The sequence below is a fragment of the Chanodichthys erythropterus genome, chromosome 13, assembly GCF_024489055.1.
Source record: "Chanodichthys erythropterus isolate Z2021 chromosome 13, ASM2448905v1, whole genome shotgun sequence".
Lineage (NCBI taxonomy): Eukaryota > Metazoa > Chordata > Actinopteri > Cypriniformes > Xenocyprididae > Chanodichthys > Chanodichthys erythropterus.
The window spans coordinates 31,887,842-32,117,697 of NC_090233.1; the positions used below are offsets into that span (position 1 = coordinate 31,887,842).

Consider the following 229,856-nt stretch of genomic DNA (forward strand, 5'->3'; position numbering starts at 1 on the left):
CTCATTATACATTGAAATACCTGTTGTTTTACAGATATTTGGTGTAATTGAATTTTCAGCTATTAAATTTACAGGGAATTGCATGTATTTTAGCATTACATTAAATTTCTGTTTTTTAAAAGAAATGTTCTGTATTTTTTACAGAAATTTGTAATTTTACATAAAATGTTGATTAATATTTTACAGATTTTTTCTGTAAAAATAGAAAAAAAGTACGTACATTTTATGTTTTTCCAAATCGAGTTGCAAATGCGCAGCTTTGTGTGTGTGTGTGTGTGTGTATGTGTGTGTGTGTGTGTGTGTGTGTGTGTGTGTGTGTGTGTACGTGCGTGCGTGCGCGCGCGCGCGCGGGGGGGGGGTGTTGTCTGCGAGCACGCGCGACGCAGATTCAAATTTGCCGCCGATAACTTTTCCGTTAGTCCCGCCTACAACAGTTCCTGGAGTAGTGCAGTGATGCTGTGATGGAAGGGCGAGCGCGTTATTTGAATTTATTTCAGGCTACGCTTGTGTGTCGTGAGATTAAACAGTAGTGTAAAGCAATCGTAAAGAGCAGTCGTGAGCAGGAGTATTTATTTGAACTCATCCGTCAATACATTCTTCGGGAACAGTGTGAGGAAAAACTATCACGTCCTTTCAGCGAGAAGACCACAGCGAACATCATACCAACCGATCACTGGCTGAGGTAAGTTAAGAGTTTCATTCTAACGTTACATGTGTGTGATATTTTATGTAGTGTGGCTACACATTTGTATTGTTTATAGTTTTGAAGCTAATATAAGTATTTCTAAACGGTGTTCACACAAATGACGTAAGGTAACTGCCGTTGAAAGCAAAACAACTGCAGCAGGCATCTGTCAATTTTTCCATCTGTTTTAAACCAAGAAAGATTAACGTTAGTTATTAATAAAGTCCATTCAGATGTGGTAGTACCGCCATTATTTAAATCTCTTTTTATAAACTCTGCAGCCTGTATAACTTTACTCATACTATAACGTTAGGCCTATACAGGAAAGCAGATAAGAGTACAATATGAACAACATAATAAATATTATGAGTGCATCTGCTTGCAAACGCGAATAGTATGCATATATTAGTGTAATAATAAAGTATAATAATAAAAAAATCTTACATGACCTGAGTAAATTGTCATTACTGAATCATAAGATACATTGGATAGTTGGATATAAAAATTTCAGATCAAAGAAGGTTGAGGTTTTGCATTGTCTCAGTAAAACATATGCTGGCATGTTTGAATTTAATGTAATAGCCAACTAATTTTTATTTCTTTATGATTTCAGGTAATGTGGAAAGACTGGAGATCTACAGCAGCATTACAGTACAGGTGTGGAAAGATTACTATTCTTATACAACAAATTCTTTGTTTACATCTTTTTATGCTGCTATTCTGAACAGTATTTTTTGTTGTAATTGTAACTAGAATCATTCAGAAACATGGCTTTTCCTATCACTGCTATCCTCACACACATCTCTACTTTTCATTCCAGCCAGATGATCAACCAGTAGCTGCTCGCATCTCAGCCTGCTTGATGGAAATGTCCGACTTTCACCTGGATGACCTTTACCTTCAACTCCACCTTGCCAAGACAGAAGTGCTTGTGGTTTCAGCCACCCATCCTTTGTGTTATAATTGATCAGTTAAACTTCACAGACTACAGTGCTGGAACTGCCCGATCTTGCATATTTGCCCAGTACAACATTGGGAAGATCAAGCCTTCTGTATGCTACACAACAGAACAACAACTGGCTCTCCAAGCCTGTACATAAACTCTCTGCTTCAGACTTATTATACGCCCTCCAGAAGCTTGCTTTCTGGAAGTGAACAGCATCTTGTGGTGCCATCCCAAAGGGGCACAAACTCACTTTAACTGACCTTTACCTGGACTGTTCCATGCTGGTGGAATAACCTGACTAACTCAAACCATTTTCAAGAGACTGATAAGAGAGAATGCATCTTTCTTGTGAACAATTGACTGATCTTTCTGTTTAACTGAAAAAAAAAAAAGAATAATAATAATTTCTATGCATACTGTGCTAGACTAACTGGAAATTGTCATTGTACTTATTGTTGCTTCCATTGTACTCCTTGTAGTCACATATATGTAAAAGTCATCATATATGCATAAAATAACAGCAATATTACAGTACAGAAGTATACAGTAATTGTCTTTTAATGTAGATGTTCTATATACTATGCTTGTATTTCCTATAATTTAAGTAAGTTGACATACAATGTCTTATATACAATGACTAATACTGTATGTGCATGCTTTGATTAAATGTATTCTGTACTATATTTTGTTAATTTAACAGATTGGTTGTAAAGGTTGCTATTATGCATTTCTAAGTAATTAATTCATAGATTGAAGTTGTGAGTGGTTCTGTAAAAATAAAGATTAATACTGTAAATTGCAAACATTTGTTTTGAATTTATGTGCTAATTACATTTTTATAAATAATTTCTTAGTTATTTTACATGGAAAATTATATTTTAAAAGTAAATAACTGTAGATGGACAGAGCAGCTTGATAAAATAACCCATAAAAACCTTCAATTTGCAGAGATTAACCTGAAAATTAGTTGTTTTCTTTGTAATCTGACATAATTTATCAGTTTTTTCATGGTTTAATAAACAATTATCAACAGTAAAATACTGTAATTTTATGAATTTTGACTGTAAAGTCTGTTCTGTATTTTTACAGTTTTTGCATGTAATTTTGTGAAATGGTTATTTGCTGTAATTTTATGGGATTTCTCTGGAAACTCTGCTGCCAGACTTTTTACCGTTTTTTTTTACAGGATTTTTTTTTACAGTGTTGTTTATTTCAGAGTAATATTACCTTCAGTGGCTTTTCTCTCTTAATATGGTCAGGATTCTTCCGGTTCCAAAGTCGTTTTGGCCAGGCAAAGATAACAGTGGAATGTGAATGGTATTTGGGCCAAGATTTAGCAGTACTGGCAGACTACCAACCATAGTTCCTTTGGAGTTAGATGCCTGTTTTTCTTAAGAAGTTGCCTTTCCGTGCTGATAGTGGTTTTGCTATTAATGATGGTTCATGTGAAGACATGACTGGTTGTTTAAAAAAAAAAAAAAAACTCTTAGAAGCCAGCTATTTGTCTTTTTTTGTGGCTTCATGTAGCACAATGCCAAAACTGATTTCAAAACACAGCACTTGAGTCCCGGAATCGGGCTGTCATAAAAGATGAATACCGTTAACTTCACATCTTCCTGTAAACGGCCTCCAGAAGGCATGATTAAAAGGTGCAATTTGTGAGTTTGTGAGCTATAACAAATGCTGAGTTATTAGATTAAGCTGCATAGTTGTCGGCTTGGAATGACTGAGGCCTGTGGTTTGAGTAGTTGCAAAATTCAGTTCCAGTTTCCATAATAGTATGACCTGAAATCTGACCTTTAAAAAACACTTAAGATTTTTAATTTTTTGCTAATCTAATAAGTTTAGAATTGTTTCACTGTCATTGTTGTTGAAAGTTGTTGTGGAAAAAAACTGACTTGAACATGGACAGTATGTTCAAATACTGAAGCTCTACATGTGGATGCAATTGATACTATTAAAAACAAGTCCTTTAATTAAACTGGGATCTCCTGCCACAGACATTCCTTAGTGTGCAGATTTGACTGCAGTGCCCTGATGCTATTACACAACCACTATTATAGCAACGGTGCTAATGTTTCTGAGAATTGTTTCAAAGGTTTATTCACAATGTGTGTTGCTGAGTATGCATGTTTACATTTTAAATATTAGAGTTTATTACAGTTCACAAAATATGACAGCCCAGTTTTGCAAATAAACAATGAAGCATGCATTTTAAACAGACTTATCAAAACTGTTAAAATGCTATCATTGTTCTTTTTTTCCTCTCTAAGACAAACAAGGTAATGCATCAGGCTAAACTTCCAATCTGCATAGAATGGCTGACATTTCATGTCTGAGTTATTGTAGTGAATTGGTTCATATTTATTGTGCACTATAAAATAAGAAGACTAGGTCTTTTTGTTTCTAAGAAGTGTCTCAATGTGTTTTCTTGTTTCAGACTTTTCTCATAGGCAAAACTAAAATGGTGATGACTGCATTACAACACTTGATCAATAATTCATAGTCAGAGTTTAAAAGTTAGATGAAGTTTGGTAATGTGCTATGTAGGTCTACTGCAGCTCATCAAGTCATCTGCTCCCAGGACAAATGTTGTCATATCCGACAAGATGAAGACTCTGGCCCCACGGTGCTGAGTTAAGCAAAGCATGCAGGAAGGGACGAAAACAAAGCACATTCTTTACTTCATGCAACACACTGAGGTAAATGTTATTTAAAAAAAAAACATCTTCACAGCTGCTTCCTTTGGTTTTTGCTATTCAGTAATCTATACATACAGTGATCATTGTGTCACTGTTTTTTTTTTTTTTTTTTTTTTGCATGACATCATTCTCTACAGAAATGAAAGCTGAAAGCTACATTTAAAAAATAGTAAATAATTAAATAATGAAGTGATGATTCCAGACACACAATAAATCTGTGCAGTTTAGCCACAATTCTGTTAACATGGCAATTCTGATCTCCATTTTGAACATTTATTGTGTTTGACTGCAAATCGCATAACGTCAGTGCAAACAGCAAAGTAAATTAAATGTCTTCATGTGTAAAACTACTTCATTTTCATCTACTTTATTGCTTTCAGTGCTTCTCTGCTTTGAAGTTTTATGGGCTTGAAAATGGATAGCAAATAATAAACTGGCAGTGTCGTCAGAAAGTCTATGAAGAAGATTTTAGGAGTTTATTTATTGTTTATTTATTCATTTACATTTTATTTCATATTTTAATTTGTTACAGATTAATAGTTCACTTTGAAATGAAAATTACCCCAAGCTTTACTCGCCCTCAAGCCATCCTAGGTGTATATGAATTTCTTCTTTCTGATGAACACAGAGTTATATTAATAAATATCCTGATGCATCCAAGATTTATAATCGCAGTGAACCGGACCAATGAGTATGAAGTTTAAGAAATCCATCCATCCATCCATCCATCCATCCATCCATCCATCCATCCATCCATCCATCCATCCATCCATCAATCATAAATGTACTCCAGGGGGTTAATAAAGGCATTCTGAAGTGAAGCGATGCATTTGTGTAAGAAAAATAATCATATTTAACAAGTTATAAAGTAAAATAGCCAGACTTCTGCCAGACTGCCTTCCATATTCAACTTTCAAAAAAGCATAACTGACGTTGCGTTTTGTAAGTTGAAAATAGAAGGTGTTAGACGTAGCATAAGCGTTTTGAACTGTGAGAGGCGTTACACTTTCTTTGTAAGTTGAATATGGAAGGCGGTCTGGTTAAATTTGTTAAACCTATTAAATATGGATATTTTTCTTGCACAAACGCATCGCTTTGCTTCAGAAGGTCTTTATTATTCCCCCGGAGACATGTGGAGTGCGTTTATAATGGATGGATGCACTTTATTGAGCTTCCTACTCGTTGGTCCCGTTCACTGCCATTATAAAGCTTGGATGCATCAGGATATTTATTAATATACCTCAGATTGTGTTCATCAGAAAGAAGAAAGACGTATACAACTGGGATGGCTTGAGGGTGATTAAAGCTTGGGCTAATTTTCATTTTAAAGTGAACTAATAATACTGATTTAAAACTTAATTTCTTATGTACATTTTTATAATTTTTTTAATGCAAAAACCACACTTACTCCATGTATGTGCACAATTTTTTCTCTAATTCAAATGACTACAGTAATGTCTGTGTCAGTATGGGTTCTCACTCGGTGTTAAGTGGGTTTACTCTTTTAAATCAGTTACTGGCTCCAGGCGTGTGCAGGGGAGGGAACTCTTTATCCTTCAGACAGACCAGCTGATGCGACCTTTGACCTGAGGTAAATTTACTTTTCCCATTGTTAGGATTGATAAAGTACACTCAGCTTGTGTTTGAGAGGGCAGGACCTGGCTCTCAATCCAATGCTTCCTTTTTTCCTGTCAAAAGGTCATATTGTGTTCTGTGTGCAAGACTCCGGAGAACTCTCTGCTTATATTTATGACATGTTCCTGGCGTCTCTTTCTGCACATTTCCCATCCTCCTTGACTCCAGTCATAACTGTGCCAGCCTGAGAAAGACAGGTATCCTGTTTCGCGCCAGACTCACAATGGATGCCAAGTAACAGGCATTCCACAAGATTATTGCAACAAAGGCACATTTTTGAAGGGGTCTCTGGGGGCCAAATAATATGTCACTACGGAACTTGGTATTTTGGAGATTCCTTTGTCTGACTTGCTTGTTTTCCACCATGACTTCAATGAAGGTTCAAAGGGAATTTCTCAACAGCAAACCAGAAAGAGAGTAAACAGAAAGCATGAGAATGTGTTTGGCGAGTCTTGTTTATATGGAGTTAATCACAGAATGCTAAAATTAGCTCCTAGCTGTGTTATTTGAAAAAGTCCTCAATGATTTAGCAATTATCATTCTATTCCAGCTAAGAAAAATAGAAAATGTTGAAAACAGATGTTTATAGTTAGTTAGAGTTTTTACTGGAAAGCCTTTCTATTTTTAAAAGTTCCCAACCATATCTTAGTTTTACATAGTAAAAAAGAAGACACAAAGATGAATTCTACTGTCTGTTTACAGGTTAGGCTGTACAACTACACTATGTACAATGTAATAATATAATAAATGATACTTGCATCAGTCTTTTAAACAATCATATGAATATTACATAATCCGTGGCATAGTTATAATAGAATTGGTTATACAGGTCAATACAGTTAATTACACCTAATTAGAACACCATTGTGATGACCGATGACACCATAATTATTCAGAATTCTGACAAGAGTCAAGTGACTTTTTGTCACGACACTACAGTACAGTAATTTAAAGTGTTCGCAACAAGAACACTATGTATCAAATGACCATTTAACAATACAATGTATTTTAAAATGGAGAATATTATTTATGTATTCTCCATCTCCATTTAACAAGTGCACTCATGTTAACACAAAATAAATGTGAACCCCCATTTTGTTCTCTAGTAAGTATATTTATATTTATATATGTTTAGTGCTATGACTAAAGGATAAATACACTACCTTTGGGTAATTGCAGTATAGGTCAAAAGTTTCGGGTCTGATGTTTTTTTCTTCATTCTTTCATTCCTTGATGCATAGGAAGTTAAAAAACAACATTTATTTGAAATAGAATTTTTGGAACAATGTAGAATTCTTCTGTCATTTTAATTCCGTCAATTTAATGTGTCCATGCTGAATAAATTAATTTCTTTACCAACAATCTCAGTGACACCAAACATTTGAATGGTAGTTTTATATATAGCCTATATATATATATATATATATATATATATATATATATATATATATATATATATATATATATACATCTACACCAGATTTTAGGTATTCCAAAATCCTACAAAATGTGCTTCACGTTGAAAAAATGTAAATCAACTGATTGAATATTCAAGAATCATTCGAAAACTGAAGTCAAAACTATTATCTAATATGTCTTTAAGGGGTCAGGTCAGGTTGAAAAAAACTCTATAGGCTGCAACTGCACAGATCTATGAGATAATAACCCTTGCGCATGTATGCCGTCAGCGGTCGGTCTCATCCATAATTACTGGCATTTCCAAAGCTAGTGGCATGTTGGCGAAATAGCAGCTGAAGGCGTTTCTCCAGGGAGGCAGCGCGGGTGATGTCATCTCCGTAAGCAGGATCTGAGCGGTCGCTCTATAAAGAGCTAACCGTCACTGTAAACTCCTCACTCTTTTCACAGCCATCAAAGCGGCTCAGCCCTGGTCAAGTTGGAGTCTCCGGCGCAGCTGAACAACACAAAAGCCGCAAAATGTCGACCGACATGTACTCAGAATCTCGCCGGGTCTGCCCTTCGATCCACGGCAACAAGTTTGACACAGCGCACCGCAAGCGAGCGGTGGCGAACATCTTCGAGAACGTCAACCAGGACGCGCTCATGAGACTCTTCCAGAAAACGGGAGACATGAAAGCCGAGGAGAGAGTGAGAAGCATCTTCTCCTTCGCGCAAGACCCCGAAGAGACGGCCAAAGCTCTGATGGCTCTCAAGCAGAGGAAGAAGGACAAGTTCCTGCGGATCGCAGGGATTGTCCGACACTTTCTGAAGCTGCGTTGAGCGTCTTCACGCTATGACCCGCGGCTGCAGGGTCGTTCATTTCAGACTGCCGGTGTCATTTACAACCTGGCGATGACGGACACGTCTAGAGTGGACGAGAAGGGACCACACGGACATGAAGGAAAGCCTCGTCAATGACACGAGCCCATTGACACAAGACATGAAGGACGGGACGCACAGTTTCTGAAGCTGTAGAGGAGCTCAGGGTGAAGGAATCATCTCGTGCATCATAACATGAAGACACGCGACATTGTTCCTCGTTAACTATGCATTTTAAAAATGGACTTTATCACGGACTACTGCACCTTATAGGTGCATTTGTTGGTGCACAAAAACTGTGATTGGAGACAGAAGTTATTGCCTGAAAACTGCCTATAAACATTATGCCTTGTCTCTATGCCACTTTGATATTGTGATACGTGTTTTAACACTCAATGACCACTTATTTATTTGTCACAATATTATAATAACACCAGTTAATGCATTTTTCCACAATATTATTTTTCATTATTTGTATAATAAATTATTAACTAAACATTTTGACTCTTCTCTTTCTTGACTTCACTCTATGGTTTTAAAATGACTGACATGGTCATCTTATTATAAAATGCCCTGGATGGAGTTGGATGATTTACAGTCAGGACTCTGGGTTGCTTAATTACATTGTTTTATGCACTTATATTTAAAAAAAAAAAAATCAAATTAAGAAATCATGGATCTTCCTGGACCTGATGGCCCTTTGAATTGTTCCCAGCTTTAACCTGCTAGTGTTACATACTACCCGCAGTACAAAAGAGACCAAAACCATGCACATAGTCCAAATGGTTCAAGAACAGCATTCAGTGTATGCCTTTTTAGGTGTTTTAGGCAAATTTTACAGGAATGCTAAAGGGTTAACTCTAATAGATTTGGCCTTGTTTGCAGTTAAGGTCCTAGTATCTCTACAAAATCAAATTTGACACATTAATGTGTCAACTGATGTGTAAAATCTGGAAACTATACAGCTGTTACTGCAAAGTGTACCCTAAAAACCCACCATTTCAGTTGTATGGTACAAAAGATAATATCATCAACAGTAAAACTTTTGTGAAATAAGGCTGTTTGCAGGACACTTGGTCTGGTTCATTTTCATTCAGGCTCATCTCTTTGCTTTGCAGCTTACCAGACCAGCGTGAACCAGTTTCTGGTTGATTCAGCTGTGTTTGTTAAAGGTGTATTACATTACTGTGGTGTGTAGATAAGAGGCTTTAACAGGGGCTCGTCTCTTTAGATCTTCCTCTGTGTCAATTTTTTGATCATTTGATATACAGAGATAAGTAGTTTAGTACATAGGTGTTTTGTCAGACTTTTGGCATGGTTTAGGATTAGGGCTGGAAGAGGGGAAGATCAGTGGATGCCTGTTAATCTTAATGCTCTGATCAGTCGCTGTATACTGGCTCAAACCAGTTCTGATGGGCTGGGAATGCGTCATCTGACATCTGACTACCTGCCGGTCGTGTAAGGTCTAGACGACAGAGAGCTCAACCCCCTACCTCTGCTTCATCGCTGCCAAGAGGGAATTTCCTATGTAAAACATTCACCTGTCGAAGGTGAATACGGTACAGAGATAGACACACACACTTAAACATGGTTGTTACAGGCCGTGTGAAGTGGGAGCTATTATTAAAACCCTTTGAACTAGAGCAGCTGTGGAAGTTTAATAACAAAATGACATGCAACATGATATTGTTAGAAGACAGATGCTTCAGTGTGCTTAATGTTAGAGTTTTTTGCTGTCAGCTTGCAGCATCCAACTTTCCATTTAAGCAAACCACTATTTATTTATTTTATTTTTTTGTCTGTCTGTCAGCATTAATTTCCATGTTTTTTCCTTTTATGGTAACATGCTTGTTTAGGTTTACTATGGCTAAATATTTAATCCAATTGTCCTGTCTGTCTTGTGTGCTGTATGATATGCTTGAGTCAAGATTGTCCTCTCTCTCCCACCCATTTCCTGTCTTTCACTGTGTTCAGAACAGGGAACTTTGAAGTGAATAGACTGTGTGGAAGCAATATGTGTATGTGTGTGTGTGTGAGTTTCTATAGTGACAGAGGGTGCAAAGTAGAACTGACAGCAAAGCTCCTTTTATCAGTTTACACAGGACTCCTAACCCTCTCCGGTACAAACTGGTTCAAAGACTGACATGTGTTAAAGGAACCAAAACTGCTTGTGGTGTTGCATCAGATAAAATAAAAAGGAAAAAGTTAATTAAAGTGGTGTTTTGTGGACTTCAAGTAAAGTCATGTTCTCAGTCTTTCTCTCTCTCTTTTTTTTTTTTGTCCAGTATAAATGAATGTCCCAGGTCAATTTTGTGTTGACGTGGTTTCCAGATGACATGTGGAACAATCTTATGTTTGCATGAACATTACTTTTTACTGTTGCCCCACTTTTTGAGCAGAGATCTGAACTTAAGGGTTTAGTTCACTTCAGAATTCAAATTTGCTGATAATTTACTTACCCACTTGTCATCCAAGGTGTTTATGTCTTTCTTCAGTTGAAATGAAATTAAGGTTTTTGAGGAGGAAAACATTCAAGAATTTTATATAGTGTACTTCACATAGGTACAACTGGTTGAAGATACAAATTGCAGTTTCAATGCAGCTTCAAAGGCCCCTGCTTGATGCCAGCCGAGGAATAAGGGTCTTGTCTAGTGAAATGATTGGTTATTTTCTTAAAAATAAATAAATAAACACAAATACTCCTCTTGCACTGCTCACATTATGTCAGTAATCACATTGGAAAGGTCATGTGTGACGTAAGCGGAAGACAAGTAGTGTCTACATAGCGAACGTGCAAAGACTAAGTCCTCTACAAAAAAAGTTTTTGGACGATTTTGAAGTTGGAGAAAATGAGATGGAGTTTGTTGTCCTACTGCAGTACTTCTGCTTACATCACGCGGAATGACCTTTCCAACGTTATTACGTAACGCATGGCGCATCACAGAGCTAGTGCAAGATGAACATGGTTAAAAAGTATCTACATTTTTGTTTATTTATTAGAAAATTTCCAATCGTTTCACTAGACAATACCCTTATTCCTCAGCTGGGAACATGTAGAGCCCTTTGAAGCTGCATTGAAACTGTAATTTGGACCTTCAACCCGTTGTACCCTGTTGAGAAAAATCCTGGAATAATTTCCTCAAAAACCTTAATTTCTTTTCGACTGAAGAAAGAATCTTGGATGACGTGCATGTATCAGGAAATTTGAATTCTGAAGTGAACTAATCCTTTAAAAGTTTGTAATTCAAGAATGCTTTGGAATACAGACATTAGGTTGGTTTTATGTCTGATGCAGATGCAGAAGTTAAAGAAGCTTCAAAAAATGAAGGTGTGGAAAAGTTAAAAAAAAAATGTTTATTAAAAGTAAACTTCTATAAGTTATTTTAAACAAGATATATACACTCTAAAAATGCTGGGTTGTTTCAACCCAAGTTTGGGTCAAAAATGGACAAACCCAACCATTGGGTTACATTTTTAAATGCATTTTTTAACCCAACGGTTGGGTTTGTCCATATTTGACCCAAATTTGGGTTGAAACAACCCAGCATTTTTTAGAGTGTATTTTACAAAATAATTTCAACTCTAAAATTGCTAGAATACCAAATATGGAAGTAAAGCCATATATCTAACAAAGTCTAACCAGAACACTGACACAGGCTATACCAAGTCACACCAAATTCTTAAGTTTGTATGTGTATCATTTCCCCCCCCCCCCATTTAAAAATAACTAATATCAATAACATTTTCTGTATCTTTAATTATTAACCGCAGCTGTTGTTTGGCTGTTTTTTATAATTATTATTTTTTTATTAATAGTCACCTATTTTTTTAAATATTAGTCAGAAATCCTAAGTAAGCCCAAGTGTAGTAAAGGTTCACCTTTTTTTTTTTTCTTTTTTTTTTTTTTACCAAGGTGACTGTTCACTTAAAATGCATCTAATAATCAGTTCAATTACCTAAAATAGTGATGAGTCAGTGTGTTTGAGATTGTAAATAGGCTGTCCATTTCCACCATTTTAACACATTCAGGGCATTTTGTTTACTGCGCAGACATGATTACACCTCATGAATATTCATCTGTATGTGTGGTTATCTTTTTATATACTTCTGGTTTAATTTCTGTACTTTTGATTATTAGATCTGAGAGTGTATTGCAGACACATATTGGCCTCCAGGGTTGAATGAATTTCTGCACACATAATTTCTGTGCAGGTGTTTTTCCATTTATACTGTATTAAGGCTGAGAACTGAATATCTGGGTGTAGCATTCAAAGTCATCGGTGGTTGCCAGAAAAGCAGAACCAGACGGCTTTACAGCGTCATCACTCAGACACTTCCTGAAAGATTTTTCCCCAGCTGTAGTTGGAAATCTAGCTTCTGTCATGTCACCAGCCCAGCTCAGCTGATGACAGAGCTTCTCTACACACGAATGCTCATTTAATGCTCATTGTGACCAGGTTCCTCTATTGGCATCAAAGAACCTATAATGAAAGTAGTGATAGGGAAATGGTTGCTTTACAGGAAACAAGGGATTACAGCTGGGGCAGGCATTAAGTGGTGGTTTAGACTGCTTTCCACTACGCAGACATGAATTTCTGTTTCCTTTAAACACATGCTTTATTTGTAAGTCACTTCAAACCTAGATGGCGCTGAGTAAGAGATGGTTCACAATGGTGATGAAAAGCCCATTGTTACCAATGGATGAATCAATTCTTTGTGCTTGTTTCTAGTATGTGTATGTCTAGATTTGTGCGTATATGTGGTACGTCAGTACAGTACATTGCATCTGACCCCTACAGCCCCAATGTCACTTGAGACCAGCTCTGCTGACTCGTGTTGACGCAAAGGCTACATCCCAAGCAAAATATTTGGGACATTTCTGCAATTTCCTGACCGCACACATATCCATCAAAAGTGATGATTTGATGATTTTTACTGTCGATAAATAAAAATGAAACATTGAAAATAAAAAAACAAGTGTACAAGACCATGTTTTTGAGAACAAAGGACACAGTTTAAGCAAATTTAAATGACTAAGTGACACACATAATTACATAATTACAGTTCATTACAATCTGAAGTCCCATGCATACACTGTTTAAAAGTTTGGGGTCAGTAAGATGTAATTATTATTATTATTACATTTTTTTTTTTTTTTTTTAACGGAAGACTAGTAATGGCTGTTGGAAATTCTGTTTTGCCATCAAAGAAATAAATTACACTTTAAAATATGGAAAAATACAAAATAGTTATTATAAATTCTATAATAGTTCCTTTTAAAATATCTTACCCTCCTCAAACTTTTGAACAATGTGTACATAAATGAAAATACTGTGTATCTGCTAGTGTTGCCATTGGAAAGTGTTATTTTATAAAATGTATGCTTTAAACACTATTTGGACCTCACATTTTATTATTATTTTTATACTGTATTTTCTTTTCACTGAATTGTTTTTGAGGAGACAATGTAAAAAAAAAAAAAAACTGGAGAACAATGTTTCTTTAATAAAATGTTCTTTTATTAAAGAAACATTGTTCTCCAGTCCTCTGTTATGCTCCTATAGTTTCACTACAAGTTTTTGTGTTATATTTTCAGGCTGAGCCATCATTTGCAGCATGCAATAATTTACATTCATTGTCCCATATTGCACTTTAACCTTGTGTTTCTCTATAGACCTCGGATAGACTGTCATCAAATGCGTTCTCTCTGGAGGGGATCTCCTCTCTATTGTTCTTTCCCTGTCGTGTGTGTTCTGGACAGAGGAGTGAAGCCTCTTCCTGTGTGGCTCTTTTGGCTGCCCCCGGGGCAGGGCGGCTGTCGTGGCCAGCAGACTCTCTGTCTCGTTGCAGTTCCAGTGGCCGGCCTTGCCATTGTTTTATCCCTCCTCTCCTTTGTCCTGCTCCCCTCTCCACCTCTTTCCCCACTCCCTATGTCCTCCTTTTTCTCTGCAGGTGTTGAGAAGGAAGCACTCTCGATAGCACACAATGGCAGAACAGCCCGCCTATTTATATATCTATTTCTCTGCTTATTTATTTGTTCTCCTGAGTATTTTCGGAGTGCTGTTAATTGTGCTCAGGAGAAGTTATTTGATAATAATGGGCTAATATTTACTTAATACAGAGAGACAAACAACTTTTATATACGATTGGTTATATATTGCAACCATTTGGAGCCCTTTTCTTAGAAATGCACAACATTTTGGTGGTCATATTGATAAAAGTCATACAGTATGTATGATTTTTAATGTCATCGGTATTGGTCCACTAAATAAAATACGCTGATGTATTTAAACAAATGTAGTTAGCACACATATATAAACACAACAGTTAATTTGTTAAATAGATATACTTGTTAATTGCTTGTGAGCAAGAAAGGTTTCTGCAAATGTATTCGACTACATACTGTGTGATATTTGTTGTTATTTGAAGCATGTAGGGATCTAGACTCTTAGGGAAAAAAAGTTCAGTTGGATTCTATATAGAACTCTAAGGTTCTTGACTCAGTTTTAAAGAACATTTATTCCAAAATGGTTCTATATCAGAATAAATCACCTATGATGTAAGAGTTCTTAATCATATTATCCATATATAGGCTTTACCTCTTTTACACAGAATGAAGGAGTGTAGAGTTAGACACGTCACAAAGTGTTTCAGTGTTTCTTCAGGGCGAATGAGGTAACAGTCTGTTTCAAAACTGATGACAGGATAAACATCGTCAGACTGCTGTTGTGTTAAATCTCAAGATTTTTTAAGCTTTAATCTTGTGGTTGGCAAAATAAACTGTGTCAATGATGTGCGTGTCAGGTATGAAGATGTGTGACGTCTTGGAGTCTTCACTAAACCTGTATTCCGTTGACAGACGACTAGTGTCTAGTGACGTAGTTAAACTTGGAATAAGAATACTAGAATCCTGGTAAACTCACAGATGTCATCACTTTCAAATTACATAAGGGTTATACAAATCAGAGAGGCTGTCCTTTGGTCCTTGTTGCGTAGCTGTGTTTAATGACTCATCGAGTGTTGTCTGGGAACATGGTAAATGCTCTGCTTTATCTACAGTAAATTATTTCATAGTACATGTAGTCATCTAAAAGACGGAGGACGCTGCTTCAGAAATGGCTCTTATTCAGGTGACTTCTCTCGACCATCACTGGCCAAAGCCAACCAGCTTCGACATCATAATGAGGAGGTTTGTCCTCACTATCTGGGTTTGCCAAGGTGTCAACATTGTTTAAACATCTCATGCAAGCATTTGGCAGTAACCAAGACAAATTTACCTGCGATTACCTGACTGAGTCATTTTCCATGAGATGTTTTCTCTTAAAAAAAAAAATAATAAAACAAGAAATATTACAAAATTAGATTCTTGTAAAATTGTTTATTTTTATTTTATTTACGTACTCAGGGAAAACACCTTATTCTCATACAAAAATACTCAGATAATTAGAGAGAGAAATATCACAAAAACATATTGCACACATAATTTCAATATGGGTGTGTTTCCATGTTATTCTTTCAGGAATATCAGCATGTAATCCTGACATTTGCGTATTTCGTAATTGAGATCCTGGCTAATATAAAGCGCTCTCATCGATTAAGGTGGGACTTCTGTAGAACTACACAGCTGCGCTCTGTTTAATGTGGGAGGTTGATAAAAGAAGTGCATGCTGATAAGATCCTAATGTAGGTTTGAACCAATGACTGGGCAGGAAGTGAAAGGAGCTTGGCGTTGTCACCTTATTCCAGTTCAGTCTTGCGCCACACTGAGGCCCTGCAAATGCTCTTAACTTCCTTTAAATGATGTTATCGCAGCAAGTCATGGGAAGGACTCATTGTTGTAGATTCAGGTGAAGTAATTATGATAAAATCACAAAGAAAAGCTTTTATATGTCCGCCTTTGTGAAGTGCTCAGACGTTTCCTTAGTATGTCCTCGGAAAGAGGTAATCAGTGTTATACTGAATTCTGAGATACTCTTCTCTATAGACTCTCACTCCCCTCAAGCACTTTCCAGAATCCTTCTTGCATGTTGTTTTTGTCTTGAATGGTATGGGGGGCTTTATTTTGCTCGTTCCATCCATCTGGGCTTTTTATCAGTGCTTCTGCATTTATTCTCACATTGAAAAATCGGTCCAAATAAAGAGTGAGGAGAAAATAGAAAAAGCAGTAAGAGAAGGAAAGAGAATGAAAAATATGAGATGGATGTAGTAGTATGTTGGGTGATGATGGTGAGGTATATCTGGCTGGACAAGGAGGCCACATGATGGGAGTATGACCACTGTAGTGGGGAGGATTAGACTGGGTAACCAATGGGAAATTAGCCAGGTCACATCAGGGGCACAGATAAAACAATGTGACCTAAATAGACACCAGCTGACTAACTCCTCATATTTGTTACTACAATAGAACATCTTGAAGCCATCTCAGGCAGGTCAAGTTAGATCACAGTTTCAAACCAAACAAACCCATTGTTTAACATTACTGTGATGGTTAACTTCTGGAAAAAAGAAAGGACAGATTAAAAAGCCATTTCTAATTTCTTTATTTTATGTTTCTGTAGCTCAAACAGAAAAGCATGGTGCTGGCAACGGCAAGGTCATGGGTTCAATATCAGGGGAATGAATGAATTTAAAATGCAATGTTTGTCACCTTGGATAAAAGCTTTTGCAAAGAAAAGTCAGTAAAAATGGGGCCCAATGTTTGGTGTTAATATGAAGGAATTTTCTGTATTGAATGTTTGCATGTTTTCCTTGTCTTTTGAATTTAATGTTGCAATGTATGTTGCTAGGGTTAAAGGAAACATCTGTAAACTTAAAAACTGTAAAAAATAAATAAAAAAAAAGTCTGTAAAAAATGCTGTATTTTTCATATATTTTACCTTTATTTTACACCACTGTTTGCATTGTCATTTGAACCAAAGCCACTGGAAGGCAAGCCTGCAACCTTTAGCCAAAAAATCATAATGGCTAATGCTAACGCTCCAGCTCCAACGGTACACAGGGAAGGAGAACAGAGGCCGTTTTTTCAATGGATGTCAATGGATAAGATGCTACACTATGCAGATTAAACAGCTTTTGTGAGGAAATAGCTAATTATTTAATTAATCGACAACCTGTTTGCTAATATTCAGCATGTTTTACACTAAGCAATACTTTCATTGGGAACTATATGTAGATTTTAGCTTGATAAAAATGTATATTTTTTAAGAGAAGGCAGACTTATGTTGTGACTGATTTCACTGCCATTACACGATAGGCTGAGTGTGCCGCACGTAATTAAATTAGCCGTCACGCTTCCTCCAATGGTAAGAGATACAGACCCTCTCGTCTCCCTATAATATACAATATCTGGGTTTGACTTCCTGATTCTGTGATACCACTCCTTCCGTAATATGAAATGTGCAAAGATTGGTTAGCTGGCCCAGTGTATTGTGATTTGCTGAAGCGTCTGGAAATGCCACACCCCTTACCATTAGTTATATGTGGTTTGGTGGAAATATAAATAATAGAGTACCTCAGAGATGACGTGTTTTTGTAGGCAAAACCCGGAAGCGAGTTAGCATTTTAGGACTTCTGGTTACATCGTGCTAAAGTCAATGGGTTTTTTAAATGGGTTTTTGCTAAATCGCCTGAAATAAGGTCTGTGGTTAACAAAGCCTCTAAATATTTTCACGTTTTGATCTATGACATAAAAAACACTAGTTATAACCCGCATGTGATTTTTTTTTTTTTCAAACCTTTATTGTGTCTTAAAAACAGCAGTTGCTAACAAGTTGCTAAAAGGGACTACTTCCTTTGGCGGGGACTTTAGACGTCATCATGACAAACAAAACATTTGGACAGGATTTCTTATAAAAAAGCGGATAAGTATTCATACACAGAGCAGATCATAATCAGCGAGCATGTTTTTAAATAAAGTTGTTAGAAGTTTGAGGAAGCTTGATGGTGGTGCAATGATCCGCCACCATGGTGTGCTGTAGTCCGTTTATAGCCTACTGTTAGCTTTTTATATCTGACGACTTTATTTAGTATTCAAAATGTATAAATGTTGTGTTTTCTTTGTGTAAGATTATCTTGATATACAAAATGTGTGTCATAACCCTTTGTTAAACACGGAGCTTATTTTTTACGATTTTCAAAAAGTCTATGGGAAAAATGCACAGGCTTTCAAATGAGGGAACCCGTGCACCGCTAACTTCTGGGTTGGCCTAAAAAAATATCATCCCTGAGATACTCTATGGCGTCAATATTGCCATATCAAATTGAACCCGAATCAGACCCAGATAGCAGTAATGATGAAGAGGGTCAAGCAGAACCTCTGCAAGCACGGTTTTTAAAGGACATTTCTGAATGGTAAGTGTTTCCTTTTGTACTTGTGTCAGTTTAGACCCCGCTAGAAATTTTACATTCCCAGAACATTCTCAGAATGTCCCCACTGGTGTTAAGGACGTTGTCTAGTAACGTTCCCATAACATTCACAGACGGTTCTTTTAAGGTTTGGGGGACGTTATTTGGCGGACCTTCAGAGAACATTCAAGACATTCTCTGAATGTTTAGGGAACCATATTTTATTTGGAAATGTTCTCAGAATATCCCTGCTGCCCTTGTCAACAAATTTTAATTGAAAATTAGAGCTAAATTGACTAACAAATGTGGCTGTACAAACAAACTAATTTTTCTTAAATGTCTTACAAAAAAAACAAAAACACTATTTACAGGTATTTCATAGATTATTATTATAAAACCTTTTCTTTTTGCAGTAAGTCATTAGCTGACGATGGCATACGCGTTAACTAACATCACAACTGTTTCACTGCATCAGCAACTACACAGTTACTGCTTTAAATAAAACAACATGCAGCAAGACATCAATGTTTCTGGATCATTGACTGAAGCACAGGTGCTACTCTCCAGCACAATGGTAACCTCACAAAACTCAGATAACAGAAACAGAACATTAATCACTAACAGATCTCTCTAGATCTCAGCATCTTCACTACAAACCACTCTGACTTTATTTCTTTCATACAAAACATCTTAATGAGGTGTTGTTTTATCAAAATGTATAAATGACACCATTACGGAGGTAAGCACTTGCTTTAGTTGGGCTCCTGACCCTTGTAGTTTAAATTTTAATTGCGTGTATCTAAAGCACGTTTGTTTAAAAAAAATAAAAAAAATAATGATTAATTGGATGTAGCTGATCATTGTTGATGATTTCATCATCATGTGGCTTTATTCCGTTTCTTTCATGTTGTTGTAATACTGTAATGCATAAAACTCTGTCCTGCTTTAATATTTTGAAAATTTTTATCGTTGCGCAGAAATTATTCGGAGAGCATCACGTAGACTCACACAGACATCAAGATTCTGCGTATGAACCACAACAATGGTGATTTTCAGATTTTTGTTTGTTGTCACCGTTGTTGAGGTTCATACACTGATTCATGATGTCTGTTTGAGTCTAAACGACAACTCGAAAGTCTGTCTGTATGATGAATTTATATATATATATATATATATATATATATATATATATATATATATATAAAAAAAAAAAAACTACCCATTAATTAATCCCTTAACTATCACGGTCCTGCTGGCCACCCAACGCCTCCCAACCAGCACACCTGTGTTTAGCACATGGTTTATCCCAGATGAAATGAACACTACAGGTTATTAAATGTAACACTGAATTGAATTGGTGTTGGAGTTAATGAAATAATTAGATGATAACGAGCAGAATCACATTAAATCTCTCAAGATCTGATCAAACAACTCCACAAACAGCATTACCAGCTTATTTATTACTAACCAGACTCACTTTATTTCTGACACACATCTGCAAAAGTTCTTATTGAGAATTACCAGAGGTTTAGATGTTGATGATTTGTTGAAAATAATAGTTTTGTTTGATGTCACCATTATCGAGGTCAGTCTTTGCTTTAGTTAGGCAGTTTTACTCTTGGCTTTTTTAGTGTTGGTTTTTCTCTGGCTGATGTAGCTGTTTGTTATGGCAATAATGACAAGAGAAAATGTGATCAGCTACTGTCAGCTGTTTTATGATAAGAATATAATTGTCGTAGTGGCTTAACTGCAGATCAACATGACTTCACTGATCAAATGACTGAGCTTCACATGAATAAAATATTACGTTTGTGTTTGATGACTTCTTGATGTATGTTTGTGAGTAAAGTTTAGTTTAAAGTGCTTATTTTACAATCTGTTTTAAAACTCATTCAGATTTTCCGATTAAAACTGTGTTGGATCTTAATGTGAATCACAATAAAACAAAAATTGTAAGATATTGCTCATATTAAACTCAGTCATAAGATCAGTGAATTAAGCCACTATACAATGGTTGTATTCTTATCATGAAACAACTACTGCATCAGATTGTGTTTTTTCTTGCTTTTCTTGCTATAAACTCATTTACAGCAGCCAGAGAAACTCTATCATTACAAAATAGTGATGGCCGATTTCAAAACACTGCTTCTTTTGTTTCGAATTAGTGATTTGGAGCGTGTATCAAACTGCTAAAGTCACGTGATTTTAGTAAACGAGGCTTCGTTACGTCATCACTGTTTCGAAACAGTTCGAAATTTCAGTGGTTCACCGATAGAGGGCGATGATAAAGTGAGCCCATGAATCATGCAGATTCACTGAGAACTATTGAATAAGTGTCTTTACCCTATGGTTTTACCTGATCTCTGATCAGTTTTATACATTTGTAGATGTTTTAATTATACATTAGAATAATTGAAATGAATAATGGTAGTTATTAATCTCTTATTGGCCTGTTTAGCTTGAGCCATGGAACAGAGAAACAAGCCTTTAAAATTGATAAAAGAACACATATTATACAGACACTATATTTAATCTTATTAGATGATTAGTTAATTCCATTTGATTGATTTTACTTTCAATAAAACTTTTGCAATACATTTGTTAAAGGGTATTTTTAATGCATGTTTGGCCTGAGTTTTGTTGCATTTCCACTGTTCTGACCACTAGGAGTCACCGTGGAGACGGGTGTCAGATTGTTTCGCGTCTGTATATGGAGTTGTTTAATCCTCCTCTGCTGAGATCTTGAGAGATTTAATGTCTTCTTTTATCTAAAGCTGATTTCATCTAAGGCTGCAGCTGAACTCAGTTTTAGTGTTTCAATTTTTTCTGTTCTTGTTGTTTCTCTTTCCTTCGTTGATTCTGCTTGTTAACAGCAGCTATCTTCAATAATTCTCAATAATCACTTAATTATCTCATTAAATCCAACACTGATTCAGTGTTACATTTAACAGCCTGTAGTGTGCACTCTGAACAATGTTCATTTCATCTGGGCTAAACCATGTGGGCCCTACATGGGTGTGCTGGCTGGGTGGCGTCCCACCAACGGGATCGTGACAAAACTAACAGTTAACATTATGAGTTTAGTCTCTGGAGAGAATCAGGATCACTAATCAATCATATTCATCTGATCAGACTTTGTCTTACCACGTAGAATGTTGCCTTCTACGTGGGGATATGCTGTCACTTGTAAATGTTACTGCTGTTTGTTAGCTTTCAATATACAGTTTTATCCTGATTAAAGCTTTACTGTAGCTGAATACATCACTGAGTAGTAGCATTTTTGTAAAGGTATCGTTTAATTTATAGCATGAACATAGAATTTTTTTGTTGTTCATTGGATAAGTATGCAATAGAATTTAGTTAACTGGCTAGCGAAGCAAAAACGCGTTGGTCTTTGTTTACGTCCTTGATGCAACCAAAAAATTGCAACATAATACATTTAAAAGACATGTACAAACAATAAAACATATGTACATTTTGGGGCCCATAACCAGCAGCTTTTACTTTTAAAGTGGGAACTGCTTCATCTTTCAGTAATAGACTTTGTGCAAATCCAACTATTCTATTCTATACTTTTTTTAGTCTATGGTCTATCTATTATGGTCTATTAGTCTATTATCTTTTGACGCGTTGCATCGCGCGTGTCCAGTGTAGACAACTCGCGCGACATGGCCTCGCCCACTTTATTGCGTGTTCCCGTGGGCAGGGTTTATGTTAATTGCACGGTTTGTGATTTCACCAACCCGGGAAGAAGCTTGTTGTAGTCCCAACCGGTGGTTTTTGTAGGCATTAAACTGCCATAACTTTAAAAGACAACATCTCTGTTTGCATTGACCTTTCAGTGCTGTAACTTTGCAGATACTGTTTATGCTCAAGCAGCAACATTACACCTAAAGTTAAAAAAGTGAAATCGCAATGAACCACCCTTTAAACTAAAATTAAAAGTATAAATTTAGTCAAGTTAGTGTTTTTACGCATTTTTTAAATTTTATTTGTGAACTAATGTTCAGCTTTTCTTTTTAATAGTCAATTTATTTATATCAAGCTTGTACACACTGGTCAGTGGTCACAGACACAAAGATGTACCTTTAATTTCACCACGCTGATTGCTCACTTAAAAAACACCCGAGTCGTCATGTTTTCAGGCCATTTTAAGTTTGATTTTGACATGACATAAAGTGGTGATATCTAAGTGACAGTTGTTTACTTACATTTTAATTAGTCTTCCCATTACCGCCATCACTGTCTTCATTCAGGTTGATTCAACTAGAACGTGTCAACGTGAACGAAAAAGAGAGGCCAGATTTATCACACAAACCAATCATGTCCAACCATAACCGATAATGTCCAATCATAGCGTGATGGAGGCACTGCCTCCTCTCACGTGACTTTCCCCCATTCATTCTCAATTACCCCCCACTAAACACACTGCACGCTTTAAGCCGCGGTCACACTAGACTTTGAAAGTGCGAAATTTTTTTCGGATGCTGTAACGGTCGTGATATGACGTCACGGTTTACAGCGTCTTTTTTATAAACATGAATTAAACACATAACTGAAAGTAATACATTTAAAATGTAAAAATATAGAACCTACTCGACTTTACTGCAAAAATATAATTCTTTTAATTCAGCCAATGCCGTGATGAATCCATCTTCTACTGGTCGCATTCGAATTCCCCGCTGTAACTTCACCTGCGGGTGTCACTGTTGGACAGTGTTTCCTTAGAAAAACGAGTGACTTTTATACTTTTTAATAGCATTTTTTTAAAATATATATTTACATTGTTTTATTTTTGTATTATTGATTATTTTTTCATCCAGTTTTTTTGTTTGTTTGTTTTGAGAAAGCACACGCCCCTGAAATATATATACACACACAACATAACTCTCCTGTTATTCACAATAACATTACTGATTGCATAAGTCTACAGCGCCTTGTTTTAGTTTACTTTTTGTTCAGTAATCGGGAAGGGTTCCAGCATAACAAAACCCTGAACTGACTCCTATTATAATACATAACATTAACAGAAAAGACCACACTGAAATGATCGAGTGTCAAAACAACAAACGCAGCCCCACTCCATGACACTGTTGGAGCCATCCGAGATCCAAGACATCTGCCAGTGTTTTTCTAGTGGCAGCAGCAGTAGTAGAAGTGAATGCAGGTGCTCTGGGCCTGTGAAAGAACCGGTCTCAAACCAGCTCAGCTTAACCATAGCCAGGTCAGTCCAGCAAGAGAAGAAGAGAGAGCACATGGGCTTAATGTTGCCGCCTGGTATCTAAAGCCATTAAGCAGCTCAGCTCTCAGAGCCGTGCACTGTCAACTTCACTTCACACCCAACCTGCGCTGCACTGTGCAGGTTAAATACAGAAGCATGCAAACCAGTTGCTTTTAGATGGGTTCTGTTTGGTGTAACTCACCTGAGTAAGAAACATTTTGGAATCTGTTTTATAGTAAATGTAGTTTGTGAGACAGCTTTTAAGTTTCTTCCAATGCCCTCAAGGCTAGTGAAATCTGCTCGTGACTGAAGCTTTAGGTCACTTGACCTCTCAACCTTACCTCAGGTTCTCTCGACATTCCTGCTGGAACCTGATTAGTTGGTTTTGAAAAACCTCTCTGACGTTATGCTGAGATTATTTGAGGTATTAATTTCATTATGGTTCAGGCAGAATTGTGTTAGTTAGGGAAGCAAGCAAATTTGGAAGGTGTGTCGCACATGAAATAATACATCAGACAGGTTATAGTCGTGTAAAGATGCAATTATGTAATTAACATCTCAGCATAAGTTGGTCCACAGAACTTTAAATCCTTTCTGTCCCGTAGAAAAACAACAAAAAAACGCTAAATTGGACGCAAGTTAAGTGTACTAAATCACTCCAAACCCCTCAGAGAGAGTGTAAGGAGAGTTTGTTTAACAAAAGTGTGTGGCTCTGATCCAGTAGAGGCCAAAAATAGTGTCTTAAGATTATTTATCGACTATTCAGCTGTTTTGTATAGCCAGCTCTAGAGAATGTGCCAAAAAGACAAGAGCTATTTGTTTTTGTAGACTGCCTCTCCTTCAGCTAAGGTCTGCCAGGCACGTGGCGTCTGATAAGAGCATCCCGTATGTTTGAATACATGTCTGTGCGTATGTGAAGAGGAGAAAGAAAGAATAAGCATGCTTAGCTCAGGTCAGGCATGTGCTTTCTAAATGTGTTTTTGTGGACCTGTGAGGAATGTGGCTTTTCTGAGTGTACACAAACAGAAGAGAAAGGAGGGAAGTAATTAATTTTGTAGGCCATCCAAAATAAGACTGCTCTTTCATCTAACTGGCATGAATTCTTGGAATTTTTGTATCATTGATAGTCAGTGATGATCATAATAGCATTCTTTTGTTCTATTCTGCTCAAACTTATTCTTTCTTTGCAAATATATGAAAGCGCACTTGTTGCTTTTTTTTGGAAATGGTCAGGGGAGCCATCTAGTGGATAATCAGCGAAACACACGCACAATATGTATTTTGCATCAATATGTGAATGAAAATAGGTTACCCATTTTGCATTTGTGTACACTTTCAAATTTTGAAAGAAATAAGACTCCAGTATTGTAGCAGTAATCTCCTTCCTCACCTTGTTTGAAGCTCTCTTATTATATAGAGTAGAAGAACTCCAAGGCCTGGTTTTCACAGACAGGGGCTTAGCCTAAGCCAGGATTTAGGCCTTACTGGTGTGCATCTCGAGATAAAATGGCTCTGACGTATTTTAAGACATTTAGTTTCAGTTGAAACAGCTCAAACATGCATTTTAGTCTAGGACTAGCTTAAGCTTTGTCTGTGAAACTGGGGGCAAATGTTTTTATAAACATAAAAACATAATTTTCAGAAATTAAATTCAGAGTAAGGAATGTTCTATTTCACAAGATCATTTCAGACTAGAATCGATATGAAAGCACTTTTGATATACATTCGTTGATTATGTTGTGATACTACCATCTTGTGGTGAAGTGCTGCACACACAATAGTGTCAGGTCAAGGGGTCAAGGTTTGGTAGACTTGGTCCAGTTAGATGAAGTTTCTATTTTGTCAGAATACACTGATATTTGTAAATGGCAGTCATGCGCTTTGTATTTGTCCACAGAGAAGTTCTAATAATAAAGGCTGGATGAAAATCATTTTTATTAAACTTAAAACGGACAAGAAAAAAAATGGAAAACCACATGGCCTGTAGATTTGAGTGCACTTAAATAATGGAAAAAAGAAAAGCTTATTCTAACACATACTGTATATTTCCTCAGCAATTTTAAATTGCCATTTGAAGGCATCTTGCACATATCCTATCCCAAATTTCATGATGATCCCTTATTTATTACAGTTGAAATAAACCAGCTACTAAGATAAAAATGAAGGCAGACAGAGTTACAGGGATGTTTTCAAGGGATCAGGGTTTGGTCCTTGTTCTGACTAAATGAGATTTGCAAGCAACATTTAAAAACTATTTAAAAACTTAAAACCATTTAATTGTTTACAAAGGATTCTTATACTGTTTTTTTTTTCCCCAGTTGGCAGAAAACCTAGGACTACATAGATTTTTCATAAATGGCAAAACCTTTTTATGAAGAAGAAGAAGAAAAGTAGTTCAAGTTATGAGTAAAAATCAAATTGTGGTTATTATAGCGGCACCTAGTGTCTTAAGAATGTCTGTGCATCCACCCACTCATCAATGTTTGAGTAGTGCTTGGAATTTGGGACCATCCTACCCAGTTTGCATCTCTGTGTTTCACATGCTGTTATGCCACGAGACATTTTTAGGGCAGAAAAACAAGATGAAGGAGATGAAGAAGGTCAGTGGTTACTGAACATTTAATGTCAAAAATCCAGTCCACGCATTCCCAGTAACATAAACAGAAGTTTTATCCATCTTTCAGTTTGACCTTAACTCACTTCCAGTACTGTAGTAATGCAGCTCTTCAACCCCCAGTCCATCTGTCTCCTACCATTAACCTCAGCTTCATTTTGCCCTCAGCAACGAGACATAATTGTACATCCTCCCCCTGGTTCGGGTCACCTAATCAGGGCAGCACTCTAAAACCTCCTACATCTTCACATCTCACTTCCACTTACATTCTCTCTCTGCACAAAACCAGTGAGATGACATGACTGCGTAAGTGGCCTCATGACAACAATCAACGACTTGACCGCATAAGAATTATGCTGGGACTTTTAAGGGTCCGTTTTTGTAAAAGAATTTGTATAGGCAAATTGTCTTTTTGGCTCAGTTAGACAATTAAAACCACGTTTTCAACTGTTTTGCTTCAGGACCCAGCAATCCTTGACAAACCATGTTTATCCTTGTGCAGGTGAACCAAGTCTGGGACTATGTTTTCTTTGATCTTGCATCATTTTAAAGGGTTAATTCACCCAAAAATGACAATAATGTCATTAATTACTCACCTTCATGTCGTTCCACATCCGTAAGACCTTCGTTCATCTTCGGAACACAAATTAAGATATTTTTGATGAAATCTGACGGCTCAGTAAGGCCTCCATTGCCACCAATGTCACTGAACCTCTCAAGATACAGAAAGATACTAAAACATGTTTAGAACAGTTCATGTGAGTTCAGTGGTACTACCTTAATATTATAAAGCAACGAGAATACTTTTTGTGCGCTAAAAAAACAAAATAACAACTTTTCAACAATATAGTGACGACCGATTTCAAAACACTGCTTTGAAGCTTTCTTTTGTTTTGAATCAAATAACAAAAAAACATTAACACTTTTATTTAGCAAGGATGGATTAAATTGATCAAAAATAAAGAAAATGTTCAACATTGATAATAAGAAGAAATATTTCCTGAGCAGCAAATCAACATATTAGAATGATTTCTGAAGGATCATGTGACACTGAATTCTGAAGTAATGGCTGCTGAAAATTCCGATTTGCCTACACAAAAATAAATTACTTTTTATTTATTTATTTATTTTTTTAATAATAATATTTGAGAATTTTACTGTTTTTTTCTTGGTAAGCATAAATCAATAAAAAGAATCCCAAACTTTTGAACTGTAGTGTATTTAAATATAAATTCACTTATGTCAAGTAGTAAGTCACTTTTGCATTTATTTGCTTAAAAATAAAGTAAAAATAGTCAAATTTATGATTTTTGAGTTTCAACTCACAAGTGAAGAACCACTGATCTAAAAGATTTAAACTAATGCAAACTAAAGACTTCCAATATGCTGGCCATTTTGCACCATGGTAGACAGTCTTTCTGCATGACAGCAAGTGCAACAAGGCCAACAGACTTGATGTATTCCCCAGAGCCCGATAACTATCGGTGACCATTAGCTTTTAACCATCAGCTTCAGATAAAAGTGTCTGATAAATGCATAAATTTAAACCAGCTGGTATGTTGAGAGTGGCATGGCAGTAAATGGCATGCATATACTGTAATTGCAGTTTTCTGTAATTTTTTTTTTTTTTTTTTGTGGAGAGAGCTTGTATGAAAACATGAAACTCAATTAAACCCCACACAAGGACATGGGGAGGATGTAAAAACATCTGTTTAATTATCCATTCACCTGTCCATTAGCATAACTTACTGATTTTCCTTTTTAATCCTAGCTTCTGCTGGTAAAAAGTGGCTAGTAGGCAGCAAGAAGAACATATTTGCATGTAGTGTTGGGGGATAATGTTTCAGATAATAATCTATTCTCCAGCTGATTAATTATAACAGTAATTTATCCATTCACTCATCTGTCCATTAGCTTAACTTTCTGATTTTCCTTCTTGATCTTCAATTCTGCTTAAAATACCATTGCATAGGCAGGCAGATGAACTCTTTCTTCAGTTTGCACATAGTGCTGGGGGATAATGTTTCAGATAATAATCTAGTCTCCTGTTGATTAATTATAAAAATAAGAGGATTTTGTTTCAGAAGCAGAATACCGGGATAAGATCGAAAGGAAGTCTCAAGTTCTTTCTCTGCACTGTTAATGCTGGCAATAGCCTATTTTTACTGAGAACAAGATTGCCTCAGGTTAGACTTATAAGCTTGTGGTAATCATGCCTCCAACTTCTGTTTATCCGTAATAACTGAACCTGCTCCCAAACTCTGAGAATGTGTTGATTTGTATTTTTGCCCAAAACAAGCCCAAATTCTGATAGTATCTACTTGTAACCTCAGAAACAGGTCAGCAACTGGATATTGGATTTTTGAGAGCTGGAGAAATGTCAGGTCAGTGCAAAGTTTCTATAGCAGTGTGTAACACTGTAGCTGTGTCTTCTCATTCTCTTCGTCTTGTCAGTTTCACACTGTCTCACAATGTATTTCCAAAATCCCTGTGACAGCAGCTGCATTACCTCTAAATCATCTTCCCATGAATAGCAAACAAAGAGTTGACATAAAATCATTACGGAAACACTATTTGCTTCTCCCGGGTATTTGTTCGTAGTAAAATTCCAGGCAGCCCTGAGGCAACAAAACAAACAAACTGTCAAGACAGCAAATCTCAGTGGAAAAGAAAGGAGTTGACTCTAAATGTCTAAAATCATCACCTTTTGCTTGTACACTACTTTCACTAACTGTGTGACATGTTGTTGAATTGCACCCGCGAGCCCTGCGCAATCTATTTTCTGTGATCTGTCTGCTTGAGAGATGCCTTGTTTTTATGCGGTATTATAGTTGTAGCGGAACAAAATGGATCGGTACCTCAGCATGATATCATTAGTCTCTTATTCAGTTTGTGACAATAAGGCACTGTTTATAGAGCAAATAATCATAGCAACTTAAACTGATTTGATTTTCTGAAACAATACTGGTGCTGAGTTAATAATTCACCACAAATGTCTCACTTTATTAAAGATGACCTTTGTTGGTAATATTAAACATAATGGCTTTCTGTCATACATTATCACATTGCACAGTCTAGACTTCCTTTAATAGCATATTAATAAGCATACCTACTCCTCTTTAGGGCCAGAATGGAAGTTAATCTTAGTATAGCATTCTCTGAAGATCCTGTGGCACATTTTGTGTTAAAACTACTCAGTGCCTTGTATTTGATTTTCTGTGGTAAAAATCAGGTCACATTGATAAATAGCCTTAGCGTGCTAGTATGGCAGTGTCAAAGTGCTTCATTTTAGTTTTTTTGGCCTTTTGACTGACAGCTGACCTTTTTGAAGAGTGTTCACAGCAGATCAATACTTTGTCATTGTTTTTATCCTTGTCACTACATTTTTTTTTCACTGTGGCTGTGAGTCTGTGAGCCACATCTGTAGGATGAAGGTCAATTCAGAACGTTGTTAGAAATAAACGTGAACATCCCAAGTAAAATTAAATAGTATTTTATGTAGTAATTTATGCGTATTTGGCTTGCTGTCCAGGAGAGGGCCCCGAGCTCGGAATTTGGTCCAAACCCAGAGTACTCCCCCTCCTTGACTGGGATAGAAACCAGCCAAGAGTGTGGTGATGGGGTGGTGGAGGGATGCTGTGAAACTTGTCGCAGGATAGAGATGAGAGACGGCTTTATATACCCTTCCCCTTGCACTGATTGGTCAATTACCTGAACGAGCTCCTCCCGAATTTTGTTAAATAAAACTTCATATAGGCCTAAGGGTCATAAACTGTGCCACAGAGTAGATCGTGATTCAAACAGATTTGAAATGCATTTGAATAAATTAGTTTACTAAAGATGCACTTTATTAAATATTGTCTATAAAATGGTTAGTTCATGTCCTTGATTCTGATCGGTCAATAGCTGTGTTTTATTCACGATAAAACACAGCTATGACCGCTTCACCCAACGTTTCTGTGTATGACTACACAACACACTTAGCGACCACTCTTAGCAACGTAAATTTTGTTCATTGAAGCTTACTGTATTATCTAGAAGAGTATTGTGAGAAAAAGTTAGAGTGAGCGAGTCAGATATTTTTCTATATTTATAATAAATCTGTTTAATAAATCTGTTTTAGATAATCTGTTTTAAAAATCATAATAAATCTGTTTAAATGTCCAATGTATTATCTTGTCCTTTTAACGGTTAAAGGGTTTTCCTGTGACTGACAGCGCTAGTCAAAGCATTTGTAAGTTGTGTCTTGTTACGTGTTCACTACAATTCAGTCTTTTCAATGTAAAAGTCTTTGTTACTGACTGACACACTCATAAAGACAGTCTTTGCTGCCATAATGGCATAATAATGTAACTTCTGTTGCTGTTCACGGTCAGTGACTATTTTTTCCGGCAGAAGGAAGGCTTTTATTGAACGTTTACTTAATGAAAGTTGCATTGATACATATTTTTGGCTTTAATATTTGTATTGTGTGGTAACCGGTTCGCGTCGTGCCTAACAACGCCCTTCAGCCGTGACTTATTCCTGATACAGCATAGCCTCTTATACTTTATTGCTTCTTCTTCCCTTTATTTATTATTTATTTACTGAGGATTCACCTGTGACATGACAGAAAAAAAATAGTTCTGTCAGGATAAAAGCAGATAATCTAGTGTATGGTATAGTTTCTGTGTGTAAAAGGAGCCCTGGTTCAAATCCAGGCCTAGAATTTAATTGAATGCATTATTTTATTTTATTTTATTTTATTTTATTTTATTTTATTTTATTTTATTTTATTTTATTTTATTTTATTTTATTTTATTTTATTTTATTTTATTTTATTTTATTTTATTTTATTTTATTTTATTTTTTTTCAATATTCCAAGCAAAACTGCAACTAAACCTTACAGCTATGCAGTGATCATAATGCATTCTTGTTGCATGGAAAGAGCAGCTTTGACATTTTGTTTCATGGATAAAAAGTCATACGTAATGAGGCTGACATGAGGGTGGGAAGATGACAGAATATTTAGTGTAAAACGACTGACCAAACATACTTTTTTTCTTTAATTTTTTAATAATAATAATAATAATAATAATAATATATTTTAGAATAATAATTCTACAATAATTATGCAACATAACTTTCAAAGATACTAATTTGTTTTGGAAGTTAAAATTTAAAAAATCCACTTGGCTCTAAATTCAGTTTGAATGGGCGTGATGCTTCTGGCCCTGTTGGCACTTTTGGAGTTAGTGTAAAATACTCTTTTCAATGGGTTCCACTGAGAATAATGTGCCGAGCAGCCAGATGGGCCCCTACAGCACATAAATCAAGATTAATGGCCATGCACTATTGACTGCCAGATCCATCCATTATTTAAATTTTGAAAAGCCACAAATCAATTGTCTCTATGTAGGGGGAGGGAAAAGGCTATAACACACCACACATACTTTTCAGTCCTTTTGGATTTCTAATGTTTCAAAAAGATTTATTTGCAGGATGTATAACATGACAGGAGATTTTACTACTTTGCAGCAGAAAAATAGATAAGAAACATTGTGCAATTGTGAACTCTTTCTACCCAATCTGACCATTACAAATCACTTTCATGAGTTAGTGTAATTAGGCTGTTTTGGTCATATAAAATAATTTTGACTTGATATGACAAAATATATATTTTTTTTTTTTACAAAGATATAGATATTTTGATTAGCTTCAAAGCTTCCCATCATAAATCTCACCTTAGGTAAATGGATTCAAGTATGTTATTGTGTTTAGGTGTATCCCTGATGCTGTACACGGACCATTGTTAATGAATGATTTCAAAATCAATGATCCTGCATCATAAGTTTTATAGCCCGGCAAACTGCACTTAATCCCTCTCACGACCATTTAAATCACTGTGGTGTGTTTTGTAAAACAAAACCATCTGAAAAGTTAATGTGTTTACCATGCGATCAAAGGCAGATATCACTGTTCCCAGAACTATGAGTCAAGCAAAGGAGAAAAAAATAAATAAAAAAAAAGAAAACAACCAACGCTTGTGTTTTTGCTCCACCATCTCATTTTGCACGCATTTCCTCTTCGCTACTAGATTATGCTGAATCTTCAAAACTTGATTAGGATGCATGTGACACAACATTCCTCATCTTGATCTGCAGTGCAGTTGCTCTGCCTTTCTTCTTCTCTCTCGCTGCAGCTATTAATTTCACAGTCAGAATAGATAAAGAACCCCAGTATCATTGTGCTTGTAAAGTACTATTTTGGGGACACTAGAATAAAATGAAATGCTCAAACAAACAAAATGGTGTCTCTCTCCTCTACTCAGTAATGCATTTGACCAGTTAGTGATCAAACACATAGGCTAGAGACTGTTTCTCATTAAATATGTCCTCATTAAATATGTTCCTCATTATATATGTCCTCAGGAATATATAATTAGGGGGCTATTGGCATCAAAGGGGAGTCCAGCTGAACATTCTCTTTAATGTCTGTTTGTAATTCACTTGCAAGGATATTGAAGATTGGCTTAATGTCATTCGTTGATGTATATTTCCCTTTTTTCTACTGATGCATGTGGTTTCATCAAACATTAAGAATCGCACTCTCTTCAACTTCCTGTTCAAACTGCAGAAAATGTTTAATATTTAAACAGCATTTTATAAATCTGAGAAACTACTTCTGACTATCTTGTTGAAAAGACTAGCTTAGACCAGTGTAAGCAGGCTGGTGTGAGCTAGTTAATGTTGTACTGGTCAGTGCAGGTCATCCCAGTATGGTCTTTCCAGTGAGGTGGGTTGACCAAGGAAGTCTGGTTGCTGGTTAAGCTGATTAAGCAGCCTTGTGGAGACATCAGGACACAAGAGCATCCAAAACTGGTCTTGTTTCATCAGGGTCATGGTCCCTTTTCCCTTCATGTTCTTAGAGAGTGAATTTAAATGGTTTCCTTTATTAATTTCCCCTTCAGCATGTACAATTGTATTGCAATTACTCAGGCCTTGAGATCAATGGAAAGGTGTTTTAAGTTGCAGCCTTTGAAGTGAGGGCTCAGATATGTGGGTATCAGCGCAGTCCCGTTAGAATTTAATAACCCCACCCCATCCTCCCACACTGGAAGAGAGAAATGAGAGAAACATCAGCCTAGAATAATGGAGCACCACTGCAGGGTTCGTTGAGATGCAATGTCACCCATGACTAACTGTAGCACAGTAGAATATGTCTTTACATTCAATTTCTCAAAGAAAAGCTGATTGTTTCTGCTTTGCTTTACTGGGAATATTGTTTGCTTGCATTTCAGTTTTGACTTTCTATTTAATGCACTTAATTTAAATTAAAATTAAATGAAGGTTGGACACACTTATTGTTTATGTGTCTCTTGCATTTCACATTTAAAGGTGCCCTAGAATCAAAAATTGAATTTACCTTGGCATAGCTGAATAACAAGAGTTCAGTACATGGAAAAGACATACGTTGAGTTTAAAACTCCATTGCTTCCTCCTTCTTATGTAAATCTCATTTGTTTAAAAGACCTCCGGAAAACAGGCAAATCTCAACAAAACACAGACTGTTACGTAACAGTCCGGATCATTAATATGTATGACCCCAATATTTGCATATGCCAGCCCATGTTCAAGGCATTACACAAGGGCAAAACGTCTGGATGTGTACAGCTAAATCATCAGACTATGTAAGCAAGCAAGAACAATAGCGAAAAATGGCAGATGGAGCAATAATAACTTAACATAATCTTTCTAAATGTTTCGTTAGCATGGTGCTAATGTACTGTTAAATGTGGTTAAAGTTAAATAAAGTTTTAGCTTATTACTGTATTCACGGAGACAAGAGCCGTCGCTATTTTCATTTTTAAACACTTGCAGTCTGTATAATTCATAAACAACTTAATTTTTTATAAATCTCTCCAACAGTGTGTAATGTTAGCTTTAGCCACGGAGCACTATCATACTCATTCAGAATCAAATGTAAACATCCAAATAAATACTATACTCACTTGATCCGAAGCAGCAGCCTGAATCGGTGCATAGTTAATGATGCCCCAAAATAGGCAGTTAAAGAAATTTATTTAAAAAAATCTATGGGGTATTTTGAGCTGAAACTTCATAGACACATTCAGGGGACTGTATATATATATATATATATATATATATATATATATATATATATATATAGTATACATAAAACCTAGGTAACCTCACTGTAAAATGTGACCTTTTTATTTATTTCAAAATAACTGTCTTCTTTAAAATCTGATAGTGCCTCCTTTGTCACCTTCCTGGTCCTTGGAAGCACTGTTATAAAACATAAACATGGTATAAAATAAAACTTTTAAGGGTTAAGACTGAAACTGGCTGAGGAAGTTGAGGGGTTTTAGGTAATGGAACTTTAACTGGACTTCTTCAGCCGTGACTTTTTAAAGGTCAGCGCAAGCGTGTTAAAAAGTCCCTGAGGATTTTCAGTACTCTGAGACATCTTTGTTCTTGCCTTCTCTAAGAGGACATGCATTTATATTTCTATTAAGTCCAATTCTGAGAGCACGAAAGCTTATCTGTAAAAGATGTATTAGCTGATCCTGCTGCATGTATGGACTATTGTAATATCAACAGTCTTTCAAAACTTTTTCTAAATCAATCTCACTGTGTTGATCGTTGTGATTCCTGCAGCAAACAAATAAGAAAATAACCAAAACTTTAAAGTCCTATGACCTTTTTCTCCCACCAAAATGCCCCCAATTTACAGAGAAAAACTTGCTCTTGATCAGATCACAATAACCAAAACCCTGTTCCACATCACTTGTTCATGTTATTCAAGATAACATTGGCCACAGTTCTCAGACAAAATTACATTCACACCAGCAGGGGGATATTCTTTGTCACAGCCAAGAAACAGTTATGTGACTCAATTTCATTCCTGCACATTAATTTAGGAGTTGTAATTACTGCTTTTCTCTGCGGTGTCCACTTAACCGTATGCCTCCCTTTGCACTGGTTTATTAGCACAACATTTGCCATTTGGCATTGAGGGCACATCTATGGGGTCAGATTCCCGCCAATTGTATTGCAGTCACGGATCAAAAAATAATAAACGTGAATCACAAAATTAAAAACACATGTAAAAATATATAGCACAAACTTAAAAAAAATAATGCAAAATGATCGGAATGGCAAAGAACATGGTCACGGATCAAAATATAATAATCGTAAATCGAAAAATCAAAAGCACATTTAAAAAAATAACAAGCATGAATCAAAACTTTAAACACATTAAAAATGATATTGCACAAATCTTAAACTTGTGTTTATGCGTTCTTAAAAGTTGTTTTCCTTGCTTTTATTACTCTTTTCTTTCTGCTCTCTTTACATTTTCTGCTTATATTTTGCTCTTTTGTGCGCTTGTGCAGTTTTTCTCTTTGCTCTTCTTTCTACGTTCTGCTCTTGCTTTTCCAAATGTTGCAGTTCGAGTTTCATGTAAATTAGGCTGGGCTTAAGCGCCACCATTGGTCCACTAGTTCTAGATTGACAGCTCCTCCTCTAGCCAATCAAACGAAGGAGGGAGATGACATCACTTCAATGCGACTCATGGCTACTGATGCTCACACTCATACAGGAGAAGATAACCATCACAGCTGGCAATTTCCGAGCTGTGGTAAACTGTTTCTGTTGCAGGACACTGTTATAATGCATATATATACATTATAACATATGTACATATGTACCTTCATACATATGTACCTGCAACTCGACCTGTCACCGGTATATAGGCTACTTCTACCTGGACAATCTTTTATTGTTAAATTTACCATCCTAACGACAACCTGTCACAGTTGTGCCTGTCTGACGATCTATCATTGTTATATTAATCTTTAATGCACCTACAACTGGACTTGGCACCGTGAAACGCAGCGTCCACCATGCAGCAGCCTCACAACATCACTCTTATGTGTGCCTGGCTCGTCTATAACTGTTATGTTACTGTTAGATATTTTTAGTATTCATACAATAATATTAATAATAATATGCTTGCTTGTTGTCTCTTGGGCTTAAATATCAATTTAAGATTCAAACTCTTGATACAAAACATAGCCTACCTTTTGTGAGTTCTTGTTTTTAATGTTGATAATATTATATGAGCAAGAATGCAAATCCAAATATCCACACAACAGTTCAACAAACAAAGGGGTAATATTAAGTGTTATTCTTCACAGTATTGTCAGTATTTGCTCTATTTTGCAACGAAAACAACAGCAGGATTACAACACAGCAGTGCTTCGAGAACGAATCTGCAACTTTGAATGAATTGTTCGTGAAAGTCATGATTCATTCATAAATACAGCCACTTGCTTCTTTGAATGAATGACTCAATGACTCAGGCATTAAGACAGTGACTTACCGCCATCTACTGGCGGTTTTAGTATTTAAAATAATCACTTTTCACGTTTTTAGCATTGCATATTTCTCTATTGAACATTTTTTTAATTTAAAACATTATTATTGTTGTAAAGGTATTCATAAAGATCAAAAACTGCACTAGAAAGTCAATTTAGGGGGCAAATATTGTCCCTTAATGGAAAATTTACAATCTAAGTGGAAGAGAGGGGGTACGCAGAAGGATGGTAAGTGTCTCAGGGGGTACTCCACTCTTGAAAAGTTTGGGAACCACTGGTTTAGATCATTGTATGTTGCTCGTAATAGTAAACTGTGCATATTTTGTCATGTATTGTTTTCCTGTAAACAGATTTATAGATTTTGTCTTCCATGTACAGTATGTCATTGACACGGGTGTTGGTTTATGAATTTGATCACATTTTAACACTGAGATTATAAAATTATAAAGTTAAGCAATAGCCTTCACATCAGTGTTTTCCCCAATATTAGAGCAATTGCAAATGTTTATTGAGCTGTTGTATAAATCAATATAGCTATTATATAAGTTAATTTTGAATGTGTTTTTGCACTATTTTAATGAAAGGAGTATCAAACAAAGTCACAGCAGAACAGCTTTGCTCGTCTCTGAGCAACACAGCAGTGTTTCATTAATGAATTCCTGATTTGAACGAGAAGTTTGAATGAACTCTCCGCCACCTACATATCTGTATCTGTAATTTTGTTTTTATTTAAAACATTAATCTTATAGTATTGTGCAATTATGTAGTTATGTAATTAAACACAATAAATGTGTGAATAAATCACTGCATATCAAATCCACCTGGTTTCTGTAACTATCTTCTCTGTAACACTATCGTAGTCAATGCAGAGATGATACATTCAGTCTTAGAATTAATTTACCTATGATCGTTTAACAACAATTAAGAAATATATTAGCTACAGTAGCCTTAGCATATTAGCACCATGAGTCAAGTAATATTTTAACACCAAATACCATATATTATGAACATAAAGATTAACAATCATAAGTAGACTGCACAATAAAAAGAGTATCTCAAAAGAGGAATTATTTGTCCATAGTTCAGATAACTTTACAGATTGAAAGTCCGTGTAAAGTTTCAGATTAAACTGTTATCTTCTCCTGTATGAGTGTGAGCATCAGTAGCCATGAGTCGCATTGAAGTGATGTCATCTCCCTCCCTTCGATTGATTGGCTAGAGGAGGAGCTGTCAATCTAGAACTAGTGGACCAATGGTGGCGCTTAAGCCCAGCCTAATTTACATGAAACTCGAACTGCAACATTTGGAAAAGCAAGAGCAGAACGTAGAAAGAAGAGCAAAGAGAAAAACTGCACAAGCGCACAAAAGAGTAAAATATAAGCAGAAAATGTAAAGAGAGCAGAAAGAAAAGAGTAATAAAAGCAAGGAAAACAACTTTTAAGAACGCATAAACACAAGTTTAAGATTTGTGCAATATCATTTTTAATGTGTTTAAAGTTTTGATTCATGCTTGTTATTTTTTTAAATGTGCTTTTGATTTTTCGATTTACGCTTATTATATTTTGATCCGTGACCATGTTCTTTGCCATTCCGATCATTTTGCATTATTTTTTTTAAGTTTGTGCTATATATTTTTACATGTGTTATACATGTGGTATTATTTTTTGATCCGTGACCGCAATACTATTGGCGGGAATCTGATCCCATACACATCAAGAGAATAAATACAGATGTGCTTTTGTTGCCTGGCGACGGACATAATGTCACTATAACCTGACAATTCTGACAGCGAGCCACTTTTTCCTTTACAGTTTGCTGATTAAAGGGTTAGTTCACTCAAAAATTAAATTTCTATCATTTATTACTCACCATCATGTCGTTCCACACCTGTAAGACCTTTGTTCAACTTCGGAACACAAATTAAGATATTTTGATGAATTGTTAGAGTTTTTTTATCCTTCATGGAAAGCAACGAAATTGCCACATTCAAGTTCCAGAAAAGTAGTAAAAATAATGTTATGAAGCGATGAGCATTCTTTTTGTGTGCAAAAACAAAAATAACAACTTTATTCAACAAATTTGTCTGTCCCATCATACTGCTACGCTATTTTCGTTGCAGAGCTTCCGTGTTTATGTCTGAATGCCGGCTCAGTATTGAAGTGGTAATTATAGTGGTAATTTCGTTGCTTTCAATGGAGGACAAAAAAACCCTCTCAGATTTCATCAAAATATCTTAATTTGTCTTTCGAAGAAGAACGAAGGTCTTACAGGTGTGGAACGACATGAGGGTGAGTAATTGATGGCAGAAATTTAATTTTTGCCTGAACTAACCCTTTAAATGTGTCAAAAAGATACTAGTTTTTTGTTGTGGAAGGAAAAAAGCTTATAAATAATTCATTAATTATTCCTAATTTCATGGTGCATAATTTAACAGCACATATTCATAATTGCTACATGTAGAGGATCAAATTAATACTGTATATTAAATCATTTTTATTGTAAAGCTTCTATTTCAGAGATGTGTCTTGCTGGCTATTTTGGCATACTTGAGGAATATTGATAAAATAACAGCAACAACAACAACAAAAAAATGTTTATTTATTAAGATATAACATCAAACGGGTTGTTTCTGAGGTTATCCATTGTGGCTCAGGCTCCTAGTGTGATATCAATAACAAAAGCATCAGTGGGCCGATCTCTCCCTAGAGGCTTGCTGGTTCCAGCATGAGCGATCTGCATGCTCCATATTAATCCACCCCAGTTACCGCTCGATCAGGGTGGAGTTGAAGTGTGTGGATCAGCTGAGCTATGCCCTCCATGCAGCCTGCTTGTATAGGTCATCATGAATGTTTGATGCAATTATCTGCCAGTAGGAAGGAATTGGGGTGCAGCAGGGAATGGTCAAATCCCAAATGTCAAGTGATTCCACGGCGAGATGATGACTATGAACCTTGGACAGAGAAGCAAAGCCCTCCTGTGAGAACTTGTCACCTTTCTAACGAGTTTTAATTCACACCAGAAATACACTGTTACTGACACTTTGAAAAGCAAAGCTAAGAAAGAAAAAAAAAGAAAGAGGTCTGATTATTTGCAACAACATATTTGCTTTTTGTGGTACAGTATACTGTGCCACATGATACCAATCAGTGAAATCTAGTAAAAGAAGCATCCAATTTGTTTCATAATGTGTGTAAAGGGTAATTTATACTGTAGTAATTGCTGAATCATTCAACTGATGGCTTTGTGTTCAGCATTGTGATTGATCTCAGATATGATTAATGGAATAGTCTGCTTCCAAATAAAGTGTCTCCCTAGGTTCTGTCTCATTTATTATCACTCTGCATTGCTTATTCTAAGCTGCCAGAAGTAGAGAACAGTGCCTGTGAACTCTCAGTAATAAATCAGCTTGTGTTTACTTTGGCCAGATGAGTCATTTTAAATAAATTGACATTTACTGGAAAATTAATTGGTTTCAATTATACATTCACTAAGTAAAATATGGTAAAATCATCACAGTGGCATCCATAAAAACAACATTATCTTAATCACTGACAAGAAAGTTTAGTGCATGGGTACACTCTGATGGAGTAGGTTTTAGCCCTTACTGTTTAACATGACACAACCCTGAAGGAATGTTTGCCACACTTTGGCCTGGTTTTAGACAGAGCTTAGATTAAGTTAGGTTTAGGCCTTAGTTTAATTAGGACATTTAAGTAGCTTTCATAAATGTGCCTTAGAACATTACTGGTGCATCTTGAGATAAAGAAATGGCACTGACATGTTTTAAGATGTGATAAGTTATTTTCAGTTAAAACAGCTCAAACACTAGTCTAGGACTAGGCTCAAAGGGATAGTTCACCCCCAAAAATAAAAATTATCCCATGATTTACTCACCCTCAAACCATCCTAGGTGTATATGGCTTCTTCTTTCAGATGAACACAATCGGAGATATATTCAAACATATCCAAGGTTTATAATGGTTGTGAATGGCTGCCCAAATTTTGAAGACAAAAAAAAAAATGCACCCATCCATAAAAAAAAAGGAATGAATCCTTATGACTGCAGGAGGTTAATAAAGACCTTCTGAAGCTAAATGATGTGTCTGTGTAAGACAAATACCCTTATTTAAAACTTTATAAAGTTAAATAATGAGCTTCCAGCGTGACAGCCTTACGCATTCAACATTTACTTCCGCAATGTACACAATGACATGACGTACTACATTGTGGAAGTTAACGCTTTTTGGACGTACGTCGAATGCGTATGGCTCCAAGGTTCATCGAATGGCTGTCGTTCATCGAATGGCTGTTGCGGCAGAAGCTCGTTATTAGAATTTATAAAGTTTTTTCGATTCGCTTCAGAACGCCTTTATTAACCCCTGGAGTTGTGTGGATTATTTTTTTTTTTTTTTTTTTTTTAATGGTTGGGTGTATTTTTACTTATTTATTTATTTTTTTTAGCCATTGACAACATATAAACCTGGGAAGACTAAGGATATTTTTAAATATATCTCCAATTGTGCTCATCTGAAAGATTCACCTAGGATGGCTTGAGGGTGAGTAAATCATGGAATAATTATAATTTTCGGGTGAACTATCCCTTTAAGCCTTGTCTGTGAAACTGGGTGTATATTTTGTCAATTTGTATGTATTTCCTTGTATGTGTGTGTGTGTGCACTGTAAAACTGAACAGTGAAATTCATTAAATTAAATAAATTTGTTTCATTCAAATAATAATGAAAGTTCATTGTACTTAATAGGAAAAAGTTGCATGAACTCAAAATTTCATTGTATTAAGCTGAACTTAATATGATTGAATTGAGCTGCAGCAGATTTCTAATTCAAAGCATGCTTTGCGTCAGACCATATACTGTTTAAATTAAGTGTTATTTTGTGTGTTTTTGCACAAGATTAACATATAGAGATATAAGTTAATGTTTAATGTTGTGTTATGTTGGGATTCAGGGGGGTTCTGTTATGTTAGTTTTGTAGGGTTACCACTGTGGTGAAGAGTAGAGCCTGTGGTTATGGTTGAGGATGAGCTGCAAAACATTTAAGACCACATATGTTGTTTGACTACATATATGCAAGTATATGTAATGACTGATGTCTCCCTGATAGTTATAATAGCATGTGTTATTTGCTATGTAACATTTAACCAAGATCTGAATGTGATGTTTATGTAAATTAACTGTATGTAATTAACATTATGATGAGTTGGGAAAGGGATGCTGGTGACGGGATTGTTAGTGAGCTGTGGACCTGTGCACCACACTGGCCTTGATCCGCTTCCATGGCTCTCAGCCCCGCCCCACTTGTCACAAAAATTTTAAGTTCTACCAACTTTAAAAAAATGAGTTAGTTTACTTAAATGTTTTGAGGTAATACGTTTCCTCAAATGTTTTGAGTATGAACTTATTGGGTTTTACAGTGTGTGAGTAATATCTGTGCCTAAGATGCTAATGGCAGAAACAGTGCCAAGTTTTGAAAATGTTCAGTGCTACATAATTTCTGCCTGCTAAAGTCCACAGAGATCAGTAACGATTCTTTGCATGCGAGTGGATTCAAAACTCAGATGCAGATGCTCTCTATCTCTCTCTCACACACACACACACACACACACACACTGCATGTCAAGCTGACATTTCGTTGGTGATGTGCAGGAGGAACATTATAAGTGTGTGAAAATCCATCTTTGACTCTCTCCCTCTGTCTCATCACACATAGAAATGCTTCATTTCCCAAGCCCCTCTACGAGCATGTTTTTTTAAAAGGGGTGGGGGGGGACCCACCAATGTCAAATCACCACAACAATGGCACATGCTAGCTTCCCGACATTATTACTCATTATAAGTCTTTTTCTGGCACAAAGCTGCTGCCTGAATAGCTGTGTAAAGGAAAGGCTGACATAAATATCATTAAAAACGATTACTGAAACAACATTCATGTCAAATAGAGCTAGGAGTGAGTGGCCCTGACCAGCTATAACCTATTGCATAAAGACATCCTAGGGCCAAATTTAACGGCACTTTTATTGTTAGGAAAAGAGAGAGGATATGGGAAAAGAGAGCAGCAAAGATAAGGAACTGAGAAATCTTCCAGATTATTTATTGTTTGGAATCAAAATACACAAACCACAGCTAGAGAAAGCAAGCATTTGTGCTGTTGTATTCTTGGCTCAAACCCATATAGTAACTCTGATTTAGCCCTTGTGACAGCTTCTCTGTGTGACTTCCCCGTCTCATCTACAACCGAATATACACTGAATACCACAGAAAACAGTTCTACTTTATAGTGAACATTTGGGGCTTTCAGAAATTGTTTTGTCTTGGAAAAAAATTCTGCCAACACAAATATCTGAATTATAGCTTTAGCACTGCTGTGTAAGTTATCTTAAACCAGTCTTTCTTTTGCTTTGGTTGTCAGTGGCATTTTTTTAAAATCCAACAATACATTTATGGTAATTAATACCACTCACATAAGCCAAATTACATCCAGTGAGATATTTTTAGATATTTTTACTTTGATAGTTCAGAATCATTATTCATAGTTTTCCCAGCAGAAGAATCCTCTCCTTTAGAAAAAGTTACTCATGTTCTCGTGGCTCTATACTGTTGAAATCAGTCAGCAGTATTTGGCTCTCTGCAGATACAGCATTATTGTGTGCAACCTTCTATTATCAACTATGGATACAATGTTTAAACATTAAAAAATATATCTTTATATTATCACACTCAATTTTTCTCACATTACTGCCTTACGGTCATGCTTCCTTATTTAAGGATCCTTGGCATCAAAAAGTTTGAAAACAATGAGGTTGTTTCTGCAGGCATAATTGCACATTAGCAATACATTGTAACTTGACACTGCCTGACCACTGAGCTGAATCTGATATTTTGTTTCAGCTGCAACTAGATCCAGCAACAGGTTCTGAAGCTGGTCTCAGTCATGTATCATAGCGAGGTTAATAGGGGTCAGTGCTTGTCTTGTCTCTTCTCACATATGAAGACCACCTGATACTTGACGTATTCTGTTTAAAAGGTCGGATAGCTCATATCAGCTATCCAGTGTGAGAGCAACGCCAGCCGGTCAGCAAGAAGCATGTAGACATGTTCCCTCCACATCACTGCTGGGGACAGTAACGTGGCACTGGTGGTGAGAGGAACTGGGCTCTGAGGCCTTTGTCCTATTATACAGAGGTTATCTCTATTTGAAAACACAAGCTGTAACTTCAGAGATTCAGAGATTGTCTTGTTCATCTACGCCTCTAAAAAGAGAAAATAAGTAACAGTTGTAAATGATACAAGATTGCATTAGAAAACTTAAGATGCTAGAGACAAACTTCTGATACTTTTTAGTATCATTTAGATATATTAGTTTTGTTAAAAATATTATTATAGAATTTTTAATATTTTTTTCAGTTTTTTTTGGTCATTTTTAAATGTAGTCATTGTACATACATATATACGTGTATCTATATATACATATATATATATACAGGTGCATCTCAATAAATTAGAATGTTGTGAAAGTTTTTTTCTGTAATTTAATTCAAAAAGTAAAACTTAAATATATTCTAGATTTATTAGACATGAAGTAAAATATTTCCAGACTTTTTTGTTTTCATTTTGATGATTACAGCTTGCTGCTCATCAAAATAAAAATAAAAAAACAGTATCTCAAATTATTAGAATATTTAATTTCAAGTTCTATTAAATTATCATTCTCAGGGTATAAATAGGTCAGTAATCCCAACAGCAGTCATGGGGAAGTCTGCTGACTTGACAGTTGTCCAGAAGATGATCATCAAGACCCTCTACAATGAGGGTAAGCCACAGAGGGTCATTGCTGAAAGAGAGTGCTGTGCCAAAGCATATTCTTGTAAAGTTGACTGGAAGGAAAAAGTGTGGTAGGAAAAGGTGTACAAGTGAAAGGAATGACCGCAGGCTTGAGAAGATTGCCAGGTGAAGCCGATTTAAGAACTTAGGAGAGCTTCAAAAGGAGTGGACTGAAGCTGGAGTCAGTGCATCAAGAGCCACCACACACAGACGTCTTCAGAAAATGGGCTACAACTGTCACATTCCACATACCAAGCCACTTCTGAACCAAAGACAACATCAGAAGCATCTTACCTGGGCTAAGGAGAAAAAGAACTGGACTGTTGCTCAGTGGTCCAAAGTCCTCTTTTCAGATAAAAGTAAATTTTGCATTTCATTTGGAAATCAAGGTCCCAGAGTCTGGAGGAAGAGTGGAGAGGACCATGTTGCTTGAAGTTCAGTGCGAAGTTTTCACAGTCAGTGATGATTTGGGCTGCCATGTCATCTGCTGGTGTTGGTCCACTGTGTTTTCTGAAGTCCACAGTCAACGCAGCCATCTACCAGGAAATTTTAGAGCACTTCATGCTTGCTTCTGCTGACAAGCTTTATGGAGATGCTGATTTCACATTGTCATCCAGGAATATGTCCATGTTGCATCTTAATATATGGTTATTTGAAAAAACGACACACTCCATCTTTTAGGGTTAAAAGAACTCTTGCCAAACATATAACATGCTAGAAAAATAATAATCACTGTAATAATGATCCATCCATAGACTCTTAAGTATTTGCCTGTTAAAATCCAAACAGCAACTTTTTTTTGGCCGAGCAGTGTGTGTGTGTATATATATATAAATAGCCAGCGCTCCAGCCGCCGCCGAGCCAACCGCTCCAACATATCACAAGACCGCTTCTATTATGAACTTTGTTATAGAAGTCTCCAGCCCAGGGACTGTTTTCCCTCCCTGCCTCCCTCTCCCGCCTCCTCCCATTTGTGTCCTCACTGAACCTCCACCTCAAGCCCCCTCGCCCAGATCTCCACCTCAGACCTCTGGTTGTTTACCGTCACCCTGGCTCCAACCTCCCTCTGCTCCACCGTTGCCCATCAGTCCTCCAGCCTCACAAGTCTCCATCCTGCCCCCGTTCATACCTTGTTCCCTCGTCAGCCTGCCATCACCTCTGGACTGCACTCCTCCATCTACGCTCTGTCACTCCGTCCCTCGGTTTCTTTTGGCCTCCTCACTCCCTCCGGTACTCACTTTGTTGTCTGTCGTCCTTGTTCAACTGCGGCCTTCTGGAGCCCCGGCTGCGCTTTGGTCGGCGGAGCCGCTGGTTCCGCCATCTCCCGCCGGTCCTTCAGCACCGCCTGGGCTCAACGGCATGAAGCCTTCGGTCTCTAACCCGCCATGGCTGCCCGCTGCACCCGACCCACCATGGCTGCCTTCGGCTCCTGACCCGCCATGGCTGCCTTCGGCTCCTGACCCGCCATGGTTCTTGGACCTGCCCTGGAGACTTCCACTCCAGTCTACTCCTCCCCCTGCTCCGGCTTGAGGTCTCCAGGGAGCCCACCCCCCTCCCGGTTGTTCCATCTACTGCGCGAGGACGCGCCTACCAGGAGGGGGGGGGGGGGGGGGGGTTTAATGTCACAGATCCCTTGTTCCCCGGACTCCAATTCCCATGATCCTCCTGTTATCCACACCTGCACTCACTTCCCTCGTCTTCTCCTCCTCATCACGGATCATCTTCACCTGGACCTCCTCGTCAGCACTCCCCATATAATGGACTCACTCCCTTCACTCCCTGTCCGTTCTCTGTTGTGTTAAATGTATGTTTTGGTGTTCCTTTCCTGAGTTTATTAAAGTACTACTATTGTATGTGGAAATCCGTATATGCCTCATCTCTGCACCAGCATACCTGTAACAGTATTGATGTTAAGACAGTTATTGTTTCGATTGAATGTCTTTATCTTTATTGTAACTATAAATAGTTGTTGTGATAAATTGTGATAAATGGTTTAAAGTTGTATTTGTTGTTTTTGTTGCCTGTCAGAATCAAACAAAGTTAATGTTTAAAAGTGCTCTGTTAAGCTAAGGGCAGAAAACTCACTACATTGATAAGCAGCCTGCTTACATTTGGCAATTCTGTCTAGAACTGCGATAGATTTATTTTAATGTTTACTAAGCAGAAACAGAATTATAAAATCTTCTAGCAGCAGATTGAATCAATCACCACTCTAAGTGAAACAAGCTATTATAATAGCCTCTGTTATTTGAACAGATATAATCTTCTTTCCCATAATGGTTCAATATTGTGGCGAGGGAAAAAAGACGGCTGATGTAAAGCTGTAGTCGGGAAAAGAAAGTTGCAGGGAGGACTAAATGTGAATGTGAATGGATGTGACCTAAATCCATTACAACAACACACTACATATATATATATCTGTGTCTCATAACTGTATTTCATGTCATCTCATAATGTGGCTCCTTAATGGCCCATGTCCTCCCCCTTATTGCTGATGCTGAATCCACTGAAAAAAAAAAACATTTAGTTCACATTGAACACTATCTCACTGTTGAGTGGAAAAGAAACAACCATTCAAGAGTAATCCGAGCCAAATGCTATGGTCCTCTCTTATGCATCATAAGAGATATTGCAATTAGAGGAGATTTATTTATGTTTGAACTAAGTAAGGAATAATTGACGACAGACAGTTGAATTATTAGAAAACTAATGCACACCTGATCAATGTCTTTCTGTGTTTTGGTTCTTTTCCTGTAAGGACCTTTGAAAGAACTGAAATCATTTGGGAAAGTGATATGAAACTTTAATGCGGCCAAGTCCTGCCTGGAACCAATAAAGCTGTGCATTTATTGAAAAAGTAATTGCACACCTTAGAACCTTTGTCAGCTAATCAGTATCAAACATTCCACAGTCCTGCATTATAACATTGTAAATGGAGCCATTATTTGTTATGCATCAGTTAAATTGATTTTAATAACTGAAGTGTGAGCATATGGCATCTACACACTGTGCACTAATGATGAAATCTCTCTCAATTTCTTTCAAATGGCGTGAAATTCATAATCATCCTACCATCTTGACAGACTGATAACTTATTTTTTTGTCACTAAATTTACAGTATCTGCAGAGTGTTGAATGTATAAATGAAAGATTGCCACAGAAAAACCATGGTACAGTCTTGGAGAAATGGAGCATCTGTCACTGCAAGGTTATAAATTAAAGGCAGATTTTTATATTAATGGAGATAATTTCCTCTTTCACATGGAGATGTATGTAAAGCTTGCCCAGATATGATGTGGCACAGGTTTATTCATAGAATATTATAACCTAGGAGTGATATTACAGCAGGTCAGGTGCATCTGATGTTGAAACTATAAATAAGATTGATTTTAAAGGTTAACCACTGTGAGTGTCCAGCAGGACTCATTTACAACAAACTGCAAATGTCTTTCACCTGTGATTGAGGGTCAGTGACCCACTAGAGAGCACTAAGCCATAGATCATTTTACATTATACATTTATATATGTGTGTGTAATATGTGTGTAACATCCTATGTCTATGCATTTATGTATATATAAAATTAGACCCCACACAAGTGGTATGTAGCTCTGCCAACCAACCTTTTCAAATGACTATCCATCCATCCATCTAGGATGAATAATAGTATACTAGATGTAAGTGCGATTGATAGATGTGCTAGACACATGATGTGCATGACATATTCATGATAGATGTCCATTAGAGATTACATTTTTTGCAACTTACAATATATTACATACAAAATTCATACTAAACCCTCATTTTTCTTCTGAAAGAATGACTGATTTATTGTGTTTCAAAGATGCACGACTCAATAAGTCATATGAGCGAATCATTATAGTATAGAGAACATAAAACCTTTTTTCTGTTGCCCTATGCTCAATGTTCATCTAAACACATGGATTGATGTATTGAAGAAAATACAGTTAAAGTGAAGGGGAATGAAAGCAGCTCAACTTGCTGAAACTTGCACAAATAATGCAGTGCAGAATTACGGTCTTCATAAATTGAAAAAAAATATTAAATGATGTGATACTATTTACCTTTAGGTGAATCTGTTCTTGAATGCTGTAAATGGAATACTTAACTAGACAGATAGTTTGACCTTGATTTGAAGGCCTTTGGCCCTCTCGTCATTATGCTGTTGCAATAGCAGTTTGTAAAGATGTATAGTGCTCTTCTTCAATTAGACCTGAAATGAACTGGGATATATTATACAGAAGACCCAGTGCAGCTTGAGTTTGTGTAAGACTGATCCCACAGAGATGAAGGAAAGGAGAATGTGGAGAAGGAAGAGCGGCTGCACTCTGGAGTAGCTGCTGGCCTTTGAACTAATGAATAATGGATGAGTGGATGAATTTATTCTCTGAAGCTTGAAGAAAAGTTTCATAGTACAAGCTGAATGTTTTTTCCTCAGTGATTAAGAGTGAGTAATGGACAGCTTATGAAATCAGTAAGTATAATGGAAAATTTTGGAAGTTTTAAATGGTAGTGTTGAACTTTTGGGAACTGCCAATTTAGTTGGGTTTGCACAGCGATTATAAACATTTCTGAACCAGTGTTATTACTACCATATGCTAAAGTTCTAATGATGTTTAATTGATTTAAAAACATGTTCATAAACTGCAATACTATAATTAATTCAATGTAAGAAGAACTGAAATATATAATAATCAACTATATAAACACCATTTTGTTAACAATACACAGTGGTGTTTTGTTCCAGAAATACTCAAGTGTTTAGCACAAATCTGTTGAGTAAATGATTCAATGACTTATTCATAATGACTGGCTGTATTCGAATATGCATACTTCCCTAATATATTCTTATTTAAAAGATGTACCTACTCAGTATGCAATTTGGGAAGTAGCCACAGTCCTGTTTAATTCCTGAATCAGTTAATTTGAACAAATCAGTTGAATGACGGACTCACAGTCAACTGTGCAGAAATAGTTAGGGGGTTCCAGGGACCAAAACTAATTTATGTATGCTGTGTAAAGTAATTTTAAATATGTACATGTTTTAAACATGTATTAAAACAAAAACTAATTTGAAATGCAAACCTTGTTCTATACAGTTACATCTTGTTTATGTATGCACATTATTCAGACATGCTTCCATGTTCTTCATCACAATCAGCTACCAAGTGAACACATGATCAGTTCTTCAATTACACAATTTAATAATTACATTTAAATCAGCTTCATAATATTGTCATGCAGAGCATTTCATCCTGAATAAATTGTGGACTGGTAGACCATTAAGAAGATTATTAATGCATGTCAGAAAGCCACAGCACGTACATATTATCTATACTACGCAGGACGATTTAGGTCCCTGTGCTTCCTCACACTGGGAAATTACAGTGCCGCATTGATGGGGTCAGGAGTCATGGACAGCCACAAAAAAACCTTCGGGGAACAGGGGTTAAATTAATTCGCCTTTCCAGGAAGGCCGCCCCTAGCTGAGTATATGGGTGCCAGGGTGTACGGCTTTGGCTCTCTGGAGCTGCGTGATGCTGACTGGCACAACAGCAGCAGAAACATTGCTCCGGTTTAGCCTCTGACTGCAGGCCTTGACTGGTGGTGAACTAACATGCACTGACAGACATTCCACCCCCTCTGCCCACAGCATAGTAATGTCAGAGCAAGCAAGAGTGAGACTGAGCTGTTTACAAACACGAAATCTAAAAGCAAATAACCACTATAGTGCCACAATGGATAGACACACAGGGGCAGTGCGGGGGACAGGCCCAGGGCCTGATTTACCTCATATTGTGACATAGGCAAAATATGCGAAATATGGAGATATGAGTTTTACGATATTTAAAATGTTATTAATTTATATAGTAAATGTCTCAAAGTGTTTTACCATTACATTGAAATAATAATTATAATTGTAATTGGGCCCCCCCTGGAGGAGCATAGACACGTGACTAGAATGCCTATGCCAGGCTGGATGGATGTACCTTGACAACCTGGATGCCTCCCACTGGCTAAAGCCTGAGCTTCAGCCATGCTGGTGCTAACTGGAACAGACAGCAGCTAATCTATTCCGCTCTCTCCTCATTCATAAACCTACTCTATATGACTCATTCTATTTATGTTCCGTGACTGTGTATGAGCAATAGGGCTATTTGTTAGCAGTGCTTGCTGTGGTTTAAAAAAAAAAAGCACCGGGGGTCTCCTCTCAGTTGAAATTGTGCTGTGGGGAGTGGGGGTGGGTGTGTTGGGCCTTCATCATGTGAGAAGTGCTGGTATGCATAGGATAGGAAGGTGGGTGTGGAAAGGTTTCAGGTGTCTTGAGGCAGTTTATCTGATTGGACCAAACACATTTCTTATCATATATGGAGATTATATATATATGCGCCTGTTTATGTTGTGCTGTGAAATGCCCTAGACCAGAGATTCTCAAACTTTTTTCTCAGCTGATCCCCTTTGACCTAAAAGAGATTTTAAATTAATAATTCAGTAATTTAACAAGATATTCGCATGTTCCATTTCTCTGATGTTGGTTAATGGTGAAATGACATGCAGGTAAACAAAATATTAAATCTTTTAAATATATTTAAAGGTGCCCTAGATTCAAAAATTGAATTTACCTCGGCATAGTTGAATAATAAGAGTTCAGTACATGGAAATGACATACAGTGAGTCTCAAACTCCATTGTTTCCTCCTTCTTATATAAATCTCATTTGTTTAAAAGACCTCCGAAGAAGGATCTGCACAGGTAAATCAACAGACTAGGTAAGCAAGCAAGAACAATAGCAAAAAATGGCAGATGGAGCAATAATAACTGACATGATTCATGATAACATGATATTTTTAGTGATATTTGTAAATTGTCTTTCTAAATGTTTTGTTAGCATGTTGCTAATGTACTGTTAAATGTTGTTAAAGTTACCATCGTTTCTTACTGTATTCACGGAGACAAGAGAGCCGTCGCTATTTTCATTTTTAAACACTTGCAGTCTGTATAATTCATAAACACAACTTCATTCTTTATAAATCTCTCCAACAGTGTAGCATTAGCCGTTAGCCACAGAGCACCATCAAACTCATTGCAGAATCAATGTAAACATCAAAATAAACACTGTACTTACGCGATTAGACATGCTGCATGATGAACACTTTGTAAAGATCCATTTTAAGAGTTATATTAGCTGTTTGAACTTTTTTTATGTTGTTTAAGGCAAGCGCGAGCTCTTGGGGCATGGAGCACCAGATTTAAAGGGCCACACACCCTGAATCGGCTCATTTATAATAATTCCCCAAAATAGGCAGTTAAAAAAATGAATTAAAAAAACATCTATGGGGTATTTTGAGCTGAAACTTCACAGACACATTCAGGGGACACCTTAGACTTTTATTACATCTTTTAAAAAAAAGTTCTAGGGCACCTTTAATAATATTTTAATCATTGTGTTTTTATTTTGTTTTCATTTTAAAATGATTTATTTTAAGATTTCATTAAGTATATCTTAATGAAATAATTAGCTTTTTGTCAACATGTGAACCCCCTGCAGTATGTGTTATTTATTTATATATTTCAGAAATTATGCGTAAAGGAAAAAAAAAATTATTAATGCATAATTAATCAGGATTAATTTTTCTTCTGATGCCTTTTACTGAGTTTGCATTAATGCCCAAAATCTATTTGCAAAAAGAGGGAATTATAATAGCATTAAAATTAAATTAAATTAAATTAAGAGTTTCATTTACAGTGGTTCAACAATGGTTTCTTTTGCCTGCTAGCCAGTCGGGCCAGTATTCCTAATTTTTACCTGTCCTGCATAACAAAAGAATGATCTATATTTATTTTTGCCGATTAATTTTTATATTTGCGATAAATATTTATAATTTCCATTACACATATTCTTTTTTTTCTTTACAAACTTGGAAAGTATTTAAAGCTATAAATCAGCTCCATAAATTCATAAACAAACTTGAATGTTCCATCAACCTGGCCCAGGCCAGCAGGCCATCCTTATTAATGAGCCGTGCACTAGCATTTCTATCATGTTTTCATACATCCTCACATGGTCATTTTATAGTGAAAACAATGTTTTTGGAAGATTGTCAATATCTTAGCTTTTGTATCCACAAAATGTATGTTCTTAGAAAACACAAATAAAAATAGATACCCCTGATCGTTTCAGTGGATCTGCTTTTCCAGTGCAAGGACACAGAACAGGGGCTTGGATGACTAGATTATTTATGGCTTTGGTGAGCTGCGGTCTGTGGGGCCTAAAAGGCACTTACCTGTATACCAGAAATAACAATCAAGAGGACGTAGATAGCTCTGCCATTCTGTAAGCAAACCTGAGTGAAACTGCACATCAAAGCTTTCACAATGAACTCAGGGATGAGTTATATCTGTTTTTTTTTCTTCTCTCTTTTCTTTCCAGGTCAGCCACTGGACTCTGTTGGGATGGACAGAGCTGCTTTATTACACACTGTCATTTGCTCACATTAACATCTCTACACAGTCAGATCCCTTTTGGGAGCATTCCCCATTTACATTCCATTATTTAAATTTCCTCATGAGCAGAATTAATGACTCAGGCCTTCTGATGAGGTGCCGCCATTGCCGGCATCACTTAATTAGAATAATCTATCTCTACGGGTCAGGATGCATGAAAGGGGGGCACAGCAATGGAACGTTTCATTAGAAAAGTTCATTATCAAATAAATGGCTTTGACTCGCAGAGAGACTGAAGGTGGAGAGGTGCTTGGAATGAACATGGTTGTCTGAATATCGGTCCTTTGAGAGGGAAAGGAGGATCAAAAGCGCAACAGCTGATTTTTCGGTATCTAAGGTAAAGTATCGGAAGCATAGTGGGATTCTGGCAGGCAATTTCATGTCATGCTGCAGTTTAATTAGTGTCGGAAATGGGACGTCTGAATGTTAATTACATTTGATGAAGGCCTGTGCTCAGAGTGAATTATGAACCTGTGACGCTCATTGCAGCTCAAATTGGGAAATAATAATGTCCCACAGAGAAATGACCCACTGAGCATTATAAAAAAGCATATCTACTGTAAATGTCTTAATAATGAAGGTAAAAATCAAAACACTGTATCAGAAGTGATTTTAAGTGCCTTTTATTTCTTTTTTTAGACACAGTAGATCACATGACCCAGAGCACAAAGAGGGAGAGAACAGGAAGTTGCTCTCTTTAAAGGGAACACACACTAGTTCCAATGAAACAATGCATAAATGGATTTTTCCATCTTTGTGACAGAGCAGTGATTATTTGTGCACTGAATTGTTCTTTGTTAATAATAAAATCTTTATATACATTATGACCGATTACATCCCACTACACTTGGCTAAATAATACGTTATGTTGATCTGGCTTTGATAAAGTGTTTATTAATGTCATGTGTCAATAAAGATTTTTTGCTTTTTCTTGACTGTATGAAGGGATAGACATCTTTCTATAAATAGTAAAATAAGAAAGGAATAATGTACAGACAGCCAACCATTATCAAAAAAATGCATCAGGTGTCCTTTATCACCCTACAGTTTATTTTGAGGATAATGACCATGTAATTGTACATTAACATACAATTTTAACATAATTTATAAACAAATATTTTTTTGAGTTGATCTGGGTTGAAATGATTCTATTAGCTCAGCTGCAGAGACAACAGAGAAACAGACCATGAGCACAGAGCAAAGGATTCCTGGATTTCACAACTGCCGTTATGGAGAAATATTTGACAGTTGAAAGCAACAATTCACTAATCAGAATCAAGTATTCCAGAGAGTCGTGCAAAAAAAGTCATAAATTAATCTTTTTTTTTTTTAAGTAAACTGCGTTTTTATATATATATATATATCATATATTTTAAAATACTTTTTAATTATAATAACAATAATTCTGAAGTATTAGAATATTATCAAAAACCAATTATTACAGTAAATTCGTACACATATTCTAACCTGTTTTCACAGTGGCATGTAAAATAAGTGACGGATAATGAAGGATTAGCTGCTTGATCTTTGTTTTCTGAAGACTTATAATTTCATTCTGTCCAAAACTTCAAAAATGTATTAAAAACCAGACCAGAAATCTGAATAGGCTCACATTAGCTTACAAATATTCTCAAATGCCCATTCATCAAACAGCTATCTACAGATCACACATACACATACAACAAACACGTCTAGTAAATTTTGTTTCTGTAGAACCCTGCCCCAAATGCCCATATTTTTAGGCCAAAACCACATAGATATTTGTATAACATGTATTGTTTGCACATAACAACAAATAGTGCATAAAAATGAGAGACATAAAAGTAAAATGTGGACAACAGTTTCTATAGAGTGCATTCTCTTTTTATGTTAACTTTTGTTATGGTTTTAACAATTAATTTGGCAGATTTTTGGACAGATATTGCTTAGCTGAGAAAGTGACCACAAGTACGGTATTCAGTCATGCACACAACAACTGACTGAGTTTAGCTATATAAACTTCCGGCGCAATAACAGAATAAGTACCAGATGGGTGTCACTGGATGAAGTCACACATCTCCTCCAGAGATTCAGAGCCTGATGTCTGTGTTTGAGTCATGAGGAGGAGAGCTGCTGTAGAGGAGGCTGGGAGGTAGAGAAAGGGTTCGGGATGACTAAAGGCTGACTTTAAGAGGATCTTCAATCTTCTTTTGCAGTCAAATTGAGAGTAAGACAACAGAGTAAAAGAAGGAGATAGAGAGAGAGAACAGAATAGAGGCAGAAAATCCTGGGCAAGCTGATCACAGCTTGTCTGACATCAATCCAATCATCTAGTTTTTCCCCACTGGCTCACTGGACACACAGCTGATTTTTTAGGCTAGAAAGAGAAAAACAAAGTTCAGAAGGTCAGATGATACAGTATAATGCTCATTGCAGTTGAGAACCACTGTATTGTAGAAACCTTTGAATTTTTCATCTATCCAGCCCTAGAGGAAAACCTTTCAGAGCTCAGCTTTAGGGCTTGGAGTGGTTGGTGTTCAATCCTATGTCTCTATCAGACAAGTTTAAAAGCTAAAGTCTAAAGTCAAAATACAGTAAATGTACTTCAAACTCAACACAGAAGTACCCTTCCATTTCTCGCTGTAATGACAAGGCTGGAAAAAACTGTGAAAAATTTCACTGGAACAAAAGATAATAATGTGCTGTGTAAGAACATAAAAGTGTTATGTCATTACACATTACCATAACCCAGACTCTAATGATTTACACCGATGCAGCTATTAAAAAAAAAAAAAAAAAAAAAAAATTGCAGTAAAACATAAGGGAGAAATTACACCTGAGGCCTGTAATTTGCCTGCAGAATCATTTCTATATCCTGTAAACCATGTTCACTTCTCGTTAAATATTTACATTGAAATATTGATAAGTGGCTTTTAACCTTGAAAAACAAAAATCTTCAAAAGGAACAGTGAAACTGTTGTTGTTGTTGTTGTTGTTGTCAAGAAATATTCTATGGCTCTGAACTGGTTTTAAACTTGGGTAAAACTTAAATCAGGTGAGCAACTCAAGGATGAAGCCATTAAATGTTGTCATCATAAGCCGAGTAGAATTTGTACAAATCTTGCAAGATTCAGGTGACTTGTGCCAATAAAATGTCCTGTATATTTTCTGGATGTCTCCAAAGTTACAAGGGATCATTATTCAAGAGTTACGCTATCTCAAGGAAAGCTGAAGGCTCAAGTACATTCCTTAAAGTTAGAGATTTGAGGGGCACTGTTGATTCAGTTATCAAGAAGAGAGGCTGTATACACCCAGATGTTGCTTAGAACAGGATGTCATTGAAAACCATCCACACAGCAAGATAAAGTCTTGGTAGGGAAGCCATGGAAAAGCCAGTAATGAGTTGTAAGGGATATTATTGAAGTCAATGTGCACCAGTAAACTCAAGAGCTCTGCAGAACATTTGTCTGTATGGAGGTGATGATGCCACAAAAGAAGATATTACTCAGAAAGAATCATAATGATTGTGACTGAGCTGCAATGTGAGGGATAAAACTGTGATTAAATGATCAACAGCCCTTTTAACCTTACTTAAAGAGGAATGGATTGTGAAAAAGGCAAGATAACAAATGCTACAATAGTCTGTACTAAGGTTGTAAATCTGTATTTGGAAACACAATAAACTGTTCTTGATTTAGACAAAAGCATCTGCTAAATGACTGAATGAAAGTAACTACTTTAAAACATCCCTAATAGTGTGCTATTTTTTTTTTTATGTGAAATTAAAACAATTTATATTTTTGCAGTTCTTTGACATGAAAGTATCAAGGACGAGAAATGAGAGACTTGATAAAGGTTCTGATTTATAGTGCACCGTATGTGATATGTAACCATAAACCAACGCAGGAATGACAGGTAGATGGCTCATTATGTTGAACTAAGCACACAATTAGAGTAATGCTAACTGACTGCATGGAGCAACAACAGCACCAGTGAGAGCACTTCAGACTTTTAAATACAGCCCTAATCTTTGACACGCTCCAGTATTGTTATTACCGACATGAGCCAAAGAATGGACACAAAACCCTGCGAAAACACCACTTCATGTGACATTTCGAAGGACTCTGCTAAGGTTCAGGTCACTTGATACAGTGAGAGGGAGAGGACTGTTTATCTTTGCCATAGTAATGAAATACCCCAGATGCCTCTTCAAAGGGCAATTTGCATTCCAGGCCTCAGCACTAAAACCATCCTTCATTTCCAAATGCCAGGTCTCAGAGGATTATACACATAAATTCTGTAGCACACAATCTCTTTAAAACAGCCCAGTAAAATCTAGGAAGACCCCCACCCCCAATTGTCTCCAATTCAAGTCTAAATGAAATCTTTTTGACCATAACTTCAGTGGCTAATAGTTCCATAGTTGATTGAATGCAGTAAAACTGTTGTTTTGCACACTGTACATGTGATGACATTCAATAATAATTTTATTTCTTCATAAACCTTTTTTTTCTAAATAAAATGTATTAAGTATTACAGCATATCTATATATTTTTACTATTTTTTTATTTTATTCTAAGTATTTAAAGTGAACAATACACTACACGAGCATTAGTATATGTATCACATGCATCATTTTTAAAGGTGCACAACAGAACCTTGGCCTTTCTATCTGCATGTCTCTCATGTGGTTAAAATATATATTTTTTTCTTCTGCACGAATGAATCTGATAGTTTGAGGTATACGCATGGTTGCCTGTGATCACCATATAAGAGCTGGTCTGTCATTCTACACCAAGACCCGTTGACATTAAGAAGAAAGTCCTAAAGTCATATATGAATGCAAAAAAAGAAAAAGAAAAAAGATGCCTGAGCAAGTAACAAAAGCTGCCAGTAGTAAATTTCACCTCAAAACACAATGCACAACACATTTTCCATCTTCGTAACATTGTCATAAGACCTTCACTAAACCTCAAAGATGCCAAAACGGTTGTCCATGCTTTTATAACCTCACGCATGGACTATTGTAACTCTCGGTTTTGTAGCCAAACAACTAAAGCCTTACTCGCTTTAAAAAATATTCAAACCTCAGCTGCTCGCGTCCTTACATTTAACAAAAAATCAGTTTACATCACGCCCATCCTTCAGCAACTGCACTGGCTCCCTGTTGTCATTCAGTTGCATTCAGTTTAAAATACTTGTCCTAGTTTTTAAGGCTTATGGCATAGCACCTTCATATCTTTCAGAATGTTCCTGTTCATATTAGATCGAATTTGCTTGTAGTACCTAAACTCAAACTATCTACTGTTGGTGGTAGGGCGTTCAGCTTCTCAGATCCTAAGCTTTGGAACAAATACTCCAGACCTTTAAAATTGAACTCATTTATTTACAATATGTTTAGTTAACTGATGGTACTTTCATTTTAAGATCCATACTTATTTCGACTATTGTCTTGTATGTTATATGATCACCATCTAACTGCCTGTTCATGTTGTTGTACACTGATTATATATCTGTAGTATTTGTGGTATTTGTCAATATTATGTAAAGTGTCCTTGAAAGGCGCTATAAATAAAACATTATTATTATTTTTATTATTATTAAAAGTAAGCTTTATCCTACTTTCAAGATGTTTCTGATTACTTAACAGGTCAAGCTCACAAACTGAATTTTGTGCTGCAGAGAACATACTACCTTCCTAATGAGTTTTTCATACAGCGTTTGAACTTGTTGGCTTTCCACTCAAAATAGCTGTACAAAACACGCCATCTGTAGTTAATAATTTACAGTTCTCACATCCCAAATTAAGCAAAACGAAGTAGCCTGGAGCAAAATTTTACATAAGAATCTGCACAGCTTTAGGTCCCACAATGAAATTAAATTGCTGTTGCCAAACCAACGCTGACCTCCATCCACCTTCTCCCTCCTACCTTCCCTTCTTTCCTCCCTCCAGGGTTATTTTCAAGTGCTGAGCTTAAGTACAATGGAATGGTCCAATTTACACCCATGCAGTTTTGTGGTTTTACCTTGTAGAGTAATTGAGATTCTGAACAAATACTTTTAACAATGTTCTTTTCTTTTCAGTGTTATTAAGAAAATAAAGTGTTAAATGGAACAAATATTTCATAAAAATTCCACAGTGACATTGTACTTTTGATTCTGAGACCCTTTCAATTCCAAGGACTGACACAGGGTAATTCATGTGTGATTTCAATTACACAGACCTCGGTATGAGCAGGTCTCAAGCAGCAGGACCCTGAAAGTAAATGAGTTGCAGTAGTGGTGATACATTCTTCTCCTAAGGCAATGCTCAAGCAGCTTCCCTATTATGCTTCTGAGTGGAGGGTGGGTGTCTCAGGATAGAGACATCAAAGAGTCATGGTCTGATCTTCTGCAATCGCAGCTGTGATGTAAAATGGAGGAAGCACTTGGGGCATACAATTTGCATTGAAGTTGTGGGATTGTGTATGCTAAATGCTGTTCTTCATGTGTAGGGTCCTCAGAATGGATCTGCCCACTATAGTGATACTGTAGAATTTTACAGTCATTTACTGTACGTTTCAGTGGTTACCAGGACAAAATCAGAAATGCTATCGAAAAAAAAAAAAAAAAATTGTTCCCCAAAAGAATCGTTCAGTGAAAAAAGCATGAAAAAAAACATTTGAAAATACCTTTTTGAAAACTTTTGTGCAATCCTTCCATTGGCGTTATGTTCCCATTCAGTCAGTCACGTTCGACGTTACGTCGATACTGACGTAATCCGGTCAGCTCTGTGCTTTCCTTCCTTCAAGATGGCTTGGAGTGGAGGCTGTCCCCCTCCACCTTAAAGGTCTATGTGGCCACCATCGCAGCACATCATGATGTGGTCGGTGGCAGGTCACTAGGAAAGAACGACCTGATCATCAGGTTCCTCAGAGGTGCCAGGAGGTTAACCCTTCTATGACTCGCCTCTTTCCTTCTCGGGACCTCTCTGTCGCTCTGGCGGGTCAACAGAGAGCTCCCTTCGAGCCCCTTGAGTCAGTCGAGCTGAAACACCTGTTGTTAAGACAGTGCTCCTGACTGTGCTCGCTCCCTTAAGAGGGTTGGGGACCTGCAATCATTTTCGGTCAGCGAATCGTGCCTAGAATTTGGGCCGGCTTCCTCTCACGTTATCTTGAGACCCCGGTTTGGATATGTGCCCAAAGTTCCCACCACTCCCTTCCGGGACCAGGTGGTGAACTTGCAAGCGCTGCCCCTGGAGGAGGAAGACCCAGCCCTAGCGTTGCTGTGTCATATTTGCGCCGGTGAGTTTATGTGGACTGCATGCAGAGCTTCAGAAGCTCTGAGCAGCTTTGGAGGTCAGCGGAAGGGAAAGGCTGTCTCCAAACAGGAGGTTGGCCCACTGGATAGTGGATGTCATCATCTTGGCGTACCAGTCTCAAGGCGAGCCATGCCCCCTCGGGTCCCTGGGCGGCTCTGCTCTTTCCTGTCTCTGAGTGCTAGAGTTCCTAGAGGATTTACTTGAAAAAAGTTTGGAAACAATTTTCACTCAGAAAAGGCTAGTAAATTTACAAAAAATTGTCAAGTAAAAGCCTAAACATAATTATAAGTAGCTTTAATTAGTAATGTTTACGTTTGTATTAGTTACGTTTACTTGGGAATTCCCAGTAAATTTTATTGACTCTTTGGCCCTATCTTGCACCCAGCGCAATTGACTTTGTACACCGACGCATGTGTCATTCCTATTTTGCACCCGTGCAAAGCGCGCTTTTCCCTCCACAGAAGCACGTCGCTAAACTAGTGAATGAACTTGCGCTCCCTGGGCGGTTCAGCGCAAAAAAGGAGGCGTGTTCCGGCGCAAACAATCCCTGGTGCTATTTTACTGTTCCATTAAACAATTGCGCCACTGACCAGAAAAAACCTAGTCTAAAGTCAGTGGCGTGTTGCGCGTTGCTCATTATGCTATTTTAAGGGCGCATGCTTGACCATAATGTATAGCGTGCACAACGCGCATACACTTTGCTCATGTAATCTACACAGATGCAACAGTTATTTTTGCAAATCATAAATTGTTACACTAAAAAAATATTAACACATGAGATGACGGAAATCATTGTGGTGTGCCACGAAGATGTGAAAAAACCTGTTTAACCAACGCTATTTTGGGTGGGTTTCTCCCATCCCCATACAACACAACTTCTCTGTCTTTCACTGCTCTTACAAGAACATCAGTCTCCTCGGCTGTGAACCGCTCCTGGCGTGCGCCTGGTAAATACTCCATAATAATAGCAATCCATAATGGAACTTGCGCACCTGCTTTTAAAGGGAATGTTGGATGACGCTCTGATTGGTTTATTTCACGTTACGCCCAAACCACACCTATGAATAATGAAGCTACTTCAGACCAACCCATTTTAGATTTGCGCCGGGCGCAAGAGCCATTTATCCCGCCGGGAAAAGAGCAACAGCGCCGAGACCCGCCCACAATTTATTGCATTTTTTTACATAAGAGTCCATCACTGAAAAAAAAAATATGTAAAATTTACTTTTGCAAGTTTTTGCACACATATTTAAGTCAATTTACATATGGAAGTAAACTCTACTTAACTAAGTTAAGTAAAATTATTAAAGAAAGTAAGTAATTTTAACATGGCCAATAGGCTAAAAGGTTGAGCAATTTCTACTTAGTTGAAGATTCTTTTGCAATACATTTTACTCAAACAATACACTTTTAAAGATTATGCTTCATTTAGAAACATCTAAGTAAATAATACAATAGATATTGTGTAGACACCATATCTTCATATTAGAAGTTACACAGCACCTGAACACAGAGACCTACTTGGTACACAATACACAATGATGGTAGCATTCGATGGATTGTTTTTTTTAGTGTGAATGTGCCATTTTGAGTAAAAAATTAACTCCAAATATCACAAATTGGCAAGTTACTAAACATAACCACAAAAGCAATGATAAAACAGTTTAAATACAGCTGGAAAACAGCGGAAATTGAATTAATTAATTATTCAAGGCCCAGTGCATGATGGGAACACCAGTATCAGAAAAGTTGAGTAGTTTTACTTAATTTTATAATGTTGATATTTACGCTTTAATTTCTACAAGCTTAAATTGAGCACTAATATAGAATCAACTTAGTTTTTTAAATTCTTGCCTGAACTAACTTTTTCATGTAAAAATTACATTTGTTTTTTCTGTAATATTTACTTCACCATAAAATCTTTTTTTTACAGTGAACCCCATAAAAAAGAAGCCAAGTTATTCTGGTCAAGGTCAAGTTTTCATCTGACATTCCTCAAGACAACTAACTGTATAGAAAAGGAAAGAAAATGAAAAGCAACAAGATAATTAAAAAAAGGAGAGCAAACCCACAGATCAATAACATGATAATGGAAAACACTTTCACTCTTCAAAGTAATAATGGAATGGATGAGTCAGATGTGTCTGTATAAAACGAATAAGTCTTTACAAATAAAATGCAATTAATGCCCAAGTCATCCAGCAGTTCTTTCAATCTAAAGTCATGTTCCTGTAGATCAACCGGTAGATAATGACATGATCAACACAAAGGTCATGGACTTGATTCCCATGTAACAGATAAACTGTATACCTATAGATACTGTGAGTTGCTATGAATAACAGTTCTGTTAAATCAATACATTTTAAAGGGGGTGAGTTCAATAGGCTCCAGTATCCTCATGATCTTACATAGGACAAGCGGTTTGGATAATGAATGTATGGGATGAGAACACAAATGGAAATTCTGTAATTATTTACTCACTGTCATGTTGTTCTAACCTGTATAAATTGCTTACTTAAAGACATTGTTTTGATTTTGATTATTATTATTTTTGTTGCTCCACACAATGAAAGTCAATGAGGTCTAAAGATGTTTTGGACTCCGCTGACTTTCCTTTTATTTCTTCAAAATACCATCTTTTGTGTTCCACATAAGTTATAAATAACATGAGGGTGATTATCCCAGGAGCACTGAACATAGTCACGATTAAACATTTGTCTTCTCCACATTGTAATTTGTCAAGACGAGAAGCGTATCCTAGTTACGTGGAGAAGAGTATTATTTTCAAATGTATCAAATTAATCTCAATCTCTCAAAAGACGATACTCATTTGACATGATATAAGTCGTGTCAGTGCAACTGGGATACAAACTTACGTTAATTTAAGCACAAATCACTTTACTGTGAGATGATATTGGGATTAATGGGACCTAAGCACTGTGTGGAACTGAAACAAAAAACAAAAACACACTGCTGTCTGTCTGTTTTTATTCTCTGTCACACATAATAAGTCCTCATCTCGTCTCATCACAATATGAAGCCAAAAGCAAACAATTTTGTTTGAAGACTGTCTTAGGCTATTTGTTCAGACTGTAACAAAATCAATACTTCATGTTTTATCGCTGCTTGGAGTGTAGACATGTTTATTTTACACGAAAAAAAATCAAGATTACCCTAGGGAGCTTACTTCTTGTGTGAGACAAACAAATCAGCCGAGATGGTGTTTGGAAAATGGGGCAAGCAAGATTGAAGGCAAATAGCTTGTTGCAGACAGGATGGGACTGGAATCAAAGAGCTGTCAGGTGGCTGAGCGGAGACATATCTTCCTGGCTGTAAGGTTGCTGAGCAGGAGAATTGTAAGGGGAATGAGATGACGGACAGAAGAGGGACCAGGATGAAAGGATTTCATTAACCAGCAGGGTTAAAAGCAATGGTTGGGGTAGAGGAGGGAAGGGGACCTTGATGAGTTCATAAGGAAGGCATTTTATTGTGTGCTGTTAAGTTTAATGTACTGAACATCATCTTTTATCACTTCAGCTGAAAAACAATGGGGAGACAGACGAGATTCCGAATGCATTTTATGGGTCCTTTCCTAACCTTTAAGTTGTCGTTGGCGACAGCTAGTAAATTGAGATTTGTAGTCACCATGTATGGGTCTTTTTATTTAAAGGCAGGGTAGGCAAGTTTGGAGAGGCTAGCAAAAGCAAGCTAGCTTTGGCCCTTTAGAGCGCTCTCCAAAGCCACACCTCCTTCAAAACACATAAACATGCAATTACACATTTTTTGCTCACATCTGACACAGATTGGAATTAGTTGCACACGTGTAAACACAAAAATCAGATTTTTTCGCATCCCATCTGAGCCACTTCCAAATGTGGTTTTAAATCAGATACACATCCGATCTCTGGACATGTGACCTACGTCTAAACACGCATATGCGATTCCCATTGGAATTCCAAGCCACCACAAGGCGAGGGCGACACGTTTGCTTAATAAAAAGGTAGCTTTAATGTTGTATTATGAAGCAGACGTTTCTGTATGCACACACACTAAAAATTTGCAGCTTTATTATTGAGGTAGAAACTTTATATGTCTATTTTTTCCTTGAAAGAAATTGCGCGTACACACACACATTCAGCAGCTGAATTTCAACCTCTGCCCGGTTAATTTAAAAGAGACCACTGTGTGTTTTTATTTTTTATTTTTATTTTAATAAACCAAAAGCTTCACTGGGTAGGCTACTCTCTCGTGTGCGCCCTCCTCTTTCACTCATCATCATTCATTCAAATAAATGTAATCTTACCTGCTACTTTATTTCCCTTCAGAATTCTAGATTTAATGACTGTAGATAAAATAACAAATGCAAATTACCTTTATTTTCCAGTCTATATTCGTTCAGTCAGAATTCATGCTGCAAAACATCCATGACACTGACAGCTGTTAACTTATCCATTCTAACAGGTAATCGTGACCAATGTTCCCTCTAATTTTTTTTCTCACTGAGCAAAACTTTTCTCTGTTGAGCGCACATTTTGGCCACCTGAGCAAAAACATTTACTTTATATCAGACCTGTACAATGAACGTAAACACACACACACAAAAAAATGGTTTTATCATGCAACTAACATTTAACTTCAATGTACCGTTTCTATTTTATTTGACCCTTGATGTAACTTAGTGATTTATTAAATAATATGTTTGAAAACAAGCAGTTCAGTCACTAAATTAAGTAAATTTTAGGTTACTTGAGATGTTTTCACATTGCTGTATTAACTGTACCAGTCTTTACCAAGAAATTCTATTAAAAAAATATTTCTGTCCTGCAGGACAGTTCAATTCTTTATAATAATATAATATAAGCAGTTACAGTGATGGTTTGGAACAACCATAATGTGTTTTGTACAGTCAATTATTAACAACAAACAGTATTAAACCATCAAAATTACATGTTTACTGCTTAAGAATTTCCCAGATTTTATATACCAGGAGGTTTCAAGATTTTTTGTGGCAAGGAGCCGTAAACAATCCCCTTGTGAGATCAATTTTTTATTAGGCTTACATTATAATATAATATAATATTTAAGTATTTAAACTGATATACAGTATTATATCAGTTTAAATGCTTCCATTTGTTTTAATATTTTATAAAGTGAAAACAAACTGAAGCATTTAAACTGATAGCTAAATATTTTTATGAAAAGTGAACGTTAACTTGTTTATAGTTATCTAAACATCCCTGAAACCCACACCCACACCACCACTACCACACACAAACATCTATTTAAACTGAGGTATATCACTGATGAGTTTTTAAGCTACACCTGTGGTGGGTGTGTAATTGTAAATGTCTCAGAGTTTTGATAGCATTCTGTGCCATTTCTTTTCGTTTCGCGTTGCCTCTCGTATGGAGGTATTTAGTCCACAGACCACAAACATTACAGTATTCTTCTTACCGCAACTGATTTGGCTCAGGACCAACCAGCTCACACGCGTTCAATCAATCGTTCTCTTTCTATCAAACCTGTAAACCGCATTCATGTTTCGCGTGTAAAAAAAAACACAGTATTTTTCACATAATTTACTTATCTGTATACCGCTGTTTCCACTGTCATAAAAACGGGCTGATGACTTCCTTGTTCTATGAAGTCCCTCCTTCAGAAACACGTAACGAGTCCAGCGGTTCCTGTGTTGTGATTCGACAGCAGCTTAGCGCTCCTTGCCCGGAAAGGTCACGCCTCTTACCATAACGTGTGCTGCACATAGTTTTACATGTAGATTATTGTGGTGTTGTGCCGAATGAATACAAAAGACAATAATTTCGAGAGACTGAACTCTTTAATCTCCACAAGCAGCGACAGAAAATGTACAACGTTAGCACTCAATCAGAAGAGTACCTCATACGGAAAACAGCCATATACATAAACATAGTCCCCTCTTGTGGCCATTATGTGCACTGCAGTCCAACATTAACTATTGCAGTAAGGATACCACAATTATAATTTTCGGGAACCGAGTTAAACATAAATTGTAACCATTGATCTCTACGTACAGCGTCCCTGGGAAGGCCAAACAAAGGTGATTGGACTGCAGGATGAAAATAACACCGTTTCGACGACATGGCGACAAACACACTCTACAAACGCAACTCTTACTCTTCTCCGTGGGAGCGCAACAAGACCACACCCCTTTTTTGTGTATTCCTGTGGGTGGAGGTTAGTCAAAAAACTGTTTTAGTGACATCATTAAAGAAGGAAGTAGAGGGATGTAGTCCAAACTGGCCGTTCGATGTAGGCAACTTCTGTTAAATAAAATATCTCACTTGGCATTGAACTTTGAGCTTTAAAATTTACAGATTTTATTTATACTCTAACAACAACATTACACACTAATTAAAGTTTGAAACATGGGATCACGAAGAATGGGACCTTTAAACTACTACAATCAAATGGATTTCCCCACACATGATCTTCAGGTCTGTTCTCTGCGCGGCAATTATTTTTTCTGCGCGGCCGCGGCTTCAGAAGTCACGCGCGCGCAGCTTAGAAGGAACACTGATCGTGACCACCCGACGTGAAATATATAAATAATTTTAATAGCACGGCCATTCAAAACCTGAGGGTCTATCATGTGCATGCAGAACTATCAATGACAATCATTTTGGGTGGGAATTAATGTAAAAATAGATATTGGATACTAGTCGTGTCTAAAGTGAATGTAAACAGACTGGCCAAAAAAAACTGATATGGTCAAAAGATGGGACATGAGCATTAAGAGTTGTGTAAATGCAGCCAAAGTGTCACCGGAGATATAAGTTGATTATATGTGCTTTGAGACATGAGGTAATGAAAGTAAACCACTTACATAGCTCTGACTTGTAACACCTGACTGCTGCAGAATCATTTTGCAATTGATAGCAATGCCACAGAAATGCATAATTCTGAGTCTGATAACAGCTCCGAGTAGAGTGTCACAGGTTGTCATCTCTTAATTATGGTAATTACAACATGGCATGAAAGCAGCATAAGCTCGTTGTTTTGGTTCAGGAGGAACTGTAAAATGGGGCTGCTGTTTGTGTGTCCACAACTCTGCACAGCCTCATGGAGTGCGCTGATGATGTGTGATGTCTGTGCGAGCAGGTGCATAGAGGTATGCAAATACATATGTTGACAGGTTGGACATCCTATCATTGCATTCGGACCAAGTACTTCCACAAAAGATATACTGTATGTAATTTTTTTTTAATATTAAGACCAATTCTATTGATTGCTATCAGGATGTGAAGAGAGTTTCAACCATTTTAACAAGAAGGGTTTATGAAAAACATTGCATATACCATACCTTTAACCTAGATTATGTATTGAGGAAAACATTTACAATTAAAAAAAAAATAAAAAATGACAGAGTTTGAATAAAAGAGTCGCTGTGTTTATTTTAAGGAGGTATGGTATAGCTGTGGTATAGAATCGATAATTTTGAACAAGTGAAGTTCTGGTGTGTCCCATTGGGTAATCAAAAGTTCTACACACACCTAGGCTGCGTTCCAGTTTGGTTTTAGACACACACTCGCAAACTTCCCTAAACACTTCCCCTCGGGGGAATCCCTGCCGCCATTTTGAAGTGCGTTCCACTTCGTGAAGTGGACGAGGGAAGTTTATATGGACAGACTCTCGCTCCCTCGATTTTGACAGAGGGAGCGAGTCTACTTCATATGTACACTTCAGGCAGCTCCATAAACCACAATGCAACACGATTGTGACGTCACCGCATATCGCGTTTAATTTACCCCACCACACACAACTCTATGATATATTAATTATTTTTTAAACATTTAAAACACAAATATATACATATAGAATGCTGTATTAAACAATTTTGTAAGGGGAAAAAATAAATAATAAATCAGCTCCATTGCGGATTCCAAGTGATCAAGGGCTTCCAGTTCAGCCCATACAAAAGGTTCCACCAGAAGTGGGCACTCGTGCAACGTAGGCAATGACGTACATCCGAGTCAAGGAGACCGAGTGAAGTTAGCGAGGGAAGGGCATTTAAAAACCGAACTGGAACGCAGCCCTGCAGTCTTCACGCCCACTTGAACACTTGAGCCAAATACAGGAAATACATCATATAAGTAGATCTTGTAAGTGGTCAAATGCAAATACTGCAAAAGTTTAAACACCAATCAGAAAGGCTGCACACTACATACGAGAGTGTTTGTTGATGAGGGGAATGGAGGAAGCAAGGTGTGATTTTGTATGTAGGAAGCATGCTGTTCCTGTGTGCATGCTTTGATGGTGGGACACTGATGGATGGTGCACCAGGAGTGTAGTGATGTCATGGTAATGAGCCTGTCGGCCGGGCTTGACCTATTGATACTGGAGTAGAGGAGGAATGAGTCTTTTTCCTCTTACTTATTCTGTCTATATCCTACAGTCTCTATGTCCTTTCTTTATCATCTGTCGTCTGTGTTAATCAGAAAATCACATAGAACCCTGTTGTCATTGGCCACTTGCTTATGTGTGTGTAACCAGCACTAAAATGTTTGTATCTTACAGAAACTCATGAGAATGGAGGAGACCTGTATCTGAAACAATAATTAGTGTACTCTGAACCTTTTGTGGAGTTCATTAGCCTTTAGATCAAATGCTATGAAAAATCCATTTTTATGGGGATGCCCTGCTGAATAAAGCCGTTTTAAACCAACTCATGCTTTATATTTGCTTTAATGAGACTATAATATGCTTCAAAATTACCTTTTAATCAGTTTCTTAATTCTGGATTTATCCTTTTAGATGAATGTCAGTTGTGACAAAAAAAAAAAAACAAGTACACAATCACCGGCAACTTCATTAGGTACACCTGTTCAACTGCTTGGTAACGCAGATATCTAATCAGCCAATCACATGGCAGCAACTCAATGCATTTAGGCATGTAGACATGGTCAAGATGATCTGCTGAAGTTCAAACTGAGCATCAGAATGGGGAATAAAGTTAATTTAAGTGACTTTGAATGTGGCATGGTTGTTGGTGCCAGATGGGCTTGTCTGAGTATTTCAGAAAGCGCTGATCTACTGGGATTTTCACTAGGGATGCACCGATACCACTTTTTGCAGAACTAGTGCTCAATCCACTTTGCGTTTCGCTTATTAGCTTGCACATAGCAGCTTTATAGGCGTAAATATTTAATCGTTTTTTGCTGCAACATTCAGATGTTAGGGTCAGAATTTGGTGTAAACAACATGAAAGCATGAGTTCACCCTGCTTTGTATCAACAGTTCAGGCTGCTACTGGTGATGTAATGGTGTAATAGGTATTTTCTTGGTAATCTGTGGACCCCTTAGTACCAATTGAGCATTTTTTTTAAACACCACCAGCTATCTTGTTGCTGACCATGTCCATCCCTTTATGACCACAGTGCACCCATCTTCTGATGGCAATGTCACTGTAGTGAAGCGAGCGCCACTTCTCGCTTTGGGGAGGGAAAAAGTAAGGGGAGAAAAGGAAAAAAAAACAAAAAACGATGGCTTACTCACACAGCACTTCCATGCAGGGTGTACTTTATTTACAGTGCCAGTAAACAAGGCAGTCCACAGTGAAGTATATATACAGGTGCATACAAAACCCCAAAAGTATCAAAACAATAAAACAAGAAAATAAAGACAAAAAAAAAAAAAAATACTGTATCCACAAAATACACCGGTTTTGTGGTTTTGCTCGAGGTTCCACAATAACACTCTTGCCGACTTGGTTAAAAAGCAATGAATGTGAGTCTAGCCTCTCTTTTTATATGCCAGACTCCACCCGTTTTGGCATAATTCATTAAGAGGTAAGTATTATACATTGGACATTTTAAATCCTTCACAACACTCATTAAATCAACCTTAAACAATAATTCTCACAGGTAATTCAAATAAATATATTAATCATCCTCAATAACACAGAAACACGTAAACTTTCAACACATATTTTACACATAATCTCCCCCCACCACACACAAGACAATGGTTTAGCCGGCTTCCAGTTAAGAAAAAAAATCATCTTAAACTGGATTCTTGAACATGGCAATGGGTGCTTCTCAATATCCTTCCTTGTTTCCTAGCTCCTCCTCCTCCATCCTATAACCCGGAAACCGATCGAGCTCAGCCATCTTTAAGGACATGTCAGTTCTCTAACTGTGTGTGTGTGTGTGAGTGTGTGTGTGCGTGTGTGTGTGTTCATATATCACACACTGCTAGACGGAGATATTACATTCTTCAGCAATGCCATGCCCTCGAATAAACCTGAGAAATGTGTTCCTCTAAATTAAAATACTCTAATGGAAAGTGGATAATACACAGCTGAACTGAATTACTCAAAAACATATTTGTTGGCTAGGAGTGTATTTGATTCATTTAGTCTGCTGGAGGACATGAGGAGTGTGTTACAAAGTACAGTATCATTTGGAATTATTTATTTTCCTTAGGAAGAAAAATGTACTACTTTCAATATACTACTCATATATTCTACAAATTTTTGATTCAGAGTTAAAATTCTACAAGCAAATAAATTGTTAGAGCCCCCTTTTTTCAGCTTAGAGGCTTATGGTTTATGTTTTGATGACCTAGAGGCAGTCATTCATGCATTCATTTCAACGAAGTTTGATTAATGCCTGTCAACCAGTTTTTTCCTTTACTGTTCAACTAGTACAAAACGCTGCAGCTTGTTTCTTGATGGGGAAAAAAAGAGGGAGCATATCACTCCTATCTTAGCACATTTACACTGCTACCGGTAAAAATCAGAATTGATTAAAGGTTTTGCCAAGCCTTGCATGACCTGGTTCCAGCTTGCATTACAAATCTTATTTGTCCCTACTCACCCGAGAGCTCTTAGATCTTCTTCTGTTAAGTTATTAACTTTTCAGTTGTCTCGCTTAAAATCCAAAGGTGACAGAGCCTTTTCTGTATTACCCCAAAGCTGTGGAACTCAATACCTCAGTCTGTTAGATTGTCTGTTTCACTACCTGCATTCAAATCGTCCTTGAAAACATATCTCTTTTCTCAGGACTATTCATAACTCAGCTATGTCAGCTTTTTTCTGGTCTTGTTTTGTTCATCTGTTTTATGGATTAAGATGTTTAATCTATTTCTTTTTAACTATTGTCGTTATGATTATTTGTTATCTCTTTATTGTGAAGCACCTTGTTCAGCTTTCATGTTATTTTAAGGTGCTAAAAAACAGAGTGCTTGGTATTATGTCATAATCCTTGAAAATAATCTTTTAATTAACTGTATTAAAATTATTGTTATTAGGTTGAGTACATTCTGCACAATATATTTCTGTCATAATTCTTCAAGTTAAACCAAACATTTATTTTGGTGGGTTGTAGTGAAGACCTTTGAGTTTTTGTGTGTATCTGACAATAGTTTTATCAAATGACATGGTGAAATGCTAGAGAAGTGACTCTCAAAGCAGCTCAGGAGATGAAGTTCTTATGGAGTGTCCTCATATAGTGAGATGGCAGATGCTAAAAACACTATAAACGTCACAAGCTTTAATATGTTGTAGATGAAACTGTCGCTCCTTCCCACAGAGACAATCATATTGTGGTTTAATATTCACAGACACTAGTCCATATTGTTTTTAGATTGTGTTATTCATCCAACTTTTGTCAAATGTAACATTCTGTGTTATATAGAGAAATATAATTTTTAGGGCCAGAGCACCAATGGTGTGAGGACCCTATTGTAATTGCTCTGTCAATTCTTCTTCTTCTCCTAAATGAATTGCTTTTTTTAAGGGCCTAAACATGCTCGAAAATTCATGAAACTTTGCACACGCGTCAGAAGTGGTGAACATTTACGTCTGATATGGGTTTTAGAATTAGGTGTGGCAAAATGGCTCAATAGTGCCACCTACAACATTTCAATTAAGCGCCCTTCGTGCTACGTTTCACGTACAGGTTTGAAATTCGGCAGACACATGTAACAGCCCAATACCTACAAAAAAATCTGTGGGAGCAAAAGCTGAAAAACCAACAGGAAGTGATATATTTTGATTTTTTTTCTGCCATTTCCAGACATTGCACTTTAACAAACTCCTCCTAGAGCTTTTATCAGATAAACATCATAATTGGTCAATCTAATCTAAAGGCCTTTTCGACGTTAAATTGCAAAGATCTAGAGTTTTCGCAGAAGGGCGTGTCCGTGGCGGCCTGACAAAGTTCGATGTTTCACCATGAAACAGAAAGTTGTTGTAATTCGGGCATACAATGTCCGATCTGCCCCAAACTTCACATGTTTTATTAGAATCCTTGCCTGAAGACATCTGCATGCAAATATTCAGTTACAGTCATAGTGCCATCTGTGGGCAAGAGGAAATGTCATGATTAACTCCTCATTGAGATTTAACCAGTACAACATCATATTTGGTCAGTCTAATCTTAAGGCCTTAGCAATGATAAATTGCCAAGATCTTGAGTTTTCGTTGAAGGGCGTGTCTGTGGCGATCTGACAAAATCTCATGTTTTGCCATGAATGGGGAAGCTGTTTTAACTCAGGCATACAGTGTCCGATCTACCCCAAACTTCACATGTTTGATAAGAGTCCTGGCCTGGCCTTATAACTGGATTCCGAGATTCCTGCCTCGTTTTCTGCATCACAGGGCTCTATATATGTGCAACATGCCAATGTCCAGCTCTGTGTGTTTGGTTATATATTTTTGTGTGTCAATATGTATTTGTGTGTCAATCCATCAACTCATTGAGGTGGTCCACTTAAAACAAACCACCTGAATAAGGAACAGCAGGCAGAGCACAGAACACCCCCAAAACATATGCTACTGGACCACAGGACAGAGAAGACGTCCAATATGATGGCAGCAGATGATTAAAGGGCTGGACATCTGACAGCTATGTAGATGGAGTCAAACTGCACTTTTTTAAAGGACTCAGAGTTATAAAATAGCTGATTTTGTATACTAAGGAGAAAGGCTGAAAGTCTTTTTTATTTTTTTTATTAGTGATGTGCTGTAGAGCTGACTGATAGTCTTAATGCTCACAAAAATCTAAATTTTGAATGTGCTTTAGTGTTTGCACACCCACATGTGTGTAAACAGAGGAACTGGGGTCAGTAGCAAAATTATGGAGTAATTCATTCAAATATGCTTGGAGCAGTGTGTTGAAAGAAGAGGGAAGCTCCAAACATACAGACTGACTGCCAATTCAGAGGACTGAAAGCACAAGACTCGTTAAAACAAGACTACAGTAGATTTAAAAATAGACCTCATTCACAATGGGAACAAAAACTCCACTTTAGGGATCAATTAAAGAAACCTATTATGCAAAATTCACTTTTACATGGTGTCGGCAGTGTGTGTACACAACCACCCTATAATGGAAATCCACCCACTGCTTTTTTTTTATGTACGGTTTTTACCATGGTTTTAGGGACACAGTTTCGGTATGTGCTATATGTTCAGGGAAAAAAGGACTACTGTCAAATGAAAATAACGAAAATAAGAACAAATAATCAAACTACAAGCAACAGCACAAATAAATACAGTAGAGCAAGGAAGAGCTGTAAAGGTTCCGCCCTCTTCTGGAAAGTGGGGTGGGGAGCAGCAGCTCATTTGCATTTAAAGCCCTGGAACCTATCACCACTTCCAGGAAATCTAGTAAACTATTGAGTTTAGTTGGTAACACTTTATTTCGATAGTCCACCATAGACATTACTCTACTAACTATAAGTAACTTTGAAACTACATGCCAACTACCATTCATTAGAGTATTAGTAGACTGTTTGCTTAATATCTGCAAACACTTTATTTTGATGGTCCCACAATCTACTGACTATAAGTAACATTTCAAGTCAACTTATTCTATCTTAACCCAAACCTAACAATCTACTAATACTCTAAGAGTTATGATCAGTGGCAATGAGACTAACTGTGGAAGCAACTGAGTCTATTACTTTGACAAATTGATGTTTCCTCACTCCTCAGTCCTCCAGCCTGTGACCCAGAAACCGATCAAACATCTTGAAGGACATCTCAATTCTCTAATTGCACCGCAAGGAGGCGAAGAAAGAGGAGTGAGGAAGCTTCCTGGGGAGTCATGAGCGAGGGAACACAGGTGTAACCTTTGCGGATTACTTAACTTTTACAATTTTACACAATTATTTACAATTTGCAATATGCTGAATTTAATAAAACAAATACAAAGAGTACACATATCACATTGGCCCTTACTTGTTTTGGTGCTTGGAGCCCTGCAGGTGTGCATGATACTGTGCCACTGAATTCAGTGTGACACTGCAGACATCACATGTGTAGCAGCGTTTTAGACCTACAGAGAAAAGACACAAACAAGATTGTGTTTTTAGCAAGTACAAGAATTCAAATGCACATAACCTAACATGGCAACCAAGAAGCTGTGAAATCTCATCACGTATGTCTTTCAATGTCATTATCTTTATAACATTTAGAGGACAAAATATACTATATATCATTTTATTATATTTTGTTATATTTGGGTTGTGCCATAAAAAAAAAAAAAAAAAAAAAAAAAAAACATTACAAGCACTCTCCACCATGCTAAGCTGAACGCAGAGCGGTCTATAAACCCTTATCATGCCATTCCCGAGAACAGAAGGACTAACTGGGGAAATGAGATAACGCTGGTCTCTATCTCTCTCAGTCAGCCGAGGCCCACACGGGTCACTGCTCGGCTGTGTTTCACAGTTCTGCCTGATCAACTCTCCTGATTACCGTACCCTGAGGGAATGTGTGTGGAGAGAATCAATTAAAGAGACATAAATATAGAAATGCCAAGCCTTTTTATTTATTTATTTGTGTTTAAGAACATTTATGAAATTACAATGGAAGGTCTCTCCATGAAATGAGATCCATGTCTAGGGAGGGGGGACCTTTGAGGAGAGAGACTCCTGTGTTCTCTTGTGTGTGTGTGTGTGTGTGTGTGTGTCTGTCTGTGTCAAGTGACATTATAAATATTTCAGAATGCCATGTGGCTTGTAATGCAGTTTGGGATACTGATGTTGTCGCACATGTAGGATGAGATAGGGGAAGCCAGGAACCAAGATGCTCTTATGCAGCTATGAAGGAATGTGAGAAGAATGAAACTTAGATTAAATGAAACAACACTTCATATTATTATTCATTGTTGGGGAAGCCACTTTAAAACTTTGAAGCTGCTCATAATTTTATGTAGTTCATAAACTGTCAGATGGCACAATTAGAGCACTTATTGGGTTAAAAACCATCTAAATTAGAATGACAGCATTAAATTGAACTTAACTTTAAGAAACTAATTTTAACAAAAAAAGGTAGTTTAGTAATTCATAAATACTGTATAGTGTCAAATACTCTAACAGCATTACTAAATATTTTGCTTCCAAAAACAAGCCTGAATGTGTGGATGGAAAAATATGTAGATGATAAAATTAATCAGTGATTTTTTTTTTTTTTTTTTTTTTGATTGTGAATCATTTATTCGAAAAAAAAAAAAAATTGTGAAAAGTTATCCACTATATATGACAGAGAACACAGAGCAAGTTTGATTATAGCCTCAGCTCGCTCTGCTATACAATAAAATATGAGAAAAAATTAATTATTATAGATTAATATAGTGTTCAGTCATATCACAGTTCTACTTGTTGGACAAAGTAGTCACACTACTAATAATGTAGTTAAGTTACTAGTTACTCCCCTGCAATCTACCTGTTTTTGTGTTGACTTTGGACAGCAAAAAGCTTGTGACTAATATGAAACAGAAGCACTTTGACTCTCTATCGGTGCTGCTTCCTGCCTGCGCCCCATCCCCCCCCCCCCCCCGTTATGGATTAAGCATCCTGTGTAATTGCTGTCATGTTGCACTAATGATATTGCAGCTGAAAAATGGCCTTTGCAATCTTCTCCACCAAATTGAGTTAAACCCATAAACAACGTGTGGAGGAGAAGGGCATGCGGAAATTAATATCTTACTGTTGATTCATCATCATGCTTAATTTTACCCATTCTCATACATCTAGAGTGTGCTGCCTCTGTTGATATGCACTTGTGCATTACAGCAGGTTGGCCAAAAAACCTGACACTGACAGACCAGGAACAAAGCCTTACTTGTGCCTGTCTCTGTTATACCCAAGAGTCTGATTATTTCTGCCACTGGGCAGCCAGCAGGAGTTTTTAAAAGTTGCTAATCATATCAGCAACAGTGAAACTGAAAAGCACAGCAAAAAAATGTCCTTTCCCTCCACAACTTTTTAATGCACCTAGATACATGGTCATAAACAAAATATTTTTTGACTTCAGCAGTTTAACATTTGTACAATGTGCCTACAGTTGGATGGGCCTCTCAGTCGGATGGCCCATAAAGAATCTGCAGATTTTTTATTGCATTTTCTTAACTTTTTTTCTTTTTTTGGGGGGGTGGGGTTCTGCAGAATTCTGTTTGTAATTCTGATGGCCATATTCACAACTATGTTTACAGTCTGTGTGTATTTTATCCTTATTCTCCACACACACACACACACACACACACACACACACACACACACACACACACACACACACACACACACACACACACACACACACACACACACACACACACACACACACACACACACACACACACACACACACACACACACACACACACACACAGACTCTTGGATACTGACATTGAGAGGATGTGGTGGAACCGTGTAGCTTGTGGTGACTCCCAGCTGGCCTTTTGACAAGCCGCCTCTCAAACGCTTTTTGAAAAGGTGAAATAATGGAGCACCGCTCAGGCATCCATCAATGTTAGCCATCCGTTCCGCAAGTCGCACTGCTCACAGAACATGAGCAATGAAGAGTCAACCAGCACGTAACTCCTATGAAGTCTCTCTCATCTTTGTCGCCCTTGTCTCAGATTTATTACTGTTAGCACAGAACATCTTCTGAATGGGAATAGAAGAACCACAAGTGGAAAAAATTACCTGAGTTTAAATGTTGCTTCTTTGCTTTTCTTGTTTCACAGCTTGTTATATAGACACAATACACCAACTCACTTAAATAGAAATGTAGAAAGAAAAGCATTTTTCTATACATTACATTTTGACCATTTGGCTGATAATATTATTCAGAATAAAAATGTGAAGTAGATCGAATAGAACCAACAGCTTGCAGAATTCCTTGGGCACAATAAAGTTTAATGATGCCTTCAGGGATATTATCACCTCAGGCTTTTCGTCTTGTCAGGGATCATAACACCACTGAATTGAGACATGCCCTGGGACATGCTTACTAAGATCCCCATCTGTCGATCCTATAGTTTATCAAACTTAAACTAGTTGGAATAATAGTTAGACTATTAGTCACTAACCATTACACTCTAAGAGTGTAGCTATACATACATACACACGCACACACACACACACAGGCCCTGTTTCCACCTGGTATTAAGATGCGTTTTGACTAATCGGATCACAAGTAGACAAGGGAGACATTCTGTCCTCATTTCTTCGAGAGGAGGGTCTATGGGTGTGTAAATATATGGGGGTTTTTTTCCAGATATTTTGATCTAATGGACAAAATAAGCTTGCAAAATTACATTTGAAAGCTCCCAGAGATGATGTAATAACATACGGCTTTCGTTTATGCTCTGAAAGCTGCAATACCATGGCGAATGTGGTGAGTGCATGTTAGAAATCAGGAATGGTGAGAGAACATTGGGCTTAGTATGTTTTTTGTCTTCAAACCAAACTTGGGTCTGCAGCCGACAAAATTGAATGGGGACCTATTATGCAAAATTCACTTTTGCATGATGTTTGGACATAAATGTGTGTTGGCAGTGTGTGTACACAGCCACCCAATAATGATAAAAATCCACCCACTCCTTTTTTTAATCCCCATAAATCATAAGCAGTGTCTCAAAACAAGCCGTTTCTAGATCCCTGGCAGTGTGGCATCACATTAGCCACAGGCCCCGCCCACAAATGTTGACAGGCACTGCCGTTTTAACATAAAACTGCCCTGAGCGCGTTCACAGCCACTTGCACAGTCTGACATTGCTGCACTGACGAGAACGTTTCCTGAGTTTTTAGGTGTTCTAAAGCTGGATGGAGTAATCCACATAGCTCTCCAAATCTGAGCAACTGAAGACGAGGTGGATTCATTTAGTTTTTTTAAGGAAAATGCTCCCTCAACTCAAATTTCAATACAAAGGGACAATACAAAACAGAGCTTGTGCTAAAAATTTGTTACTCAAGGATATATGAGTACAAACTGTTCTGATCCAGCTTACAGTCTCCAGAGTGATACTGGATATGGCAGTAATGAAGGAGAGAGCACTTTATTACAGTTCATCAGAGTTGATTTACAAAGTTTACCAACAAAGTTTACGTGTTTATTAAGCACCACCTGAAAAGGCATAAGGTCTTTATATATTTGTTTACTGTTAGTTGTAACGAGTGTTTCTGTGTACTTCACTATGTATGTTAATGATAATGCAAAGGAGAGAGAGAGAGAGATTATGGATAATATTTTAATGCACACCCGCTCTTTCAGTGATTTCCGCTTCATATTTTGTGTTAAGTACAATAAACTTTATAAAACTCATTGGTAAACAGGCTTGTACTAATATAGTGGATAAAAGCAAGAAGACAATAAAAGTTATAACTGTAATTAAACTAAACTATACCTGTTCTATCTCCATGCAGCATATATTCGCAGTTTCTGCGTCCTGACTGACTCCTGACACTGGAGAATCAGCTTGTGAAGCTCCGCCCTCTTAGCCAGAGTGCAGCAGCTCATATTATATATATTATATATATATATATACATATATATATATATATAACACATACACACACACACACACACACACACACACACACACACACACACACACACACACACACACACACACACACACACACACACACACACACACACACAAGCTCTCTGGCAAGTTGATCATTTATGAACTTGGTTCAACACTGGTTCATCTATTTTTACCTTCAGGCATCTGCCTGCCTGATGGTACAGTACAGACCTCACTTTGACTCTCTCACTGAGCCAGGAAACCCAAGCATATGATTATAGGGAGAAATAAGAACAGATTCTGAAGATTCTAATTACATCATTGTACATGGGCAATGATTCATGCATGAGCATAAGGGCAGAGGTCAAATTCAAAACATCCTGTCATGATCAGCACATTATCAAGCTGTAACCTGTCCGACAGGCTTGAATCAGCATGTTTTTATTGTGAATGAACAATGTTTTTGCCTCAATCAATTTGTCATTAGCTCTGCTGTGTGGATTTAAATATAGACAAAAATATGCTAAACAACAATGAATGAGAAAAATATGCCCATATTTGTACAGCGACAGGCAGATGGCATCTAAGTGGTGGGTAATTCAGCAAATGTTGATTCACTTCTGCTGCAGAAAAAAACATCAACCATATCAAATTGAAAAAGCCCACGGCTAGTGCCCATATTTAGCAGTGCAAATATAACACAACATAATTCAATTAGTGTCTTACCTGATTATATTCAAATACTAATAATTACAGTACCTCAATTATGTGGTAAAAGCACCTTATTCTGTATAGTTTACTCAAAATATAAAATTCAGTCATCATTTACCTGTATGGCTTTCTTTTTTATATTTTGAAAGTGTAAAAAATGTAAAATGTTTTTAAAAATATTTTCTTTTTTGTTCCACAGAAGAAAGTGTGACACGAGGGTGAGTAACCAACTATTAACTAATGACTTTTGCCACAAACTCCTAATTACTGCTTATTAATACTTTAGGTATTAATACATTTAGGTATTGGGTAGGATTAAGGGATGTAGAATATGGTCAAGCAGAATGAAGCATTAATATGTGCTTTACAAGTACTAAAAAACAGCCAATATCCTAGTAATATGCATGCTACAGTCTATTTACCAATTTTATTTTTGGATGAATTATTTAAATTAAAACAATAATAATAATTAAAAAAAAAACTTTGTGCATGCTGGTATGTCTTTAATTAGATATCTTTCCAAGACAGCTACAAAAATAATGTACTGCAAAAATAATGTAAAGACTTGACAAAATCATTTTAGAAAAAGCAGCTAACGTCTTACCGATAGCGAAAGTATAATTTCAACAAAGACTAAGAGAATACAGCTAACAGTGAACTTAGCATGAAAATGCAAAATCCACCAATGCTCCTCGATCTGTTTCAGAGTGGCACGTGAGACCAATCATAGACAGAAGCAAGAAAAACGTAATTGCGCAGTCCTTCGGAGTGAAGATGCTGATTACCAGACGAGCCAAATTATATCCAATCTTGTCTTTCCAATTAACCAGCAGGACAGTGTTTGGGTATATGGAACTTGTCAAAGGCACTGCCTGATTGGCTTGGTGATGACACTAAAAGAAACTTGAGAAAAGAGCTATAATCACTTCTGAAATCATTTCAGTTTGCATTATATCAGCATTCTTCGTTGTAATGAGGACAGCTAAGCAGACTTGATTGATAAAGTGGGTTTTTGGGTGAAATAACCCTTTAACTAGAGTCCAGTTTTCAGCATTCATTCCAGTCATTGCATTGCTAAATATATAGCAATAACAAAAGAACTGCCTAAAACATGATGAAAAGCAAGTTACCATGCTGTTTTGTTGAAAATATTGCTCAGTTTGATGTTTCACATTGTAAGGTTTTGTGGAATGTTGCTGCTTTGCAGTGTTGAATAAATACAGCAATATAGAATAAATACTGTAAATATTTTTTTGCAGTAACTTATATTTTGAAAACATCAAATGTTTTCAGCATGAAAACTGCAACATGATAGCTGTGTGAGACAGATTGCTTTGGGGAAAAAAAAGAAAAAGGCCACTATGCATAATTCCAACACATTGCAATGATGGCTCAAACCACAAGGGCTTCCTCCACTGTCTATCAGAGTGTTGTGAAAGAGGAAAATAATCCCCATTTGCTGCCTCTCCTTCAAAATGACTATGGATTGGCCCTCTAATGAGCTGGGGTTTTGTTCAGTGTTAAGTGTTAAAAGGATGGGCTGGATGAATGTGAGGGTGAAAATAGCAACTACACACGCGTACATGAGGAAAATGACTCAGAGTGAAAAGCAAAAGAAGAGACAGAAAATGAGGTCTGCTCTTCAGTTCACTGCAGAAAAACTAAAATTTGACAGGCTTTAGACACCTATTACCGCAAACCACAAATACCTCAGTGTACTGATGTAGTTTAGTCCCAGAGCAGGGAACATTTCTGTGCGCTGAATATATCTGTACAAACAAAATTGGGTCCTAAAAAGCCACCAAGGATGAAATGAAAATAAAACTTGAAAGGAGGAGATAGATAGATAGATAGATAGATAGATAGATAGATAGATAGATAGATAGATAGATAGATAGATAGATAGATAGATAGATAGATAGATAGATAGATAGATAGATAGATAGATAGATAGATAGATAGATAGATAGATATTTCATAGATCATGTATTAACTGATTGCAATGGATTTTTGGTGAATGCGTACATATTATATTTATTTATCTATACTCGAGTCAACTTATTTTACCCATCTGACTGAAATAAATTTATTTCAATCAGTGATTGAATATCACATGTATTAAATGACTTCTATGTATTTATTGCCATTATTTTTAAATATCTTTTAATCATTACACCATGCTTGCTAGTTACGAAGAAGCCAGGACTCCAAAATTCTATGCATTATCAACTTATTATATTATCAACTTACTTTAATCTGCATGCAGTTAAAGTTCATAGTTGTAAAATACTTTATTTGTCATAATGTTCAACTTGCACCCTGATGGAGTACACCATCTGGATAGTGGCCCCTTTTCTACAATGCAGGAGAACACCTTGATGTTTACCCTTCTTAAAACCTGCAGAACACAGAAGTAACGGGTAGCCCTCCCTTTGTGTACTTTAAATAGAGAGGTGCTGCAATTCAAAGCCGCAGGAAGAGAAAACGTGCCATGCACTCACAGACACACACACACACATTCATGAGAAACCACACAGACATAGTGCTCAACAGAAAATCTATGAATATTTCATGATGTTGCAGTCTTCAAAGTGTGACTGCTGCCTCCCTCTCTGATGCTCTGAACATCAGACAACACTCAAAGGATGCCCGGGACAGATATATGCAAAGAGAGAAAAGGCAGAAAAGTCTAAGGCAAGCAGACAGGAGGAGAAAAAAAAAACATGGGATGGATACTGAAAGAGAGACAGAGGCAAGTGTTGTAGGTGTTAACACTTTATGTGAAAGATGAGCCTGCCACCAGCAGCTCCCAGCCCGATGAATTAGGCAGCAAGTTCTCCTGAAACATTTCCCTCTCTGCCAAATAACACTCTCTCTTACTCTCTCCCTCGCTCTCTCTCTGGCCGTTAGGGTGATTTGCCACATCATTACTAATTGATAATCACGTTGGAGAGAAGCCATCAGAGGCGTACTACCGAACGCTACGGTGTCGGTGCTGACATTTCCTGGCTGGAGTAATGACTAGGTGACATTAGTGGGAGACCTTGCAGAGCAGACAGTGAGAACGGGCAGCCGAGGGGAAAATTGCAGAGATGGTTTGGCCTATCCATTTTTCCCTCCTTAATCCAGTGAAGAGGAAATGTATATGAACGATCAGTTGTGGTGCAGAATACTGACTGGCTATTCCTACAGGTCCACTTTGGTCCAGGCCTGCCTGATGCACAAACGACCGTTTGTGATAATGAACGCAAACCGAAAGAATCAGAAATAACTAAGACAAATAGATGAATAGAGGAGGCTGCGGATGGCTGTAACACCATCACCAATTTCAACTGAAAGAAGTTGCAAGTCACCAAATACAAATGTAAAGGATTTTCCGGGACAAAAAAAAAGGTAGAAGGAAAAACTATTCTGGGTGAAATTCTGACAATCTGAATCAGCAGATTGTCTTGGTCACTTGACATTTTAACATTTACTCAAAACTTTCACCTACTGTTCAAACTTTTGGGGCCAGTAAGATTTTAATGTTTTTGCAAGAAGTCTCATGCTTACAAAGGCTGCATTGATTTTATCAATATTACTGTTTTTACTGTATTTTTGTTACATATTATTGCAGAAGTTTTCTCTATTGATTAATCTGTGATGGCAAAGCTGAATGTTCAGGAGTCATTACTTCACTCTTTAGTGTCACATGATCATTTGATGAATAGAAAGTTCTGAAGAACAGTATTATTTGAAATGCGTTTGAAACAATATAAATGTCTTTACTGTAACTTTTGATCAATTTAATGTATCCCTGCTGAATAAAAGTATTATTGAAAAAAAAACCTAACTGAACTCAAATTTACTGTAGTCTAAATAATAATAATAAGAATGATAATAATCGGTCTGAGCAGAAAGGATTGTATGTAATACTACTTTCCCCATTTACTTCTACTGGACCCACAAAGACTAAAGAAAATGGGACAGTGTATAAGCCGACATTTGATACAACTGTGAAAGTGCCTCACATGCACAAACACTATCTGTTATGATTTTCTTTTTAGTCCATGTTTTAAGAGTTTGATCAATTTTCCCAACCTCTTTGCTGTTTTAGAATAAATGTGCTCTAAATATTTCTTTAATATTTTAAAAATGAAATTGGCTGGATAAATGTGGGAAAATTAAATTAAAGTTTTGAGATAAATAGAGCAACAATTACTTACAGTTAAAGGGTTAGTTCATGCAAACAAGAAAATTCTGTCATTTATTACTCACCATCATGTCGTTTTCACACCCATAAGACCTTCGTTCATCTTCGGAACACAAATCAAGATATTTTTGATGAAATCTGATGGCCATTGAGGCCTGCATCACGTAACTTTGGTAGTTTGATACGTGCTCCGAACCACTGATTGGAAACAAAAGATTCGTAAAGCGTCGAAGCTTCATGAAGCAGTGTTTTGAAATCGGCCATCACTAAATAAAGTCTTTATTTTGTTTTTTTTTGGCGCACAAAAAGTATTCTCATTGCTTCATAACATTACGGTTGAACCACTGTAGTCACATGAACTGTTTTAAATATGTAGCTTTCTGGGCGATTGAAAGTGTAAATGAACTTGCCGTCAATGCAGGCCTCACTGAGCCATCGGATTTGATCAAACATATTTTAATTTGTGATCCGAAGATGTACGAAGGTCTTATGGGTGTGAAACGGCATGAGGGTGAGTAATTAATGACAAAATTTTCATTTTTGGGTGAACTAACCCTTTAAAGCTCCCCCACTGTAAAGTATTGCCTATTGTACATATAACAATGTACAGGTATAAATTAAATCTGTTCACTATGTGATATTGGGAAGTGGGAATATCTTCTTTTCCTAAAAGGGACCTATTATGCAAATTTCACTTTTATAAGGTGTTTGAAGACCGATGTTTGTCTGCATTGTGTGAGAACAACCAGCTTCTAGTGGTAAAAAAACACTCACTCATGTTTTTATAATTCCCATAAATCAAAAGCAGTCTATTCAAATGAGCTGATTCAGATTCCCCCCTATGATGATGTCATCGTATGTACAAGCCCCACCCACAGCCGGCGACGATCTGCCCTAATAGCGTAGACCCAGGTTGATTCTGAAAGATGGGTCAATACCAACACTTCAAAATAAAGATCCAGACAAAGTATCACACGTCATATATCATGAGTCCTTCCAAACTGCCTTTCTGAAAGAGCTTGTTGGCACTCTGTACAGCAAATGTTGCTAAAGCTACCACTGTCTCTGCCTGTTTTCACTGATGCTGCCCTCATGTGCTATCAGAATTATCGCAAATACAAGTTTCCTAGTTAAAAATTGCATGAACGCCCTTTGAAGTCTGACATTTTTTAGTGCGTGAGATTGTCCTATTTTGTTGTTGTTGAGCTCTTGAAGCTCTCCCCTCTTCTTGAAAGGGGGCCGGGAGCACCAGCTCATTTGCATTTAAAGGGATACCCCCAAAAAGGCAAATGGCAATTTTGAGCTAAAACTTCACATACACACTCTGAGGACATCAGAGACATATTTTACATCCTGTTAAAAGGGGCATAATAGGTCTCTTTTAAAGATGTAAAATGTCTTGTTTATTTTCTCATTCAGCACTCAACCTAATTGTTTTCTATTTTAATCTTGTGCTGACAGAGTCAAAGTAATAGTCACTATGAGCCTGGCCAAGCCTCCAGTGTGTCTTCCATTAACAAGGATGCTCTGAATCCACAATCCATCACTCTAAGCTGGGGATAACGTTCAGTCCAAGCAAACTAAACCCAACATCAGCTCAGTCTCACAGCGGCAGTCTCTCAAAAGCTTTGATCTGTACCGAAGTGAGTCCTTTAGCTCTAATGAGTGGAAACATCCCATGTTACTTAATAGTTCTGCTAGGCGGTGGAAGCCCTTGCAGCAGTGACCGCTGGCCTGGACTCTCTCGCTCAGCTGAGAGAAAATTTATTTGTAATTGTTATTGACATAATGTGAGCCATGAGACAATGGGAGATCACACTCTTCATCTTTCCGAAATTAATAGCCTGTATCGGAGTCTCTGGATGCACAAACCTATTGCTTTTATTCTCTTGGAGCCTAGGCTGGAGATGAGGCAAGGGAAGTAAAAGACACACTGAGAGGAAGTTTTATTGTATTATGTGAGCGGTTTCATTAATCTATCAAGAAAGTAAGCCCCATGGCACCAACTATTGCTCTGAGCTGGGAATAGCCTTCAATAATGAAAAAGAAAAAAAAAAAACAGTGAAATATAACATGAGCAACAGAGGTTTGTGACCTCACAGTTTGACATTGAGCTCTCATTCTATGAGTAACAAAGAGGTCATATAAAAAGTCACACAACTCCTGAATTCCTTCAAGAGAAATGCAGTTACTTTTGAAGACATCACAGCATCATAGGAAAATAAGCTGACATTTGTGAAATTTCTGTGCTGCATGACATGTCTTAAAAAAAAAAGAGAAAAAAAAATCCATAATACTGAAACTTAATACAAAAAAACCTAAACAACAAAAAATAACATAATGTAAAAATGATTACAAAATACTTCAGCTTCTGCACTACTTCTAGGTCAAAATAAATTTGTGACATTGATCAGGTGACACTGTACAGATGGTCAGATGTTCTTGCTTCTAATAAAGATGCTCTTTGGATCATTTTCAAATCATGCTGGAGAACATGGAGTGTTTTAACCGTGGAAAGACGTTAATAAAACAGCTTGTAAACAATGTCATGTAACGTCACATTTAGCCTACCTCAGAACAAACATATTCAGTGACCATAAACTCGTTAGTCAGCTAGAAAAATTTACTTTAGAGAGGAGCATTTAGCTAAATATATGCACCATATTAAATATGAATTATATATAATGCATGTTTGAATAAATCCATCAAGTTGACAGCCACCATTTAAATGTTTATATTTAAAAAAAATGAATTAGAATAGAAATAATTTTAAATTTAGTTATTAGTTATTAATAAATAACTTTATTATTATAAAATTTTCTTTAAGTGTAATTTCAGTTTTAAATCAGTTCATTTTAACCTTCAATATTAAGCCGATTCCCAAGTATATTTTACAGCATTAGTCTGCCAAAATTTGCCATGTAACGTTACTCTACCTGATATACAATATATCCAAAATAACTGATATCGAATTGAATTGCAAGCTTGTGAATCGAAATGCATAACTATGATGACAGACTGGCAGGAAATGGTGCAAAACAGAAAACAAAAGTCCAAACATGGTGATATTGTGACATACTGATAAGCTTCATCTTTTCATTATTGTTAATAATAGTTTCAACTTGCCCTCTTAAATGTGCATTGAAAATTTGGTTCATATTCATATAACATCTAAGGCTAAATGTAGATCTTAACTGGCTGAGTTAGATGGTGATTGACAATAAACAATAGAAAATCAGTCCAGTCTCTCCAGCTGTAAATGTCATTGGCCATAAAGTCTTGTGTTGCTTATAATACATTGACGTTGTTAAGACACACATAAGAAGTCTTTCAGAATGCTCTCAATTACATGTAGCTTAGATCATTTGCATACTATATGCATTAGTGAGTGTGGTGGTGCTTATGGGGTGTCACTCTGGGACGGTTATGAGGCTGGGGGGGGGGGGGGGGGGGGGATGGGGGCGGTAATCACAGTATATACTCACTACAAAAAAACTACACCACTAGTCTCAGACTTTTGGACCTCACTGGGTATATTTATGGGGTGGACCATTTCAATGAAATATATAACAATTCAGCAAAGTCAAACAAACTAAGAATGAGTTTACAAAAACCACATGGAAAATATTTGCATTCAACCCATTTCTCCATGAACTTCAATTACCATAACGGCAACATACCTAGTCATTTCAAACCTAATTATATGACACAGTGGGCCCTATAATACACCCGGCGCAATGCGACGCAAGGCGCAGCACAAGTGTGTTTGCTAGTTTGCGTCCGGCGCCGTTCGCGTTTTCCCGTTCCACGTCCTTAAATTAGTAAATGCATTTGCGCCAGTTAGTGCGCCCATGGGCGTGCTGGTCTAAAAAAGAGGTGTGTTCAGGCGCATTGCCGGCGCATTGCTATTTTAAGGAGCTGAAAATAGACTGCGCCATAGACCAACTCAAACCTGGTCTAAAGTCAGTGGCGCAATATTTTTTTGTTAGAGCGCGTTGGTAGAAACTGCACCTCTGGGCGCGTCCACAGTGCGCGTTGACTTTGCTTATAACACAGAGGGATGCACATCACACAAACATGCCAAATATTAAAAACAAAAGGATTACAGTGTAAACGAATATTATTGTGTAGGCTACATAAATATAAAAATGTAATGATGAATAGTCATTGTGTGTATTAGAATTAGGATACCTATTTTCAATTCAGCCTATTACTAGGGGAGACCGGGTATGGTTGTAACACTTTTTTCTTCAGCACCTAAAACTACCTTTTTTTTTAGGCTATACACGTCTGAAACTTTTAGGCAAAGTACCCACATTTGTCTACTACAAATGGCAACAATTTAAATTTATTCAACTATGTCACAGACTTTGTGAGATGATGACAAATACAAGGTGGTCCTTTGTTACAACATACCCCACTACTGGGGTAGGTTGTAACACATACTGGGGTAAGTTGTAACAGCTAGACAAAATGCACAAAAACTAAGGGTACTCCAAGTGATATGCCACAACAACCGTTTTATTTTAAATGAATGGCTGCAACAATAAAATATGTGTGAATATGGGGAGTGTATGAGTAGTATTCACTAAGTTACAGTTCATTTTCTGAGAACTATCAGATTGGACTTCGTTCAGAGGGAGACGAGAGATCACGCATCATGTTAGTTTTCTTTATTTTACAAAAAGCACAACATTTTGTTTTTACTCTGAGTGTATACAAATAAAAGGAGATATTCTATAGTTTCAATTGATGTATTACTTATGTCTCTATGACAAAAAATGACAGAGTCTGTTTTGCTGCAATGTGAAAAAAACCTGCAAAACGCGGCAGCGCGTTTTCAGACCTCAGGGAGTTAAAACACGTGTTACAACCTACCCCGCCACTGTCACCCATTGTTTAGCTAGCTGTATTAGCATGGTGCTTTGAAATTGGCAGGAGGTTGATACACGATTCTTTACAAGATAAACTACAGTTTGACCTGATATAACTCATACAACATTATCTACAATGGTAGAAGTACTAAACAAAATATTATCTTGTTTTTTTTTTTTTTTACTTTCTAACCTCAGAATTAGATTTTCTGCTGTAGCTTCAGGAGAGATAGCAACACAGACTGGAAAACCTCCGTGTGGGATCGTAAAGGAAGCCTGATGAGACTGAAACTGTCACATGACTCCTATCTTATCCCTGATTCGTGGAATTGGTAGTGTTACAACTCTCCCCGTGTTACAACTATACCCGGTCTCCCTTACTTATAATGATGAACGAAACTGGCTAATTAATTGAACAATCGTGCCAATACACACACATATTAACTGACTGATCGCGCGGAGCTATTTGAAAGCCTGCATCCAACGCAGACGACTGAAAGATTGACTCGCCACTTAACAGGTAATTTCAGCAAAACATCACTCGTTGAACTCCTCAGTTGAATCGGTGTGTTTAATGAGTCAGTGTATTTTATAATGTTATATGTTATATAATATATAATTATATAATATATATAATGTTATATCCTGCTTGTCCCGTAGATGATCTGCTCGCGCGCTTTAACTTCGCGCACGAGCAGATCAGTTTCTTCGCTTGAAAAGCGTTCAGCTTTTCCGCCAACAAATTCCGGCATGTAAATAGCAATCCGCCATGGCGCGAGCGCATCTCGCTCTTAAAGGGAAGGGGAGATGACACTCTGATTGGTTTATTGAACGTTACGCCCATTACTCATTAAGAGAATAGGGACAACCCATTTCAAAAATGCGCTTCGGCGCACGGACCGTTTTTCCGTCGTTAAAATAGCAAAAGTGGATTTGGACACGCCCTGAGTGCACCTGCGCTTCACACTTTGCGTTTAGATCGTTAAAATAGGGCCCAGTATGTAATTTCACATAACCAATACATTTCTAGTCGGCTGCACTGGCCATTATCATCAACATTCTCATATCCACCAAAGATCTACACGGTAGACCAATACAAATCTTCTATCATTCAGTTCAGTGCCTCAGCATGTAATGAACTTACAGCAAAAGTAATCATGCAGCCATAAACCGCAATTAAGACAGGGTTTAAAAGTCTGTACCTTTCATCTCTCCCATGTCTAAAGTCTTCCCTAGTTGTTCCAGCAGGTCTGCACGTGCTGCGTTCTTCTTGTGCTTTTTGCCATCGTAGTGTTGTTGTGCCATTCCGGGGTTGTTGAACCAAGCATTACACAGCTGACAGTAGCGATCAGAATCCCGGTGTTGACGGGTCGAGCTCACAGGTGAAGTTTCTGAGGAGGGTGTTTTCACTGGACTAGGTGGCACCTCTGAAGAAACAAAACAGAACAGGAAATGGAATAGTAATTTAAAGGGTTAGTTCACCCCAAAAATTACATTTGTCATTAATTTGCTGTAAAAACAGCGCAGCACTTCCAGGTTCTACATCAGAACGCAGGATCGGTATTGGTTGACGCTGTACATGTGAGCACCACGATGCATGCGTGTGATGCTGACGCAGGAGCTGGCCAATAATGAGCCAGCGTTCTGACGTAGAACCCGGAATCACTGCACTGTGTTTACAACGTGAACAGCATAGGAGACTGACAGGGAAGAGAAGAAATTGTTGAATAAAGTTGTTATTTTTGTTTTGTATTTTCATATTCTCGCCGTAGAACCACTGTAGTCACATGGACTATTTTAATGATGTCTGTGATTTACTATGTTTCTGGGCCTTGAAATTGGTTATTACGTTGCTGTCTATAGGGAGGTCAGAAAGCTCTTGGATTTCATCTAAAATATCTTAATTTTTGTTCCAAAGATGAAAAAAGTCCTACAGGTTTGGAACGACATGAGGGTAAGTAATTAATGACTGAAAATTTACTTTTTTGGTGAACTAACCCTTATTGTTACGTGCTGGTGTGGTAGAGATGAGTCGGTAACAGATATCCACAAAGTAGAGCGTTTATTCACAATAGTAGCGAGGATACACACATCAACACATCAAACTAACATTCAGGACAGACAAGGAGTGCAGGGGGTGAGTGCATTATAAAGGGTGTGCTAATGAGAGAGTCCAGGTGCAAGTGATCCGTGAAGATGGGGAGATGACGAGGAAGTGGGTGCAGGTGTGGAGAACAGGAGGATCTTGGGAAATGGAGTCCAGGGGAACAAGGGATCTGTGACAGTACCTCCCCCTCCCGGTAGGCGCGTCCTCGCGCCGTAAATAGAATAACCGGGAGGGGGGGGCGGGCGCCCTGGAGACCTCATGCAGGTGCCGGGGGATGAGTGGACTGGAGTGGAGGTCTCCAGGGCGGATCCATGAGCCATGGCGGGTCAGGAGCCTTGGCAGGCCACGGCGGGTCAGGAGCCTTGGCAGGCCACGGCGGGTCAGGAGCCTTGGCAGGCCACGGCGGGTCAGGAGCCTTGGCAGGCCACGGCGGGTCAGGAGCCTTGGCAGGCCACGGCGGGTCAGGAGCCTTGGCAGGCCACGGCGGGTCAGGGAGCCTTGGCAGGCCACGGCGGGTCAGGGAGCCTTGGCAGGCCACGGCGGGTCAGGAGCCTTGGCAGGCCACGGCGGGTCAGGAGCCTTGGCAGGCCACGGCGGGTCAGGAGCCTTGGCAGGCCACGGCGGGTCAGGAGCCTTGGCAGGCCACGGCGGGTCAGGAGCCTTGGCAGGCCACGGCGGGTCAGGAGCCTTGGCAGGCCACGGCGGGTCAGGAGCCTTGGCAGGCCACTTCAGAGGCCCACCCACATGTGTGGCGCCCACATGTCCCCCAACCCCCGGGACATGGCCCCCCCCCCAAAAATACTTGGAGAGGTTAAGGATCGTATAGAGGAGTCCAAGGAATAAAGTCAATGTGTGGGTGGAGGAGCATGGAGCTGGTTTGGCGGCGGAGACTGGAGAACTTGGCTCGGCGGCGGAGACTGGAGAACTTGGCTCGGCGGCGGAGACTGGAGAACTTGGCTCGGCGGCGGAGACTGGAGAACTTGGCTCGGCGGCGGAGACGGGAGAACTTGGCTCGGCGGCGGAGACGGGAGAACTTGGCTCGGCGGCGGAGCCGGGAGAACTTGGCTCGGCGGCGGAGACGGGAGAACTTGGCTCGGCGGCGGAGACTGGAGAACTTGGCTCGGCGGCGGAGACTGGAGAACTTGGCTCGGCGGCGGAGACTGGAGAACTTGGCTCGGCGGCGGAGACTGGAGAACTGGGCTCGGCGGCGGAGACTGGAGAACTGGGCTCGGCGGCGGAGACTGGAGAACTTGGCTCGGCGGCGGAGACTGGAGAACTTGGCTCGGCGGCGGAGACTGGAGAACTTGGCTCGGCGGCGGAGACTGGAGAACTTGGCTCGGCGGCGGAGACTGGAGAACTTGGCTCGGGGGCGGAGACCGGGAGAACTTGGCTCGGGGGGGGAGACAGCAGTACTTGGCTCGGCGGCGGAGACTGGAGAACTTGGCTCGGCGGCGGAGACTGGAGAACTTGGCTCGGCGGCGGAGACTGGAGAACTTGGCTCGGCGGCGGAGGCTGGAGCGACAGGCTCGGCGGCGGCGGCTGGAGCGGCAGGCTCGTAGGCGGCGGCTGGAGCTGAGGGCTCGTAGGCGGCGGCTGGAGCTGAGGGCTCGTAGGCGGCGGCTGGAGCTGAGGGCTCGTAGGCGGCGGCTGGAGCTGAGGGCTCGTAGGCGGCGGCTGGAGCTGAGGGCTCGTAGGCGGCGGCTGGAGCTGAGGGCTCGTAGGCGGCGGCTGGAGCTGAGGGCTCGTAGGCGGCGGCTGGAGCTGAGGGCTCGTAGGCGGCGGCTGGAGCTGAGGGCTCGTAGGCGGCGGCTGGAGCTGAGGGCTCGTAGGCGGCGGCTGGAGCTGAGGGCTCGTAGGCGGCGGCTGGAGCTGAGGGCTCGTTAAAAAAGTCAATAAGCCAGTCCAGATCTGGCGGCTCGCACAGGGTTGGAGCGGGCTCTGGAGATACAGGAGCGGGCTCTGGAGATACAGGAGCGGGCTCTGGAGATACAGGAGCGGGCTCTGGAGATACAGGAGCGGGCTCTGGAGAGACTGGAGCGGGCTCTGGAGAGACTGGAGCGGGCTCTGGAGAGACTGGAGCGGGCTCTGGAGAGACTGGAGCGGGCTCTGGAGAGACTGGAGAGACTGGCTCGCAGGAGACTGGAGAGCGCTCGCCCTTCTTCCTCTTCCTCCTTTTGGATGTACCGGGCCCAGAGGAGATTTGTGGGCCCGGCAGGACACAGGGGGAAACATTCCCTGGAGGGGTATGTGGAGGAAGATGGAGCTTGACAAACTGGCCTGGCCACCTCTGTTTCGGGGGAACTGGACGAGATGGACACATATCCTGAACCTCTTGGACCAAGAAATTGGAGCAATTTAAATACAAAACTAAATTTATAGCATCAGTTAAGGAAACATAATCGACAGGTTCTTCAAAACGGATAGTGTCCTCGTCCAGTCCATCCAAAAACAGGGCGATCAACCGAGCATCCGACCAGTTTGTCAAATAAGCCAACTCAACAAACTCCTCCACATACCTCTCCAGCGAACGTCCCACCTGGAAGATGCTGATGAGCTGGTCAGCCGCTGATGTCGGCGTGAGAGGCTGTGGGGGAGCTGGAGCCACAGGAATCAGAAATAACCCCATCTGTTGGCTTGTGGATATCCAGCGGTTTGGGTCTGTCCTTCTGTTACGTGCTGGTGTGGTAGAGATGAGTCGGTAACAGATATCCACAAAGTAGAGCGTTTATTCACAATAGTAGCGAGGATACACACATCAACACATCAAACTAACATTCAGGACAGACAAGGAGTGCAGGGGGTGAGTGCATTATAAAGGGTGTGCTAATGAGAGAGTCCAGGTGCAAGTGATCCGTGAAGATGGGGAGATGACGAGGAAGTGGGTGCAGGTGTGGAGAACAGGAGGATCTTGGGAAATGGAGTCCAGGGGAACAAGGGATCTGTGACACTTATATTATTGAAGACTTTGTATTTGAGTGCAATAACAAAATATGCTGGCGTGGTGTGTTTAGTAAGTCTGCAGAGATCTGGAAACCAAGAACAAGATAGTAAATTCTGTATATTGCTATATAAAGCTTTAGTCAGTGGGCGAAATTCTGTGCTCTGTTTGAAACACCCTTAAATCTTGGGGGAGAGAATCACTGCAGGTTGCAGGAGACAACTTTTTTTTTAATCCACATTTTCATCACACTCTCTATGTGGCCCTGAAACTCTATTTTGTTTTATTTTTATTTTTAAGATATATACACCACCATTCCAAAGTTTGGGGTCATTAAGATTTTTTTTTTTTAATTAATCATTTTATTCAGCAAAATTATCAAAAGTGTCAGTAAATGCTTTTCATTGTTACAAAAGATTTCTATTTCAAATAAATGCTGTTGTTTTGAACTTTCTATTTTTCAAAGAATCCTGAAAAATGTATTGTGGTTTCCACAAAAATATTAAGCAGAAACTTAAATATTAAGTTTTTAACAATTATAATAAGAAGAAATGTTTCTTGAGCAGCAAATCAGCATATTAGCACTCTATGGGACTAATTATGAAATCACAGTTAGAAAAAAAAAAAAAAAGATGTTATATTTTACTTATATTTAAGGTTAAAATCATTTTCCAAAATTAGTTTTCTACATCTGACCTTTGACCTTTTTTAGGGTGCTGTCATTTATAACTATTAGGGTAAATTATTTTTGGCAAATTGTGTGAAACTTCATTCAAATGCATTTAGTGAAAAGGTCTTAGTGTTTCAAAAAACATTAAAAAGCTTTATTAACATTCATTTTCATCTTGTGCTACTATATTACATTTGGAACTCACATGTGAAAGTATACAAAACTTGACACAAATTCAGATGCTACTGTACTTCGTTGCCTGGAAAGTATGGAAACCATGTCTTAAGGCCCCGATATACAGAGAAGTTCTTTTTCGTTCTTCGTTTAGGGCTAAAACGAAGTTAAAATACATGAGCAGCGATATAGGCTACTGTTATCAAACATCTGACGCCGCCCATACTGCTGAAAGCAACGTTTTGATGAATATGTACTGTAAATATGTGCTGTGCGCTTTCCTCTCAGTAACAAAATAAACAACAAAAATGAGAAAACAGCATTTTTTTATAGAAAGCATAAGAAAAGCATCAGATTATAAAAACATGGGTATATTAGCATGAGCTCTGCAAATTAGCACTCCAGTAAAGTCACATCATGTTTATTTATATGACATTTTCAATAGAATGATTTTAAGCAAGCAGCTTTACAGTATCAAACATTAAAACAATGTCAGTGCCTCATTTCATCAGAAGCACTACTTTGTACTATAAAGTAGATATTCACCCGCGGAGATCTTACCTCAACGGACTCAACAGACGAAATGAGTCAGAAGAGTTCAGCACACACCTCCAATTACGTTATCGTCACAGACCAATGGTAGTACGTTGCAGCTGGAGCAAACTTTTCCTGAGAGTTCGCTTTGGCAAGCCATTTCGAACACACCAAAAAACTTTTTTTTGGCCAAATTTTGTTTTTTCAGTTAATTCTTCTGATTTTTTTAAAAAGTATATTAGGGCCTTATTTTCTGATGCACTGCTGTCACTATCATAAATACTTTCTGGAAAAGGTACAGCTCTTCTATAAACTTACTAACATCAATGTAAAACACAGGCAAAAAGGCTATTATACTGCCTGCCAGTGCTGAACAATAGTGTAAGCTACACAGAACATATTTATTTAAAAAAAAAATTTTTTTTTGGTCTTTGAGTTATTGATTTTACAAAATGAGCATTAAAAATGACTTCAGAAAACACATTTGGATGTACATGTTATTATTATTATTTTTTTTTAAATTGAATTAATATGCATTTCCTAAAATGAACTCACAATTGAGCCTTGACATCATGTGACTTAACGTGCTAATGTCTCCTTCACTTGTTTGTTGCCAAAAATGTCAATCACATGGCACATTTTATTTGCTGAAGTGGATGTTATATGATAATACTAAAATGTAATTTTTTGTTGAATATTATTATTGTATTTTAAATGCAATTTCTCTGCATCATTTATAAATGATGATACAGAATGATTTCTGAAGGATAATGGTTGCTGAAAATTCAGCTTTGTCATCCCAGGAATAAATTACATTTTATAACATTTATAAATAGAAAACATCGCAATTTATAGTTTTAAATTGCAATAATATTTTACAATATTACTGATTTTACTGTACTTTTGAACAAATAACCGCAGTCTTGGTGAGCATAAGAGACTTCTTTCAAAATCATTTAAAAAAATCTTACCAACCCCAAACTTTTGAACAGCAGTGTAAATGTTATTTTATTTTACTAGCCATTTTTCCATTCACGTTCTTGGACAAACCTCACAGGATGTCACTTGCAACATCTCTATTGCTCAATGAACTGCACATGCCAGAAAAAAATGATTTTGTCTGCTTTTTTTTTAAAGGCTTAATGTGAAGAATATTCTACACATTTGTTGCAACAGACTTCTGGAGAAAAATGCCTTTAAGCATCCTAGATAAAAGTTGCTAGAATAAGTGAGGATCTGAGTATGTGTTTCTGTTTGTACTGCTTTGTTTTGAATAGCTCTCATCACTTACATCACGGGGGCAGACTATCAATCTTAAAGCATGTAATGTTGCCATTTCTTATAAAATCACATCAACTGGCACTGAACTTTGTTTTATTTACTTGCCAAAGCAAAGTATTACACTCTCTTGGCACTTGAAGAATGTGATTTTAGACCCTGGTTGCAATCCAGATAGCTTGAGGATTTTTGGACCTCTGTCTCCGTATGTACGTGTTCAGAAAGCAAAAAAGAAACTCGCATAAATTATTCCCAGCTATGCAAGTACATTCTACTACTTGGATAACCCAATGAAACAAACAAAAGTGCGTGTTTTATTTTTGTTCAGCACTTACTAGTTGAAACTACTAGAATCAAAAGATATTTCTGATCTTGACAGCAACAACACAATTAGTGAGATTTTATCTGCCCTTCTGTTTTGATGTATACACTGCTACACAACAAACTGTTGTCACTGACTTTAACAGGAAGGTGAAGCTTTGCATTGTTTGACAGTCCTGAGTCTTACCCCCCACCCCCACCACATAAACACAAAACAATCAGTTTTAACACCTCAGTGGCTGTCCAATCTGCCAAAGACAATGTTTTCAAAATCTCTGCTCAGCATCGACATCACATCCTATTATTTGGCAGAGGAGACAATTGTAGAAAATAGGCCATTTGTGTCTGAATTTGTCAGTGTTCATAGGTGTCATTGAGGGGTGACAGTGAACTGACCCAGTATCTTTGACAGAGTTTAAAACAATTCAATGACTTACACAGAACATAAAGGGTATAAAGTAAGTCATTTACTAGTTAAGTTACTAATTATGGTGGAGGGACTCAAATTTTGCTCTTCAGCCCTATTTGCAACTCTATATATGATTTGACATATAAACTACTGTACATTAGTGGTCACTACAAAAGCCAACATGACCACATGAAAATGCGTATAAATAGTACGAGTGTGTAATCTCGTAGAATATATACGCCAGTTTTGGCGTGCTTATGGTACGCAGTTTTTCGCGTGCATATGATTCGCACTTTATGGCGTGTATATGATACGCTCTTGGGTAGGATGGGGGGGGGGGGGTTCGTACATATAATACGAAACATAATACAAAACTCATTTTGCCGTATATATTCTAGGAGATTACACACTTGTACTATTGATACGCATTTTCGTGTGATCGGGCTCGCAAAAGCTGTAGCAGAGGCTAAAGAGACTCTACATGAGCTTCCTACAAAGCTTTGATATATTAGTATATTTGTAGAAACTGACACAACCACAAGAGACATGTTGAACAGTACCTTTGTTGTGCCAGGAAATTTATACCCTGCCAAAACGTCTGCATTACTCCTTCAATCTGTTTTTCACTCTTCTTTTACTTTCTTTCGAGCTGGGTTGATAAAAATATAATGCACACTTTAGTTGGGTCACAAAATTTAATTTAGGCAATTAACAACCACTGCTGCAAAAATGAAATTTGATACTGTAAATTAAAATGATATATTAGATGAAAATTTAACGAAGATAAATGAGCTGCCACCAGACAGGGCGACAGTACATGAGCAAGCAACTTCATTTCAATAAAGCTTTAATCTAGTTTAATCTAGTTTATTTTTAACTGACTGCCAAGATTTTGTTGTTTCTATCAGTTTGTGGCACTATAAAAAGACAATGCATTTGTGTTAAAGCAATTCAATTAATTAGTCCTGTCTGAAGAGTGGTCACACCTCTTCCTATAGGATATTTAGATAAACAAGCATTTTTGTGTGTTATGCTGTTTATGAGGCTAAGCTGTTTATGAAGAACAATGGTTGTCTTGACAAACACAACATTGAAAGTGCAATAGGCAAATACAAATTTAATAAAAGTGACAGAAAAATAATGCACATAATGTGTAATTCATAAAACTCCATTAAGCCCTGGCTGCAGTTATTGGAGTATCTGACAGACTCTTGCAGTATAACACTATGGATATTAGCAAAATCCAGCACTGAAACATTGCAGTATTGATTTACAAGCTCAGGGCTTTACAGAATGACATCCATCAAAAGGAAAAACAGGAAAGTTTCTAGTTTCCAGGAAACAAACACAAGACCATCCCTGTACAAGATAATCCTGCTTTATTTTACCATGTTTTCCATGGTTTTTTTGTTTTGTTGTTGTTGTTGTTTTTATACAGTCAGCAAGCTTTTTGACATTATTTACTGAATTACTTGCACTTGTATTGTTGTGTTCATTGTTCCCTTTGCGTCACGTGGTGACAACTTATGAGTATTTTCTTCCATTGATAGTGTGTTTTAAGTGTCACTGTCACTGTGTTTTGTGTATGGAATGGAATATGTGGAGCTGAATGTCTTAATTCATTGTTATATGCATGTAAAATGCCATATTCTGAACAGATCCTCATTATGCAACATTACTTGCATGTCATTCAAGCATTGGATAGCCATTATTCGTGTGGGACAGTTTACTTGTTTGAAGAAATATTGTGAAATATTACAATTTAAAATTTTAAAATATATTTTATTCATGTGAAGGCAAATCTGAATTTTCAGCAGGATCGAGCACTTCTCTGCTTTGAGGAATAGGTGGAACTCTCTCAGGCGTTGCAGGACCTCTGCAATGTGGTGGCAATGTTCGGCCATGCTCCGGGAGTCAGTGATGCGCGGGTCAATGTATAAACAACCCGCACCCGACCGACGTTTTCAACTAACCCGCCCGCAACTCGGACCGCAAAAAAAAAGAAGAAAATATTGTACCCGACCCGCTTCCTGACCCGCATTTTTTTTAAAGCAGTAAATGCTCATTGTAGCGTCATTGGGCCATAGACGTAAGAACCCCCCATCAGCCTCACTGGCCAATAATATCCGGCCTGTGGAGGAGAGAAATATTTCAGGACCTGACGTGGTGCCCTCAGAGGTGCAGCGGCGAGAGCAGGCAGTTCTTGAGGCGGCCCATCATTTTCCATTTCAGCTGTCAGATGCATATTATTGATGAATGCGATGTTTATGTTTCGACCCTGCTTAAAGAATTAGCCTAATCAGCAGGTCAACTGAGAGAAGGCCCACTTTTGGAAAAGTGTGAAAGCCCTTAGGAGCGCAAACTGTTCTTTTTCTGAATGTTGTAGTGTTATGTAATAAAGGCTTGATTTATTCATTTATTTCGTTTCATTTTCTTATTAAGATGCTGCATGTGTTTATCCAGTCTAATTGAAGTGCGCGTCTCCCCCGACTTTCCCAACAAAAATCCCGCCCCCTCTTAGAAAATACATAAAACTGACATTACTGAGCTATATGCGTTTAAAAGTAACGTAGCCTATTAAAATTGTACAATTTCATTGCTCAGTTCAACGTGTTGGGAAATCGGGCATTTTGTCCCGCGTCAGCATTTATTCAAAAGTTAATAACGCTCAACATTCAAAAGGTAAATAAGGATTTCTCACTTGTATTAGTAGGCTTGGCTATTTCGCCACGTGAATGCCCAATTGAAGCTCTCACAAGCACAAAATGCAGGGATAGAATATGTTAAAAAAGTATTTATTAACGCATTTTAGACGAACAAAAACAGGTAGGCTAAGCCAAAGACTGAGGCTACAATAACCATAAATAAATGTTCACAAATACCCATGAAAGTAAAACTGAAACCTTTATTAAGTAAAACTGAAAATTACAAAGGTTTAATTGGCATATTTATTTCAAACGACCCGACCGACCGCGACCCGAATATCATGAAAAATATTTTTGGATGACTCGTAACCGCGGGTGACCGCGGATGACCGCAGGCACCCGCTCATTTTGGATCATCCCGCGCATCACTGCCGGGAGTATCAGGATGTCGTCGATATATACCTTCACGAACATGTGGAGAAACTCCCGGAGCATCTCATGGATGAAATCCTGGAATACGGAGGGGGCGATGACAAGTCCATACGGCATGACAAGGTACTCGTAGTGTCCAGTTGGGGCCACGAAGGCTGTCTTCCACTCGTCCCCCTCACGTATCCGGATGAGGTTATATGCGCTGCGGAGGTCCAACTTGGTGAAGACAGTGGCACCATGGAGATGTTCTAGCGCTGCTGGGACGAGAGGAAGTGGATAGTGGAATTTCACGGTGATCTTGTTGAGTGCTCTGTAGTCTATGCAAGGCTGTAAGCCTTCGTCCTTTTTTGCCACGAACAAGCTGGAAGCAGCAGGGTCAGTAGATGGGTGGATGTAACTTTGCGCTAGAGCCTCCTTGATGTAATCCTTCATGGCCTTCTCCTCCGGTAGGGACAGGGGATAAATCCTCCCATGGGGCACTGACTCACCCGGAAGCAGATCGATGGCACAGTCCCATGGCTGGTGTGGAGGCACCTTGGAGGCTCATTTGGGGCAGAAAACGTCAGTGAAGGGGGCGTAACATGGAGGGATGTCCACCGAACGTTTCTCTACTGGGTTTTCAATGGATGTGGCACAGACTGACAGATCTTCGGAACGTGGGGAGGATGGAACAGGGAAAGCAGAGAAACAGTTCGGAAAAGCAGCTGTCGCCCCACTTCAGGATCTCGCCGGTTCTCCAGATGACAACAGGGTTATGCTGCTCCAACCATGGGCATCCTAGGACGTCAGCGGTGGATTCCTCCAGAAACAGCAGATGTTGTTGTTCAACGTGAAGGATGCCCACTTGAAGATGTACTGGACCGGCACTGAAACGCACTCGTCTTCGGCTGAGGGGTCTTCCAGTTACTGAGTGGATCTGGTAGATGGATGGCGTAGCTGTCGTCTTGAGCTTGAACTGACGGCAGAGGGCGCCAGAGATGAAAATGCCGCCTGACACAGAGTCGAGGACAACACTAACTAGAATGGAAATACCGGCAGCAGTAAGGTTTACAATAGTGGTGAGTGGTTTCAACGTATTTATAGAAGGAAGGATGGCACTCACCATGGGACGAGGAGGACGAACAGGACATTCAGAGATGAAATGCCCAGGTAAACCACAATATAAACACAGATTCTGGGTCAGCCACCTCTGCCGTTCAGTAAGTGTCAGATGCGGGTTTTCCAGTTGCATAGGCTCGTTGGCTGGTTCTTGGGGGCTGACGGATTCTTGTCGGCGGAGAGATGGTGTAAATAGTGGCTGGCCCTGGTGCTCTTTGAGACACGACTGCATACAAGTGGTGAAGCGAATGGAGAGTTGTATGAAGCGTTCGAGCCCGATGGATGCAGCGAGATGCAACCGCACTCGTGGATCCAATCCCTGTTGATAAGTGGTTAGCAGGGACCGCTCGTTCAATCCACTGGCGGCAGCGAGTGTTCTGAACTGAAGAGCATATTCATTCACAGTCATAGAGCCTTATTTTAAACGGTATAATTGCTCACCAATCGATGAATCCCAGGCAGGTTTCCCAAAAACCTCTTTGAAGTGGGAGACGAAACTGGTGACTGTGTAATCGGATTATTCTGGGACCAAAGAGTTTCAGCCCAGCGAAGCGCCTTGCCATTTAACTGAGAAATAATAAATGCTACCTTAGCGTGGTCATCAGGGTACAGGTGCGGTTGCATCTCCAGGATCACTGAACATTGCAGAATGAATCCGTTGCAATCCTCCGCTGCACCAGAGAAGGGTGCCGGTTTAGCCATGGGACTGGCGTACACGGGTGGTGAAAGAAACGGGTGGGGTTGACGGAGGTGATCGCTGGTGGAGGTGCAGGTGGATTCGTGGTGAGTGCTCAGCGTAAAGCATCCACGAGCTCTTGAAATGGATCCGGGGTGCTCATTCTGGTGTTCAGCGGTTACAGTCCGGTCTTCTGTTACAATACAGAAGGGACACAGACACAGGAATGCAGGTAACAGATGTTTATTGAACAACCAGAAGAGTGAACAGCAGTGCAGGTGAGTGAACGTGGAATTTGCAGGTAACTGAGTGATACTGTCCATTTCCTTTGCAGATGTAGCGGGCTGGAGACTGACTGGAGCAGAAAAAACAGGAGAACTCACACGAGGAACAACGAAGGAGACTTGGGAACATGCTGGAGACAGGTAAGTAGCTTGAAGGAGTCCTTGAGGTGAGCATGAAGGTAAGTCTAGATGCTAACGAGACCGGACGATGACTGTGTGAGTGAGTGTGTCTTTTATGCTGCTGGTGATTGCTGTGCTGATGGGTTGCAGGTGTGCGTGAACAGTATTCGGGTGAAAGAATGCGCTGTCATTGGGTGATGGTGGAGCCTGGTGTGTCTGTGACAGATACTTTTTTTTTTTTTTTCCAGGATTCTCTGATTAATAGAACGTTCAGAGGAACAGCATTTATTGGAAGTCTTTACTGTCACTTTCGATCAATTTAATGCATCCTTGCTGAATAGAAGTATTAATTTCTAAACAACAACAACAACAACAAAAAAACTTACTGACCCCAGACTTTTGAACAGCATATATGCCTAGTTCTGTCATGAAACTTTAGATGGCACAGGCTGAGGGGTCCTTAACACAAGCTGATGATACTTACAGCGTTAAAAACTTCAGAGTATTATATTATATTATATTATATTATATTATATTATATTATATTATATTATATTATATTATATTATATTATATTATATTATATTATATTATATTATATTATATTATATTATATTATATTATATTTTAGGGATGTAACGATGTATCCAGAACTGGTTGAAAATCACTTAAAATGTAACGATTCAAGTCGGTTGAGATGATAAATAAATTTTCGATACATTTGGGGGCGGGGGTTTATATAATGTATAGCTGAGGGGAACTGACTGTGTTCAGAAAAGTTTAGATGGCATTTTCTTTTCATCTTACTTCCGTATAATGCATTTTAAAGTAGTTTTAGCGCTCAGTGCTGCTTTGTTTATAGCGGTAACCATGGAAGCACTGTATTGCCGCTGCTCCATGAGCGCCACCTGCTGTCTGCTCTCATGCAGCCCGTCTGCTGTTATGAAGTTTTACGTATAGCATAATTTCACAAAGATAAAGTCTGAACATTGTGTTTTTGCTTCAATGTTAACAATTATACAATCTGACTTAAATTAAAATCAGCTCATGCTGCACGTATGCAGCATCTTTATTTGGATTGTGATTAAAATGCAGAGGTAGCCTCTAATTTTAAATGGCTACAGATAGTTCAGCATATAACAGAGCAAATAAACATTTTGTTCATGTACTCATATGAAGAGATTTCTTTTAATAGTATTATTTATTTATTTAGGATTTGTTTTAAAATTTCAATTTGTTATAAAGTTTGTTATAACAATTTCACAAAGAAATATGCAGCATTACGTCTGAGAAACAATAAAAAGCACTTTCTCATTTAAATCTCATTTTGTTAAAAAAACCGTGAGATAATCAAATCGTGAAACCAGTATCGTGAATCATTACATCCCATATTATATATATATTATATACACACAAACACACACACACACATACATATTATATATGTATATGTACGTAATAGAGCAAATAAACATTTTGTTCAACCAGTATAGTGAATCGTATCGAATCGTGAGTTGAGTGAATCATTACATCACTAATATTATTATATATATATATATATATATATATATATATATATATATATATATATATATATATATATATATATATATGTATGTATGAAGAGTTTCGTTGCAAAACGAGATAACTCTGTTTTTAACATTTGTCCAAACATGTTTATTATTATGTTATCATGTTATTATTTTGTTTTATACAACAGTTCTGTCTGGTTCTCGAATCTGATTGGCTGATAGCCATGTTCATAACCTTCCTCTCATAAGATTGCGTTATGTTGAATTTTCATGAACTACAATATTTTTGGTTTTATGTCAATGTTTTATGATACATGATGAACAGTATTAGATTTGTTTTTAACTGTCTACATTTGCAATTTAAATAATGTTCACGAAAAACTTAATGAAATTCAAAGAATATAAAGCATTATTCAGCAAAAGAATAAATTCCATAAATAAAAGCACAAGATGTTGGAAAATAAGTATAAGGTATTGTTTATATTTACTGCTAAAGCTTATAATAGCACCAATTTATTCAATACAAACAACATTTCTGAGGAAAAATATCATAATGTGTGCGGTAGAGGGTTACATATGCCCAGTGAATCGCTGTGTGATATTTCCACAGACCTTTATTTCCCAGACTTCACACTATCAACTTCATCCTTATGAAAAGTAGTATACAGTGTTATATATATATATATATATATATCTCACACACTTACATACATATATACATATATACATAGATACATACATACATACATATACACACACACACACACACACACTGTATATACTTTTCATAAGCATGAAGTTGATGGTGTGAAGTCTGGGAAATAAAGGTCTGTGGAAATATCACACAGCGATTCACTGGGCATATTTAAGCATATTAGATGAAACACTGAGCCCCTACAAAAGTGATAAAGGATAAATTAATATATTTCCAGGGAATGTCCCCAATAACACCATCACTCACCATCACTAGTCTCCGAATGCAGACGGCATTGTCTCACCCAATGTAATTACTGCAACCAGACATCCTTCTGTATTGCCTAAATTAATTTTTGTGCCACAGGCCTGTGACACTAAAGTCATTCATTATTGCTATCTCACTTTCACTTAATGTTCTCTTGGTCACTATGGGTGGCCTTAACCTTGTTCATAACTATTACTCCTCTCTCTCTTTTGGCATAAAAACCAGCTTTTTTACATTATTTTAGTGTATCATTAGCATCTTACTGTTCACTCCCCCACTGTGCCTCTTATTCCCAAGCTCAGGGAGGAGCGATGAGCATGTCTGATCCCCAAAAGGTAGATACATCTCCATCCTTCCATTTATTTGCTGCCCTTTGCCTGCTGCAGCATAGAAGCACTTTAAAATCACTTAGAAAGCTCCTGAGTATCCCTGGCTAAGGATAGGCTATATATAACAGAAATGTAATTAGGGACAGAGGAGGGGATAGTGGGTCGAGAACAGTGAAAACCTTTGTGCTAAAGAAAAACGTTCATAATGCAGTGATTGAAATCATTTCAAGTTTCTTACACTCCAAAAAAATTCATTTCATGACCACTGCAGCAGCAAAAAGATTCACCGGCAATGCGTTTTCTGTCTTCTTTATAACAAACAATACTCTGACACCAGCAGGCAGGAGATTTGAAACATTAATGAGATTCTGTGGGAGGAAATAACAGAGAAACTTCAGGTAATTCCAGGTGACAGTTTAGGCAATAAGGGAAGAGTCATCTATCAGGAGATTTACTGCAGGCACAAAGACAGCTGCAGGATTTGGGTGACATAAAGATGGAGAGGAACTTTCTAAGAGATCATTCATCCAAGCATAAGACCTGCACAAGTCATATGCACAAAACTTTGTTCTGTTGATTTCTTGGCTACAATTGTTGCATGTCCTTACGTCTGAGTACACCCACACATCTGCCACTTTTATCACATTCAGTTGTGGGGGGAAAACATACAAAATATCTGATCTATTTAATAAACGAACATGCAACGAGCAGGGGATGTGTGTACAACTATGTGAATGATGCTTTGTCAAACTTTAAATATGTAGATTCCTAGATATTTAGGTTTATTCCTAGATAGGTTTACGCTGCCTTTCACATGTAAATTCGAAAGTTATATAGTAAGTTTCTGACTCGGAAGTTGCACGTGAACAAGTCGTAATTTCTAAATACAAATATGCATATAAGAAACAATTTGATGTATATTGTATATTTTTAACACAGACAAAACGTCATGAAACCACCAACATTCCATTGTATGTACAATATATCTACATTTTCATAAATTTAGATTTAGATGATTCTTTAGAGTCTTATTTACATTCTAACTAAATTCATATTATATTTCACCCAAATACAAAACACGTGCAGCAACCTTGTAAACAGCTTTAGCATGCAGAAAATGGCACAAACCACCGGATGTGCATTTCATACACAATCTTTCCCTAATGCAATGAAGATATACAGCTTGAGAGATTCCATTTCTGGATCAACCAGAACAGGATCAAAGGCTTCTTTTCTTTTTTCTTTTTTTAAATCCTTGCAGTTATCCACTTTCCTCTCAGAAAAAGTCCTTACTGGGGTTTCTGTGCAATTTTCTCGCTGCAGAATCTTGTCCTGTTCCCAGCATTATATAAGCAGGGAATTTTGGACCACATATTTGGAATATTTTTCACATGAAAAATAAAAAATAAATGTAATAAAAAATTGAAAACTTCTTGGAGACACTGGAAGTCTTAACAAAAGGAAATTGTAAATAATATTATATATTATAATTAGGAAGCTTGCGCTGTTCCCACAGTAAACTGTGCTTATGTATATATAGATATATATGTAGATATACAACAAACAAAATAGAATTTTCCCATATTTGCAAGTGGCAAAAACATTCAATAACAGGAAGCAGAGACAAATAAACCAGACTGCACACCACCCTGCTGAGTAACTTGATAAGATGGATGTAATAGCCTCAAATGTCATGTATAAAAACAAATGTACATGTAGGTCAATAGTACATGTGGCCTTCTAGTGGTTTCTCATTTGTCTTAATGAATACAGTAGAGGAGGGGGAGAAAGAGACAGAATGTTTTGTGTTATTGGCTGATACCCGGCTGAAACAACAGTGTTTCCCAGGAGATGAGCTTGGCTCAGGTCAGTGGCTTCACTCAGCTATGTCACATTCTGTTATGCAGAAATCAATAAGGGTTGCCTGTTAACGGCCTGGTTTTATTTCACTCAGAGCCACACAAGATCCAAACCCATCACACAACACATGTTCAGTACTTCCTAAAAGTAGTGTCGTCACTATACCAAAAATATGACTTTGATACAACACCTGACTAAAATACCTTAATACCGATACTGAATCAATACTATGGCAACAATAAAAAAAAATAAAAAAAAACACAATGGCTCCAAATGCTAATCCATCTGAAAGCACTGCGAGTTTGAGTCGCTTATAATGTACATTTGAAAAGGCAACACGAGTCAGACATCTTTCCAGACATGAGAAGCATTTATTAACATCTTGTCCAACAAAAGACAACATTCAATAACATGTTTTTACTCCAAACTCACTTCATAACGACAGTTGAGCATCCTTCAGTGAGACGATATGGCTTCTTATACAGAATAAGGCAGTCGTATGTTTATTAGTATTTATATGTCTATTAGTATTTATTCAGATACAGTAGCTGTGTCTGAAACCGCTCCCTATCCACTATATAGTCCACTATATCGGGTGTCGGCCATTTTGTAGTGGTGTCCGAATTCTGAGTGAACGACTTCATTCCCTACATTCGTTCACTACTTTATACCCACAATTCTCTCTGATTTCGAGTGTACATTCGATGTACACTTGCTGAAGCACTATTTCCCAAAATCCAAATTTTTTTAACCTTTTTATTTTATTTTTTATGAATCAATACTTGAATAAAACCTACTAAAATGTAGGGGGACATTATTATATAGATGAATAAAAAAAAATGAAATTATATTAATAAAAATATTATTTTTATTATTAAAATATTATGTAGGCATTAAATCAATTTAATGTGTTTTTACTAACAGCAGTGTTTTAATAATTTGTGGCACTGTTAACTCATTAAACTTTAAAAGATGATAATTTAGTGGATGATTTAAAAAAAATCGTTAATCATAGGTAGCGTATTCAAATCATAACGGTCGCCTGAGGGCGCTCAAAGACCACGTCATCTGTGAGCGTGAGCGTTTCTAACAACTTTATTAAAAAGGATAAATACATGAAATTATATACACTTGTTAATGTGTTTATTTTTGTTTGCAGTATTTTATAGTATTAAATGATTATGAACACATTATGACAAAAAATATACATCGATTAAACTACAAAGCTGGCACAGAGGCATGTATGATTACAAAATAAAGTCATTATGATTGTTATTGTTATTAACATTGTTTTATAATGTAAATAACATGTAGGATAAAATAGTTTTATCGTGTGTCGAGCCGTTTCTGAGACAGATATCTCTCACAGTGTATACGTCAGCGTCCGAATTCACTCACTTCATTTCGTTCACTCCATACAGATATAGTGCACTCAAATGCCATACACTATATAGGGATTAGTGAATGAGTGAACGAGTGAGTGGTTTCGGACACAGCTAGTGATATGACGCATGTTTTTTTCTTCTGCGGCAGGGTATATTTGCAGTTTCTACGCAAGAGCACCCTCTATCTTTTAGATGGAGAAGCATTTACTACTAATCACAGAGCCGTACAGCTCTGACAAGCTGTGCATAAAATAATCGCAGCCTTTGCCAAAACGTGTGTGGTTTAATCGTGATAAATCGTGCAGCCCTACCTTACAGAGGTATTTGCAACAATCAAGTTATAAATCATGTTAACATTCGCTAACCTTTCACAGTTCTGAATCAAGTGGGTTATTATTAAGGCCAGGTTGGTTCAGATCAAATGAAATTAGTACTCTCCTTTGAAAAGTAGGTTTAAAAACATTCTGAACTATAATGATTAAGATGTGTACTCAAGGTGTATAGAAAATATTTTATTACTTTATACTTGACAGTAACCTTTTTAGAATAATTAAATAAAAATTTATATTGAAAATGGTCTAAACTTTTTCAGAAATTAAAACAGCATGAATACAAAGATTACGGTAACACTTTACAACTTTACAAGGTTAATTTGTTAACATTAGTTAATGTATTAACTAACATGAACTAACCATGAGTATGAACTAACCATGAGTAATACATTTGTTACTGTATTTGTTAATCTTCATTAACATTAGTTAATAAAAATACAGCTATTCATAGTTTGTTCAGGTTACTTCACAGTGCATTAATTAATGTTAACAAATACAACCCTTGATTTTAATAATGTATTAGTAAATGTTGAAATTAATATTAGCAAAGATTAATAAATGCTAATAAGTGAGGTTCATTATTAGTTCATGTTAACTAATGAACCTTATTGTAAAGTGTTACCAAGATTACATTTCTAAGAATTTCACGCTTGTGTTTAGAACTATATACAGTTTTTGGTTACTGTGAACAAATTTTGAAGCAACACTGCAACATGATTACAGTTTGTCTCCAGATTGTCAAGGCACTGAAAAAAAGCTTACTGAGTTTAAAGAGAACTCCTCTCTGCTCAGTTAAGCTGGGTCTGAGCTAGTCTGTCTCAGTATGCCACATGTCAGAGGGATTGATGGTCTGCCTCAATCCCCTCAGAGTGGGACACAAGCCTCGTCTGTCTCTAGCCATCAGACGCAGATGGCACAGCTAATGATGGCATCAGTCAGTGACAGGAAACATGGGAGGAACAAGCAGAGAGAGAGAGCGCGCAAAGGAAAAAACTAGACTACAGTGGCAATTCATTTTAAGCCAGATATGCTACATAGCCTTGCATTCAAAATCAGACTGTGAAAAAAAAGGAATCTCTACATTTTAAATTAACACGGCACACAAGACCATTAAACAATAATACGCACCATTAGGGTTGATAAGTTATGGATACATCTGCAATCTGTCATTATTGCAAAATTAACCAATTCAGGGGTGATAATAATTATAATAATTATAATTATTAAAATAATAATAATAATAATAATAGTAATAATTCCACTAACTGCACAGACAATAAATGGGTATGAAATTTCTGAGACCACATGAGTCCTGATCAACCTGTCAGTTTTTATTCAGTGCAAAGATTTCCCAAATGAGTGGTCAGATTTTCCCAGGTGTTGTGTTGCTATTGACAACAGCAATGACCAATCAGAATCAAGCATCTCAGAGAATGCACAGTGGCTTTTATCACCCAGTCTGCCTCGTATGCCCAATAGATTACATCAGTTTGATTCACACAGTGGACAGGATGTGGCTCCATCTCAAGCGTTAGAATTGTGTAATTGATCCTAAACACTGGATGTGATGTGGTGGGCCTCCTAACTATGCCATATGTGGCGCAGCTGTCCAGTGAAGAGTGTAATTAATAAACACACTGGGCATTTGGCGGCACAGCCAGTAGGAAAGCTGGTGAGTAATGGATGCTGAACGGAACCAGTGTAGTTTCTCTCTCCATTGGCTGAAATCGAAATGACACACGAAGCCTCTCTCTACTGTACTGTATTTCCTTTGTGTGTCCTCCTACAGGCAGATGATTCCGGAGAGCCCACTGATCCCTGAGTGTTTCCTGCTCATTCTCGGCACAATCATACACTGCTATTGTGCTATAAACAGGTCAGAAACCTAACATGCATAGCATGATAGAAGCATAATGCAAGAATGCACACAGACATAAACACAGATATGCAGACAGTGTGACGACAGTATCCTCAAACACACTGCTTTCAGCTGGCTGCTTCAGTAAAGCTCCTTTTATAAAGCCTCAGACAGACACATATATACTCTTCCTCCTTATTTTTAGGTCAATTACCCCTGTAGGCAAGTAGGCGGTGAGCACTGATGTGCAGTGCAAGGCTGAGAGTGTCCGGCTCTTTCAAATGGCTGCTCTGATCCTCCAGCCACACGCAGTCTTCTCCGACTGATCTCCTCATATAAACACCCTCCCAAAGAACTTTTAAGTGCTATGTGTGTGTGAGTGCATTACATTTACCTTTGGCTGTTATGGTAGGCTGTTCGCCCAGCAGAAGTTTGAGCCTTTTAGCATGGATCTTGCCTTGGTAATGAGACTGCGCTACCACCGCTGAAGTAAAGGACATGTTACATAGCGTACAGCACTTGTTCTTATCCACATCTCCCTCCTCACTGCCCTGCAACACATCAGACACATTTAAAACAGTCAGAAGGTCAGAAAGAGCATGGGCATGGGGTTGAAAGAGGAAATCAAGAGCTTAGTACAACATTTCTCACAGCAGAATTTTCTCCTCCTTACCCCAGAGGTCAAACCCCCCCCCCAGCAACACTTGAGGGTAAATGAGCTGCAAATATAACAGGGTGAAGAATGAAAGCAGGAGGGGGCAAATGTTTTGGCTACTTTGGAATTGCTTATGTGGTTCCTGGTGGGATGCAAATGGAGGTGATTTTACAGTAATGGGGCCAGTTTGATTGAACAATCATATGAAGAACTTGAAGACCTCACCCACTGCCTGCAGTAAGATCTATTACACATTTTACACCAAATAGAAGATGTGAAATCTGTGAAGCCATTTCATGACTGAGTTCATTTTCCCAGTGGTACATTCATTCATTAGTATGTGCTTGGGATGGAGATCCAGTAGAATTCACTTTTAGTGATGCACCGTTTCTGGCCTATACCAAAAAGTCAGCAATTACTCAATAGTAAATATGAAAACTCTATACAGTTTTCTCTACAAAAATAAATAAATACATAAACAATAGAAATAAAGCTTTTAAATGCTAATTTTAACTGCTAATTTAGGCATTACAAGATTATAAAATACAGTATAAAAAATGAATATTCATGTTGAGATTGATTAAATATTACACATAATTTAAGAAGTAAAGTTTATTGAGCAACAATCAGCATATTATTACTACAGTTACACATATTATTACACTGATTTCTATTAGACTGATCAATGACTAATGACTGGTGAAAATTCAGCTTTGATTAAATTTGCTACACTACTATTTAAAATTTTGCGGTAAGTAGGTTTTAAAATATTATTATTTTTTATTATTATTAATCGTTTGCATTAAATTGTTTAAAAGTGACAGTAAAGACATTGATAAATTATACAAAAAACTTCTATTTCAAATAAATGCTGTTCTTTTAAACTTTCTAGTCATCAAAGAGGCTTGAAAAAAATTATCACAGTTCCCACATAAATATCAAGCAGCAAAAACAATATTAATATTTAAGCACCAATAATAACTGAGCATCAAATCAAAATGATTTCTGAAAGACTTCTGACTTCTTTAAAAATTGAAACAAAAAATCTTATATTATATATATATATATATATATATATATATATATATATATATATATATATATATATATATATATATATATATATATATATATATATATACACACACATGTATATTATCAGATGATAAATGACACGCTACCAATATATTGTGTATCCCTTATCACTTCACAAACTAACTTATGCCCTCCACCCCTGACGGATATCCACACTAGTATATGGAATGGCTCAAACGTCCCAACAATAGAATTGAGACCAAACCTGATGTGATGTCCTTTGTGTGTGTGTGTGTCATTCCTACATTCTCTCTACTCTTCTCTTCTGTTCCTTTCCCTAAAATATTGTAATTTTGTAAAGCTTCCATTGTGAACTTTGCTAGTCTTTGGCCTTGTTAGATGTTCCTTACAGGCGTTGTAGCTGTTAACTGTAATTACAGGGAGAGACTTTATATTGATAGTAATCAAAAACAATGGTTGCCCTACAGCTCTGTTTCCAGCTCTATGAATAAAACAAGGAGATTATTTGCATAAATTTTCCAGCAATTTTGTTCCATTGCCACATGGAGCCTTGGACTATAGGAAGGGTAAACTGGTGTGACACATGTGTAGTGAAAACAGGCTTAGGTTGTGCTTGGAGGCATTCTTACACAAGCATGCAAACACACAAACTCACTCTGTCTGAGCAGGAAACACATCCACCTAAAACCTCCTGAACAGACTGCATTTAGAACTGTATACTTGATAATCTAAAGTACGTGAAAAGAAAGAATGAGACAGGAATATGTATAAAGGAGTATTTTCTATATGCATGCAGATACAGTATATCACATTACCAGACATTCTACGTCTGTAATTACTTAACCATGAGGAACAACTTTCTTGGTTCCAGTTTCACTTGAAAAGAACCAGGCTCACAGGCTCACCATCAATCAAAAATCTTTGAAGCCATTTTTCTCAGTTCCAATGTGGATGTAGTTACTGCATTTTGCCTTTGTAAGTCAGTATTGTTTACTTAATTTAAATTGCTTTTGCATACTGTGTAGCAGGGAAGTACAAACTTAGACTTGAGGTTAGTCTGCAGAAAAGCATTGTCTTCTCTGTTTAAAAGTATCATGGAAGCCAAGCACCATCAGTGCTTATGGAGGGAGCTGAAAATAAATCCAAAACATACAAAAACAGCACTTTTCTAAATGACCTTGCTCTGTGCTCCGGTATGTGCACTGTACATTCAGTATATCCATTTATCCATATATACACCTCAACTGCTCTGAAAAGCAGAATCTCCCACACAAGTACTTGTACAGTGCATTCAGAATGCCGTGGTCTTTGTGCTGCAATGACATTCACCATGTAATACAAAATGAAATCACTTGCAAAATCAAAACATAATGACTCTACATTCAAAGCAAATTTGATAAAGAACACAGGTGTTAATGACTGTCATCTTCAAAGGGGTTGGAAAGTCACCATGTTGCAAATTTGCATTGGCTTAAAGCACTGTAGTTTAATTGTTAAATTACTGTGTATGATTGTTTTAGACATTCTGAAAGTATGACTTTGATACACACAATGCTGCAAATTACCACTGCATAGCAAATTTGCATTTGTTAAGAGTATTTTAATTGCTAAAATAATCTCTGGTAATTTTAGGCATTGTAAAAATATTAAGTTTGAATTTATGCTTCAATTAAAAGGTGCAATAAGTGATTTCTGAGAAACATTGTCGAAAAAAATGCATGAATGTGCAATGCAAGAGTGGATGTCTCTTTATCATAGCAGGAGCGATGCAAAATAATCCTTTGCAAAAAAATAAAGTGAAGATGACAACAAAAGAAGCAGCACACAAGCTCCAGACAAACAATGACACTCAAAACCAGTGTTACTCACGTATGGAGCAGAAACAACACAACCTCAGTATCTGTTTTCAGGCCTTCCTGCTTCGGTCTCTCCAGTGCTGGAAAGCTTTTCTAATATTAACGCGGGTCCTAAAGCACTTGCCTGATCATAACCCTCCTTTTTCCAATGATATTCCTCTGACCTTTTCTCTTTTGTAACGTCTCAGTCATCTCTCTTTCAACAGTCTTTCTTCAAATCTCCCTCTTTCTCCCTCTCTCTCCAACCTCATCATGAGTGGACACACCCCCTACTGCTGATTGGCTACAAGTGTGATGTGGTGCTCAGTCCGATCCACTTTCAACAGCATTCTTCAGAAATCGCTTACTGAACTTTTAATACGTGATTAAAAACTGCTTAATAAAGACTTTACAAAAACAACTTTTAAGTACATTTATTATTTTTTATTTTGAAATGGTTAATTTCAAGATTGTCCACAAAATTCATGTTCAGAGTCAGCATCCTTTCTTAAAGCATTTTCCTGGTTTATTATCAAAAAATCCAATTTTAACTATAAATATTATAACATTTTCTTCCTCTGAATCATCTTCCTTTATCTGCCAATAATACTAATTTAACCTAACAGCCAAAATGCTACTTTGGCATTGAAGGAATTGGAGGCATTATTACACAAGCATGCAAACACACAAACTCACTCTGTCTGAGCAGGAAACACATCAACTCCCAAAGGGTAAAATCAAGTCTTGTATTACACAATTTCATGTTGGCTGTCCTGTTTCACTTGGAAATACATCAATTTATGGAAGCAAACTGTGTCATGTTAAAAATTAATGTTGACTTTGAGATAAATGAAAAATAAATGCATATATCCAAGCATCAAATCCAGAGTCAAAGGCAAAATCCACAAATATGTGTGTGCATGAACAAAATTGATGGTATGTTGAACAGAAAAATGACTTCCAGGAATCTTCTATAGGAAAATGCAACAGAAAACCCCTGACTCAGCTGTATCCCCCCCAGATTTAATATCCAATGTGATTCGTCAGATATGTGCGGCTCACTTATTCTAAAGCCATGTGCAAAGCTGAAGATAATTACATCTGGATATACGTCTACACAGCAATTCACAGCCTGTCACTTAGAAAGACGCATTTCTTCTCAGCAAAACGGATGTGTCCATTTCATTCATGCAATAAAATAATCTTTTTTTATCTGAAAGCAGTAAAATGCACATTTCTGTCAACACAAAACAGTGTCTTCCACAGAGCTTTACTATCATAATAATATTAGTGCAACTTCAATAGCTAAGAAAATAATCAGGGTGTTAAAGGTTTGCATCTTCAGAAGACTGTTACAAGCTCCATTGTCACGCTACCTTCCGTTCTTTGTACATTTTTTTAATGAAAATTTGTAAAATTCTGCAAATTATGTAAAAGTGTAAATTCACTAAATGCTAAGGAATTAGCAAAGAAAAGTAGAAGTTTACTTTTTTTTATCACTATAAAATCTCAATGTTAAAAGTTGAAGGTGTAATGTGTTTTTAATGCCAAAACGCCTGCCATTGGTTGAACCACTTCTTGCAGTCTCGGGCTGATCGGGATTCATCAGCAGAACATTCTTCAGGGGAATCAACAAGCACATGACTTATTGTTGTCCCTACATATTACGTTGGAAAAGGAGAGAATATTTTAAATTACGAAGATCACTTTAACTGAAAATAAACAAACACTGCATTTTAAAGAACTGCAACTATGACCCAAGTAAACAGAATGCATTGTTTTTCTACTCGAGATGAATGCTTGGTAAATGCTTGTTTTCTAATGCAGACCATTTACACTCAAACAATTAAAGGTGCTAAAGAGGATCTTTTTGTCGACTGAGAAACCAAAGACTGTTACTGAGTTTTTGAAATGAGCGCATGCGTAAGAACAACCCCCCTCCTGCTCAGTTTCAAGGGAACGCCTCCCAAAACTCGTGCACGAGTATTGGAATACGAGTGTTTACCACCGGCATTCGCTGTGTCGTGTTCGTGGATTCATTATGTCGGACTCACGGCAGGTAACTCCTAATCTGCAGTTGTTACTCCGGTCTCGGGACAAAAACACTGTATGTGGCGCCTGTTGAGTGTGGAAAGTTACTGGAGCGCACAACCGTGCGCGTCTCTCACAAGGAATGTCATGGCAGTGATTGACAAGCCAGAGGGCCAATCCGCACATGTCTCTCACAAGGAACGTCACGGCAGTGATTGACAAGCCGGAGGGCCAATTGGCTGATGTTTTTAAGGCCCTACCTCGTGCACAGATGATGTATCGTAATATTATTCCTTTCAGTGCACCTAATAAATAGTCTTTTATCAGTTAGTAAAGACAGTTTCAAGCAATATTGCAAAAATGTATAAAACAAAACATCCTCTTTAGCACCTTTAAGCTTCTTTGCATTCAACAATCATCAGCTTCGGCGATGCTAATCTTTTCTGCTTGCATGCATGCCCATGAATACCTTTGCCTACTCTACTCAGTTTAGAGCATTTTTCCATTTCCATTTCATGAGCCAATATTCGGTTATATGATATACGACAATAATGAATATGCATGATATTGTTATCGTAGATGCTTCAAAATATCATGAATAATAATTTATTATGAATTATTCAAATTTTAATAATACATTTTAAGAATACTTTCCCCATCAACCATATAAAATGCATAAAACCACTGTATTCTGCGTCAAAGATGTAAACAAGCACAACGTGCACGAGAAGCAGAGGGCACTGATGGAAGAGCAGAATTACAGCGGTTATCCCGGAAACCCTGTAAATAAAGCATCTGCGCTACTGAACAGTATTTAAAATGCTTCAAACAGCCAGGGTGCAGGATTTTATCTCAGGGTATGCACAGAACTAGCACCCCTCCACCATGTCCCTTTAGGGGCTCTATAGGTTTCGACAACAAAATGTTGTCTTCATGTATATGATCATCAATATTATTATTTAGAAAGCAATATGAAGTTTCGATTCAATTCACTGTATTGGCATTACAAAAAAAAAAAAGTATAGTATAGTATCATATTTCATACTCTTAAATGAACTTCACTTGTACTTCATGCTGTCATTCACTCATTTCTGACAACTGCTGAGAATAAAATCAAACTAGGCATAACCTGACTAAACTGTTGCCTTTCCTCCAGTGGATGCATATTATGTTGGTTCCTGTGCAGATCTTAGTAACCCCTCTTTGCTGTTGCCCACATGCTACAGTAACTCCATTTACTTACTGTATTTCAAGGATCATATTGAGATCATATAACTCAAACTTTGAGATCATAAACTCAAAAGTTCAGAGTTTAAAAGTGGAAATAAGTTTGTTAGTGCTTCATTTGTGCAATAGGCACACATTTCTGCTTTTTGCATATCTCTGCAGTGTCATATAAAGTCAATTCAAAGTGACAAATGACTGCCTATTGCCCAACTAAGCAGAGACAGAACTGTTAAGAGTCTGACAGGGTTCATCAGGGCTGTGATGGAATAATCAGGAAGCCGATAACCATCTGATTGGAACAGCAGAACCAGCCTGTGGGAAAGAGATGCTGAATTTGTAATTGCTGTCCAAATATCAAGAAGAGATAAGGAGATATGATAATGTACACAGAGGATCAGTGAGTCCCAGAAGGAAAGTGTATGTATATACAAATACAAACACTTTGTTATATTTTTATGTATGGCATCTGTATATAACAAATAGTAGCCTACATATATTTATACATTTATTATGTAATATTATATATCTAATATAAAACTGCCTCAAATTATTTGGCTTGAGAGTAATGATGTATTGGTAACAATGTCACAAATAATACACATCACATCACATTTTAAATATACATAGTGCCAACATAAAAACAGCAATACACCTTCAAAACAAAATGCAAAGATGTTTTTACCTTTCACACCTTTCTTTCAAAAGCTAGAGTATATACTATTTTCTTTATGCGTTTTTTGTTAGTTTGTTGTTAGGTGTTTTGATCTGATGCTTAAGCCTGAATGCCGCAAAGAAAAAAAAAAAAAAACCTGAACAATGAAAGACCTAAGTTCAGCAATTGTGTCTGAGGCTCACAGGCAGTAGTTGCTGGTGAAAGCGCTCTGGGGGCTTCATAGAGATTGCTTTAGTGTAAAACCTTTTGAGGTTTAATTCTGTTTACACAGTATATATTGTTCTACAGCTGTGAAGCTATTCCTTCACACTTTCAGAATCCTCAAAACCAAATGCTACAAGAACAATGTGCTTTTAACTAGAGAAGAAATATTCACTATAATGATTATTCACTTATATTTGAAGAGTTTCGTTGCAAAACGAGATAACTCCGTTTTTAACATTTGTCAAAACATGTTTATTATTATGTTATCATGTTATTATTTTGTTTTATGGTGCTACTTAGCTTTTTTAAGTTATGAAGGTTTAAATCAAAACAAACCAACTGCAGTTGAATTGATATTAATTGGAATGCACAACCAAAAAACAAGATTTTTGAAAAATTAAAAAAAAAACGGAGTCATCTCGTTTTGCAAAGAAACTCTTCATTTCTTATCATTTACTACAAATTTCTTCCAGCAAAAATGGAAGAGTGTTCACTTTCAGACAGAACACACACAAAAAAAAAAAGGTCAGAGAACCCATGACTCAGTCTGGTCTGCGTCTCCATGAGAACCGGATGCTATGCCAACCATGGCAAGCAGTGCTGTCAGTTCACATTGCATCAGTCAGGATCCAACAGATACTTAAAATCACTGTATAAAACCATCCCCATATTTGAGACACTTATCTTGTAAGGCCATAAATATATTTATTTCTTACAAATTTATCCCTTAAGGTTCAGGTTCAAACTTGTGTCCTGCACATCAGCATCTCAAGACTAGCCTGTGGCTCTGACAAGGTTAAAGTTTAAATACCATGCCAAGATACTAGAAAACTGATGTACAAGTTACATTTTCATTCACGTCATGTGTAAGCTCAGCAGAACATCAATATCCGCTTGTAAAATCTGAAATCAGATCCGAAAAAAGCAAACAATAAACAGTAACGGTGTGCTGTAGTACTACAGAAAAATCATGATCCTAACATTTATCTTCATAGCGAAATCTCATTTGGCCAGACAGTGACTTATCTTCTTAATCTTAATCATTAAAATATTAGAAAAATATCAAAATATAAAACAATGTGAGCCCAGAAACTAATGTACATGGCCGGACTTACCATTGGGCTTGACTGGGCTGCAGCCCATGGACAACGCCCAATAGGGCTTTATCCGTTTATGTTACTTTGATTTGATCTGTTATATGCAAGTCAGAAATTATTAACTGCATTTCCACTGTCGGGTAAGTGTGAGCAATGGCTATAAACGGGCCAGTCAAGGCTAATAACTTCTGACTGTGAGCTTCGAAGCCATAATCAAACAGTGTAAACTGGTATTCATCATTTCACATAGAAGGACACATGTATTGAATCGTGTCTGCTTCCATTTATTTGTGATGAGATGGCTACTTTAAACAGTTCCATTAAGGATTTTAGCCCAAAAGAGTGCACATTTAGAAAAATATTGATAAATTCTCATATGTTTAAGCCTCATTTATTTGCAGAGAATGATAATTATAATTTATATTAATTTTCCACTAAATTATATGATTTTAAGAGCACACATTCTGTTTTTGCTCCGTCAAAGAAAATACAACAAACACCGGAATCGATGCGTCTCCGAGCAACACTGTGTTTGCGTATTTGAATGAATCAGATGAGTAAATTATTCAATTCTCATTCATAAATACAGTCATTTGCAAGTTTTAGCATTTTAAACAACTGGACTGAATGAAGGATTCATCTCACTCATTAAGACAGTGACCTACTGACGGTTTTATTTACATATTATATAGCTTATTGTTTGATTTTTTTTTTCAATCATTTAATATTGGTACATTAAAAATGTTATATTTAAAACATAAGTCTCTTAACATAATTTATGCAATTATAAATGCTGTGTAAATCCATTCACACCACGTCAGAGCTGCATTAAATTGTACGTGTAAATCCAAAGATGGATTTCATTGATACCGATTTCATTTGTTTGGTAATAGCCATAAAGTGACTTTTTATTATGATTGAATTTATTGATTAAATTTAAGAATCTGACAGAAGAGGACACAGATTTTACAATAAATTTAAAAATAGTGTTCATCTCTGGCTTTATTGCATTAAGTGTTATTTCAGGGTTTTGATCTTCTCTCAACTGAAAGAGTACATCCTGTATTTTATTGTATTATAATGACCATTTAATATTACCTCTAAACTAACTAGGCTATGTTGCATAATAATTGCTAGGAACCTCAAAACATATTTTATATTTGGTGCTACTCCATGATGTTCTTATTGAGGTCATTTGTAGTGTAGTTAGGGCCCCAAACATAATCTCAAGCCCAAGGCCCCCCAGCCCCCACAAGTCCTGCCCTGGTGATGTACAATGCAAGTTTGTAAAAGTTTAGCTTAAAGTTTGGACCAGGAAATAGTATTTGATAAGTCTTGACATAAATCGATAGAGCAGGGTTTCTCAAAATAAAATAGCCAGTGGTCTACAGAAAATTCCTGGATTTTCAACAAAACTTTTGCCTAAAACTATGGCAAGTGAGTCAAATCAGAAAATGTGTTGTTTAACTAAAACTATTAAGAATCCTTTTTGTTAAAATAAAATAAAAGATGCAAACTTAAAGGAAAATTAGACATTATCCATTGGCAAACTAACAGAAATAAGTTTAATTTGATGTACTAAAATTAAATAAAAGCTAAACAGAAATATTAATTTAAAAAGACTAAAAAAAAAAAAAATGACAAAAGCACATCACAAAATTACTAAAACTAATCAAAACTAAAATGAAAATGAAAACTGAAAATACAAAACTTGGAGATAAATCAAAATATTAATAAATAAGAGTATATAAATAATACTAAACACACTGATCAGAAATGATAACTACTGACATTACATAATTTACAACAAGTATAAATGTCTGAATGCAGCAGAAGAGCAGGTCTAAACTTCTTAAAAATCTTATCTGTGCACATATCTCATTAAGTAATTTCATGCAGTAAAAACATAATTCTGTTATTCAGTGTTTTTATAACTTACACATTGTGATTATTGATGCATGGGGAAACCTGACGTGCATCCCTGAACCCTGAGTTCTACCAATACACAAACGGCATAAGAATAAATGTAAACTCAAATGTAAATGTAAACAGGAAACTAAACGGCTATATCAGTCTCATCTCGTCTGGACATTCCACACACAGTCACTGATCTGTCATTAACTGAGAGAAACTAAAACTAGAACAAAAGCTGTAGATCCAAGCTTGAGTTCCAGCTCACTTTCTTGTACTACTCTACTTTCTTTCTGGTCCTCCACGTGCACTTCGTCTGCCTCCTCTCCCCAGGAAACTCGAGCCCCAGCAGGGGGTGATTTAATCACTGCTAATTAAACAGGAGTAAGTATCCAATGGGCTATTCGATCAGTGCAGAAGTTGTCCCAGGCTGCTAATTGTATCCTCCGCCACAGCCCCTGCATAGAGTTACAGTGCTAGAGACTTGGGGAGTGATTTTTAAAGTGTCCTTAGGGGACCATGTAGCTATTAGTAGCTGCTGCCGACAGCTGATTTGTGTTAAGCAGATGGATGTGGTCAGTGATCCCCTGTACGATCTGCTGCCGCTTTATTAGGTGTTGAGAGAGCAAAGGACAGCTTGTTAGAACTTGGCTGCTCAATGACTCTTAATGCAGGTGGAATTTGCTTCTCCACACTGGTCAAGGACCAGTTTACTTTCACACAAACCTATGCTCTGAGAAAAGAGTGGGGAGAAAAAAAAAACAACCTAAAAGAAAATGCAGGTAGCACTTTGTGTCTAGCACTGACTGACTGACAGGTACATTTGGACTGGTTGACAAAATAATTAAATTAAGTTAATTATTAACATTTCAACGTTACAGTTAACATTTAAACTGTAGAAAAGTTATTGCGTGTTTGTGGGAAAAACATACACATCATTGTAATGATGAGATGAAGAAAATCACTAGATCTAAGCCTTTTCTGAACAAGTAAAACTGCTGGCACAAAACTTTCACCATTTTTTTCTTGCTGCAGAGTCAAAAACATTACAACAATATCTGAGAGCAGCATAAACACAACAGTAGCCATGTAAAGTTCATTGATCTATAAATATCAGAAAGGGCAATGTAGTGGAAAAATAATTGCTTTCAGTTCCACTCTACTCCCTCAGTCCCACTGTGAAAAGTGCTGATTTTGACTGAACGCCTTCCGACTCCTGGAGTTTTCACGTTTTTAGGTTAATGACAGGGAAAAGGTAATCACAAAAAAATTCCACATCTTGCACTATTTTTATATTGATTTTCAGAAGTACATTAACTGATAAGTGATAAGAGAGTGTAAGAGGATTAACTCAATATTTAAGTGGGAAAAAAATGTAATGTTTAGGATAAGTTAATTAACTCAAACTAAGGTTTAAATTAACAGTTCACTCTCCCCCTCTCCCCACAAAATGTAAACGTATCATAAAAGTGGTTTATATGACTCACATGCTACAGTATATTTCAAGTCTTCTGGAGTCATATGTGACCCATGCTGGCAAAATGAGTCACAATGAGCAAATCTTCAAAAAAATAGTTATTCTTACAACCTCTAAGAAAAAACCTTCAAAATTATGTATAATTTGTTGGAATCTGGAAAAATGACTGAGCTACACCTGTTTGAAGTCCGTAGTCAATTTTGAGAAAAAAAATCGAGTTTTCTGAAGATTCCAAAACAAAATTCTTAACAACCATACCTTAAAATCCCTGGTAATAACACCTAATGGCACACACCTCGTCAAAACCAAATATCTATAGGAAAATATATATATTCATTTTTTATTTTTTTAAATTGTACTTCAATATTTTGAAGTACTGTAATTCTGTTTATATAAATCGGGATAGGGCGCTGTCTGAGGCGTCTTTGTGCGCTTCTGATCTGTCAGTGAGCGTGAGTAAGATCGATTTGTTTACATCAGCACGAATTTGAAAATCACATTTAATCATTTCAAACTCGGGCCATCAAAAATTCGTTATGAATATTCACAAAGTTGGAATGTTGTGCTTTAAAACGATACCAAACTTGGACTAATGAGGAAGTTGCAGAGGGGAAGCACGAGTGGTAAAGCAAGCAGAGAAAAACTGCATTTTTTAAATGGACAAAGGAAAGGTACTACTCTCAAAAACAAAACACAAAAAAAACAAACATACAAATAAAGATACTTTTAGATGTTATACCTTTAGATGTTATAAATGCTATTTGAAGCACTTGGATCACTAGATGAGGGATTAATGATCTCGTTTTTGTGAAAACCTCAAATTCGACCAAAATCGATATTTTTGACTCGTTTTTTTTTTCAGCTCGGGTCACATATGATTTGTTTGAAAAAACAAAACGAAACCTGGCTCATTTGGAGCCATTGCTTTTGTAACCTGGAGAATATTTCTTTCTTAGCTCAGTTTTGTTTGGGCATACAATACACCAGCAATCACGCTCAAATTCGCACCAAAATAATCAGTACGAGATCAGCTGAACAAGGAGGTCTTGCCCTGATTAAAAACGACCTCTGGAGCAGTTCGCTTGTGGTGAGAGAGAAATCCAACCCAATGATCCAACAAACCAAGCTATCTCATAATTCATTATGGAAAATGTAAGCTTAAGCGTAAGTTCTGCCGAGAAGACTCTAATGTTATGTCATTCATTAGATCAGATCTAACCAATCATTATTGAACACTTGGTATAAAGCATCGGCACTTACACTTATCTGAGTTTGCAGATGCTGACGCCAATCTCCACCTCCATCCCCCCCACCACCACCAGGATGGTCCCTATCCATATTCATGTGGGGGGTCGGCTTCGCCCCTGCCTTCATTCCGGGCAGGATATGCCGAGCCTACAACCATTTGGATGCGTGCTACGGATGGGGCCTACTTTATCTCGTTGTATAACTTTCTGGTTGTTAATAAATTGTGTTAAAATATTTATGTTATTTTGCCTCCTGAGTCTTTCTGTTAGAAATGTGTTACATAAAAAGCAGCAATGTCTTATTCTGTGGGTGAACACATTAATTATCGCAGTTCAAAACTAAAGAGCCTCCTCATCTTAAGATATAATCTACAGGTCTGACAACGCTCTAACTTAGTCTCTTAAATGTCTTAGTATTTTTTTTATTATTATTATTTTTGAACTGGCTCTTTTTTCCCCTCAGAAAAAAATTCAGGTTTTGGCCTATGATTTGTATTCAATGACAAGACATGTCCATATTTCTACCTCATTAACATTAGCTTCAGTGGGTAATGGCTCATTAAAATTTGCTGTCCAAGTTGCACAAAGTCTAGTTTGTGTGCAGAGCCTATTGACACATGACATAGATCGATGACTATTTGAATGTCTTTTCGTTATTACTATTGATTCAAGCTGAGTGTTAAAGTTCAGTTGAAAAAGCAGCACATGGTCTTTCGAAATCTGGCCACTGAAATTCCCTACACAATCGTATACTAATCACCTTCATTACTGCTGTGAGTAAGTGCAGTTCTCTGCCAGTGTCTTCACTTCAATACCTTGTCTAATGATGTATACAATTACTATGGCCATATAGGAATATCAATAAAACATACAGTATACAGCGCTCAATATCATTTAATTCTAACTGCATCCCATAGCCGGTGGGTATGAGATTTTGCAATCTCTGACTCTCACATAAACATTTAGATGTGCATTTGGCCTCCTGTTGTGAGAGCTTTGTCGATTTGTTTGGAGGCAGTCTGAAGAACATGTAACATCTGCAAAAACCACAGGAATCATAGACTTTCTCTACACAGCAGAGAGTGCAAAAAGGCTGATCCCAGCAACATTCACACAACCTTATGTTTGTGAACCCCTTTTGTTGTGTAAATAGCCCATCAAACATGGTAATAAAGCAGAAGCTTGCTTTGTCTTACTGGGAGAAAAACAGCAGACTGACTATCATCTCAGCGAGACTCATCGCCGAAAATGGCTGAAGTTCAGAGTGGAGTTAGACTTGAATTGAACTTGTTTTATTTGTTTCTTGAACATAACTTGCCCTCGTTCAAAATCTGCTGGTCAAAATCACCTCCACTCTTTTGTGTTTACTCTTGTGTACCGAACGTTCATTTTTTTGTGCTTCCTTGTCATTTGTGCATCATCTGCTCTTTATTTTTCTTGAAGCATTATTTTGTTGTGTGTCAGCTATGATAAACAGACATCCACTCTCGCATTGTGTGTGTAACAGTGGCCAGATAATGAGAGTTGTGCACTGCAAACTGACGACCGCTAGAGAATACGGTGTTTGGCATCATTGTTAGAGCACTCGACTCACCTGCCAGCAGCGATCGGTGTTCAAGACCGACTCGGAGCAGGGTGGTTAGGATTGGAGGGTGAGTTTTGGAGGCGAAGCAATGAAGAGAGGGGTGGGTTTGTTTGGGTTGACTTAAATTATCAACAATGTCCAACAGCGTTTTTGAAAAAAAACCCCACCTTTAACAGCAGCCAAACGGTCCACAGATGCAGTGTGCTTCATTGTAATTCAAATTTATTTACTTTGATTTCAAAAGGTATTTGCATCATAACTATACAAGAAAACTTGAGTCTATTAAATTAAATGTTTGAATGTGTGCACAAAATGAAGTGTTTTTTTAATGGCTGGGGTTTATGAAGCACATTACTGGTTGGCTGTGGAAAGCAATGGCTGGAAATGCTCATAAAAAAAATAAAAAATAAAAAAAAGAATAGGATGAAATACTCACATCATCTGTTCTAAGCTTCTTAGCTGGACATCCCCCATCTACTGGATGCAACATGTAATACAGACGCACTTTGTTTGCATGTTTCCGGCTCTGAAAGAGAGGGAATGTGTGTTTAAATGTGTTTATTATTTTTGTACACAATCAGATTATTCTACAATCACAGTATTGTAAGAGAATGACATGGCTGAATTAAATAAAAGTGAAAGATCAGTGCCTTTATTAGCCTAATAAGTTTTTATATTTCATGGTTCACCTATCTGAGTTCACACTCCTTGGACAGACTAGAAAATGTATGAATTGTGAAGTATAAAAATTACCATAGAAGAGAGCACTGGAGCAGACACTGAGTGAGAAGTGATTGGCAGAGCCCATCTTATGCACTGGCCAATAAATAATTACTGAGGTTGGCGTTAAGTGAGTGTGGAGCCACGAATCACAAACCCATCAATTACTTGGGTTTGACAGCACAGCTTTCAGAGAGTGGGCCAAATCAATTCACTGCTCAGTTTACCTGAAAATGATGTTGTTTGACAAGAGGGTAATTGAACTTCATCCTCAACACAAAAGGCAAGAGGCAAAGTGTGGAAATGAAGGACAGAGAGTGGCACTGGAATAATCTGAATTGAAAGCCACTCATTTCCTCTTAAAGAAGTAAAAGATTACCTGTCTGCTTTTCTTAGTCTTAAAAAAAATGACACATGGACCTGGACGAAACAGATCTGACTGATCACAGATGAATGTGATTAAAAATATATGTCACCTTGTGTTTGAAGATTGCATGAGAGTCTTTTTAGGCTTATGAGTCTTATTCTTATTTTCCTATTTCTCCCCTCAAGAGAGTAAATATGAAAAAAGACATGGAGAGATCGAAAGAGACAGATGGAACTCAGAGTTATTGAGAATGATGCTGCTTCAGCACCTGGAGCGTGTGCAAACACAGACATACATATTTCTCTTCAACCTCTTCTACAACAATTCTATCCATAATTTCCTCTCAGTTTCCCATAACACCAGCAAACAATAAATATACACTTTGCCTGTCAGTGTTTAATAGTCAGGCGCTATCAATTGATTTTTTGGGCGGGAGAAAACCCTTTTAAAAAAAGTGTGTGTGTGTTCTGCTTAGTATTGATCAAAAGTGACAGTAAAGAAATTTACAATGTTACAAAAAATAATAATAATAATAATTATATTTCAAATAAGAGCTTTTCTTTTCAGCTTTCTATTTATCAGAGAAACCTGAAAGGCACAAATGTTTTCTACAGAGCCCCTAAAGTGACATGGTGATGGAAAAAATATTCATGAGATGGGATGAATAAATACACAATTTTGCCAAATGTTTTGGCACGCCTGCCTTTACGTGCACATGAACTTTAATGACATCCCATTCTTAATTATGGATTATTATGGAGTTGGCCCACCCTTTGCATCTATTACAGCTTCAACTCTTTTGGGAAGGCTTTCCACAAGGTTTAGGTGTTTATGGGAATATTTGACCATTCTTCTTGAAGCGCATTTTTGAGGTCAGGCACTGATGTTGGCGAGAAGGCCTGGTTCACAGTCTCCGCTCTAATTCATCCCAAAGGTGTTCTGCCGGGTTGAGGACAGGACTCTGTGCAGGCCAGTCAAGTTCCTCCACACTAGAGGTCTACAAAGAAGACCCGAGACCCAAGGACCCGGGACCCGACCCGGGACCCGTACGGGTTCGGGACTATATTTTAAATGGTAAGCCGGATCCGGGTCGGGTCCTAATCTATTACTTCAGTTCCCGGGTCTGATTAACATTGTGTGTATACCCGAGCCGATTTGATTCGGAGATGACCCGTCCGTGTTGGGAGTCAGTCAGCGCTGTGCGTGTTTTGTAACTTGCAAAGTATGAGCCAGGAAATAAGGTGAAAAAACACGAGTGACACCAGCCATCAGAAGCAGAGCGGGCGGAGTTAATGCAAGCAAACGGTGATCATTGAGTTTTACTATTCCTATCGTGTGCAACAGTAATGCAAACAAAATTCAAATCTCAAGAACTGCTTGTAGCCTTGCACATTCGCATTTAAATAACATAGCCTATTTCAAATCATTAACAAAATATGAACTATCACATGAATGTCGAATCTGTGACGCTTAAAGCTTATGTTTCAGGTTGCTCCAGCTAACGTGCATGTCTCATGCGAGCGCATTTTCTTTCTCCTGTTTTTATAATAACATTATGCCGTCTTGTTATATATAAAAGTTTTGGTCAGACTCGGCTCAGAAAGCACAGAAATGACCGCAAATAAGTATGCTAACGTCAGCGGCCATGTCACTGAACAAGCAATCGTTATTGTAGTTCAAAAGGGCAAACAGTCAAAGTTATTTTATTATGTGAGTTGACTCGAGTCTCTAGATACAACGAAATAATGCAATTGTCATCGTGACAGCAAGTGAACTTTTAAAGCTGGAATAATGAGTGGATTAAGCATTTCAACCGGCAAGAGAGGAATAACGGATGAACTTTCTTGGCAAGTGCATCACAGTCAGGTACAAGGGAGAAAGCTATAGCCTACTAATATTAGGTAAGACAACACGTTTTATTTTCGCCACTTGTTTATTGACTTATTAATAGCAATTTGCTGTGGAATAGACCTATGTACCGATCAGGTCCAGATGGGTCCGGTCGGGTTAGGGTCCAGCTTAGACGGGTCCGGGTAGTACATTTATGGCATTTCTTGGTTCTGCACGGGTTCGGGTCCAACTTTCAAAATAATAGTCGGGCCGGGTCGGTTCCGTGAAGCACATTTACGGGTCTCTTCGGGTTCGGGTATGAATTTTTGGACCTGTGAAGAACTCTACTCCACACCAAACTCGCTCATCCATGTCTTTATGGACCTTGCTTTTTGCACAGGTGCGCAGTCATGTTGGAACAGGAAGGGGCCATCCCCAAACTGTTCCCACAAAGTTGGGAGCATGAAATTGTCCAAAATGTCTTAGTATGCTGAAGCATTTAGAGTTCCTTTCACTGGAACTAAGGGGCCAGGCCCAACTCCTGAAAAACAACCCCACACCATAATCCCCCCTCCACCAAACTTTACACTTGGCACCTGGCAACCGCCAAACCCAGACTCGTCCATTGGATTACCAGACAGAGAAGCATGATTCATCACTCCAGAGAACACGTCTCCACTGCTCTAGAGTCCAGTGATGGCGTGCTTTACACCACAGCATCCGACATTTTGCATTGCACTTGGTGATGTAAGCCTTGGATGCAGCTGCTCGGCCATGGAAACCCATTCCATGAAGCTCTCTACACACCGTTCTTGAGCTAATCTGAAGGCCACACGAAGTTTGGAGGTCTGTAGCTATTGACTCTGCAGAAAGTTGGCGACTTCTGCTCACTGTGCGCCTCAGCATGAGCTGACCCCAACTGTGATTTTATGTGGCCTATCACTTCGTGGCTGAGTTGCTGTTGTTCCCAATTGCTTCCACTTTGTTATGATACTAAGAGTTGACCATGGAATATTTAGTAGTGAGGAAATGGACTTACGAATGGACTTATTGCACAGGTGGCAACCTATCACGGTACCACGCTTGAATTCACTGAACTCCTGAGAGTGACCTATTCTTTCACAAATGTTTGTAGAAGCAGTCTGCATGCCTAGGTGTTTGATTTTAAACACCAGTGGCCATGATTGGAAAACCTGAATTCAATGATTTGGAGGGGTGTCCCAATACTTTTGGCAATATAGTGTATATTTCGCTCGCAAAAGTTTTGCATTCCCCTAGAAACGTTGCTTTTACGTGTAAAACGTTCATGTTCTCTGCGAGTAAAAGCAAACGTTTGGTGAAGAAACACAAAAGTTATGAGAGCAAATTCAAAGCTGATCTTTGCAAATATGAGATGGGAAGAAAAAATTGCATTCAAAGAAAAAAAAGAAATGACTAAGAAAGACAGGAAGAAAGAAAGGAAGAATAAAGAGGTATTTCTTAAGCACCAAATCAGCATATTAGAATGATTTCTGAAAGATCATGTGACACTGAGGACTGGAGTTAAAATATGTTAAAATATGAAACTAAAAATAAAAATAAAACTTACATTAAAAATAACAATAATGATAATAATTCACAATAAAAACTGTATTTTTACTATTGTCAGGCCAGCAGCATAATATAAAATTTGCATACATACTTAACATATTTGTGACGAGCAGGGCGGGCGAGAGCCGTGAGGGAACGGCGCGAGGCCGGTGACGCGAGTGATAATGAGCGTCACCTGCGAGGCGTGCCGGCCTCGAGTCTCTCACGGAGGAGCTCCGGAGGCATAAAAGGAGGAGCGACATCAGTGAAGGACGAGAGAGGACCAGGCCTGGACTTTATTTTATGTTTTATTATGTTTGTGTGGCCGGCAGACGTCCGCGAGGGTCTGCCGGCATTACTTTCGTTTTGTTTGTTTATTTTATATTAAAGTTTTGTTGAATGTTCGCCGGTTCCCGCCTCCTTCTTCCCACATCTACTAACCTTGTTACAATATTATATATGCGCGTTTGTGTGTTCTCATTTATCATGTTTGAGATTATCTGCATTAACCCCAAAGAAATCATCAGATCCACAGCCACACTCTTCAGCAACAAATAGTGAGGTTGCATTTAAAGAAATTACACTTGTGGACTAATCTGACCTGAAGTATACTGTTAAGTACTTTTCAGTCCAGTCCTTATGGGAGTCTTGGGTAAGGTAATTACATGGAAGAAGACTAAACTAGTCTCAAAGAGTGAAGTAAACTCAGATTGGGGATGAACTGTCACACCAATAGATTTAGAGAGCCGCAATTTAGCTCCAAGCACAAAAGCACATGATGTTCCAAACCCCACTGTCATTTGGCCAGAGGAAAACATCAAGCTCTACTCATGGGTAAGCACAGGGGAAAAATAAATGGCAAATAGAGAAAGCTTTCAAGATTCATTACTGTAAAAGGACCCACACTCCACTGGTAAAGGACTGTTTGCTGAGACGTGTCTCCTTCAGGGTTTACTTTGTTTTCATATCAAAACGGAGTTAAAGTGTATATGACCCTGTCAATACTGAGGGCAGGATTCCTGTTCCATGTACCGCATCCAAGTTTATTCACCTGAATCGGACTCAGTTTTACCTACAACATCATCTTATCTTTCTTACCTCAAACATATATAGAGATGATGCTGCAGTTTCTTATTCTCATTCTAATTTACCTTTTTAAACAAGTAGTGTAGTTGTTGGAGAATATGCTCCTTTTCATAGAGGGCTTTATGATGGATTCATCAAGGAAAAGCAGATTCTGCCCCCTTTAGAGATAACAACAGCATGCATGCCAAAAGGACACACAAATTAAAACAAGTCAAAGACTGTTTGGCGGCACATAGACAGTTCACTTCCACACTGAGACACATTTTAGAAGAACCCCGATGGCAACCGAGCACCGAGTTGAATTTTGTCTAATAGTTTTTCAATCTGACAATGTAATTCAAAGGAAAAATGGTTCATAAGGAAAAGCCTAATTTATTCAACACATTAAATCTTGCTCATGCTGCGAGCTGTTCTTTATTCTGTGGTTTTGTCAATACCGATTTACTGCATGTATTCTGTCCTGGCAGATACGTCTCTGTATTGTTAGACAGATAGCGAACATCAACAATAAGACTCAGTAGGCTTGACTCCAGGTTGAGTGTTTTCTTTACTGAAATCTTGGTTGTTTTCCTTTTTGTAAAACTGCAATACAGTATAAAATAAACACTATTTTACAGTCAAATATGTGCAGCATCATCATAAATATAATAACCACAGAACATATTACAATATGATTCACTCAAAGAACATAAATAAATGGGCTAAATAAAACACAGGCAAATGAATAATCATAAATGAGGCTTAACAGCCTGCTAACTCTGAATATAAAGCCCATCTAAATACATGCTAGTGGTTAGCATCACAATTAGCATTAACCCGAATTATACTGAAAATAAATGCTATAAAACAACAGTAGTAGAACGTCTACACGTTTTAACTACTTAAACAACTGTGAGCGACCATACTCACTGATGGATCTATTCCAAGGATAGACAAATAACGCTAATGGTGGAGCATTCAGTCTGCATGTACACCTGTTGACAATCTCTTTACAAGCGCAATGACTCCACATACCACCAGATGTCGCTACATAACATTAACAAAGCACTGACACTGATAGGAGTCAGAACACTCCCCGCTTGGTATAATTATGTTATACCACCATCTACTCTTTACCTTTTGGTATCAGTAACACAACATCACTAATTGGCCTAAGATACTCCTTAATTGTCCCTTGGCTAAAGGTCTTCACCATTACCTTGCGGATTCTGCTGTCAGAGCTGGGAATGGCCTCAACTATCAATCCGAGAGGCCACTGATTGCGTCTTGCTTGAACGTCCTTTATCAGTACAACGTCACCGTCCTGGAGATTATACTTCTCCTTGGTCCACTTTCTCCGCGGCTGAAGAGTTGCTAAATACTCCAGCCTCCACCTTTTCCAGAAGGAATCCGCCAAGCTCTGGACCTGGCGCCACTGTCCCTTGCATAGGTGGTCCAATTTGAAATCCCCTGGGGGAGCGGGAGTAACACTTGCCTTTTGGGTTAGTGACATGGCAGGCGAGAGTATTTCAGGTATCTCTGCATCATACGAGATTGGGACCAGTGGTCTGGAATTCATAATGGCCATAATCTCAGCCATCAAGGTTGTTAGGACTTCATGGGTAAGTCTGGTAGCTCCATCCTTCACCAGCAGTGCATCTAGAATCCGTCTAACCACTCCTATTAATCTCTCCCAAGCTCCTCCCATGTGTGAAGAATGAGGTGCATTAAAGGTCCATGTACAGCCCTGGTCTTGCAAGTAGTTCTTGACCTCAGGGTCGCCAGTGTTAATCTGAAGCTCTCTGCATGCACCAATAAAATTGGTGCCTCTATCTGACCTGAGATGTCTGACAGGTCCCCGTATGGACAGAAAGCGCCTCAAGGCGTTGATGAAGCTTGAGGTCGACATGGACTCAATGACTTCCAGGTGGACGGCTCTCGTACTTAGGCAACTGAAAATGACAGCCCACCTTTTGCTTTCAGCAGCACCACCTCGTGTCCGCCGGGTTTCAACATTCCACGGACCAAAAACATCAAGTCCTACATGGGTGAAAGGTGGGTCCTTAGCCAACCTGTCAGTGGGCAGATCAGACATCTTTTGAACTTCAGGCTTGCCCCTCAACTTCTTACAGATGACACATTTGAATATGATACTGGATATGAACCTCTTCCCTCCTACTATCCAGACTCCAGTGGCACGTAGTGCACCCTCTGTAAAGTGGCGACCTTGGTGTGCCACTTTATCATGATAGTGCCTGACTAAGAGAGTGGTTACATGATGTCCAGCTGGAAGTATTATTGGGTGTTTCTCTTGATCTTCCAGATCTGCTTTGTGTATTCGACCTCCCACTCTAAGCAGTTTATTCTCGTCAAGGAAAGGATCCAACTTTACAAGAGGGCATTGATGGTGAACTGCGATGCCCTGAGTTAGACATTTTATCTCCTCCTGATACACATCCTCTTGCACTGCCTTGAGGATATTTGTCTTGGCTTGATAGCGCTCTGTGTTGTGTGGCTGCCGACATTGATGCCATCCCTTACATTCATCATTCTTAATCTCACCGGAGAATGACTTTGCTACATGAATGAGACTTGTCATGCCTCTTACCAGGCTCTTCCAGGTAGAGAAGTTTTCAAATCTTTTTGATCCAAGAGACTGCTCTGTGACTTCGGTTGCAAAAGAGGTGACTTCAGGCCGAATGTCTTTGTCTGTATCTGGCTGCACTAGTTCGAACGATTCTGCCTCATCCTCTTGACGTGTGTTTGGCTGGCAGAGAAATTGAGGGCCAAGTAACCAACTGGATGAGGCCAGGTCAGCAGCTGGAATTGGCCTGGTTCCATGGTCTGCAGGGTTCTCATCGGTTTGCACGTACTGCCACTGTGTTGGTTTGGTGGTGCTCCGAATGCGAGATACTCGGTTAGCTACATAGGTATAGAACCTTCTTGATCTGTTGTGAATGTAGCCCAGCACGACACGACTGTCTGTATAGAACCTGACTGCTTTCAACTCTACATCTATTTCAGATTGGATCAATTCTGCCAGTTCAACTGCCAAGACTGCGGCGCATAACTCCAGGCGTGGCACAGTTTGCATGGGGTAAGGGGCCAGCTTTGTTTTTCCCATTACAAACCCTACATGCCATTTTCCATCAGAGTCCAAGACACGCAAATAGCCTACAGCCGCTATTGCCATAATAGAAGCGTCTGAGAAAATGCACAAGTCTATAGTTTTACAACATGACATGGAGACTGGAACATATGTTCGCTGGATGTGAATCTGTTCTAGCTCAGTTAAAGAGTCAGTCCATGCTTTCCACTGTGCCTCTTTCTGCTTTGGAAGAGGTGTGTCCCATTCATACTGCTCGAAGGAAAGGTCTCTTACAAGTGCCTTGCCTTTCACTGTAATGGGGGAAGCAAATCCAAGAGGATCATAAAGACTATTTACAGTCGACAGAATGCCTCTCCTAGTGAATGGTTTCACATCTCTTGACACTCTGAAAGTAAAACTGTCAGTCTGGAGTTCCCAGCTTACACCCAGACTGCGTTGGGAGGGCAAGGGGTCCGCTCCTAAATCTATTTCCTTAAAGTCACTTGCTCGTTCTTCTGGAGGAAAGGCCTCCATGACCTTTGTACTATTTGAGGCTATTTTGTTAAGCCGTAAGTTGGACTCGGCTAGTAGGGCCTTGGTGCGTTGCAGGAGATCAATGGCGTCAACCTCCTTTGACACTGAGATGAGACCATCATCAACGTAAAAATTTCTGTAGACGAAATCCTTCACATCCTTGCCGTGTTCATGTTCTCCTTGTTCTGCAGCTTTCCTCAGCCCATACGTTGCTACAGCGGGTGACGGGCTGTTCCCGAACACGTGTACAGTCATCCAGAAGTCAATTATCTCCTTATCAGGATCATTGTCTCTGTGCCACAGAAATCGCAAGAAATTGCGATGGTCCTCTCTGACCTTGAACCCATAGAACATTTGTTCAATATCGGCTGTGACGGCTATTTGCTCCCTCCTGAACCTTAGTAAAACTCCAACTAGAGTGTTGTTGAGGTTAGGTCCGCTGAGGAGCATGTCATTCAACGACGTTCCCTTAAACACTGCGCTGGAATCAAAAACCACCCTGATTTTCCCAGGCTTCTGCGGGTGATAGACACCGAAGGTAGGTAAATACCAGCACTCTTGCCCTGGTTGCAATGGAGGTGCCGGTTCTGCCTGCTGGTTGTCGAGGACTTTCTGCATGAAGTCAAAGAAGTGCTGTTTCATGTCAGGTCTCCTTCTGAATGAGCGTTGGAGAGTGGAGAGTCTCTGGGTGGCCTGTCCTCTGTTATTTGGAAGGGGCTTGCGAGGTGAATGAAAAGGTAGGGGTGCCACCCAGTGATTTTGGTCATCCATGTACACTTCGCTTTCCATTATTCTGAGAAAGCTGTTATCATCTATTGACATGGCTAGTTTCTCATCTTTAGGAGTTTTTTGAAACACACTTTCCCCCAAACCATCTCGACAGGTCTCCTGAAAGATCTCCTGGGTGTAAGATGATGTTTGAAGACTAGGCTGCACTGGACCCTGTACTTTCTCCGTAATGTGAATCTTGTTGGTACATGGCTCAAGAAAAGATGACCGTCCATTTTGAAGGACATGTGTCTTGTAGACATTAACTTCTTCGTTCTTGTGAGCACCACTCAAGCATAACTCTCCAACTATGACCCAGCCAAGGTCAAGGCGCTGGGCATACGGTGAGTTGAGAGGCCCGTTACGCTGTTCACGCACCTTATGCACGCTCAAAATGTCCCTGCCTAGGAGGAGGAGAATAGGAGCACTGGTGTCAAGAGGAGGGATCTTATCGGCCACAGGAGTGAGATGAGGAAAATATTTAGTGCTCTCAGGCGTTGGGATTTCTGATCTGTCGTCAGGTAGGTTGCTACATTCTAGCAGAATAGGAAGTTTCACTTTGGTTTTACCATTGACTGACTCCACTATAATGTTACTTGCCTTCCGCCCTGCAGTCTCCACTGTGCCGGAGCATGTTTTAAGAGTATAGGGGGATTCACTGCTGTTAATGTCTAGCAGATCGAAGAATTGTGGTTTTACTAACGACCGGTTGCTTTGGTCATCTAGTACTGCGTACACCCTGTGAACCTTGCTTGGATTGTTGGCGTGATAAACCTTGACCAAGCAGATTTTTGAGCAGGATCTGGCCTTGGTAGAGCCACCACATATTTCTGTACACTTGGACGTGACTATAGGAGGTGTTCGTGGTTCACACTCCCCGCTTTGCTCGTCCTCAGCAACGTGTTGCAGCTGCTCACCAAGCGACCAAGGGGCAGTTCCAGGATGCATCGCCGATATGTGTCTGTCGCTTTCACACTCATTACATTTAAGTGTTGTCCTGCAATCTTTGGCCATATGCTTGGTGCTGGCACAACATCGAAAACATATTGAATTCTCCTTCAAGTATGTTTTCCTCTCATCAAGATGTTTCCCTCTAAACCCACGACATTTTGATAGCGGGTGCGGTTTATTATGTATGGGACACTGCTTATCCGGTTCATCCTTGGCAGCTGCATTAACCTGTGGAGAGGTCGTTGTAGCAGTGACTGCCGTTTTTCTGACTGTCACTGTTGTTCTGGGGAGGTATTTTGATGACCTTTCGACTTTGGCATGGCTTGGGGTAGAGGAAAGACTAAATGCAAAACTGGGGTCGTTACGGGTCTTTGCCTGGGAACATACAAAGTTGACAAAAAAACTGAATGGTGGGAAGGGGACCTGAAAATCCTCCTTGTATTTAGATCCCTGCCCTATCCAGCGGTCCCGGAGGGAGAAAGGAAGCTTCTCCACTATAGGATTAACACCCCTTGATGTGTCTAGATATGCGAGTCCAGGCAAGTATCCCTCCTCTTTAGCAGCTTCTAGCTCTCTCAGTAAGTCACCTAATTCCACAAGCTTGTGTATGTCTCTGTTAGAGATGACTGGGAAGGTCTCTAGTCTTCTCAGTAGGGCATTTTCAATAACCTCTGGGCTTCCATACATCTCTTCCAAGCGCTGCCATATCATATACACACCTGCTCTAGGATTGTTAACATGCACTGACCTTAACCGCTTGGCTTGTGCTGATGACTCCGGCCCAAGCCATTTTACTAGGAGGTTAAGCTCTTCCTGGTCAGATAGATTTAGCTCCCTTATGGCTGCTAGGAAAGACGATTTCCATGCCCAATAGTTTTCTGGACGGTCATCAAAGGCAAGGAGCCCAGAGCTAACCATTTCCTTTCTCACTAGATACTGGGCTAGATCAGTGTTCTGCAGAGTTGACGGTGAGTATCTCTTGTACTGGGCCCGATTAGGTGTTGGAAAGTATTTGTTTGGGGTATAAGGAGCCGTATGGGTAGGTGAAGGTGCGTAGCGCTCCTCTGAAATCGGTTTGTAATTTTCTTCCTCCTTAAGTGGTCTATACACTGTATTTTGTGCCCTGTTAATATTGCATGGGAAACTTAGGGTATTGTCTTGTTGGATTGGCTGATGTTGCGTACCATGATAAAGCTCCTGGTTAGCATGTTCAAATGGTTGAGTTTCTATATAGTCTCTGGTGCGTTTTGTTGGATCTTCGAAAGTCAAATCCTGAAACTCACCAAAAGGGTCTCTCTCCATACATTCAGCTGCTGCTGCCTCTTCATATATTGCTGCCTCTTTTGATGCTGCTACAGCTTCCTTCTCTTGCCGTAACACATGAAGATTGGCCTCTATGTTTACCTTTTCTTTCATGATAGCTGCCTCCTTCTCTGCATAAGACACCTTTATTTTTGCTGCTTCTGCCTTGGCCCTTGCTCTCGTTGCAGCAGCGCTGACAGATGTCCGAGTTGAGGCTCTGGAGGACTTGAGAGAAGAGGAGACTCTAGACCTTGTCTGTAGCTGAGACTGACGTGTTCCGTCACCGTTGTCACTCATCTTTGCAATATCTTGATTGAGTCCGTAGGTTTATGCTTCTGAGTGCTGTTCACAAAGTTATTTGTTGTCTATTCCCGCTGTGTGCGCATCATTTTACTATTCTGTCCTGGCAGATACGTCTCTGTATTGTTAGACAGATAGCGAACATCAACAATAAGACTCAGTAGGCTTGACTCCAGGTTGAGTGTTTTCTTTACTGAAATCTTGGTTGTTTTCCTTTTTGTAAAACTGCAATACAGTATAAAATAAACACTATTTTACAGTCAAATATGTGCAGCATCATCATAAATATAATAACCACAGAACATATTACAATATGATTCACTCAAAGAACATAAATAAATGGGCTAAATAAAACACAGGCAAATGAATAATCATAAATGAGGCTTAACAGCCTGCTAACTCTGAATATAAAGCCCATCTAAATACATGCTAGTGGTTAGCATCACAATTAGCATTAACCCGAATTATACTGAAAATAAATGCTATAAAACAACAGTAGTAGAACGTCTACACGTTTTAACTACTTAAACAACTGTGAGCGACCATACTCACTGATGGATCTATTCCAAGGATAGACAAATAACGCTAATGGTGGAGCATTCAGTCTGCATGTACACCTGTTGACAATCTCTTTACAAGCGCAATGACTCCACATACCACCAGATGTCGCTACATAACATTAACAAAGCACTGACACTGATAGGAGTCAGAACAGCATGGCTAGCTAGATTTTTGACTCCTAGTAAGTAACCATAGGGGGTAATGATTATGCATATTTCTATGAAATACAGTTCAAAGTAAAATAAAATAAAATTCAGACACTCAAATAAAAACTCTAAGACCGTTACTTTATATATTAATAAAATGTAAAATATTGTTACTGTCGGGCAGAAACGTTTTTTATCTCCTTTATCATGTTTCTTTCATAAATATATTTATGATTGGTCACCCTTTACACCTGTCTGTAGGTTTTTACAAATATTTAACCAATGAAAACTATTTAAATGAGCTTGTGATTAAGCCTCGTAACTCCATTGGCTCCTCAAACTATCGCTCAAACCTCACAACTCCACCTTGACTCAATCTTGAAAGAAGTTCAGCACGCAGTTGGACCGCCTCTGCGTGTTTGCAAAAAATGTATTTTGTCTGTCAAAATATGAGGTAAATCTGGCCCTGAAAATACCAATAAATTTGCACCATTTTCCAGTTCCAGTCCTAAATGTATACCAAGACATAAGATGTGTTAAGTTGTAAAAATCCAACAGATGGTGCTAAAAAAAATTATTTACAGCTATAAATTTAATTAGTCATCTGCGTCAAATAAACTGGGTTAACAAGATTCCACAGTTCCACTATATATTCTATTCCAAAGCACTATACACATCTTCACTATTTGGCCTCTAGGTGCTTAGTCATTATAATATGTTCAGACCCAGAGTTTTGGGAGCAGGAAGACATAATGCCAGAAAACTGAGTGGGATTTCAGATTCAAGCCAAAACTTCCTTGCACAGGCATCTGCACCATACACCGTACAGCGCCTCTGTAGATTACAACGGAGAGAAAAAGAGAAAGAAAGAAAAAACTAGGACAGGCTATTAGTGCTTCTTATTTTTTGTGTCACATTAATTATAATGAAAAATCCTGAGCATCAAACAGTAAGACATAACTTGACATTCTGAAAACGTGGTGCATGGTGAATCTAATAGGGGATTAAAGTGCGGAAAAGTGAGTTCATTAGCAATCAGTCTTTGTTTTGGGTATGAAAGACTTTCTGTTAGACCCAAGGACACTTCACATGATATGTTTTCATGTTTTTTTGACAGGCCCTCATCCATATTTCATCAGAGCTTCACAAGCCTTTGTTCTGTCCATTAACACTTTCATCTTCCAATTTGTTTGCCGCTCCTCCTTCCTTCTAAGTGCTAAAAAAAAAAAAAAAGCCATCAGTACAGACGATGAAGAATTATGCTATGGCTTCAATTTTGCCATTAAAATCCACTGCTTAAAAGACATGAAGATTTAAAAGCATCTTTCCTGAATGGATGTATTGTGCTTTGTGTCTTCAATACAATGTAAATTTAATGCCAAATCTCAGTCGATTATTTTGCCAAATAATGTGTGTGTGTTAAAAAAAAAAAAATAGACCAAAGTGAACAATAATTATACAATTAAAAAAATGACTTAAAATACACAGGTATAATAACAATGATGCAATAATAATTGGTTCAAATAAACTATTAAATACAAGTAATCATATGGTTTCATTAAACAGCATCATTAAAATACATATACATAATATAAAAAATATACTTATGTAGGCTACAGTACGTAGGGGGAGACTGGGGGCAATTGTAACCAATTTTGGTCATGTCGTCATTACTCAAAAAACATACAATTTACCTTTTGAAATATTTGGATACAATTTTTTATGTCAGTAACTTGTATCTGTGTTTTACTTGTTAACAGTCACCAATTTTTTTTAAAAGCAATGTTAGAATGTTAGATGTTACAACTGCCCTGTTACAATAGCCCCCAATCTCCCCTACTATGACAAATGCCTGCATAGGGCGCAAACACCCTGCTGATTGTTGTTGTTGTTGTTGCACACATAGCATGATCAAAACAACATTTAATTCAAATGTCCACTTAATCTTTAATTTGGCCACTACTTTACGATAGAAATGCTACAGTTACTGCAATTTTTTGAACAAGAATATGTGAACATCAAATCTTTATTTTGAACAGTTCACATATTTAGAAACATATTGATGTATTCTTCTGTTTTGGCTTAGGTTTATGAATGATTTACATCACAAATCTTATTGTACGTTTCGTACCCAGTTGAAAGTTATAAGAAACCCAACGCAGCATATGCAAAGAGTTTGCTAGCCGAGCTGCTCAGATGCACTCCAAGCATTTAATTGATAACAGTCTAACTCTTCGCATGAAACAAAACGTGTCAAACTTTATGGGTTCCCAAATGCACGTTATTGGAACCCAAAACAAACAGCCCATGCAGAGACTGAGTTTTTGTGGAGCATCATTATTTACTGTGAATGGAGCAGCTCTGAGAAACAGGTAACCTGCACTCATGTAAATAATTAAAATGTCATGCTTTACCATGAAACACACAGCGTTATTTAACTGAATCGCAGGCTTTGTGATTTCACAATAGCACTATGCTATTTTATGATTTTTAAATGGTTCATATATTGTGCAACCTCTGAAAAAGGTCTAATAATGCAGTTCATGAATTCTCGTCCATGAAATGCGCCAATTCCGGTATTTTGCCAAATCGACATGGGCAAATTGAAATCGAGGATTTTTTAAAACTGAGGAAATGTGACAGTCCCAATATTCATTAAATGTGACAGTTCATATGATCATATATTAGGCCACAATAATCCTCAATCTTAATCTAAATATATAATCAAAACTCACTGAAGCTGTTACACAATACAGACAAAACTGCAAACGGTAGATCTCCTACTGTTATGGCTAGTCTAGCCTTTACTGCTAAATAATCAGTGACAGAAACAAACCTGTGAAGTCGCTGCCCTGACAATGAGAATAAACTGAAAAACATGTATGGTGCATTTATCCTTTCTGGAGTAAATAAATGAATATAAAAGGTTATCAGGTTGGCTTGACAAAATTATAGCTTTATACGACTGCCTTTGTTCTCAGATAGGAAAAAAACAGTCATATCAGCTTACAATGGATTCATTATAATGTAATTGTATCAGCTACTTCACCCAATCAAATTGACCAGCTTTAATGAAATACAATTACCGAGGCCTTTTTTATTTTAAAAAAATGTTGAATTTGAAAGAGACAATGGAATGTAATACTTCATGTTGAATGGTTAGCCTCATGTATCCCTTTTTTATTCCAACTTGTTCAAATTACCACTATCTGAAGACGCCTCTCACAGAGAAATTATTTCTAGTCTTTATATGATTCTAACAGTTATCAGGCCAATGAGAACATCCTGATTTAACTAACTGTACAGGAGCTAATTGAGGCAGCCAAATTTAGAACCATATTTAAAGACATTGCTGATCCTCACTTGGATAATAACAGAGTAGATGTGTTTAATAGAGCTGTGCTGAATCAAAGTCAGACCTCTCTCACAACTCAGTGACGAGTTGTAAAAGACTCATATAAAAGATTCATATGCGTAAGGCAGCCTATATCTTATAACATGAGGACATTTAACCCATGACACATTGCCTGACTGATTTTGGATCTTGGACTGATTTTGGATGTTTTGGATGACACACCGTACTTTTGTGGAAGTTTCCACCTCAGAATTTAAAACGGCAAAAAGATAAAGTCTAAAATAAAAAATAAACAAAGAGTCACATTTTGTTCAATAAAGGTTTTTTTTACTCTGAGACAGAAAAGAATCTTATTGACCTCAAGCTCTTGAAAAGTATACACACACAAACAAACAAAAAAAATATTGTGAAAGACCACAGAAAAATGCTGAAAACATAAAAAATAAAAAAATTAAAACATTGGTTTACCACCTTAATGGCATTAATGTGGATGAGGTGTAATTCTATCCACATTGTTGTCATAAATGGTGGTCAAAGGATTTTTTTTCTGACCTAATTTTAGAGGAAAATTTACATTCATTCTGAAGAATGTATTAAACAATCCGCATAGGTCTTGTTTTGCGTCAGGTTGGGTTGAAAAATTCAATAATTTCCTAGCAATACATAGTTGTGACTGATTCCTGTGCTAGTAGATTTATGCACATAAATATTAACAAGAATAATTCACCTGTTATTATTGTCCTTTTGTCCTCAGTGTGAATCAGGGGTCTCACCAGAAACAAACTCACATGGACCATTCCAATCTTGTAGGGAAGGGTCCAGGACAATGAGAGGGTGGGTTTGTCCTTGAAAACTGATAATATCGCCATGACCAAGCATAAGTAAGAGCCTGCAGTCTTCCTACTCTCAGTTATGCGGCTCATACATATGTAAGATTAGAGAATTCTGATTGGAATTGCATGGAGGAAACACATAAGCCAAGGGCACACAAACAGACAGTAAGAGAGCGAGACAACAAAAAGAAATCAAATAGCATAGCGCACCACAGAGATTACACCAAATGTGGGACACAGGCCACAGACCTCGCTTACTGCTTAAAAGATGCCAGATAACTTCTGTTTGCTTTAGGCAGTGCATACCTGATCTCAGCAATGGATATTTAGTAAAATAAAAGGAATATTTAGTGTAAATTTATACTAGATGCTTGGATTTAACAACAGCAATAACTTCTATCACACCTGTTCTTGTAATATTCTCAGTCTTTGATAATACACATGAAAAGGTATGGAATAACCTTGAGCACATAAAGCAACCTACTGGAGTCTTGAGGACTATATAATGGAATCCAATGCTGGAAGGCCTGTTCCTGTCCATGATTGTGTTTCTGCATTATTAAATGTCACTTTTAATATAGCTGATGTTTAATAGTTCAGTTCAAATGTCTAGATTTTCTCTCCCTCCTTCAGTCGGTCTCCCTCTCCCTCTCTCTGTCTTTGGCTGTCTTTCTTTCCTTCAGTCTTTGATGTTTCAGGAGTGAGGATTAAAAGCTCAAATCGCAGAGAAAAAAAAAAAATTGTGCCTCAGCATAATTTTTAAAACCATGACCTGAGCGCTAAAACCTCTGTAGAGGTTTCGACTCTACCGTTCAGATCCAATAAAATGAGCTCCAGGGCAATTTCAATTTTAATCTAGTCTAATGCAAAAATTGTGGGAAAAAAAGCACCTCATTAGTTAAGGAAAACACATTGCATGTTTCTTTTGAATGACAGAAAGGACTGAGTAGACCATATACATACTCTAAACATAGAATTTAGTAAGTGGACAATGTAAATGAATGAAAGTTTCTGTCATTTATATTATGTTTAATTTTATTGATTACCATTGGAGTGTTCTTGAAACATACCCTTTAGGGTATTTTATTATCACAGTATATATTGAATTTTAAAAGCATGCTGTCACTCCTTACTGCATCTTTGAAATCATGAGCTATATTATATGAGAGAGAGATATATATACATATACACATACATACACACACACACACACACACACACACACACACACACACACACACACACACACACACACACACACACACACACACACACACACACACACACACACACACACACACACACACACAAACCAAAATTATTGAAATTATTTGTTTTTGATATATTTTTACTAGTGGGTGCAGGACACTATAGTTAATTTTAAATAAAGTAAACTGTGACATATTATACCCAAAAATGATACAGTGGACTACAAGTAAAATTGATTTGGAAAAAAATTTGGAACCAAAAATTAGGCTATTCATACACTCTGACCTGACCATGTTTTGCTGACATAATTAAGATTTTTTTTTTTATGACACAGTTTATGAGATCTTGTCATATTTTATTAACATTTTTTAAACTATAGTGAATAAACTGTATTAATGAGAGAGAGAGAGAGAGAGAGAGAGAGAGAGAGAGAGAGATCAAATATTGTACTTTCCCTTTTGCTGCCACAATAAAAATGGAGCATCATAAAGTAGGTGATATTTGCTGGGATATAAATAAACACCAATTCTCCTCTTATTCTGTATGTTCTGTATAGCACTTTTCAAAGCCTCTTATAAAGACTCTAATAAAATGCTTAATTAATAAGACGGATACATGTGGCTCTCTAAAGTGGCAGCTAAATCCAAAATGAAAGCTAAACTTTAATCACATGTTTTCTCTATTAAACAGCCTGTGGATACCTCAGCTCACTTTCAATACACTTTGGAGTTTGTCTGAAGTGAGACAGAGCAAGAGAGACAAAAACTTTCCTCTACATATCTGGGTCTCCACACAAAATTACATTTCCTACTGCATGTCTTTCCACATTAGGAGTATGACAGCATTTTTCATTTAATGCCTATGGAGGTTTGCAAAATGTAAGCAAAAATCAGCAAAGAAATTTTAGCTTTTTAGCAGCTTTTAGCATTACCCAGCAACCTCAGATGCACCATGAATAGCATTTTTCCACCAAATAATAAATTATTGATGCACAAAAATTGATTTAACTTTAACTGTTCAGGGTGTGTTCACAGGTGATTAACCAGTTGTGGTAAAATTCTTCAGCGATGAGTCGCCTCACAATATTTCAGTCGAACAAATTTTACACATTGCTGCTCTACCATTTTTGATGATGAAGTGAAGTGCATTCACATTATGTAAACTCTGACACAGTCAAAACACATTAGAGTAAACAGTTTCTGTCAGCGACTGACCCTGCATCCCAAATCAAAAACCTTTTTTGTTTTTTTTTTGTTTTGAATTTTTGGTGCATCACTAATTGAAATTGTTCTAGTTCTTATGCCTGAGTTTTGCTTGATATGACAGAAGTTATAGTGAATAATATTCATTTTAATCAATTTACACACATATGACATTTGTAAATAAAATCATTTTAGATGGACAGAAAAGAAAGTGGTCACTCATTCAAGACTATGAGGTTTTAAAGATGCCCTAGAACTTCTTTTTAAAAGATGTAATATAGGTCTAAGGTGTCCCCTGAATGTGTCTGTGAAGTTTCAGCTCAAAATACCCCATAGATTTTTTTTTATTCATTTTTTTAACTGTCTATTTTGGGGCATCATTAACTATGCACCGATATATAAGTTGCGGCCCCTTTAATTCTCGTGCTCCCCCACCCCCGGAGCTCGTGCTTGCATTAAACAGCATAAACACAGTTCACACAGCTAATATAACCTTCAAAATGGATCTTTACAAAATGTTCGTTATGCATGCTGCATGCATACATCGGATCATGTGAGTATTGTATTTATTTGGATGTTTACTTTTGATTCTGAATGAGTTTGAGGCTATGCTCCGTGGCTAACGGCTAATGCTACACTGTTGGAGAGATTTATAAAGAATGAAGTTGTGTTTATGAATTATACAGACTGCAAGTGTTTAATAATGAAAATAGCAACGGCTCTTGTCTCCGTGAATACAATAATAAACAATGGTAAGTTTAACCACATTTAACAGTACATTAGCAACATGCTAATGAAACATTTAGAAAGACAATTCACAAATATCACAAAATATATCATGATATCATGGATCTTGTCAGTTATTATTGCTCCATCTGCCATTTTTCGCTATTATCCTTGCTTGCTTACCTAGTCTGATGATTCAGCCAGACGTTCTGCCCTTGTCTAATGGCTTGATCATGGGCTGGCATATGCAAATATTGGGGCGTACACCCCGACTTTTACATAACAGTTGGTGTTATGTTGAGATTCTCTTGTTCTTCAGAGGTCTTTCAAACAAATGAGATTTATATAAGAAGGAGGAAACAATGGAGTTTGAGACTCACTGTATGTCATTTCCATGTACTGAACTCTTGTTATTCAACTATGCCTAGATAAATTCCATTTTTAATTCTAGGGCACCTTTAAGGGTCCATAGGAAGCCAATTTTTCCGGTCCAAAACCATCTATTATGATTGAAATGCATGGAATGGTTGTAGAATGGTCATTGGCTCAGACACTAGCACCGGGCACTCAGTTGGGGTGCCTGGTGATAAAAGATAAGAGGCTAGATAATTCGGTCCTCATGGGACAATCCAAGTGACATACACAAAACAAAACCAGAATGAATATTTTACACTGACCAGCAAACTACCTTCTTTTCGTACTCCATGCCTGCCTGGGCAAAAACATTATGTTCTCGTCTGGGCCAGTTCAGGTTACAGCTCTGTTGACGAGTGGCCATATAACTCACCGTTCAGTGACCACAGGGAAATACTCTGTAATACAGCTAAGCTGCTATTTTTCACAACACAGATCACAGGACATGCTCCTAAGAGCAATCACAGGAAAATTTCCAGAAAGCAGGCCAACAGTGTGGGAGGTATATTTACTATTGTTATTGTTACTACTGTCATTGTGTCCTTGACCAAGGCACTTAACCTCTGGTCGCTCCAGAGGGAGTGTCCCTATTATAAGTACACTTTGGTTAAAAGCATCTAAAATGACTAACATCAAACAAACAAAAGAGTAGTTAGAGAGATTTCTATGTACACGCAGACAGGATGTAGACAGAAACCTGGTCTCACCTCGTAATGTGCCACTCTCTGTGACTCTGAGATGAGCTGAGCGCTGCACACTTTGCAGTAACTGTCTGTGAAAAGGCCTTGATCCACCTCTGTTGACTTCATCTAGACCAAAAAAAAATTTTTTAATATGGTTATATTTGAGCATTTTATTACACATTTTAATATGGTTATATTTGAGCACTTTATTACACATTTTAATATGGTTATATTTGAGCACTTTATTACACATTAAGTTGAACTGAAACCACTGCACAGCTATTTTAGATGTACTTTAGGGAAAAAAAAAAAACTGTTCACTGTCATGAAAATGTATCACACGAATTATTCATGAAGACATGTTGTTTCTGTCACTTTAATTATTTCAGCATGCATCACACATTAAAACACCAAGCAAGCACAAGGTCATGACTTGTCTCTATTAGAACTGCTTTTCACTCCCGGAATGGCTTATAAACAGACTGCAGGGGTTTTAGGAGCAACAGATAAAAACCTTCATATGATTTTCACATGACGAAATATATGCATTTAAATGGCAATCCAATGCAAAGCACCAAAAAATAAAATACATTTTCACAAACTTAACTTTAAACCTCAATACCATGTGCTTTGAAGAAGATAAGTGAACAAGTCAAGGGCTTAAAATTCCCATATTAGTTATTTGATGTTGCAGCCAGATACAGGTAGAGGGGAAAAAGTAATAAAGAGATAAAGGAACAGTAAGAAACCTTTTTCAATAACTAGCTCTGTTTTTGATTCTAGGTTTTTTTTTATTCTGGCAAATGCTATAAAGAAAAAGCTTTACAGAGATTTTAATTTTTGTACAATTATTTGTGTGTGTCCTGGAAAAAGAAGGAACTGATTATTCTGTAGTTGCCCTTTGCACACTTTGCCTTATAGACCAATTAGAGTGTATTTTATTACTACCACTTACTAACAGCTGCAATGATGCGATTCAAGTCTTTAAAAAGCCACCAGAATGTGGATGGCTCTCAAATCGAAGGATGTGGCATTTTAAGGGTTCATATCTAGGCTGCCACATTATCAAGATCCATCGAAGGTTGTCTCAACTTGAAGGATCCTTGGATGGCAGCCTTCATATTGTGTCTTTCGTTTGGCTTATTTTGAAGGATGTATCACGTGTATCCTTCGTATCCTTTACATTCCAATTCACAAATAAAGAAAGATAGCAGAAAATTAATCTGCACTGAGCGTGTCAAATTTCATTATAAAATGCCATACAAAAAATGACTTCAGAAAAAAAGGCATTATGTTTTCTTTTGTTTTTGTTGTAAATTAATCACTTAATGCTAGTCCATAATGTAAACCACTGGGAGACCACAGAATGTTGTCATTCACTGTACTGCATTAATAGAAGTCAGTTAAAGGTGATATTACAAAAACAGTGTTGGACATTGTTGATATTTCAAGTCAACCCAAACAAACACACCCCTCTCTTCTTTGCTCCGGCTCCAAAACTCACCCTCCAATCCTAACCACCCTGCTCCAAGTCAGTACTGAACACCGATCACTGCTGGCAGGCAAGGCGAGTGCTATAAAAATGACGCTAAACACCGCATTCTCTAGCGGTCGTCAGTGCGCAGTGGTTTAACTACACAACTCTCACTATCTGGCCACAGCTGACATGCAACAAAATAATGCTACATAAAAAAAACCCCAACATCGCCAATATCACATCAGCGCCAGACAATCAATTGACACTCATTTACTCGAGTGTGAAGCGGAATCAAAGCAGCCTCCACGTCTGTTTTCAGGCCTTCCCGCTTAGCTCTCTCCAGCGCTGGAAAGCTTTTCTAATATTAATGTCCTAAAGTGCTTGCCCAGTCATAAACCTTCATTTCAGTGATATTCTTTTGAGCTCTTTTGTATCCTTCTGTCTCATTTGTTTCTATTGTCTCCTTTCTGCAGTTTTTCTTCAAATCTCCCTCTTGCTCATTCTGTCTCTTCGACTGTCATATGTCCCCTAATGCTGATTGACTACTAGTGTTGTCAAAAGTACCGGTACTTCGGTACCAAGTCGGTACTAAAATTTTGAAAATGTGACGATACCAGCATTTCTGTAGTACCGGTAGTACCGAGAATCTGGGTATATTCGGTACCCACTGATAGGACTGTGGCAGTATTTACGTGAATATGACATGAGTGAAGCACAAAGCTGTGTTTACAGAAGAAATAATAGGTTAGAAATTAAATGTGACATCGCAGCCATGGAAACATTTTGGTTCATGCTGAATGAGAGAGACGTGAGTCCATAAATTTAAGCTTTGTATTCTGTTTTGCGAATCGCGATCTGGTCACCCGATTAGCAGAGAATTGAACAATATTCCATTAGTTATTCCACTGAACATGGAATCTGTTTCTTTTCCCAAATCTTCACTCACGCAGGGGATTATAAACGTTTCCTTCTTTCATTCGCATTTAGGCCTATTATAGGCTATTCACATTCTTTACGGTGGTAAAGTTATTATCACCATAGGCAGAAACCTTTTTGCTTGCACATCAATTTCTATTTAACACAGTTTGCGCTTGTTAGACTTTATAAGGCGCGTCAAGTTTACTTGTATAGCGCGTTTCACACCCCGGTGATTTTTACTTTCGCTTTGTCTGGCAGCGCAAAATCAAACCTGAATGTCTGAAGATAAAACTCGCTTTTCAGACCTTTTACAACAAGTGTCAGTTGCTTGTAACATCAGGAGATAACATGAAGATATTATTAAAGAGAAATGGTCTCTTTCCTGCTCGTGTCTCACATCCCTCTCAAAGCGCAGAGCGGTAGACTATATCAAAGAATATAATAACGGGACTTTGGTTATATGACGCATCTTTGTGTGGAAATAAAAAAAAACGAATGCTTTTTGAAATAATATTTAGCTTTCTTATTATTTAGGTTACCATTATTTTACCTATATTTATTTCAGTTTTACAGGCTGTAGTGTGTTGTTTCACTGACAAAATAGCTAAAATAAACACGCACGTCTGTTACCCCTGTTGAAAAAAAGAGCATATGCTGGTAAGGTAGGTTTTGAAGCTGGTATGCTGGTTTGAGCTGGTTTATGCTGGTCCAGGACCAGTTTAGGACTAGCATGGACCAGCAGGACCAGTTTAGGACCAGCATACAGCTTCAAAACCTACCTTACCAGCATATGCCGTTTTTTTCAACAGTACAAAATGGATGTTTGAGCATTTATTTATTTATTTATTTATTTATTTATTTATTTATTTATTTATTTATTTATTTTTATATTTCATATTTCAAAATTTTATATTTTATATTTAATTTTATATTTTATATTTCAAAATTTATTTAATTGAGGTAGCATATTATATATATATATATATATATATATATATATATATATATACACACACAGACACACACACACACACACAAACACACACACACTCCAAATCATATTCAATGTTTTTAAAATAGGCTATATAAAATAGTAAAATAGTTCCAACAGATTTTGCTGTGGTATCGAAATTGGTACCGAGAACCGTAAAATTTTCATGGTATCGGTACCGACTACTGGAATTTTGGTACCGTGACAACACTATTGACTACACGTTTGTTGTTGGTGTCGGTCCCACCAACTTCCAACAGTTGAAATATTGCTTACCCCACCTTTAATAGAAAATCTTTAATATGTAATTTTAGGCCTAATTGTATTTTTGTGGTGTGAATGTGGAGGAGGAAACATTTATGACGTCGCCATGCACACTTACTAGACTGTTTTGTTCTCATTCTATTTAACACTGAGGAGGTCTCTAGTCTACAAGCCTAAGGACTGGTCTAGGAATGACGCAGCTTCACAAGGATGTAGTCATCTAACTGAGAAGCACTGTGTGTTTGAAAGCAGCTGCCATGCTGCACAGTCAGTCATTGATTTAACAGACAGCAGTTCTGTATGAAGGCACCTCCTAAGGAAATTGGGTTAGGGCCAAGGAGGTCTGGAATACCTGGAAAAGCTGTCCGTTAGCATACCCATTCATCTCAAAGGCAGATGTAGAAGTGTGCGGCATGTATGCTGTCATCTTTGCTCAAGGGCACAAAGTTCTGCTTACACACACCATCCCACACACACACAGGATTGTGGGAGATCATACATCTATGCTGCCTTAAAAAAAAATGACCAGGCATCCAACGGTTGAATGCGAGCTTGCGTTCGATTGTAAGAAAGGGGTGGGTTTTAGTATACTAAATGAAGTCAGCCATATAGTCATTTTCAAACAATAGTTGGGTTAAATAAAACTACCCAGCAGGTTGGGCAAACATTTAACCCAACAGTTGGGTTAAAACAACCCAATTGCTGGGTTTGTCCATTTTCAACCCAACTTGGGTTGTTTTTAACCCAGCATTTTTTAGAGTGTAATATATTATTATAAAATATAAACAATTATATTTTTACATTTTTATAAACTTAAACTTCTATAACGTTTTTTTTTTTTAATTTCACTTTCATAATGTATTTCACTTCTACAATAATCTGACAAGTGTCTCCTTTAAAACAAGACCAACCTTAGATCTATATTCCAAAGCATTCTTGAATTACAACCATTTATGTTTGGATAGTGCATTTTCATGTCTATGTGAAAAAGGGGATGACAGTTATTAAAACCTGTTTTTTCAGAATTCCGTTCCTGAAAATCAGAGCGATAGCCGACTTCAGATAACTTTTGTTACAGACAAGAAGTAAAAACAGATTTGGAAAGGGCTCGAATCCAGCGTTCATAAGGTATTGAATCCTGTGATAGGTAAAAATTTCCTATGTGATGGGTTTTTCGCAGATAACATCACGTGTTTTTTGAGATCGAATTCAAATCAAATATTAACATTACTGCCCAAACTACTTCTGAATAGGATGTCTACTTCATAAATATTTTGAAAAGTATGGAAAAATATGGTTCAGATCACTCAAACCATATATGGAAATCGAAGAGTCCTTATATGGTCATCGGTGGAGTTTGGATGTCATCTAGTGGTGAAGTTTGGTACTACACACAAAAAAAATCTTACTGAAAGTTATTTTTTGAGATATCAACCTAAATTTGCCACAGAATTTGTTCAGATATTTAGCTTTGATTTTCTTGAAGTTTTATAGTTGAATATGTATTGTAAAATATGCTTCCTATAAAATATATAAAAATGTTTATTTTATATATTTTAAATTTTCATAAACTTAAAAAAGTAAAGTTTAAAAAAAAAGTTTTTTTCACATCTACAATAATCTGTGAAGTGTTCCCTTTAAAAAGACACCAAACTTAAGTCTGTGTTCTGAAGTATTCAAGATTTTTAACAATGTTAACAAAAAGTTACATTTTTTTTAACAAGATATTTTCATGTGTTTGCTCAAAAAGTGGGACAGACAGTTAACAGATTAAAAAACAACCTTTTATTTTTCACAAACTTTGAAAATAAAAAGTTGTTAAACTCAGCAAGACACTGGCACTTCAGGTCTAGAGCTAGAAACTTTGCATGCATGTTCATGACCCTAAATAAGAAAAAGGCAAAAAAAAAAAAAAAAAAAACAAACAAACAAAAAAAAACAATGTAGGTTAGATAGTATTTCAGATAGATTGAAAAAAGAAATGATAGCTCATATGTGACTGACAAAATATTTTTCTGTATTGAAATAAGTGAGGAAAATCTCATTTTTTAAGCGTCATAGGGTAGTAAAAAACTAAAATAACAAAATATAACCAAGCAATGTTATTGTTTTGGGTCTGTACAGTTGCCTTAGTACATTGTCAAAACACATCAGCATACTGAAACTTTGCCTGCATGTTCATGACCCAAAATGAGAAAAAGTCACAAAATTTCAAGAAAAGAAGGGAAGAAAAAAAAAAAAACCTCAAAAATAAAAAACAGGTCAAACTGAATTTCTTTTCATTTGTACTTTAAATTGGAATGTCCATTAAGATGTTTCAATAACATTTCAAATCAACAAAACCTGGAAATCTTACTTTTTTCTCCCCTTTTATCTCAAATTACATAAAAATCATGGAACATAATTATCACCACTAAATGCTTTTTGTAATTTATTTTATTTTATTTTATTTTATTTTTTTTGTGCAGAAGCTCTGGTTGGAAGCCATATTAAGACACTTGGATTTCCACATTTTTATCATGACCTGATTTGCAAATGCTAATGACTAACTTCTCTAAAACAGAATAAGTAAACATACTGAATAGTTTCCAAACAGAGTTGGTTTGTTACACTAATTCATGCGTACATATTAGATATCACACGATTGCAATATTCAAACTACTGAAACTATAATCTTTCATTCAGTGGCTCAAATCTCTCCCAGACTGTCGCTAATCTAGATATTTTCATAAATCTGCATCAGATTTAGAGCTCAGGTATGTTTTCAATTGTGCTCAGAAGCTCTCTCTTAATTCTTAATTTCAGTTTCTGATATGACACTGTTCTCATAGATTGTAGAGCAATGTTCAAAGTAGGCTACTTTGCTGTTGCAACTTGTGATGCATCTATAAAAACATGCAGTAACATTACGGATACTATACATGGTCTTTCAGCCTTCTTTTGTTTGTGTCCTCAGTTTACCCATCATCAGAACAAAGGCAACCTTCTCTGACAAACGTCTGTATACGTGCTAAATCCAAAAATACAAGTTTGCACAGTTGTGTCTGAAGTTGCTCTGGGCAACAGATAGGCATTCCAGCAGCATAAGTTTGAAGATATGAGAATAAAACTATAAAAGATAACCCAAGCTGCTGCAGAATAGGGGAGGAAGGGACAGAGAATGAAAAGAGAAGAAATAGAAAGAGGGTGTGGGGAGAGGAGCTCACTCTCCCGCTCTGAGGAAACGGTGCATAAATTCAGCAGAACAAAATAGGCAAAATGCTATCACTGGAGCCCAAGCGCCATTGCTCTGACGAACAAATACACACAGCACACATCTAAGAAACAATTGCATTATTAATCAGTCTGAGGCCTGTTTAGAGGGAGAGAGATGGGGCTTTGAGGAGTTTTCTCCATTTAAACAGTAAAAGTTGTCCATTTTTGCCATGTGATTTAGATTAAAGGAAAACGTAATACAAATTTACCACATTTCCTTTCTTAATCAAATGTCTCTGCCTTTATTTTGCATGATTCAGCAGTCCACGTTTTTTCCATGATCTTTAATCAAAAACTTTCTTTGCCTCTGCTTTGCTGCTGTCAAACAACATGAATCACAGAACAACAAACGAAAAGAACTACACAAATAAAAATAACAGCTAAAATCTCTCTTGATATAAACAAGGAGGTTTATAATAGATTTTCAAACCTTTAAATGCCAAGGGGTCAGTAAGATTGTTTTTAATGTTTTTGAATAAAGTGTCTTTATGCTCACCAAGGCTGCCTTTATTTGATCAAAAGTGCAGTGAAAACAGTAATATCGTGAAATATTATTACAATTTAAAAAAACTTTTCCATTTTAATATATTTTAAAATGTAAAATAATTCCTGTGATGGTAAAGCTACATTTTCAGCCGCCATTACTTCAGTGTCACGTGATACATCAGAAATCTTTCTAAAATTGTAGATTTGGGGCTCAAAAAACATTTAATTTTATTATTGTTGAAAACGGTTGTGTTGTTTAACATTTTTTGTGGAAACCAGGACATTTTCCCCCCAAGATTATTTGATGAATGGCAAGTTAAAAAGAATAGCTTTTTTTTTTTTTTTTTTTTTTAAATAGAATGTTTTTGTAACAGTGTAAAAATGTTTATGGTCACTTTTGGTACGTTTTATGTGCCCTTGCTGAATAAAACTTTTAGGTTCTTTAAAGCAAAAAAAAATAAATAAATGCTACCATCCAGTCTGGGTTTGTAAGTTCTTTTTATTTTTCCTCAGAATTGGTGTTGTTGTAAATGGTGTTTCATGTGGTCTTTAACCAAATCATCATCTTATAGAGCAAGCCGAGTGAATCTTACCATCAAGCAATCAAACTCTATTCCAAACCACACCAACTGCATTAAACCTGAGAGGACAAAATATGATTTTGATTAATACTGTGCATGTGTGCTCACAGTAAGGAGCATGCATGTGGGATGCAGCAGGAAGTGCAGAAAGGGCAGTGCAGCGGGCGGCCCTGACAAATGTTCAGGCTGTCAAAGGTGTGCTGTAATCAGTGGGGGGAGGTACTGAGCTGGACATCAGCTGCTTCAAGGTCTTCCTCTGTCACTTCAGCTGGAAAGTTCCAACACTGCAGATTCACTCTTCAAAACATAAGGAAACTACAGATGTTCCACTCTCAAACCCCATACCAGTTTGGTGCTTTGGCTTCTTTGACCTCACCCTAAGGTCAGAAATTAATATTCAGTACAACAGCACTATTCCTCATATGATATGGCTCAGGTATATTTCATTTGGCTATTTTCTCCAGAGATTTAAAAAAAAAAAAGGAAAAAAAAGCATGCAACCAAGCAAAGAAACATGCTAACCATTTGAGTATGTTTCCAAACCCTGCTGGTGCTGCAAACATGTGCGCACACACATTAGTGCTGGTTGCTGAGTAATGTCCTCATGTCCTACTTGAGCTCATTAGCATTCTGAAGCAACACATCCCAAAGCACAGAGAAAAGCAACTGGAATCACAGGGAGAGAGTCTGTTTGTCCTCTATACTAATAAGAAAAACTACCATAGACAGCAGCAGGCATGTGCACAGATAGACCCCAAGTGGTGCTCAAGCACCTGCCCCTTTGGCCTCAGACTAGATAAGTGCAAGACATTTTTTTTTTAATTTTATTTTCTATTTTAGTTGTTGTTTAAATTTGGCCTGTGGCATCAATTCTTAATTAAGTGTGTGCACGACAAGTTATTCTTAATTCTGTGAGACCGTATGAGCCCCTCCCACTCCCTGACATCCCTTGTCACAGCCACCACAACGCTCAGCAGAGCAGGTGAGCAGCATCCACATCTCCCAGACCTGCCTTCAATGGTGACAGCCAGGTGATGAACATGTTTGCCCTAAACATCCATTTAATACTGTTTGTCACCTCTGTGAAATTAAATTTTTAAAATCTCAAAACAGCCAGCCTAACTTAGGCAATAGCCCTTCATTAATCTTAAAGGTGCAGTAGAACGTGTTTTCAAAAGATGTAATATACGTCTAAGGTGTCCCATGAATGTGTCTGAAGTTTCAGCTCAAAATACCCCATAGATTTTTTTTATTCATTTTTTTTAACTGCCTATTTTGGGGCATCATTAAATATGCGCCGATTCAGGCTGTGGCCCCATTAAAGGTCGGAGGTCGAAATGCAACCTAAATTAATAAAAATTCAAGATATGAATTGCCCTTTTATGTGTTCTTGTATTTTGTGTTTAGCTGAAGCTATATCAGATGAGCAAGAGTGCTATTTTCTTGAATATCAGCACGATTGCAAATGTGGTTTTCATAACAGTTCAAAAAACAATAAGTTCATTAAATAAATTGAGAATTTATAGACACAACATTGTAAATTTTCACTGTTTTTGGTCTTTTGCCAAAGAAAATAGTTGTAAACAAAGCAAAAAAGTTGCGTCTCCGAGCAACACATAGTGGTGTTTCATTCTTGAATGATTTCCTGTTTTTGAATGAATCGGATGAGTCAATGATTCAATGACCCATTCATAGAGTCAGCGGACACTTACTTCTTTCATGAATCAGCCGGTTTGAATGAATTGGTTGAATGAATGATTCACAGTATGATTCACTTATTACGGCGGTTTCAGTTTAATATATTACACTATCATTTCATTTTTCCCAATATTTCATATTTCTATGTCCAAAATGTTATATTTAGAACATTAAAACTCATAACATTATTTAGACAACTGTAATCGCAGTTAGGGATGTCCCGATCACGTTTTTTTGCCATCGAGTCTGAGTCATTTGATTTTGAGTATCTGCCGATACCGAGTCCCGATCCGATACTTCTATAATAGCCTACATAAAAAAGAATAAAGAAGAGCGAAAAAACAGATCCAGGAACAGTGCTTTTCAGGTTTTTCAGGTATCTAACAGTAATCAAATAGTAATCAAATATAAAATATCACTGCATATTATCTTTCCTGTATAAAATAAATAATGATTAATCATTATTGAAGTTACAAAAGCTATTCAGTCAAGAGCAGTGAGTGATTTCTTTGTTATTTGTTGTTTGATTTAACATTAAAAACAGGCAGCAGGAATAGTTTTTTTTCCCTTTAAGATATGCACGATCCAGTAGGCTACATATAGGCCTACTCTTACACATGCGCTGTCTTTTTCGACTAATATACGTTCACTTAAGACATAACCGACTATGTTTGGTAGGATACTTGCTAGGATACTCGCTAGGACGGGCATGTTGACATAATTTTTGTATGAATTTGTCCGCTGAAACGCAAGACGTGAAAGAGAACTCAGTATTTGCGCGCTGACTGGAATAAGCTTGTGCGCGCTTCGGATGAGCGCACACAAATCTTCTCACAGCCCGCGAGCTCTCTTTCGCGTCTTGTTCTTGAAGGTTTAAATCAGCAAGGCTTAAATGAGTTTAGTTTAAACACAGACAGCAACGTGTGCTGTTAAGGTCTCACCCGGGTGATGACGGCGTAAATGACTGGACATTAGAGCAGACGGCACTCGCAGTTAACAGTGACTGTTTTGTCCATGCTTTCTGATTATCGTTGTTGTAACGTTTTGTGCATCCATCGACTGAAACATACATTATCTGAACTCTGTCTGTTTTCCACGTTGCTATTTTAAACAAACCATATTAACCAATAGATGCGTCGTCATTCGAGATGGACCGCGGTGCAAGTGCGTACCGAACCGTAAGTGGAGAACCGTATGGTTCTATTTTTTTTTACTGTTGCACCCCTAATACATATATATCCGAGTCCTGATCGGGAGGTAACGTCCGATTCCGATCGAATCTGAAACCACGTGATCGGGCCCGATTTCCGATCGCGTGGTCGGATCTGGACATCCCTGATCGCAGTGTAAACTTTATTTTTTTATAAATAATTAAGAGGGGTGACCTTTTTTCACTTCAGCACCTACCCCCACAAAATGTCTGTGCAAGGCCCTGGGGAGCAGGTTGTATGGAGAAACAACTCTCATGGTTCTGTGATTAACTTAATGGGGGAAAAAAATAAATAAACAGAATTAAATTAACAATGATATAAAGAAGTTATCAAAGATTCTGCTGTAACCATACAATGAGAGTGTGAAAAGCTTTTCATGTCAGTCTTAATATGCTAGACTGGATTTTAATGAACTTATGCATGAGGGGTCTCGAGCAGGATGTTGTTTGTTAAATTACTACAGCAACTCCAAAACAGTTGTTTTGCTTGTCAAAACTGACTGTGCAGATTATCAATTGGTTTTAACTCTTAAATAAATGATTCAATGATTCAATACACAGTTCAAAAGTTTAGGGTCTGTAAGATTTTTAAAGTTTCTTATGCTTACCAAGGCTGCATTTATTTGATCAAAAATACAGAAAACACACTCAAAAAAATATTTCAGGCTAAACATAAGTTTTATGTAATTGAATTGCATATAAAATTTCCATCCATTTGGATTACATAGTTTTTGCATAAACAAACTAATAAACTTAATGTGATTCATATTTGAAAGTCATATGTAAATGAAATAGGTACGATTTATCTAATAGTATGCCCAGGTTATATAACACTGCTTAGTGTTCATGTGTTTGCACGCTACTGAGTTAAAGTACCATTGAAGCAGTGTCAGAGTTAATGAGATAATGAAGTGATTAATTGAGTGATGATTGACCCTTATTGAAGACACCTGATGATGATAAGCAGAATCACCAAAGGAGAAAATCACATTTTCAAGCCACCATTGTGGAGATGAGTGTTTGCTTTAGTTGGGCTCTTGCTCTATTTCATATTAGATTTTGTTTGGGCTGTTGTAACAGCTAGTCAAGCAAAGAAAAAATAAGATCAGGTTGTTTTGGTTATGTTTACACAATCATTATTTGTGTGAATAACTGAACTAAGTTAGAGCTCAATCTCTGAGTTAAATTTACATGGTTGATTACAGCAAAACTGTGACTCAATATAATCCAAAGTTATTCTCAAAAGTTGTTCTGAATAAAAAAAATAAAAAGCTTTCTTTAAGGCTCACACAGACATCAAGAATCAGCCTGTGAATCTCAATGACGGTGACAAGCAACATATTCTGATAAACAGATCAACTCTGAACATCAGAAAACAAGCTACTAAAAAGTCGCATAAAAACAGAAAAAAAAAATATAGTGACAATAAAAGGAAATTACTAAGACAATTCAGCTCATAATTTATTCATGCAGCAATGCATGATGGGAGCCATGGATGAATTTTGATTGGTGGCTCCCAGAATGCACTGCAACATGCTTTTTGATGGTCACCACTGTTGAGATTCACAGACTGATTCTTGATGTCTGTGTCTCTAAATGCATTTTTTTTTTTTTTATCAGAACTTTTGAGACTTTTCAGATTATATTGATAAAGCTGATCTTCTGCTGTAGAATCACAGTTCTGCTGTAATCAATAATGTAAATTTAACTCAGAGATTGGGCTCTAAATGAGTTCAGTGATTCAGATCAAATAATGATTATGTGAGAACATAACCAACACCACCTGATCATCTTTTTTCTTTGCTTGACTAGCTGTTACAACAGTCCAAACAAAATCTAATATGAAATAGATCAAGAGCCCAACTAAAGCAAACACTCATCTCCACGATGGTGGCCCAAAAAATGTGATTCTGCTTATCATCATCAGGTGTCTTCAATAAGGGTCAATCATCACTCAATCACGTCATTATCTCATTAACTCTGACACTGCTTCAATGGTACTTTAACTCAGTAGTGCGCAAACACATGGACACAAAGCAGTGTTATATAACCTGGGCATACTATTAGATAAATCGTACCTATTTAATTTACATATGACTTTCAAATATGAATCACATGAAGTTTATTAGTTTGTTTATGTAAAAACTATGTAATCCAAATGGATGGAAATTTTATATGTAATTCAATTACATAAAACTTATGTTTTGCCTGAAATATTTTTTTGAGTACAGTAATATTGTGAAATATTTGTTTTCTTAAAATCTTTTCAAGAGCAGACAGAAACATATTAAGATCACTATAAAGATGGATTTAAAATTAAAGAGTATAAAGTCACTTATCAAAACAATGTTTCATGAAACAAGAACTTGGTAACACTTTACAAAAGTTAAGTTCAGAACATTCCTTAAGGAGGTCTATAAGCAGAAAAAGCAAACAAAAGGAGATTTGTTCCCTTTTCCCTAAACAAAATAACAAACCCCGAGCAGCTCTTACTGCATAAACAGGAGTGACAGAAGAAGATGTCTCAAGAAAATAAGATAAATAATGTAAAAGAGAGAAAAGAGAGCCTTGCAGTGCTCAGTGTCTGCCTGTTCTCATCTGCTAATCTTTCTAATGTTGTGTTGTATTCACACAGTTGTTTAGTCTCCCTGACAGTGCTTTGAAACTACCCTTGGAGTGCTAATGGATAATTCAGAACCTGTGTACAATATGTGCCGAGATAAATAATGAGAGGAAAAACGATGCTGCTTGACTTCTCACCAACTCCAGAAACAGCTTCACATGCCAAATGCTGGGTGGGTCGGGTCCACTCCTGACCTCCAAAGGTTTTCAAAATAAAGCGACAGAGGAGATTCTTTTACACAGCAGATGTTTCAATGCACAAGAACAAAGTACCTCTCTCTTTGCCAGACTCATTAATTTTGGATGCTTCATGGACATGGGCTGTTATGTGGATATAGTACAAAATGCTTTTTCCACCATCCTAGAGAAGACAGTGGTGTTATGTGTCCAGGGGATGTGGAAAACATCTGCTGTCATTTGCAGAGGAGCAAGGAGATGTGATAGAATTTACTGAAGCATGATGAAGGAAAGCGACCTGTTCCTGACAGCGGATAATAAATTTGTCACGGTGTGTGATTATCATGGAGCAAATTAAGATGGCTTTATGTAATAATGTGGCCATGCTACAATAACCCACCATCTAACTAATTAGATGCGGTGTTGGTGAGCTGGACCTGCTTGCAATCAACTAACAATAGAAACGATCACACGTCTGACATTTTAAGTGGCATCTAGATTTAGTACAAAACATACCAGTTAATGTGGTATCTTGAGAAATTATCCATTTATTTCCCTCTTCACCTTTGCAAATGTACACAGTTCAATGTCAGTTCATTTCTCAGAGCAAAAACATTGCTCATTGCTTCTTCCCTGTGGCTAGCTGAAGGTCAAACATCATTATCCTGTTCTATCACTCTAATTGGAAGGTGTGCAACAATCAGATGGGCCTCATGTGAGCAAAAGAAACAAAACCAGAGAGACAGGAGGTGTGTGACCCTCAGAGGGCCCTCTGAGGGTCAAACAGTGCTGCAGGGTGTCTGCCAATTATTGCTGGATCTCAATATTTGTAAAATAATTTTGAAAATTAAAAAAAGTAAAAAATAAAAATCTGCCAGAATTTGAATATCAGTGAATCCCTACTATACACAGGCAGTGGTTCTCAACCAGGGGGGCTGAAGAAACTTCCAGGAGGACTGATTTAAATTGAAATTAAGTTCTGTCAACTTTTAGGGCTCTAACAACTCTCGGAGTGTTTGGCATGGTAATGGGTATGACAATGTTGATATGTTTGTTCTTGGCGGAATAGATCTACTATGCTGCTGCTGCTTTTATTGCAGGTTGAGTTAAAGGACCTATTAGCCTGCCCATTAGAGTTTCATGCCAGAACTCTGTATTTTAAAATATGATTTAGGCCTAGAAGTAATGTAAATCTGAGCAGGATGTTGTTTGTTAAATTATACAGAAACTCTAAAACAGCCGTTTTGCTTGTCAAAACTGACAGATTGTCAATAGGTTGCAGATTGTCCGTTGGTTTTAACCCTTTAATAATTTGAATGATTCAATGACTAACACTGTGATTTATTTATTTTATTTATTTATTTTTTTTTTTTTCAGTTTAATCTGTTAAAAATATTTAACTATTGGCTGCACTACAGACCATGCCAACATTCATTCAAGTGCTATTAAACCACTAAAACGTGATAAGACAGGCGAAAAAAGAACTCCAGGGCTGCTGCACAATTTTAATATCAAATTTAAGACTTTTAAGACGTGAAGAAATGAAAATGCCATACACACAAAGAACAAACTTACCCAATCTTAAAATACATTGTATTCAGGGCCCCTCAGTATTTTTCAGGAGGTGTGAATAATAAATGTTGTAAAATAATTGCCTAATAAGAACTCTTACTTTTGTAAGATTATCCACCGCAATGTCAAAATATTAGACATGACTAATCAAATCAAAGTAGTAGTAAATCAAAGCCGACCTACTTTGATTTGATTGGTCATGTCAAATATTTTGACATTGCGGTGATAGACAGCTATCTGTGCAGCACAAAAGTAAGAGTTCTTATTAGGCAATTATTTTACAACATTTATTATTTACACCTCCTGAAAAATACTGAGGGGCCCTGAATACAATGTATTTTAAGATTGGGTATGTTTGTTCTTTGTGTGTATGGCATTTTCATTTCTTCAGGTCTTAAAAGTCTTAAATTTGATATTAAAATTGTGCAGCAGCCCTGGAGTTCTTTTTTCGCCTGTCTTATCACGTTTTAGTGGTTTAATAGCACTTGAATGGTTAACAGAAAACAGTTATTTTAAATTGTAATAATATTTCACAATATTACTGTTTTTACTGTATTTTTAATTAAATAAATGTAGCCTTGGTGAGCAGACGAAACTTCTTTTAAAAACATTAAAAATCTTAGTGGTTCCAAACTTTTGGACTGTACTGTATGGCAGCTTTTTTATAATAGAAATGTTAAACGACTGACAGAAATATTTAGGCAGGCAAGCTAATAAACTTAATTTCACTATTTTTTGTTGAAAATATAGGCTATAATTTACATGATTCATTGTAATTTGTAACTATCAATGTGCCGAGACAAGACACATTAGTGAAGCCATTCATTAGAAAAAGTTCTTAGTGTTGAGTCAATATTTTTGTTTTTTAGCTAGTTAACAGTAATACTTAATAGGGGTGTGACAATATATCACAGTACGATATTTCGCGATGCAAAAATTTTACGATGTATCGTAGAGTGATGCCGATATTTTTACGGTATGACGGCAGTCTAATCTTATTGGTTGAGCTGCTGATGTGACCTACTCTGCAACACGGAGGTGGCAGTGAGAGAAGCCGGGTTGTCACCGCATATTAAGGGTGTGTCTCAATCAGCTCTCTAGTTCAGTAGGTGTTTCGCGCACACATTGAATCTTGCAAGCAGGTGTAAACGTCTCACGTCAGTCTCTTGCTTGGTCGCGTGAGAAAAGTCATGGCTTTCTTTCACCGCAGTGCCACAGCAACAGCTGTGCTCATAGAGAAGCAAAAGATGCTTGCGACGCTTTGCTTTAAGAAGTTAGGGGCCGTTCACATATTGCTTCTTTTCCACGTGCAAGTCAGTTATTTCAAATGTAGCAATGCGGCAGGCGCGCTCATAGTGGAAGCAACGTGGTTGTGACATGTATGCGCTGCGTTTTCCAGGCGTATCAAAATTAAAAATTCTCAACTTTTCAGAATGCGCACCACAGGCCATGTGACAAGAACCAACTGGTCAGATTTGGCCTTTCTGTAACAAAACATCAAAATCTCAGCCGAACAGCTGATCATTGCTGTACAGGGTGCTTTTTATATCTAATATATTAAAGGTGCCCTAGAACTTTTTTTAAAAAGATGTAATATAAGTCTAAGGTGTCCCCTAAATGTGTCTGTGAAGTTTCAGCTCAAAATACCCCATAGATTTTTTTTTTATTAATTTTTTTAACTGCCTATTTTGGGGCATCATTATAAATGAGCCGATTCAGGGTGTATGGCCCTTTAATTCTGGTGCCCCATGCCCCAAGAGCTTGCGCTTGCCTTAAACAACATAAAAAAAGTTCAAACAGCTAATATAACCCTCAAAATGGATCTTTACAAAGTGTTCGTCATGCAGCATGTCTAATCGCGTAAGTAAAGTGTTTATTTTGATGTTTACATTGATTCTGAATGAGTTTGAGGCCATGCTCTGTGGCTAACGGCTAATGCTACGCTGTTGGAGAGATTTATAAAGAATGAAGTTGTGTTTATGAATTATACAGACTGCAAGTGTTTAAAAATGAAAATAGTGACGGCTCTTGTCTCCGTGAATAGCGTAAGAAACGATGGTAACTTTAACCACATTTAACAGTACATTAGCAACATGCTAACGAAACATTTAGAAAGACAATTTACAAATATCACTAAAAATATCATGTTATCATGAATCATGTCAGTTATTATCGCTCCATCTGCCATTTTTCGCTATTGTTCTTGCTTGCTTACCTAGTCTGTTGATTCAGCTCTGCATAGATCCAGACGTTAATGCCTGCCCTTGTCTAATGCCTTTAATAATGTTGGGAACATGGGCTGGCATATGCAAATATTCGGGGCGTACACCCCGACTGTTATGTAACAGTCTGTGTTATGTTGAGATTCGCCTGTTCTTCGGAGGTCTTTTAAACAAATGAGATTTATATGAGGAGGAAACAACAGAGTTTGAGACTCACTGTATGTCATTTTCATGTACTGAACTCTTGTTATTTAACTATGCTGAGGTAAATTCAATTTTTGAATCTAGGGCACCTTTAATAAATAGGCATTATACTTATTGTTCAACAGAATTTCACGAAGAATGTTTGCTTTAAGTTATGAGAGAATAAGTGTTTTAAAATTTGCATTGCTAAACAAACATTTTTTTTTAACATTTTATTTTTTTCAATATAAATTCAGAAATATTGTTTATCACTTATTCATAAATATTGTTTATCACTTATTGTTTATCAGAATATGTTATTAAGTGTCAACGTAATAATCAACGTATATTATCCGTCAATGTTTATGGATAATTGCTGCAAATATAGCTACAGCGGTCTGTCCTGCTTAAAATCATTCAAACTGGTCGACAGCGCGGATTTGTTTGGAACTATTGAGAGCTACACAAACCATGTGACAGCATGGCGGCGAGATCAAAGAGTGTCGCAACTCTCATATTTAAAGGGTCTGATTCAAGCCAAAGGCTAATCATATCAGTTACCGTTATGTGTTGACTTTTACTCAAATTTTGAACGGATTATATATAGCCTAGAAAGTGCGCAAAGACAGCTCCCTTTTATAATCACTAAAAAGCTGTCACTCATCTCAGTTCGTGATCTCACAAAGTTTCGTTATAATCGATGAAGTTGTCAGCACTGCACAATGATTCTCTTATTTACATTGTGTATTTAATGAGGATTCGCGAGTGTGCAGAACTCAGCACTGAACAAAAACTCTGGCGTTTTAACCGGTGAGTGGATTCTGACAAAATCAAAGACCTGAATGATAACCAGACATGGTCTGTGATTGGCTACATTGCACCCCTGAACCAATCCTGCCTGCATAATTCGCTCTTCCTCTTCGCACGTCCTGATTTTGCAGTTAGACATGTTCCTGGGTGGAATTTGCATATTCATGGATCTGCATATACTAAATGAAGCAAGGGTGAAATTAACAATTAAATATGTTTCAAGGGATAAAATTATTGACTGCAGGGGGACTTTAAGATTTCTGAAATAATTTTATTATGCTCACCAAGGCAGCATTTATTTGATAAAAAAAGAAAAGTAAAACAGTATTGTGAAATATTACAATTTAAAATAACTTTTCTATTAATATGCATTTTATAAATGTAATTAATTTCTGTGATGGCAAAGCTGAATTTTTATATTTTATAACAGTGATATATTTTGTTCAGGATACACACATAAGAAATGTCTTACAGAGGCATAACAAACACACACAATCATCCTCGAACTGGACTGAAATTTAAACTGTGCTTTTGCAATAAAATGTATTATCATACAACAGTGTGACTTGAATCTTTGTCCAATTTCTACTACATAATATGGAAACATCATTCTAATGCGGTAATGTAACTGAGGTGGAAGAGCACATAACTCTCTCGCACCTAAGCTATGAATAAGCCTATAGCCCTAAGCTAGAGAAAATAATGGTAAAATGTGCCTTTTTAATTCTACACAAATCTTATTTTGCATTATTTACTTGTTCATTGGACTACAGTTCAGAGCATGTACTCCAAGGTTCTCAACCGACAATACATTTACTGGGTATAAGGACAAAAAACGACCTTGAATGCCGCCACTGGTTATGCACTGTGCCATTTAATTTGGAGCTACCTTTTTGCACCTTTAATATCTGCAGGGTGCTTTCAAAGCCAGCTAAGAATATCCACGCTAAACCAAATGACAAACATGTCTTAAGCACAGTAGGGCCTTTATGTGGAATATGTATTATAAATTAGATTAAATGAGAAAACTAATTTTTTTCATCACACTAGGACTCCATGGACTTAGGTTCAAATAAAGGACACTTCCTCATTCCTTCAAACCTAATAACCCTTACAGCCGATAAACAACTTAAGACAACAAGCAGTATATTTGACATATTTTCTGCCATTTTTTTAAATAAATGACTAGATAACACCATATTTTCAGTAAATAAGAACTCATCTGGTACTTTATGAGCATAGCTAGTATTACTGTAAGTCTTGCTGTAAATACTGCTGAGAGTCTAAACCTCAGCTCTGCTATATAATTCCTTTGAGCAGAAATGGAGATAGATGGAGAAAGATAATATCATATCATATCCCTGGGCTTTGGCAAGGCATTTTCCTCTACATAAGCTTCTCCATAAGTGTGGGCGTTGTCCCTCCCATTGGAAAAACAGTATTGTAGAGGCAATGGGCTGTCACTTCTGGCTTAGACGTCCTGGGAGGCGAATTATGATGCTCTGGTTATGGAGAGAGTAGATTTTTTTTTTAATCACAATTATTGTGATTTTATCACTCAGTAAACAAACTCTGAAGTATAAAGCAGCCTATTACTGTGGATAGGACGGTCCACAAAAATGAACCTCAACAGAAAATGCATCTGTAGGGTTAGGCAAGCTTTGCACAGGAGTCAGTGATAAAAAAAGGATCCAACCAGAGGTCATTCTGAGACTAGGTGACTCTACACTAACAGAGCCACCTTGTGGTGCATGGATGAACATTTTCTCTGACAATTTTAACCAACCTCCCACCCAAAGCTATGCAATTTCATTGCCCCCAATACTGAGAAAATAGCTCAATTTTAAAAACATGGCATGAGACAGGGAAGCACACATGTGAATGCTGACAGGAAATAATGCTCAAATAAGCAATATGAAGTTGTTCTTGTTTTTGTACCCTTATTGCTGAAAAGCACATTACACCAGGACGGTTCGGACTATGATGTGTCTATAATGCATGAATGCGATAAAAGTGATGCTGTTATATCTGGTATTCCTCTCTCTTTATACTGTTTTCTATTGGCTAGCTCGAAGGCAAAGAATATCAATTCATAAACACACCATAATAACAGAAATTAAAGATGAGCCGATTTTCTCTGCACAGGAAAAACAGTGTCAAGAGAACATCAATAATTCACATGTTACTCTCACTCTACTCTCTCCTAACAACTGCTTATTAGCTAAGCTTGGTAGACAGTACAGCAATGAATAGCTAAAAATGAAAATTAATTAATGTATTTTTCATCCATAACTCTAATGCTAGAATTTAATAGAATATAGTAGTCCAGTTTAAACTAAAGGAATGAGATCTGGCTCTTCACTGACTACAGCAAATATCAACTGAAGTCTTGAGCAAAGTACACATCCAGGGTTAAACAAGAGGGAAGCCACTTATTACGAACAGACATCTGCTTTTGTGTCACGTATTTGCACTCCAAGGAATATGAAAGCGAAAATGTAATGCCATGCCATTGTTCCACAAAAAGATGATCTAAGCAGCACCTGGAGGAGAAATTTTCAAAGGCTATAAATAAAAGAATGAATAGTTAAATACATGTACAATGAAAATGTCTGCATATGCATTATTAGTACAATAACTAGAGAAAATAACTAAAATGTGAGCATAACGCTTTCATGGAAAAAGAAACTTACAAAGGCTGCAAAAATAAAAAATAAAAGTTCATGAAACATTCCACTTCTTTGTACATTCAGCGTTGTGTACACTGAACACGTACACCGCACACTGCTTAAGCAAGATCATTCAGCCAACAAGGATTATGAAAAACAACTATTCACACCACTTCAAATCTAATTTACTTTGAATAATTGTTGCAATTTGTTTCCTAGTACATAGTAAATCTGTACATTTTAAATGAGAAGTCTAAACCAGTTGGTCTCCCAGTTAGCCAGATATAGGACAGGTAATAATCCAAAATTGCCCAGGGCACAACACTAAATCCTGATATATTCAAGGTTTGACGCTATAACAATCAAACAGCCTGTCTCAGTAAATTACACAGATCACAACAGGTGAAAACGAAGATCAAAGCGCACTTGACTGAAAACTGACACTGTCCGCATCAACAGGGTTCCCGGGACTGTACAGTTATACATAATTGATCGTTTGCAGTAAATGAAACAGCTGTAAGATTGACGAAACCGAGAGCAATCTGTCAACAGTGCCTCGTGCCACCGGTATGTGCTTTTTCAAGGGTCATTCTTGCTTCTTAAATGCAACAAAGCTCACACGAAAATGATACTGTTAAAAATCACTCAAAATTAAACGCAAATGTCATAGCTACTATGAAGTGTATCTACAGTTCCTGTGCCCCTTGTCGTGTAAACATCACAGCACGCGCTACATTCATCGAGCTCGCGTTAAAACTGGCGTTTAGCGTTCAAAAGCGACATGAAATCTGAGAAAGTATAACACTGCCATGCCATTTTAGAGTATGAGATATTTGGTCTGGTAATGTTGCTCATATGTTTGACAAGTATCTCCAATAGTGTCGAGAGAAGGGTTAGTTTAGAGCTGCGCTCATGACCGCGACTTTGACTTTGACTATGATTTTTTAAAACATACCTGTAACTCCAAGCTATAGTCCTCGCAAAAGTGCGTCGGGTACACGGTCAGATGGTGTTGCACTTGGAGTGAGAAGGTGTAATCCATTGACTGTGTGATGTGGGCGCGTGTGTAGAATAGGGGATGCTCGTGTACAGCTGCCTGCGGTCCTTTAGTTCAATTGCAGAGCGTTCTCCGCCCCACAGTCCTCCATTGGCTGGATTGCTGGAGTAGTTTTTTTCTGCAGTAGTGGCTTTACATCAGACACTGAATATGAAAGATCAGAGAGAATATAAAGCTGAATTGATGGATTAAGTCAGAGCTCAACAAGGCAATATATGTATTTTTACAGTATTTTAAAGTGATTCCTTATTATTAAGTATAATACTTTTACATTGCAAAAACGTGCCCCAGAGGTCTATTTGATATATCATATGTGATTGATTATCTTTTAAAGGGTTCGTTCATCCAAAAAAATTAAAGTTCTGTCATTTACTCACCCTCATGTCGTTCCAAACCCGTAAGACTTTCGTTCATCTTCGGAACACAAATAAAGATCTTTTTGATAAAATCAGAAAGCTTTCTGGCCCTCCATAGACAGCAAAGGCAACTGAAAGTTGACGCTTCAAAAAAAAATCTTTAAAAATTTAGAGCAAATTTTCTGAAGAGATTCGATCGCTTTATATGATGAACATATTAAATTTATGCTTTATTCACATATAAGTTATAATACTTTTAGAGTGGAAAAACAGCCCAATCGCATCCCCAAAAAGACAATGCGTCAGTCACAGAGCTCATAATAAAATGAGAATCAACAATGGAGTAGCTTTTCAGAGATGGTGAGAACTGAGTGATTTGAAATGTTGTAAGACGATGCAGAGATGGCGTTTTTATTACTCAAAAGGTGAGTAGGGTATTTTATTGAACAGATAAATAGCCATATGCTGCTCTCTAACAGAGTTAGTTATCTATTGTGAAGGGTCGGTTTATTATGGGTTGTTGTAGCGCTGTGCTGGAATTTTAAAGTACTGTGTAACCGTGTCTACCAAAAGTTACATAGTGTTCCTTGAAATAGTTTTGTCACATTGTATGTTTAGTTAACGGTGCAGTAAGTGATTTCTGAAAATCATTGCTGAACACTTGTTGATATTTAAAATCAACCCAATCAAACACACTCCCTTCATTACTCCACCCCAAAATGCACAAACACGCAATGCAAGAGTGGATGTCTCTTTATCATAGCAGAAGCGAAGCAAAATGAAGAGAAGCAAAATAAAGCTTTGCGAGAAATAAAGTGAAGATGACGAATGAATGACAAGGAAGAACAAAAAATGAACATACAGTACACAAGAGTATATAAAAGCAAAAGTTTGTTGTTAGTCGCCAGAAACACACAAGCTCCAGACAAACAATGACGCTCACAACTAACATTATTCATGTATTGAGCAGAAACAATGCAACCTTGGCATCCGTTTTCACCACTTGGGTCTCGCCAATGCTGGAAAGCTTTTCTAATATTAACGCGGGTCCTAAAGCACTTGCCTGATCATAATTCTTCTTTTTCCAGTGATATTCCTCTGACCTTTTCTCTTTTGTAATGTCTCAGTCATCTCTCTTTCAACAGTCTTTCTTCAAATCTCCCTCTTGCTCAATCACTCTCCTCCCTCATCATGAGTGGACACACCCCCTACTGCTGATTGGCTACAAGTGTGTTGTGGTGCTCAGACTGATCCACTTTCAACAGCGTTTTTCAGAAAACTCTTACTGCACCTTTCATGGTTAAATTCACCTTCAAATGAAAATCGATGATCCTTTTTTTTTTTTTTTTTTGGAATATTTCAGTAGGCCTATTTATTAAAAAATAGCCTCATAATCTTTAATCAATGTAACTTCCCTTCCCTCTTGCAACGACATCTCTTCTCTGATGATGGCGTGTTTACTGGCGCAAGGGGAGGGGACACATTACATCTTTATTGGCCTTTCCCAATACCCATAATGGCACACTTGGCCACTTGGCACATATAAATATCAGGAATTAAGTGCGCAAGACTGTCTCAGGTCTGAAAAATGCCAAAGCTCATTTTACACTAACTTACACTAAGGCTGCATCTGAAATAACATACTTCCTTAATATAAAGTAGGCAAAAAAAACTATGTGAAAAGAGTAGTAGCCCATATGTCAGAGTTAACAGTATTCACAAAACTGTAGGTGAAAACTACCACGTCCAGCAAGATTCTGAAGTGCACATATGATGGAAACTGTACTATCCCATGAGGCCACGGGTCACATGACAATGACAACATGTCGAATGTAGTACATCAAGATTACATTCATACTATATTGAACATACTTTTTTATTGTTCACAAAGTAAATTTTTATTCAAAATAAATCTCATGTGCCTCCAAAATCGCAGGATTTCGAGGAAAACTAAGTTAAGAGTAAATTAAGCAAAAGTGAAAGTTAAATTAATTAGATATTACATATAATTTGGTAGAAAATGTAATGTGTTGCACATTGTATTGGTGCAGAGATGAGTATGTGTATTTTTGTTAAATGTTTATTTGCAACTGCTTTTTATCACCTAATTAAAAGCACCACAATTAAATTGTGTTGTCTGTTACATAATGGCTGATAGTTTACTTTTAAGGGCAAAGTATTGACAATAAAAATGTAAATACATCTCTGTAAAAACTTTACTTGGATATTGTTATGTTGTAAAAATGTGTTCAATATGGCAATCAAATGTTGAATATGAATTTTTGGAAACTCAAGCTGCAAGGTTTTTTTGATTGTTGCTGTTTTCTTTTTTAATTTAACACGATTTTTTACAGTGCATGTCTATGAATGAAGTATTTTCATATCTGACAGCAGGCTAAAATAAAAATGCATTTCTTCTTAGGGCTTCCAAAGATTACTGCACTTTCATGTGCTAGTGTTTACCTTGAAAAGGTCCTAAAGAAAATATATCACACGTTTTAACTCTGAAAAATCCATTGACCTTAGAGTGAATTTTGATTATGATTTGAAGTGATGCCAGGCTGTGTGGGGAGCAGTTCATCAGGGTGACACTAAAGAGAATGTGGCTTTAGGCTAAACTCGACTTTGAGATCCCTGGCAAAACAGCAAATATTGCCTTTTGTTACTGAGCACCACAGAACCATTCATCAGATAGATGGCCACACATCTGTACACATCTAATTAAAATTCTTTTTAAATAAAGGACAAAGATTCATATTGTTACATTAGACCCCTCCATATTTATAACATGCCCAATTGATTTTGTGTTATGACATCTGCTTGTTATTGACATAATTATCTCACTGAACGGTATTCTGTAATTAGTGCTTCTTGTCTTCATTGCTTATTAAAGCATAAATGCCTAAATGTCTGTCTTTATCCTTGGGTTAACTGTAGAGTCAACTGTAAATCAGCATCAAATCTCATTTTCAGGTAACTGTGACTGGTAACAAGCCATTTCAGACTTAAGCTTCATTTTTTTACATGTACGCTAGTGCATGCACACAGTCGAACGCACCTATATATGGTGTATACTTCATTTGACTTGTATGCATACACAGACGTTCGATGCATATAGAGTTTTGAGCAATATCTTGCCACGAATTATAACCCATGTAAACATCTTTGTATTTTTTTATGCTAATTGAGGTTACTTTTCCAGCCTCGTCGCACAATCTCTCGTCTATGTAGGCCTCCTTTGTCGCTGTAGCTTGCATTCGTTCCGGTCTGTTCTGTTTATGCAGTTTTTCTTTGACTACCTTGTGAAACAACGCACCCAGAGCACAGTTGCCACCTTGTGGATAAACTAATTGATGCGGTTACAAAAATCTGGTGATGTGTGTACAGTATGCGCTTACTCTTCTGATGATGAAATTTGCGTCATGTGCGCTGTATGCTGACCCTCGTGTACGAGTAAAAAGTGAACTATACTTTGGGCTTTAGGCTAGTTTTACATGAGCTGTCATGCTCTGAAAATGTGTGAGCATTCACTCAAGCTTCACAACCCCACTTGAGAGGCCATCCTCCAAATTTGTGAGGTGTATAATGTAGGCAGAAATATGACAGAATAAATGATGTGAGGCCTCTAAATAAAATCTATAGAATTTTTTCCTCCTCATGGTGTGCCAGTTCTTTCTCTGCTATTGTTGTTGTTTAATTTATTCACCAGATATATTTGGACTTTAGTTCTTGATTGGTGTTTTGGCACTGATGCTTCTGTTTGAATAAATAATGTGACCATTGAAAAGGAAAAGATTTGAATGGGAACAAGACAAACGTCTTGAGGATTCATTTGTGGACAGATTAAAGCCGGGGACACACCTAACGATTAGCTGAAACATTCTAAGACTGAACTGAACACACATACCGATTGTTTCCTTCGACTGGAACTGATTTACTTACACATGGAATTTGAACACCGACCCTAATCGCAGACTGAACGCAACTGGCTCTGACTGGACACATTTGAGCGCGATCAGTCATAAGTATCAATTTGCATTCATAATCACCCTTACAATCGTTAAGTGTGTGTGCAGCTTAAGAGCACAAAGCTGTTTGCAACCTAACTGACCAGCTGTTGTTGCTGTAGTCTCAGACTGATCAAGAACTGACTGACATGCATAGTACTTGATTATATTCTAAATTATCTGAATTTGTTCAATTTTGTTCTATTGATCAATGTCCTTTTTTTATTATTAATGTATCCTTTTTATGAATCTTATTAATCTTTTCTTTATGAATTCTAGTCATTGTGTATTGTGTATTTAATACAATACTGTACTAAATATTACATGTATGTGCTAGCAGATGCTTTTATAGATGTACTGATGCTTTTATTTAAATATTATCATCTGGTTTATTCGCTAGTTGGTATGCGCTTATCATTTGTCTCAGCTTGCAATTTTCAAGGCATTGAGTCTATGAAATAAATTTCAGATGTCTTATTTGAAGCACAGTACATGGGATATCCTGGAGCTTAATTGTATATTCAGAAAGTCATGCACATTTTTGTGAGTAGATGATAGCAGAATTTTCATTTTTAGGTGAATTATCCCTTTAACAACTGCAATGACCTGTTTGGCCTACTAAAAAGAATTTGAGCTGCATATCTTAAAACATCATAAAATAAGCTTTTCTTTAAAAAAAAAAAAAAAAGGTTATGCATTGATTTTAAAATATTTTGGTTTGTTGATTTTCAATGTACACCAGAATATTTTGCGATACAAATCCATCATATTAAATATAATAATAAAGATCCTGATTTATATCAACCCAATCATATAATAGACTCCTTTATTACAGTTAAAAAAAACCTGCTTATTATTCTCATAGCAAACTATTCTGAGATTCTGGAGAATGCCTGGGAAAATCTCCAGTGGATTATGCTTTTCTTCCCTTTTCATTCAATTCTTAGTCTTGTAGCTGGCTGCATTCAAATTCCCAACAAGCTCATTTACATTCTCTTCAGGAATTCTGGGTAAATAGGCATCTAGAATTCAAAAGTAGAAGCTGCTGGTTACTGCGTGACTTTCTCTGTTCAATGGCCATCTCATACCAGCATAATAAATCACAAAGGCAATCAAAGCAGTCATGGCAGATTGAAACAGAGGTGCGGTGTGAGGAGGCCTAAATGGTTGAAACAATAAAAAACTATTTTAGCCAGTCATGTTCATCCCATACCTGTACCATTTTCTGGGGCTGTAGTGTACACAGTGAAATACAGTCTCTGTGTGCTGAAATTAGTTTGTCCAGCCCCTGCCTGATCCAAATGTGACATGTCAGGACATAGGCTTTAGCCCCACAGTCCTTCACAGATGACACCCATGACCCTGTCTCTTGTACTTTACATTTTGTCATCTGGAGGTCACTGAAAAGCCATGCATATTAAATTTATCATATTTATTTGTTGATTAAGGGACATATATATATATATATATATATATATATATATATATATATATATATATATATATATATATATATATATATATATATATATATATATATATATATATATATTTGTAACAGTTGCCAGTATTTGATATATCGTGGCATTATTGACTAGGATGTTTCAGATCATGTTTTATCTTACTAAAAATATAGAGGTGTTGCTTACTGACAATGTGGTTGCTAAGCTCTGTACACAGGCATTTATATCCATTTAAAAAGTATTTATGTTATGGCACAAGTTTTCTCCAGAAGACAAAGAAAAATTAAGGAAACAGGTTTACGCCTTCATTCAGGCTTTAGGCAAATGCACCTCAAAAGTTAAGCTAATGTTCTGCTTCACAGCCATTGCACAGCTCTATGCCTGAGCGCACACACACATGCACACACGTTTTCACACATGCACGCACACACTCATACCAGATTCCATACGGCTGTGGCTGAAGGGGAACCAAGGTCACCTACAGTAATGTCACAGCTTCTTCCTTAGGCAACTCTAATCTCCCAACACAAACTGAGAGAAAAGAAAAAGAGGAAAGATGGGGGAATTAATGGGCCACTAGAGAAATTTTCTATATTTATGGACATGCTGTGATTTGAACAGCAATGCATTTGATCCCATTTGTATCCTTAATGCTTTGTTACGTGTTTCTAGACGACATGCAGCAGACCTCTGCTAGAACATATGGGATCTGCTTTCCACTGAATGGAAACATTCCACTATAATAGACCAATATGCCCCCCCCCCCCCCCACCCTTTCAGATGTGAATACACCTGTGGAAATGTCAAGAACCATTATAAAAAGCACTTTATTATACAAAACACAAAAACCGGTGAATAATATAACCTCATGCTAAAACATTCACAGTGATCTCATATTCACTGTACCCACAGGTGTTAAGACCTCATTCTTGGTGATGCTTGAAATGGTTTCTAGCACTTCAAGACCAATTTTGCCGTTTCCTTTCGAATGCCCAATGCCTGGATAAGGGAAGCTATAGTTTTAAGATAAGCGCATGAAGGCAGCCTCAACCTGAAGCCTGAAGTGAAATAAATTCTGTTTTCAATTTAAAGGTAAGATGTCTTATCAATGCATGGTTGATCCTGCTGGGCTGTCAGTCTCTTATGCATAGGCATTTTTTAAAGTTTGATAAGTGGTAAGGGTGAATGAATACGCCCAAGGAAATGATATGAGGGGATGTGATTTTTCTTTCTCTGACACCATTTCAAGTGTGCACCAGTAATGTAGCAGAATCAGGCCCTTGTGAAATTGAGGTCACTCACGCAGCTGCAAGCTCTTGTGTGCCACCACTGGTGATGCTGAGGGTTGTAAAGGGCAAGGACAGCTTGTAGGCTTTGTGCCAGTGTTCAAGGCTAATTTAATAAACATATTCCTGTGTGCTTACTAAAGCAATTAATTTTTTCCTTTGTCTTTTTGCCGACTTTAAGAGTAAACATATCTAGACATTTTATTGTATTCTTCTGGTTGAGCACTTGTTTAGAGGAATTTAGAGGAGTTCATAATATTGATGTAGAGAAGCATAATGTTGATTACCTCAAAAATTCATTTCCACTTGATTTCCACTGAAAATTAAAATGAGCTCAGGGTTAAGCTGTGCTGTTGGTGACTGCCGCAAAAACAGCAGCAGCAATAAACTGAACAAATTCCTGGAAAGTACATGTTCATTTTCACAGAAATTCGGCCAGGCAGCAGAAACGTGGATATGCAGTTACTATTTTATGATCAGATATGTGGAATTTTGGGGTAAAATCATACCCTATATTATATACTGTATTTTATTCACAACTCATTAAATAAATATTTACTATTTTATATCCTGCATAACTGTAAGGTTTTTGAAAGTGTCCAATACTTGGAATTTGTGCTCTGTATTGCGTCAAGTGCACACACACACACACACACACACACACACACCCAGAGCAGTGGGCAGCCGTTTTGCTGCAGTGCCCAGGGAGAGATTGGGGGTTAGGTGCCTTGCTCAAGGGAAGCGAGATAATGGAAGAGAGCCCTGTTCATTCACTCCCACCACCTACAGTTTATGTCGGTACTGAGCCTCGAACCTATATTCTTTCTGTATTCTAAGTGTTGTCAACTGAACTTGTATTGAACTTGGAATAATCCCTTAAGATTTATTTAGGGGGATTCTATGCTGCATTTTTAAAACAACAAAATTGAGGCATTTCCTCACATTCTCTACTTTTATTATTTCTACGCAACAGGGAGTGAGATAGGTGACCTATTTGTTTTAAATAGTAAAAATTCCGTAGAATTCCCGCACCAGTCCTCCTCCTTATCAACAGCCTGTTTCTTATGATGTATTTGCAACAATACTGTGTATCAGTGCACAGACAAACTATACATCTTTTCTTATAGGAGTCTCACATCATTGTCTCTATCAACTTAAAATAACACAAGAGATTTGTGAACACTGTGGGCAGAGAGGGCTAGGGATATTCATACAACCTGCCCACAAACACCCACAGATCAATATGCTGGAGAGCAAATACAGCATCCATCAAACTACACGCATGAGTCTGTGCTAGTGATGGCAATAGAATATGTATAAAGTAAGTACTGTTTACAATGTCAAATTTTAATGCCTCTATATATATCCTTTGGAAACTGTCACTTTACATCTGTATGTTCTCATCTTGGTCAATGTTTAAAAATTCTCTAACACTAAAGTAGGCTATTTCAAATGATTTTGTCTCCCTCTTGTGGTTTGGAAAATATTGATTAACTACAGGAAGTTAAAAAAAAAAACTGGAAGGAAGGGAATAGTTATTGTGGATTATGAAAGCAGGGTATATAGGGCTTCCCTCTTCACACTTCATTTTATTCCAAACCAAAGCTCTCACTTTCCCTAAACCACATTTCTAGTCTGACTCTACACTAGGCATTCTGGGAATGTGTGGTGCTTCCAATTAGAGAAGGCGGTCAGAGCCAATGAGGTGCTGGCAGAGAAGTGAATGATGGGAGCCAGCTTTGCCCAGAGGAATGGAGAAGAGCCAGTGACTGTGCTGTTAGTCTTGGAATCCCTCTTCATCATGTATGAGAAGTCCCCATCTTCCTCCCAGATGGAGTATCAGGTTGGGGTGTAAATGTCCAACAACGTCTCACCTCCTTGGACATTGGAGATCACAGTATGAATCACAGTGAAGAATGACTACCTTGCCTGCCGTGCCAGAGAAGACAATTTTCTTTTCCCAATCAAAAACGAATGAAAAAGTTTAGGTTTCAGGTTTGTTTCTGGTCCTGCTGACTATTGAATATACAGTTTATAACAGTATATGCTGTAAAACAGTAAACACATGATGATATGTAATCTGCAATTAACATCATGGGGGTGTAGAAAAGTTTTTTTGATGCATCACTACGTTAAATAGATGTTTCTGAAAAGACTAGTCTATTCAGACTACCCATCTTAAGTGTTTGCTGTTAAAAAAGCAACATTTTTTGCTTCATCTGACCATAGAGCATTTGAAAAATAACTGACACTACTGGAACTTCAAACAGGATGTGTTCTATGGTCAGATGAAACAAAAAAATTGCTTTTTTTAGCAGCAAACACTTAAGATGGGTTTGGTGCACACAGGGGTAAAAAGTATGTGTACAATGAAATATACTGCTATATCTTTAATGTTGTGGGCCTATTTTTCTGCTGGAGGTCCTGGACATAGCATCATGCAAGTTTTCATGGATTCTATCAAATACCAACAGATAAAAAATCAAAACCTGACTGTCCCTGTTAGAAGTCTTATAATGGGTCGTGATTGGATCTTCCATCAGGACAATGATCCAAAACAAACATCAGAACTAGCACAAAAATGTGTCACTGAGCACAAAATGAAGCTTCTGCCATGACCATCCCAGTCCCCTGACCTGAACCCTAAAGAAAATGAGCGGAGTGAACTGAAGAGAAGAAGCACCAGCACGGAGCTGGGAATCTGAAGGATCTGGAGAGATTCTGTATGAAGGAATGGTCTCTGATTTCTTGTCAGGTGTTCTCCAAACTCATCAGGCATTATAGGTGAAGACTCAGAGCTGTTATCTTGGGAAAAGGAGGTTGCAAAAAGTATTAAATAAAAGGGTATGATTAATTGTGAGCAGTGTGTTTTAAAGAAAAACATTTCTCTCATAATGAGATTTTCCCCCATTTAAAATTATTATTCTCCAATGAAAGGTTGGATTTTTGTATATTTTTTAAATAAAAGATCAAAAGTATTAATATTTTCACAGCCTTCTTTTGTCATATTTACCAAGGGTATTAATAATTTTGAGCATGACTGTATATACAGTGTGTTGTATATACAGCTGTGCTGGTGTCTTTTAATGAAGTTCAGGAGGAGCTTGGGATCTAAAAGCAAGTTTTCAATTTAAGAACCAATTTTACCAATGGATAGCATGCCAAACCTGTTTTCCTACATTTTTGCCCTATGATTATTTGATCATGCGAAGCAAATGTCTAATTGGCCGTGGCTTTATTTGTGATCTGGTGAAAGGCTAAAATGTCATTATCCACTTTTCTCCAACAGGGGGAGACTTGAGACAGACACGATTGTGGGAGTTTTGGCAAACTTCAGGGAAACTCAGATTCTCCAACAGATAAAATAACTTCATCTTCCTAGCATTATCTTTTGCTCTCCGTCTGCTTTTTCCTTTCTGTTTTTTAAGTAAGGTAATGTTCTGTCAAATTTAGAAAAAATATGCTCTTCTGAGATCGCTATCTTTCCTTGGTCTCTCTCTTTTTCTCTCTCCCTGTCTGACTAGCCATAGGCACTTGGAAAGATGATAGTTCTCCATCTCCAAGTCGAGCACAAAGACACATTGTCCAGGAGAAAAACACAGGTATAACTATAGTTGGAGCTCATTAGCTTGAATCCAAGTGCAGTCCATTCTTTAATGAGAAGGCTATTTTTTTATTGTGTTCTGGATCCAGAATACTCTAACTTTGCATATTCAAAATAATTCTTCTGATTAAAGCAAAAATAGATGTTAATTTCATGCTGTTGTTTTTGATAAAATTATGTGTTAAATGACTAGGGGCTTTCGAGCTGCAATATATGACAAAAACATGTAATACTAACAAAATTGTTCATATGACATGTGGTAGTTTTGTGTGTGTACAGACCAAAATTTCAATGAAAAAAAAAAGGTCAATTTAAATTCATATCCCCTCTACTATACCTCTCAGTTCTCTCTTTTTTTCTTTCTTCAGTTTTAATGTTGTAATTAATTGGTCATGAGACACAAGAACCAACAATGTTTGCCATCATTAACATCAAACCTGGTCTGACTCCTTTTGCCACACCATATTTCAATATGAACATGAATAAGATTTAAGAGCTGCTGTTAAGTTTGTCATTGAATTATGATTTAAATGTCTGTTTCTCATACAAACTCTTGAGAACACTTAAAATACAGCACACATGGACTAATTTTGGGGCCTTTTTATATATTTTTTTCTCATGGTCACCATTTACTTGTGTTCTATGGAAAAAAAGAAAGTAATACAGATTTAGAACAACTAAATGAATTTCCAAAATGAAGTAAATGATGAGTATTTTGGGTATTACGCATTAAATTATATAGCAGTACATATTTACACTTCATATGTTCATAAAGTAATCTTTTTAAAAGGATCTGAATATATATATATATATATATATATATATATATATATATATATATATATATATATATATATATATATATATATATATATATATATTACTAAGGATCTGATATTTTCACCCCCCAAAAAATAAATAAATAAATAAAAAATAATAATCTGAACATTACTATAATGATTCTTGAGAATGTGCTGTATATGTTACCGGCACTACACACAAAATAATGATGATTGAATGATGGAATGAGCAGTTTGTATAGCATGTATATTTATGGCTATGTGCTGGAGTCCAACTGGGTTAAGTGTGTTTACAATATGAATAAATGTAGGTGCTGTACATGCTTGGTATAAAACACATTCTAACCATGACTCACCTCCCAAGCTCCACACTAAAATGAATAATCGAGCTACAAGTGTGTTTCTGGTCAACGTTCTGCAGTCAGTTATAAGTGGGAGTTGGGGGAGAATAATAAACAATAGTGGTCTGAGGTGCCTCAGGAGTAAGCTCCCCTTGGCAGATCTGGGAGGCGCGTTATAAATTAGAAATGAGTCTTGTGGCCAGGTGCACCAACAATAGCTGCCTGAGCTGCTTAGCTGGCAAACCCTGTCCTCCCACACCCCCACCCCTCAATTTTTCGGTCCCCCATCTCGCTCAGCACCCCGTTTTCTCAGTGTGTGAGGGGTCTGGGACAGCTTGGCGCATTTGTGTTCATCTTAGTCTCGTTAGGAGACACCTCAAAGCCAGAAGAGAATTAGAGAGAACAGCAAGTATGTCTGTTATATTTAAACCACAATAAAGTCGCTTTTGTATGATCACGTTTTATTCTTGTGAACCATAAATTATATGGCATATATGTAATGTACAATTACTGCACATTTCCCTCAGACTGAAAGCTTTAGTGCGACACGTTTCAATAAAACACTCAACTAACCTGTACATTTATGTCTCTGCAGTAATGCTACCATTTTAATTTCCCTGGTCACTTAACACTTCATTACTCAATGTAATGTTTATGGCTAATTTCAAGAAAGTTCAACCCTTAACCTTCATTTGGTTCATCAGGTTTTTGGAAGGCTTAAAGGCGAGCGTTTCAGGCTGTAAATTACTTTTACATTCATGTTCCCTTTAGGGTCTTGCTATACCCAAAAGAATCCAACACAGAACACTGAGCTTTCAACTGAAACTCCTGCACTGAAGAAATTGCTTTTTTTTCGTTCTACTGCAAACTCTGCGTCAGTACACAGGAACCTGTTAAATAAAACCCTGGGTTTGCCAAACTGCGTCCTTTTTTCCAGCAACAAGAAACTAGTGGCTTTCATATGAGAGCTGTAACAAATAATGGAACATTATGAACTACTGAAGAGAATATAAAATTGATATTTTTCCACAAACTTTTAGGTTTAAGGTGATTTTATATATTAGGTATGTCATTTTTAAGTATTAAATGCACTTTGCATTAGGATTTGAATGTTATATTGTAGGATTGAGATGATTACCATATTTATTTATTTCATTTTATGGCCGTGGGTTTCTTATATTAGTAGTAGGTCGAAAAGTAAAGAATTATATGTGATGCTTAATCCGTTTTTAAAGCTGCATTTTAATTCAAAGTTACTTATATGAAATGTATACACATCAGCAACCAATTATGGATATTTTATTACAGTCAAACAATAATAAAAGTTTAACATAAAAGTGATTGATTAAAATATTTTTCACTTGCTAATATTTGTGATGAATGGCAATGTTATAAATATTTTAATGAGCTGCATTAATATTTATTATTTAGCAAAAAAAAGTCCTTTGCCTTTGCTTTACATGCTTCACCACAAAACTATTATTGTTAAACTGTTCCTAGGCTCCAGCCTCCAAAGACTGTCTACATAATTTGATTTAATAAATATGTCAAAGTGTTGTCCTAAATGTTTAAATGATATACTCAGGGTAAAACCCTTTTTTTCCCAGTCAGTCCATCTGTACAAAGGCATGACCAAAATCTTAATATCTACTAGAACTACAGGAATTCAGCCAGGTCAGATGAGTGTGTCCACTCATCAAATATCAGACTTGCTGGAAAGATCAGACCTCCCACGTCGTGCAAGAACCCTGTTAGATCTGTCTTGGCCACTGCATGAAGATAAATAGCACTTACAGTTTATATTATGCCTTTAAAAATTACAGAGGCTTTTTTCCAGCTTTATCAGCATTTATTTAATCATGAAGTTGCCTGTTATCTATTCCTGGACATTATGAAGCAAATTCCTATGTAAGTAAGAGAGGAGTCAGAGACAAAATGGGGATTGTGGTGACTGAGAGATGCAAAGCACCTTAGCATACTTTGATGCAAGCATTTTACAGAGAGTAATCATAACATAATATGTGTAAGGAATCTAAATGAGCATCATCAGACTATCTCATGAAAATTCCTTTCAAAGGGTTAGTTTACCCAAAAATAAAAATTCTGTCATCATTTACTCACCCTCATGTCGTTCCAAACTTTTGTTCATCTTCGGAACACAAATGAAGATATTTTTAATAAAATCTGAGTGATTTCTGTCCTTCCACTGACAGCTACTTAACTACAACTTTGATGCTTCAAAAAGTTCATAAAGAGATTTTAAAAACGAAACCATATGAATTGAAATGCGGGTTTAGAATTTTAGAATTTAGAGTTTTTTAATTTTCTAAAGAAACTTTATCACTTTATATGCTGAACAGGTTGAATTTATGTTTTTATTCACATATCACTGATCAGAGAACATAAACAAGCTCAACCAAACCTGCTTGATGCGCGATAACAAACCTCATTGTTTCTTGCAGATGCTCTAACGTGCTGCGTGACACACTAGAATGAACCTCATTGGTTTTCGCACATCAAGCAAGAATGCTTAAACGTCTACCATAACTGATTTGTGAGTTGATGAATGTCCGTGGTTAACGTTACAATAGTCAAAAAAGCTTCTGTTTCGCTCATGCCTTTCCTTAGGGGGTATTCCAGAAAGCAAGGATAACTTACGTCACATATACCCTGACCTCTGGGTTGATTAACCCAAATCTTGCTTACTCGAGGTGTACAAGTTCCAAAACTGTCATCTAGGATAAGTTCAGTCAACCCGGAGTATGAAACTCATGCTGCGTCTGAAATTGTGTAGTGAGTAGGTACTACATTTGAATTTGAAATTCAGATGTATATATCCGTCAAGTTGTTCCTGTCATGTGACCTATCAGCATCCGCTGCATCGCTTCACTGACATTCATAAATCCTCTTCCGTGGCCTCACGGGATAGTAAAGTGTCCATTGAATGCACACTTCAGAATCTTGCCGGAAGTAGTAAGTCATCCGAGTACTTTTTGCCTACTGTTTTTCGGTGGAAGTAGTAGGTCATCAGGTGACTTTTCACCTACTGTTTTTCAAATACTATGTGTGCAGACATACTATTTTTTTGGTGTACTGTTTTTTGCATTGTATAGGGAAGTTTTCAATTTAGTTAATGGTGACCACACAAAGACATTCCAAGCAACAAATCCATGAGTCACCACCATGGAAACTGATGCTGCGTCCAAAATTGAATACTTCTCTACTATATAGTACGCGAAAAACAGTATGCGAACAGAGTACTAAGTCTGAATTGAATAGTATCCGAAAAACAGTAGGCGAAAAGTACTCAGATGACTTACTACTTCCGGCAAGATTCTGAAGTGTTCATATGATGGACACTTTACTGTCCCATGAGGCCACGGGAGAGGATTTGTGAATGGAGTTGAAGGGATGTAACTGACGCTGGTAGGTCATGTGACAGTAACAACATGGTGGATGTAGTAAATCTGGATGACATACAGTGAGTCTCAAACTCCATTGTTTCCTCCTTCTTATATAAATCTCACTTGTTTAAAAGACCTCCGAAGAACAGGCGAATCCCAACATAACACTGACGGTTACGTAACAGTCGAGGTGTACGCCCGAATATTTGCATATGCCAGCCCATGTTCCCAACATTATGAAAGGCATTAGACAAGGGCAGCCAGTAACGTCTGGATCTGCACAGGTGAATCAACAGACTAGGTAAGCAAGCAAGAACAATAGCAAAAAATGGCAGATGGAGCAATAATAACTGACATGATTCATGATAACATGATATTTTTAGTGATATTTGTAAATTGTCTTTCTAAATGTTTCGTTAGCATGTTGCTAATATACTGTTAAATGTGGTTAAAGTTACCATCGTTTCTTACTGTATTCACGGAGACAAGAGCCGTCGCTATTTTAATTTTTAAACACTTGCAGTCTGTATAATGCATAAACACAACTTCATTCTTTATAAATCTCTCCAACAGTGTAGTATTAGCCGTTAGCCACGGAGCACAGCCTCCAATTCATTCAGAGTCAAATGTAAACAATATAACAGTATACAATACTCACATAACCCGACGCATGCATGCCGCATACATGACGAACACTTTGTAAAAATCCATTTGAGGGTTATATTAGCTGTGTTAACTTTGTTTATGCACTGTTCAAGGCAAGCGCGAGCTCTGGGGGCGTGAAGCAGGAGAATTAAAGGGCCAGTAGCCCTGAATCGGCTCATTTATAATGAAAATAGGCAGTTAAAAAAATTAATTTAAAAAAATCTATGGGGTATTTTGAGCTGAAACTTCACAGGCACATTCAGGGGACACCTTAGACTTATATTACGTCTTTTTAAAAAAAAGTTCTAGGGCACCTTTAAATGTCCCCTTTTCATTCAAAAACATTTTGAATGCACATCTATGATGTGTGAGAAGAAAATAAGATAAATAAATTAGACATCATTTATTATTCATAAATAAATTTATGCTCACTGGAGCATCATCATGCTCTGTACACCCCAACAACAGGGTTAACAAACTAACCCTGGATCAGAACCTCTGAACCTGCTCCGGAGCAGGTTATGTTCAGAGATTACGTTGCTATGGCTACTTAACCTGAAAGTTACCTCTGTATTTGGAACTGAAAATTGAGGTTATCAGTTTACTCTGAGTAAATTTAACAGGTATCACATGAGAATGCGTATCAATAGTACAAGTTTGTAATCTCGTAGAATATATACGCCAAAATGAGTTTTGCGTGTTTATGGTACACATTTTTTTTAACGTATAATACGCCATAAAGTGCGTATCATATGCACGAGAAAAACTGCGAACCATAAGTACGGCAAAATTCATTTTAGCATATATATTCTACGAGATTACAAACTCGTACTATTGATACGCATTTTCGTGTGATCGGGCTCCACATGCTGTTTGGAATACCTGCTTGTCAACCTGCTTTTTGGAATACCCTCTGGTATAGATTGCAAATTGTCAACAGCTGTGTGTCTGTCACTAATGGATACATGAATATTTATTTAAGTAGTTTACGCTTGTCCAGAATGATTTGCTGAAATCAAAAATGATTACCACTTGCACATAAGTCCCGCCCACTGCCGAGACTAAGCACCTAAGTAGCCTATATAAGTAAGCCTTGTTGCAAGAACTCAACAAGAAATGGCAGAAATTAAGCTGCAATATACCACTTATTTTGAATGTAATTGATGTGTATTCAAATTTATGGTGTCAAGCTTTTAGTAGGCTATGCCAAAATGACTTATCTGATCTACAACAACAAGGTAGTTCAGTCAGTAATTGACAGAACATACTACTAATAATTTAGATGAGAATTAATCTTAAACGTTTCACAACCTGTTATGTGGATTGTGCGCATAATTTATTTGCCCACTCTTTTCTCTTGATCAAAACCATGAAGTTTGTCCATATTTTCATAGCTTTCATTATTATTCAAACTCATCTCAATGATGTTTTACTATTGTAAACTCTTATAAACCCCACTGGAAGTATGCAAACACTAATTAAAAGCAGAAGGTGTTGTCTGACCTTTGGAAAGAGAGAGAGTTTTAATCATAGATTGTTTCCTAATAAGGCAAAGCTGCATCCTGCCTCTTTCCAGGCTTTTGAAGACAGCTGCTTTAACTATGACAGGGATGAAACCACATCTGAAATACATTTCGCAATACTAGATCATTTTCTAAAACCATATGTCCGAAGACAGGTCTTGGTATTATTCCTGCATTTTTTCATTCTTTTATGTTTTTCTATTGAGATACACACCAAAGTAATTAGCTTCCTTACCAGTGTTAACAGGAACTCTGCATTTATTGGCATTTTAACAATAGTTCTGTGTTTGAACATCACACAAATCAATCTTAGGTTATGTAGTTGTTTCACTGATTGATTTAACATGTTAATTGATCGGTTGATGTGATTTATTGTTACCTTACAATGTGAGTCATTGTGCCAAAATGCTGTTTTAGGAAAGGCAAGGACTATTAAAATGTAATTTTCCGAGAACACAAATGTTGAAAGGTGAAGAACCATTACCAACATTAAAACTTATCACATCATTTGTCATTATTAAAACAGCGCTGTCAGCAACAACCGTGCAATACATTTGCCCGTGTAGTTGGTATAGATATGCCATCAACCAAGACCAACTCTGTGAAATCAGTTTGACAGCTGGAACATAAGAGATTTGTAAGAGGTAGCATTTCATATCATAACCATATTGAAACAAATAAGAAAAGCATGCCTATGGTTGGGATTCTTCTCAAAACACCACAGAGGTAAAATTGAGCATAAAAACAACAATTAGCTGTATTTGGCAGTCATATTTGAAGATGTAGACAGTTTGATTAACTCTGACAGTCTATTGTACTCATCCATGCAATCGTTTCCAGAGCTGGCTTGTTTTTTTTTTTCGTAGAGCATGGCCCATAAATCATCTGAAACATGGCAGTGAAATTGCAGTTTATTGAACTTGTGCTCATTGTTGATATAAGACTGTTGCAACATTCCAGACAGGATTAACATGCTTCAAAAACATGCAACTTCAGACAGTAAGAAATGAATACTGCTATTTCTTATATATATAAAAAAGAAAAAGTAATTTCACTTTGTGAATAATTTATCTTGGCCGGCATGCATGTCCTCTTTTCTCTGTAATTATGTACCAGTCTGTGTGTTTGGCCTGAACTTTTCAGCTGCTACCTGTCATGGCATAACCCTCATTATGAAAAATCCCTCATACTGTACATCATAGTGCACCAAATTCACAGATAAACTAAAAATCAACTAAGCAAAGTCAATAAGAAAATAATCTGAATGTTCCAATGTGCAAACTTACACAAGCATTTTGTGAAGGTAAAACCAAAGAGGTCAGGATGTTTTATACATTTTAACCACAGAAAATCTCTGTGTATGAAATATAAGATGACAACATAAATGTTTAAGAAACCTTTTTAAAACTTTGAATTATTAGTTTAATAAAGACTGGAAATAACATGGTGTGCAGAAGACATCAACATTTTTATAGTCTTTATTTTATATTTGTGCTAGAATTTTATATACAAAATGATTGCCAACATTAAAAAATGGGAATGGAGAAACATTGAAACTAGAGTTCTACACTACAGCAAGATCATTTTAAGGAAAAAATGCATTCTTTAATGATTGGTTTAGACAAAGCTGTTGGCTAAAATGTTAAAAGTTTTGCCATTAATAAAGCCTCTTTCACCTGCAATGCAAACAGCACTATAAACTAATAATAGTAGCAAGTTGTGGGATTACATGGAAAAATGTCCTGTACCAATGAACATTTTAGCAGTATTGTTGATATGATGCTATATGCTGTTGAATACTGTTCTTGTATAATCATTTTACTAGTGAGAAAATAGTTTTTTTCTACAGCAGATAAAGTATAGGCCTATGTATACATTAATCTATCATCTATCAAACAGAATCTATTATCAACCCAATCATATGTGACTGGGCAATTCAATTGGTCATATACATGGATTTAGCAGTGCAATAAATGTTATGCATATATATCTTGTCAGTACTTACGAGAAGCAGACCTCTTATTAGAGTCAACAGAGAATTGCTAAACAAGTTTTATGACTGATTGCTTGATGGTCACAGTACAGGTCACAGAAAAGAATGTAATCAAAGCACACTGCTTGGCTAAATGGCTTATGTGGTATGTACTTTCACAGTGTGTTCAAAATTGTATTGTGAACTATGGTTTTGAAATCTGTCATGTTTTTTTTTTTTTTTTTTTTGTTAGAAAAGAAAATGAAACCATCAATCGCAGGTGAATTCTGATTATTTCACAAGATATTATCAACAGATACATATTTGGATATATACAAAAGTGATCAGTTGGTTTTGGTGGAGAGTTTGTCTACCGTATCATTCATTATCTTTTCAGTCTTAAACAGCACAGATCCAAAATCAAAACACCTTAAGTGTTTGATCTACAAAATACATGAGAAATATATATATATATAGTATATAAACAATGAAAAATAAAACAAAATTTTGGGTTGCCTGGATGTGCAAGTTCATAAAGTGAGTGGGAGCTTTGAGAGTGTTTATTTGAAGACATTCTCATAGGCAGGGCACTTGTGGCTTTTGAGTTTTTTCATGGTCTTTTTGAACTCTTTGCTGGATTTGTCCCACTTGTGAATACCGGTAAGAAGGTACTGTTTGTCCACCTTGCGTCCCATGATAAGGTATGTGTTTCCGAGATTTTCCAGCTGCGCGCAGGGGCAGTCAGCTCCGTTCTTCAGGTACAGAGTGAGTTTCTTCAGGTCCTTTTTCTTCAAAGTTCCCTGCTTTAGGGTTTTTTTCCTCTTTTGCAGAATCACCTTGCGATCCATGTTCTCCCGTTTGACCTCCTTGATTTTGGTCTTTATGGCTGTGGATAAAGAGAACAGAAAGAACTGCGATCAGATTTCTAAAGTTATCTTCTCCGGTGGGTGGAGAGGGGACTGAAGATTACATCATCTTGCCAGTCAATATTAGTTTTCTGTATTTCTTCAAATTAAGCCCTTTTGTTTCGTGCCATAATGACATGGAGATTCTGAAAGCCCCCACAGTGTTTTTTTAAACACTGCTCCCACCTACTGCATCTGTTGTGGTCTATGATATACCAAAGCTTCATTTAAACTTGCGTTGTGTTCTGGACTGTGTAGCGCTCACACATCTACACAAAGTCATCTAATCCCTCAGGCCATGTGCTGGGTTCAAAGAGGCCAAGAAGGGTTTGGGTTGCAAGGGGTATCGCTGACAGTTCCCAAACGTCCAAGGCCATAAAAGAGAGATTAGTCTGCTAAGTAATGCAGGGGGCAAAAGAGAAATGAAGGAATAGAGGAAAAAAATGAAGAGTAGGTGTAATCAATATCAGGCCTGTTTTCTTTGCCAATGGTCTCAGGGCAAAGCCATAATGATACTGGTCTCTCTGTCATGAACTCAAGTTCAAGAGAAAGCATCGATATCCATGCAAACCAAAACCTCTCTCATTGCCGTATTCTTTTCCCAGGGGGCAAGAATTTCCCAAATTGCAGCTTCACTGCCCTCTGCCCCTCCAGCTGTAACAGGATACTAGGTTTTGTTCCTTTGAATACCTCTCTTATAAGCTTAAGGCAATTAGCCAAAGGTCAAAATTTTTCTAGATGGATATATTGGCTGCAAGTGAAATGGTCCCCATTCAACTGTTACTCCACTAGAGAAAACCATCAACATTCATCAGACACCAAAAGTATCCAGGGATGCATAATTATAATAATTATTAATAATTAATAATAAATAATAATTATCTTCCTATTATGCTGATAACCAATAAATAGCTGATAATAAAAGTCTATACCATTTTGCCTAAAGGTTATATATAATATATATATAGCTATGGAAAAAATTAAGAGACCACTTAAGTTCAGAAATCAATGTTAAGTGGTCTCTTAATTTTTTCCATAGCTATATATATATATATATATATATATATATATATATATATATATATATATATATATATATATATATATATATATATATATATATATATATATATATATATATATAAATAAAAACTAAAAACAATCATTTTAAATTAAATAAGTGAATTTGGCATTTCAAAATTATAATGTAAAATATGAAAATGGATATTCATTTTAAGATTATTAGTGTTTTTAAAGTAAGTAATTAATGAGGTAATTTAAATATAAAAATGGGGAAATGAGTAATTAAAATGAACAAGTAAATATCTAATATTAACCAATACTGATTTAAAAAAACAACAACAATTCAATAACATGTGGTACCAATATACTATGTAACCCTAAAAGTAACAGAAAACCGTTGGTAAAAACCTATGCAAAGACTAATCTATCTGATCTGTCAGTAAACTCTCTTTAACCTGTTAATCTTTTCATTTCCTTAACCTTCCTATGCACAAGTCAACTCCACGGTGGTCCTGCCAGAGAGTGAAACTTCAATGGCTGTTCCTCCGCCTTGCAGGTGATTTTTTTTCTCTCATTCTGGGTTAACGATGGAGAAACATGCAGAGTGTAACATCTTATCATCTTCAGTTGTCTAACATCAATGACCCACCAGTGAACTTCAGGCACTTTCAGAAGAATTTGGTCCAATTAGCAGGCCGATTCTAAAGACCCGTGGAAATGAGCAGACATCTATATTGAGATTTACTGCTAATTATGCTTTAACAACCTGATCAGTCTCCACTGGCTGTCAGTGAGCAGACCACAATGAAACTAAATCTTCCCCATATCCTGTTGAACCTTGACCTATATATATTATATATAAGCATGAAAATGTAACGCTTGATCATTGCAAAGGAAAGTTGAAATCCCCCATCAAAATCCCTTTTAAGTCAGAAGAGGAGCTCTTAACACTTAAAGACATACTGTAATTCAAAGAGTTGCATGATGAAATGTCTTCTGTTCCACAACCCATAACCTCATATCTCACACCTTCTCACTTCTAATGACTCTTGCAGAAAAAAGTCTTCCCGTATTATAAGTGCACATGGAAGGGATTACAGCTTGATCTGAAGTCTGTAAAGGGGCTTAGTGTTTGATGAAATAAAATGGTCTGAAGGTTAAAGAATTATCAAGTCAGGCAAGAAAGAGTGTTGCCTACCTCCCACAACCAATTTATCTTAGTTCAAATCCCACTTTAACCCCACGGTGAACTCATTTTGCACCTTGTGTTTGTGAATGTAATCCTTACAAATGCAAGGACATGGGTACAGTTGAATACTTTCAGATGTGGCTTTATAGTTAATACGTGTAACGCCACACTTTCCGAACAATCACAATAGGGTTAGTCTCTCTTGTTCACAGTAATCCAGTGTCTTGAAAAGGGCACGCCACAATAAAGCGTCACATAAATCAAGCCGTGTGAGATGCCTTTCTAATCTCCCTCAAACTGATAAGACAATACGAGTAAACAAGGGGGTGTTGACTAGCATACCATTAGTATTCACAGATCTACATAAGCAGAACTAGTTTACTGAACCATGTGAGGATGAGCAAAATATTGTGCTCAAAGATTCCACATAGATGCTGCATCTATATCGCATACCACAAAAACATGAAGCAGCCATAATAATGTTCACATTTCCGAGCACGTGCGGTAGATCATATTCTAAACACAAACCCAAGAAGATAATGTTTCAGTCTCAGATGGTCCAAATAAGTACTTCATGCTTGAAAGCTTTGGTAAATATTTGATAAATGAGATATAAACAAAGAGAGCATATCTCAGAAATCGTGCGGTCACAATCAGTGTTCTTTCCAAAATGAAATTAATCATTTTGATAAAAACAGTGAAAGTATTCACATTTCTTCTGTGATAAATATTGCTTTAAAAAACCTTTTAACCTTTGTCCCTGATCTTTGACCTCGCTTCCTCTGTCATTTTGGAGACATGTCCGCAGCCAGATGTAACGATGCCATAAACCCAGTAGGGAGAGTTTGGGCTGAAACAATTCACAAACATGGCACCTGTGGCTCGGGGTGAGCTCCAGTTAAAATAGTGCTACTACACCATACAGTTTTACTACAGGAAAGCTGCATGCATCACTGACCACAGGATAGACAGCCAACTAAAGTGTGCTAATGCTGTTCTGTTTTGTCGGACACGAAAGGTAGAAAAGCAAAGCTGGGGTGGCAATAAAACTCCATCAATACTTCAAATATCTGCTATTCAAAATCTGGACGGAAATTGATGTTTAATAGGAGTATTCCGGGGCTGTTCGTAAGGTTTAAGAAGACAAAAATAGACATTTAAGCTGGAGGGAGACACTATTCTATTCCTTACATCTACTTTAAATCAATACTCCACAGCATGAACCCTGTTTTCTTTCACAGTCTGTATTTTTCAATATCCTGGATTGGAAATTTAGTACCGAGGTCACAGAGAGAGTGTCAGTGGAGTTGGTATACATAAAGCTGACCAGAGAACGGCGGCAGCTTTCCAGAGATAGCTTACCCATTTCAAACACTAAATGAAACTTTATGGTTTTGTCAGAGGCTAACCAAAACCAGCTTTTGTTTTCTTCTTCAGAGGGAAGCAGGAAGTCACTCTCACACTGCTCTCCTTTTGTTGAGGTAACTCCTGCTGTGATTGGCCTTAATGGCTGCAGTTATAGGCTCATTTAAAAGTCATTGTTGTTAACCATCCTCAAATCTAAATGTTCAGTCACACTGAAAATCGAATAATTAAACCCACCTTTCATAACAGTAGATAATAAAGACCGCCAATGTATCAATGTCCTACTCCTATTAATACTAATATACACACACTCTCTATAATGCATACTACCATTCAAATTACATTTTTTGAGGCTGCATTTATTTGATCAGAAATGCAATAAAAAAATGTAGCAATATGAAATATTATTACAATTTAAAATAACTGCTTTCTATTTTTATATATTTAAAAATGTAATTTATTTATATGATGGCAATGCTGAATTTTCAGCAGCCATTACTCCAGTCTTCAGTGTCACATGATCTTTAAGAAATTATTCTAATATGCAGATTTGCTGCTCAAAAAACATTTCTTATTACTATCAATGTTGAAATTATAAAATACAAGACACATTTCTTTCAGAATTCTTTGAAAGTATAAGAGAACAGAATTGTTTGATATAGAAACTTTTGTAGTATTATAAATGTTGTTTGATCAATTTAATGCATCATTGCTGAATAAAAGTATGAATTTCTTTAAAAAATATTAGTGACCCTATAAATTGATAGAGAGAGAAGGAATCTGATGGAAATGATCAGGGTGTAATGTGTACTCCAATTTACCCCAATGACCAAAGAGTAAACTCAGACTTTGTCAGACTCTGCCCAGAGGTCAACCCCTGGGCTGTTGTCACATCCAGACAGGAGAGCAAACATCCCAATTTAGAGCTGTTAATAACAGCCAAATAAAGACTTTAGGGCCTCTGTGAATTACCTCAATTCATTAGTTAAACAGTTGTGGCCTCTCAAAGGGTAATCCAAACCATGACATAGATTTACAAGGGTTAAAACATTCTGCTGCTGCTGTTTTAAGTGTTTAAAACCATTGCATTGTTCTATTAAAAGTGGATTTGGCAGTCAAGACAGCCAAATATGTGCAAAATAACAAAATCTCGATCCAGTGTGTTTCTAAAAGTGCTTGAATCTGTCCCAAAAGCAGTGTTAATGGCCATGAAATAAAATATCATTCTGGCACTCGACATTTATGGCTAAAGAAAGTTATGACTCAACATGATGACTAAACACTGGTGATGTTGGACCTCATCTTTAAGCTAAACTTAACTGAAAGATTCAATATAGCAGCGAGCAAGTCATTATAAAATAAATGTATTGCTATGGTTTTCCCTCCTGAAAGAATAAAGTTTTCCCTCATTATTCTAACATAAGACCATGAGAACTAAATTTAAGATGAGCAAAAACATTAATCTTTAAGCATCTGTATGAGGCTGCTGGGGAAGCTGAAGGAATAGGTGAGTAGTTCTGGTTCAGGACTGTGTGGTTTTGGCTGTTCTTTCAAACTAATATATATCAGTCTTGGCTGTCTTGCATGCCTACTCCATTTCCAGAATGCAGAAGATGAGAGGGGAAGATGGGCTGCAGTCTTGGCATGTTCAGTGTGTGAGTGCAAAATAGCATGAATGTGTGTGTTTTTTCTGTCTGTAGGCATGTTTAGTGTATGTATTGGTGTTCTTACCAAATTCACTGGCACACATGTGATCCAGAATCACATCCGTTTTCATTTCATTGTCACAAGGAGGACAAACTGGAGAGTATCCTAAAACAGAGGACATGCTGTCAGTGAAATGTTAGAGAAATTTGCCATTGGTGTCAAAAAACAATTGTGACCAAATGTTTCCCCCCCTTTTATCTACTTTGGTGTTTTGTTCCAATTTTATTGTGCATGACTTTCTGGCAAGTTTGCAACTGGCTTTAAACAGTGGGGAACCAATCACAGTGCAATTTTCTTCCAAAAAACAAGAGAATTCAAACTTCTTTAACTTTCTCTAATTATCTACTTATCAGAAAAGCTGTGGGAATTTCTTCCTGGCTTTCTTCTATTTTTTGAAAGGGCCTGAAATTTATCCTGTGCTTTGAATTGTTAGAATCCTTTTGTGTTTTGCTCTGCTCTTCTCATAGCACTAAAAGATTAAATTCAAAACTTTTGGGGTATACATAAAAAAAAGTTTGCCTGTTTCTTTCTTTGCCCGTCACATGGTAATTTGAAGTAAACAAATATGATTGTGTTATTTACATTTGTATATAAACTATTGTTACAAGTTACGCAGGTTAGAAAAAGGAGGCACGGGACAACACCCCGATAACTGGGGCTGACTGTAATTAGAACAACTATTGTTCCATGAATGCCTCCCTATAGTCATGGAAACGGAGAAATTAACCCTTGAATGTAAACTCTCATAGTCCCTTTTAAGATTTTGAATTCAAATCTATTCATATTCAAGCAAATTGTCATTTTGATTTATTTTTCAACAGGATAAACCTTCTGTCTGTTTTCATTTATACTAGACTTTGATTTAATTATTTGGAAGTTAACTGGTAACTGGTAGTTGTTTTTTTCAGTCGTATCTATTTAACAGATTATTGTTGAAATTGCACTCTGGTGAAAAGAGCTTGTAAAGACAGCTGTTGGCAAGGAATTCCAAAGGTAAACATTTTTATGTCCCAACTTTTTAGCGTAATGTATATTATCACCCACTTAGAAGCTGCCAGTGGATCAAAATTGTGCAAAAACTAGAAGTTTAAAGCAACGCTGCATTTTTGGATGATGACATCAGCTGTAAACTTAAACTGCCCTGCGAAAGATAAAACAGAGTTCAAATTTCAGTGGCTCTTGTTGAGTGTTACTTTCTCCACAGGCATTATTGCCATGGAATCACAAGAAAATAGTGGACAAATGGTTAGACTTAACCCCTTGTAGAGAATAGGAAGTCCTTTCTTGTCTTTTACCCGGCACTGCTTGAAGCTTGACAGTGGGTCGATATGCGAGGGAGGGTCTAATTTATCTGTGGCTTTGGGTTCATTTGACCGTGATGCTGACAGCATGTGATAACAGCTGACAGGATCTCTATGGGGTGCTTATTAATTTAAATTCTCTGGTATTCCAGCTTCCAAGCCACCATGCTAGTGTTCTCACACTCAGTACTGTGCGTCACTAACAGCAGGCTAGGGCAGATGGCTGAAGTCACAGAAGTATCTTCTCTCAGTTTGGTACATCGTTCTGGCACACAGTCTGTTCATAAACCATTATGCAACTTTGGAAATGGAAATTCCCTTGTAATTTATGAGCCATCTACATAAGCTAGTTTGTACTTTCCCTTGTCTGAGACGTACAACTATAGGGCTCAAGTGTTTCCATAGGGAAAGTTTGACTAGTGCCAGATGCCCTGACTTACCTGGTAAAATACTCCACATGACTACAAGATAAATTTGCTTTAAATTACAGGGGAGGTTTTTAACAAGAGTCTCTAAGAGAGTGGAAATGTATTTATTTATTTTTTAACCATTGAAAATTAAAATTTTCTGCTTAGGTGCCACCAGTAAATAAAAGCAGCTGTTCAAATCTCTCTCTCTCTGTCTGAACTAAGAGTACTATCCTGCTGCATTACCTTATGAAAAAAAAATGTGTTAACAGGCACAGCAGGGAATCCTGGCAAAAGTTTTGCCTTAAAATAGCATTAAATTTACAGAAATAATAGGGTTATTCATAAATACAGTAATTCAAGTCATGTTTGCTGCTTGCCTTCAGTGTCTTTTTTTTGCAGACAAACTGCAATATTCTGAAAAATTCTGATCTATTCCAAAAAAATAGGTGCTGCAGTTGAGAAATAACACCAAATAAATAGATATGTAATGGTCTGTTGTTGGAACACATCCCAGTGTTGTCCTGGAACTCAACTAACACCCTGAAATCAATTGCTACCAGCTGTTAAACAAGCAAAAACTTCAGTTATTCATCTTTCAAACTTTACCAAGAAGTCACATCCCCGTGTCCTCTACAGATGTTTTTTTAATAACCATGTTACCAAAAATGTTGCTAAAACTAAAATGTTCCAAAAACGGAATCATTTGTCAAAATCAGACACAATGTATCGAGAGCCCAAGAGGCAACAAAAGGTGTGATAACTCTAGATGAATACCCCCAAATGGACACCAGTCCCTGAAATAACATTGCAACTGCCTTTAAGAAGTTCAGGTGTTGCTTCTCACGCACAGCAAAAGGTGAAAGGTTGTAAAGTGGGTAAAATAATACTAAATGTATACAAGTATACATTGAAACAGTCAGTATAACCTTGCAGTACAAGATAAAATGTGCCATCGCTGAAAGATACATATGTAAAAAAAAAAAAAAAAAAAAAAAAAAAAAGCAAAACTTTTTTTGAATTATTTCTTTGTATGTCAAAATATGCATTCTAATATATATTTTTTGACATGTTTTTTGATTAGCTACACATTTATCTTCAGGATTTAATGAGATTACACTTGATAAAAATGATAAAGTTGAAAGTTTCTGAACCAAATCTAAAGTTTAAATCATAATAAATCATTTGGACTTACCCGTGGGCTGGGATGACTCTGTGGCATTGGGCGCACTGATGCACACATCATCTTGAGGAAACTTATCGCAGGTGAGCATCTCAGGCCAGGGAAACCCAAATGCTTCCATGATGGGGGTGCAGCCGTCACGAACATTTTCGCAGAGCCAGCGGCATGGGTAGATGGGCCTTTCCAGGCACACGGGGGCAAAAAGGGAGCAGAGGAATACCTGTGTGCCCGGGTGGCAGTTCTTGTGCACCAGGGGCACCCAGCTCCCCGCTTGTTGCTTGACCTCAGCCATAGTCTCATGCTCTAGCAAGTTGGGCAGCAGCATCTGGTTGTAGCCCACATTATGACAGAGCCTCAGGTCATCTGGGATGTCCACACACTGGGGAGGCTTGTCGTAGATACGACCGCCGTTGTATATCTCTGACTTCCAGGTATCGTACACATACTCAGATGTCTGGCCCAATGAGACCAGTGACATTATCAAGATGATGGTCCAGCAAAGGAACAAAGATGCAAGGGACTTCATTGTGAACTCCTGGTCAGGATCCCCAGTCAATGCAGCCCCCAAAAGCGGTGAGCCTTGAATGAAATGAAGTCCTCTTTGTCTAGAAAATGGGGAGGGAGAGCCAAATACCTCTAAATTTTATAAGACTCCGAAGTCAAAGTATTGAATCTGTAGAAACTCCACCTCTGAAGCCTTGTAGCTGTTGCTGACTCACACGGCTGAGTTGCTTGAAATGCGCTGCGCTCGAGACCAGGGGAGGCTGAGACCGCCTCGGCGACCAATAGGAAACTTTCCGCACCTTTTGCTTCTCACGTGTCAATCAAAGTATTCAATGACCCAATGAATGAGCCAATATCCCCGCCCGCGCGCGTTTCTCTCACTCACCCTCTGTGGAAACAGATCCTTAATAACTTCATTTCGATAACATTATTCGAGGCATTGAAATGCATGAGGATTTACTCACTTTACACTTGTGATAACTACATTTACCATATTCTGAAAAGCCGGCAAAAGCCATTACCTGCAGAGTAAAACATCCACGCATTACCACGAAACTAGCGTGAAAGTCTCTTTAAAACGTTACCTACGTTAGCTGTAATACTAATATCATATAGACGATTTCTCTACAAATCGTGAACGTTTTAAGGAGCATTCAATGTCATAAGACATTATTTGCTCTGTGTTCATGGTCTCATTTGTATTTCAACGAGCCAAATTAAGTTAGAATGTGAGGTGTGAAATCGCCCATCACATGTTAGCTCTCCTCTGCGCAGTTGTTTTGCTAATCACATTGGTGAGATAATGAAGTCTGAAGATAGCTCAGAGCTCATTACCACCAACTCCCGTTGTCAGGACAATTTAAAGCAACACGGACATTATAATGGTCACCGTTTTACTTGCTCGTGAAAAAAAAGAAGAAAAAAAAGTACCATGCAGAATACACGCGAAATGTCTCCTCATCTTAGTCTTTCTGTGTAGAAAATTAGGAAGCTGATTTGGATAGATGCCACTGGAATGGTGTGTCTATTAAAACGCAAGGTTATCTTTCTTTTCCCAGTTTATTTACAAAAGATGATTTAATCAATAGCAATTAGGGTGACAATAATTAGAAATTGCAATTGTTGGATTCTACAACAATAGTAAATATACATTATTTCATTTAATTAACCATAAATTGTATTATATTTGATGGATGAACACTTCTAAATGATCAGCATGACCAAAACAGCCTACTTTTTAATAAGTAAAAAGTACAGTTCTACAGATGTCCACCTTTAGGCTGTGGTACTTTTTTCCTTTCTTTTTTCCTGTAAATTCTTTAATGATTTTATAAAGTAAACATATAAATGACATTTATATTGTTAGTAATATTTCAAGATGAAATATCATCTAAGTAAGACATTATATCCTCTTACCGGTCATATATTTTTGGTCATAACTGTCCTAAATAGTTTTTTGTTTGTTTGTTTGTTTGTTTTTGTCTAAGTTCAAAGAACTGTTCCATTTAAAAATAAAATATTTTTTTATTTTCAGGCAATTATTTCAGGCTTTACAACTTACACCTAGGTTCAGTTACAATTTTGAGATTAAAAAAAAAAAAAAAAAACCTGTCATGCCCATACCATCGAAGATTATCATTATAACAATTTCTGCAATCAAGTAAAATTTGTCTAAATGATGACACTCTTGATTTTGATTAGATCAAGTTTGATCTAATATATTTGATCAAATATGCTGGCTTATGATTCATATTTATATATTTCAGTAGGCTAAGTAACTAAGGAAAACTTGATAAAGACAAATATAATAAACAGTTGTTCAAAATAGTTTGCTAAAATTAGAAATATGATGACGTGTAGCATGCTCTGTCTTTGTATATGTGAGTTTGAATATTTTTGACGTGGTTCCATTTACCTAGAGAATCACCATCGGCTTTTAGAGACCTTAATTTACAGTATATAACATTTCCACAAACACACTTATGCATAAGGTCTTTTATCATGAAAGACTATATGTTTATATGAATTTGGTTAAACATGTCAACTGAGATTGCATTTCATATATGCTAAACTAAACAACATGACATGGTCTACATGAGGGTGAAAGATATAAGGCTAAAAAAGCAATAGTGTCAGGAAAAGGGAGTGCTGGCTTATCGGAAGGAACAACGTGAATCCCTCAACAGCCCTCAACTGAAGCATTTTTCAGCAAGCACCTTTCCAAAGAATTTTTTGGCCGGCTGGCTGGCCGGTCTGGGAGTTTACAGAGTCTCTTAAGCTGAATAAATGAATGCCTTTTCTGTTTGTATAGCCTCTGGTATAGAGGGAAAAGGACTTGATCAAGCTAATATCACACTGGGAGATGCCTGCATGAATGCTAATTGAATGGCTGTGAGTGGAAAAGTGACCCAACAGTAGGCCTCTTAACATAACATTTAAACTAACAAAGCAAAACAGTGGTAGTTGTATTGAGTGCCCATTGGACCTTATGCAAAGTGGTTTCCTCAGCCACAATGGAGATCCTTATCAGTAAAATGCGCATTCGGGTACACGAAAGGTCTAATCTTATACTAACTGCAGCACCTAAACAGCAACTTTTTCTGATTTAAAGGAGAATAGATGGCTAAATGCAGGAATGTGATGATGCATAATGGGAGGTCTTTGTCTCCTGCCGTAGAGTTCCACACCCATGTGTGAAAAATAAAAATTCTTAATTAAGTTACTCAACAAATCGCATCAGTACTAATTAAAGTGAATTCCAAAGTAGCCTCTATGTTCTGTTAAAATGGAATTTTGCATGCCATTTCATTTACTCACAACTTATCCCATTCAAGACTATCCTCATTTAAGATAATGTTGTCCTGACACCTCCTGGGGAATTCACAAGACTGTATACCGCATTTCCACATTTTACACCAACCTGTGAGTGCTTGTCTGCATGTGTTGCAAAGCCAATGACTAACATTTACAGATAGCTTGAACTTTTATGTTGGGATGAGGAAACAGAGAGAGAGAAGGAAATAGTCGTTCCCTTTCTTACACTCCTGTTGATTTAGGCTAAGAGATACTCTTTACACGTGACACGTCAAGTTATAAAACATGTTCACACTCCATAATCACTCAGAAGGGAGAAAGCAGACTACTTTATCAGAGAGAGACCGATTCTGCTTTATTGCTCGTCTCTCAAGACTCAACTGGACTTGAATTGGTTGCTTAATTTGTGTCTTTGTTAAGGCTTGTCAAGACACTATAAATGAGATGAAGCAGAGTGTCATCCTTGTGCCTTTTGGGGGTTGGCTGCTCTGTAAATCTTTAATTTTGTCGTTTAAACTAGACCCAAATTACAAATTAATTATAGCCAACTCTGTCTATGTCACATTGATTGCCAAGGTGGATCATAGCAACCATTATGTTTATAAATAAACAACTAGTTTATGTGGGAGCTGTGTGGGAGTAGGAAAAAGTAACTCTATAGTGAAAAGGAAATTATAACAGTTGAACGTTCATGCTTATAAAACCCTTGAATGTGAAGTCAGATGAATCTTACGAAGAGGTCTCAGCACCCTCAAGCTGATTTGGGTGATGTATTTTAAGTTGATCTTAGTAGGAGACAATATTTAAAATATTCATATTTAATTGGGCATAGCAATTCAGTCTTTTTTTGTAGACCACCATAGCATCTCCAGGGCTTCTCAGGATAAAGAGACAATATATCCACCACACTGCACAGCAGGCCTTCAGAAAGTCTGCCAAAAAGTAAAAGATGGACATTTAGACATTCACAATGTTCTCTCCAGCAGCCGGCAGGAATGACAGATTGATTTGCATGGAGGAGAAAAGAGGAAAAAGTGAGGAGCAGTAAAACAAACATGCTGTTACTTTTCTTTCACAGCTCAAAGCCAAGGAAAGCAGAGAAAATCCCATTGCCTCTGAAAGACCATTTAGGAGCCTGTCCCATGACGGTAGTAACATTGCAACTGATAACTAACTACTCTAGTCTATAGCTGACCCCACTTTTCTGCACAGCAATGATATCATCATCTAACCTCACACACGATTTCCAGCTTGTGTTCGAGTAAATCAGCTCAGATCTGATATTGCCTAGCTCTCATTTTAATGTCTGTTTATAATCCAAATATGACAGCATGCATTAAACCACTTATGACATTTTCGAATTTGAGCCAAATGGAGGAACTGCACAACAATATGACTCCATTTATCTTCTAAACCACTTGCAAGCCTTATAAGTTTATTATGATTTCGGATATTTATTTGAAAACCATCTTACAACAGTGGCTTTCAGAAAATGGATTGTATTTTGTTATAAAAGGGGCACAACAGGGATTAAACAATGTTAAATGCAAAAATTCAAATTCAAATCAAACAGGATTTGGATAGGATAGCTGAATAAATGGGCTTATCATAAAAAGAGAGGAGGGTTATTAGCAGGAGGCAATCATATCGAAAAGGTTTTACTTTCCAGAGAGGAACACCGCAAACTGAGTCTTTACCAAATCCATGTCAGAACATCTTAATAAATATGGGGAACGAGTTTGTGACTGGAAGGGTATGCTGGAGCTCAAAGCCATTTTGACATCCATCTGTTTATAATTACAGACCTCATGCCACCAAAGAACACACTTTTTCTTCTTCTGTATTTTACCGCTGAAACATATTTTCATCTGTAAATCATATTCAGCTGGTTTGTTGTTTTATTTCCTTCTTCAGAATAAGTGCTTCAATATCCCTGTAGGATTTTTTTTTTGTTGTGTTTAATTCAGTATAAATGGGACAAACTTTTAAAAAAGTATACATGCTTCAGTAAATAAATAAACAGACCCCCACAATTAGTTTGTCTTTTTAATTTCTTTCAAAAATCTGTTTTAATCCATTATATTTACATACAGTGCTGCTTGCTGTGGGAAAATAAATGTAAATAATCACTATGATCTATAAATTAAACAGCATAATTATAAGACTTACAAATTAAAACCACAATAGTTTTTCACCCATGGCTCTGGGGCCTTCGGCACAAAGAACGAGTAAAGTAGAAGAAATTAGGTCAGCTGATGCATGACATTCACCAGACATTGAAACATGTGTTGCGGTGGCTCTGTGACTTCATGCATGGGCAGAGACATTTGTCCAGCACTAGCCTGGGGGCTCTCATCTTTCTTTTTGCATGCTACTCAACATGATGCTAAACAGGGCACTTGGGACACCCTGTTTAACATCAGCACATATAAACCCTCACATAAACAAAATTTCACAGCCATGCTAGCTAAAATGAGTGCCAGACATATCAACTGTCATTTCAGTTCATCTAATTGTGAATCACTGTTTAAATTACAACAAATCTTCCACTGTTAACTTCAGTGGATTTATCCTTTAATCAGATGAGATGTTGTGAAATTAGTGCCTTTAATTAAAGTAATTATGACCGTTGATGACCCTAAAATTTAGTAGCAGCTGATTATTGCAGATAAGATATTTATGTGACATGTACACAGCAGTTGTTCATTGTCCAATGAACTGAGCAGAATGTAACTAGCACTGTGTTTTTTTCCACCAAAGAGTTAAGTCATTGGCACTGAGAGCAACACCTCACTGGTGACCATTTGTAAACAAAATGGGAATCTGTCCAGCTCAATGAATTTATTTTTTTCACAAAGCAGCCTTAATGTGGTCTCATCAGGAACTCATTGAATTTTAACGAGGAAAGCATGGTGTGTTGCATTTAGTTATTCCAACCACTGAATAATCTGTCCTTCCAGAACCTCCACATTTTACCCACAAGTCTTTTCCCTGTTTACTGCAACATGGCTTTGTGTTCTGGCATATGTGCAATAGTTTTTGTATTATATATGTATCCCAGCTAACAAGGAACATTCTCAGAACATTCTACAATTACTTCTCTCAAAGTTACAAACAAAACATTCTCACAGTATCATCAGTAGAACTTTCTTTTAACATTCTCAAGCTTACGTAAACATTTACCAAAATGATAGCATGAAAGCATTAATCACACTTTGTTAAGAGTAATTTTAAACATTACTATGTGTAATTTTGATCATTTTTGTTTTAAAAACCTCCTTGACTTAACAAACAAACACTTTAATTATTCACATGCAACAGGAACACTCTAAATTCAGGGGATAATGAATGCATGTTTGCAAATTCTAAATCAATATATTGATTCCACGAGTTCACACTTACAAATAATCGAACAGAGTAAAGATTATGCGTATTTGGCATGCTGTCCGAGGAGAGGGCTCCGAGATCATATTTTGCCTGAACCCAGAGTAAACCCCCCAAAAAGAGCAAAACCAATGTGGGACAGCAGCCAGTAGTAGTACGGTCTGGGTGTATGTTCCTTTAAGACCCATGTTTGGGGTTTCCCCTGAGTCCTGCATTCACACAGAGTTGGACAGAGATGCTGCGCCATTCTGTATTCGTTTTTGCGTTTCCCCCTAAATTAAATATATTCGTTCAAGGTAACCTGTGTCGTGTGCATCCTTACATCACAGTAGGTTACAACAGGATAGCTCTCACATCATTGAACGGGTGTTTGATACTCATAGCATCAGATAGGTAAGCCTCGGCAGTAGTTGGCTGGGGACGGTCGTGCATGGGGCGCACTCCTCCGAGAGCAGAGGAGATACCACTGCTGCAGCAGTAAAGGCAAGGTTACATGGAAGAATGAAGCTCCTGTGGTAGCGGAGGGGAAATCACTGCAGCGGCAGTTAGACGGACAAACAGAGGGGACATCATTGCTGCAGCAGTGATGGAAGGTTAGATGAAGTGGAGCTCCTGAGGGAGTGGATCAGGGATGGACTGGGACCAAAGTTCGGCCCTGGCATTTATATATTTATAAAATGTATTTATTTTTTTTTTTAGTTGTTTACAACCAAGTCACCAAAATGAATAGCCTACACACTGAGCATAACCCAACACACAACAGTAAATCTATTAGCCTTATTACAGTTTACATAATTATCACAATGTTAATTGTTGTTGGTGTGGGTGACATATATCCAACAAGCTATGTAAACAAGCTAGGTAACATTATAATCGCTAAAATAGCGGACTCACGGGAAAAAAAAAAAAAAAAAACATCAGTTATCATCTTTTTTGTTGTTGTTGTTATGACTAATTACTCATCACCGTCAGCATTAAAGAGAAAATATTCACTTCATCTGATGTTTTTGAATAAAATAGCCTTGACAGCCGACTTACTGGAACTCGTCTGTCTGTAGAACTGTTCTCTCCCGCCGGCGCCGCCGGACTTCTACAGAATCTACACCAACACAAGCGAGTGTGACGCGCGCGGTGGACCAAACCACTGAGAGGCAAGGGAGGGGTGACTCACAATGTTTCTAAACTTAAAACGCCCGTTTGCGTTTATATTGCTTTACTAACATAATTATTTTAAGTTTATATAATTTATGCACGATACTTAGCGTGGTTATTAATTATATTTTTTTTTTGGGGGGGGGAGGGGATCAGCACTCAGATAGGGGGGTCCTACTATTTTTTTAAGTAGGATTTTTTTTTTTTTTTTTGCGGTCGGCGATCGTCGGCCCCAAAAAGCACGTCGGCCCACCGGGAAAGTGTCCGGTATGCCAGTATGGTACTGCTGCGGCAGTGAAGGCAAGGTTAGATGGAGAAACAGAACAGAACTCCTGTGGCAGTGAGATGGGCTCCTGCGGGAGCATGTGGGAAAACAATGCTGCGGCAATGAAGTAAAAAAAAAAAAAAATGTTTAATTGAAGCGGATATACGGCAAGCCTGTAGATTTTGAGTGTATAAGAACAAACTTAGCTAAAGAATTTAGCTTATAAAGGTTCGTTAAACTTCTTTGATATGGAAGCGATTGGATCTAATATAGCACTTGAAAGCCTCTGATGACCAGCGGCCGAGTGCTTGAATCTGCTGCTGAGAGAGGCATTTTGAGTAACTGTGGTTGCTGCACCTATGTGAAATGAATGGCTTGAAAAGTGATCTGCTGGGATGCCGGTTTGAATCAAAATGGATGATGTGTTTTTGGAATCAGAAACTCATAACGGTGTGGTTGGGATCATCTGTGAAGAGCGGGATGGGAATTTAGCCTGTGTGCTTCTGAAATGTAAGTAGGCTAAAAGGAATTGGTACTTCTGAATTGGAGATAGGAGATTCAAAATGTAAATGAAATGGCCTTTTTTCATTTGATCTGTCTTTGTTTGATGAAGTAAGGTTTCCCTATCTAGCACTGATAAATTTGTATCTAGCACTGATAAACCTGTAAGGCAGGTTGTATGTGAAGTGAAATGACTTAAAACATCTCCATGTTAAGTAAGATTGGAGAGTTCTAGAAGAATGGAAGAATGGAGAATAAAGATTAAAAAAAAAATGGAGTTGAGAGAGGTCAAGAAGAGGTTTCAACGGGTGGTTTATAGGAATATCAACTCTGAATAATAAGGTACTGGGGTTAGGGTTGGGTCTGCCTCTGGTACCAGCAGCCTAAATTTCTGGAAAGCAAATAAAAAAAAAAAAAAAAAAAAAAAGTTGAATATCCATAACATGTCAAAAGGACAGATTTTGAAGCCTGGTTCAACTTTTTTAATTAGATTGTTGAGACAAACACAAATTAAGACATTTTTAAGACTCCATTTATCTTCTAAACCACTTGCAAGCCTTATACGTTTATTATGATTTTGGATATTTATTTGTAAAACCATTTTACAACAGTGGCTTTCAGAAAATGGATTGTATTTTGTTGTAAAAGGGGCACGGACAACAGGGATTAAACAATGTTTTTGATTTTTGCTCCGAGAGGTATATGACTCATCCATATACAGCAATAGAGTGCCCCAGGGATGACGCGTTTTTGTAGGCCAACCCGGAAGTTAGCATCGCACAGGTTCCCTCGATTGAAAGCCTATTCATTTTTCCCATAGACTTTTGGAAAATCGCAGAAAATAAGCTCCGTGTTTAACAAAGGGTTATGACACTTACACGTTTTGTCTATCAAGACAATCTTTACAAGTTAACACAACATTTATAGATTTTGAAGCCTAAATAAAGTCGTCAGATATAAAAGGCTAACAGTAGGCTATAAACAGACTACAGCACACCATGGTCGCGGATCAACGTCGTCACCACCAAGCGTCCTCAAACTTTATTTAGAAAACAACTCTATTTAAAAACATGCTCACTGATTATGATCTGCGCTGTGTATGAATACTTATCCACTTTTTCATGAGAAATGCTGTCCAAATGTCCTGTTTTTAATGATGACGTCTAAAGTCCCCGCCAAAGGAAGTAGTCCCTTTTAGCAATTTGTTAGCAACCGCCGATTTGAAGACACAGTAAAAGTTTAAAAAATCACAAGTGGGTTATAACTGGTGTGTTTTATGTCATAGATCAAAACGTGAAAGTATTTAGAGGCTTTGTTAACCACAGACCTTATTTCAGGCGATTTACCAAAAACCCATTCAAAAAACCCATAGACTTTACGGCGTTGGAACCGGAAGTCCTAAAATGCTAACTTGCTTCTGGGTTTTGCCTACAAAAACGCGTCATCCCTGGGGCACTCTATATAATCAACTACTTTTAAGGTCCAGAAAGGTACAAGGAAACACATTGTTAAAACAGTCAACATGACTGCAATGGTTCAACCTTAATTTTATGAAGCGACAAGAATACTTTTTGTGTGCAAAAACAAAAAAAAATAACAACTTTATTCAACAATATCTCCACCTGCTTCACCTGCGACCCTCGGCCTGGTGGCTACTCTGGGTTCCCTCATCCCACCAGCTCCCCCTTGGTCAGTCGTCACTCTACTTCTGCCATGGACCATCCGCTGCGCTCCATCCCTCCATTCCTCCATCCCTATGGCTGCAGCGGATTCCTCCTTCCCTTCAACTTCACCTCTGTTCTCCGTCACACCGGCTTCGCCTCCGACACTCGCCTATGGATCCATTGTCCCAGTCTCCGTCCGTCGTCCCCCAGATGCCGTCAGCCACCACAACACCATTTTGGCTCCTCCCTCCCTCGCCTCTGCCATGGGCTGTCGCCACTGATGAGCTCTGGGTCTGTGCCATCAGGCATCCAACATCTTCGCTTCAGGGATTTTGTTGTCCTCCAATCACCATCCTTTCACTTCAGCTTCTCACCATCTCCAAAACCCCCTCCATACCTCCCTTTGTTGTTCTGTCATGGAGCGAGGTCGCACCTTGCCGGAGGGGGTAGTACTGTCACAGTTATGTTTAGTTTGTCTTAGTTATCATGGACTTTTAGTTAGTTTTCATTCATCACATGTTCCTTTGTGTGAGTTTCCACCGCTCATCTGTTACCATGGACACTAACACCAATCATCCCAGCTGTTTGTCTTTTAGTTTATCACCATTGTGCATTTAAGTTCCTCTTGTTTGCTGGCTGTGTGATGTAGCTATTTGATTTTGCCTGGGATGAATCTGGGCAAGAGGGAATTGAAGGGTAAATCAGAGGACAAGCTGTGGTGGATTTGGGCAACTGATCTGCAAACACCACAGGAAATATTGCGGCAGCCAAGGAACACTCTGTTGTGGACATCTGTGTCTAGTGCGCCCCAGTAGGGCAACACGGACGATGCATTTTGCTGAAAACAGCTTGTGGTATGTGTAAAAGCGAGTTCCTCCATAAGATAACAAGAGCGCTGCAATTGTTGCAAGATAATCATTCAGCTCCGGCCTCCTGTGGGGAATAAAAGTGAATTTGCTATAGTGACTGACTGCAATGAAGAATGAAGATAATGAACTGATGTGGGATGGATTATGGGCTGAATTTTTTAAGGTAACTGAAAAGTCACTGTAGTCAATTTGGTGATTTGAAATAGGAGGAAGCAAGGATAATAGAGAAAATAAATCGATGCCCACACCTGTGAGGATCTGTGTTTTGATGTTGTTTGCAATGGAGGTCAGTTCCAAGGCAGTAGTGTTCGGTGGGATGGGCATCGGCATTGCAGAGAAGATTTTCCTTGGTTATATGGAGAAAAACATCAGCATAATCATACTTAGAACAGCTTGGTAGAAGAAGTGGTCTCAAATGTGCAAAATAAAAGCAAGTTCAAATACACTGTTAGCCCGGATAAGTTGAATTTACTTAAAAAATTTGAGGAAACTGGTTGCCCTAAAAAAAATTCTGAACTTAAAAAAAGTTAATTTAACTTAAAATGTTTTGTAATATTAATTACTTTGTAGTTATTACACATAGTATATTTAAGTTCAATGTACTAAGCAAGTTAATTTATAGCAACTTCTATTTTACTACAAAATTAAGAAAAAAGGCGAATAAAAGGTACATTCATTCAATTTTATGATTTATTTTAATTCAATTCCAAATATAACAACATTTCATGTCCTGAAAACATTTCCTTATAAAACGTGAAAAAACTAGTTCCCTTTCGATACTTCACTCGTACTGCGTATGGGGAAAGGTCTCCCTTTTTCCCCGCTGCTGAAGCCTTTTTCAATAACGCAGTGTAACTGCACCGTCATTGGTTCACTCATAGACAAGTTGTTGAACCAATGACGGCGCGGCATAGCTGCGCGGCCTATGGCGACAAAGCGCGCGAATATTCCCGCCGAAATGGGCGGGGTTAAGGGCTATATAAGCAGGCGTTTCGCCATAGGATTTCAGTGTTTTCTCCTTCAGCGACGACCTCATCATCTCCTCGCTGATCTCCGCCTGAAGCCGAGAAGCTCGCCGCCTTCCTGACTGCTCTCGCCGCCGTCTGAAGAGGCTCCCGCAGCGGACTCGCCTGGACTCGCCGGACTGAGGACAGCGCCGGCGCCCTCTCCGACTGCAGCGTCAGCGCCGTCGCCGAGTCGCCGCCTCCCGCTTCCCGCTCCCGGCCGCTTCCTGTGTGTCCCCTGCCGCCATCCGGCGCGCCGTCTTGAGAGCTTCACCGCGGCTTAACGCCGCTCTAAAAGAGCGTATTTCAGCGGTTTTCACCGCTTCTAGAGCTTCCGCGGCCCTCGCCGCTCTAAAAGAGCCACCCAAGTGCCGTTTTCACGGCAACGGCGTCTTCTCAGATGCCCCGCCACTCGTGTGGCACGTGCAGGGCCCCCCTGCACGGCGGTGATGGTCACAGCGAGTGCGTCGCTTGCCTGGGCAAGCCCCATGCAGACGGCGCGCTCGCTGGGGACTCATGCCCGCACTGCGAGTGCATGAGTCTCAGTTCCCTGCGCTCGCGGGTCGCCTTCTTCACAGAGGGTGATCTCGCCGCTCGCGCCCTCCCGTCTCCTTCCTACCGCGAGCCGGCTAGGAAGAGACAGCGGGGCAGAGCGACCCAGCGCCAGGAGATAGGCGAGCTCACGCCGGCCCAGTTCCCGCGTGCCTCGCCCTCTCCCCCGAGGGAACCCTCTCCCGTCCTGTTCTCTCGGCCTGAGCAGCGTCCCTCTGCGGAAGCGAGTGACCTTGTCTCATTCGGTGGAACAGACGACGAGCAAGACGACTCCATGTCTCTTGCGGCTTCCGAAGCAGAAGTGTGGGCTGGCGAATCGGACGATACCGCCCCCCCCCCAACCTTGGAGCCCATTGAACATGGCCAGGGCATGGATGCCGAGCTCCTCCGCATCCTATCCAGAGCCGTAGAAGAGCTGGACCTCGACTGGGCCCCACCTGAGGAGCCGTCGCGCAGTCGCCTTGACGAGTGGTTCCTGCCTGGCCGCCGCCAAGCCCCTCGCCAGCGAGCAGCGCCCTTTTTTCCCGAGGTCCACGAGGAGCTGACGAAGTCGTGGCGCGCTCCGTACTCCGCCCGCCTTCATACCACGCACCGCTCCGCCCTCACTGCCGTCGACGGCGCCGAGAGAAAAGGGATACGAGCACCTGCCACCCCTTGACGAAGCAGTGGCTGCTCACCTCTGCCCTCCCGCGGCTGTGGGATGGAAAGCTAAGAGGTCACTCCCTTCCAAGCCCTGCCGGACTACTTCCACCTTAGCTGGTCGAGCTTACACTTCGGCAGGACAGGCCGCTTCTGCGCTACACTCCATGGCCATATTCCAAGTCTTCCAGGCCAAACTCCTCCGCTCTCTGGACGAGTCTGGGATTGACGCGCCGGCTTTCAAGGACCTTCGCAGCGCTACTGACCTTGCCCTGCGAGCCACGAAGGCTACGGCTCAGGCCATCGGCCGTTCCATGGCCAGCCTGGTAGTGTTGGAGCGCCACCTGTGGCTTAACTTGACGGAGATCAAGGACAATGACAAGACGGCCTTCTTAGACGCCCCGGTCTCTCCCTCTGGTCTCTTCGGCCCTGCAGTGGATGGCTTCACTGAACGCTTCACAGCGGCACAGAAATCGTCTCAGGCCATGAGACATTTCCTGCCCAAGCGCTCCAGCTCTGCTTCCAGCCGCCCCAGGACTGCGTCGGCTCAGCAGCACAAGCCCGCTCCACCTGCAGCACCGCAGTCAGCGCCACCTAAGGAGCAACGCCAGCGCTCGCGCTCTGCCAAGCGCCATCCCTTCCCGAGACGCCAGGGACCCCGGCCCAAGATTGTGCTGGACCCGGTGCCTCCGAAGTCATCCTGATCTGCCAGGAAGGAAGAGGATGGGGAATCGTCCCGTCACGACTGGACCACCCCAAAAGCTCCCACGAACACTTTCCCCTCCGCCTCGTTTAAATCCGGGCGTGGGAAACATGTTTCAAGTGACAACTGGGCCCACAACTGTTGCGCCCACTCCAAACGCCGTTTTCACGGCGAACAAATTTTTATATCATCTAAAAGAGAGCAAATTTCCTCTTCCGCTACTCTCGGTGTACAACCCCCTCAGCGGCGGTCTGTCACACGATATCATTCAACCCCTTGCCACTCGGGCCGAGGCTTGGCAGGCCATCCCCGATGTGTCAGATTGGGTCATGGGGATCGTAACTCAGGGTTACTCGCTCCAGTTTGCACGCCGGCCCCCTCGCTTCGGCGGGGTGCTTCAAACTTTGGTCAATCCGGACGACGCCCATGTCCTCCGAGCCGAAGTCATGACGTTGCAAAGAAAAGGAGCTGTGGAAATAGTTCCCCCCGCGGAAAGCGAGTCAGGCTTCTACAGCCGCTATTTTCTGGTCCCCAAGAAAGATGGTGGTCTCAGACCCATCCTGGATCTCAGACTTTTGAATCATTCCCTCATGAGACGGAAGTTCAAAATGCTGACACTGAAACAGATCCTCGCGCACATCTGCCCCGAGGACTGGTTCTGCTCGCTGGACCTGAAGGATGCGTATTTTCACATCCAGATAGCCCCTCGTCACAGACGATTCTTGAGATTCGCATACGAGGGAGTGACATACCAATATACGGTCCTGCCCTTCGGGCTGTCTCTGGCTCCTCGCACTTTCACCAAGTGCATGGACGCGGCACTTTCCCCTCTCAGACAGGCGGGAATCCGAGTCCTGAATTATCTCGACGACTGGCTCATTCTAGCCCGTTCGCGAGTCGAGCTGGAACACCACAGATCCGTGCTCCTCAGCCATTTACAATGCCTGGGTCTCAGGGTCAACGCAACCAAGAGCTTGCTGTGCCCCACTCAACGAATATCGTTTCTGGGAGCAGTTTTCGACTCAGTCCATATGACGGCAGTAGTCTCGCCAGAGCGCGCTCTGACGATTCAGCAGCTCACAGCCTCAGTCAAGAACAGAGCCTGCCTCCCTCTGAAGTTTTTTCAGAGGCTGCTAGGGCTAATGGCTTCCGCCTCTCCGGTACTACAGCTCGGCCTTCTTCGGATGCGGCCTCTTCAGTACTGGTTGAAGTTCCGGGTTCCTCCCAGCGCTTGGCGGCACGGCCGCCTTCGCCTCAAGGTCAATCAGGCCTGTCTTCTAGCCCTGAAACCTTGGACGAACCCTGTATGGTTCAAGCGCGGAGTGCCCTTACAGGCGGTCTCACGAAGGACGGTGCTAGCAACAGACGCCTCCAACTCGGGTTGGGGCGCTGTGTGCGACGGCAGACCGGCCTTCGGCTCATGGAGCCAAGAGGAAAGCCTTCTGCACATCAACTGTCTAGAGATGCTAGCAGTGATGAAGGCCCTTCAGTTCTTTCAGGCTCATTTGACAGGGCGTCACGTTCTAGTCCAATCGGACAGTATGACAGTGGTGTCATATTTAAACCACCAGGGCGGTCTCTCGTCCAGCCGCTTATGCGCTCTGGCGAAACGTCTACTGGAATGGGCTCTTCCGAGGCTTCAGTCGCTCAGAGCGACTCATGTTCCTGGCAGGAACAATCTGGGTGCAGATATGCTGTCACGGAGCAACGTCCCCTCCGACGAGTGGACGCTCCATCCCCAGGTTGTCCTCAGGATTTGGGAGCTCTTCGGGAAGGCAAAGATAGACCTCTTCGCCTCAGAAGACAACTCTCATTGCCCAACATTTTTCTCGAAGGAGGTCGACGCTCTGGCCCATTCATGGCCCAGCACGCTCCTTTACGCTTTTCCTCCGATCGCCCTGATCCCTCAGGTCATCAGGCGCATCAGAGAAGACCAACACAGAGTCCTTCTAGTGGCCCCGCTCTGGAGGAACCAGATTTGGTCCTCGGAGCTGTTCAAGCTCTCTGAGAGCCCCGTGGCCGATCCCCCTGAGACAGGACCTCCTCTCTCAGGCGAACAGGGGCAATCTGGCACCCACAGCCGGAGCTCTGGGCTCTGCACCTCTGGTCCCTCGATGGGAGCCTACTAACCTCCCCAGGGACGTCCTAAATACCATTTCTCAGGCTAGAGCGCCGTCCACGAGACGCCTCTACGACCAGAAATGGTCGGTCTTTGCTGACTGGTGTTCGTCACGCAACATAGACCCAATGGAGAGTGACGTATCTTCTATACTGTCTTTCCTCCAAGAACGCTTGGAAATGGGGCGCACCCCTTCCACGCTCAAGGTTTACGTAGCAGCCATTGCAGCGTTCCATGCTCCTATTGCTGGCCAATCAGTGGGACGAAACGGACTTGTCATCCGTTTCCTGAGGGGCGCTAGGCGATTGAATCCCCCTCGCCCCCTCACCGTTCCCTCCTGGGACCTGTCTTTGGTCCTCAGGGCCTTAAAAGGAGCCCCATTTGAACCAATGGGCTCAGTCGACCTCAGGCCATTGACGCTAAAAACCGCCTTGCTGTTAGCACTGGCCTCGGTTAAGCGTGTTGGCGATTTGCAGGCCCTCTCTGTGAGCCCTGCATGCCTCGAATTCGGGCCTGGAGACTCTAAGGTCGTTCTGAAACCCAGGCATGGCTACGTCCCTAAGGTGCTCTCAACGCCGTTTAGAGCTCAGGTCATCTCGCTCTCTGCTCTGCCCCCTTCGACGGAAGAGCAAGGGCTGGAGTTACTCTGCCCTGTCAGGGCATTGAGGACCTACATAGAGCGATCGCAGTCTTTCAGACAGTCAGATCAGCTCTTTGTCTGTTTTGGAGGCCGCACCAAAGGATCTCCGGTCTCAAAACAGCGCATTTCTCGTTGGATAGTGGACGCTATTACGCTGTGCTACTCCTCACTGGGAGCCAAATGCCCCATAGGAGTCAGAGCCCACTCCACTAGAGGGATGGCCTCCTCATGGGCTTGGTCCAACGGAGTTTCCATCCAAGACATCTGTGTGGCGGCCGGCTGGTCTTCGCCGTTCACCTTTGTCAGGTTTTACCATCTCGATGTCCCGACCTTACAGGCTCGAGTCCTTTCAGTGTGATTAGCGGCCTCAGATGAGCTCCGCCTCACGCTATCATGGAAATAAATTTCCTCTAAGTGTAACGCAAGGGTTCGGTAAGGGCTTGCCCTCTCGCTTGTCTCTTGGGCCCCCTCTCAGGTGTCCAAGCTTCAAGCTATATCGTTCCCAGCCGTGGCACGGCGTGGTTGAATTCGTTCCCCATACGCAGTACGAGTGAAGTATCGAAAGGGGACCGTACTCGGTTACTAACGTAACCTCGGTTCCCTGAGATACGGAACGAGTACTGCGATACTTGCCGTGCCACGAGGCTGCGGCTCAGGGTCGTCGCTTCAGTCGAATGACACTGAAATCCTATGGCGAAACGCCTGCTTATATAGCCCTTAACCCCGCCCATTTCGGCGGGAATATTCGCGCGCTTTGTCGCCATAGGCCGCGCAGCTATGCCGCGCCGTCATTGGTTCAACAACTTGTCTATGAGTGAACCAATGACGGTGCAGTTACACTGCGTTATTGAAAAAGGCTTCAGCAGCGGGGAAAAAGGGAGACCTTTCCCCATACGCAGTACTCGTTCCGTATCTCAGGGAACCGAGGTTACGTTAGTAACCGAGTACGTTTTAACAAATCAGCTTATTGTTAAGCACATAAATAGTCTCAGAATCACAACAAATTGCATCAGAACTATATGGTTTGTTCACACTCCTGAGTTCACAATAGTGGCAGTATTCCATTTTAGGTGCCAGCTCACATTTTCCTAGGTTGAGCATTACCTGCTGAATAAAATATAAAGTATTTTTCATACAGTTAGGGTAGTCCAGTTGCAGGGCATAAATCAGTCAGAAAAAAGGACACAGAATTCCTGAGGTTGGTCGGTTCATCCATCACCAAACATCCTTCCAAGACGATCTTCACTCATGATGGGTTTAGCTGAGCACTTTATAGATCAAAACAGAGGATTCTCACTGGAGTTTGCCTGTATGAGTCCTTGTCAGCTGCAACCTAGCAGAGGAAGACAAAGATCGACAAAGACTTTATCATATAATAATGCAAAGATAACGTTATTGTCAAATACTCCATGCACCAATACATACAGCGACATTCACGCTGAAAACCAATGCTGCCGCTCAGTCTTTTGCCTCTCAGTGGACGTGACCGCAGCTGTAACGGTTGACGGTGACGTCACTTGCATACCCTCTATAATTTAAGTGCATTTAACTTAAATTTATTAACACATTCAAATTACCTCCACAATTTAGTAGAATATACTTATATTTTATAAGTAATGCAATCAAACCTAAATATTTTAAGTATATTGTAATTATATAGTTTAAGAAAATATAAAATCCGGGCTAAGAGTGTATATATACAAGATCTGTTTCTGATTTCTGACTTACATGTATGGTATATCACCGTGGACGTATGATTAATGATAGGTCCAGCTGCTTCTAAGAGTGAGGTACAGACCAGGAAGAGGGAGGTCACCTGCCTGTTGGAAAAGTTCCTGGAGAAAACAGCGTTCAGTTCCTTGCATAAGGAGACAGGCTGGATGTGACAGGAAAAGGGAGGGTTTTCCAGCCCGCAAGCTTCATGGGAGTGCTGCCTCCACTGGCGCGCAGTAGGTCATCCCGTCGTCTCAACTGACTGTCAAAATAATGTCAGTTTTGGCAGCCCATGGGCAACTTGATGCCATTAAGTGCAGTTCTAATCTGACTTGTCTGGTCAAGACTGTTCCAATGATTACACTTAATCATGGTCTCTAAATCTATAGGCAACACAGGAACCTAAAACTGTTAGGATATAAAATGTTTGGCAGTGATTTCATGTATTTCTCTTGCCCCTGAGAGCTTACTCCAAGGAGAGCATTTCAAGGCACTGGAAAAGCAATTAAATCAAACATGGGTGAGTGACTACAGGACAAATGCCTCGTCAGCACTTCTCAACAGCAGGAGAAAGCCAGTCGGCTTTTTTGAGGGAAGGGGCACCCAAAAAAATGGTTGAAGGAAAACCCAAACAAAGAAGGAGAGAGAGACTCAGAGAAAGGGAGAGAGTATGAAGAGCTAGACAAGAGGTCAGTTACACGCTGCCTTTAAATTTGAGGTCAGACACAGTGTTTGACCTTTGACCTCACAGTTCACATCACCCCATAATTGCCTTTTCGCAGCAACCCTCCTGCCATCCATGGCCAAAGACAATGTAACAATTTGTCTTTTCAATTGTCTGTCACTCACTCAAGCCTAGAGCCTTTCAGAGGGCGTATATGGTTTCTTTCTCCATTCCTATTTATTTATTTATCTTGAATGGCAAAAGTGGGGGTCGTCTGGACCCAGGAAAAAAGGGCTCTTTGTCTAAGTTGGTTTCGCATCTACCCCCTCCACTGTTCACTACCTCTCAATATTCAATACTTTCCACTTTATGCCTAGGGGTCTTTAAGAGAGCTGCACAGACTCTACCCCTGGGTCATTTCAAGGTGGATTTCCGTCCTCCTAAATTCATCAGGCTTTTATTTCCCTTAAATCTCAACCTGTGACAGTGTGTTGTAATGGTCGGGACTGCAGTATATAACCTTGTTTTTTCCCTCAGCATTATCTAAACAAATGAACATATTTGTTAGGCTATTTTTTGTTCTTCCCTTCCTTGTATACAATCAGAATGTCTTGATTGTGTCATTTGAAACATTAGGATACTCCATATTCACAATCTGTGCCAAAATCTATCATTTAAACCTACGAGGAGAGTTGCTTTGCTTGTTGTTTCAGTCTAAACATGTACCGGAATTCAAAGATCTTCAGATGGCTGCATTCATCTCACTTGATCTACATGAAGGAATTCTAAAGAGACGAAATTAAATTCACTGTTGCTTCACAAGAAAAATATACTTGTCACCCAGGCAGTTGCGATGAAAGGAAAAGCATTTCTCTTTTGTTATTCCATTTTCTTTGCTTATATCAAAATTGTGTTTTTTCAAGTGAAAGTAATTAGAAGAGAATTAAAGACAACATGATTGTTTGCTTGCTTAGGAACAGCTTGACATGGTGGTAATTGAAACAAAATATTTATTGAGAAATTTCATTTGGAATTAAAATGGTAGGATAATAAAACAAGCATTTGTGAGTCACAGAATCAAGAAGTCGGAAAAGTTTTGGCTTCTTTCTGTCTTATATAATCACTTGTGCAGAGATTAGCTATCTATCTTCAGCTATAAGGAGTGTGATATCCCTCTTTCATTTTTTTCCTCTGCTCCGTTTCCTCACTGTGTTGCTTTTTAAAATGTCTTGGTTCTATTGTTATTCACATCCTTCCATTTATAAGGATTAGATCTTATTGTAAATATAATCAGAAGATTAAAAGGCCTTGGAAACATGCTGCATTCTTTTTACACTACTTAGCAAAGTTAAACAGATGGAGTGATGTAGCTTGTCTGTTACTTTCAAATTTGGAGAGTATTTTTAGATATGAAACTTCAATTTTATCTCAAGTGTCATCAGTTACATAGTTCTCTACTTCTGCTAACTACTTATAAGTTACCAATCCAGCATTAATCTGAACACAGAATTGATGTTTTTGGAAAAAGCCTGTGTATATATTTCCTAAAAGAGTCTTATGCTTAACGAAAAAATGAAACCGTTTTTATGACCCCGATGAAGAGGTCTCGACAGTGAGCAGGCAGACAAATTTTGTGTCCTTGTTTGGAGAAGAAATGGCTTTACGGAATATAAAGGCATTCCAGAGAAATATCTGGTATACGGTTACAGCTGAGATAGAGTGATAAACGCACTCTGAGACACGAAGTCTCTTTGCTAGATACCTCAATGTTTAAACACGGCATATTCAAAATGAAATGACTATGACTGTACTGAACATATTTACAACCCTAATGCCTTTAGTAATCAAATCCAGAGGACAGAAAATATGTTTTCAATTTGGAAAATATGTTTTGGATAATATTTATTGGTTCTGGAGGGGGGAAAAAACACCCATTATTGAGCAAGCAATTTAATTTCAACACCTTCAGCTTTGTTTCTCATAAACCATACAAATTTGAGAAGAACAAACAATAAAACCATAAAACTTAGGTAAACAGCCCTGATTAAGAATGATAACTAATCTAATCGTCTAAAGCACACTGTTATATTCACTACTAAACAACTGTGTCAAACATGAATATTGGAAACATTCAAAGGTCTGCATACTGGAAACAGTCACTATTAATGTCTCAATAGAAATCAAACTGAATCTTTTACTGTTTGTCATTTACAAAGCATGCAGTACCTGTCAAAAGTTTGCAATTACATTTTTTAATGTTTTTGAAAGAAGTCTCTTTTGCTCACCAAGGCTGCATTTATTTAATCAAAAATACAGTAATATTGTGAAATATTATTATAATTTAAAATCATTTTCTATTTTAATACATTAAAAATGTAATGTATTCCTGAGATGACAAAGCTGAATGTTCAGCATCATTACTCCAGTCATTCAGAAATCATTCTAAAATGCTTATTTGCTGCTCAAGAAACATTTATTATTATTATTATTATTATATTGAAAACAGAGAGAGAGATCAATACTTTTATCAAGGATGTAGCCTATTAAATTTGTCAAAATTTACAGTGAATGTTACAAAAGATTCCTATTTAATAAATGCTTTGATAAATTTAATAAATAAATTTAATACATGCAAAAAATGCTGTTCATTGCACTTTCTAGTCATCAAAGAATACTGAAAAAGGTATCATCATTTCCACAAAAATATGAAGCAGCACAACTGTTGTGAAGCATTGATAATAATAATAATAATAATATCATGTGACACTGAAGACTGGAGTAATGATGCTGAAAATTCAGCTTTGCCATCACAGTATAATAAGTAAAATTTATTTTGCAAAATTGCTGTTTAGGCATAAGATACTTCTTTAAAAACAAAAAAAATGTAATGTTTTAAACACCTAATAGATATGTAATTATATATGTGTGTGATGAGTTGACTATAAAGTTTGCAGCGCTGGTCTTTGCATATACACTTTTACACTACGTAGTCAAGCAGTTTACACGCATGCATGCACACACACATACACACAGTGTAAAAGAGAGAATAATAAAACTGTCAGATTTCACAGTATAACTGTTTGATTAACAGCTTTTATAGAGATGAGTGCAACATGAAGTAATTCACCTCTGGTTCAAACATGCAACTTAAATTAAATTTACTTGTTGGGTACGACTAGACATGACCCCACAGAGCCAATGAATGTCATCAGCAACATGCAAACCATATAACTATTCCAAGTTTGCCACATGCTTTACCCACAAGACAGGAAAACATAATAACAAGAGTGTGATTCATACTCCATTTCTATTAAAGATTAGAGAAAGTTTTGTTTGAACTACAAGGGTTATTGTAAATCACTTTTGAAAGTGGCAAGACTTTGACCACAGGTTCATTGTCACAGCTTAGACTAGAATAACAAGACTTAATGTTACCCTAAAAATGTGACTGAGAAATGGAGAGCAAAAGGAGCTAGTGGGTTGAACTGGAATGTAATGACTAAAAAGGAATCAAATGTAACCCAAATGATAAAAGAGACTCTAAGCAGGATATTAAACAGCTAATAAACATTAAGAGACATACTTTGCTTCTCTTTAATGCTTACCAGCTTGACAAAACAACATGGCTCACTAGCAAAAGTACAATTAATGTGTTTAGGGCGCGTTTTCTAGTAGCCTTCCATGTGTTGCAAAGACAAGGCTTCATTAGTTACAAACCAATGTTCGAGACTAGCTAAATTCGGGATATGTCAAACACATGTTATTACTTTCTTTAGTTTTTTTTTTTTGTCAAGTACTGTGCGGTTGCAAAAAATATGATTTATTGAAAATTATTTCTGTTACCACTGGACAGCATGCTTGCTGTGTTAACACGTTTCATACATCAGAAGATGCAGCTTAAAACAATTTATCAAAACACAAATTTGGAAGCCAGGAAGACACTGAAATCCATCAGAACGTAAAACAGACTTTTGGTTTATATTCTGGTAAATAAAAGTGAAAATGTGTTCCAGTTGCGCGTCCATATTTATTAGTCTCACAGTTATAAATGGCATTTTAAAAGAAACCAGCTGGCACATCTACAAGGCAACGGGGCAGCAGCCAAAAACCAGGGTAACCCTTGTCTAGAAATCTATCTATACTCACTCTGAATGATGTCATCTATAAACAGTTGGATGGCTAGTTTAATGCTTGACTATGTATGGCTTATTCAGTGTGAACAATGCTGGGCAGGGAGTGCTCCAAGGTTGCACATGAGATGGACTGACCTGAGATTCTACTCTCTTTCAGCCCAGACCATAATATGACCCGAAAACAAAGGCTGCATTGAAAGTTGACATTGTTCTTTTTTAAACAGTCATAGAAGGTACATAAAAACATGATTTTTAACTGCACTACTCAGTATTCAGCTTTCTGCAAAGCTTACTGGCCTCAGCATTTCTCATTTTCAAACTCATGGTGGAAAAGAACTAAGAGCTCATTTTTGTCAAAACCAATTTTTTTTCTTTCTTTTTCAACTTTACTTGTACAGCTGGGTCATCCTGACGTTTGGCATATTGCAGTCTGCTATTGGACTCGATCCATGTATGGTTAAAGGGAGCTTTCTTCTGTGCCTCAGATTCACCACATCTGTTGCCTATTGTTTTGGTGTTTTTATTTCGCCCATAGAGCAACCATTTCAAAGTGCACATAGAGAGCACTGTTACTGTGATGTAACATTAAGTTGTCTGAAGATCTGAGATAACATAAGAACAGATATTTTGATTATTTTCCAGAACAACAGACATTACCCATTCTTCACGATATGAGTTAATCTAAGCTCAAATGTGTTGTTATATTCTGTCACGGTCACTCTAATCTGTTATTTACACCATTAACCAATTAATAGAACGAATGGCTTTTGGTGTGTAAATGGGTGCTGGAACAGTGACGTGGAGTTGCACATATGCTACGAATAAAATGTGAGCCATATTGTAATAAAATCAGTTTTAATCACATTTTCTTTAACCAATTTTGATTTTATCTTTAAGATTTACATCACTACACTGCATTATTGCCACTATTTCCATTTTGAACATTTCTCATGCATTTGCATAGCACTTAGTGCCATCTGTAGCATGGATAAGGTACTGCTTCAAGAGCTGTGACGTCCCTTGATTAAAATCAACAACTTATTGAATTATTTACCATTTATGCCATATTGCTGTGTTGCCATAATTACTTCAGGTTTACCTTTAGTTTGTATTGCAAACTGTAGCTTGACCTCTACTCTAGGGACAATATCTGAAACATTAACATCATAAAATTCATCATAAAATTTTGCATTCATTTCCAAACCTTTAAATAATGTTAAGCATTTCTGTTATGTATTGAGTTTCTTCTAATTTAAAAGGTATTGTATCTGTAAGAGTGAATTATGCGCTTCCAACTAAAGTGCTTTGTACATGCTTGAATTAATAGGGTTTTATGAGTGCAGAGAAGCCGTGTTAGTGTGGGTGAAGTGGGTACACATACACACATTCAAACGCTCTCACACATGCCATAACAATACCTGGCTCACTCATGAAACTGTAGTTCACATGAAATACTTAAATTCTAGACTGCAAATCAGTTACATGGCTTGTAATATTTTATGGCCCTCCAATTCCAAAAACACACAAGCCATTTTACACTCTGACAAATGTAATTGAACTGCTTTGGAAAGAGGCCATATTGGGACAACAGTACTATCCTTGTCTTGAATTCCAGCAGGGGCTGTGGTGGAAGAGGTTGGTGAAATGCTGAATACTTTTACTTGTCTCTCTGTGTTTTCCATTGGCACATCACTAGTCTGCTGACATGAAATGAAAACAAGAGTGATGTTCCCTTTGCAATTCATTCATTGCTCCAAGGAATGTTATTCACTCATTCAGACTGGATTCTACAATTTGCTGGCTGTACTGGTCAGTTAGCTTGATCCGTATCCAGATTTAAACTCTTACCATGACCTGAAACATGTCTTTTCACTTGAAGTATCAAATATTGTTAACATTATATCTAAATTACTATTCAAGATAAGAAATAAGTTACTTATTTGTAATGTACTATCATTTCTGTCAAAACTGTAACAAGATTAGATTTCACTTTATTCTAATTTAATAATATGAAAAGTGCTGAGTCTATTGAACTATTGATTTATCTTTATATGGCTACTTACCAAATAAATACATACATGGACATGAAATTCTGACTTATATATATGATATTTAAAGATATATAACTGATTACTTATATATAAAGATCTTTCATTGCCTCTCAGGCCTTCTTTGTCATCTGTGCATTCCTTCTTCAGCTAAGCAGCCAGGATCAGAGAGGACTCATTTTGGGTGGCCATTTAGAAGCCATGCTGCTTAATGGCTGGCTTTATTGCTCAGCCTGTATTAATGCTCTTTCATGGAAGCAGCATACATCTTCACAGACTGACCAGTGTGGCCCACAGCCTTGATTTATACTGGGACAACACAATCGTATAGCACGGTAAAACTTACTTGTGAACAGTCATTAAGATCTATCCTGATTGTTCTTTTTATAGATGCGCTTAAAGCTGAGAAAAAGACTGCAGATGCACAATGAATCAAGAAAAAAAAAAGCCTCCGTTCTGAGGGTGGTCTTTAAATTTTGTGCTAAAGTTACACTGTAAATGTAGTATTTTTTATATTATTTTGACAAAACTATTTCCCTGAGTATGAAAAGAATAAAAAAAAAAAAAAAAAATTACCTATATATACATATATATATATATATATATATAGGTATATATAGGTATTATTTTAGGAGAAAGAACAGTTGATTAACTTCAAATAAAAATATTTTTTAAAAAAATTTATATTTATAAAATAAAATACTATCATTAAAATAACATGGACTTGCATTTTCCTAGATTTTTTTAAATTATATTAAAATAACATCTTTTATTCATTTATATTACTTTTTTTTTCTCTCTCTCTTGCAAGGGAAGAGACAATACAAAACCATTCAACCATTTTTCTTCTTCACTTCTCTTTTCTTACACTTTCTTTAATTCCCCCCTTTGGTTAAAAAAACAACTTAGAGAACCACAGGCAAATGAGAAGCCCATTGAATTATATGATTTGCAGCTTCAATTCCACAATACAAATGAATAAAATGCAGGGTGAAAACATTCACTGAAAACTAAGACTTAGTGTTTGAATTTGATGAGGATGAAGTTCTAGCATGTTTTTATCTTATCTAAACAATTCCTGATATTGTGTAACAAGCTACTTTATATTCGCACACTGTTATTTCAAGTTGATTTTTAGAATGGCCTGCTGTTTATTTTTCTCCTAATTTGTCTGTCATCGTCTAATAAGGAAAATACTCAACTGAGACATTTTGTAAACCATAGTTAGAAATTGTCTAGGATTAGGCAGGATGGTTTCTTTAACAGTTGAAAGATGTCAATGGTCTTTAGGAAATCAGTCATCCAAGTAGAGGACCAGAAGTCTGCATGAACGTCATGTCTTCTAGATGAGACATAATAAGGCTTATCAAGTCTGTCTGCTATGTTATGCACACGCTACACTGTCCTGCCTTACACTGTGCCAATCAATGTTGTAGACTGCTTCATTTATGCACATACAATCACTATCTATCACTGTCTTTTCATTTAGGCCCCTGTGACTTAACTATTTTTTATTTAAAATTAACTTGTCATTAATTATACATCGGTCTGCAATACAGTTCAATGAGCACAAAGGATGAAACCCAGATGAATCAAACATTAAATTGTTTGTCTGTTTTAATGACTTATTTTAATGATGGGTTTTATTTTTGTTGTTTATGATGTGCTGTGGTGCTACCTAATATCCCTAAATATATGATCAAGTATAATCTAATCTAACTTCTCGTAGTCTAACATCTTCAGAGAATGATTCTGTTTTTGCTTTCATAACATTTTTATACATTTAGTGCACAGCTGTTTAATTCTATAATAGACTAAATTAGTATTTGATAAAAATATATTTGAATATATCCAGAATATATGATTCCACACAGGTTCCAAAAAAGAAGATGAGAAGTACTGCTCCTTGAGATCAGTGAGCACACAAAGAAATGTTCTTCTGAATACTGAATGCAATGAGAGGTTTTCAAACTTGTGAAATCACAAGCATAACTTGGATTCTGACAAATCCTGGCTATGTACAGTGCACAAATTTCCATGTTTCTGAAAGCTCTGATTTTTTTTTTTTTCTCCCTATAGAGACCAAAGCCTTGAGTGGACACTTCATTAAAACAAACATGATTCTCAGTCTGTCCGGCCATCATCTCTCCGGCACAAAGTTGGCTTGCAGTTTTTACTGACTGGTTTTAATTCATCTCTGTTATAGACATGGTTTTTATCTTTCATCAAATTTTACTTAACACATCTGTCTCATGACAGCAATGAAATTCTACTGTATGCAGCAACAATCCCCATTCATCTGTGGGCTACAAAAATTGTGTAGAAAATAAATGCATGCAAACTGGTATGCAGATGAGAAACTAAATAAGTAAAATCAATATATTAATTATCAATTATTTTACTAGGCCTAATCATTTTACTAAAACTTATGTTAAATGTATTAAACTCAGGGATGCAAAGAGGTAAGGGGGAAAAAGCTGAGAACATTGCGTGGTGCGTTTTTTTTTTTTTTTTTTAACAGATTTTTTTTTAAAGTCATTTGCTTTACATGCTCATTTGTAGTTATTTTTTATTACCCTATATGTCAAAAACTGTAATTTTTCATGAAAAAAATTAACAAATTGTTGCAACATTTTCCAAAATCAACATTTGGTTAAAATCAATTTTTTTAAAAAGACGAAGTGCTATGATATTTAAGACAATATTGGCTGATTAGACTGCGATACTGTTTGCCACATCTCAGACCTCAAATACATCAAATATTGCCCATTATTTAAAGAGTAAAGGAAACACTGTACAGTACTTACTGAAACAACCAGTTCTTTATTTACCCTTGTTCACATACCCTTAAGAGCAATTGGACAAGGAGAATGGACATAAAGTCACTTATTATGAAACTGTGAGTGTCACTAAACCTTTTTTTTTTTTGGCTGCCCAGATATAACCATTTCTTCAGCCTGTCAGATTTGGAAGAAAGCCTGAGAAAGGCAAACAGTAAATCATTTCCAAAGTTTTCTTAATTCCAAGACAAATCGTGAAACCTTTTGGAAGAAACTTTTGGTGGTCTAGTGAGGCTAAAATTGAGATCCACGTCTTGAAAGCAAAGCTTTGGGGCAAAACAAATCCAGCCCACGCCATATTTATCAATCAACAGTATCGAGTTATGAGGTTTAGCAGAAACTCAAAAGTGTGTTACCATGAAAACAACACAGATGGAACCGCTGGCTGCATTAATATAACCTCACGTCGTGGCAATTTGTTTTTGTATGGGGGGTAGTGGGCCTTATTCATAAATAATCTAACACATAAAAAATGTGCCCAGGGAAAATATTTCCAACAAAATTTCTCTCGGATTCAAAGCAGGTAAGTAACAGTTAAGCAAATTGTACAGAAATGACAACAAAACAAAGTTTTTTTAGAGGCCTAGACATCGCTCTAATCAGATGTATCAGTTGGTTTTAAACTTGATTGTTAATTTAAAATCAATTTTGATGCAACTTATTGACGATTCCGGGTTTCTGCGTGCAAACGTACTGACATAGACTTGCACACAAACGTGCGTTCGCACACATTGCTTCGTTTACAGTGGGTGGATGAGGGCATCATATTTTCCTGTGATGTAATGATCATTTATGGTTCATGCATCCTTGAAGGTTTTACGATTTTTTTTAGACAAAGTCTGCATCTGAAATCGTTTGAGTAGGTACTTATTGTGAACAAGTAATTACTTCACCACCGCCAAAAATGTATGTTTTATAGTAATCTGCACTCTTATCACATGACCTACCTTCATTTTCACAAATCCTTTCCCGTGGAATCATGGGATACTAAAGTGTTCATCATATGCACACTTCAGAATCTCGACGGAAGTAGTAGGTCATCGGGGTACTTGTATGAGTATTTGGACAAATACATAGTTTTCACGTGACGTCACACAACTATAGGAATGCCCACCTGGAGGGCAAAACAAGGCTTTCCTCTATTGCCCGCCAGCCATTTTTTTTTTTTTTTTACCAGGTATGTACACAGTACTAAAGTAGTAAAACAAAATTAAAAGACCAAATTCACTATACACCTTATAGATGATGCATACTATGTACAGGCAAACAGATGAACCCAGAATATAAACACAATGCACAGCTTCTCATTAAGTGTTTTTCCAAAGAAAACCATTATAAAGAATAGCCTGCTTAACCATTTAGCATGTTGCTTTCATATTCTGGGCTCATCTGCTCACCTTCATATAAGCATCTTTAATTAGATTTACACTGAATTAAGGCCTGGTTTCACAGACAGAGCTTAGAATAAGCCAGGATTAGGCATTAGTTCAATTAAGACATTTAAGTAGCTTTTATAAACATGTCTTAGAAAAAAAAAAAAACATTACTAGTGTGCATCTTGAGACAAAACAATGGCACTGACATGTTGTAAGATATGTCAGTGCAAGTTGCTTTCAGTTAAAACAGCTCAAACATGCATTTTAGTCTACTAGGCTTAAAGAGTTAGTTCACCCCAAAATGAAAATCCTGTCATCAATTACTCAGCCTCATGTCGTTCCAAACTCGTAAGACTTTCTTTCATCTTCGGAACACAAATGAAGATCTTTTAGATTAAATCTGAAAGCTTTCTGTCTCTCCATTGACTGCCTTTGCAACTGACACTTCAAAAAGTTCATAAAGAGATCAGAAAACTAATCCATATGAATTGAGTGGTTTAGTCCCAATTTTCCAAAGAGATTTGATCACTTTTTATGATGAACAGATTTAATTTAGGCTTTTACTCACATGTAAAAATTGATCAGTGAACATAAACAGAAGCTCAACCTAACCTGAACAACGCACAAGAACAACCTCTTCCGGAAGCTCAAACGTGCTGCGTAACCAGTGAGGTTCATTCTCATGTGTTTAAAACGGTACTTCTAGAAAATGAAGAAAGAATGTGGATCAGGTGTGTTTAGCTTTTAACGTTTTTAATTCATTAATACAAGCCAATGTGTCTGTAAACTTGCATATTAGCCTATATTGCAACATTATTATATTTTGTGCTGGGAATTAACTTATGTTGTAAATAAAAAAGCCTGACAATATCACTGTTAAATAGGCCTAAAAGGGTATTCCCACTCGTATTTATAACTTGTGGTGGCATTCTTGTGCTTTCAACTCTTAAAATACGACTTGAATGCACCAATACTTCTTTTTTCACATACTGTTTTCAAATAAGATGCCTTTACATGTGACCTGTTGTTGCCATGTCAGGAAATGTATTGTTTGTTATTTGTTTGCATTTTTTTTTTTTTTTTTGTAATTAGTACTTACTACTAAAGTTTTTGCTTTTCTTCTTTTCTTCAGTTTTTTTCCCCCTGGGTTGTGTTCTTACAATTATTGTCTATAAGACAAAGAGTCTAAAAAGTGTAGCTACATTTAATGCTGAAGCATAACATTTAAATGCTCTATAAACAGACAGCAAACAATACCACATAAAAAAAAAAGTGTATTACTGGTTCCAGAGAAAGTGCATATGAGGTTGAGAGTGAAGGTCTGCAGCCTCCATTGTCCTGGAAATGCGATTCAGTAATAAATACATTTACCTCATTCACTGTTGTTTATGAACATGTAAACCACATGTTTTCATATTCTGTGGGTGGTCTTTGTACATTTAACAGTTGAGGTTTAACCAGTAAGAACAATGACCATTCTCTCTAAAATAGACCTCCAACATCTAAAAGGAAAATCTAGGAAAATAATCTGTCAGAGAGGAAATGGCTCTGTTCCCACATCTCCTGTAGCAACGAATATGATGAACTTTAATCTCAAAACTAGCCATCATCATTACTAGCATTTTAATGCATAAACCTACCCTCAGATTCACTGACTCAACATTAATAATCTTTACGATAATCCTGAGTTATATTGTTTTAGTAAAAACAGATATGCAATTAATCATCTGAAGAGCATAGCCCTGTTTAGAAAACTAGTGAATGCTTTAATATTAAGCAATGCACACACATGCATTAATCTTCACATACTCTGCTCTGTATGGAATGTAAATTGATGTTAAGTGGTGGCCATGTAAAGACACAGGGCTTCAATTTACAGAGTTCTGTTGTTCCGAATTAAATACTACTGTGAAACAGTATACAGTATGCAATGATAAAATGCATTTTATAGCTACATAATTGTCAGAATTCATAATGCATACAGTGCAAAAAAGTACTGAAGTACTGTAGAGTCC

The 229,856-nt window shown here is 37.8% G+C and overlaps 3 protein-coding genes across 5 annotated transcripts; 1 reads left to right on the top strand and 2 right to left on the bottom strand.

Moving 5' to 3' along the window:
• Window positions 1-7,811: 7,811 nt before the first annotated feature.
• Window positions 7,812-8,741, top strand: tcima (transcriptional and immune response regulator a). The gene has a single exon (XM_067407538.1). The coding sequence runs from the start codon at window positions 7,904-7,906 to the stop codon at window positions 8,204-8,206; it is 303 nt and encodes a 100-aa protein (XP_067263639.1). The 5' UTR covers window positions 7,812-7,903; the 3' UTR covers window positions 8,207-8,741.
• A 46,665-nt stretch (window positions 8,742-55,406) lies between these two features.
• On the bottom strand, window positions 55,407-169,792 carry zmat4a (zinc finger, matrin-type 4a). Of its 2 annotated transcripts, none has more exons than XM_067407321.1 (7): window positions 169,675-169,792; window positions 147,609-147,710; window positions 126,398-126,487; window positions 111,358-111,514; window positions 90,223-90,447; window positions 74,668-74,764; window positions 55,407-55,523 (listed from the first exon to the last, which is right to left on the bottom strand). In XM_067407321.1, the coding sequence occupies exons 1-7, from the start codon at window positions 169,759-169,761 to the stop codon at window positions 55,496-55,498; spliced, it is 786 nt and encodes a 261-aa protein (XP_067263422.1). In that variant the 5' UTR covers window positions 169,762-169,792; the 3' UTR covers window positions 55,407-55,495. The 2 variants fall into 2 exon arrangements, with proteins under 2 accessions (XP_067263422.1, XP_067263420.1); XM_067407319.1 differs by lacking the exon at window positions 55,407-55,523 and adding an exon at window positions 73,170-73,398.
• Window positions 169,793-188,081: 18,289 nt separating this feature from the next.
• On the bottom strand, window positions 188,082-198,975 carry sfrp1a (secreted frizzled-related protein 1a). Of its 2 annotated transcripts, none has more exons than XM_067406443.1 (3): window positions 198,270-198,975; window positions 195,391-195,459; window positions 188,082-190,063 (listed from the first exon to the last, which is right to left on the bottom strand). In XM_067406443.1, exons 1-3 carry the CDS (start codon window positions 198,781-198,783, stop codon window positions 189,738-189,740), a joined length of 909 nt encoding a protein of 302 aa, XP_067262544.1. In that variant the 5' UTR covers window positions 198,784-198,975; the 3' UTR covers window positions 188,082-189,737. The 2 variants fall into 2 exon arrangements, with proteins under 2 accessions (XP_067262544.1, XP_067262543.1); XM_067406442.1 differs by having other exon boundaries at window positions 188,083-190,063; window positions 195,391-195,471.
• Between the last annotated feature and the right edge of the window lie 30,881 nt (window positions 198,976-229,856).

Excerpts from the sequence above, each read along its gene's own strand:
- sfrp1a (XM_067406442.1), bottom strand. The coding sequence starts at position 198,783 with ATGAAGTCCCTTGCATCTTTGTTCCTTTGCTGGACCATCATCTTGATA. Across the intron at positions 195,472-198,269 it reads AGAGTCATCCCAGCCCACGG|GATACTCTCCAGTTTGTCCT; the intron begins GTAAGTCCAAAT and ends CCTCTGTTTTAG. Across the intron at positions 190,064-195,390 it reads CATGTGTGCCAGTGAATTTG|CCATAAAGACCAAAATCAAG; the intron begins GTAAGAACACCA and ends CTTTATCCACAG.
- tcima (XM_067407538.1), top strand. The coding sequence starts at position 7,904 with ATGTCGACCGACATGTACTCAGAATCTCGCCGGGTCTGCCCTTCGATC.
- zmat4a (XM_067407319.1), bottom strand. The coding sequence starts at position 169,761 with ATGGATTACACCTTCTCACTCCAAGTGCAACACCATCTGACCGTGTAC. Across the intron at positions 126,488-147,608 it reads AGAGAGTGGCACATTACGAG|AGCCGGAAACATGCAAACAA; the intron begins GTGAGACCAGGT and ends CCTCTCTTTCAG. Across the intron at positions 111,515-126,397 it reads AGAAGCTTAGAACAGATGAT|GGCAGTGAGGAGGGAGATGT; the intron begins GTGAGTATTTCA and ends GATGTGTTGCAG.